Source organism: Pogona vitticeps, chromosome 2, assembly GCF_051106095.1.
Source record: "Pogona vitticeps strain Pit_001003342236 chromosome 2, PviZW2.1, whole genome shotgun sequence".
Lineage (NCBI taxonomy): Eukaryota > Metazoa > Chordata > Lepidosauria > Squamata > Agamidae > Pogona > Pogona vitticeps.
In genome coordinates, this window is record NC_135784.1 from 220,286,935 (window position 1) to 220,541,477 (window position 254,543).

A 254,543-nucleotide genomic window follows, 5' to 3' on the forward strand; every position below is an offset into this window, starting at 1 on the left:
TATTTTTACTAAACAGTAACTACAATGTTATGAAGTAAGATACAACATGAGATCATGGCTTGGGGAAAATCAGCTTCATCACTCAGTGATTTTGAACCTGGATTTCCTGGTTGTATTCTGTATCAGAGGCAGCAGCTTTCATATGTGACAAATTTAGACAAACATGGCCTGTAACTACACATTTTAATTGTAGGAGACTGAAGAGCCATTTGGAAAGACATCAAAGAACTCAGGAATAACAGCAGTCCTGAAAAGCTCTTGTTGGTATTCAGTAGTTGTAGTGGAAATTGGGTTCTCCGGGTTGAAGCATAAAGACTTATTGATTACCATTAACAATTATTAGCTACATCAACTACATCACTGTCAGGCTTCCTTTTTCTCTCTAAGTTTAGGTTAATACCTCATATGGGCAAGAGGATATATATTAGGCATGTGCACTACCACCAAAATTTTGATTTGGAATTCCCTTTAGCTCTAGAATTCAGAATTGCTAAAATTCAAAATTTCTGGATATCCAGAACTCTGTTAAAGTCAATATGAATACTGTATGGTTGTTATTTTCCACTTTTAAAAAACACAGGCAAGACAGTTTTAAAGGATTTCCCTGTGAGTGACACATTCCCAGTGACTGGACCAAGCAGAAAGTGTGCACACCAAAAGCCAGCAGTGCCTAGGCATGATGAAATGAGTATAATGGGCATACTGACTGAATTATGGACAGCAGCATGAAATGGCAGCAGCATTAAGGAAGCAGAGGACAGGTCATACCAGGGAGCAGAGTGGAACAGCAGGTAGCCTATGGTAGGTGAGAACTGTGCCAACAGCATGGGGCACAGCACAGTTCAGTGTGTGAACACAATCTTGGAGTAGTTGTTGGAAGAATGAAAGAGGCAGAAGGATGGGACAGCAGACTGAAGCATGGCATACTTAGTATTGTGAGCAGAGTAAGACTTAAAGGAAACTAGCAAAGGTAGACCATTGAAAAATAGGTTTTTCTACAGATCCAGGTGTGAGGAGTGTGGACTGACAGTGTACCCTGCCTGAGAGAACACTCTCACTGGGCACACTAGTTGCCAGGGATGTTGGTAAGTCTTCAGACACCTTCTGGTGTCTGTGCCTGCTTCTAGATTTCACTGGTGCAGAGAGACATCATTGACAAGTTTTGCTCTAACACACTCCTTTTTGCTGAAGTGCCCAAGAAGCACAACCCAAATTCTTAGGATTTTCCAGGATTTTGCCTTCTGTAGTGATTAACATCTTTGGTTCACCTTAGGAGAAAAGACACTTTCCACCATACAATCTGAAAACTAGACTATTGGATTTAGGAAAAGGTCTTTGCTGTGCATTCTGCTTACATACCAGAGAAATACAGAGGTGGGTAGAACTAACTGCATTGGCTCATAGAATCAGTGTTTCAAGACACTTGCATTAGAATAGGTCCTGAACATTGTCAATGGGTTTTACAATCCTGCTCTGTCAAAATCTCTCCTGCTCCATACTCTTTCACATACATGCAATATCCTTCTGGTGGACTATGCCCATCAATACATGGTGCGTTGTACCAGACATTCTGTGCAAATAGAAACTGTTTGAGTTAGCAGCCTTCTGAACTTTGCCCTACATTTCCTAACAGAGCATCACTGATAAATGGATTTGTGCAGTCAGTAGCCCAGTGGACTTTAACCACATTCATTCACTTTCTGACACATTATTTAGTTGTGCAATTCTTCATCTGCTTAAAAAGACATTGTTTGATATATTCCTGACAGATAGACATTGTACTTCATTTGGTAATAAAAATGAAAGTTTTCCGAGTTCAAAATATTCTGAAGGACATCCAGAGGTAAAAGAGAATGTCATCCTTGATATTAAAGGGCATTTTTAAAGCTGTTAAACAGACAGTAAGGAAGCAAACCTCCACAGTTCACTAGTTAAAAGCCACAAAGGAAATTTGGGATTACATGTTGGTAAAGCAGGCAAAAAATTTAATAGCCATTTTAATTCTCATGAACACAGGACACTTTACTATTTTGTTGTAGGACCTAGACCTGCACTACAGATGTTCCGCACAACAGGGCACAAGCAATGGTCCTATTAGATTTGTCCCAGCCAGTACTGTGTTTTCAGCAACCCACGATGTAAAGAATAAGTGATCTACTGTAGTTCATCAGTATCAGATGAGCAAGGGGGTACTGGAATTTTTGTTAGAATCATAAAATATAATAAGTCTTTTATGAAACCCTAACAGAAAACTGAGATGTTGGCAAAACCTTGGACCCAAGACCAAGTCTGAGTCTTCAAGCATGGATCCCAAGCCTTGCATCCAAATCTCAAGCCATTTGCTGTTGGGACTTGGACTGCACATGCACTGCCCAGCTGATAGTGCATGCACAGAGACAGCAAGCCAACTTTCCTTCCTGAAGCCAGTCCTTGCTTCTGTACATGCACCAGCCTATCAGTTGAGTGGCAGATGTGTGAGCAGAAGCAGAAGGCCCAGTTCCCAGAAGGGAAGCAAGGTCTGCTGCCTCTGAGGATGGTGGTGGCAGGTAGGGAGGCCCATTCCTTAAGGACTCAAAACATGACTCAGACAAATGGTTCTGAGTTGTGAGTCCAAATCTACCCCAATTGCCCCCCTGAGTCAATTCTGAGTCAGGTTGCTGGTGTGACTTAAATTGGACTTGACAGTGAGTCACAACTTGCAAGTTCCCATCCCTGAGAACAAGCCTAACCCTTGGTACACTGGAACATTCAGTGGGTGTGAAAAAATTCCTTACTACTCTCACAATAAAGATTCCACATCCTGCCCCCATCTCCCATTGTGTCAGAGCTAAATATTGTAATGTTACTCCCAGAACTCAATGTCTCAGCTCATTCTATTAAGCTAAGGCCCAATAATAAGCAGACAGTTTCTTGGAGGAAAGGGTGACAGGTTTATTCAGATAAAACAAGTGTGCACTTGGGTGACCAGCAAGGTGGGGACCCCGAGATCAACAGGGTTAAAGTTTTTATACAGTTCTAAAAAGGAAACAAAGGCATCCAGAAGTTCATTGGTCCTAGAGGACTATATGCATTGGTTATAATTTCTCGCATCTCAGCAAAGCAGTTAGTTTCTCATGCTCAGAGCAGCTTATCTCTAAGGAATGTGGAATCTTCCTTACAAAGCACTGCTTTTTCTTTGGAACTTGCTCCCTTCCTACAGTAAGATTTCTCCCAAATTAGACATAATTACTTTTTCACATAAATACTGTACTGAAATAAACATACACAGGTATTAAATGAACAGAATGCTAGCTGTCACTAGCTGTATTCCGTTGTCGTTTAGTCGTGTCCGACTCTTCGTGACCCCATGGACCAAAGCACGCCAGGCCCTCCTATCTTCCACTGCCTCCCGGAGTTGTGTCAAGTTCATGTTGGTTGCTTCGGTGACACTGTCCAACCATCTCATCCTCTGTCGTCCCCTTCTCCTCTTGCCTTCACACTTTCCTAACATCAAGGTCTTTTCCAAGGAGTCTTCTCTTCTCATCAGATGGCCAAAGTACTGGAGCCTCAGCTTCAGGATCTGTCCTTCCAGTGAGCACTCAGGGTTGATTTCCTTTAGAATTGATAGGTTTGTTCTCCTTGCAGTCCAAGGGACTCTCAAGAGCCTCCTCCAACACCACAATTCAAAGACATCAGTTCTTCGGCAGTCAGTTTCTTTATGGTCCAGCTCTCACTTCCATACTTGTACATCACTACAGGAAAAACCATTGCTTTGACTATTCAGACTTTTGTTGGCAAGGTGATGTCTCTGCTTTGTAAGCTACTGTCAAGGTTTGTCATTGCTTTCCTTCCAAGAAGCAGGCGTCTTTTAATTTCGTGGCTGCTGTCTCCATCTGCAGTGATCATGGAGCCCAAGAAAGTAAAATCTGTCACTGCCTCCATATCTTCCCCTTCTATTTGCCAGGAGGTGATGGGACCAGTGGCCATGATCTTAGTTTTTTTGATGTTGAGTTTCAGACCGTTTTTTGCGCTCTCCTCTTTCACCCTCATTACGAGATTCTTTAATTCCTCCTTTCTGCCATCAGCGTGGTATCATCTGCATATCGCAGGTTGTTGATATTTCTTCCGGCAATATTAATTCCGGCTTGGGATTCCTCCAGTCCAGCCTTTCATATGATGTATTCTACATATAAGTTAAATAAGCCGGAGGACAATATACAGCCTTGTCGTACTCCTTTCCCAATTTTGAACCAAACAGTTGTTCCATATCCAGTTCTAACTGTTGCTTCCTGTCCCATGTATAGGTTTCTCGGGAGATAGAGAAGATGGTCAGGCACTCCCATTTCTTTATTGACTTGCCATAGTTTGCTGTGGTTCACATAGTCAAAGGCTTTTGCATAGTCAATGAAGCAGAAGTAGATATTTTTCTGGACCTCTCTGGCTTTCTCCATAATCCAGCGCATGTTAGCAATTTGGTCTCGAGTTCCTCTGCCCCTTCGGAATCCAGCTTGTACTTCTGGGAGTTCTCGGTCCACATACTGCTGAAGCCTACCTTGGAGGATTTTGAGCATAACCTTGCTAGCGTGTGAAATGAGTGCAATTGTGCGGTCGTTGGAGCATTCTTTGGCACTGTCTTTCTTGGGGATTGGGATGTAGACTGATCTTTTCCAGTTCTCTGGCCACTGTTGAGTTTTCCAAACTTGCACCTTAACAGGATCATCTTTTAAGATTTTAAATAGTTCCACTGGAATGCCATCACCTCCACTGGCCTTATTGTTAGCCAGGCTTTCTAAGGCCCACTTGACTTCACTCTCTAGGATGTCTGGCTCAAGGTCAGCAACTACATTATCTGGGTTGTCCAGGATATCCAAATCTTTCTCATATAATTCCTCTGTGTATTCTTGCCACCTCTTCTTGATGTCTTCTGCTTCTGTGAGGTCCCTACCATTTTTGTCCTTTATCATGTCCATCTTTGCACAAAATGTTCCTCTAATATTTCCAATTTTCCTGAACAGATCTCCGGTTTTTCCTTTTCTGTTATTTTCCTCTATTTCTTTGCATTGTTCGTTTAAGAAGGTCCTCTTGTCTCTCCTTGCTATTCTTTGGAAGTCTGCATTCAATTTTCTGTAACTTTCCCTGTCTCCCTTACATTTTGTTTCCCTTCTCTTCTCTGCTATTTCTAAGGCCTCGTTGAACAGCCACTTTGCTTTCTTGCATTTCCTTTTCTTTGGGATGGTTTTTGTTGCTGCCTCCTGTACAAGCCTCTATCCAAAGGTCTTCAGGCACTCTGTCCACCAAATCTAGTTCCTTAAATCTGTTCTTCATTTCCACTGTGTATTCATAACGGATTTGATTTAGATTATACCTGAGTAGCTTTCCTACTCTCTTCAGTTTAAGCTTGAATTTTGCTATGAGAAGCTGATGATTAGAGCCACAATCAGCTCCAGGTCTTGTTTTTGCTGACTGTATAGAGCTTCTCCATTTTGGCTGCAGAGAATATAATCAATCTGATTTCGATATTGCCCATCTGGTGAATTCCATGTATAGAGTCGACTCTTGTGTTGTTGGAAAAGAGTGTTTGTGATGACCAGCTTGTTCTCTTGACAAAACTCTATTAGCCTTTGCCCTGCTTCGTTCTGAACTCCAAGGCCACACTTCCCTGTTGTTCCTTTTATCTCTTGACTCCCTCCTTTAGTATTCCAGTCCCCTAGAATGAAAAGAACATCTTTCTTTGGTGTCAGTTCTAGAAGGTGTTGTAAATCTTCATAAAATTGTTCAATTTCAGTCTCTTCAGCAATGGTGGTTGGTGCATAAACTTGGATTATTGTCATGTTGAAAGGTCTACCTTGGATTCGTTGTGAAGGTTCCCTTGTACCGGCTTCCCTTTGTTTCAATAAATCACGGGACTCATGAACTTCAAACGGGTTTGTTGTTTTTTTTAACTCAACTAAGGGTACTGCAACATTTGAAACTTCAACATTAATGGGTTCTCTTGGAAAAGTCTCTTGTTCGAGCAACGGCTCTCTCAAGGGTGATGAAAGATTCTCTTCAAAGGAGTTAACTGTTGTTATATTCCAGGATCCAGCCAGCACCTTTTCTTGATCCGCTGCTCCCCCATCAGGTTCTGTTGGGTTCAGAAGCGGGATGGTCTCTTCATCCCCAGTCCATCCCTCTCCCGGTGAACTGTCCCAAGGTCCACAAAACACCCCATTTTCCGTAACTCCTCAAGATGCCATGCCCGGCGTGCCTCAGTCTCTCTGGCTGTGGCTTCTTTCTCCTCTGTAATCTTTCTCCTCCATTCCCAGGTCTCGGACTCACCCCAGTAAGAAGGTCTCTGAGGTAGCCCTTTCCTCCTCCGGCTCTCAGCTTCAGCCTTAGGCATCCGAACCTGCTCCCATTTGCCAGTCCATGGATCTTGCATCCATATGTATTCCTAGCCATCTGGGATACAGTCTCGGGTCGTATTTATATCTCCCATTCCCACCTCAGCCAGAGCTCACTCCATCTCCTCTTTTCTCGCCATTTCAACCCATCGTAGCAGCCACACTTAACCCTTTCAACACTTTCTCTAAGTCCTGGGTGTCCACCGCTCAGGATATGCTCTTTTCCCTCCTGTTCTTCTCCTCCAAATCCCAGGTGTCTATACACTGGTCTCTCTTTCTGGGCGGGGTGGGAGGTGGGGTAGTCTGAGTTGCCCTAGATGACTTAGGGAGAGACGGCTCTCCTAGAAAGACTTCTTGTCCCAGGTCTTTCCCTTCACATTCGTATTGACATCATTCTATCAATTTTGAGATTATACCCCATTACAATGATGCCTCGCAAGATGGTTAATTCATTTCGCGAAAATCGCTGTCTTGCGAAAACATCATCTTGCGAGACAAAAAAGCCCATTGAAATGCATTGAAACTGGTTCAAAGTGTTCCAATGGGCTGAAAACTCACCGTCCAGCGAAGATCCTCCATGGGGCGGCCATTTTCGCTGCCTATAAAGCGGAGAACCCGTCCTGAAAACACAGCGGGGAGCCATTTTGCACAGCGGACCGCCATTTTAGAACCGCTGACCAGCTGTTTCTAAATCATCGTTTAGCAAAAAATCGGTTCCTGAAGCAGGGAACTGATCGCATTAAGCGAATTTTCCCCATAGGAACACCGTGGCGGACACAGTGGTGGCCCAGCATTGGGAGGCTTGAGCCTGGCCGGTCTGCTTCGGCTGCTCGCCTTCTGGCTCACCTCCCACTCGGTCCTCACTGCCCTCCGTGGACCGATGCCACCGCTGGTGCCCAGCTGCAGAACAGGCACTAGCGGCTGCTTACTGGGGTGGCCACATTGGTCCTCGGCGCTCCTCGCCACCCTCCGCGGGCCAATGGCGGGAAATTCAAATGGCCTCCTGGCTGGGCTTGACTCCCTAGTGCTGGGTCTGTCTGCAATGCTCGCTTCCCGGCTGGGCTGCGGGAAGCTAATTTACTACTGACAATAACAAATTGGATGGCACCTTAAGTACTCACAGCCTATGCTTCTCCCTACTGAAAGGGGCTTCAAACACAGTCTGTCTGTCTGTGTTTTGGTGAAGGAGAGGGAAAAGTGAAATTAGAAGCAGACAGAGGCCTTAAATCAGTGCAGTGACAAGTAGACTCGGCTGAACTTTAAGGCCTTCAGAGTCCTGAAAATTCAAAAACTATTGATTACAAAAGAAATGAGTACAACAAAAAAGCAAAGCTGAAAACAGATAGTGGGAGACCATTCCAAGAGGCCTGGACAGAGTCATTTGGAATGATTGCACACAATGGGAAAATGTTATATATTCTGTGTGATGAAAGTGTTGTGTCTCGCACATCAAGCGTCAGATGTCACTTTGAAACCAACCACAAAAGTGTTGCCGAACTTGGTGAAGCTGAAAGGAAAGAGTTTTTGAAGAGAAATTGAGAAAATATCACTCCCAGCATCTTAGTTTTTGCAACTATCTTTCTAAAACAAATCATCTGACAGCTTTCAAATTTCACTCTGCATAGCAAAACATGGTAAGCCCCTCTCCGATTGGGATTTTATCAAAACAGCCATGTTGACTGGGAGTAATTCCCTTTTTCATGATTTCCCAAACAAGGATAAAATTATCAAATGCATCTCTGAGATGCCACTTAGCGGAAATATTGCTAAAGATTGAATCCTGCATATGGCAAGTGATGTTAGTCAGTAGCTCACCACTGACTTACAAGAGGCAGCCTGTTACTCCATGTGCTTGGATGAAAGCATAAATATAAATAATCATGCAAAGCTGGCAGTAATTTTGCATTATGCTGTTGGTGACAGCATGAGAGAAGAGCTGGTGAAACTGTTGTCTTTGCCTGGAAGAACACAAGGGAGAGATATTTACAATGCTGTGATGGAGGCTTTTTTGTCACAAGATATAAGAGCATAAAAGTAGTTTCAGTTACTAGTGATAGGGCACCTTGCATGGTAGGGGTAACATCTGGTTTCATACAGTTCTTTGTTAAAGAAGCAAAACATCAGGTCATTCAGTTTCATTGTATTTTACATCAAGAAGCTCTTTGTGCCAGGAAAAGCAGCAAAGAATTAGACAATATCCTCAGAGATGTCACAAAAATGGTGAATTACATCATAGCTCGTGCTCTTAATTTTCGACAGTTTCAAGCACTTCTTGATGAGGTTCAGGCACAGTATAATATTGATGTACAATAATGTCTGGTAGCTGAGCAGAGGACAAGTCCTGGAGAGATTTGTAGCCTGCTTGGATGAAATTAGGCTGTTTATGACTGAAAAGGAGCAAGAATGTCCACAACTCACTGATATGGCCTGGTTTACCAACCTCATTTTTTTTTTACAGATTTTACAGCACACTTCAATGTACTGAAGAAAAAACTGCAAGGTTTAGGGAAAACAGAAGAAAGGATGTTTTGTGACATCAGAACATTTGAGAGAAAACTGCAGGTTTTTGAGAGATACCTTGAAAGTGGGCAACTGAAATACAGTGGTGCCTCGTATAACGAGTGCCCCGTTTAACGATGAATTCACATAACGATGGCAAAATGCCATCGCTTTTGCGATCGCATTACGAAGTGCCTATGGGGAAAAATTGCTTTGCGATGTTTTCCCCATAGGCGCCATTTCCCCCCAGCTGAGCAGCGGGAGCCTCCGAAGGAGCGCTCCCGCCGCTCAGCTGGGGGAAAATGCCTGTGGTAGCCTCAGAAGGACCCTTCGGAAGGGTCCTTCTGAGGCTACCGAAAGGATTCCCCTTCGGAGGGGGCATTTTCCCCGAGCTGAGCCCCGCTGCTCAGCTGGGGGAAAATGCCGGCGGTAGCTTCGGAAGGACCCTTCCGAAGGGTCCTTCCGAACACCCGGATCCCCCCACCCTCCCACCCTACCCCCGCGGCTTGGATCTGACCCGCGGCAGCTACGTCAGCCATGGCCGGACTCCCTAGAGTCCGGCCATGGCTGGGGTAGCCGCCGCGGCTCGGATCCAAGCCGCGAGGGGAGGGTGGGGAGAGTGGGGGGATCCGGATCTCTTTCAGGCATCCTGGCCTCATTCCCACCCGCCGCCGGTTACCCATGGCTGGGTAACCGGCCGTGGGTGGGGTCCAAGCCCAGGATGCCTGAAAGGCATCCGGACCCCCCACCCTCCCCTCGCGGCTTGGATGCGAGCGGCGGCGGCAACCCCAGCCATGGCCAGTCCGGCCATGGCTGGAGTAGCCGCCGCGGCTCGGATCCAATCGGGGACTGAGGTGGGGGGGAAGAAGGGAGGGAGAGCAAGCCCCAGCTGCTCTCCCTTCCCGGAATCGGGGACTGGGGTGGGGGGAAGAAGGGAGGGAAAGCGAGCCGCCCCGTGCTCCCTTCCCGGGATTGGGGACTGGGGTGGGGGGAATCCCGGAGGAGAGGGAAGCCCTGGCTGTGCTCCCCTCCGGGCATCGGGGACTGGGGTGGGTGGGAGCCCGGAGGAGAGGCAAGCCCCAGGAGGCAGGAGCCAATCCGGTCTTTTTCCCCCACCATCGGGCGCCGCTGTCAGAGAAGCCTTCCGGTGGGGGGGGGAGATAGGATTGGCTCCTGCCTTCTCCCCCACCACCCGGCTGCTCCCAAAGGGCTGTCCTGATGGTGTTTGCAGCAGCGGAGGAGGTGCCCGGTGGGGGAGAAGGCAGGAGCCGATCTGACCTTTTCCCCCCACTGGGCACCTCCTCCGCTGCTGCAAGCACCATCGGGACAGCCCTTTGGGAGAAGCCGGGTGGTGGGTAACGAAGGCAGGAACCGATCCGATCTTTCCCCCCACCGGGAGGCTTCTCCCAAAGCGCTGCGCCCGATGGTGGGGGAGAAAACCGGATAATCCATTCCTATTGGAACGGATTATCCGGTTTTCAATGCATCTCTATGGGAAAACATGTTTCACTTAGCGATGTTTTCCCATAGCAATGTTTTTTGTGGAACCAATTAAAATCGGTAAGCAAGGCACCACTGTATTTTTCAAATCTAAAAATGCATTTAGAAAATTCTACAACATTTACGGACAATACTACAAGTCATCAGGAAATCTACAAGGAATTTTCTAGCATTTTAGCAGCTGCAAAGGAGAATTTTAGGAACAGATTTTTATAGTTCCGTAAGATGGAGACAACCCTATGTTTTCCTTCTTTTCCAGATAAAGCCAAATTTGAAGAACTTGATCTTTCCTGCTTACACTGGTTAGATTTTGGAAATCTGGAAATGGAGCTATCGGAATTTCGAGAAAAATACATCTGGAAAAATAAATTCTATGACCTGCATGCAAGACTGGAGAATATAGAGTGCAAAGGGATGACAAAGGACAGAACGAACAGTTGGTAGTTCTGAAAATGAAATCCTTAAAGTGTGGAATACTCAGCCAATTAATTTTAAGTAAATGAAAGCACTTGGGATTGCTCTTCTTACTTTGTTTGGGTCATCTTATGCTTGCGAGCAGCTGTTTTCAACTTTGAATTATATCAAATCTGATATCAGAAACAGACTGACAGATGACGTGAGTGCTGCATGTGTTGCTCTCAAACTAATGGAATATGAGCCAAGGTTTGACAAATTATCAGCATGCATACAACATCAAAAATCACATTAATTGTGCAAAAGCATACCAAATGCAAACTTTTACCTAATGCAGTGTTTGCAGTCCACGACACTAGTTTAGGAGTTGTTTCAAGTGTGTTAAGAAGTTTAGTTTTCTTGTTTATCTTGCTCATCCTAATACAGGTTGACTTTTACATTTACTAATCCAACATGCATAGAAGCAGGGAAAGAACCTAGAGTAATGCTTGCCCCATACAATTTCAGTTTAGCATATAATCATATTAAAAGTTGAGTATCTCTTAATCAAAAATACATGCACAGAATCATTTAAAAAGTTTGTATAAATTACCTGGCTTCAGGCTGTGTACAATGTAGTACTTTTAATATTTTTTCCATTTACTAGAGTTGATGGAGGGTTTTTTCAATAAAAATGTTTGCATCATTGGAAGCTCTGTTATTGTGTTTTTCTTTTAAGACAAAAAGTGTTGATTAGTTCAGACAACTGTATGAATTGTTTTTTCTAAACTAAAACCTCAGAATTCAGGTTTAATTGCAGTGTTGGCACTTCGACATAATTTGGTTTTCTGTTGCAGTTTGGGCATTCAGGCTCAAAAAGGTTCACTATTACTGCTCTAGGCGCACTCTCTATCGTGTCCACAACCCTGATGCTGTCTTTTTACAGAAACAACCTGCTCCTAATTTTATTCACAATCCCACTCTCAATATTAACAAATTCTAATAACACCTAATAAAGACAGTAGACATATAGACTTCATGGGGAGATCACTATAATCAAGCAAAAATGTCTAGGAAAGCTCTCCAAAGGTGTCATCCTGTTGCATGACAACGCCTCATCACACATTGCAGGTGAAACAATGGCAAAACGGAACTCCTTAGGCTTTCAAGTGATGCCCCATGCACCCCATTCTCCCGACCTGGCTCCTTCTATTATCTATTCCCCAAACTCAAAAAACACCTAAAAGGGACAACGATTTGGGAGTGTTCTGGAGGCAACTAATGCTGCAAATGAGTGGTTACAGCAGCAGTCGGAGGAATTTTATTTGCAGGTACTTAAGAAGCTGCAGGACAGATGTTGCAAGTGCATTGACTTCTTGGGAGAATATGTAGAACAGTGTGACAGTTACAGCTTCCTAGCTCATTTTTTTCTGGGAAAGGCTCAATATTTATCAGCACCCCCTCATACCTGTCATTATCTTATACAGCTCTTTACTTTGAGCCAGAATTCTCTTGTCACACTCTTGAAGGTATGTGTCACCTGTACCAGACCAGACCTCTCCAGGAATGAGCACATCTGGTGCACTAGTTTTGATTATGCAAAGGTCCTCCTGGCCACTGCCAAAACCAGGTTCAGAGATGAATCCAGGAGCATCCTTAAGCTGCACACCTGTGTTTTTAGAGGGAGTGCACAGGCTGCATCTCTTTTCATTGATGCCTTTAGAGACCAGAAGCACCTCTGTCTTGTCTGGATTGGGTTTCAGCTTATTTACCCTCATCTTGTCCATTACTGACATCAAACACTGATCTAGAACTGAAACAACTTCCTCAGATTTAGATTACAAGGAGAGATGGAGTTGGGTGTCATCTACATCAGTGGTTCTTAACGTGGGCGATAATGCCCCCCAGGGGGCGATTTCATTTTTCAGGGGGGCGGTAGAACGAAAAGGGGCGGTGTGGGGGCGCTGGAGTAGAAGGGGGGCGATAGGGGGGCACTGGAGCAAGCCAAACCTGTGAAGATGGCTGCAGCCTTTTTACAGTGTGCATGAATATATATTTTCCTCCAATTTTAATTTAGTTTCAGACTTTTTGTCTTGAAATTTTTAGTTCCTGCATTTGTTTTTATGCCCTTTTTATATTTCTTTTTGCGTCTTAAAATTCACTTGCAACTAAATCATTAAATGTTACTTTTTGGGGGGCATTTCATTTTCTTGGAATTTAATTTTGTTTTCAGGGGTCATTGGATTTAAGTGTCTTAAATAAATAAATAAATAAATAAATAAATAAATAAATAAATAAATAAATAAATAAATAAATAAATAAATAAATAAATATCACCACTGCGGGGAGGGGGGCGATGATAACTTCCTCAATGGCTCAAGGGGGCGTTTCTTTCAAAAAGGTTAAGAACCACTGATCTACATACTGGTGACACCGTACCCCAGAACTCCAGATAACCTCTCCGAGCAGTTTCATGTAGATGGTAAATAATATAAGAGACCAAACAAAACCTGAGGAACTCATAGGCCAGTGGCCAGAGTGTCAAACAGGATTCCCCCAATGCCACCTTCTGAGTTCTCTCCTTCAGGAAGTACTGGAGCCATCGTAAAACAGGGCCTCCCAGAGAGATGGGCCAGAAGGATACCATGGTCAATGATACTGAAAGCCACTGAGAGGTCCAGCAGAACCAACTGGGACATACTGGCCCTGTCCAGTTCCCGGAGTAGGTCATCCACCAAGGCAATTAAGGCAGTTTCTATCCCATAAACAGGCCTAAATCTAGAGTAAAATAGAGCTAGATAATCTGTCTCATCCAGGAACCCTTGAAGCTGAGAACCCACAACCTGCTCCAGCCCAATAATAGATTATTAGACAGGTCAGTAATTATTCAGTATTTTTGGATCTAAGGAGGGCTTTTTCAACAATGGTCTTACTATTGCCTCCTTTAAGAATGCTGGGACCCTACCCTGTCACAAGGAGTCATTCACCACTCCTTCTACCCACTCAACCAGACACTTCCTGGCAGCTTTTATAAGCCAGGAAGGGCAAGGCTCCAACAGACACGGGGTAGCCTTAACCTCTCCAAGGGTCTTGTCCACATAATCAAGCTGCAGAAATTGAAACTCATCCATTAACAACAGGGCCAGCAGGAGCCATAGTTATATTCACAGGACCTGTATCATCCAAATGGGAACAGATCTAAATAATCTGGTCCTCAAAGTGTTGTGTTCACAGTGAGCTACAGTGTGGCCTGCACTCTCTTCCTTCAATGTGTGATGAGCCTTTGACCTCTAGAAAAGTTCTGCTGGACAACTCTGTGCAGCAATGACAGCAGAGAAGAATGACGTCTTTGCCACTGCCACTGTCACAGAATAGGCCTCGCTATGAGACCTACTTCATGTTTGGTCAGATTCACTCTGAGTTTTCTGCCATTGTTGCTCAATCTATGCCTGTCTTGTTTAATCACCACCAGCTTCCCAGTTAAATCAGGTGGCCAGTCTCGTTCCACTTTATGGGAGGAGACATTTAGGAGCAACCCTGTCAATGGCTTTTGCCCTTTCCCCATTCCAGAGATCAACTATGGCTTCAACAGAATTACTTCCCATGGTGATAGGGAATTCCCTGAGAGCTGTCAAGGCACCATTTACTGTAGATCCATCAGCTTTCTGGGATGGACCATCTTCGTCTGTGCCCCACCCCTGCCAAATATCCACAATCTACAACTACTAAATAAAATGTGCAGTATTCTAAACTAGTATTTACATTTAAGTAAGATTTTATTGGTCATCAATGAGTAGGAATGGGTATCTTCTGAACTTGATATTTACATGATATTTACATTTTGCTGTATTCTTTGATGCTTTTTTAAGAGAGATGTGTACTGTATAGAAAATTATACAGACTATGCTCAACTCACACTGCATGGCTATGCTGGGAGCTTTAAAAATTTGGTATTACATGCTAATAAATAATAAATATAACCAAATAATACTGGCTAACTGCCAAGTTCCACAACAGCAGATACACTCTGTACAGTACAGTATATCTAATGGACTGAGCTTCATACTTTATGAAAGCTTGTGCTAGTAGGTTGCAGTCATGTGTCCGTTTATCTGTAAGCCTTATTAGGATGAGATTTCAAAGGAGCAATGATCCTTTTCATATCAAATTCTAAGCCACGCTGCCTAATAAGAGTCTTTGGAGCACCTTTAAAAGTAACAAATTTGTTTTGCCATAAATGCTGCCAATCCACATACTGTTGTTACGGAGTAAGACCCTTGAAAACCAGCAGGACTTACTTCTAAGTAACGGTGGACAGGATGGCACCTGCGATCACACACGGTTCCTTCCCGTTTCCAACAACCCTCCCAAGGCGATCCTCTTTGCAGTTCCTACCTAGCGGAAAGGGACTCGGTTTGTTTCGTGCATTATTATTGTTTTTAGAGGCGATCGAGGCACGGGTGTAACTCCTCCTTCCAGCCAAAAACAGCTACAGGGATCCAAACACTGCGTTCTTTCTGATTAAACCCGCACCTCTCAGCCTCCCACATTTATGTTGCTCCAGTCGCTGCTCCACCCCAAGTAGAAGGCCAGCGCCGCCGGATCAGCTGATCCGCGCAGCCTCTGAACCGGAGTCTGGTTCCTGCGGGTAATCATGTGAGAAGGGTGCGGCTTGAGGGACGCAACCTGGTCAACACCCCGCCCGCTATCTCGCGAGAGGTGGTGCGGTGGGGGGGGAGTTTGCTGTCTGCATAAATTGCTGGGGGAAGCTCGGAGGCGTCTTTAGGGGATCTCCACGCTGTTTGGGTTATTGCCAGTTGCAAGGGTGAGTACGGAGGCTTATGCTGAGCGCTTTTGCGCGAGGGAAGCCCACACTCGACGGAAGAGTCCGTGGCGATAGGGAGCCGTCAAGCCAGGCGCCTTCGTCTTTTTGCTTCTACCGGACTGACAGTCCTTTTGTTTCTAGTGGATGGGAAACTAGTGGCTGAAAAGGGTGTTGGATAGGGCCAGGGGTGGATCCTTTTCCTGTAGGTGTAGCTGCATGGCAGGAGGCTTCTTTCTAAAACCCTTCTTTGTGAGAGGGAAACAGCTCGCTGAAGTGATGTAATCTCTTAAGGACTGAACTTGCTCTCTCCAGGAAGCTTCCTTCCTTCTGTGAGCCAGGAAACATGTGAGATCCATGTCGGTTTGGTTCTTCTCAGTGGAGTTTGTGCGGCAGTTCCACTGAAATCTTAGGAGTGCGAGATCTTTGGATGAATCAGTTTCTAGGGAAATGTCAGTGACTGACATGGAGGACTGATCAGATACTTGCAACCTGTCAGAGACAGATACCCTGCATTATAATTCAATAAGTTTGAGAGCTTATCTTTTTCTTTCCTTGATCATGTACATGTATTGCTTAAAGAGCCTCTTCCAGCACCACAATTCAAAGGCATCAATTCTTCTGCGGTCAGCTTTCTTTATGGTCCAGCTCTCACTTCCATACATCACTACAGGAAAAACCATTGCTTTGACTATTCAGACTTTTGTTGGTAAGGTGATGTCTCTGCTTTTTAAGATGCTGTCAAGGTTTGTCATCGCTTTCCTCCCAAGAAGCAGGCGTCTTTTAATTTCGTGGCTGGTGTCTCCATCTGCATTGATCATGGAGCCCAAGAAAGTAAAATCTGTCACTGACTCCATATCTTCCCCTTCTATTTGCCAGGAGGTGATGGGACCAGTGGCCATGATCTTAGTTTTTTTGATGTTGAGTTTCAGACCGTTTTTTGCACTCTCCTCTTTCACCCTCATTACAAGGTTCTTTAATTCCTCCTCACTTTCTGCCATGAGCGTGGTATCATCTGCATATCGGAAGTTGTTGATATTTCTTCTGGCAATCTTGATTCTGGCTTGGGATTCCTCCAGTCCAGCCTTTTGCATGATGCATATAAGTTAAATAAGCCGGAGGACAATATACAGCCTTGTTGTACTCCTTTCCCAATTTTGAACCAGTCAATTGTTCCATATCCAGTTCTAACTGTTGCTTCCTGTCCCACGTATAGGTTTCTCAGGAGATAGATAAGGTGGTCAGGCACTCCAATTTCTTTAAGGACTTGCCATAGTTTGCTGTGGTCCTCACAGTCAAAGGCTTTTGGGTAGTCAACGAAGCAGATGTTTTTCTGGAATTCTCTGGCTTTCTCCATAATCCAGCGCGTGTTTCCAATTTGGTCTCTAGTTCCTCTGCCCCTTTGAAATCCAGCTTGTACTTCTGGGAGTTCTCGGTCCGCCTGCTGCTGAAGCCTACCTTGTAGGATTTTGAGCGTAATCTTGCTAGCGTGTGAAATGAGTGCAATTGTACAGTAGTTGGAGCATTCTTTGGCAGTGCCCTTCTTCAGGATTGGGATGTAGACTGATCTTTTCCAATCCTCTGGCCACTGCTGAGTTTTCCAAATTTGCTGGTATATTGAGTGTAGTACCTTAACAGTGTCATCTTTTAAGATTTTAAATAGTTTGACTGGAATGCCATCATCTCCACTGGCCTTGTTGTTGGCCTTACTTTTTAAGGCCTATGTGGCATAGTTAAGTTCTAAACCTAAATCAGCATGTAGCTGAGGTTGCAAAAGGACAAAGCTTACCCCTGTTGCCCAAGGTTTTCCATGATAGAGGTTTAATTCCTTAGAAGGGTAATCTTACAACTGTAGAGCTTGGGTGGTCAAGTCCAACCCCCGACAAGGAGGCCCAGTGGGGAATTTAACTTCCAACCTCTGGCTCTGCAGCCAGAGACCTGAACCAATTTGGTAGCCTTTTACTTGTATTCCATAAAACCCTGGTAGGTAGAATAGGCTGACTGGGTGTAAGGCTACTGTTGTAATGGAACTGAATGTTATGTCTGTTGTTGTCAACAGTGTTGGCCCATGTTTCAGCTATTTGTCTTTCATAGACCGGATACAATTTTTAAGTGTTTGGTGTTTCTTCTGATATTACATAAGATTTGACTGTAAAATAAAAACCTCAGTGGTCCCATCCTTTAACCACAGATCAGCAAAGTAAAGATCTTCTCTTCTTCACTGTTTATATTCTTCCTATTTTGGAGTACCATCTTTCTGTTAATGGGGCAGTAATACCTGATATTGATAACCAAACTTAGAGGACCATCTGTACGTTTTTAAGGTGCTATAAGATGCAGCCCTCTATGTAATAACAGCAGAAAAAATGGGAACCAGAACGAAAAATCCACCTGTCAGATTATCAGAATCCCATTTATGCAGAAAAACTCGACTGTGCTTAACTAGAGGTATATTCCAGAGCAGCCATCTTAACAATAGTACAGTGACGTGTTCCAATAATACAACTGGTATTGGTGTTTGCAAACAGATACTGTCATATCCAACATGGTGATAAAGGGAATAGATACAGTATGTTGGCCAGATTTCCCATAGTATTACAGTAAAGAGAGCAAAGAGTACCACTTGCATAACATTGCTTGTGTGATCTGCATTTAATGAGTTATTATCCCTAGGTCACAGCCTTGATTATATGATGAATGCATAACTGATAAACTTGGAAGCTATTCACATTCATATAGCAGACTGCAAGAAAATGACTTCCAGCTTCAGGTTTTGCAGTCTTAATTTAAATGTGATTTAATGTAAATAAGGCAGACTTTGAGTACATACAAGATTGTTTTGTACAAAATGTGTACAAGTTCACCCCTGTTGGCTGGCTGTGTACCTGAGTGAACATAAACACCTGGCTGCGGAGCCGTAGTCAGGGGCTTGAATCCCCCCACTGTGATTTGCAGGAGGTGAACCAGCCTGTATGGCAGTGGGAAAGCTGTACTTAGAAGAAGGGAATGGTAAACAACTTCTGAGTACTCTAGAGTCAGAATCCACTAGACAATTTATTTACTACTACATGTTTTTTGCATAGTACATAGGGTTTGATCGTATCCAATTCAGTTTATGCCTGTATTCTTACCAAATGGACCTGCCAGTTTAGGACAGAAATAATAATCCCCAAAATATTAAGCACTGGATTTAATGTTCCTTTTCAGGAAAAAGGATTTAAACCAATGAACATTGATTACATCTTTGCGGTTGTACCTTACCAGATGTTAAATTTTATTTAAAGTGTTACATTCCATTATAATTTGCCCTATTTTCTTTTAGACTTTAGGATACTCCAGGCCACAACATGGCAGCAGTATCTATTGATGCCCAGCAGGTATCTGCCATTTATCTCATAAAATAATGTCAGCTGTTTATTCAAAAAGAAATGTGGATTAATGTAATTTCTTCTATATGCACAGAGTGTGGTTTCCAGGGTTGCCAACCTTCCCCTGGTGAGTTCCACCTATGATATGATCTCTTCTGCTTATGTCAGCACAAAAGAAAACCATCCCTACCTGAAATCTGTATGCGAGATAGCAGAAAAAGGAATGAAGACCATTACTGCAGTGGCCATAACCAATGCTCTGCCTATCATCCAAAAGCTGGAGCCACAGAGTAAGGCTTTTTTTTTTTTACTTTTTACTTTCTATCACAAATTTGGTTTATCACTTGGTTAAATTCTTTGTTTCAAATTCAGATTCAGAAAAGACTTCCAACATCTGTTCATTTCTAATGTGTGCCTAGGTTTACATCTTTGAGAGTCTGGAGATTTCTTAAAATTTCCTTTCAGCAATTTTTTAAAAGTCAATTTTATAATAGCATATCAAAACAAACACTGGAAAACATAGTAAAACAAAGTTTGGTTTCTTAATTATGCATTAAGCTTAATTTTGGAGTGATGATTTAACTGACTTAAATAGGCTTTTTGCACTCCAGTAGTCATGTGTGTGGGTTGTTCTTGATAACTAAAATTGCCTGTAGGACATTTGGCAGGGTATTATCTGCGTATTTTGTGGGTTTTCAGACTAGTCTTGTGCTGCAAGCTATTCATAATGATGGATGTACACGTCAGGAACTGTAAGTCATATGAGCTTTTTTATCACTTGTACATTTGGTTCCCTGCAGGATTCCTAGCAGGAATCACATGAGAGCAAAATTATTTTTTAAATGTTTTGACTGGGTGTATGTGGCATAGGAGTAGCTTGGACACTGCATTCTCTGACCAGCTGGTATCCCACAGCCACTTGGTGGTGACTACAGTGCTAGTTCCAAGACTTCGGTGAGTGGGCTAGTTATTATGCTGATTGTGCTCACACAAAAATAAGTTTTTTTTTTAGAAGAGTGCTCTATTGGTATGTGCAACCGGTTTGTTTCCACTTTGCTCCTCATGTCAATTGAATGGGTGGAATTGATCAAAAAGGGATAGCTTAATGTTATGTCTGAATTTGGAATCTTCAGTTCTCACTCCTAAACAAGTCAGGACTGCAAGCCATCACTGGATTTGTGGACATCACATTAACCTATCCCTTCCTGTTTGGTTTGCCTATTCATGTAGAGTGAAGAATCAACAGGCTTCATGCTCTGGAATATGTCACATGTAGTAGTAAACTGGGAAGTATGGTTCAGTGTTTTGTGTAAATTTGAATGTTACCTTACCTGCCTGTATTGTGCTTGTCTTTCATGGTATTTAAGGTAGTTAGCAATTCAAGTCACATAAAATCACAAATATAATGACATTTTTAAAATGTCTATATGCAGGAACAGTAGTTGAAATTACAGATTTTTCCTTCCCAAAAGCCTCAGTATAATAGATCTGGTGTTAAGAAAATGATCAAAGGGAGGAGGATCCTGAAGGTTGTGTTGTCTAATGATTGCTGTATATCATCCCTTTGGACTGTAACTTGCAGAGTGCCCTGTTTTAGTAGTCTCATCTTTTCTACAGAATGGCAAGGACACAAGTTAAATTTGTGTCTCCCCCTGTGGACATTATATTTCCTAAGATACATGGCTTTTAGTAAACACAGCTGTCATGAACTGCTGCACAAGCAATAATGCCTACAAATGTTGCTCGGACATACAATAAGTCTTAGAAAAGCTATGACTAAACAACAGCTTTTAAACCAATTATGTGTGAAGATGAATACAGTTTGCCTCCAAGATTAAATTTCTAATTACTGGTGCTTAATGAATTTGATTTGTAAGATGCTTAGTACGTAAAAAAGCTCCTTGCTCAAATTCATTTATGTCCCAGTTTTTCACTTCTAAGTTGTGTCTTGTGTTTCCCCTTTCCCTTATTTTCCAAATGGCTCACAGAAACTTGGCAGATCACATTTTGCACTCCCTTGTTTGGGTGTTGGCTTTGGGAACCTATTCCTACTAGCTGTCAGAGGGACAAGAAATAGTTTATTGCTTTCTAAAGGGCTTTGGCAACATGCAAGTTGGACAGCCAGTACTGTATAAAGATTGTTCTGAATAAACTAGGGAGTGGTTAGGATAGGTTAGAAGAGCTGGACAGCGAACCAACCCTAGCAGAAATAAATGCGGCCTTGGATTCCCTCACCTCTGGCAAGGCACCTGGAAGGGACAACATCCCTGTTGAAGTGCTGAAATGCGGTAAGGAGATCATCATCACCGAACTGTATGAAATCTTTTGTCTCTGCTGGAGGGAAGGTGGAGTACCACAGGACATGAAGGATGCAAACATTGTCACATTGTACAAGAACAAAGGTGACAGGGGTGACTGCAATAACTACCGTGGTATCTCTCTTCTTAGCGTTGTAGGGAAGCTGCTTGCCCGTGTTGTGCTGAAGAGGCTCCAGGTGCTTGCAGACAGAGTCTATCCGGAATCACAGTGTGGATTTCGAGCAAATAGATCCACCACTGACATGGTATTCTCCCTCCGACAGTTGCAGGAGAAATGCAGGGAACAACAACAGCCACTCTTAGTGGCCTTCATAGACCTTACAAAAGCATTTGACTTGGTTAGCAGGGATGGCCTTTTCAAAATACTTCCCAAGATTGGATGTCCACCTCGTCTCCTTAACATCATCAGGTCCTTCCACGATGGAATGAAAGGCACTGTAGTTTTTGACGGCTCAACATCAGATCCCTTTGACATCCGAAGCGGAGTGAAACAGGGCTGTGTCCTCGCACCAACACTTTTTGGGATCTTTTTTGCTGTCGTGCTGAAGCATGCCTTTGGAACTGCAACAGAAGGTGTCTATCTCCGGACTAGATCAGATGGAAAGCTCTTTAATCTCTCTAGATTGAAAGCGAAGACCAAAGTCCAACTGAAATGCATGCGGGACTTCCTCTTTGCAGACGATGCAGCCATTGTTGCCCACTCTGCTGAAGACCTCCAACAACTCATGAATCGTTTCAGCAAGGCCTGCCAAGACTTTGGACTAACAATCAGCCTGAAGAAAACACAAGTCATGGGCCAGGGTGTGGACTCACCTCCCTCTATTACCATCTCCACACAAGAATTGGAGGTTGTTCATGACTTCGTGTACCTTGGCTCAACCATCTCTGACACCCTCTCTCTAGATGTCGAGCTGGATAAACGCATTGGGAAAGCAGCCACCATGTTCTCTAGACTCACAAAGAGAGTATGGCTCAATAAGAAACTGACAACACATACCAAGATCCAGGTCTATAGAGCCTGTGTCCTGAGCACACTCCTGTACTGCAGCGAGTCCTGGACCCTTTGTGCCCGGCAGGAGAGGAAGCTGAACACCTTCCATATGCGTTGCCTACGACGGATTTTTGGTATCACCTGGCAGGACAGAGTTCCAAATAGAGTAGTCCTAGAACGAGCTGGAATTTTCAGCATGCATACATTACTGAAACAGCAACGTCTACGCTGGCTTGGGCACGTTGTGAGAATGGCTGATGGTCGGATTCCAAAGGATCTCCTATATGGAGAATTAGTGCAGGGAAATCGCCCCAGAGGGAGACCACAGCTGCGATACAAGGATATCTGCAAGCGGGATCTGAAGGCCTTAGGAATAGACCTCAACAGATGGGAAACTCTGACATCTGATCGTTCAGCCTGGAGGCAGGCAGTACATCACGGCCTCTCCCAATTTGAAGAGACCCTTGTCCAGCAGGCTGAGGCAAAGAGGAAGTCACAAAGGAAGCAAAACCAGGGAGCTGGACAGGGGACAGATTGGATTTGTCTTCAGTGTGGAAGAGATTGTAACTCTCGAATTGGCCTCCTCAGCCACACTAGACGCTGTTCCAAGTCCTCCATACAGAGCACGCTACCATAGTCTTTTGAGACTGAAGGATGCCTACTAGGTTAGGATAGGGTGACAAATTAGCACTCAGGGTTTGAATTGCTGCTTGGCCATGAAAATTCACTGGGGGGTGGGGACTGGTAGTGGTAAAACTACTTGTAAAATATGTTACAAACCTTGAAAACACGGTTAGGGTTGCCATAAATTGGATACAACTTGACAGGCCATACTAAGCAGAACATGCTAGAGCAGAAATACAGGAAAAGAAACTGAAGTAGCATGCAAACAACATCTTAATTATTCTTTTTTTCCCCAGTTGCTGTTGCCAACAACTATGCTTGTATAGGACTTGACAAAGTTGAAGAGAGGTTGCCAATACTCTATGAACCAACGGATAAGGTAAATTATTTAGAAGTAGATTGAGCTGCCTTTTCTTTGACCGAGTAAAACTGAAATGTGTGTAAATTGAAAAAGTACACTGGCTAGGCCAGAAAAACAATCCTAAAGCTTTTATAAGGGAAAGGAATGCAGCCGCCTAGAGTGGTCTTTTAGACCAGATGGGTGGGGTATGTATAAATAAATAAATAAATAAATAAATAAATAAATAAATAAATAAATAAATAAATTTGAAGGAATGGAAAATGATGCAAACAGCTGTAAGTCTGCATGCTGTTCTATTGTGCATAGATATATGCACAATATATATATATGCACTATATATATATATATATATATATATATATATATATATATATATATATATATACTATATATATATATGCACTATATGTATATGTATATGTATATGTATATGTATATGTATATGTATATATATCCATTCTGAGATACAGTGGGGTCTTGACTTGCGAACTTAATCTGTGTTGGAAGGCGGTTCGCAAGTCAAAAAGTTTGCAGGTCAAATGTGCATTTCCCATAGGAATGCATTGAAAACCATTTGATCCGTATCTGCTCTTTTCCGTCCATAGAAACTAATGGGAAGCTGCTATTCTGCCTTCTGCCACTAGAGGGGGATATTTTGTTTCTTTTTTCCTTAGGTCAAGAAAAGTTCAGGAAAGGAGGGGGGAGGCAGAGAACACTTTGCAAAGCACTTTTGAAATCTTTTTTTTCAACAAAGCCAATTTTAAAACATGTTTTAAAGCATGTTGTGCTGATTTTTTCAGCACAAAGACACACAGGCAGGAGTTTGGACCTCACATCTTAGCCCAGTCTTTGCAGCAAGCATCAGAAGCCCATTGGGCAGCTTTGGAGGGGACAAAGGCAGGAGCCGATCAGGCCTTTTCCCCTCCCACTGGGCAGCTTTGCAGCTTCTCTGCTGCTCCTCTTGCCATGGCCACGCACACCCCAGTGCACCTACAGCCATCAGCAGGGGCGAGGGCTGGCCAGCATCGGTTACCGCCATGCCGAAGAGGCCCTGGGCGGCGGGAGATTCCCCTTAGCGGTGACGGAAGGCAGGGAGAACTTGCCTGCAAATAGCCCCGGCTTGCAAGGGATGGCCAGCCCAGCTTCCGGCTGCATGTAAGAGGCCCGGCGACAGGGGAAATCCATTGATATCGGGGAGAGGTGGGTTCCCACTGATGGCTAGGAGTCTCTCCTTAATAGGCTTCCCCAGCTGGGGAGCAAGACCTTCTCCCCGCCTCTGCTGCGCTGCCCTTCGCTTGCTCTGGTTGGGCTTTCCCATCGCCTCCCTTTTCCAAACCATTGGTGCGAAAGAGCTAAAGAAGCAGCCTCTTCACCACCAACGGTTTGAATTTCCCGCCCTTTTCCCCTGCCTTTTTGGTTCGTACGTCAATTCATTCGCAAGTCAAAATGGATTTTTGCAGACGGAGAAGTACGTAACTCAAAAAGTTCGTACCTCAGGCCATTCGCAAGTCAAGACCCCACTGTAGTGTAAATCATACCAAATATATTTTTCCAGCTACAAATGAAGCATCAACTTCTTCCTCTTTTCCCTCCTCCTCCTCCTCCTCCTCCTCCTCCAGGTAGTTGCTAATGCAATGGATGCAGTTGCTGGTGCAAGAGATGCTGTGACAACCACAGTGACTGGTGCCAAGTATACTGTTGCACATACCATCAGCGGAGTGGTCAACAAGACGAAAGGAGCTATGCAGGACAGTGTAGATATGACCAAGTCAGTTGCAATTGGCAGCATCAACACTGTTCTAGGAAGCCGGGTGGTGTCTTTTGTGACCAGTGGGGTGGATACTGCACTTACTAGATCAGAAACTCTTGTAGATCAGTACCTCCCACTTACAGAAGAAGAACTAGGTAAGCTTTCTTTAAAACCCAAGTATGCCTAGGCTGTTATAGGGAAATAATATGGATCCCAGAATGCAAATCTTATTATTTCAGAAGTAGAGACTACAGAAAAAAATGCTTAGTTTAGGTTGAGTGATTGTAAAGAAAATTGAACCTGACTGCGCTGTGTTGTAATGAGTGGAACATTGTTTATAGGCAGGATAGTGCAATATAATGATCAATTGAACAAAGTTGGCTTGTGGCTGCAAGTTTCCTAATGTGGGATTAAGAGGATCATACTTGTAAAGTGTCTTCAATCTGACACCTTAGAGATGTTTTGGATTATTTAACCAGAAAGATTGGATCATTGTTCCAGACCACTAGCTCATGAATGTCATAGTTCAAAACACCTCAAGAGTATAATGTGGAAGGCAGCTGTAGTCCCCGAACTGCAGCAACAATTCTGTTCAAGAGAGAATGTTTTGACCAACACTATTCCTATGGGAATTTGGCAGCCCATTTAATGGGGGATGCTTGTGCAAAGCAGGCATTTGAAAATTCAGTACCCCCTTTCACAGTTACCTGGGTTGGACAAGGGAATCTTGGGTATAGGCCATAATCTAGGAAGTAACAAGAAACATGGAAGGCATTTGCTAGCTTGGTGGTGGCAAATTGTATGTTTCTAGCATAAGAATTGGTTGAAATGGCTTGTTTTTCTGTGTAGAGAAAGAGGCTACAAAAATGGAAGGATTTGAAGTTGAAGCTCAGAAGCCAAGTTACTATGTTAGACTAGGATCTCTGTCTTCAAAGGTCCAATCACGTGCCTACCAGCAGGCCTTAAGCAAGGTTAGAAATGCTAAGGTCAGAAGCCAAGAAACAATTTCTCAACTCAGTTCCACTGTTAACCTGGTAAGTGTGTTTCTGACTTTTTTTGTGTGTGTAAATGAGTGTTATTGAATGCTGGCCTCACTGACTACATGTTTAACTCAGCTCAACACCTTTCTTTGTTTCTATCATGATATTTACTTACAACTTAGCTTCAGGTTTTGTGAACACTTACAAGGCTACATTACCACCTTACACAGCCCAATATATTTTACTAACCAACTTACCCACACAAATGTATCAGCATTGTAAAAAATCAACTCATTCAATACAATTAATATCAATTTGTTAAACCAGTGATTAACATTGAATCATTAAAACAATGGCTAAACAATCTTGAAAGAATCTTTAAAAAGGGTACTTTTTAATAGTGGGGTAATTTCAAATTGCAAATACATACAGTGGTGCCCCGCAAGACGATGTTAATTCGTTCCGTGAAAATCGCTGTTAAGCGAAAACATCGTCTTGAGAAACACATTTTCCCATTGAAATGCATTGAACGGATTGTCATCGTAAAGTGAAAATTCCCATAGGAAACAGCGTTAAGTGAAACGCGTTTCCCAAGCGAAGACAGCCGTCTAACGAAACAGAGACCATTAAAAGACTCATATAGTGAAGCAAGACCAAGCTGTCAAAAACATCGTAAAGTGAAAAACAGGGACCTAAATTTTAATCGTCTTGCGAGGCAAGGTCCCTAACATCGTAAAGCAAAAATCGCCCATAGGAAACATTGTTAAATGAAGCGCAAGATTGCTCAGAAAACCTCATTGTAAAGCGAATTTGTCGTTAAATGAAGCAATCGTTTAGTGAGGCACCACTGTATTTCGAGCAACCAAGCAGACCTCTGTATGTGTGGGCATTGCTGGATGGCCAATATTGTTGGAAGCGAAAGATGAAATTATTTTCTCTCTGTAAAAACAAGACCAGGAGAGGACTGTGTTACAGACTACAGACGGTTAATATAAAAATTGTGTGAAAACGAATAATAAAGCAATCATGATGTTGAAGTCTAAATAACATTCATGAAGCAATTAAAGATCATGTACAGATCTGGTTTAAATTACTAAATTCAGGTGAATTCAAATGAAAATTGTAGATTAAAACAATATATATTCTTGGGGACTTTTTAAAATTCCTAGTCAAAAATGAAAGAAAATCTCTGATAGATGGATGACTGATGGAACTCATCAAATTATTACTGACCGATGGGAAGAAAAAGTAAAAGGTGACAGACACCTATATACAGAGTTTCATTGACTTGCCTGTAGGGACAAAGAGAGCAATTATAATGTTAATTGTAACAAACTATAATGCTAGAAGGGTAAAAAGAAGAGTTTCTGTGGGATCTAAAAATCAAAGGGAAATTTAAACCAAGATGAGGTATAGTAAAAAGCAGCAGGGTAAGATCTTTATTAGGATGAAATAAAGAAAAGATAGAAACAATCACAGAATCTTCTGGGTACTGAACTAAAGGTGCACAACTTGCTATAGCATATCTGAGTCATTTACCTGATAATCTACCGATTTGTGCACCTGAAATGCACTCCAGTATGTTGCAACTATCTGCAGCAAGTTACACCAACTTTATGACAATAAAAGTACAGTGGTGCCTCGACTTAACAAATGTCTTGACTTGTGACCAATTCGAGTACGACCAGCTCCAGTCGCAAAATTTTGCTTTGACTTGCTACCGTCGCTTTGAGATACGACTGGGAAAAAAGGCTCCGTCCCTCCTTTCCTGTCCTTTTTTTAACCTTAGAGGTTATTTTAGGTTAAAAAAAGTCTCTCCCTTGTGGACAGATTAACCACTTTTGCATTAGTTCCTATGGGAACTAATGGTTTGAGATACAACCAGCACCTTGAGATACAACCAAAAAATATCCAGAATGGATTAATTGCATTTGTTTGTTTGTTTATTATTTATTTATTTATATCCCGTCTATCTGGCCAGTTATGACCACTCTAGGCGGCTTACAACATAAAGTACACATAAAATGCGCAGATAGACATAAAATTATTACGTAGTGAACAATAAACAAAATCCAACAAAACGGAAAACAAGCAGTAGAAAAGGGGAGGGAAGGAAAACATCAGAAATTAACTGGAGGGAAGGTGTGCCGAAACATCCATGTTTTTAGTTGATTTTTAAAGATACCAAGCGAGAGAGCCGCACGAATCTCTGGAGGTAGGTTGTTCCAGAGGCGAGGATCCACCACCGAGAAGGCCCGGTTTCTTGTTTTTTTCTTCCAGGCCTCCCTCAGCGTCAGGCTCCTCAGCCTCACCTCCTGACTCGATCGAGTGATACGGGTAGTTCTTGGTAGGAGTAGGCATTCCGCCAAGTATCGAGGCCCTAAACCGTTTAGGGCTTTGTACATAAGCATCAACACTTTGAAGTCGATGCGGAACCGAATGGGCAGCCAATGCAATGTGGCCAGAGTGGGTGAGATGTGTTGGTATTTTTTCACTCCACTAAGTAGTCTGGCCGCTGCATTCTGCACCACCTAGAGTTTCCGCAACAGCCTCAAAGGCAGGCCCACGTAGAGCGCATTACAGTGGTCTAATCTTGAGATTATGAGCGCATGCACCAAGGTAGTGAGTGCCCCAACATCGAGATAGGACTGCAGCTGGGCTATCCGCCCATGGTGAAAAAAGGCGGTATGGACTACCAACGCCACCTGGGTCTCCATAGTGACCGCTGGGTCCAGATAGATCCCCAAGCTAGGGACCCCATCCTTGGCGGCAAGAGTCACCCCCCCCCCAAAAGAGAGGGAGGTTCCCAGGCCCACCTTCAGTACTTCCATCTTGTCCGGGTTCAGCCTCAGCCCATTTTCCTGCATCCATTGCAGTACAGTCCCCAGGCAGCGCTGAAGGGGCAGAACAGCATCTCCTGCGGTTGGTGAAAAGGAGATGTAGAGCTGAGTGTCATCAGCGTACTGATGGCACAATGCTGCACACCCCCTGATGACCCCTCCCAGCAGCCTCATATAGAGGTTGAACAGCATTGGGGAGATAATCGACCCCTGTGGGACCCCACAATTGAGACTCTACGGGGCCGAAACACTCTCCCCAAGCTATACTCTCTGAGGGCAGTCGTCCAAGAAGGAACGGAGCCAGGACAGTGCCAGGCCACCAATTCCCAACTCAGAGAGCCTCCCCAGGAGGATACCGTGGTCAATGGTATCAAATGCCACTGAAATGTCGAGGGGGACCAGCAGAGATACTTTGTCCCTGTCAGCCTGCCTCAGCAGGTCATCACACAGGGCGACCAATGCCATTTCTGTACCATGGCGTGGCCTGAAGCCCGACTGAAACGGATCCAGAGCATCTGTTTCATCCAAGTGCGCCTGAAGCTGATCTGCCACCACCCTCTCGACCACCTTGCTTAAGAAAGAAACATTGGCGATGGGCCTATAGTTGCCAATTTCATCCGCCACAAAACTGGGTTTCTTCCTAATGGGCCTAAAGAGTGTCTCCTTGAGGGCAGATGGAAACCTGCCCTCAAGGAAAAACTCATTGATTATTACAGTGGCCCATTCGGTTGTTGCAGGCCTGGCTACTTTGATTAGCCAGGCCGGGCAAGGGTCAAGGGAGGAGGTGGTGGCAGGGCAGCAATCAAGCGCCTTGGCCACAGAATCGGGCGTTACAGGCTGAAAGGTATCAAAAATCACTGGGTAAGACGGAGCGCTGGACATCTCTGCTCGACTCACTGTGTTCAAAAAAGGACAGAGGTCCCGGCGGATGGCCTCCACTTTAGATTTCAGTGTATTCCTATGAGAAATGGTGCTTTGAGTTATTACCAACTTGAGTTACGATCATCATCCCTGAATGAATTAAGTTCATAACTCAAGGCACCACTGATCCTGGCTTAGTAGAATGACAGAATTCTATAGAAGCCTTTTTTGAGGAAAATCCTAAAGTTCAACAAAGAGAAGAAAACCCTGCTCTTGTGGAACAATTGGAAGAAATAAATCCACAGTAGATAATATAGCAATATAGCTATTTCAAGCTACAGAGATAGTCAAAATCCTAACAAGAATATGCCAGCAAAATAGAAAACCAAGCACAGACTGGAAACTCCAATATACATTCTGGTTCCAAGGAAAGGAGATGCCAAAGATAGCAGTAACTATGTATAGACCTGTCACATTAATTTCACAGGAAATCAAAATGATAACTCAAGATTTTACAACAAAAAAATCTTATGTACAGAACAAGAAATGTTCCAATGTTCAAGCTGGATCCAAATGTTCAAGCCAGATTAAGAAAAGGAAGAGGTAGTAGAAATCATGTTTCAAATATATGTTGACTATTAAAGAATTTCAGAAGAAAAACAGCTTGTGCTCTACAGTAATCTAAAATGTTTATGAATCATGAAAACCTGTGGCTTGTTCAAAAAGAGATGTGTGTACCACGGCATTTTATTGTCATGATGGGCAACATATTCTAGATGAGCTACTATCAGAGCATATTAGCACAAAATGGTTTCACATGGGCAAAGAGTATATTTCATTTCCTTTTCTGTTAAATCCATATTTAGTTTTATTTATTTAAAACATTTTAGTGCATCCTGTATTACAGGATCTCAAGAGTTAGAGATGTTTAGAGTGATTTTAAAACATAAGATGCAACAGTTCAAAATCAAACATCTTAAAAGACAAAAATGTAAAACATTCATATTTTAAAACCATTACATTAAAATTTGTGCAGGCCATGCTCCTCAACCCAGAAAGGCTCCAATAAACACATATGTTTTGATTCACTGTTGAAATGCAGAATGCATCTTAAGAAAAGTTGGATCACATTGAGATGATGGAATCAAAATTGGTGGAAGAAATCAAATACCGTATTTTTTGCTCCATAAGAGGCACCTGACCTTAAGACGCACATAATTTTTAGAGGAGGAACACAGGAAAAAAAAATATTCTGAACCAAATAGTGTAATAAAATATTTAATAAACTATAACAGAATAACATTTGAACCATGTAAAGTGAACAGCAGTCAATAGTGGCATTAAGAACCATTACCACTGTCATTAACAAATGGAGAGACTTAAAGGTTTGTGTACTCTAGTTTATGTATCATAAATTTGTGTACCATAAATTTAAGTCAAGTACATGTAGACCGTTATCAGCCAGTGATAAGAGCTATACCGCCCTACCTATATTTTACATTTCCTTTCATCCACCTCCTCCCCATGCTTATAGAAATGTCTCAATGACGGATGAGATTGTTGTGCAACTCTGCCCAGCTACAGCTCAAGCCTATATTAAGTTAGAAATGGTTTGTCTGATTTGGCACTGCATTGAGAGGTCCCTTTTAGTTGTGTGGAGGATAAATAGTGGAATTAAACTACAGTGGTGCCTCGCAAGACAATTTTAATTCGTTCCATGGAAATCGCTGTCTTGCGAAAACATCGTCTTGTGAAACCCAGTTCCCCATTGGAATGCACTGAAATCCATTTAATGCATTCCAATTGGGAAAATAATCACTGTCTTGCAAAAATTGTCCATAGAAAACATCATCTTGCAAAACACAGTTCCCCATACCATACTGGGGAAAAGCAGTCCCCTCACCTGCATTGCCTTTGGAAATTCAATAGGTCGCAGATAGCCTTCCCCCTCTTTCTCTTTCCAGCAACAAAGAAAGAAGGTAAAAGGAGTCAAACCCCCCTTCTGTCCCCTGACCCCCCCAAGTCATGGTGACCCCCTGGCCGCACCTCCCACCCAGTACAGGGCTGCACATCCCCAGTTCTGCCAGAGGCCAAGAGAGCTCCTCAGTGTTTTGGGGTGCCCTGCAAGACACCCATCAGGGGCTAGGTGTTCCTCCCACAACCCTCTAGTGCACAGGTATTAGCATAAGGTATTAGCTACTGTATCAGCAAATGTAGTATGTGCTACAGGCAAGAACTCTGTTCCAGAAACACTAACCAAATAACTATATCCTGTCTCTGAGACTTCCTGGCCCTCTTCTGATTTAGATACATCAAAGACATGCCACAACTATAAAGACTTGGAAACAACTAAAAGTAAGACTGAATTTTGCTTTCCCGTGTATGCAGGGTTAATTTGTGATCAACAGCCAAGTTTGTGTTCTGGATCATAAAGCACAGTTAGTTTCCTTGCTGCAACACCCTTTGGAAATACATTCTCTATTAGATGCCCAGAACTAGTTGAAAAGTTTGCAAGTCAAATCCAAATTTCTCATAAGAATGCGTTGGAAATTAATTAATGCATTCTTATGGGGGGGTGGTGGAAAGGTCAGAAACTTTAAAAAAATTAAAAGAAAGTCACTTACCAGGTACTGTAGACTGAGCCCGGCTCTTCTCAGTGCCTTGGTAGCCCCCACAAACAGCCGAAAAAGAGCACCAAACAGGTAAAAGCCGGCACCCAGAAGGCAGCCGGCAGCCATTTTGTGCTCTTCTCCGCTCCTTTCCCCTCCCTCTCCCCACCTAACAGCTGAACAGCACTGGTCTGAATGGCTTCCCAGGCAGCTTTTAAAGCAAAACTAGCAGCTATTAAAGCAAGTATACACGCCTCTACACAAGCAAGTTTCAACTCAAACGGAGCACCTTTTCACCCAAGCACTAACCCCAAATAAGCAGCTTTTAAACTAAATTTTACATTTTAAAATGGCAATCCCAGGTCTCTCTCCCAGCTCTCGAGCCACTTGGACTAGCGAGGAAGCAGACAAGCAGCCTCTTCACTAACTGAAATTTTGAATTTCCCTGCCTTCTTTGCACATTAGGTTTGCTAATATCTGTGCACTGGAGGATTGTGGGAGGAACACCCAGCCCCTGATGGGGGTCCCATGGGGCACCCCAAAACACAGAGGAGCTCTCTTGGCCTCTGGCAGGACTGGGGCTGTGCAGCCCTGTTCTGAGCAGGAGCTGCAGCTGGGGGATCACCATGCCTTGGGGGGCAGGGCACAGAAGGGGGCAGGAGGTGCAGGGGCCACTCCAGCTCATACCTGCCAAGAAAGATACCATGATCGTGAAAGTGGTTTTCCCAGGGTAAGGCTCATCCATTGCATTTTGGGTGTGCTGATCCCTGTGATTTCCCCAAATGTGGGAAAATCAACTGCCTAATTTGTGGTAGTGGGGGACCGTGTTTGCGGTTTTTCCTAGTCTTTCTAGAATCTCTATTTCCCCTTTGGTCCTTGGCTGTTTTCACTGTCCTCTGTCATTTAAATTTGCTGCCATAGGCCTGTTGGCCCTTCTGTTTTTCCAGGTGGGCTCCAGGAGGCAGATCCTGGAGAGACAGCAGTGCAGATGGCAGAGTGGTGAGGTCCAATGTGGCTGCCACGGCAAGCAGCCTCTGGTGCCAGTTCAGATGCCTCCTAGCACCAGTTCAGAGGCCTCCCAGCATGGTGGTGGGAGGCTTCTGGGTGGTGGTGGCTGAACCCTTTTTTACAGTATTCACTCCATAAGACGCACATACTTTCTCCCCCACTTTTTTTGGGGGGGGGGAACTGCACCTTATGCACCGAAAAATACGGTAACTGTTCTTACTATTCAACTCTTCATACTGTTACAGACAGACATGAGGATTAGAGATTAGGTATTTGTATTCATATACAAATATGAATATCCTTGCACATCTGGATTCCTCCTGCTGCAGTGGCAACCCTGCTCATCCTTCCAATTGCACCCAGAGCGCCACTCTCTTCCCACTTGGAGCCGTGCAAGACAACTCATCCTCCTTCCCCCTGCCTGGAGTGGCCAGCTGAATTGGAAGAGACCTGCGCTCTGTGCGCAATTGGAAGGATGAGCGGTGCTGTCACTGCAGCAGGATGGATGAGTGGATGCATGAGAGTCCCAGGGGCCAGACTCTCATTAAGTCCAGATGTGCAGGGATATTCATGTTTGTATGCAAATACCCCCACCTCTAATGAGGATCCCCAAATAATGGATTGTTAACTGGCTGAGCCAGCAGGTGATACCTCCTGTTTGCATTGTGCATAGCTTAAAGCGAGAACTGATGAGAAGTAACATATAAAGAAAATTAGTAGTTGGCATGAGTGGAAGCTTGTCTCCCAGAAGATTTATCATGACAGGTCAGGCTTCCAACGAGGCATACTATGTGTAGGTGCATTGCATTTCTGTCTAAACTTGGATGTTTTCCATTGATGGCTGCCTTTGTCACAAACATCATCCATAAAAATTAGTACTGAGAATTTTCCTTTATTCTTTGGTTTTCTTCAGTTATTTGGATTCTGGTTTTGCTTTCCCCCCACCCCGTTCCATGAGCAGCTTTTCTACCTCCCTTTCACTTCCCATCGTGTCCCATGTCTCCCAAAAACTAGGCCAAAGCAGTTGAGGAACTTTATGGAAGAATGTGCAGTTGCACTTCATGAGACTGTAGTGGAACAGAGAACTGAGAAAGATTGGGGGTCTTTTGTCTCTCCTTGCTATTCTTTGGAAGTCTGTGTTCAGTTTTCTGTAACTTTCCCTATCTTGCTTGCATTTTGTTTCCCTTCTCCTCTCTGCTATTTGTAAGGGCTCATTGGATAGCCACTTTGCTTTCTTGCATTTCCTTTTCTTTGGGATGGTTTTTGTTGCTGCCTCCTGGACAATGTTACGAGCCTTTATCCAAAGTTCTTCAGGCACTCTGTCCATCAAATCGAGTTCCTTAAATCTGTTCTTCACTTCCACTGTATATTCATAAGGGATTTGGTTTAGATTATACCTGAGTAGCCCAGTGGTTTTTCCTACTCTCTTCAGTTTAAGCTTGAATTTGGCTATGAGAAGCTGATGATCAGAGCCACAATCAGCTCCAGGTCTTGTTTTTGCTGACTGTATAGAGCTTCTCCATCTTTGGCTGCAGAGAATATAATCAATCTGATTACGATATTGCCCATCTGGTGATTTCCATGTATAGAGTTGACTCTTGTGTTGTTGGAAAAGAGTGTTTGTGATTACCAGCTTGTTTTCTTGAAAATAATCTGTTAGCCTTTGCCCTGCTTTGTTTTGAACTCCAAGGCCAAACTTCCCTGTTGTTCCTTTTATCTCTTGACTCCGTACTTTAGCATTCCAATCCCCTAGAATGAGAAGAACATCTTTCTTTGGTGTCAGTTCTAGAAGGTGTTGTAAGTCTTCATAGAATTGGTCAGTTTCAGTCTCCTCAGCATTGGTGGTTGGTGCATAAACTTGGATTATTGTGATGTTGAAAGGTCTGTCTTGGATTCGTATTGAGATCATTCTATCATTTTTGAGATTATATCCCATTACAGTTTTTCCCACTCTTGTGTTGACTATGAGGGCTACTCCATTCCTTCTACAGGCTTCTTGCCCACAATAGTAGATATGATAATCATCTGAATTGAATTCGCCCATTCCTGTCCATTTTAGTTTACTGACACCCAGGATGTCAATGTTTATTCTTGCCATCTCCTGTTTGACCACCTCCAGCTTCCCAAGGTTCATAAATTGTACATTCCAGGTTCCTATGCAGTATTTTTCTTTGCAGCATCGGACTTTCCTTTCACTTCCAGGCACATCCACAGCTGAGCGCCCTTTCAGCTTTGGCCCAACCACTTCATTAGCTCTGGAGCTACTTGTACTTATCCTCTGCTCTTCCTCAGTAGCATGTTGGACGCCATCCAACCTGAGGGTCCCATCTTCCAGCGTCGTATCTTTTAGCCTTTTGTTTCTGGTCATGGGGTTTTCTTGGCAAAGATACTGGAGTGGCTTCCCAAAGCCTGCTGCAGGTGGATTGCGTTTAGTCGGAACTCTCCACTATGACCTGTCCGTCTTGGGTGTCCCTGCACGGCATAGCCCATACCTACTTTGAGTTACTCAAGCCGCTTTGCCACGGCAAGGCAGCAATCCATGAAGGGGATTTACTTGTCTGGTAAATGCAAACAAAAAGTTTAATAATAATCACAGATGTTCTTCAGTTGTTCATTGTACACAAGCAAATCATTCACAGGTCTCCCTATACATACATTCTTCATGCCATATAATTAATTACCACCTTCTCTATCTATTTGTCGTAACCACTCTCTCACTCAATCTCTATCTCTTCTGATTCTGACTAACTCACACTCTCTCTCCTGACTGATTCTTGACTGACGGACGACTCCTCACAGGCTCCGCCTTTTAACCTTTCTCTTGTCTCCACCTCTCCACCATATTTGCCTAAAACATGAATAATACTTGACTTATTTAGCATAATAAGGGTGAACGCTACACTACTGAGAATTTGTTAACAGATATTTAACACACACACACACACACACACACACACAGACACACACACAGAATATAACTAGAGAAGCTAGAGCTAGATCTGTACAACCTGGTTTGAGAAATGTTTCTCTCAGATATCAAAATATTCCAGCCAGAATTTCTGTCTTTAGGAGTATTTGATGTAAATAGATGACTGTCTTTCTTCTGTATTCTAGATTGAATATGCCAGAAAGAATATGCATAGTGCCAATCAGAAACTACAGGATGCGCAACAGAAGCTGTACAATTCCTGGGTAGAGTGGAGGAAAAACATAGGCCAAAATGAAGAGGGTGACATAAACACTGCAGAGGTAATTGTCTGAGTGTGCCTTCCACAAGATTTGTAAACAGGTGTCGAAATCTTAATTTCACAAGCATTTTAGCATTGTGGTATCACTTGTCTTCTCTTTCCAGTGATGCTACATATGAGAGTATGTGTATGGGGAAAATTCTTTGTACCTACAGTATATTTCATTTTCCAGTATACAAACAAAATATGTTTGCCCGAAGAAGTGTGGTGTTGTATGTCACAGCCATGTCTTAACTGTTTATATTTTGAATACATAACAAAAAAGTTGGGGCAAAAGACTTTTGGAATACCGTCTTGTTATGGGAGGATCAATACTTACTAATAATGGAATATTTTGGTGTAACTAGCTAGTAAGCTGAACCCAAAAGTGTAAATCATAGAGATGCACATCTACTTCTGTGTTTTTGTTCATATGTGGCCGGTGCATGCTGTCCTTGTGTGCACTGGGGGAGTAAAACCGCTGCTTGCAGCAGAGATGCTCCGATTTAGGCAAATGAATTGTGCTGCCACCACTGCTTGTGCTGCAATGGTTTGATTTATTCCTGAGAGTCTTGACCGAACATTAGTATCCAAATATGTTTGTCACGACCTAGCCTCCTTGAGGGGAGTGTTTGGTCAGCGGACAGAGAGTAAATGGGAGCCTGAGTGCCCCTAAGCAGCTGGGTATACTCCCAGGCTTCCTCAGCCAGGGCATACTTCAAACTCCTTCTTACAAGTCTGCCCTAAAAAGATACTTGCTTCAAAGGCTTTTGCATACTCAATGAAGCAGAAGTAGATATTTTTCTGGTACTCTCTGGCTTTCTCCATAATCCATAATCCACCTTCAGTGCTACCTCCCAAGTTTTTCTGGAGAGTTGATAGATCTTCAGATAGCATGGGATAAAATGGGGTAGCTGTAGGGATAAAGGAGCATATTCAAGAAAAGCAGTGTTTTCCACTGAATCTTATTTCCTTCCAGGAACATAAGGAGGTTGGATTCAACTCATTTTCTGAGTTGAAAAGTAGGGTGGATGGGGGTAAGCATTTGCACAGGACTGTCCTAACCTAATTCCTTGAAATGGCAGTTAATACCAAGTGGCAATGGTCTTGGCTAATAAAAGAAGTATTGCAGTTCTAATGAATTGTTGTTCTGTTATGTGGAAACCTGGAAGCTGTAATTTACAAGAAATAAGAAACTTGTTTCTAAGATTTGTCCTCTTTCCAGTACATTGAATCGCACACACTATCAATTGCACGGAATCTGACTCAGCAGCTTCAAACCACCTGCCTGACGCTGGTGTCAAGTATACAGGGCTTGCCCCAGAACATCCAAGACCAGGTGCATCACATTGGAGAAATGGCAGCAGAGGTCTACAGAAGCTTCAGATCAACTTCCTCTTTCCAAGAAGTGTCTGACAGTCTCATCACCACCAGCAAAGGGCAGCTGAAAAAAATGAAAGAATCGTTGGATGATGTGATGGATTATCTTGTTAACAACACGCCACTCAACTGGCTGGTAGGTCCCTTTTACCCACAATTGGCTGGCTCTCAGAATGCTGAGCACAAAGGTGAAGGGGAGCAAAATACCAGCCAGGATGACAAACAGCCTGGACACAATGCAGATTAAATTGCAGCATGGTATATGTAGGCTCTGACTAATAAGGTGGTTTAGTTTTGTAGCTGCAATGTAACTTGTCGGAAATTTATATGGCCAGAACCTATGTATTCTTCCTTGTTTCCACTGGGTTCTTCTCTGACAAGGAATTATATATTTTTAAGAAAGGTGGTTCATGTAGGTTTGAGTCATGCTTTTAGTGCTTTGGCTGAAAGCTGTGAAAAATGTAAAGTGCCTTGGGCCTTCTGAACCTCAGCAGATTACATTGGAAAAAAACCTTGTTTAGCTGTTTAGTGAAAAAGCTCCATCCTATCTGGGATGTAGCTCTTTAAAATAATGTACTGCTATACTGATGTATGATTCAAAACAAAAAGAGAAAAAAGCCCACGATATAAAATCTCATTTTTGGCTGCATAATTAGACTTTGCACCTTGTTTTCAAAACTGCATATGTGCCATTGCAAGTACATTATCCCTTATATGTGCCTTGCATCAAAGTGTTCAAGTACCAAACATGCCTTGATGAATGTTGCCACTCCTTTTGAATGGGAATTAGAACTAACATCTGCCACAGTTACTCATATGCTGTGATAGTTTACATTGCTGCCTCCAATTTTTAAGACTTTGTATTACTCGATAACTCTGTGTAAACTTCATTTGAGTATTGTTTACTAAACACAAGTTTCATGCTGTTTGTACGTACATGGGTGTTTAGCCTGTCTTTCTGTAGTGCCTTGCCTTGTAATTTCATATGTATGCTTTAGTAATAAATGCTTCAGCAGCCAAAGTCTGTCTCTTCAATTGTGTAAAACAAACAATGGTCAACACTAAACAAGTACTGTGATTACTATTGGTCTGGGTCTTTTAAAACTGTATGAACACAAATTGCTGGTCCATTAATCAGCATCAAACATTATGTGTAAATAGATGGGCTAGATGTTGCTGTGGCATTTGTTTCCTTCCTGTGGCTTCTTATCTATCCACTTAACCTCTTGCTGCTGTCTCTTGAACTTTGTCATTCCAGCTTTTATAATTTTTAGCTTTTGCTTATATCCTGCTTCTCTGATTTCTCAATGCTTGCATTGTGTGACTTGGCAGTGGGTGAACTGTAATATAATTTCCTGTCTCCTGTTGTACAAATATTCTGTGGTCTTGATGGTCCATCAGACTTTACAACAGCTCCTGGAGGACCACCATTTTCTGGTCTTGAGCATCCCAGTGACTTATCTGGGGTATCTATGGTTTCCACTCTTCAAATGGGTGGACAGTTGTTACTTAACTCAAGTAGAAATATTTGTTTCTTCTTGGCACTGATGGTTGGCTATCTAGGGCACTAACCATTAGAAGATTCTAAGTTAGAAGTTCCAAACTTCAGTACGAATCAAGCAGAAAGGTTCTTCACTTGACACATTGGTATATATCTGACTCTCCAGCAAATCGTGATCTTTTGTAGAGATGGGCACAAACCTTGGTTCAGATATTCATACCAGTTCAGTGCTGTGCCCAGTGTAATTCCCCTTCCCACCACCTGTGCGCACTTGCCCATTCCCTGGGTGATGCACACCCCTCCCTGCCTCCTCCACATGATTGCCCATTCACTATTCACAGCCATGCTTCCCTCCTCTGCCTCCTCCAGCAGACACCCACTCAGAAGAGGAAGTGGAGCAGAGATTCCTGCAGTGCTGTCTTGGAGAGGGCAGCTGCCACAGGAGGAAGGCATGGCTGTGCATGGTGTGAGTGGGCAGTTGTGCAGAGGAGGCAGGAGAAGAAAGTATGCAGCTCCCACACAGCATCTCTGCAGGTGAAGTGCCAAACCAACACAAACCTCTGAACTGGGGTTTGTGCCTATTTCTATGGCAAGGACAGTCCTAAATTTACAGTGAGATGCCCATGGGAAATAGCTGACTTTGGATGTCGTGACAGAAAGTAGTTAATTATTGTTTATTTTATTTTATTTTTACTGAATAGAGATACTTAAGGAATTTTCTATCTCAGTTGCCAGAATAAATGTGTCTGGCCTCGGGTAGACGGTGTGACTTGGGCAAATGGACATAGCTTGCTGTTTCATTGCAAGCAGCAACATGTTTTGTCGCCTGCTTATCATTTCCTTGGCATAAAATTTTATGCTTTTGAAAAAAAGGCCAAAAACATGAATTATGCTAACCCATGCATGCCCATCAGTGTATATACGTATGCACTAGAACTACCTTGATATGCTGCCATTGTGCATTGCTATCCCTTATGTGCAAGCACTAATCAGAATTCTGTTAATAAACTGATAGCAAGCCAGCTTCTACAAGCTAAAGAGAAGTGGTGGTCTTTCTATGCTCAGATCTAGTTTAACTATGTCAGGATCAGAGATAGCTTGTTGCACCCTGTATGCACCCTGTATGCATCTTCACCCTGCCCCCTTCCAAGTTCTAGATTCTGTATGCACTAGGGTTCCTTTGCACATCCTAAAAGCCTTGGAAATGTTTGGGAATGTCACAGTACCTTGTTTCACTGCTGATGGATTATTTCCACAACACCAGCAGTGTATAAAGTTGCACATTATGAGGCCACACAGTAAGGATTGCTTCGATCACGCTTTGCTCCTCTTCCTATCCCGGCTAGGGCATAGGAAGAGGAGGGAAGGGGGACCCAAGCGATCCCTCACCCCTGTTGTCTTTGCAAAGGCAGTGGGGGTGGGGGATTGCTTAGATCCGCCACTGCTTCTCTTCCTCTGTCCACCAAGGCATATGAAGAGGGAAGTAGGACCCAACCCACTTTTTAGACAGTGGGGGTGGGGGATTGATTGGGTCCCCCTTCCCTCCTCTTCCTATGCCCAAGCTGGATAACAAAGCAAGTTAAAAAATCGGTCAGATTCTTAAAGCCAGCAGAACACAAAACAGCATCAAAAATATTGAGGTTTAAGAAATCATAGCAAGGTCTCTAGTGAAAAGTAAAAATAAAATGACACCAGCTCTCAACTTTGTGGCTTTAGCAATTCACCACTTCGTGTCTAAACATATGAGGAATTAGAAAGAGAATCTGAGTTAGGATCTTTGGGCAGGTTTCATATAGATTCTAAGTGGAGTCAATCCACAAAATGATAATCACAAGTAGACTTGAGTGTATGTCTGATTTTAAAAAAAACAAACATGTTAGCGTTTCTGTTTCAAACAGTGACATCTAAATATGTCTTCAGTTTGTAAAATAATTGTAACAGAGATTGCCTTAGTCATTACTTGGTTAACCAGAGCTCTATTACGATTCTTTATTGTCACATTTTCCTAATTAAACCTATTAGGTTGCCAGAGATGTGAAGTCTAATATCCAAGGTTAGTATTAGTTGCAGATCGTGACCTCATATTGGCAGGCTTCATGTGACTGCACTCCTAATTTGTCTTCAGTAAGACCAGTGTGTTGAACTGCATATATACAAAAAGAGCAGTAAAGTATATTTTTAGTCTCAGGTCTTCATTTCCAAAACAGAGCAAGCTCTGATTTTAATATGAAGTTGTAGCAACTAACAACTATTAACAGTTCCTTATCAGTGTCGCAAACACGGGTTCGAAAACACACGTGTTTGTTTGGACAGAGAGCAATCAGGAGTTTGTACATGCTAAAATGGGCTGAAGAGTCCTAATTCAGCTAGCCATGATACAACACTCCTTCTCGCAGGTCTGCCCACATAAGAACACCCTGGTACTCTCAGATATTATTGTGAAAAGGTCAAGTGGGCTTTGTAGTCCTTAGACTTAACTTGCACCACTGACAGGACTCTAAGTAAGCTAGGCCGAGGCAGCACTCTCAGATGACCCTATGACAAGTGTACTGTTCAGGAAACCAAATGAGTTTTATAATCTTTATTTTATTAAAGAAAAAGCATGTTACTAAGCCAAATTAAACCAAAACAAATAAACTAGCATTGTGCTGTTTAGTTACAAAGATGTAGTGAGGCAAAGAAAACATGAAAAATATAAAAGTATTCAAAAACCTTATTAAAAATACAAAAAGACATTAAAAAGAATCAAAACAGTTCCAGTCCAGGAAATCATTAGTAAAAACAATATAATCCAAGTAGGTTATAAAAAGGCTATAGTCCTCAGTGATCCTATAGCATAAAAATCCCTTAACAAAAGTAAAAATCCCTTATATGTCCCATAGTCCTTAGAAAAGAAAAATCCAGTAAATATACCATAGTCCTTACAAAATTACAAGAGCATAGTCCATATGGAGTATTCCAAGAAAAGAAGTCCATAAAGAATATTCCATAGAACAGTCCATAGAAAATAGTCCATGCACAGTCCTTAGGAAAAATCCCATAAGTCCAAAAGTAATCCAGCAAAGCATAGAAACCAGTCCATGTAGGTAGGCCACCAAACTCTCTCTAAAGACATCAGGGTAAGTCCCATATGGCTGAAGTGTAGGTCACGAATCACTGAAAGGTCGGTCTTGGAAAGACAATGTCTATAGGCAAAAAGTTCCTTTTTCAAGAGTAACTGGCAAGGGCTTAATGCACCTTCCCACGATGTCATCCAATCAGAGTTCGTTACTAGGCAAACAGTCCTGTTACATCACATGAATTCTTTCTCATACACAGCTCCATGCTTTCCTATGGGGGAGAAAACAATTCGCCATAAATTAACGAAAGTTCAGATCAAAGCCAAATCAGGTTCGCACATGACTTAGGGGGTCCTCTAACGAATCCAAACATTTAGAACAGTTGCTGTGTCTTCATTAATTTTTTGTGAATTTTTTCTTCCCCCATAGGAAATAATGGAGCTGTCAGAATTTGACAGCTGTCAAAAGTTGGGGGGAAAAATTCACCATTAATTAACGAAAAGTCAGATCAAAGCCAAATTAACTTTTGCATCCGTTTTAGAGGGTGCAGAAGCTAATCCAAGCATTTAAAACCATTTTGACCCTTTTATGACACAATTTTGCAAAAATTGACTTTGCAAAGCCATTGAAATGTATTGAGTCAGCTACAATACATTCCAATGGAGGAAACATTGTATCGTTTAACGATGTTTCCTATGGGTTTTTTTCGCTTAAGGACGGCAATCCGTGCCTATTGGAACGGATTAACCGGTTTCCAATGCATTCCTATGGAAAATGGTGTTTCGCATAACGATGTTTCACATAACGTTTTTTTTTTAACCAATTAAAATCGTTATGCGAGGCACCACTGTACTTTTTTTGGATTCTGTGTGAAATACTTTGCCTGGAAGACAGCAGTGTTGTCTACATAAAGACTGAGTAATATGTGAATTCCTTAAACACTTCAATTAATATTGAGAGCAGTAATATTATCAGTAATATTGAGAGCACAGTTTCAGTAATGCCAATAGCTGTTGCTGCGAGAAATACTAAAGGATTCAAGAACAGGTACCCTGGGTCCCCAGATGTTCCCAGAAATGCTGGCCAGCAGTTAGTGGTGAAGCTTCTGGGAGTTTGTCCAAGAATATCTGCGGGCCCAAGGTTGGGAATCACTTTTCCAAAGGAAAACAGATAGAAATGAGGGAAGACTAAATGTCTTTAGGAAATAGGATGTGGCTTAATTATTGTGTCATCTATAGAATAATGTGGACCTTTCTTATATATTTGTGGTTCATCCTGTAGTCTTTTATACTGCAAGATGGACCTGAGAGCTGCATAATAATAACCATCATGGCATATGCCTGCATGTGCCAGAAAGTTAGACATTTAACCTGAAAGTTTAGGTGTCAATTGGGGTTAAATAGTAAATTGCTTAAAAATAACCTTGTCATTTAGTGTAATGTAAAAAATGGACACATCAAGGCTAAGGCTTGCACACCTTGGTGAATAGTCATATGAATAACTAATGAGAAATGCAGATGTAAAACTTGAAAATGATTTCATTAATAAAAGTTTAATTTTAATCTTTTAATGCAATCCATATGAGAGATAAATGGGAGGAAAAAATAAGATTTCATCTGACTTTGTTGGGACATAAGAATAAGGACAGAGTGATGTGCTAAAAGTCACTCATGCTCTAAATTTCCAGCATATACGTAATGTATTACAGTGTTCAAGTAATGGAGCTCTTATAGACTTGGCTAGGGGATAAGAGGTAAAGAGGGGCTAGTAAATTTTTTCTCAGTGTTCACAAAGTATTTTAAATTGGTTGAAAATATTTTTACTAGCAAGGTCTGCTGAAATACTTTTTATTGTTAAAATGCCCAACTTAGATGAAATTGATGAAATGTTTCTTTTCTTTCTCATCCATGATAAACTTAACATTTTTTAATTTTAGTGCAGATCTCAGGGATGTATGCCTGAATATGTTAATAATCATCCATTAACTATTGGCTGGTTGGCAAAGCCTTATGAAGTAAGACTCCAATTATGTCGAAAGGACCCCAGGTTTGTCAGTTATACTTTTATGAATAACTAGAATTTCATCTGATTAGGCAACAAAGACTCAAGGTTCTTTTGTGTAACAGTTTAAAGCTTGAAGAATGGGGAGGCATTATGTTAGCTGCTGTGGATCAAAAGACTTGTAGGAGGCAGGTGAGAACATGTGCCATATTAACCATTTCACTGTGTAGAGTTTTGAATTTCAGTTAAATTCCTCTAGCTGTGCAGGAGAAGTGCAGGAACTCGCATAGTAGAATAGCTTCAAGTTCCCCAGAGTAGTCCACCCATTTTCTCATTAACTGGAAGTTAACAGTTAACAATGACTCCCTCTGAGACAGTAGTAATTAAAGGTTTCATTACTAACAGTTTAACAGATCAAAGAACAAACTGACAACCATGACTGCTTTCAACAATGGGTTTGAACAGACTCAGCTTCCAAGAGACTTTAGAGAGGATAAAAGTCTTGGAGCAGAGAGGTGGGGCTCTCTTTGAATTTGGAGGCAGGGCAGGAGGGAATGATTGGTTAGTGCTAGATAAATTGTCAATTGCCCAGAAAGGTCTCTCCCAGCCACACCTAGAGGCAGCATGTGAGGTTCTTAAACTCCAATATCACCCAGTGTCCATTTTGCACATCAGTTGCCCCTGACTCCACCTACTTTGGGTTTTTTTCTGAAGTACCTGTATGCCTCTGCCACATATAGAACTGGAAATAAAAGGCAAAAATGGCCAACTGTTTGCCAGAAAGCAAGTTTTCCATGTATTCAAACGAGGAAGAACTGAAGAAGAGAGAATATAAAATTTTAGAAGTATAATGATGAATTATTATGTCTGTTTGAATAATTAATTCTACGTTTACTGTATTTTTACGGCTTCAGATAAATACCATGTTTCCCTGAAAATAAGACAGGGTCTTATATTAATTTTTGCTCTGAAAAAAGCAGTAGGGCTTATTTTCAGGGGATGTTTTATTTTTTTCATGTACAACAATCTACGTTTATTCAAATATAGTCACGTCATCTTCTGGTTGCTGCACAGTGGTGGAGGGTGGACTTTCACTTAACTAGGGCTTATTTTTGGGGTAGGGCTTATATTACAAGCATCCTGAAAAATCAAAATAGGGCTTATTTTCAGGTTGGGTCTTATTTTCAGGGAAACAGGGTATCCTACTAAAAATATTCAGATCTTTCTGAATAAATGAGTCTTATATGTCAGTAAAAGTGTGTAAATCTCCCAACCCACATGGTCAGTGATCGTTTTGGTTGGAGGATGCAGTCCAAAAAGTAAAAATATTCAGCTCTGCTATCTCATTCCCTATCATTCAAAATGGTGAAAACAAAACAGCAGTTAATGGGTGTTGGAGTTTAGGAAGAAGGTTCCATTTTGGATTGGCAATTGTTTTGATATGTTTGTGTGTGTAAAATCAAATATGACAAAGTTAAGCTAGCATGTTTTTAGCTATAATATAATACGCAGTCCATATGTCCAAGAGAAACCACATGTTGATATTTGTAATTTGCCTTCATATTCCATTGCGTTTTACCCTGCAAATCAAATGACTGTGCTACTCTTGATACTCTCCAATGATACTCTCATGGATCTGTAGCACGGAGTTGTCATCAACCAACGTTGATGACAGTTTTTAAAAAAAGAAAAAGCCATGTTATGAGAATGCCACCAGAAGTCCATGTATTAATGTCTTTCTTTCTCTTTTATAATGATAATAATAAGTAAATCAGTTCTGACTAATGGCAACCTTTTCAGAGAATAAAAAGGTAAAATTTCCCCTTGACATTTAGTCCAGTCGTTTCCGACTCTAGGGGGTAGTTTCCAAGCCGTAGAGCCAGCGTTTGTCGATAGACCATTTCCGTGGTCACGTGGCCAGTGCGACTAGACATGGAACGCCGTTATCTTTCCACCGAGGTGGTACCTATTTATCTACTCGCATTTACATGCTTTCGAACTGCTAGGTTGGCAGGAGCTGGGACAAGCGACAGGAGCTCACTCCGTGGCATGGATTCAATCTTACAACAGCTGGTCTTCTGACCTTGCAGCCCAGAGGCTTCTGCGGTTTAACCATCAGCGCCACCACATCCCTTGTTCAGAGAATACTCAGAAGTATTTACCATGCCTTCCTTCTGTGAGTTCTCTGGGACTGTGCAGCTTGCCCAAGCCACACAAGCTGGCTCTGCTTATAGAAGACACAATGTAAAGAATTGAACTCCCAAGCTCTGGTTCTGCAGCCATATATATCTAAACCACTGAGCTATCCAGCATATATTTTTATATGCATGTACAATGCATAGGGTAGCTTTCCATTGTTTTTCTTTTTCCATTTTATTCCATTAACAACCCTGTAAGGTAGGTTTCACTGAGGAGGAATAATTTGACCAAAAATAGCTGGTAAGCTTTGTAACTAAGCAGGGATTCAACTTGGGTTTCTCTCCTCTAGATCTACTGTTCAAATCATTACTCTATACTAGTTCTTCCTCGTGGCCTCTGTGAGTCACACCCAGGGTGATCCGCATCTGCGCGGAGCCTCATCGGAAGATTCTAGAACTTCTGCAGTAGCAATAAACATATTAGAATAAGCCCCCCCCGGCGCCAAGCATCCTCTTTCAGTTGCTTTCAACCGCTGTGTTGAGAGCCTCATAGTTTGTTCTGCTTCTGTGAATTAAGTGAAAGAGCTTAATCTTAATTCCTTTTTATTTTTATTTCATTTCTCTTATTACAAACAAAAGTTTCCAATACTGTACTTTTATTAGTTTTTTCTTCTCCACGATTGGCCTCCCAGCCACAACCCCCCTCCATACAACCTCATTTTTTTTTAATCGTTTTTCTCTAAATTCATGCCCCCTTTGGGCTCGTTTAAGCACTGCGCCGTCTGCGATAATAAAATTCCGCTTTCCGCCGGACACCTAAGTGCCTTTTCTGTTTAGGAAAAGAACATCAAACTTTCTCCTGTACCTATTGCAAAAATTTCAAACATGGAGTTCTCTGGTCCCACCTTTCTAGCCTAAAACTCCGACTTTGGGAACAATCTTTGCAACCAGTTAAAATGGCCCAATGCCCGTGTAAGGCCACTTCTCAAACAAAAGTGATGGAAAAAGCTGTGGAGTCATCAAAGCAACATCCATCAGCTACACCATCTCACTCTGACACTCCATCTACATCTTCCAAGACCTCTAAAACACACAAGTCGAAACCCTCAATGCCGAAGTCCTCGGCATCAAAAACTTTCACTAAACGTCAAAGGTCTACCTAAGCTTCTTTGGCTCCAGAACGTTCTCCTCCAAAAAGTGGCAAACAATCTAAGCCTGCGGTCATCCCTCCACAGCCTCAACAACTCTCTGAGTCACTTACAGTTGGTTCTCCCTCTGATAATGATGAACTTCCATCCCATCAACCATGTTCTCACTCACCAGAATGGGATGATAAGAGTCAACAGTCTAATGCCCTCTCCTCCCAGTCTGCAACTTTCTGTTCCATCGAGCAACCCCTCGGTTGTTACTTCGCCCAAGGGCCTCCATCCTGAGACTCGACACCGTTCCCTACTCGGTGCCATCGGATCGCCCATCGATCCCTAAACAGAGACATCAACAACAAGAGTCTCAACAGCCTGTTCCATCACGTGTGGCTCAGACCCACGCTCAGCATGCTCATCGGGTTGCCATTTGCCCCAACCAGGGCTCTTTTTGACAAACTGCACCTACCAGCTGACCAGGCATTTTACTTGGTCTGATGATACCATCTAGCAGTTGGCCTCCCTCTCGATAGTCCCTTGATCTCCACGTCCACTGTCCATTGACAGAATCAGCCAATCATCTATTCCAACTACTCCGGTACATATATCAATGTTACCATCCCTCCATATCACTGCACAATGATCCTGGACAAAACCAGCCTCCTCGCATACAGTGTCTAAATGGATTGATAATCTCTATAGAGTTCATGAACCATTTTTCTACAGAAACAACCAGCTCCAAATTCTGTATTTGTTGAAGCCTCACAATCGAGATCTCGACACCAACAATCTCTCATACCACCAAATAAAGACAGTCAGCAAATAGACTCTATGGGCAGACGGCTCTACTGCAGCCTTCACCATGAGAGCCGCTAATTATCAAGGAGCCATGGGAGATTACCAACGCTTCCTTTGGGACAATATGTCCACTTTTATTGAATCCCTACCAGAGGATAAAAAGATACTATCCCAAACCTTCCAGCAAGAAGGCCTTTCCATTGCTAATCAACAAATGGTCTCTGCCTGTCACACTGTAGATGCTACATTGAAGTCTATGGCCACTTCAGTAGCCCTATGCCGTTTTTCCTGGTTCAGAACACCCGGCGTAGCTGAAGATGCCCATGCACGTATCAAAGACCTCCCCTTCGATGGAGCAGGCCTCTTTCATGTTGAAAATGATGATATACTAGAAAATGTACAAAAGAAATGACCAGCAGTTAGATGTTGGGGAGTCTACCCTTCCTACCAGCAACGCCCTCAATAAAATCAGTGGAGATGACCTTATAACTCTTACCAGAAGTTTCAACGAGATCCTCCAAGACAAACATCTTACAATCCCTGCTTCAAAAATCAAAGAGCCAAACTCCGGCAACAGCCTATCACTAGACGAAACGACTGGAAACCCAAACACTATGTTTGATGGTCCTCTGATCGAGATCACAACCCAACCCACCAACCCTGCCCTTTGGAAACACTTACCTGTGTGGGAATCCATCACCACTGATGCCTGGGTGCTGTCTATCATCAAAAACAGCTACATTTCTTCGACATGCCTCCAGCAACACATGTCATCACTCCACCTTCACAACCTCTGCAAGAAGAAATAACAAATTTACTTCTCAAAGACACCATACAACCTGTCTATCAAAACAACAATGGGTTTTTCTCTCGCTATTTCACCGTCCCCAAACAGGATGGAGGGCTTCGCCCTATCTTAGATATGAGAGGACTGAATGAATACATCATTGCCACGAAATTCCGTATGGTTACTCTAGAATCAGTTTTTCCCTTGCTTTGAAAGAACGACTGATTCACCGTCATAGACCTAAGGGATGCTTACTTTTGTATTTCAATACATCACACACACAGAAAATTCCTCCATTTTCAACTAGGATCACAAGCTTACCAATTCAAAAGGCTCTTATTTGGCCTTGCAACAGTTCCAAGAGTATTCACTAAGTGTATGGCACCAGTAGCCACTTACCTCAGACTCCAGGACATTCTCATCTTTCCATATATTAACAATTGGTTCCTAGTAGCACACTCCAGTCACAAAGCTCAACGAGATACCTGCTTCACCCTCGCCCTTCTTTGTGATCTCGGTTTTACTGTCAACAAATAGAAATCAAGTTAAAAACCTGCAAAGACTGTACATTACATAGACACACTCACAGATTCCATATAAGCCCGCACCTTTCTCCCTACGGACAAGAAACAAAATCTGATCACCTTGCTTCAGGGTTTCACCCCTCATGCCTTAATACCTGCTATAACAGTCCAACGGATTCTATGTAGGCACCATGGCCTCTATGACATCAGTCATACAACATGTATGGCTTAAAATGAGATCTCTCCAATCCTGGTTTCTCGCCCTATTCAATCCATTAACAGACCCTCCTCACACTCTCCTAAGGGTCACTCCACAGCTCACCTCTCAGCTTCAATGGTGGCATTTTCCTCCCAAACTTTCTGCCAGGCAGCAGTTTCAACAACCACATCCGCAAATGCAAGTCACTACCAACACCAGCTGCACAGGCTGGGGGGCTCACTGCAAATCCCTCAAGATTCATACCAAATGGTCTTACAGAGAGAAATCACTCCACATAAACGAATTGGAGCTATTGGCCATCATAAAAGCTTGCAGAGCTTTCAGGAACCTTCTTGTAGGCAAAATGGTAAAGATTGCCACCGACAACACCACAACAATGTCCTACATCCTCAAACAAGGTGGCACCCACTCTCCAGGTCTCCTCTACTTAGTGGTTGACCTCTGGGAGTAGTGCCTACAACATTACATCTGTCTCACAGCTTTACACATCGGTGGTCACGACAACGACCTAGCAGACTTGCTCAGCCACACGAATGCCCAAGCTCACAAGTGGGAACTAGATCAATCAGTATTCCATCAACTTTGCCAGAAATGGGGCACACCAACTCCTGACCTTTTTGCCTCCCAAATGAATCAAAAGTGCATACTGCTCCCGAGCAGGAATCAGGAAACACTCCCAAGGACATGCGTTTGTCAGCCGTTGGCCCAAAACACTTACTTACTTTTTCCTACCATTCCCGCTCCTCCACAGAGTCATAGTCAATCTACAACAAGACAAAACCAATGCCATCGTTATAGCCCCTTGGGGGCCGAGACAGCCTTGGTTCCCAGTTCTCCGCAGTCTCTCATCAGACATCCACCACCTCCCCTGCCTGCCACACCTCCTCACACAAAACAACTCTCAAGTCCTCGCTAATGGATGTTCTCCATCAGGCTAAGAAACCATCCACAAGGAAGGCCAACCTATATAAATGGAAGAAATTCCAATCTTTCACTGAATCTTCCTCACCACCCTCCATCAACTCATCACTCTCCACCGTTTTCTGCTTCCTACTCCATTTCAAATTCGACAGCCTTTCCATCTCCTCCTTATGAGTGTACCTTTCTGCAGTAATTTTGTACCAACAAAATTCTCCAGCAGCAAATTTCTTCAAGCATCCAATGACAAAATGTTTTCTTAAAGGTCTTTCTCATATATACTGATACTCAACCCCCCTCTCCACAATGGTTGTTAACTCTTGTTTTGAAACAACTTACCAAAGCTCCTTTCGAGCCTTTAGCCACAATTGATTTACGACTCCTCACCTTTAAGACAGCTTTTCTTGTAGCTATCACTTCAGCTTGACAAGCTAGTGATTTGGCAGCCTTACGCTACGACTACTCTTAGCTACAATTTTTCCTGATAAGGTGAAGTTATTCATGGATATTTCCTCCCTCCCTAAAGTTGTCTCTCAGTTTCACCTCTCACAACCGATTGTCCTTCCTTCATTCTTCCCATCACCCTCTTCGAATCAAGAAAAAAATCCTCCATACGTTAGACATCAGGAGAGCTCTTGCCTTCTATCTCCAACTTACCCAGCCCTTTAGACAGTCACCTCGTCTTTTCATAAGCTGTCAATTACCTACCAAATACTGTCAAGTAACCTCCCAGTCTATATCCAGATGGGTCGCCTCTACTATTCATTTGGCTTACCAACTTGCTCGACATCCAGCCCGCAGAGTGATCCGACCTCACTCCACCAGGGCAATGGCAGCTTCTACAGCTTTTCTCCATGGCATACCACTTCCAGACGTCTGCGCCTCTGCCACTTGGGCACAGCTGTCCATCGTTATCCATCATTATAGACTCAACCTCCGGCAGAAGTCTGATGTGGCCTTTGGACGTGCTGTTCTAGCCTCTACCTTGGCGTGACACCCTGCCTCCGGGTGTGATGAGATGGGATTTTGAGTTAAAATCTTTTAAGGCATAAGGGTTTTGTAATTAAGAAATGAGCCAGAGAGGTTCCATCTTGTTTCTTTGTATAAAGTATCTTTGCTATGCTGACAAGTTATTTTCTAGGCGAGCAGAGAGAATGTTATTCTGATAGCCTGAGAAAAGAACTCTGTGTGATTAGATGGGAATTGTTGTGACTCTTTGATAAACTACAGTAACCCAAATAACATCTGGTGCGTATGGGAAAGAAGTCATGTGATGAGACAGGACTGTTTGCCTAGTAACGAACTCTGATTGGATGACATCGTGGGAAGGTGCAATGAGCCCTTGCCAGTTACTCTTGAAAAAGGAACTTTTTGCCTATAGACATTGTCTTTCAAGACCGATCCTTCAGTCATTCGTGACACATGGGACTAACCTTTCCTATACTGGATTACCTATGGATTTATGGGCTTTTTCCCTAAGGACTATGCATGGACTATTTTCTATGGACTGTTCTATGGAATATTCTTTATGGACTTCTTTTCTTGGAATACTCTATATGGACTATGCTCTTGTAATTTTGTAAGGACTATGGTATATTTACTGGATTTTTCTTTTCTAAGGACTATGGGACATATAATGGATTTTTACTTTTGTTAAGGGATTTTTATTCTACAGTATCACTGAGGACTATAGCCTTTTTATAACCTACTTGGATTATTTTGTTTTTACTAATGATTTCCTGGACTGGAACTGTTTTTATTCTTTTTAATGGCTTTTTGTGTTTTTGTAAGGTTTTTGAACACTTTTCTATTTTTCATGTTTTCTTTGCCTCACTACATCTTTGTAACTAAACAGCAGAATGCTAGTTTATTTGCTTTGGTTTAATTTGGCTTTGATACCTAGTAACATGCTTATTCTTTAATAAAATAAAGATTAAAAACTCAATTGGTTTTCTGAACAGTACACTTGTCATAGGGTCATCTGAGAGTGCTGCCTCGGCCTAGCTTACTTAGAGTCCTGTCAGTGGTGCAAGTTAAGTCTAAGGACTACAAAGCCCACTTGACCTTTTCATAATAATATCTGAGAGTACAAGGGTGTTCTTATGTGGGCAGACCTGTGAGAAGGAGTGTTGTAGCATGGCTAGCTGAATTTGGACTCATTCAGCCCATTTTAGCATGTGCAAACTCCTGATTGCTCTCTGTCCAGGCTTACACGTGTGTTTTCAAACCCGTGTTTGCTCACACCGGGTAAGACAGCTTATTAATCACCCAGAGTGTAATTCACAGAGGCCACAAAGAAGGACAGGTTACCCACCTGTAATTGTAGTTCTTCGAGTGGACCTCTGTGATTCACACATCCCACCTGTCCTCCCCTCTATCACACCATTCTGCTGACTGTTAAGCACCGGTTGACATAACTGAAAGTGGATGCTTGGCACCAAGGTACTTATGCAGGGGGAGGGGCTTATTCTAATGTGTTTATTGCTAATGTGCTTCATTTGCATTATGGGAAACATCCATATTAATTTGCACGGTATGCAAACTATGGTCCCCCATGTTTGGAAAACTAAGATATGAGAGCTGTAAATGTATTCCAAAACTGTGATCCCCAGGATATCTGGTAACACTTGTTGGTTACGGAGCATGTTTTCTCCCTCATACTGGAAAATCTTTCTGACATTTTCCTGCTCTCTTCCAGTTAATACAATGTAAAAATACTTTTCATAAGTAGAAAGAGATGTAGCATTAATTAGCCCAGTTGATTTTTGTTCACTGTGCATCCATAGTCTTTAAAGAATAACTGCTACAAGCACAGTAACCTAGCAGGCCTTAATTTGTCTATTGTTTAGATCTACCTGTGTAGATCAAGTTCCACACAACCTCAACATCTTCAGAAGTGTTTCTTATATAAGTCACAACCAGTTGAAGTGCAGGGACAGGAAACTTTCACATCATAATTCCCTAGGCCTTAAAACATGGCTGTAATGTATATGAGAAAATATATGAGAAATACTTTGCAATCCTGTACAGCAACATATGTACTTTAGGATAGTACTTCTATGTCAACAGTCATTAAATAGTAAATAGCCTGACACTCCTCACATTTTATTAGGAAGTCTGATTAATGTCAGTAATGTCAGTGAAAGTGTACAATGAAAGTGCATTCATTGTGCAGCCTCATATTCAGCCATTTGCGTGAGAGTCATATATAACAACAAAGTGCATGCAAGCAAATAAATGTGCTGGCAGAAATGGAGTGGATCATTCCTTCCCTACATCCAGCATAGAAAGGCTGTCAGTCCTCAGCACCAAGCATAGAAATGAGCTTCTACAGGAAGGATGGAAGACTTGCCCCTCTTGTACCAGGCCATAGCAGGTTAGTAATATTTATGGTCTTTACATCAAAGCAAGCCATTGACTTGTGTTCTTTGAAGTTCATTATTTCCGATTTATGTGATTCAGTCTGCCTTACCAATTGTGACTGTGTGGTAGATCGGATCTGTTAGAGCATGGGTCGGGGAACAGGGGTAAATTACCCCAAATGGGGTAAAAGTGAAAATCCTGGGGGTAATGAGCTGGCTGCTACCCCAACCCTCTGCAGCCCAAGCTTTAATTGTAAACCACCTCGTCCTGTTACTTCCTTCCTTGCAGCAGGGCACTTCTAAATGCTCCGTTCTGTTAGAGAGATCGGAGAGATAAGCCTAATTGGTTGCAGCTGGGGATTAGCCCCCGGGCAATCAGCCAATCCGGGGCTTCTGAATGACTGCTTCCTCCGGAAATGACTGCAAAGAAGCAGCAGGAGGGAAAGGAGCAAGCAAGGGAAGAAAGAAAGGTGCGAGAGACTGAGGACTTCAAGTTTATTTAAATGTACAAAATGGAGGGGGGGTGTGTGAGAGAGAGAGAGGGGGAGGGGACTACTCAGAACTGAAAATGAACAGGCAGGCAAGTAAAAGAAGCTAAATTAAGGCGGGGGGGAGGGTGGCTTTTTAAGGTGCTGTCTAGGTTTATCATTGCTTTCCTCCCAAGAGGCAGGCATCTTTGAATTTTGTGGCTGCTGTCTCCATCTGCAGTGATCATGGAGCCCAAGAAAGTAAAATCTGTCACTGCCTCCATCTCTTCCCCTTCTATTTGCCAGGAGGTGATGGGACCAGTGGCCATGATCTTCCTTTTTTTGATGCTGAGCTTCAGACCATTTTTTGCACTCTCCTCTTTCACCCTCATTAAGAGGTTCTTTAATTCCTCCTTTCTGCCATGCTTTTGCATAAATGAAGCAGAAGTAGATGTTTTTCTGGAACTCTGGCTTTCTCCATAATCCAACGGATGTTATCAATTTGGTCTTTAGTTCCTCTGCCCCTTTGAAATCCAGCTTGTACTTGTGGGAGTTCTCAGTCCATGTACTGCTGAAGCCTGCCTTGGAGGATTTTGAGCATAACCTTGTTAGTGTGTGAAATGAGTGCAATTGTATGGTAGTTGGAGCATTCTTTGGCACTGCCCTTCTTTGGGACTGGGATGTAGACTGATCTTTTCCAATCCTCTGACCACTGCCGAGTTTTCCATTGATGATGATAAAAAAAAGCACACTGGTTCTTTGATATTGGGCTGTGGCATCAGGGTGGGTGACATGACCTTTAGCCTGGTTTGTTCCTTTTTGCACACCACACATAGAATGATTAAAGTGGTAGGGAAACACACACACACACCCAATTCTGTGTTGGCTGTCTCTAGAAAGCATGTCATTGCTAGCACTACTCTGGCAGCCACTAATGATCCTCTGCAAGCTAGCAAAAACTTAATGCAACTTGCTAGGCACATTGGACACCTTACTACTCCCTATACCACACCATGGCTGGAGTGCACATCTTTATCAAATTTGGTACATCCTGCTAGTTCGGTACACAGCCTGTGTAGATTCAATAATATTTTTAATTCAAATAATGTATGATTTCCTTCCTTTCGAATCAAGGTGGTAATGTCGGCATATATAAATTTTTTGCGGGGTAAAAGGTAAAAAAGTTCCCTGACCCCTGTGTTAGAGTGAGGCCATTTAATTAAGACACTGTATAGATATTTATCTACAGTGATGCCCCGCTTGACTATTACCTCGTTGTTTGATGAATCTGCTGTACGGTGAGGTTTTTGCGATTGCTATTGTAATCGCAAAACAATGTGTCTATGGGGAAAATCCGCTTTACGATGATCGGTTCTCTGCTTTGGGAACCGAATTTTCGCTTAACGACAATCAAAACAGATGATCGGCGGGTTTCCAAAATGGCTCCCCACTGTGGTAGGGACGGATTCTTCACTCTACAAGGAGCAGAAAATGGCTGCCCTATGGAGGACCTTCACTTTACAATGAGGTATTTCGCCCATTATAACACATTAACCGGTTTCTAATGCATTCTAATGGGCTTTTTACTTTTGCTTGACGACGATTTCGCTCTACAGTGATTTCGCTGGGACGGATTAACGTTGTCAAGCAAGGCACCACTGTATTATAAATGAGACAACTCGACTGCAGAGTTGCAATGCAGAAGAGCTTTTGAAGACAATAAATCCACAGCATCTCTTTGGGACTGTTCTTGATAAATGTTGTGCTCTCTGGTAATGGTATTTGCAAATGTATGGCCATGTGCCCCACAGATCTATGCAGGAACACTAAAAATATGGTAAAAGTTCACATGCATAGCTTAATATTAACTTCAAATGAAAAGGTCTTCCGTCTACTTTTCTGCCATTCTACACTCATCAGGTATTACCTGTTATTATTTCTCAGCAGTGCGACTGAAATGGCTTTTTGCTGCCTCACTTTCTCTACTGTTCACAAGTTGGAAAAGTAGAAAGCATGTACTTACTATTCCTCAAGCAGGTTCTCTCCAAACCTCTGTACATCTTGGCCAAACTATAACAATAATTATACACAGTCAAATCGATTTTGACTTTTTCAGGGTTTTCTAGGTATACAGTACTCAGAAGTGGTTTACCATTCTCTTCTTCTTGGGGAACCCTGGGATGGTGCAGCTTGCCCAAGGCTACACAGGCTGGCTGTTCTCCTGGGACACACAGTGAGGAATCGAACTCCCAACTTCTGGCTCCACACCATCACTACAGCTGAATTCATGTTAGTGTCCCATGTACATAATTCTAGCAATGAGAAATCAGATGAGCAAACGAATTTTGCTTAACTGCTGCAGACCAATCACAAAATAAATAAAGCTAATATGCAAATTACTTATGGTAAGAAAAACTCCTGCTGTGTCCCCAGATGTTTTCAATCGCAGAGGAATTCTCTCTGGCCCTGTAGATCTCTAGATCTTTCTGGCCCAAAGATTGCCAATGGTGGATTATAGAAGTTGCAGTCCAGAAACATCTGGGTGGCCCCATGTTCTCTGTCTGTGCTATAGAAATGTGCTTCTTGCTTTGAGTGAGAGAGATGTCTTTGTATCTAGTTTCCATGCAAGTAACAGGGAGAAGAGGAAATAGACCTTAAGGTAGGATGACAGCACAGTGATAGAGCAAATTATTTGCATACAGCAGGTTCATTTCCTGGCATCTTGTTCTCTAGGCATAGAGAATACATGTTTGAGAATTTGGAAAGCCAACTGCTGGTCAGTATAAATAATACTGAACTAGACAGACAGATGGTCTTGTTTGGTATAAGGTGGCTTCCTATATTAAAATTACACAATTTTAATATGATTGTAAATTATTTTAAATGTACAGTACTTTTTGTTATGAAACCAGAGAGAGAGAGAGAGAGAGAGAGGAATTCCTCCATCAGTTTTTCAAACCTTTCTGAAAGTGATAAGATTTTTCTTGTTTCCTTAAAAAAGTATAAATCCTTTTGCGTAGCTCTACATAGCCGCCCCGAGTAGACATGGTCTAGAGGGGCGGGGTAAAAATCAAATAAATAAATAAATAAATAAATATACATGTGAAAGGAGGATACCCTAATCAATGGCAAATTGCCACTAATCTGCTAATAATGACATCATTGCTGTTCGACATGCAGGGATGCACAACAGGATGCATCAATAAATGCTAAAAATGGAGGAGAAGAATGGGTTATTCTCCATTGTCCTCAATGTAGGACTTAGTTGCTTTGTAAAAATATTGTTGCTTTTACCTTCAAATATATTTGTGTTTTTCTCACCACAGGTTCCAGATTTCACTATCACAGATTTGTCCTCAGAATCTGATGAAATACCAGACATCTTGGCTTTGGATGAGGAGGGACAGCCTGATTATTCACGCACAAATGGTCCCATCACAACAGGACAACAAGTCGAATAGGCATAAAGAACAAAAGAAAGAACTGTTATTTTGAGAGAGAGAGATTCATGCACACTTTTGCTTACTAATTATTCTGATTTTTTTGAATGCAGTTACTTAGTCCTTGAGGAATATAAATAACTTTTGTTTTCATCTAGATCAATTGAAATTCTGTCTTTTTCATTGTTGTTTTGTATGACACACTAGTTTAATATTTTAGCATGCATGAAAGGCCTTTTTGTCTTCCAGGCCAGTTAAAGATGTTCAACTGGTCTGAAATATCTGTGTAGGACAATCCAGTGTTAATCCCAACCTGGAGACCCATTGAAATTAACAGAATGTGTTACCCATGAGTAACTCAAATTTCATTTATTTTAGTGGGTTTTCTCTACTTGGAACTAAAACTGAATTTAGCCCTATATCACAGTTTGACCTAGAACTGCTTTAGAAACAATGCTCCATTTCACATGAAAGCCTGTCTAATAAGACAATATGTTGCCTCAAATCTCTCAAATAATTGAGTTTCTCTGTAAACTATTTCTATATTGCTGGATATGTACTTTTTCTCCTGTTGGGAGAAAAAAAAACTCGAGTTTGTCATTGATTTTGACATAGCAATATATCTGCCTGATTCTGTATGCTAAAAATTTAACACACACTTCTTTCAGGTTTAGGGTTGCCAGATACATGTATATGTAAAGGAGGACATAGAAAGCCAAAAAGGAGGGCAAAGGAGGACATGTTGGGGGGGGCTCTGTGCACAGGGTGGGGTGGGGGGTATGTCACTTTTGGAATAAGGTATTGGGGAGAATAGCTCTTTGATCATGGGGCAATACCATAACCATTCAACCTACTCAGTCTTGAAAGGTCAAGACTGGGAAAGTTACATTTTTTGGACCACAAAACTCAGAATCCACTGGCCACTGTGTTTTCGTGTTTTAATTTAAAAAAATAAATAAAAATAAAACAAATCTACATATACACTTATTGGGCTCCCAGGACCAATGGAGACAACCTATTCCTTCCTTTAATGGAGACCCACCCCCCTTGTTTTACTTATTGATTTTTTTAAATTTTAATAAAAGCATAATAAAGTGAAATAAAAAGTTTTAAAAGTTGTGTGACAGATTTGAAACACTTTATAAAAACCAGAAAAAACCCCAGAAGGTGTGGATTTCTCTCAGCTTGAGAAATGCAAAGGGTGGAGAAAATGGATTTGCAGACACACAAACACACACACAAAGCCATTTTCTCTACCTTTTGCAATTGCTCAAGCTGAGAAAAAACTGCTTGTGTGTGTTCCAGCTCCCACAAGCACGGGAGATAACTCTGTATATGCTCCTGGACCTGGAAACGCACTCTGCACATGCCCCAGAGTTGGGGGGGTCAGGGCAGAAGGGGGGATAAAAATGCCTCCTGTTTCCTGGCTTTAGGAGGAAGGAGGGACCGGACCGACCCCTATTTCCCTGGCTTTGAACACCACCCCAAATCCCAGAACAGCCTCCCCTCCAGCAGGCAAGCAAGTGCACTCACTTCACTCCTGTCCCGGTTTCCATTCATCCCTCTCGCACCTTCCTGCCTTATTCAGCTCCCAGGCAGAAGCAGCCATCCACAAGCCGGGGGTTGATTGCCCGGGGCTGCAGCCCTAAACAATCAAGCCACCTTATCTCCGATCTCTCTGAAAGAACCGGAAGATTTAACAAGTGCCACAACTGAGGAAGTAATAGGGAGAGGTTCAGCTGCAGGGGGTGGAGATACATTTTGAAGTTTTTAGTTTTGCCTGCTGGACAGAGGACATGCTCCTCAAAAATAGTACACGTCCTCCTTTTGCCGGACTTCTGGCAACCCTATTCAGGTTCTAATGCCGTGGAAGGACTTTGTGGTCCCTTTCTCTGTGATTTTGTCTTCTGATATTTGGTGCCTTCTCAAACTGTAAGCCCAGGTTTTGTTTTGTTTTTCCCCAAGTAATAAATGTAGTTCTGCACTACAGCAGTTCACATTGTGGGGATGGAACACACAACTTGCAGTCCTTAGTTGCTGGAACACAGAACCTGCAGTCCTTAGTTGCTCCCTGTGGGCTCCAAAAAGCTGGTGAGATCCCCACACACTTGTTTTTGCAGATCAACTGGGCTGTGGAGAAAATGTTTGTTCCTTGGCTTGGAAGACTGCCATTTTCCTGTTGCTAGGAGTAGAAAAAATCACAACACCAAACAGCAATCTTGCTGAACAAAGAGACAGTTGGGAAGAGACTTTTGCCATCCATCTCCACCATAGGTGACCCCTGGATCACAGAAGACAACAAATATCTCATTTCTCTGTATTGCAGATGTACATACAGCCCCCCCCCCCGAACACAGGATGCAATAAAGGTTTAGATCTCTTGCACATAGGAGCATTCAGTGATGTTAATGTGAAACAGTTCCCTTCACAGAGAAAACAATCATTCCAGGGAGAATGTTAGATGGAAACTTTTTCCTCCTGATTTTGATTATCTATTTGTAAGGGTATTTGTTGAACAGAAGAGCATGTAGCAAAACGTCTCCTCTGATGATTTAAAAAACCAAACAGGCTCATGAAGGGAGATATGGTCCTTCAGGTAGTTTGGACCCAAGCAATTTAATGCTTTCTAAGTCAAAATTAGCACTTTCAATTGTACCCAGAAATGGACTGGCAGCCAGTTCTAATACGGCTTCAGAATTTTCAACATGAAAATATGTTCTCTTTCCACTAAGTTGTATTAGAGTAGATTAGATTATGGCAAAGCCTTTGATTTATGTAGATCACAAGAATCTATGGGACATTCTGAAAGACAAGGGTGTGCCTCAGCTCTTGGTTGTCCTGTATTGGGCTAAGCTACCCTTAGAACAGAATATGGAGAGATAGAATGGTTTCCTATTAGCAAAGGTGTCAGAGAAGGATGCATTTTATCCTCTTACCTGTTGAGGTGACTCAGAGCGCGGAATGAAAATTGGTGGAGAAACACCAATAATTTAAGATATGCAAATAATGCCATCTCATTGCCAGAAAGTGGCAATGACTTGAAACAATTTCTGATGAAAGTTAAAGGTGTGTAGCGGAACCCAAAAGATGATATCATTCCTGCATGTCAATCAGAGGACAGAGCAGGAGGGGCGGAATCAGAATGACAGACAGCTGGAAGAGTCAGTTAAAGACAGTTGGAATCAGGGAGAGATAGAGAGAATTAGGGACCACAAGATGTGGAGAGAGTGCTAGGGTTTAGGAATAGCTAAAAAGGGGTTAAGAAAGGAAATTGAAAGAGTAACATATACTGAACAAGCAGGAATGGCCACATAAGCATAACATGAGAAATACCAGTGATTGAATGCATGAACTAATATATGCACACCAGACACAGTTATATATTTGATTCTCCTGATGATTTTGTTCACTAATAAAAGAATATTTGATCAAACCCTTGATTCCTAAGTTATATGAGCAGCTCCTGTGTGTGGGAATTGTAGTGGTATTAGGAAAAATACCTGGTGGCAGCGAAAAGAAGGAAAAAGGCGTGTTTACCTTTGTGGAGCCCAAAGGAAATAAAGGGGCAACAAGGGGGATCGCCACAAGGTGCTAAAGCACGACTGCAGTTGAACATTTAGAAAGCAAAAATCATTACAGAAGAACTACACAACTTTAATATTGACAATTAAGAAACTGAAATGGTTAAAGATTTTGTTTACCTTGGTTCAATCATCATTCCAAACAGAACCTGCAGCCAAGAAATCCAAAAGAAGAATGAGACTTGGAAGGGCAGCAACGAAGGAACTAGAAAAGTTCATGATTTATTGTATTTTAAATGCTGTAAGCCGCCCAGAAACCTTCGGGTAGTGTGGGTGGCATATAAGTTAAATAAATAAATAAATAAATAAATAAATAAATAAATAAATAAATAAATAAATAAATAAATAAAATGTATAAGGTTGTGTCGCTAGAGACCAAGGCCAAGATAATTCGTACTATTGTATTCCTGATCGCTATGTACAGATGTGAAGGTTGGACATTAAAGGAAATGGACAGGAAGAAAAATGATTGATGTGGAATGTGGTGTTGGAGAGAGATGTGCCGACACAGCCAGAAAAACGAACTAGTGGGTCCTAGAGCAAATCAAGCCTGAACTTTCTCTGAATGCAAAGATGACAAAACAGGCTGTCATACTTTGGGCACATCATGAGAAGACAATGTGAGCACCCAGGGTCTTCTAAAAGAGCACCTGAGGCTTGAACAGAGAGGTTCCAGGTGTAAGCGTACTTCTAAATCAGCTGCAGGTGTTCTTGACCATCGTCCTGATGTTGTGTCTTGACCTTTATCGTCTCTGGCCAAGTCAGCTTAATGGAAAATTCCAGCTCGCTCTAGGAGAAAACAGCTTCTCAAAGCATCTAATGCTAACACAGACCAATATGGATTCCTTCTAATCAACACAATTCCATGACTACAAATCCCATTCAGAAATTACATCTGAGCCCTAATAACCTAAACCATGACAGACAATAACGCTGGAAAAAAGGTTGAAGGCAGCAGGAAAACAGGGAGACTAAATATAAGATGGATTTGACTACATAAGGGAACCACAGGCCTGAGTTTACAAGATCAGAGCAGGGCCTGTTGATGACAGGACATTCTGGGGAGCAGTCTTTCAAAGGATCGCCATATGGTGCGGTAAGAACAATAGCAGTGTTACAAGACTCCTTTGGTTACTTTCACTCTACATGTTTCACTCTCTATGTTTTTTTCCGATGGGAGGCAGCCGCAGTGCATTCCGGGATGGGAAGTTGTTTCCCTCCCCCCCTCCCATATATAAAGCGCCCGCCACGAGAAGCGTCAATGTAGGAACTACGCGTCTTTTGATTGGCTGAAGTGTCCCTCGCGGCGTGGGGCAGTGATCCCGTCCCTTCGATTTATGTTTTTTTGGCGGTTTAAGCAGAAGGGTGGTGAAGGCAATTGTGAGGAAGGTTGCTAAAAATACGTCTGGAAGAACGTGAAAGGGGCGGTATAGAGGGGGAGACAACAGGGAAAGAAGGCTGCTGTCGAGCGGGAGAAGGGCTTTGGGGTGGATCCGTTAGCCGCTTCATCCGACCTAGTCGCGGGCTATCACCGGACGTGGACGCCATTAAGTTGGGTTGAACCGACCGGTTTGCGAAGATGAGCGCCACACCTCCGGCTTGGGAGAAAGAGCATCTCTGGCACTACCTTTTGGCGCTGGGTTTTGACCCCGCAGAAGCTGCCGCCGGGAAAATTTCCGCCCACCTCCGTCTGGGCGTGTGAGTGCCGGGGAAACGCTGGGGCTGCTTGTAGCCAGGGCGGCATTCGTGAATTGCCTGACTTTTCCTCTTCCTGGTGTACTTCTTTTGATAATTAATCAATAGCATTTCCCCACTTTCATCTTCCAGGAGTTCCTGATGGTGGGGTAGAAGCAGCAACAATATACAGTAGTCCAAATTCATATTTGTACATACCATATTTGTACTAACCAATTGTCATGCATCTAGGGGGTGCCTTTTTTATTAGAAAACGTTGCAGCAGTAGAAGTATGTGTTTCAGATATCAGTTATTATTTCTTGTAATATTAGGTGGTTTAAAATATTGCTGTGCTTTTCTAAGGGGCAAATTTGTGAACAGGTGAAATACTTCCCATCACTGCATCTCTCTAGGTCATATTTTAACTCTGCAGTAATGTTTCTCAACATTAATAGTTCCTTTTCTTGATTTTTAAAGGAATATGTTTGAAAAACCAAACAAAGATGCATTTCACATTGTTGCCTGGTTCTTGTTTTCAAAACTGGACCAATCACGCTGCAATGAAATCTTCAGGTAAGCATAAAATTTCACATCATTAAATAATGCTGTATTCTTGAATGTCTTTTTTCTTAAGTTTGTTTGTTCTGGTTATCCTTGATTGCTAAATTAAAAACTGTTGTTCCCAGGACCTGGGTTGGCCTTGTGTAAGTGCTCTACTACCCTTTCTAAAATAGTCTTCTGTTATCCAGCATAGGAAAGAGTGATGGCGAACTTGCCAGTTTTGCTTTTTTGGCTGCCTTAGCAACAAAGTGCGCATGCAGCTACCAGATGCCAGTGGCAACTTCTCTTTTGGGAGAAAATTGTCGTTTTGCAGGATGTTTTTACAAGGACTCTTGAATTTGTTGTTGTGTACTTAAACTTTGTTGGGCTGAGCTGCTGGGCCCAATTCAAAAGAAATATGTTGATATACAAATCATGTATAATAGTGGTGTAGTCTTGTTGTACAAGAAATAAGGATATTTGTCTACCTTTCTCCTTCCAAGATTTTACATTGTTTACATGGTGTGTGGGGATTGCTTAGATGTAATTTATAGGCTCAAGGGGAAATGCACAGATAATGTCAGTTTCATTTCTTCCGTCTACAAACATTTTCTTGATTTGTTGATCTTTTTTGTGCAGTGTTCTGGAGAGAAACAAATAGTGAGCTTATGGTTGTGGGTTTTTCAGGCTCTTTGGCCGTGTTCTGAACACGGCCAAAGAGCCCGAAAGTCCCACAACAACCATTATATCCTGGCCTTGAAAGCCTTCGCGAATACAAATACAGTGGTGCCTCGCTAGACAGTTACCCCACATGACAGGTTTTTTTGCTAGGCATTGACTTTTTGCGATCACTATAGCGATTCGCAAAACAGTGATTCCTATGGGGGAATTTCGCTGGACAATGTTTGGTCCCTGCTTCACAAACCAATTTTCACTAGACAACAATTTTGACAGCTCCCTCCGTGCTCGCAAAATGGGTGTTTTGGGCATCTAAGCTTCGCAAGACAGCTATTTAAACAGCTGATCGGCGGTTTGCAAAGCGGCTTTCCTATGGCTGATCTTCGCTAGACAACGACGATTCTTCCCCATTGGAACGCATTAAACAGGTTTCAATGGGGAAATGCTTTTTGCTAGACGATTTCACTAAACAGCGATTTCAGTGGAACGGATTATCATCGTCTAGCGAGGCACCACTGTAGTGAGCTCCCTTACAACTTCCTGAAACTATTCAGTTTCAAGTCTTGTAAAATCCCCCTTTCCATTAGTATCACCAAGTAGTTGCAGAACATAGAATTTACACTCTATTTTAGTGTGAGGAGTAGTATCTATTCAGTGATGTATTATGTTTGTGCTGAAATACATCACTAAAATAAAACCACTTTGGGAAGTGGATGAGATCCCTTACAAATAAACAACTCCTCACTTTTTATAAAGACTGAATATTTAGACTGTACAGGCTTATAGAAGTTGAAACAGGTTCGTATTCTTGATAAAAGCGATTTAGAATTTAAGGGCAATGAACAGCACCTTCAGCTGTGTTCAGAAATGAACTGGAAGCCCATGTAGATGTTGTAAAACAAATGTTTTCAACATAGGCAAATTCTTAGTGCTGTATGATGTTTCTGGAGGCATTTCGGAGGCAGTGGCAGTCCCTTGTAGTTATGCTGCAGTATGTAGAACATGAGACTTTCTGCTTCCAAAATTATAGTGGTATCATTTAGTACAGTGTTTCCCAACCTGGGCGGCATGATTCAAAGGGGGTCACAAAGTTTTCTAGGGGGTTGTAGTTACATATGTGTCATAACACTAGTTAAATATTTATTTCTTTGTCCTTCTGGGGCAGTATGTTAAAGTTAGTGTGCATGTGTATGAGAAGTAAGCCCTTTAGGGGGAAAAAGATGCCTCTACTTTCTGAGAGTGGATGACTTTACTCCATTAAAAATAATTTTAAATGCAAATGCAGTGGGAGGGCACTTGGCTCCAAGTTGCAACCCCCCCAATGGGAACCACTGACCAGCCTAGAAATAGAGTTACAACTATATATGTGTTACACTGCTCTTCTTAGGTTATTATTCAATGAACAAAATAGCATGGTAGTGCAAGTGCATTCAGATAATGTTAAGAATTGTTTGATTACTGGATAGTTTGAAAAATAAACTACCTGATTTCTTGAGCATATGTTGAAATTAGCCTCTTTCCTTTCCCTGGGAATGGAAAGGTTTTGTTTTCCTCCTGCAGATAAAAAAGCAGATTCTGAGTTCAGGAAACAGTGCTATGAATGGCTAAGAAAAATTTCAGTAAGTATTGGTAAGAATGAGAAAGGATCATTGTATATGTCTCCCACATATCAATATGCATGTGGTGGTCTATGAAAATAAATTTTAGTTTGTGCTGACACCTCTTGGTGGGAAATTCTTGTGCATTACTCTGACTACCTTTTCACGTTTCATGGCTGTTGATCAGCTAAGAAAAATGGATTGTTCAAAATGATAGCAGAGAAGCATTTAGAGCAGAGAAATGGTTTAAAGAAACAGCCAGAAAAGAGTGTGAAGGACAGGAGAATCCTCCACCCTTCCTCAGTTGTTTTCTTGTTTGCTTGGTGAGAACAGACATTGCTTTGCTATCCTGAAAAGTAACAGGCTGGTGATACTTGCTACAATTCAGGATCTGAAAATGTTTTTCTCACTACTAGTACAGTGGTGCCCCGCATAGCGAGGTTAATCCGTTCCGGATTAACCTTCGCTATGGGGAAACATCGCTATACGATGTTTAATGCGTTCCAAATGGGCCCAAAACTCACCGTTCTGCGATGTTCCCCCATGTTCCGGCGGCCATTTTGGGTGTTCCGGCAGCCATTTTGGGTGTTCCGGCCACCGCCGAACAGCTGTTCCCCCTCGCTATGCGAAAAAACATCGGTATGCGATCGCATTAGCGATCGCAAAATCCGCATCAGTATGCGGATTCATCGTTAAACGGTGCGCTTGTTATGCGAGGCACCACTGTATATGTGTTACTCTTCCTGCTTTTATTTTTAAATCCCAGATGTGTCCCTTTAAATAAAAGCTTGAGCATAGTTCCATGCTTAAGGAAGGGGTGATCAATTTGTGACCACATACAGTAGTTGTTGCATTGTTCCTATCAGCCTTAGCCACATAGCCAGTTTCTTTCTAGAAACATGAGCTGCAATACTACAGTTGCCCAACCTTTATGCAGTAGTTCAGCAGTTATATTTAGAACATCCAATACCAGCTTGAGAATATGGCTAACACAGTCATGACATATGAGATCCAATACAATGGAAGTTGTTCTACTACAATGGCAGAAAGGTAATTGACAAGATACTTATATGGTGCTGAAAGGTAAAAGCCATTTGATTATGGGTATCGGGAAGGCTTTAACCCTGTGTAAAACTTTGGATGATGGTAAAACTTGGAATAGAGAATTATCTCACAAGGAAGGGAAAAACTTTGATACTGTTCTATTTCCTGCTTACAACATAATTCAGACAAACAATAGCTAAAACAGTAAGGTTGTTTACTGTCTGAAATTTATTCCTAATCCATTTAATTCCCTAGGATGAATGTGGAAAAAACTTTCCTCCAATTGTTGCATCACTATTCCTTTCCCCTGGTGGCCCTAAGTTCATTCATCTAATGTTCCACTTCGCAAGATATGTCATAATGCATCATATTAAAACAGATTCTGCAGGTAAGCAGTAGCGTAGAACAAGATGCTGTATAGTTCTTATAATGCTTTCTGTTCAGGCATGGTGCATGTTTTGGGAAGCTTATATGCTTTTAAGGATCTTTCCTGTTGTATAACTCTCATGTGTTAGAGAATGCGAACATTTGCTGGGGAACTGTTCTGGAAAAATGGATGTTTTGTTGGATGCATCTGTTTTTCTGTGGCTACATCATCAGAAATGATGGGAAACCTGTCTTTTTGGCATTTGTTGACTGTTGTACTACAGTGGTGCCTCGCAAGACGATATTAATTTGTTCCGCGAAAATCGCCGTCTTGAGAAAACATCGTCTTGCAAAACAAAAAAGCCCATTGAAATGTGTTGAAACCTGTTTACTGCGTTCCAATGGGCTGAAAACTCACCGTCCAGCGAAGATCCTCCATAGGGGCGGCCATTTTCGCTGCCTGTAAAGCGAGGAATCCGTCCAGAAAACACAGTGGGGAGCCATTTTGCACAGCGGGCGGCCATTTTAGAGCTGCCGATCAGCTGTTTCAGAAACATCATTTAGTGAAAAATTGGTTCCCGAAACAGGGAACCGATCATCAAGCGAATTTTCCCCATAGGAACATCCTTTTGCGATTGCAAAAGTGATCGCAAAAACTTCATCATCAAGCGGTTTCGTCATTTAACAAGGCAATCGTTAAGCGAGGCACCACTGTATTGTTAACTTGCAGGCTCCCTCTTAAGATTCCACAAAAGGGAGGTTTGGACACACTAGTTTGTTTGGGTATTATACTTGCAATATGTAATTTTAAAAGGTGGTCTAAAAGCTTTGTTAAAGGATGTATAAAAATCTTTGAAATAGATAGTACTCAACCTACTTCTTGTGTACTGTTGTGGATACACACAGCTGCATGCAAGAATTCTTGAGTGGTCACTTGGAATTCTGTGATACTGCACAGAAGAGAAGCAGCTATATAAGATTAGAGGAGTGGCCAAAGTAAAGCAGGATGAAGAAACATTGACAGTCTGTTATTTTTATTTAGCTTCAGGCATACTTTATCCAGAAGCTATGAACTCAAGATCCTCAGACTTAAATATGTCAGTTGCAAAATATCGTGTGGCACGTAACCGATTTTTACTGAGTCTGCAAAAGGAAGACCTAATTATTCAAACACTTCAGAGGAAAGCACAGTAAGCAAAGTTTCTGCAAATGACTGAAATCCGTATGTTAAGTTAATTTACTACTATTGGATGTTATATTTTTACCCACTGAAAGTTGCAGGTAAGTGAGGAAAGTTTGGATACCCAAGCTTCTGAATGCAAGATTTCCAAAAGATCTTTTAACAGTTTATTGGTACTGGGAAACAGGAAAAGAAAATTCTGCTAGAAAGCATAAGCCTGAAAAGTTCCTCCAAAGTATTTTAATATGGCAAGGTTTTTCCCTCTGGGTAACAAAGATATTTGCTGCAATAAGTGTATTTTCTATAGGAGACAGATGACATCCTGAGAGACTCTCTTCCCCTGCAGAAAAATTCCAACAGTGTTGAAGCAAACCTGTGCTCATACAGTGGCCTTTTCCTTTTCTCTCACTACTCTAAAAACTCCTTCCTCTCTTACAGAGGCTTCCGCCAATCTTTTAGGAAGCTGTTCTGTTGAGAGGAGGATACACTAGATATAATCCTATGCAACATGGATATTTACGAGAATTACTTTTTGAAAGCTACTGAAGAAAGTGTATAGGCTTAACTGGTTTTCTATTAGCTAAGTACTCTTTTTGTTATGTACAGAACAAGTACAGACAAATCTCAGGTTTTTATCTTAATTTTTGATTTTGAGCTTTTTTTTTCAATTTATAGAATTTTCAGTGGACGAATTAGAGACTCAAGATATGAAAATGCAGATCTAGACAAACAGCTCCAAAAGTAAGTATATTCTGGTCAGCTTGCCCTCATTTGTAAATATGTTTTCCACTATTAAAAAAAAAAAAACGCTTTGTCACATTCCTGCATGGCTTTTGGTCGTTTTCACCAATCAAAGGCGCACGCTATGTGTTGGTCAACTGCCACCAGTTGATTATATCAACTTTGTTCACTATTAATGACAGAGGTCCAGGCAATGTATCATTTAAGAACCAAGTAGAAATTGTTTATTGTTAAAAGTGATAAAAGTCTAGTCAATGTCATTAACTCTTAACTAAACAACCTTCTTTCTTCACTTCTCTCTCCACTCACCACCTACTCCCTCCCTCCCTCTCCTTTCCCCCCACATAACTCTGCCCCTCCCCCTCCTATTGGTGCATGTAAATTTCAGTATGAATATTAATGAGCAGGGTGAACACTACATCTCTCCCCCCTTAATTAGTTTGTTTTAGGAGGGGAAACTTAACGGTTTGCCCTCATAAGCAAACTAAGGTTCGTGGAAGAATGTAAATCTTGACCTCTTACATTACTAAAGATACATACCATTACCTACCTCTTAGTTTATTAATAGCCAAGTAAATTTTGCACTTTAAACATATCCGATAAATATTACACAAACAGAACAGTTAATATTGATCTTAGATAAATAAAAAAAGAATTTTTTTCTAGTCATTTGGCCTTTTAGACAAAGCATTTGTGACCATATTCTGAGATCCTTTTACACTGTGTTTTTCAAAATCAAAGTCTTGCAAAATCAACACTCATTTCATACGTTTGCTGCTATTAGATCTCTTAGTTCTTTGCCACACCAAAGGGGAATGGTGGGTGCAGAGGACGAATTTCCTTCCCCAAATGTAGGGGGCTTCCGATTCTCCTTTGTGGTCTCTGTGAATGCAAACTAGTGGGTTAATCTGCGCCTGAGCAGAGCAGCTTCGGAAACTTCTAGAGCTCAAGCACCTCCCACCTAGGCTATATCTCCATCTCCAGCACTGGGTTCCTCAGTTCCATTTTCTGCTGCGACTGTAACAGCATTGTTCGGAGCTTCTCTGTGTTTTCACTTCTTCCTTTCCCTAAACAATTGTTATTCGACCTCCCTTGTTTTACTTGGATGGAACTGTTTACTCTCTGCAATCGTGAGTTGGCTTGAAATCAAAAAACTGTGTTTGAGGCATTTATGGCCTCTGAAATACCCTTTAAATGTTGCATGGCCTGTAAGTTAAGATTCCCTCCAAGGAGAGCCATTCCAAGTACCTGTTCTGTTTAGGGGAAGGGCATCGGCCAGCCTTGTGCTCCTATTGCAAGGCCTTCACAAAGCCTGCTTTAAAGCACAGGCAAGATTGGCTAAAGGTACATCTCTGGTCAAAGTCTCTTGACCCACCTGTTCCTGGAATGGATCCTCCGAGTGCCCCACCATCCGAGGCGTCTTCTGTCTCTGGGCAATCTCTGCTGCCCGCAAAAAAGTCATCCTTGAGATTGATGGCCTCCGCTTTGGCGTCGAAGCCTCCCTCGGGCCCGAGCCTGACCAAGAAGAAGAAAAGGACAGCTCTGTTGGTGGTTCCATCAACACTGATGTTTTTGCCTGGGACTACAGTTGAGCTCGAGGCTTTGGAGGATGAGGGCATTCAGTCTACTGGGACAGTGGCACCCCTTTCTCCTCATCTGAGTCAGGCTTCTGGATCGCCCCTTCACTCGCCACAACCTTGATCGGTTACACCAGTCCCCTCTTTTCCTTAGCCGGTGGCCCTACTACCCCAGAAAAGGAAACGGAAGACGCAGCACATCAAGCCTGAGTCTGCTCCACCTCAACCCCGACCACCATCATCGGAAGATCCTCAGTATCCCTCAAGACTGAGAGGCTTCAGTTTTGAGGGTTCAGCCTTTCCATTGCCTTTCGATCCCACAGCGTTCTTCGCCTTTTAACGGTGGAGTCGTTCTGCCATCATTTTCAACAGTTCTCGCCTTACTCAGAAGACCATTTTCAAAGGCCGTCTGGCCCTCCTTCAGAGCCACGTGCTAAGGGAACAGCCCTTAGCCCATCCTGCGAGGTATCCTCTGTTGGGCTCGACCCAGGACTCTCAATGCCGTCTTGAGCTTCCAGCGCAGGCCCCTTTGTCACCTGTTCCGTTCTCTTGGGCTCGAGAGGAGGAAATTTTGGAGGACCTGGTTTGCTTGGAGTCGGAGTTCCCTTGGGGTCAGTCACCAACTCGCTCGCCAGACCATGTCCTTGAGCCTGAGTCGGACTCAGGTTCGGATGAAGGGGAAATTAGGGAGTCTTCTCCAGCTGACCTCCCTACTCCAGTCTCGGTCACCATAGGCAGCCATCCTCCTTCTCCTTTGGAGGATTATACCTCGTACACACAGTTAATTAAGAGGATTGTGGATGTTCTTGATCTTGCAGTAGTACAGCCACAATTGGAACAACCCGACCAAGGACCACCTAGCGTCTGTTAGGTTGGCTTTTATCCCATCTCAGCTTGGCCAAGGAATTCTGGGATAAGTCTTCTATCTCCCAGCAAGTACCTTGTCGGGTTGAGAACCTATATAAGGTACATGGGGCGGGAACCGAGTTCCTTGCAAAACATCCACCCAATTCCTTGGTGGTGGATGGCACACAATCCCGTGCTCGAACCAAGTCTTCGTCGCCGTCAGACAAGGAGGGCAGGAAGTTGGACACATTGGGGCGGAGGGCCTATATCTTTGCCACCTTTACCATGAGACCAACTACCTTGCGGCCATGGGGGCCTACCACAGGCATTTGTGGAACGCAATCCTCCCCGCTCAGAGCACCACACCGGAGGGCTTGAGAGCTACCTGCCTCATGGACCACCAGGAGGCTATATCCCTGGCTCGACAGGAGAGGGTTGCAGCCAGACACATAGTGGACATCTCCTCGAAGCAGCTGGCCATGGCTGTTGCCCTCCAAAGGCATGCATGGCTTCGGTCTGCCTCCATTACAGATGATGTGAGAACCGGACTGAAGATCTCCCCTTTGATGGGTTGGGGCTCTTCAATCCAAAGACGGATGAAATCTTGGAGAGATTATTAAAACAGAAGGACAGTCAGATCCATCTCGGCTCAGTCAGCGTCCTGTGGCTCTTGGCGTTGGCCCTACTCCTCAAACAGTCTGGTAGGCAGAGGCAATGCCAGCAATCCCGCCACCAGGACGGCTACCAGCACCATTTCTTCATGGGGTTAGATTAGCCCAATTTTTTGATGCCTGGAGGTCTGTTACCTCCGACTCTTGGGTTCCCACCATTATTGCCGCTGGCTATGCCATTGAGTTTGACTCTACACCTTGCACCAGTTTTGTCAGAAACACAAACTCTTCACCTGTACTACGTGAGGAAGTTGCTATTCTTTAAGGATGCCATCACTTTGGTGGAGAATCCTGTTTCCAGTAGTTTTTTCTCACGCTATTGTACCCAAGAAAGATGGTGGACTCCAGCTGATTCTTGATTTCAGGTCCTTGAATGTTTACATTACACCTCGGCATTTTCGTATGGCCTCCCTCGATGGTACTATTCAGATGGTCAGGCAGGGGGACTGGTTTGTGCTCATTGATCTCAAGGACACTTGCTTTCACATCAGTATCCATCCTGAACACTGCCGATTTCTTTGCTTCTCGCTGGATGGCGTAATCTATGAATTCAAGCCTCTCCCTTTTGGGTTGTCTACATCGCTGAGAGTATTTACAAAGTGTTTGGCTCTGGTGGCAGCTTACCTTCGTTTGCAAGGCATCACTGTCTTCTCTTACCTTGATGATTGGTTGCTGGTAGCGTCGCCTCCTGATGTACTTTCACTACACTTAGCATTTACCCTGTCTCTTCTGTCTGAACTTGGTCTCCAGGTCAGCCATGAGAAGTCAAAGTTGACTCCTACCCAGGAAGTGACCTATATTGGAGGAGTTCTGGATGTTGTCTCAGGCCGTTCCTTCATTCCAGAAAACCGCATTCTAAAAATTCAAGACTTACTTCCTCACTTTACTGCAGGGGCGAAGGCTGAAGCTCTGCTGGTTCAGCGCCTTTTAAGCCTTATGGCCTTTAACCACAGCTGTCATCCAACACGCCAGGTTTAAGATGCGTTCCCTTCAACTTGGTACTTGGCTCTGTTCAAACTGTTGACCCTCCAAGATGCTCGCAGTTTCGAAGGAACTGGAAGAGCAATTGACTTGGTGGTCTCTCCGCTCCAATCTCCTTGTGGGCAGACCCTTTGGTCCGTTGCAGCCATTGGTTTCAGCTCACCACAGATGCCAGCATGACCGGTTGGGGAGCACACATCCAGGATCTGACAGCAAACGGTCACTGGTCGCCAGAGGAATGGTGTCTTCAGATCAACCTTCTGGAATGCCTACATTTTTAAAAGGCTCTGTAAGCCTTCAAACATACTCTTGGTGCAGCTGGCAACCAACAACACCACGATTGTGTACTACCTCAACAAGCAAGGGGGCGTACACTCCCAATGGCTGCTGTATCTCACCATTCAAATCTGGGAGTGGTACTACGAACACCACATCTTTCTGATTGCGGTACATGTGGTCTCCACCAACAACGTCCTTGCGGATTGGCTGAGTTGGCTACAGGACAGTACTCACGACTGGTCCCTGGACGATGCAGTCTTCCATTCCCTCTGCCAGAGACTAGGCACTCCTTGCCTAGATATGTTTGCAACTGTCACCAACAGGAAATGTGACTGGTCCTGCTCCCGGGCAGGAGCAGGGAGCAATTTGGAAGGGGATGAGTTCATGGTTCACTTGACGGAAGGGCTGCTGTACATGTTTCCGCCCATCCCTCTAATCCAGAAAACGATCATCAAGATCCGACAAGATCAAGCAAACGTCATCCTCATCATTCCTTGGTGGCCTCGACAACCTTGGTTTGCCCCTCTTCATCAGATGGCTGTCAATCATTTTCGACTCCTGAGCCTTCCTCATCTTCTCTCCCTCCACGATGGAAGGCACTCCATCTGGACTCCCTGCATCTCACGGCCTGGAGGCTGGATCTTTGAATAATAGATGTCCTTAATCGGGCACGTAGACCTTCCACTTTAGCCACCTGTGCACAGAAGTGGAAAGTGTTCTGTGACTTTGCTTCTGAGCACAACTTACCTGCTTGCCCTACCTCATTGGACACTCTTTTGAGGTTTATTCTCCTCTTCCTGCGTGGATTGTCACATTCTACGCTTAAAGTCTATATTTCCATGATAGTCGCGTATCAGCCTCCTCTTTCTGAGGCAGCCAAGTTGTTCCAGCACCTGACGCTGAAGCAGTTCCTTAAAGGCCTTCGCAATATGCACTTGGCCTACATGCCTCCGATACTGCAATGGTCTCTTCAGTTGTCCTGTGGACATCTTTTGTCCATTTTTCGAACATTTGGCTTCTACCTCTTTGAGGCTACTTACCTTCAAGATGACTTTTCTCCTCGCTGTTACTTCAGCAAGACATGCAAGTGAACTCACAGCCTTGCGCATGGGCCCTCCCTTCATACAGTTTCCAGATGTCTCCTTTCTTCAAAAGGTGACAACAGCTTTCCACTTTAATCAGCTGGTGGTTCTTCCTACCTTTTTTCCTATTCCTGGGACTAATTTGGAAAAGTCACCTCACTCCCTAAATATCAAGAGAGGCCTGGCTTACTACATCTCCAGGACTGAGCCCTTTTGTTCCTCCCAAAGACTATTTGTGTCATTCCAAGGACACTCTAAACGTTCCCCTGTTTCACCCCAAACCTTTTCCAGGTGGGTGGTTGCAACAATCAAGCTGGCATATGAGATTGCTCACAAACCTTTGCCTTCCACTGTTCGAGCACACTCGACCAGAGCAGTTGCCTCCTCCACGGCTTTCCTCCACGGTTGACCTGGCTGATGTCTGCAAGGCTGCGACGTGGTCCACACCGTTCACCTTTGCAGCACGTTATCGCTTTGTTGTTTGGGCCAAGGCTGCCATGGGAAGAGCCGTGTTGGCTTCTCTCTTGTCGTGACGCCCACCTCCTGGTAAGTCAGCTTGCTAGTCACCCATTAGTGTGCATTTACAGAGACCACAATTGAGAAAGAGAAGTTACTTACCTGTAACTCTGGTTCTTCGAGTGGTACTCTGTGAATTCACACATCCCGCCCTCCTCCCTGCTGTATGTCTTGTATGCCTTTGGTATGCTATACAGCGGCAGACAGTTCTACTGGAGACGGAGAGGCCTAGGTGGGAGGTCCCAGCACCAGGTGCTTGAGAATTAGAAGTTTTCCAAGCTGCTCTGCTCAAGCGTAGATTAACCCATTAGTGCGAATTCACAGAGTACCACTCGAAGAACCAGAGTTGCAGATAAGTAACTTCTCTTTTTTCTGCATCCATACGATAGCTAGCCACTCTTTTTCAATAGTGGATAAATGTGTCTCACCAGGTTGGTGTTTCTTGCTTATGTAAGTCACTGGATGTAGACTTCTGTTGTTGTCTGTTTGGCACAGCACAGCTCCCAGTCCCATGTTTGACGCATCCGTGTAAATGATGAACTCGCAGTTGAAGTCCAGTGCAATAAGGACAGGTTTTGAAGTCGGCACCTTCAGACACTCGAAGGTTCCCTGGCACTCTGATGTTCAGCTTGCTTCTTTAGGGTTATGTTTGTTAACAGAGCAGCCATCTTAGTAAACCTCAGGACAAAACATCTATAATATCCAGCTAACCCAAGGAATGCTCGGATTTTCTTTTTAGAAGTCGGGGTGGGCCAAGTATCAATAGCTTCTATCTTTGTATCTAGGAGTTTGATCATCCCCCCCTCCGACTAGATACCCTAGGTTCCCTATTTCAGAGTTACCAATTTGACATTTAGCCACTTTCACTGTCAAACCAGCATCATGTAACTTTTGCAACACAACCTCTAGATGGGATTTATGTTCCTCCCAGGTCTGGCTAAAATACCAATGTCATCCATGTATTCTACAATCGACTTAGGGTCCCTTTCTTTATAATCTTCCCAGTTCTGTTGTAACGAATCTAAAGGCCCTCTTACTTTACAACCAAACAAAAGTTCAAAAGGACTAAAACCTGCACTTTCTTGGGGAATATCTTAATAAGCATATAGCAGTGGTTGTAATTTATTATCCCAATCATTTGGGTTCTCTGCCACATACACAAGTATCATTCTCAATAATGTTCCATTAATTTTTTCCACTTACCCATTTGTTTGGGGGTGACAAGGAGACTATGTCACATGGGAAATTCCACAGACCTGCCATGGTCTCTTCTTTAGTTTGGAAGTAAAGGAAGTTCCTAAATCTGTTATTTCTGATGCAAAACTCATTCGACACATATAACTAACACATCCGTCACAGTTTCTATGTTTCTTATGGGTACTGCTCCTGGGTATCTGGTGGCAAAATCAATGATGGATAAAATATGCTTATTTCCTCATCTGCCTCCCCTGAGAGCAGGTTACCATGCAAACACTGCACATGCTTTGAGAGATCCAAACCAATCAAACAAGGAGCTGGGATTTAATCTGACACAGCTACTTTCCTTATAACAGACCACCCATGATAATTCAGTGCTGCTCTCACCATTGGCAATATTACAGAATCAGAACTTATTCCTTTAAGAGCGATCTCCTGTTCCAATATGTTCTCTCTGGGAATTATATCTGGGTTACAGTAATTTGAGAACATCAGTCTCTAATTTCTAAATTTTTTTCCCATTGATTAAAATCATTTCCCCAGAGCTTTCCAATAAATCTTGGTCACACAGAATTAAATAACACTGTAACACTCTGCCCTCAGAAAGCTCTGGGCTCTCTGTGAAGTCTGTTTCCTTAGCAACAGTGCAACCATTAGAAACCTCAACTTCAACTGCTAAAGGCTGAAGGCAAAATACAGTGGTGCCTCGCACAGCGAGGTTAATCCGTCCCGGATTAACCCTTGCTGTGTGAAACATCGCTGAGCGGTAAGAAAAAAGCCATTGGAATGCATTAAACTTAGTTTAATGCGTTCCAATCAGCTGATTTACTCACCGTTCAGCGAAGTTTTACAATGGCGGGCAGCCATTTTTGCGCCCTCCCCTCACTTAACGAGGGCGCGAAAATGCTGCGCGTGGCCATTTTGGCTGTTCCGGCTGCCATTTTGTTGTGGAACAGCTGATCAGCGGGTCGCAAAGCGAAGGTCGGTAAGCGGTTCGCTTACCGACCTTCGCTCTGCGATTTTCGCCCATTGAGGCCATCGCTCTGCGATCGCATTAGCAATCGAAAAAGCACCACTGTAGAGCAAATTCATCGCTCTACGGTGTGCACGTTCTGCGAGGCACCACTGTACTTTTTTAGGCTGCCTGAAATTTTCATTTTATGATTTTCACATTGGGACCAAAAATGTCCTCCTTTACCACAAGTGTAACATTGCTTGTTTGCCCTATGCTCAGAGTAAAGGGATTTATTAGTCCCCCCCCCCCCCGGGTTATTTGATCTCAGTAGACTTTGCTTGGAGAATGAAGGTTTCACTTTAGAATGGTTTTCCTTAACTTGAGTATTATTGAGGTAATTTTTACTGAAAGAGGATGGTTTTTCTCTCGTCTCAACCTTTTCTGACAATTTTTACCTCAGAGAACTGAGGATCTTTGATCGCACTAATAAAATCAGCATATTCAGATGCCTATTGCACAGTTTTAGGATCCTTGTCCTTGACAAGATAATGCAACTCTCCTGGTAAAATTGAATAAAATTGTTCTAACCTAAACACATTTTTCATTTGGCCCAAGGAGGTGTCATATTCTTGTTCTAACCACTTATTAAGATAGTGGGATAAACATGCCCCTAGTTGAGCAAAAGAAATTGATCAAAATTTTCTTGAGATGCTATGAGTTAATCCCAAATCTGGAATACACCATCTTTCTGTAACCTTAAAATCTCTAGCCTATGAATAGTTCTCAGATAAAACTCCTCTTATCTGTGACCTTAAAATTATCATCCTCTCATCATCTTTAACCCCGAAGTCCCAACAAGCTCTCTCAAAGGAAATCAAGAAAGATTCAGGACAGTCTCCTTTCCGATATTGGGCAAATTACTTTAAATTGAAATTTGAGGGATTTCCCACACTGGAATTATTAATATTTTAATTCCTGTTTCTTCTTCTCAATTTGGAACTACATTTCTCTTTGCCTTTCAAGTTCTCTGATTTTTTTTCTTTCCAATTCTCAAGGTTTTTCATAGCTAATGCCTTCAGTTTGAATTCCTCTTCTAGCTTCTATTTTTAAAATCTGGGGAGCTTTGAAAATTTTCTCATTCTGAGGTAATTATTACTGGTCCCTCAGTTTCTTCTTCACTTTGAATTTGAGGGTTCCCATTTCCCTCAGCACCCTGTAGCTCAACTTGTGCCTCCATGACCAAATTTTTATTTCATTTGGGTAGTATAAAATTTCTTATTAAATTGGACTGGTTCTGTTCCCTCAGAAGAGCCAAAAGGACCTCTTCTTGGGATTCCCAAGACCTGGGTTCAGGAACCCTGAAACTAAGTCTTCCAACAGACTCTAGCGGGTAACCACTTCTTATGCCACAGATTCTAACCCCCTTTCCCTCCAGACTCAAGAAAATTCAGTTTCACATTGGATTGTTTTGAATCCGACCGCTGTGCCATCAATTTGTCACATTCCTGCATGGCCTTTGGTCATTTCACCAAGCAATGGCGCACACTATGTGTCGTTCAGCTGCTACCAGTTGATTAATGACAGAGGTCCAGGCAGGATATTATTCAAGAACCAAGTCGAAGTTGTTTATTAAGTGATAAAAGTCCAGCCAGTGTCTTTAACTCTCAACTAAACAACCTTCTTTTTCCACTCTCAACCACCTACTCTCTCCCTCCCTCTCTCCTTTTCCCGCCCACTTAATTCTGCCCCCACCCACTCCTATTGGTGCATGCAAATTTCAACATAAATATTCATAACCAGGGTGAATGCTACACTCTTGCTCTGTATCATTACATTTGTTAGATATGACAAGTGTAATATGTAAGAGAAAGAAGTCCTATGCATGCTCAGTGGTTTAGGAATCTGACTGCAGAGCTGGAGTTTGATTCTTCACTGTTTCTCTTTGACAGGGGCTGGACTCAATAATCCATCTGGTTCCTTCCAGCTCTACAGTTTTAAAGTTGTTACCTTTTTTCTTTTGGTGTATCATTCCTGTTATGTTTAAATAGTTAAGCTGCCCAATCCATTGGTGAGAGATGTGAAAAAACTTAAGTAGAGGCTGTTACTGCTGCCAGCAATAAAATCTTGCTTTTTGTCTTTCACGTCTTGGGTAGAATGGGAAAAAATGTTCCTCCAAATCAGAGCAACACAACAGACAGAATTGAAAAGGTGAGGTTCTTTGTCCGTATATTTCCAGTTGTTGCCATTTAGCATCCCCTTCCCCTAATACTTACGTATGCACCCATTCTTTTTATGGTGCTTATCCCCCTCTTTCTGTCTTCTCCCTTTTCTCTATTACCCCAAGGTTCGCTGCCTGTGGACATCAATAACAGAAATACTCAGACTTCTGCAGAATGAAAGAGAAGTTGTAGATTCAGTTGTTAAAGGTCATGTTGACCAATATATATTGGACAGCAGGAATGTTGCTATCAGTGTTCCAAGGCCTCTACTTGAAAGAGTTGAAAAGGAAATGCATGAAGTAAGTTGTTCAGTAACCCCACTAGGAGTAGCATTTGATGTTTTCTGACGTATCACATTTGATTCAGTTGACTGATATTGTTGGAGTTATAGTTTGCAATGCAAGTGTGCAAGTGAATGTTTGACTGTCTGGGAAGGAAATCACCTGTGAGGCTAACACACTGAAAGCATAGCTACTTTTGCTTCCTTTCTGTCCTGCTTAATTAGCCCGCCCTTTTTGTTTGGCAAGCTTTAGATTAGTGGTTCTTAACCTTTGTTACTCTGATGTTTTTGAACTGCAACTCCCAGAAACCCCAGCCAGCACAGTTGGTGGTGAAGGCTTCTGGGAGTTGCAGTCCAAAACTGAGTAACCCAAGGTTAAGAACCAGTGCTTTAGATAATAAGTCCTTCCACGTGTTTCACTTTTCTGTATTTAAAGGGAATCCTTCTTGTCAGCCTCATGGCCTCTCTCTCCATCCTTACCCTTTCTCACTCACACACACGTAGATGTGCCTCCCTTGATTTGTCTACTTGACTAACTGCCAACACCAAAGCTGGTCTGCCTCCTACTCGTTATTTTTGTTCTCCCTTTTAGCCTAGCCTCTTAATTGTTTTTACTGTTGAATGTCCTTGCAGCAGTTGGCATATTTTGTCTCTTTGTCTTTTTTATTTTATGCTGAGCCCCTCCTCTGAGCTTTTTTCTAGCGGCCGTATGGAGGATTTTCACATAACAGTGAGTTTTTTGCCCATAGGAACACATTAAATGGGTTTTAATGCATTCTTATGGGCTTTTATTTCGCATAGCGACGAATCCGTATAGCGATGATTTTTGCTGCACGGATTATCATCGGTATGCGGGGCACCACTGTATTTTATTTCTAAGCAAGGCATATGAAGACGGGGGGAGTGTATGTATTTGGAAACTTACAAGTTTTGGCCAAGACCAAATTCCACAGTGAGACTGAATGCCTTTTTCCTTTTTTAAAATTCCTGGCTAGTTTTGGTGCTTAGCGCTTTGCAACTAAAGGAATTATTATAAATAGCCCCGTAATCTTAACAGATATTGACTTGTCCAACAGTTTTTTTGTTTAAATCTAAAAGTTAAAGACATTTTGAAAGAGGATGTTCACCTTTCTCTTGTGTTCTGGACTAATCTCCTAGAAAACCTTAGAGTGGAGTATTAGCTATAATTTTTTTAAACACTGAGAGGTAGTGCTGTATTAAAAGCAAACAATGTTTATATGAGGTAAGATACAGGATATTGCATGGAGAATTTCCCTTATCATCTTTAATGGTCAATGGTCCATAGTCAGGAAAGGTTGGCAAGTAAGTGAAAGCACCTTTCATTCCCAATTTTATTGCTAATAAAATGCCAGGTTTCTTAGTAACTGTCCCTATGATATGTCAGTGAGTGTATGCAATCCTGGCAGGAACCATTTTACAAGTGCTCAACTGAATGTGGTACAAGGAAATTGGATGAATCTGTGGATCAAAAGTAGTTGAGATGTGACTGGTAGGCCCAGGGTGTTTCTGTGCCCCCAACAACCTCATTTTTGTTGTTCTGGTTCAAAACATCTTATTCCTGCTAAGGGTTACAGAGATGTCTTTGCCAATTCTGAGGGCTCGCTCTCTCTCTGGTTAGTTGCCGAAAGGCAAATGCATCTTATGATATCTTATTCATGTACTGATCTCTTCTCTGTTGTTTTCAATATTTGAAGTTGTCTGTAGGGAATATATATGAAGAAGGCAAACTTAATATTTTAACAGTAATTCAGTTACTAAACAAAGCCTTGGAAATGTTGATGGTTGAGCGTCAGCACACTGATAAGAAGGCACTAAAATTGGATCTTCAGTATTTTGAAGCCAAGACCAAATTCCACAGTGAGACGTTACTGGGGCTAAATTCACTGAGGTGAGCTCAGAATTAGTCATGTCAATATTTTATTCTTTAGGCACAAGTTTCATCCAAATAAAGTGTGCTTGCAGGTTATACTTACTGGCTCAGTTCAGTAACCATTTTTGTCTGATTAAATGAAATTAATTGGACCAGAACTAAGTTCCCTTTTGCATGTATTTATTTAATTCTTTGTGGCTTAATTCGTTGAGGCTCACAGATCCTCGTGAACAGTGGTTCAACTAGTATTGCAGCCAAAACTCTGCTCATGCTCATGGTTTGATACTAATAGATCTAACAGCTAGCTCAAGGTTGACTTATCCTTCCAAGGTTGGTAAAATGAGTACCCAGCTCACTGGGGGGATATTGTCTGTATAATTTTTTTAAATTGTAAATCATCCAGAGAGTACTTTAAGCACCATGGGAGGGTATATAAGCAGCACACTTTCCTTATGGGGAGGTGTTTAACTACGGTGTCCCTATAACATTTGAAGTACTTTAGTTTTGGGTCACTCTTGATTTCTAGAGATTAATTGAACTAGTTTTCTGCTTCAGAAATCACTAGGAAACTGGTTTAAGAAACATTAGACTTGTGAACAGTACTAGAGAAGAGGAAACATGTAAATGCATATTATATGCTTAGTTTTATTGTTAACATCTGAATGAGAACTACATGTTCTTCTCTGTGTGTTTTTTATGCTTGAATTCCATTTGAAATATGTTGATATTCACAGTGCTTTCAAGGGACATAACTAGAATCCCTTGTATAGTACATTGCTGTCATTAACTTATAGCTTGAATTCTTTTATAGTCTGTTAGTAATCAAACTGCCCATGACTTGAGGTATGTTTGCTAAAAATCTCATAAATGTATTTGAAAATTTGACCCAAACATGGTTGTCTTCTGTGTTTTTACAATTTGAGATTTTTGTGAAACATGGCATCTTGTGTATGTGTGGGGGTGGGTGTTTGTTTGGTTGCTTGCTTGAAGTTGTAGTTAGGGTACAGAGAGACAAGATCTCAAAAAAGCTACTATATATTCATTGCAAAATATAAACTTTTGAATTAACCGGAAGATGCTTTTTGTAAAATGCCAGTTTGCTTAAATAAAGCTATTGAACATATCATACCTCAATAAACGTGATGATTTGTTATGAATATTCATACAGGCAGAAATTAAAACTTGAGGATCATATATCAATAAGTCATTCAATTACTGAAAAACAACATGAATGGGATTTGAAGTGGAAAACCTGCCTTGGCCAGTCACCTTTTCATTTAATTAAAGATCCAAAACCTGTAAGTATTAGCAGCTGGTGGAAGGAAATTAAGATGTTTGTGCTGAACAAGAACAAATTTACATATCTTGGAGCCATGGTTTTCAGGATCTTGTCTTTGACACTATTAGAACCTATGGATGTGCCATTTTTATTTTTATTTTTTTGATTCCAGCTTTCAGAATTCTTAATTTTTGGGAGTTCCACCTGACAGCCCCACATTGACAGACACCTAAAATGTGCCTCATCTGGAGGGAGGCCTAGCTGGAAGGCTTCATGACCTAACTTCATAATGCAGCTTCCTGTTATTTATTTGATTTATATGCTGTGCCATTAGTGCATGAACTCCACTGGGTGGTTTACAAGTTAGAATGCAAAAATAGCACAAACCGCACATAACAATACATACAACAATACTTAAAAGCAAAATGTGATGCTTAAAGCACTTTCTGGGTGGTTTACAATTATGCAAAAGCAAAGAGAGAACAAGAAAGGAAAAAATAAAATATTAATATTAACAGCATCCAGGAGACTGTTGAAAGCAGCTTTGAATAGTTCTTTTTTCAGCAATTTCTTGAATGTAAGGAGGAGAGGAATTTGTCGTATCTCTGTTGGTAACCTGTTCCAGAGACTGGAGACCACCACCAAGAAAGCCCGATTCCTTATCTTAACCTTTCTGGCATCCCTCAGTGTGGCCATTTTAAGCAACATAGAGAGAAGGAGATAAATCGAGCATGGAATATAACAGGCAGCCAGTGAGGATTCACCAAGACTGGAGATATATGATCAAATTTATTAATCCCAGTAATCAATCTAGCCACTGCATTTTGGACCTGCTGAAGTAACCTTGTTTTCAAGGGAAGCCTGAACATTACAGTAAACTATTTTTGACATTACCAATGTGTGAACCACTGTTACTAGGCATTTCTTATCCAGGTAGGGCAGTCAACCAGAATTGGTAAAGGCACTCCTGGCCACGGATGATATTTGAGCTGTCATAGTATAACGTCCAAGAGTACTCCTGTAAGCAATCCCCCATCTCCAAGGAGATTAAGGGGAAGCCGGAGAAGGAGAGATTCCAGAAAATTAGTCAGTCCTTATGAGCTAAGACAAGCCCTAGATCTCAGCCAGGCTCTGCACTAATTTTCCTTCCTCAAGTCCATCCCCTTTGTTAAGTAAAAACAAGAAACACAGACAATCCATGAGTTCACACTCAGGCAAATCTGGGCTCTATATGGTAGCAAATACACATGGCCAATTTGATAGGTTAGTCTGTTCAAGAAACCACTGCATGCAATTCCAAAACTTTACTGCTTTATTAAGACATATGGTTCAGAAAAGAATTCAGATTATAGTAAAGCATTTCAGTTAGAAACATTTTCATATCAAGGCTGACAGATCACCCCCACCACTCCAGCTATAAAAATAAAACAAGAAATGCATTCTAAACTAAGATAATGCATAAGCGTAGTCATTCTTATGTATCCTGAGACTTCACAGTCCATAGTCCAACAGGTAAGGTAAAATCCAGTTGTAATCCATTAGTCCATGTTGGCAAAAAGGCTCCATTCAAAAGTTATAATCCATTTTGGGAAAAAGCACATGTCTGTCCTTTCTCAGTCAAACTCCATCTTTTTTCCAACTTCTACCAACTTCCTTCTTCTTCCCAGGATGCCTCATAAGGAACACCCCCTCCTGGGTCTTGTTGTCCCGCCTAACTTTCTCATGGGAGCTTGAGTTATCATGTTTTGTGGCAGAATTATTATGACTACCAGGAATGTAGCTCTCTGGCTCTCCTTAGCAACTAGATAACCAGAGAACGAAGCTTCTCTGAAACAGCATGTAAAATTGTCCTACCACAGACATTAAATCAAGATGGATGCTATTGGGACAATTTTAGGACTACATGTCCCATTCTAATACACATAAAAACACAAATCATCACAACTCCCAAGCTGTCAACCCAGTCCTTCAGGGGGAGTGTAGTCTCCTCAAGGCCAGGTAAATATCCCTTTAACTGGGAAATGAATCAAAACTATTTTTCTTCCAAGAATGGCTGCAACTGATAAGCCACCACCCTCTCAGTTAACTTGCCCCCAAATGGGAGATTTGAGACAGATCTATAGTTGTTCAAATCATACATCACTAAATTAGTTTTCTTAAGAATGGGCTTTATTATAGTTCTTTTTTAACAAGAAGGAAGGTCCATGGCCTTCCTGAAAAGAGGCATTGATGATGTGAGGCCCATTCTACTTTAGTATGCATTGGCAAGGATCTGTTAAAAAAAAGTTCTCTGACAGCTTCCTTTTTTAACAGGAAGTTAGACCATAAAGACTTTGCGGTAGGCGTTTTTCCAGGTGAGTCACATTTAGGTATCTGTGGGTCTGTCAGGCAAAGTCCTAATAAATTGAATATTTTTGTATTTATTGCTGTGCATTTAAATTATTTTAAACACTAAGATTATAACTGCTTAATTTTGAAATGCTGTAAAAGTAACATTTCTTAATCTTTTGATAGTTAAGAATAGAGGTATTATTCTTAGACTTGAAAATGGAGTAGTTTTGAAATTGCATACTTTGCATAAATCTAAATGTTTGAATTTTTAAAAATTCTTAAACATCACTTGATTTCTGTTTTCTTCAAGGCACTCAACTTACTACCAGCTATGTCTCTCCTTTCTTTTACTCCTGCCACGGAAGAAGCTTATAAAAGCAGTATCTTTTGCCAGTATCCTGCATCTATTTCAGGTAACTAAAACCTTCATTTATCCCTGCCTCCTTACCCTTTGAGGCTATCAGCAGTATCAGCAGGCTTGGATCAGTATGATTTCATGAGCTATGGCAATGCAGATAAACCATTAATTAGAAAGTATCTTATTCAATAGCCACCTCTCAAAAATGGGAATCTGTGAAGCACTGACTGACATATGACTTGTGTTTCTTCAGAAGGACCTATCTATAAATAACATGCAGTGGACCCTCTACTTACGGAATTAATCCGTATTGGAACGGTGGCTGCAGGTCGAAAAGTCTGCAGGTCGAGTCTCCATTGACTTACAATGCATTGAAAACTGATTAATCCCGTAACCGGCCGTTTTTGTTCCATTTTGTTTTTTTTCTGGTCTGTAGGTCGATTCTCTGGCTGCAAGTCAAACTTAAATTTTGCGGCCAGAGAAGTCTGTAACTCGAAAAGTCTGTAAGTTGAGGGTCCACTGTATAGTGGATGCTTTGGAACCTAACTAAGCAATGCTTTGTCTTAGCAGGTTCGGCATCCTAGCCGGGGGAAAGCAATTATAAGTCTATGCTTATAAGTTAAAGGAAGGAAATTGTGCAGCTTTTCAACCATGTGCAGCTTCAGGAGACCTCTGTGAAGTCTGCTTCCAATGGTTGTCCATTGCTGGAGAGCTGACTGGAATGCATAAAAAGGAGTATTGTGTCTGCAAGGGGTGCATTTTTCTTTTTAATGGCAAATTAGCCCATCAACTTGAAATGCTGAACAAACTGTATGGCGTTCAAGGTTGTATATGTTTCCTATCCAAAAAACTGAAAGTTGTCTGCTTGTTTTCTATTAGTATAAACCAAGAGTATTGGCATTTCACTTAGCTATTTCTTTACACTAAAGGCCACATAATGGTTTTGATATGAGCTTTGATAGTGTTAAGGCAACCATGGTTTCATATCAGTGAACTTAAATGCTTGATGGTGCATGTGTCAACTAGACTTAATCTTTGATGATTTAATAAAATTTTGACCATTCCAATATTAGAGCTGTTCTGCTCCCAGGAGCTGATAGACCAAAGTTGTCCTTTGTTTCTCTTTTATTTTCATATGCCAAACTCAAAATGGTGTGTTTCCCCTTGCTAGAGATATCATGTATTTTCACAGTTCGGTAGGTGATTGGTTAAGGCTTTATCCATACAGTTTAATTGAGTGAATATTCTTTACTATCCATAGCCAGAAATAGACATGGGGAAGAATAAAAAAAACAAATTGCAATATTTGTTAAAAATCACTGATTTGTTAAATATTCATCCCTTCATACTTGTGAGTTCAGGGACCCCGACAAATATGAAAGGATGAATATTTGTCCTTTTTTATTCATCCCCCAAACAAAGAGAGAGAAGGCTAGCCGCCTCTCTCTTCCTATCGCTTTCCCATAGGAAGCCTAGGGCTTTAATCAACTGATTGAAGGGCTGATAGGCAGCCAGCCAGACCACAGCCACCTACCCCCACAGCCTATCCCTCACCCCCTTCCCCTCCCTACCTTAGCCGCTGCCACCATCCGCCACTGCCGAGCGCCGCTGTCCCCCATTCCAGCTTGCTGCGGTGGCCTCCACAGCCATGGCCTGCTGTAAGGTACACTGGCTGCCCTTTGCAAAGACGGCACCTGTGACGTCTTTTAGGGCAGGGAAGCTGCAGCCACCATCTTTGCAAAGGACAGCCTGGCAGGTTAAGGGAACTCAGGCAGCCCTTTGCAAAGATGGCAGCTGCAGCTTCCCTGTCCTAAAAGAACTTGCAACCACCATCTTTGCAAAGGGTAGCCAGTGTCCCTTATGGCAGGCTGTGATTATGGAGGCCACTGTAGCGGGTGGCGGTGGATGGAGACTGCAGAGGCCGCCATGGCACAGGCTGCTGTGGACTGCAGCAGCCAAGGTAGGGAGGTGGCAGGATGAGGGGGGGGAGGTCAGCTTTTTTTTTAAGACAGCCTGTGGCTGTCAAAAAAAACCTGGTGAACCAATGAATCGATTTGTGCTTTGGGAGGAGCTTCATGCTTCGTCATCTCATCAGTAACTTTCTTTAGGAGTAATGGAAGTTATCTGTCTATCTGTACAGGACATTTTAGTTCTTGAGCCATGTTTTGTTGCAGAGTGTACAGAGGACATACTGAAAATGTATACAGATTATATTATTGTGCACAATTCTTCAGGTGACTGTGTCCCCACATTTTAACCACTTTCTATGCAAAAAAAATTTAAATACAGAAAAAGGCTGCAACGAAAGTAACACTAGCAAACCTATTGTTATTTGACATTGGCATATTTTTATCCCAATCAATAAATGTTTTGAGAAAAAAAGGTCAAAATACCTTCTGTGGTGTTGTTTTCAGTAAACTGTGATTCTGAAGGTGTAAGTGACATATTTTGGTTGTCAATAAGTTGTGCCAGTTCAGAGGCCATTGGATTTCTCAATGGCTTTAGGAAATTTTAGGCATTTAATTGTAACTTAAACTGCCACCCTAACACTACTGTTCACTATCAATAAATTGTAATTCCCAAGCGAAAATATCTCAGAGTTAACATAATGCAATCATTTTTATCTGTGTGGATAAGTATTATTTATCTAATTTGTATTACATACTGCCCCATTAGTGATGTCACTCTCTGGGTAATTCACAATTAAACATGAGGGGAAAATGTGTTTTTACTTTAAATGTCCATTTTTTTCTGGGAAATAGTTTTTCCCCCTCGGCGGTGGCTCCTCGCCTCTGGAATAATCTTCCCCCTGACATTCGCGCGGCTCCCTCACTGGGTACCTTCAAAAAACAACTAAAAACATTGATGTATCGGCAGGCCTTCCCCTTTGTCAGTTCCTGATTTCCCTTTCTTTCTACTCCCTAGTTCTCTCCTAATTTGTTGCAACTTTTCTTTTGTAAAATTGTTTTTAATTCATATTGTTGTTGCTCTATTGTTGTAAGCCGCCTAGAGTAATCTTAATTGATTAGATAGGCGGGATAGAAATCAAATAAATAAATAAATAAATTCTTGAAAAAAAAGTGGAAATTTCTAGGAAAAACGGGGGAAATGGAATTTTTTGGAAATTTTACATCTCTACCCTGCAGCAGCACGGGTGCTAGGGAGGGTTAGTTTGTACCAAAGGCTAGAGTGGCGCACCAATTCCAGCAGAGCCCGGCTAGTCTTTCCCTGCCCCCCACAGAGTTCCTAGCTAAAACTACCTTTAAATAAAAAATACATAAACCAAAACCCATTTGAACATCTCAGAACATTATTCACACAAGTAGAAGACAGTTTAATATAATTTGGTTTTATTTAGCTTCCTAAAAACAGATGGATGGTGCCTGGTGAAACTCTGTAGATAGCTTATCCCAGAGAAAAATAGTCACGGCCAAGAAAGCTCAGTTGATAGAGTTGGATTTTTTGGCTTCCTTGTGTATCACCACTCTTAACATCAAGGGCTGTAAAGAGCATGTGGGCCGGATAGCTATTTTTGTGGGAGAGATGTTCTGCCAAACTGCCTAAACTCTTAATGTATTTTATTAAATTGAGCACAGAAACCAGCAAGGAGCCAAGGTAGCCATGCCAGCATTGAAGATGTGTTCATATATGCTTATACCTATAATTGGAATGGTTACCACATTTTGGACCTGCTGAACTTTCTGTACTGATTTCAAGGGCAGCCCTACATAGAGTAGTCTGTTTTAGAGATTTCATGAACTACTATCCAAGTAAGACTACAGCTGGGCAATCCTACTCGGATAAGTAGGTTGAAGGACTCAAGGGATGGACAGCAGCTCCCAAACGGTACGTCTGAGATCTGCCCTTGAGGAAAGACTGGAATCACTCAGAAACAGAGCCTCCAAGTCCCTATCTCAATAACCATCCAAACTTGATAGGCATCACAGAATGTTATAAAAGAGTATAAAAGGCTGCAGAACGATCCAGGAACATTCAGCGCAACCCTGTTGTTCCTTTGTCTGCCTTCCTCGGGAGAGCATCTTGCAGGACTGTTTCAGTCCCATGGTGTGGTCTGAACACCGATTGAAATAAATCTAGACTACCCATTTCCTCCAAGAACACCTGCAGTTACCGTATTTTTCTGTGTAAAATATGATACTTTTTCCTAAAATCATAGTAGGGAAAATTGAGGGTTGTCTTTTACGAGGAAGTAAGCTGAGTACATACATATAAACTTTATTGTTTCTGGCCATAGACCTTTACAATATTGTTTCTACTGTAGCATATAAAATCCAAATAAAGCAGGTAATCACCTTAAAACCATTAAAACCATTAATTACCTTAAAACTATTAGAACCATTAGAACCAATAAACCCATTAAAACCCAGTCTAAAAATATTGTCATAATGTAAAACGTCAATTCACTGTATACAGCAGTGGTCCCCAACCTTTTTAATGCCAGGGACCGGTTTTGTTGAAGGCCATTCTTCCAAGGACCGGGGTGGCCATGGGGCTGCTGCCGCTGGCATTTGAGAATGGGGATGTGGGGGAGAGTCTGTGCGTGGGGGTACTTGTTATGCAGTAGGTTGTTGGAGGATAGCTATGAATCAAACACATTACATGTATTGTGACCTTTGTCCCCACGCCCCCACCCCAGAATAAAGAGGCAAGACACAGGTGTTGGATTAATTAGGGCCACACTTTATTAACTTTAATTCTTGTTGTTCCCAAGCAGGGGGGCCTATAGTAAAAAAAAATGCCAAAATAAAAATACGTAAACAGAGCAAGTCCCATGCTGGGACTGCCAAAAAAAACCCCACCAAAAAACAAAACAACACTGACCTTTAGTCCCGCCCCCCCAACAAAACAAAAGCCACCCAAAACTTCTATTAAAAGCAGTACCTTACCGGTGCCAAGCCTCCTCAGCCCCCTGGGGACCACCTTTTCTCCCCTGCTTTTTGAAGGGGAGGAGAAGGAACTGACCCTCCAATGTGTGCCAGCATGCAGGTGTGCTCCACTCCCCCTTCCCTGCCAGCCTGCAGCCATTGAGGCGTACCTTCCTCCATGTCCAAACAAATCCCTGCACAGTTCCAGAGTGGGGATGGGGTGGGAGTCCTTTTCCAGGGGTGGCTGGGTCTCCTCCTCCTCCTGCCCCCCTCAGCCCATCCCATCACCCTCTTAATGGGGGGGCAGGAGGAGGAGGGAGGGCTAATTAAGACCTGGTGGCTTGTGCCAGGCATGCCTGGTGTAGCTTGTTGGCTGCTGCCAGAGGCAACCGGGATGCCCAGCCCACGTTTCCATGCTTGGCCCAGGGAGCTTTTAAATCCAGAGCATGGATCCTGCCTTGCACCACCTCAGGAGTAGTAGTAGCAGTAGGGGTGGAGGGGGTGGCAGTGTTGTGCCTGAGGAGCTGTCACCGCCACACACTCCACAGCAGTGGGGATGCCCTGCTGAGCTGCCCCTTGGCCACCTGCCCTGTCTGCCCGGGTGGCCTCTTGCCCGGCCAAGGTCCCGAGTGGCCAGCGCTATCAGCCTTCAGCCACCTCCAAGCTCTGAAAGGGGGCCTTGCTGCCATTGCCGCCCCTCCCTACCCAAGCTGGGCTTTCTCCCAGAAGGGCCCACATGGTGCGGCCTGCGGGCGGAAGGGCCGCCCGGGGAGAGCAGAGGGGAGGTGACGGCGCAGAATGGGAGGCAGGCACAAGATTGGGCCTGACACACGGGGTTTCCCCCTTGCCTCCTCTTCCTGCTCCGCCAGGGATCCCAGGGCAATGGGGCAGGGTTCACCTGGCTGCTCTTCCTCTTCCCAGGGATGCTGAGGATGGAGCTGCCTCCAAGCTCGAAAGGTGGGGCCCTGCTGCAGCTGCCGCCTCTCTATGTCCTAGCCCGGCTCTCTCCCGGAAGGGCCGGCATGGTGCGGCCTGTGGGTGGAAGGACTGCCCGGGGAGAGTGACGCAGACAGGTGATGCAGACTGAATGGGAGGCGGCCGCAGGGTCGGGCTGGCATGCAGGGATTCCCCCTCGCCTCCTCTTCCTGCTCTGCCAGGGGACCCAGAGCAATGGGCCAGGGGTACACCGGGTTCCTCTTCCCAGGGATGGTGACACGGGGGGGACCCAAGGATGGGGCTTATCTCCACCTTCTGCACCTGTGTCACTCGCTTGCCCATCCATCCGCCCATCGGTCCTTCCTTTCTTCCTTCTTCGGGGCAGTGGTGGCCCAGTCTCACTTCGGCATGGGTGGGTGGCCATGCCAACACCACAAGTGTGGGAGTGAGGCTCCGACGGGAGGCCCCAGAAGTTCTGCAGACGAGCAGCAGTGTCCCATGTGATCTGGCCTGGCCCACCTCTTCCTGGGAAGGATTGGCCAGGCAGGAAGCAGTAGGATCACTGGCGCGTGCTCCTGCCCATCCGCTTGCCCTGTGTGGGGCGGCACTGAGCCCCATGGCCAGCCATCAGCACTTCCCATGCGGGCTGCCCCACAAAGGGGCATTGGGGAAACAGTTACCACGAGCAAGTGAGACACTCCCACCTACAAGCGTGACACACACGCCCTGAGCAGGGGGGGCAGAGATCCATGTCCGCGACCCAGTTCCAGCCAACCCACGGACCGGCAGTGGGTTGGGGACCGGGGGTTGATGACCCCTGGTATACAGCATTTATGTGGCATTATGATCCCTGACAAATCGAAGCCTCAGCTTCTTAGCTGCTAATGCAAATTGTGTTACAGCATATGTAATGTACAACTGTGCATCAGCAAGCAATCCTACTACTCTTTCAGTGGTATTACAGTTAAAATACATCTGAATGATGGGTGACAGAAATCTTTCTCTAGGATTTTTATAGAGAAGACAGAACAGTAGATAATGAGTTAGGTCCTCAATCTGGTTGCAGCCGAAGACACATTTTCGTTCCTCGACTGGGATTCCTTTATATCTCCCTTTGAGGTATGCTGAGGTCATCTGTCCACATCTAAGTTCTGTGAAAGCTCTGCGAATCTGGGGAAAAGTCAATGACTCAAAATATTTTGGTTTTGCATGATTCACCTGAAGTTGAGGGTACCAGGTAGAAAAACGGGACCCAACAATAGCTGCCCTATCTTGGCTAGCATCAAGATCAAAGATCCAGTTCCTAAGGTCGCGAGAGCTTAAACTAAGGAACTTTTCCATCAAAAGGTTGTGGACCTTTAATTTTTGGTGACATTGTTGTGCCCATCCACCAGACTTTAGTTGTTCTAACCAACAGCACTTTGTCAGGGAGGAGTCCTCCAAACTGTTCAGTCTATGCCAATATCTAAGATAAGCCAGATCAATTCTAGCGGCAATTGAGGGTAGGCCTAACTCAGCTCTGAGGTGAGCTGAGGGAGTTCCTGGGGGGAGACCCAGTAAGCTGAGTAGCAAACTCCCCTCCGTTTCTGCTGCTGCTTCACGGATCTGGAAGCAGCTGGCGCTGTTCCTCCTCACCTGCAGGCAGGCCCAGAGTGGGGTGTGGAGGCATCCCCATGCTGGAATTCACCCCCTCCATTTCTGCTGCTTCTGCTGCTGTTTCTGCCATCACCACCTGCTGGGTTGGGGTTTTGTGGTTTGTTAGTTTTTTCAATTTGGGCACTCGGGCTCAGCCACCACTAGTGTAAGCACAATCACTGAGCCCATAAATACATCAGAAAATAACATTTTTAAAAAGCAACTGTCTTACTCTGCAAAATTCAAATTAAATGTAATCAGTTATGCAAAAAAGCATGGAAATAAAGCTGTAGTGAGACAGTTTGGACCTCCTCCCACTGAGTGTATGATCAGACTGGAGAAAACAGGAGGAACAACTCCTTAAGATGCCAAAAAAGGAAAAAGCCTTAAGAGGAAAATCAGCAAAATGGGCAAACTTGGAGCAGAGGCTCAAGACTTGGATTTTGGAGCAGCACTAGAGTGGGATATGCGTATCAACCAAGCTTATTCAACATCAGGCAAGAATGTTTGCAAGTAAAATGAAGATTGTTGATTTTACAGTGGTGCCTTGCTAGACAGTTACTTCGCATGGCAGTTTTTTTGCTAGACATTGACTTTTTGCGATCGCTATAGCGATTCGCAAAACAGTGATTCCTATGGGGGAATTTCGCTGGACAATGTTTGGTCCCTGCTTAGCAAACCAATTTTTGGTAGACAACAATTTTGACAGTTCTCTCCGCGCTCGCAAAACGGTTGTTTTCGGGACCTAAGCTTTGCAAGATAGCTATTTAAACAACTGATCAGCGGTTCACAAAGCGGCTTTCCTATAGCCGATCTTCGCGAGACAATGACTATTCTTCCCTATTGGAACGCATTAAACAGGTTTCAGTGCATTCTAATAGGGAAATGCTTTTCGCTAGACAATGATTTCGCTAAACAGCTATTTCAGTGGAACGGATTATCGTTTAGCGAGGCACCACTGTACAGGAAAGGCAAAATGGTACTTCAGTTTCAGAAGGAGAGAAGTGTTGGCCATGAGACCACAAAGTTAGCACAGAAAATGCCACTCCCAGAAATCCCGGGCAGCAGAGGTGGTGGTGAAGGCTTCTGGGAGTTGTAGTCCAAGAACATCTGGAGGCCCAAGGTTGGGGACCACTGCTATATTGGATTTCTTTGGAATAGGCCCATATAGTGGGTTCCTTTAGATGGGAGGGTAAATAATCCTCTTGTATGGATGCATTAATGAAGTGAGTAGCTCATTCAATGGTAATTTCCTGTCCTGATTTAAAAAGTCACAATTGGCAAATATCTAAAGAGTATGCAGCGTTTTGCAGCATGCAAGTGTCTTGTTCACATCCTCAGATAGTACTAACCGAAACTAGGGAACTAAATTGTGATTCATGCTCTCACTCTGTCTCATCTGCCTTTTCTTTTAATGCATTTTAGACTTGTTGAAAAAGAATCTTCAGACAAACGCATTTGAGAGAGCTGGTAGAGCACCCAAAAGCCAAGAAGATTCAACTGTGGTAACTACAAAGAGGTATGAACTTACTATGCTGCTTATATTGCAAGGTCGAGAAGGTATGGACGTATACATGTGACCTTGCCTTGAAAAATGGAGGAAGCATGCATTGGGCACAAAGGAGAGATGGTTCTGCTTTTAGATTCTCCTGTTAAGATTCCCATCTGCAGGTTCATTTAATGGAAATGGAAGCATTAACCCAACAATTAATTAGGCGGTGCCTTCCACATCTACAATTTTTACAGTTTTCTTGAATCCAGAAGTTCCCAGTTCTAGTGGAGACAGCAGCAGCAGACATATATCTTGCTTGGCTTTGTCTGTAGTGAGAAGCTGACCACAAGAAGGAATTCTCCTTTTAGACTCAAGAAACATCTGTGGAAAATACAATTCTGTCACCAGACTAAGCCCTGTATAGAATTCTCTGAAATTAATCTTGAAGACTTTTGAATGGCACATTCTGTTGACCATACACAGATCACTATTGAGACAGCAATGCATGTGACTTTATCTTCTTCACTAAGTCCCAAATCTCAGTGTTAGTTATATCTGTTTTTTGGCAATTTTAAATATCCTATTTTAAAATTGTTTCAACAGGTTGGATGCCTTCTGTATGTACATACCCTGCTTCACATTCTTGCAGCTGGGAGGCTGATACCCAATTAGAGGAAATTTTCTCTAGTTGGCACATACTCTCCCTATAATAAAATTGCCTTCTGATGACCGGAGTGAGTTGAGGGAAATCATAACGGACAGATACGGGGCATACAGCTTTTAGTGTCTTAATTAAAAAGTGCATTATCTGCATCAGGATATATGTAGCAATATTTCCTGGTTTGTTTGTTTGTTTTACGTAGAATTGTCCTGTCTGCTAATCCTGCTAGAGAAGCAGAAAACAAGAAGCATTCTGAAAAGGTAACCAGTCAGTAGTTTATGTATATGTATATTTATAATGTACTTAGAGAAAAGTTGGTGTGTATAAAATCGAGGAGTAATCTGTCAGAATTTGCTTCAGTTTTATTTCACTCTGCTTATGGGTGAATTGATTTTATTAGAAGAGAAAATCTAGGCGCAAGAAGTAATGCTGTTGGGGTTTTTTTTCCAGTCAGTTCATGTGCAATGTGTGCAAAGATTATTCAGTGACTGAAATCAAGTCAGCACAACTGCACTGAGTAAATAATGCTGATACCATCATCTAATGTTGGAAATTTTAATTTATTTAAATTATAGGAAGCTTTCAATTCAATTAAATCAGAATGGATTTGATTTAAATCAAATTGCTCTAAATAAACAAATTGGATTTCTTTTAGGATTTAAATTTTAAAAATTGATTTTTTAAAATTTGTGATTTAAATCAATTTGATTTTTTAAAAGCATTGATTTTTGTCCACCTTAAATTTAATTAAATACTGTATTACCATCATGGCTGATGATAACATCCTGCTTGGACAGCAGAAAGATATGCCAATAGGATTTCAGCTATAGATGATTTTCTGTACAGAGTTAAGATCACAATTTTACTTGCCTTCCCTAGTTTTGTTTTGGATGTTCTTGGATAGTCCTCTGTATTAGACATATTTTCCCATTTTCTTCTGCATTCCATTATATCTAGTCACTTCTTTTTGTCATCTAAATTTTTACTTCTTCTTCGTGGCCTCTGTGAATACACACATATGGGTTTAGTCTGCGCCTGCGCTGACATTCTCGGAGCATTCCAGAGCTAAAAGTAACAATTTTATGGTGTGATCCCCCATGAGGCACAAGCTCCTCCCACCCAAGATTCCCCTCAGTTCCTTTTTTCCGCCGTGCTGTAAAGTTCTACAGAGCATAGAGCTATTTCCACAGGGGTTTTTTCCCTTAGCTTATTGATCAATTCCCTCTAAATTGGATTCTTTCCCTTCTCAATTATCTAATCTTGATCCCCCGTGAGTTGTTTTCTTTTTTGCTTGCCAGCTACTTGGCTTACCCCCCTCCCCCCCACACACACTTCAACTGTTTGCTTCTTTCTCCTTTCCCGCCTTTTTCGGCCTACTCATTTTGACTCTCAGGCACATTAATGATTTTCTGCCTGAGTAAGCTACATCTTACCCAGATAGGTGCAGGCCGCAGTAGGGAACCCGACAATACCAAGGAGTCCTTAAAATCTAAGTCTACATCAACAGAGGAATCCTCGCCAGAGGCTAGCAAATTTGCCTCTGAGGAGACGACGTGCCAGCTCTACCTGCACAGACTCCGGGATCGTCTGATAGCCTCTGCTCCAACTGGCCATTTAGTGACTGCGCTACCGTCCAGTCCGGCCATGGCCCTTTTAGCCCTACATGAGGGCGGGCATTTGACATTCCTGAGTTGGAGCTTAAGTCTCTCTATCTCATGAGGAGAGGAGAGTGAAAAGGAGGCATGTCTCACCACACCCTCTCTATGAGCAACCATGAGAGAGACTGGTGATGGATGATTGTTTCAAGGGGCTTGTTCAAGGGACCCTGCAGGAGTTAGGGCTCTGTTGCCCTGTCCCTAGGAGAAGAAGGGCCTCCTGTTGCCCCGGTCACCTTCCCTGACTGTCAGTGATTCCTCCTGACATGGGAAGCGCCTCTGTGTGTGAGTGCCGCACACCAACCCTCCTTCGTGCGCCTGCTCATGTAGCTGCGACTTCTGGAGGGAACTGCACGCCAAGGCTGCAGATGTGCCTGAGACATATGGTAAGGCTTGGGTTTTCCCTTTGGGGATACAATGGGCCCCTTCAGCTCCTGCTGCTAGCCCTGCATGTCAGTGCTTTGCCTGTCTGGGGTAAAGCCCTTGGGTGTTTGGTTTATTGGGCCTGATTTATCAGAGGCCTTGTTCACGTGGCTGCTATTTCCAAAACCAAGTGCCGAGGCAAAAGCTTTCTGGCAGCATTTGACAGCCCTAGTTTGCCTCTGGAAGGGGGGGCGGCAACTCCCACCACTAGCCCTGCTAGTCGGTGATATTCCTGCCTGGGGTAGCACCTGCAGGTGGCTGTTAATTTGGCACAAAACAGCCCTCTTTATCAATGGGCTGGCTCACAAAGTAGCCTGCAGCCCTGTCTCAGGTGCCAGTGCCCGCATAGGCTCATAGGGAAAGGACTCGCAAGGGTCCACCCGAGAACCCTGCCGCTGTCAGGTAAGTCTGGAGAATTTTCCTCAGGTAGGTCCTGTCACGCTGACAAGGTTGCGTAGGACCAGTCCCTTTTGTTTTGGGATAGGAGCTATGAGCTCTTGGCCACCATCACCATCCCGCTGTACCTGGCATCGTTCTGACCCATGGGCTATGGAGTGCTTTATGCCTCCACTTAGGCTTCACAGGTGTAGTGCTCCCTCGAACTCGGTAGCACAATGTTCGCAGCTTTGACCGAACCTGCTGTTAATCCATTCGGCCTTCTCCGTTCTATGACTGTTGAGCCTGTGCTTGGTCAGGCTCGTGCTAGGTCAGTCTTCTCCCCTGTTCATCAGGAGGGTTTTCCTTATTCAGGATTGGGACTTACATGAGTCACAGGGGGGGTGGAAGAGTTTCCAACCAATCTTCCTATACCCCTCTTGGTTGTCGCAGATGGTTGCACTCTTTTACTGTTAACAGATGAGGAGTTCTTTAATTGGCGTTGTTACTTGTTTTGGGGTGCCATGTAGCCACTCCTCTGCCATGAGGGATTATCACCACTTATGGAGTTTGGTGGTGCCAACCCCGTGGGTAGCTCCTGTGCACCCTTACAATTCAGGCCTCCCACATCACTAGGAGGCACTGTTGCAGGTGCATCACGAGTGCACTGCTGCTCAATATGCCTGAAAACCAGTGTCTAAGCAACAGACAGGTTAGGACCTGCCATTTGTTGGTGTATGGCTTTTTAGCCAGAAAAAAAAAGTTGTTATTCTTTATAACCTGCTCAGGCTCTAGAAGGCGACACAGTCATTGTGCTGTAACATCTGCAAGAGCCTGAAGATGTTCCCATCCGCCTACAGCATTCCGGGAACATTAAAAGCCTCAACCCCAAAGTTACCAGCCGCCGCCCCTAGACATGTGGGAGGCAGTGCCTTGACCGGCAGAACTGCAGATAGGACTGCAAAACTGAGCGGTCTTTTTACTTCTCTGTTGTTGACTAATCAATCTGTTTGACTCATTTCTATTATAGCTACCAGCTTTGCCACGATCTTCGATTTATGTTGAATCCATTAGGATCGACCTTAACATGGAGAAGATTTTTGTTCTTGTTTTTTCTCTACCATACAACACTTTGGCAGGAAAAGATGCTTTCCAAATTCCAATCCATCTCGTGTCGAGGCCCATTATGATCAAGCACGACCGGTCCCGGCTTCGAATTGACTATCTGCCAATTCTGGGCATAAGCTTGGATCTCACTCCTTGAACAAATCTCCATCCAATATGATGTGATCCATTATCATCCTCTGTCACCTTCAGTGTGCTTCTTTTCATTTGCACAGGTCACTTCTCAGTTCAGCGCATCCCGTCGATTGGGAATGTAGGAACCACCTTTTCCAGACCCGGCCATCACTTAGCTGAGCACTTACACTTCAAACACTTCTGCTCCATGTGGCGAACTATCAATCACGATAGGCGCCTACCTAGAGCAATTATGGCCTAAGATTTTACCTCACTTGGAATCCATTAAAACAGCTTAGAAATTCTCACTCTGAGACCATGACTCTAGCAAAGCAACACAGGATTGCTGCTAGACACGCAAAGAGCTTCAGCTGCTGTCGCATCCTTAGTATCTATAGAAGGCTCGCCTAGTCAGGATCCACTGGCTCATCAAGGACACATAGGACAGAATTGAATGTCTTCCATTACATGGTACCAGTCTCTTCAGTCTTAGACTGGTGACACTAGAATTTTTTTTTTACACAGAATAGGAAAACAGCTAAATTATATACGGGCCAACAGCCCTTTCGTCCTTCTTTCGGTTCTACTCATAGTCCATTCAACTATATCTGGAGTTTCAGCCTCCCAGACATTTCGGTTCATAAAAAATGTCACCACATCTCTCAAAGTTACATTATATAATTGTCTTTGTTCCTCTTTGAGTAACGTTAGACTTACTCTTTTGTCTATATCCTCCAGGAAGAGACCTCTGCCTCCTGAACAAGCATGCCATATTCCAAGTTCCTACATCTGGCTTATGCAATGGCTTCTACTTCTGTGCTATTATATACATAGAAAGGACAGAGGCATCTGTCCCGTCCTTGGTCTCAGAAATCTTTTCATGTGTATTCTACTGTAGGTTTCAGATTCCACCCTCAACACTATTATCTAATCAGTAATTCCTAAGGTTTCACTACCATTTGATTTTTCAACATCTGCAAGGTCTTTCAGATGGTACAGGGCATCAGTTTGATAATAACCTTCCCCTGCAAAATATGGACATCTACCTGTACTGGTACTATGGCGTATATTTTTCTTTTTTTAAAAAAAAAATACTAGCAAACATCTCCCCAGATTTATGACCTCCATGGCTTCAGTGCTAAAGCAATACAGACTCAGCCTCGAACCACTCCAATAGTGGTATCTTTTGCTGTTTGACCAAGTAGAGGATCCCTAATCCAAGTAACTGCAAGTTCGGTTCTGTCACCGTTGGGAAGTACCGACCTTCGATGTATTCACTGGGGTCCGTACGCCGACTACAGGTTTTATTGCTCCTGTGCAGGTGCGGATGGAAACACTGTCGGGGACATTTTCATATGGCAGTGGACAGGGAATCTGCCATAACTCTTCCCTCCGATACCTTTTATTCTATGGATTTTCCATCACCATAATTCCTAATCAAACGTGATCCAAATACCTCTTTGATGACCAAGGTAGTTCTAGTTCGCCTGTCTCAGATCAATATAGACAGGCACATGTGAGTTCCCTCTGGTGACTTACCTCCTATCTTTGGAGGGAAGGATGGTCTACCATCCGCATCTATTGGCCATGAACTTGCCAACCTGGAAAATACTCCCACTTTGGCATCAGTGCTCGATCGAGCTCGAAAACCATAAACTCGATGTTGATTTGTAAATAAATGAAATATTTATTAAATATAATGAAACAAAGAACTACCTTACCAAATTTCTTTGAAACTGTTGCCTACTTGGCTTTCTATTTATGCTTTAAAATATTATATATCTGCTACTGCTGCCCATTAACCAGATGATTCTGGTACGTAGGACTTTTGTCTCATTCTAGGGTCAAACATCTTTTCACAGGACTCGGTATCACCTGTCCTCCATGTAAACGCATTGTTCCTCAATGGTCTGTAGATCATTCTAAATTCACTCATGTGCCCGCCATTCGAGCCCATTTTCTCTTCAAATGCGAAATTACTTACTTTGAACAGCCTTCCTAGTGGCTGTCATATCTGCCAAGGGAACATGGGAGATAGCTGGATTGTGATTTGATCCACCTTTTATTCAGTTTTCCTGATAAAGTTACTTCCTACCTTAATGTCTCATTTTTGACCTATTCGACTAGTTTTCATGTTTATCTGTGCTTCATCTTACCATCATTCTTCAGATCACCATCATCTCCTCTAGAGTACATGCTCCACAATAATTATGTAAGACGCTCACCAGCATTTTGTCTGGACACTGCCAGAGCTTCTAAACAGATGACAGGCTCTTTTTATGCTTTCATTCTTTTAATTTCGAAAGTCCAGTTTCATCCTATCCATCTCTAGATCGATGGTCCACACTGTATCTATAGCTTGCCAGTGGTCAGACGAGTCACCGTCTAATCAGCTTTAGCCTCGCTCCATGGAGTGCTGTCTACCTTGGCTGCATCCAGAGTAGAATCGAGATTCTTGACATTACCGTGCAGCAATATGATCCATGCCATCTACCTTTGTGGGGCACTACTGGCTACATGTAGGTACACGCAGTAACACTGGATTTGGCAGAAATGTGTTGGCATCCTTCCTACCGTGACGTCCCACCTGCCAATAAGTAAGCTTGCCAGTCACCCATATGTGTGTATTCACAGAGGCCACGAAGAAGAAAGAAAGGTTACTTACCTGTAACCATGGTTCTTCGAGTGGACCTCTGTGAATTTACACTACCCGCCCATCCTCCCCTCTGTCCATCACGGGTATTTTATTGTTGTATAACTCTCGTGCCCGGCGGACAAATTGCAGGAACTGAGGGGAATCTTGGGTGGGAGGAGCTTGTGCCTCATGGGGGATCACACCATAAAATTGTTACTTTTAGCTCTGGAATGCTCCGAGAATGTCAGCGCAGGCGCAGACTAAACCCATATGTGTGAATTCACAGAGGTCCACTCGAAGAACCATGGTTACAGGTAAGTAACCTTTCTTTTTTAAGGTTGCTATTAAAGTGAATAGCTATTTGTGTGTATTCACCAGATTGATGCCTTCGTGGAAACTTCCCTTAACCACAACACATGCAGTCAGAGTAGCTATTTGTTTAATTTCCAGCCTTTTTCACCCTTCCTTTTTAATATTAACTTCAGCTGAACTACAGCAGTGGAGGGATTATGATCTGAATTTACATGTGGTCCAGGATAACGTCTCACTCTGATTACGGTTGTTGTATCTCTAATTAAAAATGATATAAACTATTTGGTTCTGGACAATTAGTTCTGTCTTACAGGCACAAGCATATGCTGTCTTTTGCAGAAGCTGGTTTGTCCTCTTTTGAAGTCTTTAGAAGCTTTAAAAAAAGTGTGTTGTTTATATACCGCCCCATAGTGCTTAAAGCACTCTCTGGACAGTTTACAATTTAATTATGCAAGCGGCACATTGCCCTTCCCTCTTTTACAACCTGGTTACTCTGTGCCAGTCTTGGAAGGATGGAAGGCTGAGCCACCTTGAGCTGGCTACCTAAATCTGCTGGAATTTTGAAGTTTAACCATTGTGCCTGAGGCTCTAAATAGATCAACAGACAGAATATGGATCTGCATATTAATTGGATGGGAATTTATTTTATGTTGAAAAGAAGTGCCATTTATCTCTCTCCAATAATAATATAAATATATTTGATTGTCAGCATAGCTGAAGAGTATGAAAGCTAAACACCTGGAATTTGGCATGCATATTTAGAGGTCAAGGTTGTCCTTTGGTAGGAGGTGCATGTCTAAAGGTGCCAACACTGCTGACTCACAGACAAATACATACAGTAGATACAAAAATTTTACACACCCGTTAAAATGTCAAGTGTCTGTGATGTAAAAAAAGAGACAAAGATACCATATTTTTCCATGTATAGGCCCCCCAATGCATAAAACGACCCCCTAATTTTGACCCTTGATGGAGGCGGAGGAGCAGTTAATGGGCAACTGCTCCTCCACCTCTGTCACTCCTGCTGCTGCTGTCTCCACTGCCCACCCGATGTCCTCCTCCAGTGTGACTGCCGGGGCTCGCCTCCAGCTCACGTCGCCGCCTTGTCCCCTGCCCTAAGGAGACAATAGCTGGAGGAGGTGATATGGCGGTGGCAGCAGAAAGATGTGCCTGAGTGCACTTGAGTGCTTGTTTGCCTCTGCCTCCTGCTGCCTCTGCCACCAGAGGGGACAAGGCGGCGGCTGAGCTAAGCCCCATTAGTCCCACTGGAGGTGGTGATCGGGCGGACGAGGGAGGCAGCAGCAGCAAGAGGCACCCGAGCACATGTGACTGCTCTTTCGCCTTCATCTCCACCTCCTGCTGTTGCTGCTGCTGCCTCAGCCAGGCCACTAGAAGGGACAGGCCGTGAGTTCTGGAAGAGGCAATTGGGCGGCGGCAAGAAGTGCCCGAGTGTGTGTGCGACTACCTCCTTCCATGTATAAAATGACCCTCAATTTTTCCTCTAATTATTTTAGGAAAAAGTGTCATTCTATACACGGAAAAATATGGTAAGTCATTTCAGAACTTTTTCCACCTTCAACGAGACTTAGGTGGGGGGAAGTAAAAATAAAAAACTGAAATAATATGGTTGCATCTGTGTGCACACCCTTAAACTAATACTTTGTCAAAGCACCTTTTGATTTTATTACAGCACTCAGCCTTTTTGGGTATGAGTCTATCAGTATGGCACATCTTGACTTGACAATATTTGCCCACTCTTCTTTGCAAAGATGCTCCAAATCTATCAGATTTGTGCACAGCCCTCTTCAGATTACTTCACAGATATGCTATCGGATTCAGATCTGGGCTCTGGCTGGGCCATTCCATCACAGACACTTGACATTTTAAGAGGGGTGTGTAAACTATTGCATCTACTATAAACACAATCCAACATTTTCCACTAAACAAGGGAGCGATTAAAGCAAGGTGGATAAAAATCAAAAAAATTTTAAAACTAAATCACAATTTAAATTTAAAATATTTTAAATCGTGATTTAAATCTATTTTATTTAAATCAGTTTGAAATACATCAAAGTCAACCTAGATTAAACTTGGTAAAGGTAAAGGTAAAGGTTCCCCTTGACCATTTTTTGTCCAGTCGTGTCCGACTCTAGGGGGCGGCGCTCATCCCGCTCTTCAAGCCATAGAGCCAGCGTTTGTCGGAAGACAATCTTTCCGTGGTCACATGGCCAGTGTGATTTAGACACGGAACGCTGTTTACCTTCCCACCGAGGTGGTCCCTATTTATCTACTTGCATTTGCATGCTTTCGAACCGCTAGGTTGGCGGGAGCTGGGACAAGCGACGGGTGCTGATTCCGTTGCGTGGATTCGATCTTACGACTGCTGGATCTTCTGACCCTGCAGCACAGGCTTCTGCGGTTTAGCCCACAGCGCCACCACGTCCCTCAGATGTAAAAACAACATATATTGAACACAAGATCAAATAAATCACAATAAGACAACATGGCACGTTCTGTTTTTCATCTACACTCTTTGGTAGGCATCCACATCTTTCACTTGTGTCAGCCTTCCTTCCAGTCCTCATCTGGGTGTCTCTTCTTGGTGCCTTCCTAAATCTCTTTTGGGGAGATAAAGGTTCCTTATTCTTTAAGCCCTATTTTCATTTACACAGTCTCTTGGTGTCTCTCTCTGCACTGGCCCTCTTTCAGGAATCTCTTCAGCCGATGTGTGTTGTGTGTTTAGTCGTTTAGTCATGTCCGACTCTTCGTGACCCCATGGACCAGAGCACGCCAGGCCCTCCTGTCTTCTACTGCCTCCCGGAGTTGTGTCAGGTTCATGTTGGTTGCTTCGCAGACACTGTCCAGCCATCTCATCCTCGGTCGTCCCCTTCTCCTCTTGCCATCACACCTTCCTAACATCAAGGTTTTTTCCAATGACTCTTTTCTTCTCATGAGATGGCCAAAGTACTGGAGCCTCAGCTTCAGGATCTGTCCTTCAAGTGAGCATTCAGGGTTGATTTCCTTTAGAACTGATAGGTTTGTTCTCCTTGCAGTCCAGGGGATTCTCAAGAGCCGCCTCCAGCACCACAATTCAAAGGCATCAATTCTTCGGCGGTCTGCTTTCTTTATGGTCCAGCTCTCACTTCCATACATCACGACAGGAAAAACCATAGCTTTGACTATTCGGACTTTTGTTGGCAAGGTGATGTCTCTGCTTTTCAGATTTGTCATCGCTTTCCTCCCAAGAAGAAGGTGCCTTTTAATTTCAGGGCTGCTGTCTCCATCTGCAGTGATCATGGAGCCCAGGAAGATAAAATTTGACACTGCCTCCATATCTTCCCCTTCTATTTCCCAGGAGGTGATGGGACCAGTGCCCATGATCTTAGTTTTTTTGATGTTGAGTTTCAGACCGTTTTTTGCACTTTCCTCTTTAACTCTCATTACAAGGTTCTTTAATTCCTCCTTCAGCCGATAGCTTTGTGATATGTGGGGCAAGCCAGGTGGAAAATGCAAACTCTTGATGATACTGCACAAACATCCTTCCAGCTCCATCCCAGTCAACAGCTTGATCAGGCTGTAGCAGAGCAGTAGGGTCAAACCAGGTTGGAAAAGCTTTTGTGTCAGTCTCTCTACCAGCACTCACAATATCTTTGGTGTGTCTGAGAAGTTAGCTCCCTTTTATCCTTCAACTGACAGTTGAAGATCGATCTATTCAGGCAGGCTTTTAGTAAGTACAGCAGAGTCTCTGGATGCTGGTGTTTTGCTTTTTGAGTATGCTTTTAAAGTTTTAACAGTTTTTTAAATTAATGGATTTTTAAATTACTAGCATAGTTTGTTTTTTAGTCAGTAATTTATTATGTTTTACTATTACCTGTTTTAATGTTGTGAGCTGCCTTGGGCCCCTTTACTAGGGGAAAGGTGGCCTGCACATAATGCTAAATAAATACAGTTGTGCCCCGCTTGACCACGAAATCGCTTGACGAAGGGTTTTTTTGACAAATGATAGTTCCTATGGGTTTTTTCGCTTTGTTGATTAGGTGCCTGCTTCGCAAACTTTTTGTTCGCAAAATGATGTTTTTTCTGGCTCTGCAAAATGGCTTCCCTTCGCAAAATGGCTTCCCTCCCTTCGCAAAATGGCTGTTTTCTGGACAGAAGCTTCGGAAGACCGATTTTAAACAGCTGATCAGTGGTTCTCTATGGGCGATCTTCGCTGGACGATGAGGTATTTCCCCATTGGAACACATTAACCGATTTTCAATGCATTCCAATGGGGTTTTTTCGCTTCACCACGATTTCACTTAACAGCGATTTTCCTGGAATGGATTATCGTCGTCAAGTGGGGCACCACTGTAAATAAATAATAAATAAGTCTAGTTGCTGCAAGCCTCACAAATGGAGGCAACCCTTATCCTGGTTAAGACTGTCAGTAACATTTCGGTAGATATTGAGTTTTTAGTGGTTGTGGTTAAATCTGTAATTATGAGCTGTCTGCAGTCCTGTTAAGGAACTACGCTTGCATGACTTCATGTTATCCAAGTGGTAGTGCTCAATCATTAGGGCATAAGTTTCTTCTTCGTGGTCTCTGTGAATGCACACAAATGAGTCCTGCGCCTGTGCAAGACTCCTTGGAATATTATAGAGCTTTAAAACACGTGATTAGTAGGAAGTTCCTCCATGGAGCACATGCTCTGTCAGTCAAAAGGTCTCTCAGTTCCCTTTAGCCGCCACTGAGGTTAGACTCCTTCACGACAATTAGAGCAACTTTTTCACTTGTGATCTTCAGATCTTCTCTTTGCCTTCTAGGCATCTTCAATACTTATTGTTTCTTCATTGGATGTTTCCCTGTGAGTTTCATTCTCTGTTTTCCTTTCTTTTTCTCTCCCCCTTTCCCCCGCATCTCCCACCTTTTTATGGCCCCTCTGGGCCCATTTAAACAGTGCATTTTATGTGCCAACAAGACCCCCCTCTCCAATGGCCATGATCATTGACTTTTTTGTTTGGGAGAGCAACACCAAACTCAATACTGCCCAGAGTGTAAGAGACTGACGAAGCCTGCTCCACCTGCAGCTCCTTCGGTCTTTCCTGTGGGAGAAATCCCTCAAACCCGACCCTAGATTTCTTACACCCATGGAACCTACATCAACTCCTGTTCTGACAGACCCAATGTCAGCCCTGATCACTCCGAAACAGAAATCAGCTTCCAAATCTTCGTCGAAGTTGAACATTGACCTCGAACCCACCCTTGACACAGGTTTGAGAATCCTCACTGAAACGGAGGAAAGATCAGGCTAAGCAAAAGAAGGTTAAATGCCCTTAGAAACCTAAACAACCTCTCAAGTTACCTTCTCATCACTCTTCCGTCCTACAGAGAAGTGGCCATTCTGACTCCTCGTTGTGACAAGCACCACTTCACAAGCATCTGGTGAAATGACACCATCTTTCGCCTTCGTATCGACAGCCTCCACATTGGGAGAGTTATTATATACATAAGCCTTCTTGACATCATCCACCTCCAGACTACCTGGAGACTTACTATGGAGACTGTGCTTGAGGTCAACACAGAGATGATGACACTGACCCATACTATGGTGCTTACTATTATGAAGAACCAAAGAGGGTACGCTACGCATACACCTACTGCTCTGAATCTTCGCCCTCACCATCAGTTGTAAGAAATACAACTGTTGATTAATGCAATTTAAATGTGTAAAGTGATAAGATTAATATGTGTTATATTATAATTAACAATAACATGCATGCATAGACTAGGTAAAAGAGGAAAAATAAAGGGGATTTAAATGTATAACTGAGAAATGTATGAAAAAAATGGTTTGAAAAGTGCTAAGTAAGTCGTACATTGTTCATGAGGGTAAACCACTGTAAGTTTTATCCCATGGACCAAACTTTCCAAGGGGGGAGGTATGTGGTGGAACCCCCACATCATACCTGTCCATCATGGTGAGCTCAAGGGCAGGAGCCTATGAGAGGACAGGAGGGGCTGAACCAAGAAGAACAGTTAATTAGTTAGTTAGAAAGGGGTTGTTGGAGAAAAGAGGTTGGAGATAGGGAATTGAACAGAGAGTTAGGAGATTGAATTGAGGAAGTTAAGAGAATGCTAGAGTTAATAGAAAAGAGTTCAAAACTGCAGTGGTGCCCTGTGTGATGATGATAATCCATTCCATAGAAATCGCTGTTTAGCGAAATCATCATGCGAAAACCGTTTCCCAATTGGAATGCATTGAAACCTGTTTAATGCATTCTAATGGGGAAAATGCATCGTCGTCCTGCGACAATGTATTTTCACCCATAGGGAAGCCATTGCGAGTGCCGATCAGCTATTAAAATGGCTGTCCTGCGAAGCATGGGTCCTGAAAACATAGGGAAGTGATTTTGCGAAGCCACCGATTAGCTGTAAAAATCGTCTTGCGGAAAAAATGGTCCGCGAAGCACGGACCAAATCATCATCCACCGAAAATTGCCCATTGGAATCGCTGTTTTGCGAATCGCTGTAGCAATCGCAAAACCTCATCATCATGCGGATTAGTCGTTTTACAAGGTTGTCGTCTAGCGAGGTACCACTGTATAGAGAATAAATAGGTAGTCAAAGAATAGTGTAACAGTGAATAAATACATCTACAAACCAACGTGAAAGCAAGTGATATTTAAAGAATAATACTATACATCTCTGATTTACTCCTGTGATTTGCATAACACCTATAAGAATAATAAATCTGTTGTATTGGCAGCATGTGTCTAAAATCTATCTATTTGGTATTGAAGGAATAATACCTGGTGGCAGCGTGAAGTGAGGGAATGCATCCAGAGGGTGGACTTGTGTTTAGGGAAAATAAACAAAGGACACTGGGTGGACGTGACACTCCCTTTTCAACCTTTCGCTTTGGTCTTGGCCCATGAGGCTCAGCGTCTCCTCAGCCTGATGGCCTTAACCACATTGGTGGTGCAACATGCCAGGCTCAAAATGTGGTCCCTTCAGGCATGGCACCAGTCTTTGTTCGACCTGCTTACAAACCACCCCTCAAAATTCTTGTTAGTGACTCTTGGACTGGCAAACCAACTCCCCTGGTGGACTTTCGTTCCACATCTCGCTGTTGGTTCTGCCCACTCCAGGTGACTACAGATTCCATTCCTACAGGTTGGGACGCACACTGCGGCAGCCACAGGATCCATGCCCTGTGGTCAAAGACAGAACAATAGTTCCACATCAATTACCTGGAGCTGCTTGCCGTCATCAAAGCTTTCCGCACTTTACAATATCTCATAGTGGGTCAGGGAGTTCAGGTTGCCACAAACAACATGACTATCCTCATGGTGAGCTCAAGGGCAGGAGCCTATGAGAGGACAGGAGGGGCTTGGAGCTGCTTGCCGTCATAAAAGCTTTCCGCACTTCACAATATCTCATAGTGAGTCAAGGAGTTCAAGTTGCCACAAACAACATGACTATCCTCTACTATATTAACAAACAGGGAGGCATGCATTCCCTCTCCCTTTATCTCTCAGTTCAACTCTGGGAATGATGCTACACTCATCGTGTATTCTCCATTGTGGTGCATGTTGCTACCAAAGACATAGCAAACCACCTGAGTCGCCTTAATACTTGCACTGGACAATGCTGTTTTCCTCCAGCTTTGCCAGAACTAGGGGACACCCACTCTTGATTTCTTTGCTACAGAGCACAACACAAATTGCAACACATACTGCTCCCGAGCAGGAAAAGGTGCAAATTCTCTGGGAGATGCATTCATGGTACGTTGGAGAACGGGCCTCTACCTCTTCTCTCCCATTCCTCTCATCCAGAGACCGGTGATCTGACTCCGTCAGTTGCAATTTGAACTTTCAGTTAACCGTTGGCCAGCAAAGAGGATGCTTTTCTGCTACCTCGCTCGTCCAAGCGATTAGAGAGTGGATAGGGAGAGAGTCTTCAGACTACAGTACCTGGTACTGTACAGAACTGCCTGGTACTGTACTGTATGGACTGTATGTATATGTGTATAGGCTTTTTTAAAAAAGAATTGATTTTTGGATTTTTGACTTTCTTTTTTAAACAAAGAGACTGCCTGTTCTGGGTGAGTACACTGTATTTATTGTACTGCACAGGTTTTTTTTGCAGCTTGGGGGGGGGTAGGGCTAGGTGTGGGGGTTATGTTTCTGTGCTCTGATGGGTCTTGCAGTGTAGATTTTAGTTTTAAAATGTGTGTGGTGAAAATGTGGCTCTAAAGTCTGTTTTAAAATCAGAAAATATTCTGTGAGAGGCTGTGGTGGTTGTAGATGCAGGCAGCCAGGCAGCCAGGCTTTAAAATGGAGTTTAGACTCAAGTCTCTTTCCCCCCCACCCATGCTCCCTTTTTGTGATGAAGAGTTCTGTACTGGAATAATGGTTGCTGATTGTTCATGCAAGCAGGCTTTAAAATGGAGTTTAGACTCAAGTCTCCCCCCCGCCCCAAATGCTCTCTTTTTGTGATGAGGAGTTCTGTGCTGGAATAATGGTTGCTGATTGTTGGTGCAAGCAGGCTTTAAAATGGAGTTTAGTCTCAAGTCTAATATGGTCTTGGCTTTGCAGTCAGAAATATTCTGCTAAGATCCGTTGTTCCGCCTACTATGGGGAGTGAAAGAATCCTGTTTCTGCAGCTCCACTCATCAGCAGGACCGGTCACCCTCATTAGTTCATATGCACCAACACTGTCATCCACAACAGAAATGAAAGACACATTCTACGTTGATTTGGCAGATACTATCAAAAAAGTCCCTCAGAGAAAGCCACTGTTGATTCTCAGAGACTTTAACGCTAGAGTTGGTGCTAATCACAATTCTTGGCCCACTTCTCTAGGCCATTTTGGCATTAGAAAGATGAATAAAAATGGCCAATGGTTGCTGGAGTTTTGCTATTATTATGGTCTTTGTGTTAGTAACATGTTCTTCAATACGAAGCTTCAACACAGAGTTTCCTGGAGACATCCAAGATCCAAGCATTGGCATCAGCTCGATTTGATCCTCACTAGACGTTCTAGCCTTCCTAGTATTACGGCCACACGCAGTTACCAGAGTGCTGATTGTGATACTGACCACTCCCTGGTGTGTAGTAGAGTAAAATTGCAAACAAAGAGATTGTATCACATGAAAAAGGAAGGAAGATCACGTATTGACATCAGCAAGACTCATGATCAAAGAAAAGTGGAGGAATTTGCCCAAGCGCTTGAGGAAACCCTTCCAGGCCCGGCTGATGTAAATGCACCTGGACAATGGGAACATTTCAAAAATGCTGTGTATATTCCAACGATTATTGGCTTCAGCTCTGCTCTCAGATACAGATAGCAGCAGACACAGGTAACATCAAAGGAATGTATGATGGTATCAAGCAGGCTTTGGGTCCAATAGAGAAGAAATCTGCTCCCTTGAAGTCTGCTACAGGCGTGATCGTCCAGGACCGAGCACAGAAGATGTACCGTTGGGTGCAGCACTACTGAGCTATATTCCAAAGAGGATGTAGTAACTGAAGAAGCATTAAGTAACATTGAGTGCCTAATTGTCTTGCAAGTGTTGGAGAGCAAACCAACCTTAGCAGAAATAAAAGCGGCCTTGGATTCCCTCGCCTCCGGCAAGGCACCTGGAAAGGATAACATCTCTGTTGAAGTGCTAAAGTACCATAAAGAGATTACCATCACCAAACTGTATAAAGTATTTCGTCTTTGGTGAAGCAAAGGTGGAGTACCACAAGACATGAAGGGTGCAAACATCATCACATTGTACTAGAACAAAACTGACAGATGCGACTGCAATAACTACCGCGCCATCTTTCTTCTCAGCATTGTAGGGAAGCTGCTTGCTTGTGTTGTGCTGAAGAGGCTCCAGGTGCTTGCAGACAGAGTCTATCCAGAATCACAGTGTGGATTTCAAGCCAATAGATTCACCACTGACATGGTAGTTTCCTTCAGACAGCTGCAGGAGAAATGCAGGAAACAACATCCACTCTTTGTGGCCTTCATAAATCTTACAAAGGCCTTTGACTTAGTTAGCAGGGATGGCCTTGTTAAAATACTTCCCAAGATTGGATGTCCACCTCGGCTCCGTAACATCATCCGGTCCTTTCATGAGGGAATGAAGGGCGCTGTAGTTTTTGATGCCTCAACATCAGATCCCTTTGACATCCAAAGCAGAGTGAAACAGGGCTGTGTCCTCGCACCAACCCTTTTTGGGATATTTTTTGCTGTCATGCTGAAGCAGGCCTTTGGAACTGGAACAGAAGGTGTTTATCTCTGGACTACATCAGACAGAAAGCTCTTTCATCTCTCTAGATTGTGAGGACCAAAGTCCAACTGAAATGCATATGGGACTTCCTCTTCGCGATGATGCAGCCATTGTTGCTCACTCTGCTGAAGACCTACAACAACTCATGAATTGTTTTAGCAAGGCCTGCCAAGACTTTGAACTAACAGTCAGCCTGAAGAAAATACAAGTTATGGGTCAGGTCGTGGACTCACCTCCCTCTATTACCATCTCTACTCAAGAATTGGAGGTTGTTCATGAATTTGTGTACCTTGGCTCAACGACCTCTGACACACTCTCCCTAGATTTCGAGCTGGATAAACACATTGGCAATGCAGCTACCATGTTCTCAAGACTCATAAAGAGAGTATGGCTCAATAGGAAGCTGACAGCATACACCAAGATCCAGGTCTATAGAGCCTGTGACCTGAGCACACTCCTGTACTGCAGTGAGTCCTGGACCCTTTGTGCATGGCAGGAGAGGAAGCTGAACACCTTCCATATGCGTTGTCTCCGACACATCTTTGGTATCACCTGGCAGGACAAAGTTCCAAATAGAGTAGTCCTAGATTGAACTGGAATTTTTAGTATGTATACATTACTGAAACAGCAACATCTACGTTGGCTTGGGCATGTTGTGAGAATGGCTGATGGTCGGATTCCAAAAGATCTCATGTATGGAGAATTAGTGTGGGGAAATCGCCCCAGAGGGAGACCACAGCTGAGATACAAGGATATCTTCAAACAGGATCTGAAGGCCTTGGAAATGGACCTCAACAGATGGGAAACCCTGACATCTGTGTTCAGCCTGGAGGCAGGCCTCTCCCAATTTTGCCTCCAGCAGGTCGAGGCAAAAAGGCAGTCACGAAAGCAGCAAAATCAGGGAGCTAGACAGGGTACAGATTTTATTTCTCTTCAATGTGGAAGGGATTGTCACTCTCGAAATGGCCTTCTCAGCCACACTAGATACTGTTCCAAGTCCTCCATGCAGAACACAATACCATAGTCTCTTGAGACTGAAGGATGCCTAATCTAGACACGTCTCTAACCCCCTCTTGTTTAGACTCCACAGTCTTTTTTTCTTAAAATCAGAAAATATTCTGTGAGGGTCTGTGCTGGCTGTTGATGCAGGCAGACTGTAAAATGTAATTTAGACTCTTTTTGTGATAAGGAGTTCGCAGCTGGAATAATGCTTGCTGGATTCTGTGGCTTTTTTTAAAGGTGTTCTGTTTAAAAAGTGTTCTCCTGCCTTTTTTTAACCTAAAAGGTGCTTGGTTTTGTTTAAAATGTGCTTGTTTTTAAAGGTGTTCTGTTTAGAAAGTGTTCCCTCCCCCCTCCCTCCTTTCCTGCCCTTTTTTTTGACCTAAGTTCATCTTAGGTCAAAAGAAGAAAAAATCTCCCCTAGTGGTAGAGAATGGATTAACGAGCTTTGCATTAGTTCCTATGGGAACTGATGCTTCAACGTACGAACGGCGCCTTTACATAAGAACCAAAAACAGCTGAATCGGTTTTCAATGCATTCCTAAGGGAAATTTTGCTTCTACTTACGAACGTTTCAACTAACGAACATCTTCTGGGATGGATTAAGTTCGTAAGTAGAGGTTCCACTGTACATAATGTTGCATTGCAGCTAAACAGGATTCCTGCTGCTGAGTCGTACAATAATCTGCATGTATAAACCCATTCTTGAGCATATATGTATGTGTTTCAGGGATCAAATTTGTCCACTCCTAAGAGGATGGAGCATTCTGATTTTCAGCTCTTAAAATATAAAGGAAGACATTCTAAATTAGTAGAAACTGGGAAGGAAAGACAAATTGACAGGTTGAGAATGCCATCTTCAGTTCAGAGAGAAGATGCACTTCAGAAAGCACAAGACCAACTGGCAGAGGAGGTAAGAAACATTCTTTACTCATTTATATCTACATTAGATACTTGTCTTAAAGACAGTTGATTTGCCAAATGAAGTCACAGTATATAAAGCAGTGTATTGTTTACTGCACTGAATTCAGTAACTTATTTGCAATGCAAATAGTTTTAGTCTTTAGTTCCTTTCAGGAGTTATATTAGCTAGTATCCTTAACACAATTAGAGGGGAGCCTGCCCCTCTGTCATGGCATTTGCTCATAGTTTGAGTGCTGAGTCTATAAAGAAGGAAGTTGCTGAATAAAGTGATCAGGGAATAGTCAGTTTTGTTCCTCTGCAGAATTCCAGGGGGTCATTTTGATCACCAATCCCAGTCTCACAAAATGTAGTGCCCACTGCTTAGGCCACTGTGCTCAAGGAACTTTGACACAGCAAGAGACTGAGCACAGTATAAACTGGCTGGAGTTGCACTCAGCTCTTAGTCAATTCTAATCCTTGTTAGAAAAAAAACCAACAGCAAAGGTCAGTGGCATAGTGTTGGGGGGACACAACCGGGCGATTCCCCTGGGCGCCAGATTTATAAGGGGTGTGTGGGCCACCTTGTCTGCCATACTCCCGCAGCTGCTCCTCATGCTCCTCTTCTCTCTCCCAGCAGTTTGAGTCCGAGCCACCAGAGGCACTGGGCCCACTGCAGCCATTGGGTAGGCTGACCATGATCCAGGTGGCTGTTGAGTTCCAGGAGTGCCTCAAGGAGGGAGGGGCTTGGGGATAGCAGGGCCTGGGCAGCGGTGGTGACAGTAGGCAGTACCTTGTCCTTTACCCTCCCCCTTACCATCACCAGGCCTTGCAGAGGGGGAAGCGGGTCTGGCCCCTTCTCTGGCTTTCATGTCTGGGCCAGCCCCTGAGGAGGAAGAGTGCTGGGGAAAGGGTGCCTACCCAGGCTCTTTGCTGCAGGAGGGCTTCTCCCAGGGCTGATCTCTCCACCATCTCCCATCCCAGGCTTGGGAGGGGGGAAATGACCCCCAGAAAAGCCCCCCCCCCATGGTAGACTCTCACTGGGCAAAAGCTAGAGGGATCCAAGGCCCCCCTTTCCCATGCCTTTCCCTCAGCCTGGCTGCCATGAGCTATGCAGCCTTTGTGGTACAGTTTGTAATGTCTTCTAGTTTGGGACCTCCTGGACGGGGTTGGTCAGTTGGGCTGACTAGCTTTGCCCTTCCAGCTCCAGAGAGGCTGATTTTGCAGCTGCCAGTACCAGGACTGCCCCAGAAGAGGGAGGGGCAGCAGCAGTGGCTTCCCTGGTCTAGGAGAGGACAGTCCAGGGGCAAGACTTGAGAAAGGCAGGTGGGCAGCAGCAGATTGGGCAAATTCTACATTTCTCGATGTGAGAAAGGAGGCCTGTCCCCCCAAGCTCCGGTAGGCACCCACCAACTGGGGCACAAAGAGGTTCAAGGGGTTCCTTTTGAACTCTTTTCATCCTCCCAGCACAAAGCAGACAAAGGGAAGGCTCTGCTCACACCAACAAAACTGGGATCTATTGAAACATGAAGGGGGAAGAAGGGCAGGAGGGAGAAAAGTTGCTCAACCCCACCCTTGGATTTGAAACTGAAGCTTAAATTAGGGAATGCTGGGGTGGCCAGGAAAGGGTAAGCTTTGTAGGGCTAGAGAGCGGAGGGGGAAACAAGACCCCACACTGTTCCTTTAGGGATCCTAGCTTTTCTACCTGCATACATGAAACCAAATGCAAAGTAATCCTTCCACCCACCTCCCAAAGAGGAAGGTGTGTTTCCTGTTTAAAAGGGCCAACTTTACAAGGGAACCATGCTGCTAATTTTGGGGGGGGGGCTGGGAGGGAGGATGAGGAATCTCCTTTGTGCTGCTTCTGTTGTTGTTTAGTTGTTAAGTCGTGTCCGACTCTTTGTGACCCCATGGACCACAGTACGCCAGGCCCTCCTGTCTTCCACTGCCTCCCGGAGTTGGGTCAAATTCATGTTGGTCGTTTCAGTGACACTGTTCAACCATCTCGTACTCTGTTGTCCCCTTCTCTTGCCTTCACACTTTCCCAACATCAGGGTCTTTTCCAGGGAGTCTTCTCTTCTCATGAGATGGCCAAAGTATTGGAGCCTCAGCTTCAGGATCTGTCCTTCCAGTGAACACTCAGAGTTGATTTCTTTCAAAATGGATAGGTTTGTTCTCTTTGCAGTCCAAGGGAGTGCTGCTTCTAAGGGAGGGGAAACCAAGTCCCCATCTCCTTTAAAAGTTTCCTAAGTTAAAGTCAAGGAGAAGGGAAGTGTGGGAAAGGTAAACACTTCCCTAGAAAGGAGATGGTGATAGGAGAGCTGGAAAGAGCCCCTTGCTTGGACTACAACTCAGATTCCCCCAAAAAGCAGGATGTTGGGAACTGTAGTCTGAAAAAGGAATGATTCCCAACTCTGCATTGAGTCTGCATCAGGCAGACTGCCCAGCAGAGCAGGGACTGGTCTTGGGAGCAGGCTTCTCATTTGAAAAAAATTGGTCATATCTTGGGAGTGCCTGGTTCCAGAAGGTTATTGTGTCTTCTTTCTTTCCACACCTGTTATTGTTTCATACCACAAAGGGATGCTTATTCCTAAATAACACTGTAGAAGCAGAACCCATCAGAAGAAGAAAAAATGACTAGCTCAAAAAGACAATAATGCTAGGGAAATTTTTGTGCCAATTTTCTCCTGGTTCCATGCGGCTATTTTCTAAATAAGTCTTGTACATAAAATGGCCTGACATGCTCTGGTCCATGGGGTCATGAAGAGTCAGACACGACTAAATGACTAAACAACAACAACATAAAATTAATTCAGAAGTTTGTCTAGAAGCAAAAATGACTACACTGAGGCTATTATACTTTGGACACATTGCTAGAGGACAGAAAATGGTTGGTGACATCAGGAAGAGAGAGAGCCTTAATGTGAGACAGACAGACCATGTTGCTGGCAAGTTGCCCCTGACTTATGGGGACCCTAAAAATCAGCAATCTCCAAAATGTCCTGTGCTCAACAGCCTTGCTCAGCTCTTCAAACCCAAGCCTGTGGCTTCCTTTAGAGAGTCAGTTCATCTCATATTTGGTCTTTCTCTTTTCTTGCTGCCTTCCATCTTTCTCAGTATTAGTGTATTTTCCAGAGAACCCTGCCTTCTCATGTGCCCAAAGCAGGATAACCTTGATTTCAACAATTATCCCTCCAGGGGTAGTTCAGGCTGGATTAAACCTATGATCTATTTGTTTGTCTTTCTGTTGGTCCAAGGTATCCACAAAGCATCACATTTCAATCATTTTCTCCCTGTCAGCTTTCTTCACTGTCCTGCTTCCATATTCACACACACAAAGTGGAAATATAATGTGGATGATCTTGCTCTTCAGTGACCTTGTAGTTGAAAATCTTTTAGAATTCCTTCCTTGCTACCCTTCCAAGTCTCAGTCTTCTGATTTCTTGGCTGCAGTTTCCATCTGGATTGATGACTGAGCCAAGATATACAAAATCTTTAACAATTTCCATTTCTTCTGAAATTTTAAGATTTTTGTCTTCACGTTCAACTGCAGCCCTGCTTTGGCAAGTTCTTTTTTCACTTTCATCACAAGTCACTTTAAGATGTAAACAAGATGTAGCAAATCTATAAGACTGGAATGTAACATTCTCACCCACAAAAAAGGAGATGCCAAGGAGTGCAGTAAGGCCATTGCAGTAATCTCCCTGCTCCCCCCGTGGGGCCAGAGTGGGTGAAATCACCACCTTCTGGGACTCTTTTGAGGCTTGGGAAGCTTCAGAAGAATCCCTGAAGGTGGCAATTTTGCCCCCTTTGGCTACCGGGGGCACTGGGTGAGCCTCCGAACGGTCCTAGGGTGTGTTTCATAAGATGGACCTCTCCATAAGGCTCACCAAATTTTTAGGAGAAGAAAACAGATTATTTTTCCTGTTTTCTTCTCCTAAAAATTTGGTGCATCTTATGGAGAGGTGTGTATTATGGAGGAAAAGTATGGTAATCTGCTAGCAATTTCCTTGAACTCAAAGTTGTTAGTTTCTTTTCAGTCCCTTTGCCAATCTTGCTTTCATTACTACCCAGCATTCTGAGATAACAAGTAGTAGCTCTATCTTTCTCCCTTCCACACCAGGACCTCTGCAACTTATTTCATATTTGCATCTCAAGTGTTTTCTTCAGGCAGCCAGTCTGCTAGCCCTGCTTCCACTGTCTTGTTTTCTCCAACTTGAAACCTGAAAGCTGTCTCAGCCTCTTTACCAATCTTGCTCTCTCTATAATATTCCTTTCTTTCTTTGCATGAACATGATAGTACATGTACCATGCACATTGTTCTCAAAGCCTGGACTATGCCTTTATTTGAAATCTCACATATCTCTGAAACTCCTTACAAAAATAGAAAGGTCTGTTTTTGGTCACCATCACTTCTGCAAGAAGAAATCCTGAATTGCAGGCCTTGTTTGTCAGACTTCAATTGTGTGACACTCATAAGTATACAGTAATCCTACATCTTGATACATCTTTCATTCCTAAATTCTATTCATCCTTCGTAAGAGCAAGAACTGAGTCTTCCTTTGTTTTGTCCTTGTCCTTCCAGACTTCTAGAAAATATCTGACAGACCCTCAATGTCTGGAGGACCATAAAATCTATGTTAAGAGGCTGCAAAATCAAATTTCATGTTTGTTATTTTCCACCCTTCTACAATGGCTAGAAATGTTACTGGCTAGATGGGTAAGGTATGCAACTGGTTCAAGACTGCCAGGGGGCATAGTTGCTAATAGGAGGGCAACCACCCTCGTGGAATCCAATATAAGGAAAATTGTTGAAGAGATCTGCAGGGTTTCTCCATGAATGTCTGTGCATTGCCTCAGCACCTCAAGACCTTCACTTCCAAGTTTGAGTACACAGCTAGAGACAAGAATAGGATTTGTTAAACTTGAACATGTTTGAAGAACAGGGACATCAGTAATGGGTAAAAATAAACATGTTTCTCTGAAATTGAGCTATATTATGACTCCTCACTATTGCCCTCAATTATATCCCCCCTCTGTGTCCCTGTAGTATCATCCCCTGCTCCTGCAGAATTTGAAAAGCCCATTTTAAACAAGCTAAACAAGAGGTGCCACTATGGGGGTGGTTTATATGGACATTTGACTATCCTGAGGGAAGGTCTTCTTTGCCTTCTCTCTCCTTCTTGCTGACATGAGGGAGTTGGGAAGCTGAACCTCTTCTTTTTCCTCAACTTTGCAGCTCCTCTCTCCCTCTCCCTCTCCCTCTCCCTCTCCCTCTCCCTCTCCCTGCCTCCCAGAAGTACAAGCACGATTTCGAAGGGGCAGAGGAACTAGAGACCAAATTGCTAACATGTGCTGGATTATGTAGAAAGCCAGAGAGATCCAGAAAAACATCTATTTCTGCTTCATTGACTACTCAAAAGCCTTTGACTGTGTGGACCACAGCAAACTATGGCAAGTCCTTAAAGAAATGGGTGGGCCTGACCACCTTATCTATCCCCTGAGAAATCTATATGGGGGACAGGAAGCAACAGTTAGAACTGGATATGGAATAACTGATTTGTTCGGAATTGGGAAAGGAGTACGACAAGGCAGTATATTGTCCCCCTGCCTATTTAACATATGCAGAATACATCATGCGAAAGGCTGGCCTGGAGGAATCCCAAGCTAGAGTTAAGATTGTCGGAAGAAATATCAACAACCTCCGATATGCAGATGATACCACTCTGATGGTAGAAAGTGAGGAGGAATTAAAGAACCTCTTAATGATGTGAAAGAGGAGAGCGCAAAAAATGGTCTGAAGCTCAACCTCAAAAAAAAAAATCATGGCCTCTGATCCCATCACCTCCTGGCAAATAGAAGAGGAAGATATGGAGGCAGTGACAGATTTTACTTTCTTGGGCTCCATGATCACTGCAGATGGGTGACAGCAGCCATGAAATTAAACTTAGACAGCATTTTAAAAAAGCAGAGACACCACCTTGCAACAAAGGTCCACATACAGTGGACCCTTGACTTACAGACGGCTTGACTTACAGACTTTTTGAGTTACAGACTTCTCTGGCTGCAAAATTTAGGTTTGACTTGCAGACTGAGATTTGACTTACAGACCAGAAAAAACCCAAAATGGAACAAAAACGGCCTGTTACGGGATTAATCAGTTTTCAATGCACTGTAGGTCAATGGAGACTTGACTTACAGACTTTTTGACTTGAGAACCGCCTTCCAATACGGATTAAGTTCTCAAGTCAAGACCCCACTGTAGTCAAAGCTATGGTTTTTCCAGTAGCGATGTATGGAAGTGAGAGCTGCACCATAAAGAAGGCTGACCGCCGAAGAATTGATGCTTTTGAATTGTGGTGCTGGAGGAGACTTTTCAGAGTCCCCTGGATTGCAAGGAAAACAAACATATCCATTGTAAAGGAAATCAACTCTGAGTGCTGACTGGAAGGACACATCCTGAGGCTGAGGCTCCAATACGTTAGCCATCTCATGAGAAGAGAAGACTCCCTGGAAAAGACCCTGATGTTGGGAAAGTGTCAGGGCAAGAGGAGAAGGGGACGACAGAGGACAAGATGGTCATTGAAGCTACCAACATGAATTTGACCAAACTCTGGGAGGCAGTGGAAGACAGGAGGGCCTGGCGTGCTCTGGTCCATGGGGTTACGAAGGAGCGGACATGACTAAACAACATCCCTCCCTTCCTCTCTCCCCAAAAGGAAGGCTTATGGGGCTTGCCTGACGTTGGCTTTCTGCCTCCGCCTTGGGGACTTTCAGTGTGTCCAGGGATCCTCTTGTTCCACACATTCCCTATTTCCTTGCTATATCATCTCTCTCAAGGCTTCCACATCAGCCAAGCAAGTGTCAAACTCCGGTTCTTCCTTTGAATCTTTCAAATTTTCTTCCTTCTCTCTGCCTCTCCTTGGTTCCATCTTCCCCATTTTCCTGCCTTTTCATCTTCTTCCTTCTTTCCCTCTATTAGGGATCCTTCCTACTCCTTTCCTGCCTTTTCTGTCTCTTCCTCCTGTTCTTCATCTGATGTGGCTTCTCCTGGATCCACAGGGGAGCTAGAAAATCTTCCATGGCCCTTTGGAGGCAAGATTACTCGCTGGCAAGGACCAGAGTCTCCTTGCCCTCTTCATCACAAACTCTAAACCTACATTTGACATATACTATAATTTGGATCTTTTTGCCTTGTCAGAAGCTGCCTCTGGGCATGGAGTTTGGAGTAGGTTGTTGACTTTTCCTAGTTGACAGTGGTGAATTTTGGGAGGATAGTCTCTTTTCACTTAATCCCTCCATAGGACTTTGGCTTTGGTAAATACAGTCTGTTCAGGATGTCCTCCTCCACTACAGAAAAAAAAGAAACACTGGACTTATCTAAATTTCTGGGGCAGCTAGGCAAGAAATTGTCTCTTTAAGGTTGCCTCTTGAGGGATCCCTGGAGAACTCTAATTATTCATTTCTTGCTTATCAGAAGCAAGTACCTTTCTACAGGAGAAGAACATAGCATGGTATCTCCAGTGTTTCTTTTTCCAGGCTCTTTCTTACATGCACGGCTTACATATGAATGCCAGATTTTTCCTCTTCAGACAGCACTGAAACTAAAAGCAAAGCAGCGACAGGGGTGCAGGGCTAGGAACTGCTTCGGAACTGTCTTCAGAACTCCAACTAATATAATGCCTGAATAACACTTCTAATTTCTTTATTAGGGTTGCTTTTTTAGATGTTGACATTTTGGGCAAATCTTCTTTGAAGGCTGAGTATAGATAATAGTTGCATGCTCTCTCAAAAGGCTACAGAAAGTAATTTCCTAGTTAAACTTTAGTACAGAAAAATCTGAATTCGATAAGAGTCCTCAGGATGACAGGATGAAAACATTGCATCTCAAATATTTAGTTATGCAAATTCTTTAACTGTGCACAGTTTAATAAATGATTCTTTTCTGTTCCCAGTTTTAACAATGATCCTCTTAAATTCTACGATACAAAAAGTTCTGATACATGTTTAGAATAAGGCTGAAATTCCATAGTTATAATATGGATTATGCCTTTCTGATCTTCATATGTGTTTTTTTTTTTTTTACAGGTAGCAGATGTAGTGGTATCTGGTTCACCCCAGAACACTGGAGGCAAGGATTTGGAGGACCTGATTGGCAACTTAATTTCAAATCCTTTCTTAACAAGAAAACAGATTCCACGAACTCCAGAAAATCTGAGTTAGTATCTTTTTTTAACTAGCATTTAGTTGTAGCTAGAGATTTTTCCGTATTTCAGCTGGAAGATTTTGAGTATATAGTTCCCTTGTTCAATGAAGAAATATTACAAGATATATAGATATAGATACAGTGGTGCCTCGCATAACGAGCGCTTTGGTTAACGACGAATCCGCATAGCGATGAGGCTTTTGCGATCGCAAAAGCGATTGCATTGCGATGTTTTAAATGGCAAAATATCGCTTTGCGATGATCGGTAAGCATTTCGCTTACCGATTATTGCATAACGATGTTTTTAAAACAGCTGATCGGCGGTTCCAAAATGGCCGCTGGGTAAAGACAATGGCCGCCCGCAGAGTTTTCGCGCCCTTTCCTCGCTTACCGGGCAGCGAAAATGGTGGCCGCATGGAGGATTTTCACTTTAAGGTGAGATTTTTGCCCATAGGAACGCATTAAACGTGTTTTAATGCGTTCCTATGGGCTTTTTTGCCCCGCATAGCAACGAATCCATATAGCAACGATTTTTTTCCGAACGGATTATCGTCGCTATGCGGGGCACCACTGTATATAGATAAATATAGATATACACATGCATATATACATATATATATATGTATATGTATATACACACACACACACACACACACACACACACACACACATATATACACATATGTACATATATACATATATGTGTGTGTGTGTGTGTGTGTGTGTGTATATATATATATATATATATATATATATATATATATATATATATATGATTTATACCCCGCCTATCTGGCCCACTGGACATACACATACATACAGTGGTGCCCTGCATAGCGACGATAATCCGTTCTAGATAAATCATCGCTATCCAGAATTGTTGCTATCTGAAACAGAAAACCCCATAGGAACGCATTAAACCCCGGTTAAAGCGTTCCTATGGGGATAAACTCACCGCTATGCAGAAATCCTCCATCCCGCTGCCATTTTCGCCGCCTCGGTAAGTGAGGAAACTGCGCGAAAATGCTGTGGGCAACCATTTTTTTCTTCCGGTGGCCATTTCGGAACCGCCGATCAGCTGTTTTAAAACATCACAATGCGAAGATTGGTAAGTGAAACACTTACTGATCATCGCAATGCGATGTTTATCCATAGAAAACATTGCAAAGTGATCGCTTTTGCTATCGCAAAATCCGCATCGCTATGCGGATTCGTCGTTAAATGGGGCGCTCGTTATGTGAGGCACCACTGTAGTAGAGTTCTATGACACCATTTAGTTTATATATTGTAAATAATTTATTTTTTTTGTTCATTGTTTATTTAATGTATTTAACTTTTTACTAAAACACTGACTCGAGTAATGCTTCTGTACTAATAGGGCAGTATATAAATTAAATAAATGATAAAATAAATACATTCACTCTGGAAATGAACTTAAAGTTGTTGCAACAGGATTGTTATGTGCTCCCTGTAACCTGCCCTGGTCAGCGGTCTGATTGTAGCATTTTGAACCAGCTGACATTTCTGAACACTCCTTACAGGTAACCCAACAGAGAGTACCTTGGAATAATCCAATATAAATAAGCTATAACTAAGGTATGTGTCACTATAGGTAGATAAGACAACTCAAGGTTTTGGAAAGAAGAAGGCCTTCTAGTGGTCAGAATTCAGGACTTCCCTGTAAGCTGTTTTCCTTTAAAGACTTAATAGTCAAGAAAATGGTGGTGTGCAGGATGCATGGTCTGTATGGAAAAAGGCAAGGGATCTAGTGTTCGCTTTGTCATTTGGTTTAAAAGATAGCATGCTAAGCTACTGCTGCAAACATATTTGCATCGGTGGAGATTGGGCACGGAGTACAGTATTACATATTATCTTTTTTAAATCCAATTTTAGTTACTGAAATTAGAAGCTCATGGAAAAAAGCTATTCGAGCTGAAGAAACTTCAGGTGCAGAATCACATCATATTGATGCAACAAAAGACCTACCACAAGGTACAGTCCCTTTATCTAGAAACCAAATAAATGCAAGCCTGGTGTACTTTATGTCTTCATGCATGTCTGATCCACAGGGGTCCCCTTCCATGAAGGTGCAGTCTCCATGTAGTTTTGAGCAGGCAAATGTTAGTGGTAGTGAATTGCCAGTCAGCAACCATCTGTCAAACCATTGGGCAATATGTTCTGCAAGCAAGGATTAACTTGTACTATTTCAGATAAATGCACAACAGAACATCTAGAACTAACCTGCAAGATTGTAAATAAAAATGTGAGTGAGCTGGCCTGTGATCCAGGGGCCGGTATTGAAACAGAAACTTTTTTCCCCTTATGTTGGTTGAAAATTTTCAATGCACACAACTTTGCCATGGGATGGGTCTCCATTGGTATGTGGTATTAGTTCTGATAGTCATGAAATTATCCACCTGGGAATACAGTGGTGCCTCGCTTAACGAGCGCTTCGGTTAACGACGAATCCGCATAGCGATTGAGTTTTTGCGATTGCAAAAGCGATCGCATTGTGATGTTTTAAATGGCAAAACATCGCTTTGTGATGATCAGTAAGCATTTCACTTACCAATTATCACATAACGATGTTTTAAAAACAGCTGATCGGCAGTTCCAAAATGGCCACCGGGTAAAGACAATGGCCGCCTGCAGCGTTTTTGCACCCTTTCGCTTACCGGGCAGCGAAAATGGCGGCCGCATGGAGGATTTTCACTTTAAGGTGAGTTTTTTGCCCATAGGAACGCATTAAACGTGTTTTAATGCGTTCCTATGGGCTTTTTTGCCCCACATAGCGACGAATCCATATAGCGACGATTTTTTCCGAACGGATTATCGTCGCTATGCGGGGCACCACTGTATATAGATAAATATAGATATACACATGCATATATACATGCATATACGTATATACATATATACACATATATACACATACATATATACACATATATACAAATGTACATATACATATACATATATATACATACATACATGCATACATACATACAGTGGTGCCCCACATAGCGACGATAATCCGTTCCGGATAAATCGTCGCTATCCGGAATTGTCGCTATCTGAAACAGAAAACGACGAGTCCGCATAGCAATTGAGTTTTTGCGATCGCAAAAGCAATCACATAACAATGTTTTAAATGGCAAAACATCGCTTTGCGATGATCGGTAAGCGTTTCGCTTACCAATTATTGCATAACTATTTTTTAAAAACAGCTGATCGGCGGTTCCAAAATGGCCGCTGGGTAAAGAAAGTGGCCGTCAGCTGTGTTTTCACGCCCTTTCCTCGCTTACCGGGCAGCAAAAACGGCGGCCGCATGGAGGATTTCTGCACAACGGTGATTTTTTTGCCCATAGGAACGCATTAAAATACGTTTAATGCGTTCCTATGGTCTTTTTTGCCCCGCATAGCGACAAATCCGTATAGCGACGATTTATCAGGAACGGATTATCATCACTATACGGGGCACCACTGTACTTCAGGAAACTCTCCCAGAGGAAGGTGAATCCATAAGTCTGAATGATTTAGGAGCAAAGGAACTAAGCGAAGAAAACTCCAGAGATAGCAAAACCTTTCCTGATATAGCAGGAAATGAGCACAAATTGGATTTTTACTCTATTCAGAGCCGATATGAAGCATTAAAAAAAGACTGTTCTTGAAAATTCATCTTCTAAAAAGCAGAGTACAAGGTGCAGATCAGAATCTGATCTAGTTCCAGTGGACTTGGAAACTAATGATGTGTTTAGCCATTTTGGAAAACCATATACACTGGGTGCAGAATTTGTCAAGATACCATCACGTGAGACTCTTCATGAGAGGAAAGAACTTTTGTCTTCTGGTTGCATTTTCTTCAGTACAAAAGGAAAATCTATTTAATAAACTGAAGGGTTAGTATGATCTTTCAGATAGCAGTGTATTTATGGGGACACTTAATATTCTCTTTTGGTTAGGTTGTGCGAAGAGTTTGCTGTATTAGATACATAAACAAGCAAACAATTTGAAATGGCTCTGGTACATGGACCAGGTGGCACTGCGGGCTAAACCGCAGAAGCCTGTGCTGCAGGGTCAGAAGACCAGCAGTCGTAAGATTGAATCCACGCAACGGAGTGAGCTCCTGTTGCTTGTCCCAGCTCCCGCCAACCTAGCGGTATGAAAGCATGCAAATGCAAGTAGATCAATAGGGACCACCTCGGTGGGAAGGTAACAGCGTTTCGTGTCTAAGTCACACTGGCCGTGTGACCACGGAAGATTGTCTTCGGACAAACGCTAGCTTTATGGCTCGGAAACGGGGATGAGCCCCTAGAGTCGAACACGACTGGACAAAAATAGTCAAGGGGAACCTTTACCTTTACCTTTACATGGACCAGAAGCCCAAGCACCACATAATCAGAGTGGCTTTTCCTGTCTCTCCATGGTTGCTAACCACTTTTTAAATTGTGGGGATCTTCCAAACCAGTTTAATATAATAATCTACTTCTTTGTATTAAACATTTTTTCTATAGCAAGGCTGTATTCTTTGCGGACTCTAAATTATAGTAGCCAGGGTGTCCCTAAAAATCTTTAAGTTTTTTAAAAAACAAAATTGAGATTGCTTTAAAACAGATTTCTACCCCATACATACAAATCCTGTACTTCAAGTCATTTGTGCCCTGTTTTTTTTTTTTTGCAAAGTTCAGAAGCCAAATAGGAACTATTCTGAATACTATGTTTCTTTTTCAGAAAAATAGTGTGAAGCTGGCTGCAAAAGAATTCTTGTCTACGAAGATTTGTGAAGGTGAAGCCGTTCCGTGGTTATATAATTATAATGCACTGACTTTAGATGTGATACTTGCTCATTAAACTTTGATAAAGAAAATTAGCAAATACTTCACATTTTAAAAACTGAGGTGCTGGTGTTAACTAGGACTTTATGCTTGTTGTACAGTCTCCTTAGTATTGAAGTTTATTCTGAGTGATCAAGGAAATGATAAATTTTGGCCACTTCAGGCTAGTCACAAATACAGTGGTGCCTCGCATAGCGATGTTAATTCGTTCAAAAAAAACATCACTATGTGAAACCATCGCTATGCGAAACACCATTTCCCATAGGAATGCATTGGAAACCAGTTAATCCGTTCCAGTTGGAACGGATTGCCGTCGTTAAGCGAAAAAACCCATAGGAAACATCGCTAAGCGAAACAATGTTTCCTCCATTGGAATGTATTGAAGCTGACTCAATACATTTCAATGGCTTTGCGAAGTCAATTTTTGCAAAATTAAGTGTGTCATAAAAGGGTCAAAAATGGTTTTAAATGCTTGGATTAGCTTCTGCACCCTCTAAAACGGATGCAAAAGTTAATTTGGCTTTGATCTGACTTTTCGTTAATTTATGGTGATTTTTTTCCCCTAACTTTTGACAGCTGTCAAAATCTGACAGCTCCATTATTTCCTATGAGGGAAGAAAAAATTCACAAAAAATTAACGAAGACTCAGCAACTGTTCTAAATTCTTGGGTTCGTTAGAGGACCCCCTAAGTCGTGTGCAAACCTGATTTGGCTTTGATCTGAACTTTCATTAATTTATGGTGAATTGTTTTCTCCCCCATAGGAAAGCATGGAGCTGTCAGATTTTGACAGGTCCATTGGTTCCTATGGGCCGAAAAAAAAATTAACCATAAATTAATGAAAAGTCAGATCAAAGCCAAATCAGGTTTGCACATGACTTAAGGGGTCCTCTAACGAATCCAAGCATTTAGAACTGTTTTTGACCCTTCTAAGACACTTTTTTAATTGAAAAAAGAAACATTGTTAAGTGAAGCAGGGGACCTAAAATTGCATTCGTTATGCGAAGCATGGTCCCAAACTTCGCTAAGCGAAAATCGCCCATAGGAAACATCGTTATACGGTGCATATTATTTTCTAAAAAAACACATCGTTATGCGAATTCATCGCTAAACGAGGCAATCGTTAAGCGAGGCACCACTGTATAGAATTTTAAGTTTCTAAAGAAAGTAACAGTAGAACAATTAATCTGTATTAAGGCATCATTTGTAATCAGATTAATAGACACTTCTTTCAGAGTTTGAAAGAAATCTTGTTCTAACATTTTAACATGCCTTTCTAAAGAAATGTGGGGTTTTTTTGCAAACAATTGACTAAACCAATTATCCATCAGTATTTTGTCCTCTCTCTGCATAGGCATCGAGGGAGATTTGGGAATAGTCTTAATTACTGATGCAAATACAGTAACAGTTTTCTGTTTTCTCTTCTGTGTTCTCTTTTGATTACTTACACTTGCAAGTTGCTCCCTATAAAATAGGTTGTCTTGGAAAATGATGTGGCCTTTCTTAACAGTCACTAATATGGCTATTAGGCCTTTGACATCACCTTGATGAAAAGCACTTTTTTTACAGTTCAGTGTAAACATCTCACTGTCTCTTGGTGTAGAATTCCCACAGCAATAGGCTATGCAGATGCTCATTGGGGATTCATTTTTTCTACTTCCATCTAGTTTGTCTACCTTAAACTAGATAAATGGTGATGGATGCAAAAAAAATGGTGATGGATCCTGGCTATTAAGAACTAATATCAGAAATGGGAACTTGCATTGCCCAAATTAATTTGCCCAGTTATAAAATGGCCTTGGAGAAAAAAAGCTGAATTCTAATAACATATCTCTTGTTTTCAGACGAATGTCTGTCTTAAAATATTTATGAAAACATACTTCACTTTATAAAAAGATTAACAAATAAAATTCTGTTCCTAAAATCTTCTCTGGTTACATTCTTTCTCAATTCTCTTCTAAAGAATTAAATAAAACTAAAGTAATGGAAGTAGCAGTATTGCATTTTATATCTGTTCATGTGTACCTTTCTTCCAGGTATAGGGAATAGAGTATATTCTTCCTTGGCTTCTGCAATGCTATCTAGGTTTGTCATCGCTTTCCTCCCAATAGCATAGCTTGTTTCCTGGGATTTCCTGCTCCAGCACCATCCCATCATCAGATTCTCTGGAGCTTCTCAGCAGAAATAGCTGCTATTGCAATATTCAGTCAGTTACCAGCTTGTGTGGTAAATTGCAATATTACAATACACTATAATATTAACTTCTTACCTGGTTCATACTTACCACATTTAGGACCATGCACTGTGAAAATAAATAGCTTCTAACTCCAAAGGTGAGGCTAACAGTTTCCAAACATTAATACAGTATTATCAACTAGTATTTGAATGTTTTAATAATAAAACTAATTCTGTACTTTACAAAATGCCCACAGGCTGAGTATCCCAGTAACTTCTAAACCTAAATTGATCCAATTTTAGACTTGGATACAAATTATCCATCCATTTTAGCACAGCTAACTACTGTACTAAGGCATACTTCTGGCAATATTGCTGCCTGCAATACTGTGACTTCACAAAGTGACTTCACAAAGGTTCTCTAGGTTACTATCCAAGAGATTGAGTCCTCTGGAGGCAGCAAATTTATCAGGGAAGAGAATTTGTGCTGCTCCAGCAAAGCTGATGAACTGGGATGTGCAGGATACCTCCTTCCACTGCCACCTACAGCAGTGAGATTGGCAAGAGCTAGCCTACAGATTCTGTCTTTTTAGAAAGAAGGCTGCAACTGTATTAACTCACCACAATGGCTTCCCCAGTGACTCCACATCTTTCCCAGACTTCTGAGAAATGTATATGTGAGATCTGCAACTGCGGGTATGTAGGTGTATGCTGACCTCACAGTCATACTATATAAGAGACCCATGACTGTTGATAATCTGTTTAATGGCTTTTGTAGGCCCAATATTTGTTCACAGACTCTGTTGTCTTAAGATGTGACACCAGCATTTGGTGACCTTTGACTGTTAGTAAAAGGGCTCCTGTGTGTTGTATTTATGTTGCATTTACATGAGCAAAACAGCATCTAATTGTAATGAAATTAGATTTTTCTTTGAATATCAGTAACATGCACTGATTTCTTATCTCCGTAGTGCTACTGCTGAACTCACAGCACTACTTTGTGAACTTTATTGTATGTCTTGATGCTGAGGACCCATTGCAAGCACTTGTTGCTTTCTATATACATGTTAAGGCAGATGAGAGGAATCTGTGATGTTTGACTGCAACTCCCATCAGTCTTAAGCAGCATTGTTGTTGTTTAGTCGTTAACTTGTGTCTGACTCTTTGTGATCCCATGGACCAGAGCACGCCAGGCCCTCCTGTCTTCCACTGCCTCCTGGAGTTGGGTCAAGTTCATGTTGGTAGCTTCGATGACATTGTCCATCTTCTCATCTGTCGTCCCCTTCTCCTCTTGCCCTTGCACTTTCCCAACATCAGGATCTTTTCCAGGGAATGTTCTCTTATGAGACAGCCAAAGTATTGGAGCCTCAGCTTCAGGATCTGTCCTTCCAGTGAACACTCAGGGTTGATTTCCTTCAGAATGGATAGGTTCTCCTTGCAGTCCAGGGGACTCTCAAGAGTCTCCTCCAGCACCACAATTCAGAAGCATCAATTCTTCGGTGGTCAGCGTTCTTTATGCTCCAGCTCCCACTTCCATAAATCACGACTGGAAAAACCATAGCTTTGACTATGTGGACCTTTGTCGGCAAGGTGATGTCTCTGCTTTTTAAGATGCTGTCTAGGTTTGTCATTGCTTTCCTCCCAAGAAGCAGGCGTCTTTTAATTTTGTGGCTGCTGTCACCATCTGCAGTGATCATGGAGCCCAAGAAGGTAAAATTTGTCACTGCCTCCATATCTTCCCCTTCTTCAGCATGGCCTCTGTGAATACACACAAAAGGGTTAAATCAGCGCCTGAGCTGGACCTCTTGGAATTTTCTAGAGCTTAAAGAGAAAAGTAACAAAGTTTAAGTTGCCCCAAATAGTGCATGCTTCACCCGCCCCAACCTCCAGTTCAATTTTACCGCCGTCTGGCTAGGAACCTCTTGCTTGAGCTTCGATATATTTCTTGCATTTTCTCAAAATTCTTGGTATCTTTCAACCACAGACCGTTTTTGACTTCGTCTATATCTGTTGCCCTCATCACGGACTGCCTCCTGACTATTCTCTTGCCTTCTGTTGGATTTATTGCTTCTGGACATTTTCCCACTCATTAGTGGGCCACGCGTGATTAATCAGTAAGACTGCTCTACTACCTACCTGCTTATGTCCTGATCCGGTCCCTTCAGCCGCTGTATCGTTTGTTCCCGCAAGCTACCCTTTCACGATGGACACAATCGTCTTTTTTGCCTTGGGGAGTCTCACCAGTCAGGCAGTTGCAAGCACTGTAAAAAATTTACAAAGGCAGCAATTAAAGCTCACCAGCAGAGACTAAAATACCATCTGTGGGATAAAACCCTTTCAGCATCAGTTGCCTTTGGCGGTTGTTAAAGAAGAACCCACCAAAAAGTCCACAGGTTTGAAGAAAACTTCCACTTTGACATCGAAGGGATCCTCTACTGCCTCTGCCAAGAGCACCAAGCAAACCAAACTGAAGGCTTCGTCCAAGTCTAAAGAGGCCCTCAAGCAGTTGCCTCCAATCTTGGCATCGGTTTCTTCTCCTATCTTAGAAGATTCTTCCCAGGATGGGAATCAATGTCTGAGGCAGCTGATTCGCTACCTCCTAGACAAATGGAGCCTGTACCATCAGTGGATCTGACATCTCCGACCCCGAGCCAACTTGTACGTGCCACTACAAGTTTGGCCTCTGGGCCAGATAGCCCTGTATCTACTGGGCGGGCATCTCCGGCTCCTTCTTCAGCATCGGTTCTCTGGAGACCGACCTCGCCTCCACGCAAAAAAAACTAAGAAGACTAAGCATTTGATTCCTGACCGGCACCATTCCTCACATCGTTCATCTCGACGTCGACATAAGAAACACTGCGATTGTGACGACTCTGAAACTGACAGATGAGATTACTCTGAGTCTGAATCCTCCTCGACATCGAGAGACCGTCATAGAAAGAAGAAGAGGTCAAGACGTTCATATTCCTCGACATCCTCCTCTTCTCCCTCTACATCTCCCCGTCGACATTGACACCAAAAAATTGTCGACGTTGACAAAAATGGTAAACGAACAGATCGTCCTAAGAATACACAGACTCAGCAAGAACCCGCACCGCCTTTTTCAGCGTCGACAGTATCAGTGTCTTCTCGACATGCTAAGTCCACATCTACTGCCATTGAAAAACATCACAAAAGACATCGCTCACTTTCCACATCAGAGGAAGAGGCGGACTTCTCAGCAGCCTCCTATCCTCCTGATGATGACACTTATCCCGAGGCATCAGCTGACGACTTACCTGAGGGAGAGATAATGGGCTCAGACGCAGCTGACCCTCACCCCTCCTCTCCATCCGAGGACTTCTCTTATGTACAAATACTATCCAGATTGGCTAAGACATTAAAGCTGGACACACAACAAACTAAACCACCAACTGAAGACTTAATTTTCTGTGACATCAATCAAGAGTGCTCTCCACCGCTCAGTTTGGCATCCCTGCCCTTATGGACCTCATAAAAGATGCCTGGAATCATCCAGCTGCATCTGCACTGATTTCCAGACGTACAGAGAATCTTTATAGAGTCCATGGAGAGGACACCAATTTCCTTCTAAACCATCCTGTAGCCAGTTCTTTAATTGTGGAGATAAGCTCCTCTAGAACAAACTCCAAAGTTCATGTTACCCCAACCAATAAGGAGGGGAGAAAGTTGGAAGTCTTGGGTAGGAAGATGTACTCATTCATTTCCTTCCTCCTCAGAGTAACAAATTACTTAACGGCGTTGAGCGCCTACCAGAAACAACTATGGCTAAGAATCCTCCCGGCTCTGAAATTAACGCCTGAAGATATACGCCAAGGTTTCATCAACACTTACGAGGAGGCTCAAACAGTCTCACAACATCAGAGACTAGCAACACGTCACGCTGCTGCTGCCAAGGTTCTGATGTCTGCCGTCACCCTCAGACGTCACGCTTGGCTTAGGTCCACTATCATGGATGATGTCAAAACAAGGATAGAGAATCTGCCCTTTGATTCTGCGGGCCTTTTTAACGAAAAAGCAGACAATAATTTGGACGAACTTCATAAAATGAAGAAAACCGCCAAGTCATATTCAGTGCAACAGCAACTTAGTTTTCCCAAATAGCAATGGCTACAACCCTACTCACAATATTCTCAATATTCACAATACAGTCTTCTCAATCCTTCCGTCCTTTTAAAGGCCAAGGTCCATCCAGATCATCACAGGCAGCATCTTCTTCATCTGCCTTCCGTTCCCAGTCCACACAGTGTCGGCAATCCTACAAACCTCCTGCAAAGAAATCAAAACATTATCTTTGACTTTCCTTTGCCTCTGACCGGACGGACCCATCCAACACGACTTCATCCCTTTTTACAAAACTGGACAAACAGATGCCTGGGTTCTAAACATCATTCGCTCAGGATATCAGCTGGAACTAATAGAATATCCTCCTTTGGGACAGGTAAAACTCACACTCTCCAACCCTGTCCTAGAAGAAGAAATTCGAACCTTGTTATGGAAACGTGCCATCCAGAAAGTACCCAGAAGAGACATAAAAACGGGTTTTATTCTCGCTACTTTGCGGTCCCAAAAAAAGATGGGGGAATCAGACCAATCTTAGATCTAAGGGAGCTGAACACTCACCTTCATGCAAAAAAGCTTCAGGATGGTCACCCTAGACTCCATCATCCACCTATTGAGAAAAAAATGACTTTTTTGTGGTAGTAGATCTCAAAGATGCCTACTTCCATGTGACAATCCATCCAAACCACAGAAAATACCTTCGGTTTGTATTCCAGAACACCATTTACCAGTACCTGGCTCTCCCATTCGGGTTGTCCACAGCGCCAGGGACATTCACGAAATGCATGGCGCCAGTGGCAGCATTCTTACGACTTCAAGGAATCCAGGTTTACCCGTACATAGACGACTGGCTGATCGTCTCTCCATCCAGGCAACAAGCCATCAAAAAAACCAACTTCGTTCTACACACTCTAAAGAGTCTAGGTCTCACAATCAATACAAAAAAAATCAACTCTCACACCAGAGTCATAAATTATATAGGAGCCAGACTAGACTCCAATGTAGGCAGAGTGTTCCTTCCCTCAGAACGAATCAGAAAGATAAAGACTGCAAGTACAGAAGTTCAAACCAAACAAAACGGTACCGTATTTTTTGCTCCATAAGATGCACCTGACCTTAAGACGCACCTAATTTTTAGAGGAGGAACAGAGGGAAAATATATTCTGAACCAAATAGTGTAATATAATATTTAATAAACTATAACAGAATAACATTTGAACCATGTAAAGTGAACAGCAATGAACAGTGGCATTAATATAGACCATTATCAGCCAGTGATAAGACCTATATCACACTACCTATATTTTACATTTCCTTTCATCCACCTCCTCCCCATGCTTATAGAAATGTCTCAATGACAGATGATATTGTTGTGCAACTTTGCCCAGCTACAGCTCAAGCCTATATTAAGTTAGAAATGGTTTGTCTGATTTGGCACTGCATTGAGAGGTCCCTTTTAGTTGTGTGGAGGATAAATAGTGGAATTAAACTATTTAACAGCTGGTTTTCCTTATTTACTTTAGGTTATGCAAAAGAACAGCAACACAAAGCTTAACCTGATCCCATTCACCAGCAGTAGCACATGCTCAGCATAAGACCAAATCTCCATTTTCTGACATAATTGAATGTTTATAGCATGCAAGGCACAACAGGTTAGGCCACACAAAGCCATGAACAATGTTCTTGATGAGCCAAAAAAACTGAATACAAACTATAGTAGCTGAAATCAGGAAGCAGGTACTGTAATCCAGTTAGAAGTCACGAGGCACAGTTAGTTTCCTTGCAGCAACACCCTTTGGAAATACATTCTCTATTAGATGCCCAGAACTAGTTGAAAAGTTTGCAAGTTGAATCCAAATTTCCCATAAAAATGCATTGAAAATTAATTAATGCATTATTGGGGGGGGGGAAGGTCAGAAACTTTAAAAACTTAAAAGAAAGTCCCTTACCAGTTACTGTAGACTGAGCCTTGCTCTTCATTGTGCCCTGGTAGACCCCAGATCAGCCAAAAAAGAGCCCTAAACATCTAAAAGCCACCAGGCAGCCGGCAGACGTCAGCCATTTTGTACTCTTCTCGCTCCTGCTCCTTCCCCCTCCCCTCTCCCTACCTAACAGCTGATCAGCGGTGGTCTGAAAGGCTTTGCAGGCAGCTTTTAAAGCAAGTACCCCTATGCACAAGCAGGTTTCAACTCAAACGGAGAACCTTTTCCCCCAAGCACAGTTTAACCCAAAGCAAGCAGGTTTTAAAGTAAAACAAGCAGATTTTTAAGGCAAGCATGCACGTTTCTACACAAGCAGGTTTCAACTCAAACGGAGCACCTTTTCACCCAAGCTCTAACTCCAAACAAACAGTTTTTGAACTAAATTTAACATTTTAAAAAGACAATACCAGGCAGTCCTAGGTCTCTCTCCCAGCTCTCTAACTGCTTGAACTAGCAAGGAAGCAGACGAGCAGCCTCTTCACTAACTGAAAGTTTGAATTTCCCCGCTTTCCCTGCCTTCCGTGCATATTAGGTATACTAATATCTGTGCACTGGAGGATTGTGGGAGGAACATCCAGCCCCTGGTGGGGGTCCTGTGGGGCACCCCAAAACACTGAGTAGCTCTCTTGGCCTCTTTCGATACTGGGGCTGTGCAGCCCTGTTCCGATCAGGAGGTGCAGCCGAGGGGTCACCATGCCTTTTGGGGACAGGGCACAGAAAGGGGGAGGTGGTTTAGGGGACATTCCAACTCATACCTGGCAGGGGAGATACTATTGTTGTAAAGGTGGTTTTCCTGGGGTAAGGCTCATCTATTGCACTCTGGATGTGCTGACCCCTGTGATTTCCCCAAATGTGGGAAAACCAACTGCCTAAGCAGGGGACTGTGTTTGTGGTTTCCCCTGTTCTTTGTAGAATTACTCTTTCCCCTTTGGTCCTTGGCTATTTTCACTGCCTGCTACCATAGGCCTGTTAGCCTTGTTGGTTTTCCAGGTGGGCTGCAGGAAGGAGATCCTGGAAAGCCAGCAGTGCAGAATGGTGAGGTCCAAACAGCAAGCCGTGTCTGGTGCTAGTTCAGAGGCCTCCCAGCATGGTAGTAGGGGGTTTCTGGGTGGTGGTTGAACCCCTTTTTTACTGTATTTGTTTCATAAGACGCACATACTTTCTCCCCCACTATTTGGGAGGAAAAAAGTGTGTCTTATGGAGCAAAAAATACAGTATGTGCTCAAAAGGCCCAACACCTTTTAGGACTCATGGCATCCATAACACCTGCCTTGGCTCACGCAAGACTAAAGATGTGCTTTCTGTCCCTCTTCAATCCGATTCACGACAGTCAAAGGAAAAGACTTCATGTCTCTCCAGAACTTGCACAACAGCTACAGTGATGGACTTTTCTCCCACACCTCATGATCGGCCATCCTTTCAAACTTCTCCAGCTAACAATCCAAGTCACAACAGACACCAGCCCCATCGGATGGGGGCACATTGCGGAAATCATCAGATACATGCCTTGTGGTCCCAGCAGGGCAGGAACCTGCATATCAACCATCTGGAACTGCTGGCCGTCATGAAAGTGTTTAAAGCCTTCCTACCTCTGATACAGGATTGTGGTGTACAGCTGGTCACCGACAACACCACGAACATGTACTACATCAACACACTCCAAATCCCTTCTGTTTCTAACAATTCACCTGTGGGAGTGGTGCTACCAGCACCATATCTTTCCAGTAGCCATTCACATTTCCACTGCAGGCAACGAGACAGCAGACAAACTCAGCAGACTGATATCTCAATCACACGAGTGGGAGCTGGACAACGAGGTATACACCTCCCTCTGCCACCGCTGGGGATATCCCAGGGTGGATCTGTTTGCAACTCGGCTGAACAAAAAATGCAGACTTTATGCTTCCAGGGCAGGTCATGGAACGGACTCTCATGATCCCTTGGAGCAAGGGCCTACTCTACCTCTTTCCTCCAATCCCCCTCATACAAAGAACTCTGATCAGGTTATGTCAGACAAGATCAGAAGCCATACTAGTAGCACCATACTGGCCTCAAAAAGCATGGTTTCCTACACTTCAAGCAATGGCTTCAGACATGGCCAGGCTTCCACCTTGGCCACATCTTCTCACCAAGATGCCAGCGTGGTTCTCCATCCAGATGTGGAAATGCTGCATTTGACAGCGTGTAGGATCTCCCCTCGATCAAAGAGGTACTAGACAGTGCCAGGAAGCCCTCTACTACTCACCTATACCATTATAAGTGGAAGAGTTTTGTTAACTTTGCAGAGACTAGACATCTGCAAAGCACTCCAGTGACATTTTCCATTTTGCTCCAATTTCTACGTTATTTGTTTGATCTCGGCCTTTCCCTTTCGACTCTGAAAGTTTACACAGCAGTTATTGTATCCTTTCAACCCAGGGACTCTAGTTCAGCACGCCTATTTTGCCATCCTATGCTTAAGGCATTCCTCAAGGGCCTGACCAACCTTAGACCACCTACGAAGGCCCCTACACCTCAATGGTCACTTCAGGTGGTTCTTCACGCTTTAACTCAACCACCGTTTGAACCTATGGCGACTTGTGTCCTTCAGTTGCTCTCATTCAAGATGTCATTCCTTGTTGCTATCACATTGGCGAGGAGAGCTAGCAAAGTTGCGGCTCTTTGCTCAGACCAAAGATATCTACATTATTTTTGAGAAAGTTGTATTACACCTCGACTTGTCCTTCCTACCTAAGGTGGTTTCAGACTTTTATGTGAATCAACCACTCATATTACCCACTCTCTTCTCCAATCCAAAAACTGATGCTGAGCACATGCTCCACACCCTTGATGTCAGAAGAGCCTTAGCGTTTTATGTTTCCCGCACCAAGAACTTCCGTTCTTCGCCTAGACTGTTCCTCTGCTTCTATGGCAATAAGAAAGGATCTCCAGCATCTTCATCAACCCTCTCCAGATGGCTCGTCTCTACTATTTCCTTGGCATATGAAATCCAACATAGGAATCCACCTGAAGGCCTTAGGGCTCATTCCACGAGAGCCATGGCTGCTTCTACAGCCCTCCTATGTGGCATTGACATTCCGGACATCTGTAGGTCTGCCACCTGGTCCAATGCCTCCACCTTCATAACTCACTACAGACTGGACCTGAGGGCTAAGAGAGAGACGAGCTTCGGGAGAGCAGTGTTGACATCTATACTTCAGTGACATCCCACCTTCCGGTGAGTGGGCGTGCTAGTCACCCTTTTGTGTGTATTCGCAGAGTCCACATTGAAGGAAGACAGGTTACTTAACTGTAACCATGGTTCTTCAAGTGTGTGAAATGAATGCAATTGTATATGGTAGTTGGAGCATTCTTTGGCACTGCCCTTCTTTGGGATTGGGATATAGACTGATCTTTCCCAATCCTCTGGCCACTGCTGAGTTTTCCAAACTTGCTGACTTATTGAGTGTAGCACCTTAACAGCATCATTTAAGATTTTAAATATTTCAACTGGTATGCCATCACCTCCACTGGCCTTGTTGTTAGCCATGCTCTCTAAGGCCCACTTGACTTCGCTCTCCAGGATGTCTGGCTCAAGGTCAGCAACCACACTATCTGGGTTGTCCAGGACATCCAGATCTTTCTGGTATAATTCCTCTGTGTATTCTTGCCTCCTCTTCTTGATGCATTCTACTACTGTTAGGTCCCTACCATTTTTGTTCTTTATCATGTCCATCTTTGCACAACATGTTCCTTTAATATCTCCAATTTTCTCTGGTTCTTCTTCGTGGCCTCTGTGAATACACACAAATGGATTGTTCTGCGCCTGTGCTGAACTTCTCGAAAGACACTAAAGCTAAAAGTAACAATTTAGTGGGACATTTCCCTGTGGGGCACATGCTCCTCCCACTCCAGATTCCCCTCAGTTCCTTTTTTCTGCCAAGCTGTTCAGGCTTAGGAAAGATAGAGCATTTTTTCTTCACAACAAACTAAATATTATTGAACTCTGATTCTATTCTAATTGATAACTTACTGTTTTTCAGTCAAATTCATCAACATTCCCCTATAAGTTAGTTCCATTTTTGCCTTTCCCGCCTTTTTGATTCCCTTCCCCCCACCCATTTCCAACCGTCCTTTTCTTTCCTCCTTATGGTCTTGCCAGCGCCTTTTAGGAGCTGTGTCAGTTGTGCTAATAAGATTCCTCTCTCGGACGGCTACGAGAAGTGTTTGTTTTGTTTGGGTAAAGAACACCGGAATCACTTGTGCACCGCGTGTAAGAGACTAACCAAACCGGCATTGAAGTTAAGGCTACAGAGATTGAGATCTTACTTTTGGCAGCAGGTGATGGATCCGCCTACAATGGGTGCAGAAACGGCCAGATCACCTACCGTATCGGTTGAGTGACAAGCTTCAGCACACTAGCTCCCGATCCATCAATTCCATCTCCCTTGTCTAAGGAGACCAACGCAAAGGTCAGGTCCACGGCTAAAGAAAGTCAACGCTGACTTCAAAGACATCTTTGCGGTCTGATAAAGAAAAAGAAGGAAAAATCAGTCACTAAAAAGAATAAGAAAAAGCCAAATCCACTGCTATCAAACCTCCTCAGGCTATTCTCCCTTTACCTATATTTGAGGAGTTGTCTAGGGAGACCCGTGTTTCTACCCCAGAGAGAGAGAGAGAGAGAGCACAAACGTCAATGGCTCGAACTGTCACCTCGGCAGACAGCCTCTTTCTGGATGTTGGCCATTCTGGAGCTGAGTCACAGTCCAGCATGGCCTCGGCACATTCTAGTTCTGCAACAGGGGGGGCAGTTAACATCCAATCATCTGGGTCCAATTCCGACCACCATCCCCCCCAAGAAACACAGAGAAAAGAGAAAACACATTTCTCAACCTCGACATCAATCAGGCAGGGAATACTTCCCCTTGCCATATCAGTTTTTCGACCTCATGCAACAATATTTTGATCATGCACTCATTCATGGCATCGAGGTTGATCCCATAAGCCTACGACAACTGCTTTCACAGCACAGGTACCAACCACGTCATCCACCCGGTCGAAATCATTGCATAGGGAGAAACCTAAGCAACATGGACACAAATCACTACAAACTACTAATACAGGACTCTCAACCTATACATTCCTCTATTCGGAACCATTCGTGTTCCATGCCTCAGACAGTCGATACCGAAATCCTTTCTTCATCCAACTCCTGATGATGAAATTCTTTTGGACTCATCACCATTACCTGATCTCCCTACTCCGACCTCTCATATATAATCATCCTTCCTCCCCCTAGGAGGACTATACATCTTATTCACAGATGGTGTCGAGGATGGCTAAAGCTTTACAGCTCCATGCCAAGGAGCTACCTTCTCCAGAAACCAATCCAGATAGATAGATAAAGCTTTATTACAGTCAAAGACCAGACACAAATAAAACATCAAAATATATAAATATACAGAGGTATACAAAAATATTGGGAACAAATGCAAATACTCGGTTCTTAGGTGAACAGCAGCATCAGAACATCTCCCCTAAAGCAATTCCAGAATTTCTAGCAAACCATGCTCTAACTACAGAGGCTCATCTGCTTTTAGGGACCTTTTTCTAATGCCCGTTGCAGCAGTAAGAAATTTGGCAACGCTATGTGTAAGAATGGGATTGGAGTCAAACAGCAGCACATGCATATATTGTTGCTCTGTACAACTGGGAAATTGGCCAATCAGAGGGGAAACAAGTTCTTCACGTACATCCTTGTAAAATGTGCACCACAACAAGATGTGTTCAATTATTTCTATCTGCTCCATTCCACATGGGCAAAGGTGCTCTTTTTATACTGTCCCTCCTACACTGCTGAGGGTAGTGCATTAAGCCAGGCCAGAGTAAATGCCCTTCTATGCCTGGGCTGTTCCAACTGGGCAAAATAAGGTACTGCTGTAACCTTGTATAAATTGTCCTCCCTAAGGTAGAATTTTGGGGCACTGCTTAAATCATTTTGTCTCTCAGTGTGTCCTCAATACACTGCTTAATTATTTTCTTTGCCTGTTCCATTCCCATGGTTAACAAAGTCAACCTAGACCTAGAGAGACCCAAAGAGGCTAATTTTTGCTCAATTAACTGAACCCATTTTGACTTTAAGGTGTCTTGCAGGATCATTGGTGCAAGACCAACGGGGAGATAAGACAGTCTGAGCCAGCACATGAGAATTGCAATGCATATCCTGGCTTCGATTTTAATTTGACCAGTTTCCAATCTTAGTTTTACATTGGTGACATCTCTGGGGACTCCTAACATTGCCCCCCAGGAATTTTGACTGTACACGTTCTAAGCTTGTAATATTTGGTAAGGGGCCCAATTGGGAGCCATACAGTAGTAGCTTTTGTGTGGAACAATTTAATGGCTGAGGGAATGTAATGCCCCCTTTGTTCTCATAAATTGTAATATTGCAGCAGCCAATCCAGTTTTTGATGACATCAATCAGGAATGGTCCCCTCCTCTGAGTCTTAGCTTCATCAAGTCCATTCTTAAACTGATTAAAGATACGTGGGATAAGTCACCATCAATGATGCAGATATCCAGACACACTGAAAATATGTACAAAAACCATGGTTCAGATATAGAGCTTTTACTTAAACACCCTCTTCCAAACTCCATAATTGTTGAATCCAGTCAATCAAGAGGAATAGATCTACTATAGCACCATCAAACAAAGAAGGAAGATTGACATTCTGGGAAGGTGGATTTACTCTCTTCAAACTTAGAAACATCAACTACCAAGCTGTGATGGGGGCGTACCAGCGACGGCTTTGGAACAAGGTACTGCCTCTTCTTGAATCTGCACCGGAATCATTGAAGTCTGAGCTCATTAACATTCACACCGAAGCCATTAATCTTGCAAAACAGCAGAGGATTGCAGCCAGGTATGCAGCAGAGGCAGTGTCGAAAACTATGGTATCATCTATAGCCCTACACTATAGATGCATGGTTGAGATCTGCATTGTCGGATGACACTAAGGCAAGGATTGAGGACCTTCCTTTCGGTGGGACTGGTCTATTCAACCACAAGACAGATGACACAATGGAGAACATCCACAAATCCGCAAGACGGCTAAGTCATACTCATCACACCAATCGTTCAGGTACCAAAGACCACAATATAGACAAAATCATTCCCTCAATCATACCAGCAACATCAAAGATTCCATCCATATCGGCAGTTCCGCCCTCAACAATCTGACAGGTCGTTCCAGGACCCACCATGTCTTCATTTCGGGATCAAAGTCAATCTCGACAGTGACAGCCCTTTCTCGAAACGCAAAAAAGGGGTAATACTAATGCAGTGTTTAATTACAATGTACAAATTTATCATTCCCATTATCAATTTCAAACAAGACTGAGTACATTTTTCCAATCCTGGCAAGATATTACCAAGGACAAGTGGGTCCTTTTCATCATTAAATACGGTTATTTTATTGAATTCGAGACTTTGCCACTTTTGGGAGAAATCAGATCTACTTCATATTCTTTAGTTCTTCAAAATGAAGTTTCAACCCTTCTTCAAAAGCATGCAACAATTAGAGTGTCATCATCTGATTTGTATAATGGCTTCTATTCAGAATATTTCACGGTCCCCAAGAAGAATAAGGGGCTTCAAACCATCCTTGATTTGAGACTCCTCAATAAGTTTATTCAAGCTTGAAAGTTTAGAACGCTGACACTCAAAACTATTATTCCTTTACTTTCACAGGGAGATATTTACATATTTCCATCGATCTTGCCCATCAAAGGTTCCTCAGATTCCAATTCAACAAGGCTGTGTACCAATATTGTTCCCTATGGCACCGAGAACTTTTACCAAATGCATGGCACTGGTGGCAGCATATCTCCATCATCAGGGAATAAATATTTACCCCTACATGGGACTACTTTATCTATTCCCACCAATACCACTGATTCAGAGAACAATCATCACAATTCAACACTTCAGATCGGATGCCATAGTTGCCCACCAACCAGACAACTCCAGTTTAGCACAGCTGTTTTCTCATTCTACAGTAAAGAAATTTCTTAAAGGACTAAATAATATCCATCCACCACGCCAACGTATTTCAATGGTCTCTCCAAATTGTTTTAAATGCTCTTATGCAACCACTGTTTGAATCCATGGCTTCGTCAAACCTGAAGTTGCTTTCGTTGAAAACAGCATTCCTAGTGGCTATAACATCTGCAAAACGAGCCAGTGAACTTGCTGCCCTCCATTCTGATCCACCCTTTATTCAATTTCACCCTGATAAAGTGACTTTATATTTTGATGTTTCCTTTCTACCTAAGATCGTGTCAGAATTCTATCTCAATCAGCCAATTATATTGCCATCTTTCTTCAAATCACCATCATCTCCTCTAGGGCACATGCTCCATATGTTTGACGTCAGACGCTCTTTGGCTTTTTATATCAACAGAACCAAAGTTTTCAGAAAAACCAACAGGCTATTTACAAGCTTCCATGGCCCTCATAAGAGAAGTCCAGCCTCATCTCAATCCATTTCCAGGGGGATAGTCCAAACTATACCTCTGGCTTATGAACTGTCAGGAAAATTACCTCCTGATCAATTGAAAGCACACTCAACAAGAGCACTATTGACTTCTACTGCCTTCCAGCGTGAAATCAAGATTCCCAACATGTGGCGTGCTACAACATGGCCCAATCGACCTTTGTAAAGCACTACTGCTTAGATATGAGAGCACGCAATGATGCTGGTTTTGGCAGAGCTGTGTTGGCATCCTTCCTGCCGTGACGTCCCACCATCCGGTAAGTGAAGCTTGCTAGTCACCCATTTATGTGCATTCACAGAGGCCCTGAAGAAGAAAAAGAGGTTACCTACCTGTAACCATAGTCCTTCTAGTGGTCCTCTGTGAATTCACACATCCCACCCATCTTCCCCTCTGCCCATCACTGGTTATATTTAATGACTCTTTTGCCCGGTGGACAAATTTTAGAAACTGAGGGGACTCTGGAGTGGGAGGAGCATGTGCCCCATGGGGGAACGTCCCACTAAATTGTTCCTTTAACTCTAGAGTCTCCCAAGAAGTTCAGCGCAGGCGCAGAACAACCCAATTGTGTGAATTTCCAAAGAACCACTAGGAGAACTATGGTTAAAGGTAGGTAACCTGTTTTTTTTTTCCTTTTCTATTATTTTCCTCTATGCACTGTTCATTTATGAAGGCCCTCTTGTCTCTCCTTGCTATTCTTTGGAAGTCTGCATTTAGTTCCTGTAACTTTCCCTATCTCCCCTGCATTTTGTTTCCCTTCTCTGCTATTTGTAAGGCCTCGTTGGACAGCCACTTTGCTTTCTTGCATTTCCTTTTCTTTGGGATGGTTTTTGTTGCTGCCTCCTGTACAGTGTTACGAGCCTCCATCCATAGTTCTTCAGGCACTCTGTCCACCAAATCGAGTTCCTTAAATCTGTTCTTCACTTCCACTGTTTATTCATAAGGGATTTGGTTTAGATTATACCTGACTAGCCCAGTGGTTTTTCCTACTTTCTTCAGTTTGAGTTTGAATTTTGCTATGAGAAGCTGATGATCAGAGCCAGAATCCGCTCCAGGTCTTGTTTTTGCTGACTGTATAGAGCTTCTCCATCTTTGGCTGCAGAGAATATACTGAAATCAATCTGATTTCAGTATTGCCCATTTGGTGATGTCCATGTGTAGAGTTGCCTCTTGTGTTGTTGGAAAAGGCTGTTTGTGATGACCAGCTTGTTCTCTTGACACAACTCTATTAGCCTTTGCCCTGCTTCATTTTGAACTCCAAGGCCAAACTTCCCTGTTGTTCCTTTTATCTCTTGACTCCTTACTTTAGCATTCCAATCCCCTATAATGAGAAGAACATCTTTCTTTGGTGTCAGTTCTAGAAGGTGTTGTAAGTCTTTATATAATTGGTCAATTTCAGCCTCTTCAGCATCGGTGGTTTGTGCATAAACTTGGATGACTGTGATGTTGAATGGTCTGCCTTGGATTCGTATTGAAATCATTCTATCATTTTTTAGATTGTATCCCAGTACATCTTTCCCCCTCTTTTGTTGACTATCAGGGCTTCTCCATTTCTTATATGGGATTCTTGCCCACAATAGTGGATATGATAATAATCTGAATTTAATTTGCCCATTCCCATCCATTTTAATTCACTGATGCCCAGGATGTCAATGTTTATTCTTGCTATCTCCTGTTGGACCACATCCAGCTTACCAAGGTTCATAGATCTTGCATTCCGGGTTCCTATGCAGTATTTTTCTTTGCAGCATCGGACCTGAGGGGCTTATCTTCCAGCGTCATATCTTTTAGCCTTTTGTTTATGTCCATGGAGTTTTCTTGGCAAAGATACTGGAGCTGCTTGCCAGTTCCTGCTCCAGGTGGATCGCATTTAGTTAGAACTCTGCACTGTGACCTGTCAGTCTTAGGTGTCCCTGCATGGCATAGCCCATAGCTTCTCTGATTTACTCAAGCCCCTTTGCCATGACAAGGCAGTAATGTGTGAAGGGGCTTAAGCAGCATAGCCAATAGCAAGAGATTATCAGACTTGGAACACATTCTTCATCCTTACATTCAGGACTGGATACTTGTGGGCCATGTTCTTAGCTCACAAGAATTGTATGTCTGTGGTCTTTTGCAGCTTCAGTTTGAGAATCTTTCATTGCAGAAATTCAGTTGCAGAAATAGATTTAAATATGTGATGCTGTTGGCAACCATTTCTAATGTGGTCTTTGTATCATTGGTAAATATGTTAATAGATCTTCCCCTAAATCTCATGGCCAAAGAGGCATGAGCTTTACTTTTGCAGTCTTCAATCCTGCCATTTTTAAACATCATACATCAGATGCAAAGGAACTGACAGCACAAGGTGGCCATTTTCTTGTGTCTTAGAGTCCTGACGTGCATGCCATGTCTCAGAGCCTGTTGAATATAAGTATCTACATATCTGGATCTATTTTTGTGGATTCACAGATGGGGAACTTGATGTGTTTGCTGGGTTTGGCAAAGAGCAGAAACACATCACTCACAAAAAGGAATGCCATTTTATTTCGGGTACATTAGTACTTCTAGCTTTTCACATCTGTTGCTGTTTTTCCATGGCACTGACAGTGGTTTCAGATATACAGTATTTACAATAGGAGTTGAACTGGTGCTTAATTTGGTCCGCATTTGCCTTAATTTATCTTGTATGGATACGTGGACTGTTCATCTGTGTTCTTTCCAAGCTATGTATGTTACAGTGGTTAGCACTATGGACACCATGTGAGAAATTGGTTTTTAAACACAGTGAGAAACTGGTTTTTAAACATAGCAAGCAGTAGGATAATCCACAATTATTTAGGTTTTCAGTGTGATATTTTGTTTGCTTAACTTGCTTTGCACAGTACTTCTTATTACATGTTGACAACCTCCTTTGTGATGTTAATGATGACTGAAAACTTTGAGACTGTAGAAAATGGAAGAATAACACTAGAAATCTCAGAAGAGAGTGGAAAATGTTTTTTAAAAACTTTAGACATTGGGGTGGGTCACAATTCTCATTTACATGACTTGCTTTCAAAGCTCAGCTTCAATCTGCAAAGAATTTAAGTGTATCAGATCCAGTACTATGCTGGTACCCACTATTCTGTTACACTGTAGTGAAACCAAGAAATGTAACCCAGATTGGGAATGAACAGGCTGATTGGTATAGGCTAGATTTTTAGGTGTCAAAAGGGCAAGGAAACATATTTACACCACCCTTTATTTTCCTATTGGTATAGGACAAAGTGTAAACAGAACCTAGGCCACTAGATATGATGGAAGTTTTTCAGGCAGTGATCAGGGTGTGCAGAGGTGTACTATACCAGCATTAGTATGTGAAATAAAGTTCATCTTACACATGTGAAAGTGAAAGCACAGATACAGGCACAGTACATGACAGATTAGGATCTTCTTTGGAGCATTCTTGGGTACAACCGGTTGGACCCTCAGTGACTTGGCTACAAAGCTACTCAGTCTTCTACGCAGCTTTACAGTTCAGGTCAGCTGTGTTTGATTCTCTCCTCATTAAGAAGATCCAAACTAGGAAAACATAGGACCTAACAAAAATCTTGTCTGTTATTTATTTTTTTCTATTGTATTCTTATTTGTAGTTCCCATGTGATTTTAAATTGCTATTTGTTTGACAGATACCTCAGACCTATGGAAGAAGAATACAATAGGAATAATTACAAAGCAATATTCTTCTATATTCAAATGCATCCTTCATTAATGTTTGGCCCTCCCAATATATTGAAATACAGCTGCTCACCTCCTGATAGCATAGTGGGTGATGCAGGCTGGGGATGATTGGCTCTAGATGGTGCCAGGGAGGAGACATTGTTCAAATGGCTCAAAATGTCTGTAGGTCATCAGGATAAATGTATGTACTTAGATTCCATTTTATAGTAACATGAAGGTCCAGCAAAATATTGCTATTGCAGGGTGTTCTTGCAATCTCCCTAATAAAAAGATACACTTCATTTCCTATTCACCCCACACCCTCCAGTCTGATGCGGGTCTCTGTACTCTCTCCCTCCTTTTAGAATCATTGAATCAGTTTTTTGTGTCCTGCTTAGAAGAACCACTAGGGTAGGATTGCACAACCCTGACTTTAGTTTTGCAAGATTTTGCTTGAAGAGCAAGAGAGGAAGAGTTTTATGATCAGCCAGCTGCAAAGGGGAGCTGATCGCCATATGGTTTATTTTGTGGTTGAAAGGCACCTTGGCTGGATTGGGGAATGAGCCTTGAATTTATCTCATTGATTTAATCAAACAGCTGAGCTAATTTCTCAGAGTTGTACTATGCAGCCATGATTGTATCAGCCTTTTACTTTTGCGTTTTCCTGGTTGAAAGAATTACAATCCTAAAGAATGGTCGATATCTAGCTTAGACTTCTTTTTCTGAAATTACTCTAATTCCTGTTAGAGTAACCTAGAACTGCAAGCAAAGAAGTCAATTCTAGGGGGTCTGGAAATATATTTTAGCTAGGATACCTAAAGTATCCAGAATTGGGTACTGTCCATTGCCAAAATAACTCCATCGCCTGTATTAGAAGTTTGATCCTTCATAGAAGAAAGAAGATACCATCACCCCTGTCATTCCACTCAACCTGGGATTTTATTTCATAGTTCCCAAGAGAGATCATGGTCTTTAGCCCATCCTTGACCTCTGCAACCTCAGCTCCTACATTGCTCCGAAGCAGTTCTGCATGGTCACACTGGAATGTATATTCCCCATCCTTCAGAAAGTCAGCTGGTTTGCAGTCATAGACCTAAGTAATACCTACTTCCATATCACAATTAACCAGATCATCACAAATTCCTCAGATTCTTCCTCAGAGACCACATACAAATTCAAGCCCTTCCAATTGGCCTATCCACTGCTCCATGAGTTTTCACAAAATGCATAGCCTCTGTGGCTGCATATCTGGAGTCACCATATTCCCATACATAGATTATTGGTTGCTGGTCAGCCCCTCTTGTTCCAAGGCCCTACACAACTTCTGTCCCTCTTGGTGGATCTGGGACTGAGTCAACATGGACAAATCTATACTAGATGTATAGATGTACAGACTTATAAACACCCTGACCTATGAATAGTTTGACTTACGAACAGCTTCGGATGCTAAATATTGCTTTGAGTTACAAATGGAGCTTTGACTTAGGAATGGAGCTTTGACTTAGGAATGGAAAAAGGCAGGGGGAAAAGGTGGGAAATTCAAACTGTTGGTGGCAAAAGAGGCTGCTTCTTTGTAGCTCTTTTGCCCCAACGGTTAGAGCAGGCGGTTAGGGAACTTCTTTACTCCTGGGGCACATGAGGAGGAACGAGAGGTGGGGTAGCGTGGATCTACTCATGAGTAAGCACCACCAAAGGTGCAGGCCTACTCGTGGGTAAGCACCACCGAAGGCGTGGTTTGGAGGGACTCTGTGGTGGCGCAGGAAGAGGGAGGAAAAGCGGTCCGGTGCCAGTGCTTTAGAAGCCCCCGCAGAGGCTTCGGACTGGTAAGGTGCTACTTTTTCCTTTTTAAAAAATTGTTCTGGGTGGGCTTTGAAGGGTAGGTTTGGGCTGGGGGGGTTAAGGTTTTTTTTTTTTCAGTCCCAGCGTGGGACTTGCTCCAATGTTCATTTTTGGATTTGTTTGTTTTTTATTGTTTTTTGGTTTTTTGCCGTCCCAACGTGGGACTTGCAGTGTTTTAGTTTTATTTTTATTATATTTTTTGGTATTTTTTCTTCGGCCAGAACGGTTTTCAATGCATTCCTATGGGAAATGGTGTTTTGACTTACAAACATTTTGACTTACGGCCACCATTCCAATACGGATTAAGTTCATAAGTCAAGACACCACTTTATATAGATGTATATAGATTTATATAGATTTACAATATATAAATATATATAATATATATACTCGATGTATGTCTCAAATAGTGACTTACATAGGAGCCATCCTAGATTTGTGACAGGCTTGTGTCTTCCTTCCACAATAACAAGCAACTAAGCTTCACATGCTTCTCCGCCATTTCCAACCTCATACTACTGTCACAGCCCATCCAACCCAGCACCTCGTAGGACTAATGGTCTCCACAACCTATGTCATACAACATGCCTGACTAAAAACAAGGTCACTTCAGGCTTGGTACCTAACTCTTTTCAATCCTCTGTCCGATCAACCCACCAAACACCTCGGTCACACCAGAACTCACCGCCCAACTCATTTGATGGGATATACCGGCCAACCTATTAATCATCAGGCCTTTCAAGCCCCTCCAGCTTATGATTCAAGTCATTACAGATGCCAGGTGAGGTGCACATTGCAGCAAACTTCAGATGCCAAATGTTCACACTCAGAACAACATCACATCAACAGCATCAAGTTGCTTGCCATAATCAAGGTTTGCCATGCTTACGAGAGTGATTACAGGACGAGGCATACAAGTCACCACCGACAACACCACAGCTCTGTCCTCTATCAACGTATATCCTATATCTTTGTAACAATCACCCACTTCACTCATGCCATTCATACTCATGAGCTGATTTGCATGAACCTATGAGAGGACTGGAGAGGCAGAGTCAGCAGCTATATGAAGTTTGGCGGGAGAAGGAGGAAGTCGGGTAGGGCTGGTTAGTCAGAGACAGAGGGAAAAACAAGCAGGGGTCACAAGGGTGAACTTCACAATTGGTGTCCAGTGGCGAGATACAAAATAATCCAGTAAAGCCAGTTTAAAAGTGACATTTCTGGAGTCGTGGGTACTTTCTAGTCAGAGGTCTGTGGTGAAGAAATGGGTGATCTGCTAGAGCTTTTGTGGAAAAGCTTAGTGCTGGGGCTTCTGAACATAGATCTGGGGGAACTAAAGATAGGGAACTGACTCTAAAGGGAAAATTCTTTTTTGTTTACCTCAGGATTTAAGAAACCCAGTGGCTAGCTTGAAATCCAAGGCTCTGAGAGAGAAAGAACTGGTGGATAAAAAGTGGAAGCCAGGGTCATAGTTGATCTGAGGTGATAGGAAAGTTTGCAGAGAGCTGGGCGCCAGTAGCCCTAGCTTTGCCCTTGGAAGAAGAAAGTGCCCCCTGCAACTCCTGCCGCCATCCCCACTTGTCAATGATATTCCTGACTGGAGTAAAAATCTCTTTAGAGGTTGGTAATTTGGCATGGAACAGCCCTCCATCAATGGGCTCGTTCACACAGCTGCTAATTTTGGAGAGAGGTGAGTGCCGAGGCCAAAGATATCCTGGCAACATATGGTAAGCCTTGACTTTGCTTTGGGGGAAAAAAAGGGCCCCCTGCAGCTCTCACTGCCAGCCCTGTCAGTGATATTCCTGACTGGGCTAACACCTTTTTGGTGGTTGATAATTTGGCATGAAAGAGCCCTCATTTATCAATGGGCTCATTCACACAGCAGCCTGCAGTCTCACCTCAGCCACCGGCGCCAGCGTAGGCTCATAGGAAAAGAACTCATAGGAGTCGACCCAAGAACCCTGCGGCTATCAGGGAGATTTGATGTTTTTCCTCAATACGGTCCTATCACACTGATAAGTTCAAGCAGGACCAGTCCCTTATTTCAGTATAAGAGTTAGGAGCCTTATCCTTCACCACCCTACTCTACCTGCCACTGTTCTGAGCCACAGGCCGAGGAGCACTTTCTGCCTCCACCTATACCTCGAAGGAGTAGTGCTCCTTCGAACTCTGCTCAGGGAGCAAAGTATCTGTAGATTTGACCAAACCTGCTGTTAACCCATTCAGCCTTCTCCATCCCGGCAACTGTTTTGAGACTGATCTTAGTCAAGCTCATGATAAGCAAGACTTCTCCCCTAATTGTCAGAAGGACTTACCTTATTCAGTTTAGGACTCAGAAGAGTTAGAGGGGGAGGAAGATTTTCCAGCCAATCTTCCTACACCTATCAGTTGCCGCAGTTAGTCACCCTCCTTTACCGTTAATAGGTGGTTCTTCATATTCCCAACTGACACAGAGAACACAGATAAGGAGTTCTCTGGTTGGCGTTTTTTATTATCTGGCTGCCATGAGTGGTCTTAACACGACCAGATAAGTGGGATATTAAATAAATAAATAAATAAATAAATAAATAAATGTCACCAATTACTCCGCTGCCATGGGCACGTATCGCCACTTATGGAATTTGGCACTGCCCATTCTGCAGGTAGCTCCTGTACACCTTTACAGCCAGGGCTTCTCATATAACCAGGAGGCAATGTGGCTGGCACGTCACGAGCACATTGCTGCTCAGCATGCCTTGAAACCAGCATCCAAACAACTGGCAGATCGAGGACCTGCCGTTTGATGGTGTAGGACTTTTTGGACAGAAAACTGATGTTATTCTTGATAACCTGCTCAAGCTCTGGAAGATGGCATGGTCATTTGTGATGCAACAACCTCGAGTTCATGGAGATGTTCCTACCAGCGTAGGGCATCCCAGGAATGTCAAAGGCCCCAACTCCAAAGTTACCAAACACCACCCCCTCCCCCCGTAGACGTGGGCAGGCAGTGCCCTGATCAACAAAACCACAGGCAGGACCGCAAAACCAAGCAGTCTCTTTAATGCACCTGACTTCTCTGTCATTGACCAATCAGTCCATTTGACCCCTTGTCTTTCCAATTGGTGTTCCTTCATGTCTAACATTTCAGTACTCTCTATCATAGCTACCAGCTATGCTACTAAATTCGATGTACCCCCCCCCTTCACAGGCCACGTCGAGGCCACCCCGTTCGGAAGATGAAATTCAGGCCTTGTTAGGGAATGATGCTATTGTTCCTTTGGACCGTTCCCAAAAAGGATGGAGGCCTCTGGCCCATCCTTGATCTTGGAGGCCTGAATTCTTTTATTACTCCATGAAGATTCTGTATGGCTTCCTTGAACTCTTGTTATTTGCATGTTACGTCCAGGGAGTTGGTTTACCATGATTGAAATGTAAGATGCTCATTTTCATGCTAGCATCCGGTCAGACCATCAGCACTTTGTCAGGTTTTCAGTAGGAGGAATCAATGTTTACCTGTATTTGGATAACTGGCTCCTGGTCGCTGAGTCCAAATCACAAGCTTGTAAACACACATCCTTGACACTGTCTCTTTTGTCAGCATTAGAACCAAAGGTCAACATAGAAAAGTCAACTTTGCAACCTACACGTGTAAATTATATTAATGTGACTTTGGATGCCAGCCATGGTTCTCGATCCTGCTCCCATGAGCTGCGGAATACATCAGGCTGCAGCTGGTACCTCATTTACTGTCTCCGGTATTTCATCTGGACCTCGAGTCCCTCCACCTGACAGCTTGGAGACCTCCCCAACTGTAACAGACATGCTCAATCATGCTCACAAACCTTACCATCTTGACCTACTCCTATAATTGGTAGATGTTCTGTCACTTTGCATCAAGACTACATTCGCCTCTACTCCTATAATTGGTAGATGTTCTGTCACTTTGCATCAAGACTACATTCGCCTACTAGGCCAACATCGGTGGATGCACTCCTCCAGTTTCTCCTACACCTGTTTCATCTGGGACTGGCCTGTTCTACCCGCAAGCTATTTCTCTGAGGCCTGGAAAATATGCGCCCTGCCTATAAAAGTTCCAAGTTCAAGTTTATTGTATTAGCTAAAAGCCATCACAATTGTTTAAAATACAGATATGATCAAATGAAATCCTGATAAAATCAGGATAAGTCAGTAATAAGAGACACTTCATATCTGAGAGTCCCCTGCACAATTGATCGCAGTGGCTTTCAGGAAATTAGCTCGAAAATTTCTCCACTTTTGCAAATAATGCTGTTCTGTGTGTAACAGCCCCTTCATGGATTGCTGCCTTGTCGTGGCGAAGGGGCTTGAGTAACTGAGAAAAGCTATGGGCTATGCCGTGCAGGGACACCCAAGGACATAGTGGAGAGTTCTGACTAAACGCAGTCCACCTGGAGTAGGAACTGGCAATGCCACTCCAGTATCTTTGCCAAGAATGCCCCATGATCAGAAACAAAAGGCTAAAAGATATGGCGCTGGAAGATGGGACCCTCAGGTCGGAAGGCATCCAACATGCTACTGAGGAAGAGCAGAGGATAAGTACAAGTAGCTCCAGAGCTAATGAAGTGGTTGGGCCAAAGCCGAAAGGACGCTCAGCTGTGGACGCGCCTGGAAGTGAAAGGAAAATTCAATGCTGCAAAGAAAAATAGTGCATAGGAACCTGGAATGTAAGATCTATGAATCTTGGGAAGCTGGAGGTGGTCAAACAGGAGATGGCAAGAATAAACATCGACATCCTGGGCATCAGTGAACTAAAATGGACAGGAATGGGCGAATTCAGCTCAGATGATTATCATATCTACTATTGTGGGCAGGAATCCCGTAGAAGGAATGGAGTGGCCCTCAGAGTCAACAAAAGAGTGGGGAAAGCTGTAATGGGATACAATCTCAAAAATGATAGAATGATGTCAATACGAATCCAAGGCAGACCTTTCAACATCACAATAATCCAAGTTTATGCACCAACCACCAATGCTGAGAAGACTGAAACTGACCAATTCTATGAAGACTTACAACACCTAGAACTGACACCAAAGAAAGATGTTCTTCTCATTCTAGGGGACTGGAATGCTAAAGTAGGGAGCCAAGAGATAAAAGGAACAACAGGGAAGTTTGGCCTTGGAGTTCAGAACGAAGCAGGACAAAGGCTAATAGAGTTTTGTCAAGAGAATAAGTTGGTTATCACAAACACTCTTTTCCAACAATACAAGAGGCGACTCTATACATGGAAATCACCAGATGGGCAATATCGAAATCAGATTGATTATATTCTCTGCAGCCAAAGATGGAGAAGCTCTATACAGTCAGCAAAAACAAGACCTGGAGTTGAGTGCGGCTCTGATCATCAGCTTCTCATAGCAAAATTCAAGGTTAGACTGAAGAGAGTAGGAAAAACCACTGGGCCACTCAGGTATAATCTAAACCAAATCCCCTATGAGTACACAGTGGAAGTAAACAACAGATTTAAGGAACTAGATTTGGTGGACAGAGTGCCTGAAAAACTTTGGATAGAGGCCCGTAACATTGTACAGGAGGCAGCAACAAAAACCATCCCAAAGAAAAGGAAATGCAAGCAAGCAAAATGTCTGTCCAACGAGGCCTTAGTAATAGCAGAGAGGAGAAGGGAAGCAAAATGCAAGGGAGATAAGGAAAGTTACAGAAAGTTGAATGCAGACTTCCAAAGAATAGCAAGGAGAGACAAGAGGGCCTTCTTAAATGACCAATGCAAAGAAATAGAGGAAAATAACAGAAAAGGAAAAAACAGAGATCTGTTCAGGAGAATTGGAGATATTAGAGGAACATTTCGCGCAAAGATGGACATGGTAAAGGACAAAAATGGGAAGGACCTAACAGAAGCAGAAGACATCAAGAAGAGGTGGCAAGAATATACAGAGGAATTATATCAGAAAGATGTGGATATCCCGGACAACCCAGACAATGTAGTTGCTGACCTTGAACCAGACATCCTGGAGAGTGAAGTCAAGTGGGCCTTAGAAAGCCTCGCTAACAACAAGACCAGTGGAGGTGATGGCATTCCAGTTGAACTATTTTAAATCTTGAAAGATGATGCTGTTAAGGTGCTACATTCAATATGCCAGCAAGTTTGGAAAACCCAACAGTGGCCAGAGGATTGGAAAAGATCAGTCTACATCCCAATCCCAAAGAAAGGCAGTGCCAAAGAATGCTCCAACTACTGTACAATTGCACTCATTTCACACGCTAGCAAGGTTATGCTCAAAATCCTCCAAGGTAGGCTTCAGCAGTATGTGGACCGAGAACTCCCAGAAGTACAAGCTGGATTCCGAAGAGGCAGAGGCACTCGAGACCAAATTGCTAACTTGCGCTGGATTATGGAGAAAGCCAGAGAGTTCCAGAAAAATATCTACTTCTGCTTCATTGATTATGCAAAAGCCTTTGACTGTGTGGACCACAACAAACTATGGCAAGTTCTTAAAGAAATGGGAGTGCCTGACCACCTTATCTCTCTACTGAGAAACCTATATGTGGGACAGGAAGCAACAGTTAGAACTGGACATGGAACAACTGATTGGTTCAAAATTGGGAAAGGAGTACAAGGCTGTATATTGTCCCCCCGCTTATTCAACTTATATGCAGAATACATCATGCGGAAGGCTGGACTGGAGGAATCCCAAGCCGGAATTAAGATTGCCGGAAGAAATATCAACAACATCCGATATGCAGATGACACCACTCTGCTGGCAGAAAGTGAGGAGGAATTAAAGAACCTTGTAATGAGGGTGAAAGAGGAGAGTGCAAAAAACGGGCTGAAACTCAACATCAAAAAAACTAAGATCATGGCCACTGGTCCCATCACCTCCTGGGAAATAGAAGGGGAAGATATGGAGGCAGTTACAGATTTTATTTTCCTGGGCTCCATGATCACTGCAGATGGAGACAGCAGCCACGAAATTAAAAGATGCCTGCTTCTTGGGAGGAAAGCGATGACAAATCTTGACAGCATCTTAAAAAGCAGAGACATCACCTTGCCAACAAAAGTCCGAATAGTCAAAGCTATGGTTTTTCCTGTCGTGATGTATGGAAGTGAGAGCTGGACCATAAAGAAAGCAGACCGCCGAAGAATTGATGCCTTTGAATTGTGGTGCTGGAGGAGACTCCTGAGAATCCCCTGGACTGCAAGGAGAACAAACCTATTAATTCTGCAGGAAATCAACCCTGAGTGTTCACTGGAAGGACAGATCCTGAAGCTGAGGCTCCAGTACTTTGGCCATCTAATGAGAAGATAAGACTCCCTGGAAAAGACCCTGATGTTGGGAAAGTGTGATGGCAAGAGGAGAAGGGGACGACCAAGGATGAGATGGCTGGACAGTGTCTGTGAAGCAACCAACATGAATTTGACACAACTCCCGGAGGCAGTAGAAGATAGGAGGGCCTGGCGTGCTCTGGTCCATGGGGTCACGAAGAGTCGGACACGACTAAACGACTAAACGAACGTACGAACGTGTGTAACATAAGAGTCACCGTCCAAAAGTAACCTGACCACCTTTATCTGAGGGCTTTCCTCTTGTAGAGCAGCCAAAATGTTACTCAGGAACTTTTCTCTGGGGTTCTGATAGAACTGACAGTAGAGTAAACAGTGGACAGCATCCTCTATCTCACCTGCTCCGCAAATACATAGCTTTAGAATTTTAGGGACATTCATATACCTGCCGTCTAAGACAGTGGTTGGCATGGTTTGGAAACTGAGATCTGTGAATGCGGTTATCAAGGAGGCAAAAGTAAGTGTATATAATTATTGCACCATTGAGTGGTTTGTTTTCAGCAGATGGTACCAGTGAGAGAAATTTGAAGAGTGAATTAAGGCTAAATCCTGGTCATTATCCAATTTGTAGAACCAGTCCCTCAACATTATTTTAACCCCAGAAAAACAAAAATACAGTGGTGCCTCGCTTAACGAGCGCACCATTTAACGACGAATCCACATAGCGATGTCGTAATTGCGATCGCATTGCGATGTTTAGATAGGGAAAAACTCACATTGCAATGATCGGTAAGCGTTTCGCTTACCGATCTTCACATTGCGATGTTTACAGAACAGCTGATTGGTGGTTCCAAAATGGCCGCCGGACGCCCAAAATGGCCACCGCAAGTGTTTTCGCGCCCTGCCCTCGCTTACCGAGGGCGCGAAAATGGCGGCGCTATGGAGGAACATCACTGAACTGTGAGTTTAGGGCCCCATAGGAATGCATTAAACTAAGTTTAATGCGTTCCTATGGGGTTTTTCGATCCGTTTAGCGATGTTTCTGCATAGCGATGATTAATCCGGAACGGATTAACATCGCTATGTGGGGCCCCACTGTATCTGTTGAGAGGGATTTAGATTTTAGATTTTTTAACTAAAGTTGCCTAGCCGCCACTCTTCCATTGCTCTGCCATACGTTTAGGTAGACAGTGGTTGGACATATCCATCACTCTCCTATAGTAAGAATATAGCTAGAGTTGCCCTTGCTTTAATGGATGCCATACCTGTCTCTGTTCTAAGTAAAGCTGTTGGAATCCCCTGGGGTGCTGCAAGGATGTGTCTCAGAAATTTATTCTGTTCTATTTCAAGATGGTGTAGGTTATTCTGATTCATACCCCAGATCTCAATTCCATAAAGCATTTGAGAGATGACCCTCCCTGAAAAGATTTTTAAGGCTGGAGTTACTAGTTTACCACCTTTGGAATGGAAAAAAATTGACCAGAGCATGGCTAGATTTCTGAACCAATATTTTCGTGCTCTGTATCTGGGATTTCCAGCAGTTTTTCTCATCAAAATGCACTCCTAGGTACTTGGAGGTCTAGACTTGTTCAATTTTATTTTCAGCTATAGTCTAGCTAATTTTTTGGGGGAGGGTGCTATCCAAAAATAAATGTGTAATTTATTTTTAGTTGTTCTAGGTGGCTAACCTCTTGGAGCTTATTTAAGCTTCTCTTCAGTCCCTTTTTGTTCATAGATGATAATACAATGTTATCAATAATAATAATAATAATAATAATAATAATAATAATAATAATAATAATAATAATATATCAGCATATATAAGGCTTGCAATCTTATAGTTCACAATTGAGGGGGGGAATGATCTGGATGGATTAAAGCTGTTACAATGTTATTAATATAAAGGTTAAGAAGTAGGAGTGCGAGTAAGCACCTTTGATTTACCGCTTTGTTAGTATGAATTTCCTCTGTCAGCCTTCCATCTGTGCTAATCCTTACCCTCAACGTTGTGTTGGAGTATAGCTCTTGTATTAGGGTTAGGAGTCTCTTTTCGATGTTGGTCTCTGTGAGCTTATCCCACAGGCGGTTTCTGGTGATTGTGTCAAATGCGGAGGAGAAGTCAATAAAAGCTGTGAAGAGCCATTTGAATGGCCTGGTGGTATATTTGCATGCAAGATGATGTAGCACGTAGATTTGATCTACTGTGCTATGGCCCTTCCTAAAACCTGCTTGTTCCTGATGAAGGATATTATTTTCCTCCATCCATTTAGCCAGGTTCTGAAAAAGAAGGCAAGTATAGAGCTTTGAACTGATATCTGTGACAAACCCCAGACCTACTGGGATATGCCACAGTTTCACTAAGCTGCCACCAACCATTCCCTGTAAGGAGTCACACAGACCAGGAATGGATTTTTAAACAAACAAAGGAATAAGGTTTATTTAAATAACACACAGGGAAAATAAAATGATCAAGTGAATAAGATACAGTAACGTGGCTTAGTCTCAATCATACATACACCAGTTTGGTTCACACAGAACACCTTTAAATAAAGCACAGACCCTGAACCTATCAGTTCTGGCTAACCATACAGACACCTGAACCTATCAGGTTGGTACTGACTGACACACAGTAGTACCCTGTCTGACACACAGACTCCCACACCAGCTTCTTCTCTCAGCTTCTCCTCCAGCTTCTCCTAACTTCTCCACACAAACTCCACATATATATACAGTACAGCCCCTCCTCCTGATGTCCCGCCTTCCACTCCCCATAGGATGGAACTTTCCCTCCAAACCCATGACAGACAGGTAACATCAGTGCTGTATGTAACAATATCCAGTAAACTGATTGGGCAGTAATTCTGGGGGATGGATTTATCGCCTTTTTTATAAATTGGGAAAATTATGCTCTGCCTCCAGAATTTCCTGTAGCATTAATGTGAGAGAAGATCTGTGCTAGGACTGGGGCCCACCAATCCAGGTTGTTCTTCGCCAGGTGCTTTGTCTGTTGCTAGGGCATCGATAAGTTTAGGCACTTCCTGTTCTGATACTGGGGGCCATTCGGGTATGGAATTTAGTAGGGTCTGGGGGGTTCTCACTTTTTGAGGCCCAGTGTCTGTATCACTATTGAAAGTAATTCGAAAGTGGTGGCACCAGGGATTTGCCATGATACAGGCATTTGGTGTAGGATTGGGACCTATATCCACAGCTGAGACCATACTCCAGAATTTTCGCTCTTTCCATCAGAGCCTGCCCAAGTTCCTCCCACTGAGCTGACATAAATGCCCATTTCTTTTGTTTTAAAAGTTCCTTATGTTTTGAGCGGTAGCAAGCCAGCGCCTCCAGATTTGAATTTGAATGTATCTAGATGCTTTTTGTTAAATGAGCTAGATGCTTTTTGGCTAATTACATTCTTGGTCATACCATCCCCCTCTATGAGGTTCCGGAGAAGGCTCCTGTGGCTTTTTGGTTAATAGAGGTTTTAAGTTAGAATTGATATAATTGATGCCCTCTATTGGATCCCTATGTCCAGTTACAATATCCCTATGTGCACTCACTGAGGCAACGTCATCATCCTCCATGCCATGAGGGAACAGGCCGGGTAGGTGGGACTCATCAGCCCTGGAAGGCAGCCCACCTAGGAGAAGGAAAACTCCGATCTAAAACCTCCACTGCCTTGTGGCTATATCCACCGATGGAAAAGGCTTCAGCAGTCAACCTCGAGCCAAAATCTGGAGCCGGAGTCCCAGAGGCAGTTCGTGTCATTCTGTCAACTCCTGCAACGTCGCTGAAACCAGTTGTATTGGCTCTTGCCTTTCCATTGGACTATTTCAGTGATGTGGAGAGGGGGGATTTGCTGCTTGCTTGAGTAACAGCCTATCCTCCATATTATTTTACCTAGGCTTTGTGCTCTGGAGAGGACACTGCAGCTTCGCGTACAGCATCGAAACACTAGATGCTGTTCCAAGTCCTCCATACAGAGTACATTACCATAGTCTCGTGACTGAAGGATGCCTATGAAGTGCACTCAGCAGATGTGGGTTGTTTAGCTGTTCTTGAATTTTTTGGTCGACAAGGGGGACCATTTTAAGCGTTTCCCTACAACCATAGTTCTCTCTGCCCAATCAGCTGTTGGGGGGCAACTGTGGAGTTATCAGGGGAATGGAGAGACATTAAAGCTAATGTAGGTGATCACTATTGGATCAATCTAATATATTTTGTCTCCTGAGACACCAACCTAGGGGAGCAAAATATATGATCAATGACACTCCCAGCCCAACTATTAAGGAAGGTAAAATATCCTTTTGAGTCATCCCAAGAGCTGCCATGAAGGCAAATTAGTTGTAGGCCGGACATTGTTTCAGCTAGCTTCCTACCTTGTTTATTGAGGACTTTATCCAAAGAAAGATGGTCAGATGGGAAGGGTTCCTCTAGGTCTGACTCAAATACCGGCTCAGTTAACATAAAGCCAAATCTGGCATTAAAGTCACCACACAAAACTATAGCTGCTGTCAGGTGCAGGAACTCGCAGCGGTTGATGGCTTCTTCCAATTCATTCCAGAAAGAGGTGAGATTTTCTGTTTTATCAAGTGGACACTAGGCATTGATGCATATTAGTGCCTCCAAACCATTATCCCATGTTCCCATTACCAATACCGACAGGATAAAATTACTTTCAGACCAGTAAATGACTTGCAGCTCCATGTCCAATTTAACGGAGACTAAAATAGTCTCCACTATTACCATCTCCACACAAGAATTGGAGGTTGTTCATGAATTTGTGTACCTTGGCTCAACGATCTCTGACACTCCCTAGATGTCAAGCTGGATAAATGCATTGGCAAAGCAGCTACCATGTTCTCAAGACTCACAAAGAGAGTATGGCTCAATAAGAAGCTGATGGCATACACCAAGATCCAGGTCTATAGAGCCTGTGTCCTGAGCACACTCCTGTACTGCAGTGAGTCCTGGACTCTTTGTGCACGGCAGGAGAGGATGCTGAACATCTTCCATATGTGTTGTCTCTGACGGATTTTTGGTATCACCTGGCAGGACAAGGTCCCAAATAGAGTAGTCCTAGATCGAGCTGGAATTTTTAGCATGTATACATTACTGAAACAGCCATGTCTACATTGGCTTGGGCATGTTGTGAGAATGGCTGATGGTCGGATTCCAAAAGATCTATATGGAGAATTAGTGCAGGGACATCATCCCAGAGGGAGACCACAGCAGCGATACAAGGACATCTGCAAGCGGGATCTGAAGGAAATGGATCTGAACAGATGGGAAACTTTGATATCTGAGCATTCAGCCTGGAGGCAGGTGGTGCATCATGGCCTCTCCCAATTTGAAGAGACCCTTGTCCAGCAGGCCAAGGCAAAGGCAGTCCTTAAAGCAGCAAAATCAGAGAGCTACACAGCATACAGATTGTATTTGTCCTCAGTGTGGAAAGGATTGTCACTCTCGAATTGGCCTTCTCAGCCACACTAGATGCTGTTCCAATTCCTCCATGCAGAGCACAATACCATAGTCTCTCGAGACTGAAGGATGCCTAGCCTAAAAATAGCTAAACCTTCTCTTGCTGTCCCTTTCCTAGATGGTTTAAGAACAGGAAGCAAAAATGGGGTATACCCATATAACACCAAGGGAGTGGAATCAATTAGCCAGGTTTCCTGCAAACAAAGGATATGAAACATTAAAAGAAATTTCCAAAGTCCTGGTCCGCCAACTTATATTGCCACCCGGCGATGTTCCATGATAAAACTGAAAGTGAGCACTGGGAGCTGTAGCTGTTCTGTGGGTCAATGCAGTTCTGTCATAAAAGCGTTGGAGCATCAGCAGGGGATGTTGGTTCTGGATGTACTTCAGCCTGAATTGCAATGTTGGGCCGGCAAGTTTCAAGGAGAGTCACAAGCTCCTGCCTTGCCACCTCTATCTTTTAAAGTGTCAGTACCTGCTTTTCCCATGGCAGAGAGGTGAAGCTGTCCAGAGCCTCTTTTGATAAGGCTTTATCTTCAATATCAAGCTGTAACTGCAAATCCCTTGGAGTTTGATTGGTAATAGGGCTAAATCTTGTGGATGCAGGAACAAAAGGCGTTATTGCCACATTAGGTTTAATGGGTGATTTCAATGTATGCCTAGTGATTGAGTTGTCCTTGGGGTCTTCTGGGTCTAGAAACATCAGGTCCATTGAATGGCAGTCCATCAACTGTGTGGAGATATTTGCCCGCTTTTGTTGGCCTGTCATCCTAGAAGCTTGGAAATGGTTTTCATGGTTGGGTGGGGTAAGAATGAGTGGCATCACAGTGTGTTCTCTCAAGGATTCAGCTATATTTGTAGAGAGGCCAAGCTGATTTTGGTTTCCTCCCAGTTGGTACTGAATTCAGCTAAGGCCTCTTTATCAGATGGTGGAGCTTCAGATTGAGTGAGGGCAGTCTCCTGAAAGTTCTTTTTCTTAGATTTAAGTGCTTGATCCCTTGGTTGCAGAGTTGACACAGCTGCTGGGGACAAGGTTACTTTTCCGGACTTCTGATTTGGTTTCTGACTTGGTTTCCCAGCTGTTAGTGTTAGGTTCTCTTTGTAATGGAGTTTCTCTGAAGCATGGGTATAATGAGATGTATCTGAGAAAACTCGAATGGGTGTAATCTGAAACTTGGCTAGAAAAGTTTTCATTTTGAATAGCATGAGTGGGATCACTGCATATTCAAAAGAGAGTTGTACCCTCTTTTGACCCCTAAGGAAGCCATTTAATGGTTGTTAGATCTATTTTGTGTACTTCTGTCATTAGCAGTTGACTTAGGGAAGTTAAAACTGTCTCATATGAATCCCATCTCCTCCTATTGATGGAGATTGCTGCGATTTGCAGCAGGACCGGAGTAGGCTCAAAGATATTCATGTTCCTTGCAGCCTCCCTTAAATGCTGAGCAGGTTGGAGATGGTTTTTTTTGTGTGTGGATCAGTACTGTTGTTTTTCCCCATCTGGTTGCCTTGTATATTCCTCTTTAATTGATGGTTTCTTGGTGCTTGGGTCAGTGGTTCCGTGAGTTTTCCCAAAGCAGATTCAACTGCATTTATTTTATGACACAAGCTTTATAGATTATTAAATATTGCAGTGACAGTTTGAGCTATGAGCTATTAGCAATGTTCTGCTAAGTCAGTGGGCAGATGTTCGATAGCGGCATCTGAAACAGCCTTAACAGGGGAGTGCAGGGAAGATTCAGCATCTAACCCCTCAGTGATTGGAAGCATTTCATCCCCCAATATTGCAAATTGGTTGCTTAGGGCAATTAAATTACTTGCTGAGCAGTTGGTTGTTAGAAGCTTTATCTATTTTCAGTTGCTTCGCTGCTTTGGCTAGGTGAAGACTTGGGCTTGATCTATTTCTCATTCTCACTAATTGCACTGTGTTTTAGGTCAGTGAGAATTTGAGGATTTGCTGATTGCAGATAATGATCTACTAGAAGTAAAAACGCAAGATGAAATAGTTAAAGAAGCTATTAATATTAACTTAAAGTCATGGTTTCAAATATGGGAAGACAATAGTAAGTTAACAAAAGCAATTAATTACAAAGAAAATATGTATAAGATGTATAAGATCGTATCTGACATCTGAAAAATTATTGAAAATAATTTGGAAATGCAAATTAAATGAAGGTAGTTTTTATCATATGTGGTGGACCTGTAGGGAAGTTAAGAGCTTTTGGAAACTAGTCTATGAATTTTTACAAACTATGTTGTTCTCTATAATTCCATATGAACCTGAACTGTTTTTATTTAATATAATACTAGATTAGATAGAAAAAGAAAATATATTTGATCATACATGTAACTGTAGCAGCAAGAATGTTATATGCCAAACAATCAAAAAAAGAGGAGACTCCAAAAATCACTGTAAGAAGGTTCGTTATTCACCTTATGCTGTTCCTCTTTAGGCAATATAAAAGATGAGTCTGGATTATTATTAAAGGAACCTTTATTAACACAACTGGTAACATCTTCTTTGTTCAAATTAACAGAACTATACAATGACAACTGGAGAGGAGAACACTCCCAAAACCCCATAAGAGACTTCTCATTATTGTTATCTTTTAATAATAAGTTTTGGCTAGTTTCTCTTGAACAGTGGGCGGTCTCAGATACCCACTGTGTACCGCACATATGGTCCCGCAACATGGATGGCGGGACCATTCCCCTTCCGGCGGTTTCTCGCCCACTGTTGCTTGGATCCACATGGTGTACATATTGTTCCGGACCCTTGCCCTTTGGGGTAGACTAATATCGTCCATTCCTCTTAGTCCTGGTATCACAGATCTTATGCTTCTCCGGTAGGTATCTTTTCTCCTTCATCTAAGTTTACTGCTGATCTTTTTCTAGGTATGGAGAACACCTGGGTTTCTTTATTTTGCTTCTCGGTTATGTTTTCATTGAATACTGTCACCTTCTCCATTTCTTTAGATAAGTTTCCTTCTTCTGTCATTAAAAAGACGTTATCTTTTCCCTCACAACTACCAGCTTTCTCTTCTCTTCTCCCTCAGACGTTTCTAATGGGTTTAACTGTCTTTCCCTCTCGTGGCTGTCTCGAGTCACCCCTGTCTCCTCTGCGCTATCTCCTTTCTCTTCAGCCCGAGTTCCTGTCACTTGATCTTTCCCTCGTTCAATACCTATTTCCCATTCTGATCCTACTTCTTTCCTTGCTTGTTCCTTTCCTTCTTTTTGCTTTACTTTAGATGCTTGAGGGGACGGCTCACTCTCTGACTCCTTGGTAGCCACTATCTCACAATCACACTGTAGTTAATCTGCACATATGCAGAGCCTCATTGGAATATTCTAGACCAGGGGTGTCAAATTCAAATTCATCGGGGGCCGCATCAGCAGTTTGGTCCCCATCAAAGGGCCGGTCTGGCTCCTCTCCGCAGCGTCCGGTTCTGCAAAAGCCTTGGCCCTAGCAAAACAGCAGCCTATACTTACCTGCGAGTAAGCTCCATTTGATTCAATGGAATTTACACCTGAGCAGACAGGTACAGAAATGCACTGCAAAACACAGGACCTTCTCTAACTTTTAATTCTCCCTCTGCGTGCAACCAAAAAGTTTCCTTTTAATGCTGCTACCAAGGGGAAGAAAGAAAAGAAAAGAAAGAAAGAGAGAGAGAGAGAAATAGAAAGATAGAAAGATAGAGAGAAATAGAAAGAAAGAAAGAAAGAAAGAAAGAAAGAAAGAAAGAAAGTGTTTTGGGGGAAACGAACCTCATTGAAAGGACAGGAATGTAATTTTATGTTTCTTTGCGTCCTCTCGTTAAAAAAGAAAATTACTGGAGTGTATCCTGGGTTGCTACACACACACACACACACACACCCCTCTCTCTCTCTCCCCGGAGCCGTTTCCAACCAGCACGTTACAGGCAGCCCGAAGAGGAAACGTTGCTTGGGATCTTTCTGCCTGCTCGAGAAAGATCCTGCTGTTCAGCCTGAAAGGCACCGAGCAATTCTTGCTGGCCTCATTTCTAATGAAGAGGCGCGGGGTCGAGAGCGGGGGGGGGGCAGAGAGAGAGGCGTAACTGTTGTGGCGGCGGGGCTGTGTGTGTGTGTGTGTGTGCAAAACCAAAGTGAGGATAGCAACCCCTTTTTCGGATGCAAAGAAACTGCAGTGGGGGGGGCTTGGCACCCAATGGTCAGAGAGAGAGAGGGAGCAAGTGAGGAGAGGAGACCGACTCTCCGCGGCCCCTTTCCAGCTCCCTCCAACCCTTTGGGGGGAACACAAAAGAAGTCTCCTGAAGGGGCGTGAGGAACGCGCGTTTCTTTTCAGTTACATTCCTGTGGCTCCCTCTTCCACACACCCACACCTCTTTCCAGGCGCGGAGCCGCCACACACACACACACACACGGGGGGGCGCCTTGAGGGGCCACGAACTTGCCTCCCCGAAGCCAAGTCAGGGAGGGCGGCCGGCCTGGCGGCGAAGCCCTCCTCCTCCTCCTCACCTCGTTCCCTCAGACTCACCAAGAAGGAGCAGGAGCTGAAGCGCTATCGCCGCCGTGGCCATGTCGCTCTCTCTTGCTCTCCCCCCTTCCGCGGCCGGCCACCACCTCAAACCCGCCTTCACTCCATGCCCCTCAGGAACCGCCACCCGACTCCCTGCACCCGGGGCTGCTGCCGGCAGCCACCACACTCCACTCTACTCCACCCCTCACACACACCACACTACACACCCACACCCAGGATGAGGAGGAGCTTCCGTCCGGGAGGAGCATCCCGCTCCCTGCCAGGCAGGCTGGAATCCGCTCCTTTTTACCCGCCCGTCTCCTTAACAGTTAAGGAGGCACGGAGTAAATTCATTGGAAAAAAAAGGGGAGGCTGCAAGGCTGGCGGCGGCTCCGCGGGCCATCAGACGAGGTCTGGCGGGCCGGATTTGGCCCGCGGGCCTTGTGTTTGACACCCCTGTTCTAGACCTTCTGCGGTAGCAAAAAGATACGTTAGTGCAGACCCCTCCCCCTTGGTATATGTACCTTGGTGCCAAAGCTCTCCCTTCAGTTTCTTTCAATCACCGCATTGAGAGCCTCTATCATATGCTTCTGTAAGTCCTTTCTAAAATGAAAGTTTTTATTTTTTCCTTAATATTTTGTTTATAGCGATCTATTAGCTGTTATCTGTTTATTGTTTGCAGTCAATTGCTCCGGCCTTATGGCCAAAGCACACACACCCCTACTTTTCTCCCCAAACTGGTTTATCTTTCAGTTCATGGCCTCTTCAGGCCTGTTTAAATGCTTTGTGGTCTGTGATGATAAAATTCCCTTCTCTAATGGACACTTTAAGTGTTTTTTGTCTTGGTGAGGCTCACCAAACCTCATGCCAGTCTCGAAGTGATCCTATCACCATGATCGCCAAGGATTCCTGGCACCTACTACCAGCCAGAGCCAAAGAAACCCAGGAAAGCCTTGCTTCGGGTACATTTGCAGCACCAACAAACTACCGCCCGTCAAGATGATCATGGTGTCCATCTACTCCACTGTGATCCAATGTGGTCCATCAATGCCTTTGCCATCTTGACAGCTGTCTCAACACCGACAGCAACCTCCATTTCGACATCACCTTGACACCAACCCCTTTGATACTGATGACCCTTGGTATTGGCCGTTGTGCAGCCGTGTCTGCAGTGGTCAATGACTCTCAATATCGACCTTTGTCCATGGATGCCCCATCGACATCGATGCCGACCAACAACCACATTGATGGCCACCCACCGACGCACCATCAATTTCAACAGCTCAACATCGACACCAATACTTCAAGGATCAGCCCCTCAATGTTGATGTCGACCGACAGTTGATTCACAGCATGATGCCGAACCATGTGAGCATGGCTCTAGACCCCAACACCGGCTGTATTACTAACATTGACAGAATCAGACCTTGTGGATACAGATCCTCGGTCTCCTGCAGAGTATTTTCAGACTTATGCTCAATTGGTTGTTGTGGGTTTTTCGGGCTCTTTGGCCGTGTTCTGAAGTTTGTTCTTCCTAACGTTTCACCAGTCTCTGTGGCTGGCATCTTCAGAGGACAGCAATCTGTGCTCTGGTGTAGTTGGCTTGGGAGTGGAGTATTTATGGATGTGAGATGGGCTTTTGTCCTTTTTTGTAGATGGGTGATTAGTGTGTCGTGGGTGCATTGTTGTGATGAGAGATTATCTGTCACTGTGGTTGATGGCTGTAATTAGCTGGTCTTTTGTGTGTAATGATCACCAGTCCTTGTGGCTGGGTAGAATTCGTTGACCTTTTGCACGCTGTATTTTTGAGAGCTGGGAGCCAAATTTTGCTGAGTTTCAAACTTTTTTGTTTAAGTTCTCCTGGTGCTTGTGGATTTCAATGGCTTCCCTGTGCAGTCTGATGTAATGATTGCTGTCGTTGTCCAGTATTTCGGTATTTTGAAATAGAATTTCATGCCCAATTTGTTTTAGGGCATGTTCAGCTACTGCAGATTTTTCTGGTTGTTTTAGTCTGCAGTGTCTCTCGTGTTCTTTGATTCTGGTGTGGATGCTTCGTTTTGTGGTCAGTTGTGCTCAATTGATGGTCTGCATGGCTAAGTCTCTTGACCTTGAAATCCATAGGCCCATGACTGAACCAACAGATCATCTCCACAATTCCATCTCAAAGGATACTACAACAGCAGTGCATATTTCCATGCTGCTGTCTCTTCTCAACACAGTTAGATTGTCCTGGACCAAACCAGTGTCCTCTCACTCGGTGTAAAAGCATATTGACACCCTCTATCGGTACATGACCCTGGTGTTGTCTTCTTGCAAAAACAGCCAGCCCCCAATTCCATATTCATCGAAGCATCACAGTCTTCCTCTCGACACAGACAAGTCTTGATAACAGCTAATAAAGATAGCAGGCGCATTGACTCTATGGGCAGATGGTTATACTCCTCCCCTGCCTTCACCATGAGGGTTGCCAATTAACAAGGGGCTATGGGCTCCTATCAACGCTTTCTGTGGGACAACATGTCTATCTTCATAGATGCCCTCCCCAAAGACAAGAGGATGCTAGCTCAAACTTTCCAGCAAGAAGGTTTCTCTCTCTCAAAACAACAAATGCTATCAGCCAGACACAAAGTCAACACCACTTCAAAATTCATGGCTACCTCAGTAGCACTGTGTCCTTTTTTCCTGGCTCAGAACCACTGGCCTTGCAAAAGATGCGCTTGGGTCCATTGAGGACTTCCCATTTGATGGTGTAGGCTTATTTAATGCTGAGACGGATTACATCCTTGAAATTGTCCAGAAAAAGAGAAAAACTGCCTGACGTTGGGAAGTCTACCCAAACACATACCAGCATCGCCCTTACAACTCTTACCAAAGGTTCGAACATGAACCTCAACGGCAACCATCCTACATGGCTTATTACAAACCCTGCAAAGCTAAACTTCGTCAACTGCAACCAGGCGCAACGACTGCATCACATTTTATGTCCAACCAGCAGAGATCCTCACACATTCTCAAACCCTCCCTCCCAACCTGTGGAAATACTTACCTGTTTGGGAAAACATCACCATGGTTGCTTGGGTCCTCTCCATTGTAAGAAACAGTAAGAACCACATAGAAAAGCTTACATGTATAAATGGAAATTCTCTACTATCATTCTATACCGTCACACCTCCATCATAAACCCTGCAGGATGAAATTCAAACGCTGTTACTCAAAGACGCAATAGAACCAATACCACCACATCAGACAAACAAGGGTTTTTTCTCTCGCTATTTCACAGTTCCCAAAAAAGACGGAGGCCTCCCTCTCATCCTCGATCTCAGGGAATTAAATCAATACATCATCACCGCCAAATTCTGTATGGTTACCCTTGAGTCTGTCCTCCCACTGCTCTGCAAAAAAGACTGGTTTGCAGTCATAGATCTCAAGGTTTGCAGTCATAGATCTTCCACATGTCTGTTCGTCCTTCACACAGACCCTTCCTACGCTTCCAACTCAGAACCCAAGCCTATCAACCCAATTCAAAAGGGTCTTATTTGGACTTGCCATGGCTCCCAGGGTTTTCACCAAATGCATGGCTCCTGTGGCAGCATACCTGAGGCTTCAAAAAAATTCACATTTTTCCATCCATCAACGACTAGCTCTTTGTAGCTTGCTCCTGTCAAAAAGCACAAAGAGACATCTCTTTCACCTTGTCTCTCCTTCAGGATCTCAGCCTCAGAGTTAACCTACAAAATTCCAAATTAAAACCTACAAGACTAGTTCATTATATGGGAGCGGTTCTAGACTCAAAACACATGCATTTTTCCTAACAGACAAACGTCACAATTTGGTGTCCTTACTTTGCGCCTTTACCCCTCATGTGATTGTAACTGCGCTGACTGTTCAGCGTGTCTTAGGCACCATGGCTTCCATGACTTCATGTCCACCTCAAAATGAGGTCACTTCGAGAATGGTTTCTTGCCTTATGTAACCCGATGACAGATCCACCACACACCCTGTTGCAAGTCACTCTAGAACTCACCTCCCAACTCACATGGTGGCATTCCACTTCGAACTTGATGATGGGATTACCTTTTCAACAACTGTGCCCACAAATCCAGTTTATCACAGATGCAAGCCTCACTGGCTGGGGTGCACACTGTCAATCCCTACAGATTCATGCCCAGTGGTCACAAAGAGAGAAGTTGTTCCGTATCAACCAGTTAGAACTTCTAGCAGTAATAAAAGCTTGCAAGGCCTTCAGAAATCATCTTACAGGCAAGATGGTTCAAATAGCCACGGACAGCACTACCACGATGTATTACATCTTCAAGCAGGGAGGCACTCACTCCCCAAGCCTTCTTTATCTTGTAGTTGACCTGTGGAAATGGTGTCTTTCCCATCAAATTTTCCTCGTGACAATACACATAGCCAGCCTAGCCAACAAACACACAGGTGTCCTCAGTCGCAAGGAATCCCAAACTCATGAATGGAAACTGGATCGATCCATTTTTCTCTCCCTCTGCAAATGTTGGGGCACACCCTTCATCAACCTCTTTGCCTCCCGAAAGAACCAGAAGTGCAAACGTTACTGTTCCCATGCAGGAGATGGCAAGAAGTCCCACAGAGGTGCATTAGTGGGCCGCTAGCACAAGGCCCTCAATTAAATATTTCCACCATTCCTGCTCATTCAGAAAGTTGCAGTCTGTCTTCAACAGGAAAAGACCTGTTGAAGACCTATCCTCGTAGCCCCGTGGTATCCACGACAGCCATGGTTCCCAGTTTTCCACCAGCTGTCATTCAACATTAATCACCTGCCCTGCCTGCCTCACCTGCTTACACAACACGAAGGTAAAATTCTCCACCCAGATCTCCCTGCCCTTTACCTGGCAGTGTGGAGGATTCTGCCAACTTGATGAATGTCCTTCATCAAGCAAAGAAACCTTCAACCAGAAAAGCTTACATGTATAAATGGAAATAGTTTTAGTCATTTACCACAGCATTATCACTACCTTCCGTGACGGAGTGAGCGCCCGTCACTTGTCCCAGCTCCCGCCAACCTAACAGTTCGAAAGCATGCAAATGCAAGTAGATTAATAGGGGCCACCTCGGTGGGAAGGTAACGGCGTTCCGTGTCTAAGTCGCACTGGCCATGTGACCACGGAAGATTGTCTTTGCACAAAACGCTGGCTCTATGACTTGGAAACGGGGATGAGCACCGCCCCCTAGAGTCGAACACGACTGGACAAAAATTGTCAAGGAGAACCTTTACCTTTACCTATCACTATCTTCAACTTACCACAGTTCTTTGTGGGGTTTTTTATTACAGCTGAAAATGAAGGGCCTTTCCCTTTCATCTCTAAAGGTCTACCTTTCTGCAGTTGTTGCTTATCACCCTCCAACTTCTTCAGCAGCTTTTTCAGACACCCCACTCTAAAATGCTTCCTCAAAGGACTGTCACACATGTATTCTGAGGTACATCCACCACCACCTCAATGGTCACTGACTTTAGTCCTTCAGCGACTTACAAGGACCCCATTTGAGCCCCTTGCATCAACTGATCTCAGGTTACTCACCTTTAAAATGGTGTTCCTTGTAGCCATTAGATCAACACAACGTGCTAGTGAGTTGGCAGCCTTAAGATCTGACTACCCTTATCTTCAGTTTTACCCAGATAAGGTTAAACTCTTTGTAGATATTTTCCCGAAGTGTCTCCAAGTTCCACTTATTCCAAACCTTTGGTCCTTCCGTCTTCCCATCTCCATCTACTCAAGAAAAAAAATCCTCCATACTTTGGATGTGAGAAGGGCTCTTGCCTCTTACATAGCCCGCACGCAGCCCGTCAGATGTTTAGCTCAACCTTTTGTCAGCTATCAACTTCCTGATAAAGGTCTTCGAGTCACCTAGTAGAGGATATCCAAATGGGTTGCTTCCACAATTCAGCTCACTTATCAGCTTGCTTGCTCTACTAGGACGTTGGAGACATCTATGGCCTTTCTTTATGGCATTCCTCTATCAGACATCTGTGCCTCTGCCATATGGTCACAGCCATCCACATTTAACCATTACAGGTTGGACATTCGGCAGAAATCTGATGCTGGTTTTGAATGTGCTGTGTTGGCATCTACCTTGGTGTGACACCCTCTGTCTGGGTAAGACAGCCTGTTAGTCACCCACAGTGTAATTCATAGAGGCCACGAAGAAGAAGCACAGGTTACTACCTGTAATTGTAGTTCAAGTGGACCTCTGTGATTCACACATCTTGACCCGGCCTCCCCTCTGCCATGCCCTATTTGCTTTATGAGGCGGTTGACCTAACTGAAGTGAGAGCCTTGGCACCAAGGGGGGAGGGTCTGCACGTATGTATCTTTTTGCTACCACAGAAACTCTATAAAATCCTGATGAGGCTCTGCATATGTGCAGATTACCCACAGTATGAATCACAGAGGTCCACTCGAAGAACTACAATTACAGGTAGGTAACCTGTCATTACATGTCTGAGATGGACAATACGGCTAGAATTGTATCAAATAATTCCTCTCTTCCTTTTTCTATAGGCGCCACCGTTGCCCTCATCTCCTAACCAGGCCGTTTGCCATGAATGAGAAGCCATGCCTCCTTTCTGAATATACAGATAAATATCCCATTTACACCAATGTTAAACCCAGGGATTCCTGCAAACCGAAAATAGATTACAAAAAGCAACCAGTACCTATGGAAGGTATTTCAACTACCAGGTAAGGATAAAAGAGGGATATCAATGTTCCAAGAAACATTAATACATGGAAAATATATGTTATGCACTGACTCATCCTTTGCGAGATGGAATAGGGTCATTGGATTTGGTATGTAGGGCATAACAAGGAGAATGAGGGACATAGGAAAGAACAACACCATCACCATGCAAAATGAGAGGAAGGAAAGTGTCTAGAACATTATACTTAGGCAAAACTGTAGAAATGTAAATCTTGAGATGTTCTTGGACTACAGCTCCCAGAAATCCTGGTCAGTACACCAAGTGGTGAAAGCCTCTGGGAGTTTAATATCTGGTGCCCCTAGCTTGGGAAGCACTGATCTAGAGAAAGTCAGTTCTCTCAAGAACTGGAGCTACAAATGCAAGTTCAGGTGGGTCTCAGGACTGAAAGGAGCCAGAGGAAGGAAGAAAGCAAATAAAAATGGGGAACTCACTAATCAATCCGCAGCCCATCATGTTCACTGCAAGCTATGCTTCAAATCATATCTCAGCAAAAAAAAAAGCATCCTTCCTATTCAGCTCTGCAACATAACCATGCTTAGATCCCAGTACATTGCAAACAATACTTTTTATTGATGTTTTTGTTCACAGGAGAGATTATATTCCTCATGAAGTATCACCAAATAAGCAGAGACCTCCTGAAAAATATGTCAAGAAGGATGAAAATATGGACCTGTTGTCCACATATAAACAAGATTATAATCCTCACCCCATTACTCGTGTGCTTCCTTGTTTACCTCAGGAACGGCACATTTCCTCTGATAAGATGACTACAAAACCAACATACAAGAGTAAGTGTTTTATGAGAGGATATATTTCATTATACCTTTCTTCTTTTATTTTTAAGGTGGAATTTTTACAGCCTTTCCTTATGACAGAATCACAAATCTGAACCTTGTAGCTGGAATAACATACTTGGGTAGCTTCTTACATTCTAGTATTAATAAGATTTATTAGGTGAAGATTTATTCTGGGAATGCGTCCACAACTGACAAAACAAAAAACAATGGTGAACAGCCTGGAAATGTTCAGTAGACATTCCAGTCCCCAAGAATGGACATACCACTTTTAGCATCAAGTTTCCTCAGCCACCAGACTGGCTCCAAAATTCTTTTTACCATAGGCAAATCAAGAATGAGATTGGCTTTACAACTATTAAGAAAGTTTCATTTTCTTTTAAACAAGAACAGCTCTGCTGCTTATACTTGAGGATATTACTGTATAATATACTGTAGAGCATTTGCAATTCGACAAAAGGACCTGAGAACAGTCCTCCTTCTCCAAATTAAATGTGTAATATATCTTCCGTCATATTTTAGCTTTGTGAACTGCCATGAATGGGACTGTACCATTGGTTGGCAATGTGAAATCTATCTGCACATGAACATCTATCTGCACAAAATACTTTAAGTAAACAGAATAAGGTTTTCTGGTATTTTATGAATGCTAATTAAAGCTCAACTTCATTTGGTTGCAGTTTGCAAGACTGCAAGACTTGCAGTTTGCAAGACCTTTTGCAAGACTGCATGCACATGGAAATAATCTTTATTTCTTGGTCCCATTATTGTTTTACATCTTTTATTGATTTATTTCATAAATTCTATAAAACAGCTCGAAATCTGTGTCTAACCAATGCCCCTCTCAGACCCACGGACGTAACTCTGCATGAGAATTACAGAATACCTTAATCTCTTGATCCCTTCTTGTTACCGTTATATTAAATAGTTTGGTTCTGCCTCTCAGCTGCCTGCATAAATGTTGTTGATTTCTCTCTTAGCCAGATTCTCAGTGTAGTCTACATCAGTGGTTCTTAACCTTTGTTACTTGGATGCTTTTGAACTGCAACTCCCAGAAACCCCAGTCAGGACAGCTGGTGGTGAAGGCTTCTGGGAGTTGCAGCCCAAAACTCCTGAGTAACCCAAGGTTAAGAACCAGTGGTCTACATGATTTTCAGTCTGCCTATTGTGAGTGACATCGTTGTCCTAAAAATAATTAAAAAGTTATAAAAGCAGTTGGTAAAATGAGGGACTTTCTTACGATACTGATAGTCCAGAAAAAGCAAGACCAGACATACCAAGATAACCAGAGAGTGAAAAAGTAATTTTTTCTGGGGGTGGGTGGAATTCCAACTCTCGGAATCCCATGGTGGCTGGGATAAATAATATAAGCCTTACACAATGAACATGCTTATAATTGATCTAGACAAAGGTAGATACACTTTTGCCTGTATTTTAAGAATGGCATCTGTCAACAGAAATTTTGTCTGTCTTGCATGTCCAAATCTCTTCACAGACTGAAACAGATTTCAGAGCCCAGAGAGAAAGAGAGGGGTAGTAGTTCAATTTTACTAGCAGAACTATGCTCATAGCATTATGGATGTTTCTCTAACTCTGGAACGTTAAGGGACAGAGCAGTTACCAACTACCACAATTAATGTCTTTAAAGTGTCTCATTCTTCAGCATGGTCTCTGTGAATCACACATTTGGGTTAAATCAGCCCTTGCGCTGGAACTTCGGAACCTTCTAGAGCTTTTCTGAAAAAGATACAAAGTTTAGGTTGCCCCTAGTACACATGCTCCATTCTCTCCCCGCCTCCAGTTCCTTTTTTTTCCGCCATTGTGGGCGGAACGTTTCAGACGGAGCTCTCTATTTGCAATCATTTTGGCTTAATTTTGGACTGTATTTTTGGATATTCTTACTTCTATTGCCCCTTGGACTGTTTCGACTACTCTTTCGCTTGACGGACTTTGACTCTTGTTTGACCAGTTTTTCCCACGCTTGTGGATTGCCTGATTGCCTGATTGTCAGGCTGATTGCCTCAGCGGGAAGCGCCATTATCACCTCGGCGGAGGCCTCGTTATCCACTTCTCTCCTGATTACCGTGAGAATTTAGGCTCCTACAGCCTTTTCTTTACTGTTTTATGTCCCCCTCAGGCCCTTTCAGTAAATGTAAGAAGTGCTCAAGAAAGATACCATTTTATGATAAGCATGATCTTTGTTTATTTTGCCTAAGAGACGCGCACAATACTTCTACTTGCCGCCATTGTAAAGAATTTACTAAGGCTGCTCTAAAAGCGTGCCAACAGAGACTTAAATTATATCTTTGGGAAAAGACTCTGTTTTCTACTCAGCCTTCAGAAATGGAGACTTCCTCTAACCCGTCAGGCACTCCACGTTCTGAGGCGACTGGGTCTCTTCCCTCTACATCTACTTCCAAGTTGTCTAAACCACCTAAGAAAACCACCTCAGGTCCTTCCAAAAAGGCTCCTACGTCTAAGGGGTCTGCTTCTAAAGATGTGGCAAAAGCTAAAAAGCAGGCTGGACAGCCTTAGAAGTCCAAGGCTAAAGAGATCACCTCTCTTCCACCTGTTACACCTTCAGTGCCTTCACCAATTTTGGAGTATTCCTCAAGGGACCATGAATCCCTCTCTGAAGCGGCTCCATCTCTGCCACTTTCACAGCAACCTGAGGCACCGCTTGCACCTGGGCACTCACCCAATCCGGATAAAGTTGAAGACACTCTATTATCCAGCCCTCATTCTGCCCATCTTGGCCCCGCATCTGCCAGCCGGGTACTGAAACTCTGCATTCCCCATCTTGCTCTCCGAGGAGAGATCTCCCTCCTTGCAAGAAAGGGTCGAAGAGGCGGCATTCTTCCTCCGATCGACGTCGTGATTCTGACGTGGAGGGCTCCCGACATCATAAGAGACACAGGCATCAACAATTTGGACGCAGTCGGTCAGGACGAAGGACAAAGCATCGGCGTCGACATTATGACAGTGATTCGACGTAGTCCTCCCAGTTACTGCATGCACAGAAGGAGGCGCTATTCCTCTTCTTCGACCTCAAGTTCTTCACCTCATCAACGTTGACAGGCCCATAATACTCAACTTGTTTTGGATATGAAGGCTTCTAAAAAGATTGCTTCCACCACGACGTCGAGGGTCAAGGCTACCCAGCAACCTGCTCAGCCTTCCTTAGCTGAGATTGCTGTGCATAGAGTGCCATCGGAGGAGGATGACCAGATGTGTGAGGTGTCTTCCGATCAAGATGAAGAGGTGTTCTCCCCTTTGCAAGCCTAGTCACCAGTGGAGGCGGACTCCTTCGAGTCAGACACCGGGAATCCCCATCCATCCTCCCCTACTGAGGACTTCTCATCTTATTCACAGATGGTGACTTGAATGGCTAGCGTTTTGAAGATGCAAACGCAACTCCCTCCTCCTCCTACAGACGATCCCATTTTTGGGGACACCGACAAAGAGTCTTCTCAGCCACTGAGCCTCAACTACATTTCCCAATTATTCAATCTAATTATGGATGCTTGTTCTCAACCAGCTACCCCTCTTTCTGTCTCTAGGAGAACTGAGAACATGTACAGAGTTCATGGAGATGAAGTCAACTTCTTGTCTAAGCATCCCGCTCCCAACTCTGTCATCGTCCATGCTAATGCATCTAAGGCCTCAGGGTGGCCACATGTCACTCCAACCAATAAGGAGTGCAGAAAAATGGATGTGTTAGGGAGGAAACTTTACAATTTCCAATCTTTCCTACTGAAGATATGTAATTATCAGGCAGCAATGGGAGCATACCAGAAACATCTCTGGAATAAAGTACTTCCAGCGCTCCAAACTACTCCTGAAGATATTAGACAGGAATGTTTGAATGCTCATGCTGAGGCTATGACGTTGTCCAAGCACCAATGTTTAAGTGGCACGACATGCCACAGACGTTGCAGCTAAGTCTTTAAACTCTGCCATAACCCTTCGATGCCACGCCTGGCTCAGGGCATCTGGCATTGTTGAGGATGTGAAAAAGCAAATCGAAGAGCAGGCTTTTGACACAAAAGGTTTATTTAATGAAAAGACGAGTCTCTCAAGTCCATACATGAAAGTAAGAAGACTGCTAAATCTTACACCATTCACTAACACCCTCGTTTTCAAAAACAACAATGGCAAAGGCAGTTTCCTCAGCAGCAATATCAGCAACAAGCCTCTCAAGGCTACCGGCCTTTCAGGAGCTCTCAGGGCAGGTCTTCTCAACAATCTTCTACTGCTCCATCCTATAAACAACAAACATCACACAAGCGTCAATCCTATCGCCCGCCTGTCAAGAAGTCTAAGCAGTACCTTTGACTGCATCAAACATCTACCTCACGGCCATCACACATGTCTTGCCCCATTTTACCACAATTGGCAAAGGATATCACAGGACAGTTGGGTTCTGAACATCATCAAATTCGGCTACCGGCTAGAGTTTTTAGAACGTCCTCCTCTAGGTTTTCTGCGAATGACAACATCCAATCCCACCCTAGAAGAGGAGGTTCTCACTCTACTTCAAAAGAATGCCATACAGTGGGTCCCTCTTCAGGACATTCTCAGGGGTTTTTACTCCCGATACTTCACTGTTCCAAAGAAGGACGGAGGCCTCCGGTCCATACTAGATCTAAGGAACCTCAACACTTACCTTCAGCCACGCCGATTCCGGATGGTCACCCTGGAGTCCATCGTCCACCTGTTGAAAAAGGGAGATGAGTTTGTGGTCATACACCTGAAGGACGCATACTTCCATGTCACCATACACCATCATCACAGGAAGTATCTGCGGTTCATAATCAACAACAAGGTCTACCAGTATGCGGCCTTACCATTCGGCTTAGCAACGGCTCCACGCACGTTTACAAAGTGCATGGCCCCAGTGGCTGCATTTCTATGTCTACAGGGGGTGAAAGTATGCCCGTACATCAACGATTGGCTCGTAGTGTCGCCATCCAGACAGAAAGCCATTCAGGACACCAAATTCACCCTTCACGCTCTACAGAGTCTAGGTCACCATAAATTTCGAGAAATCCACCCTAAAGCCTTCTCAAGTTATGAGTTACATAGGAGCAACGCTCAACTCCAAAAGGCCAAGACTCTTCCTTCCTCCATAGCGCATCCACAAGTTACAGACTGCTCTTCAAAAGTTTCAACCACACTCACTAGTGTCAGCAGATCATGCACAACCTCTGCTGGGGCTCATGGCCTCAACTACAGCTTCCTTGCCACACGCCAGGCTAAAGATGCAGTCGCTACAGGCGTGGTTTCTCCATCATTTCGACCTGATGTCAGAGGATCCCAGGAAGAAGATCCTAGTCACCCCAGAGCTGGCGAAACAACTACAGTGGGTGGGGGTTTTGGCCTCATCTGCTCACGAGCCCCACAGGATGGGGAGCTCATTGCAACGGTCACATCGTCAAAGAGGTCTCCACATCAACCATTTGGAGATGCTAGCAGTGATCAAGTCGTTTAGAGCCTTCCTCCCGCTGATACAGGGTTGTGGTGTACACGTTGTGACAGACAACACCACGACCTTGTACTACATCAACAAGCAGGGCAGGACGAGATCATTGTCTCTTCTCTACCTCGCCGTGCACCTGTGGGAGTGGTGCTGCCACAATCACATCTATCCAGTGGCAATCCACATATCGACCACAGAGAACCAACTGGCAGACGAGCTGAGGTGACGGAAGGGACAGTCCCACGAATGGGAGCTGGACGACAAGGTATTTCAGATGCTGTGCAGACAATGGGGACAACCGTCCATCAACATGTTCGCTTCACACACGAACAGGAAGTGCAGGAGATATGCATCTCGAGCAGGAAGAGGTCCCGGGTCCCAGGGAGATGCCTTTATGATACCATGGTGAGAACATCTTATCTACCTGTTCCCGCCGATCCCTCTAATCCAGAGGATCAGACACCAGAGGTCGTCGGTGATACTCATAGCACCCTTTTGGCCGCGTCAACCATGGTTCTCTACTCTGGAGGAGCTGGCCATCGACGTGTTCAAACTTCCACTTCTGCCACATCTGCTAATGCAAGATTCAGGGAATATCCTACATCCAGAGTTGAACCTCCACCTAGCTGCGTGGAGGATCTGCCTGAAATCAAAGCCAAGAAACCATCTACTATCCTCTTGTACAAATACAAGTGGAATAATTTCCTTCGTTTTGCCACTGCCAGGAACCTGCAGACTTCTCCAGTTTCCCTACAGACTTTGCTTCTGTATCTCAAACATCTTTTTGATCTCGGCCTTACCTTGTCAACTCTCAAGGTGTATATTTCTGCTATAGTCTCTTTCCAGCCCAGAGACTCAGAATCTTCACGTCTCTTTTCTCATCCTACATTAAAAGCATTCCTAAAAGGACTGATTAATATTCGCCCACCTACAAGACCTCCAGTAACTCAGTGGTCCCTTACACTGGTTCTCCAATCATTCATGAAGCATCCATTTGAACTTATGGCTTCGTGTGATGTAACGTTTCTTTCCTTAAAGGCTCTTTTTCTAGTTGCATTTACGTCTGCTAGAAGAATAAGTGAGTTGGCAGCCTTAAGGTCTGATCCTCCTTGCAGTTCTATAAGGACAAAGTTATGTTGTTTCCAGATGTTTCGTTCCTGCCTAAAGTGGTTACAGACTTTCACCTCAATCACCCTATTTCGTTACCTACCTTGTTTTCTGATCCTTCCTCGGACGTTGAAAAGATGCTCCATTCTCTGGATGTTAGAAGGGCGTTAGCATACTATATTTCCAGGACAAAGGACTTTCGGAAAGCTGAAGACTTTTCCTGTGCTTCTTTGGACCACACAAGGGTTGTCCAGCGTCATCTTCTACCTTGTCACAGTGGCTTGTCTCCACTATCACTCTTGCCTACCAACTTGCAAGTAAAGCTGTGCCTGAAGGTCTTAAAGGACATTCCACAAGGTCCATGGCAACATCTACTGCGTTACTATGTGGTGTGGACATTCCAGACATCTGCAAGGCAGCAACATGTTCCAGAGTGTCCACGTTTGTCACCCACTATAAGTTGGACCTTCGGGCAAAGAGGGAGACGAGTTTTGGAAGGGCTGTCTTGACATCTGTCCTGCAGTGATGGCCCTCCTTCCGGTAAGTTAGCTTGCCAGTCACCCAAATGTGTGATTCACAGAGACCACACTGAAGAAAGAAAGGTTACTTACCTGTAACCATGGGTCTTCAAGTGGATCTCTGTGAATTCACACATTCCCACCCAGCCTCCCCACTATCCGTCATTGCTTCTTTTAGGGTGAGCTCTTGCTCTAGCAATGGCGGATAAATGGAACTGGAGGCGGGGAAGGAATGGAGCATGCGTACTAGGGGCAACCTAAACATTGTATCTTTTTTAGAAAAACACTAGAAGGTTCCGAAGTTCCAGCGCAGGCGCTGATTTAACCCAAATGTGTGAATTCACAGAGATCCACTTGAAGAACCATGGTTACAGGTAAGTAACCTTTCTATTTCCTCCCATACATAATACTATTGTTCACTTACACAGCAGAAGGGCAAATTTTATAACTTGAAGCAGCAAATCCCAGTAGTTCTTGGATCCTTGGTTGTGTGCCAAACCACCTGAAGAATCCGTGGGTAATTTGGTTCAACCGTGAGTTTTTCCCAGTTGAACTTATATTAATTCCACCTTGTGGTTTAGTTGGGTTCACTCATAAAATTCTTTTAATACCCTGACTAATGAATTATGAATTAAATTGTATAAAATGGTAATATATAATTATTTATATTCTACAATATATTTCAGGTGATTATGTGGAATGGAACCAACCTAAAAGGCATATGATAAAGCCCGATAATGCTTACCATCCATCAGATCAAAAGTTTGACCACAGGACCACTAACCAGGACAACTACCTCTACATGGGACCTGTAATAACTAAGAGCTACAAGCCCTTCCAAGCACCTCAGATCCCAAACATACCCTTAGAAGGCATGACCAATTATAAACAGAATTATGTGGCCTATCCCATGCCAAAACGCTACATCCATGAACGTGAGCCATTTAAGCCCAATGATGTCCCATTTGAAGGTCTTACCACCCACAGTCTATCGTACAAAGGTTTAGCAGGAGAGCCAGCAAAGTCAATGAAACCATCATTTATAAGGCCAAATGTGGACAAATTTGTTGGCAGCACTGAATTTCAGGAAAAATACCTAGCATGGCCAACACCTACTACCGTTGTCAGAAAATGTGAGGTCTACAAGCCACCTAAGGAGAAGATGGACCTCAAGACTGTGGCACAGCTTCACTATGTAGACCCCCATGGGCGTCCAGCAATCTCATGTAAACCACTATCCCATGTTCCACAAAGCACAGAGCCTTTCAATTCCCACTCCACGATGAAAGAAGATTACAAACCATGGCAGTGTGCAAGGCCCAAGGCCATCATTCCTCACCCAGAGATCAGATTGCCAGCTGAGCCAATGGACACTCTGACTACTTTCCAGGCACATTATGTCCCTCCCCCACTTTCTTTTACTAAGATCTTCAGGCCACAGAATCCACCATCTAGACCTCATGTGCCGTTTAATGGTGAAACCACCTATGGCAAAAGCTATACTCTGAAGGATTTTTGTATATGTCCTGCCTCTTACAAAGAACCACCAGGCTACATATTTGAGAAGGTAGATGAAAATGGGCATAGGCAGTTTCGACCTGCTACAGTAGCCCAGTTGCAACGCACATCCAGTTCAAAAATTTCCAGTCGTAGGGGGCAGCCCTTCTACTGAAAGACCCCATCAAACGTCTCTCAAAACCACCTAAAAGTCTAAACCATTTTCCAAAATTCTGCTAATTCAATTAAAAATATGAGTTGAATGGCCATTTCCAGATGACAGAATGGAATAAATAAGAAAAATATAGTGAAATAGCTCTCCTGGTTTCCTGATTAACTGCTATTGTCAGGGCTGCCATTTGACAGTTGGATTTAGCTACCATCAGAGAATTAACATGTATAGTATTATGTATAGTATGCATTCATAATGATAGCTGCTTTTCGATTTGAAGTGCAGATGAAGATTTTATATGACTTACTACCAAAAAAGCAGCTCAGAAAAACATTTTCTGAACCAAATCTGCAAGCCCCACAGGAGCTAATTTTATGTATCAATTTAAGCTGTTGCCCATTTAGGACTTTTTCAGATAGCAAAATACTTAAAATCAACTCGCCATCGAGGGCCAGGCTCCTGAATTTAGTTTTGAGGTGGTTCTACAAGAGGAGCAAGAAGCATTGAATATTCTGAAAGATGCTAGTGAACAAAAACAACTCAGAAATTACCCACAGAACTTTTTGTGATGTTTATTACAAGGTAGTAGCCACAACCCTGTGAAGCCGGGTCACAAGCGATAGGAGTTTTTTGGATCACACTCACATTGGACACTTCTAAGAATAGCTGCTTCTTATTTTCCCTATTCTGTATCTCCTGACATGGAAGGAAATGTTATATAACAAAAAACTATTTAGCAAAATAAATCATGGAAACTGCTCTCCTGCTGGAACAAATTCAGTGGGTTTCCACATCTGTGAAATGGAGCTTGGAATATTTTTTTAAAAGGAAGATTCCAGTATTAATTTTCAAATAAAATCATAGTGTGTTATTGCTTAACTGCATTTTTAAAGTTTGCTTTTATATTAAAAAAGAACTCCAATACATATTTTCTAATATTCTTTTTTCCATTGAGTTTTTCCATTGAAAAATATTACCATAATGCTCATGCTCATTTTTGTTATTAATACCTGAGGTCAGTGAGCTACGTAGAGCTAGAGGTTTATAGCTGGATTCCCCATCTTGTTAGAGCTAGTCTGTGTGGAGTAATTTTTGTTCATTTGCCCTCTGATTTTCTCAGTGTCTCTTCTTCAACAGAGGAACCGAACAATTTTGTCTTTACAAAAAAGTTGACATAACTCATGCAGCTGAGTCCTAATTTTTCCTTGAAACCATGAAATAACGGGAATAAGAGCACAGGTTTTGAATTTTAGATTAGTGCATCTTTTGAAGGGTTATTTTTAAAATAAACATACTATTAAATGTTCCATTCAGGCCATAGGCAGAACCAAGTAAAATAGTCTCTTTTTCCTAGAAAAAGCCTTTTTTTAGAAAATGAAAATAAGTAACTTAAGGATTTGAATAAGCATAGCAACAATCAAAATGGAGCTGAGCAATAGCAGCTGGGCAAAGAATCTGTTAGTACTGTACTTTTAGACTGGAATATTCCAGTGAAGATGTGGAACCTATGCTTGTAAACTATTGTGTGAATCGCACAATTTCACATCTTTTTTGTTATGGTGGTTTCCTTGTCTATAATTGCCGAGATGTGGATTAAACACCTTTGAGTGGGTTCAACTTTGGGAAAACCCCATTCCCTTGTTTGTTCCCCAAAAGGTGGAGACAGGCCTTCTTTGTAAACATTTCCTTTATTTTCAAACACCTGAGAACCATGAACAACAACAGTTGGATCAATGGTTCCCTCAGTTTCCCTGCATTCCACATAACAGTCCCTTAACTCAGGCATCGCAAGAGAGTTCACAATTGGGGAATTCACTCCAAACCATTCCCGATCTGTGGGTTTTCTCGTGGGCTTCCTCAGACTGGGACATATGGTACCGCAACAGGGGTGCTGATCCCACTCTCCCTCATTTCTGGATGCAACATCACCACTGGTTTGGCCCCCTTTTTCCATTGATCTTCCTTCTTGGGATAGACATATACCGTCAATTCCACTTGTTCTCCATCCCCCACCTGCATTGCCAATCCTTCCTTTCTTTGCCTTTTCAGCTCTTCTCCCTCTTTTCCTATCTTACTTCCCTCAGGTCTCATGTTGTGGTATTGCTGTCTCCTTTCTATTTCCTCTAGGGCACTTTCATTTTAACACACTCTCCTGTCCAGGGGACTTCCATTTCTAAGCAGCCTCATCCTAGAGGAATGTCTTCTTCCTTCACCGCCTTTCTTTTTTTCCTCCTTTTCTACCTCCCAGTCTAGTTCTCTTTTCTCTTCTTTCTCCTCCTCAGCCCCATTCACCAGATATCCCTCTACTATTGGCTCCTCCCCTTCTCACCCTTCTCTCGCTCTTCTTTCCCACGCTTTTTCACCACTACTCAGTTGGGCCACTGCTGGTATCAGGATTTACACTGTACCCTCTGTTGTGGGCGCTGGAGGGGACGGATCACACTCCTTTTTTCTGTTGGGAAGTGGTTCCTCCTCACAACGCCCTTTAACAATTTTATATCTGCCTCTTTGGAATTTGAACACAGAGGGCCCTGTCTAAGAAAAGATAACAGTAGTTCAGGAGAATGTATTTCCTTTTTTCTGTTAATAATTAATCCATTCACCACAAAACAAGAGAACATGGTAGCTGATTTATCCAGCTTGACATCTAGGGAGAGGGAAATCTAGGGAAATCATTGAGCCAAGGTACACGAAACCATGAACAACCTCCAATTTTTGTGCGGAGATGGTAATAGAGGAAGGTGAGTCGATGCCCTGGCTCATGACTTGTTTTTTCTTCAGGCTGATCCAAAGTCTTGGCAGGCCTTACTAAAACGATTCATAAGTTGTTGGAGGTTGTGATCGGGTTCTTCATGAGTCAGTGACGGTTCCCTCATTTTAGCGGGAATAAGAGACGGAGGCAGTTTTGAAAATCCAACAGGCTCAACTTTATTTACATCAACTTCTGATTCAACTAAATTAAACAGGTCAAAACAACTCAATTTGGGTATTGTCTTGTAACGTAAAATCTTAGCTTCTGGTGTAAACAGGTCACTTCTTACATTGGGGCTGGACCAAAGCGTTCGCGATTGGTTATCACCCTCAAGGGGGTAGTCCTTACCGCACATACTGTCCCACAACAGGAATGCCTCACCCAGTCCCCTTCGAGAGGTGGATTGTTGTAAGAGGGACTGGGACAAATCATTTTCCTCCCTCCACCTTGTTTGCGGGGATAGAACACAACCATCCGTTCTAGTGGTATAACCCTCTTCCCTTCATGTCTCGGTAAGCCTGGATCCGGGGGTACAGTGGTGCCCCGCATAGCGAGGTTAATCCGTTCCGGATTAACCCCCGCTATGCGGAATCGTCGCTAAACGGGTAGGGGAAACGTATTGAAACGCATTAAACTTAGTTTAATGCGTTCCAATACCTTGCTTACTTACCCGTTCAGCGGGGATTCCCCTTGCCGGCAGCCATTTTCGCGCCCATCAGGGGCTAGGTGTTCCTCCCACAATCCTCTAGTGCACAGGTATTACCGTAAGGAATTAGCATATGCTAATCCTCTGTACACTAGAGGATTGTGGGAGGAACACCTAGCTAATGCTAGGTGTTCCGCCCACAATTAGCATAAAGTATTAGCATATGCTAATACCTGTGCGCTAGAGCAGTGGTCCCCAACCTTGGGCCTCCAGATGTTCTTGGACCACAACCCCCAGAAGCCTTCACCACCATCTCTGCTGGCCAGGATTTCTGGGAGTTGAAGTCCAAGAACCTCTGGAGGCTCAAGGCTGGGGACCACCACGCTAGAGGATTGTGGGAGGAACACTTAGCCCCTGATGGGGGTCCTGCAGGGCACCCCACAACACTGAGGAACTGTCTTGGCCTCTGGCAGTACTGGGGTTGTGCAGCCCTGTACTGAGTGGGAGGTGTACCCAGGCGGTCACCATGACTTGGGGGGTTAGGGGACAGAATGGGGTAGGAGATTCAAGGGCCATTCTAACTTATTCCATGGAGGGGAAATGCCATGTCATAAAAGTGGTTTTCCCAGAGGAGGCTCATCCATTGTGCTTTGGGTGTGCTGCTGATCCCTGTGATTTCCCTAAATGTGGGGAACTCAGCTGCATAATTTAAGTTAATGAGGGGATTATATTTATTGTTTCCCTGTTTTTCTACAACCTGTTTATCCTTTGGTTTCTGGCTATTTTCACCACTCTCTATCATTTAAATTTGCAACCATAGCCCCATTGGCAATGCTTTGCAAGATGGTTCCCCCCCCCCCCATTGGAACACACTAATTACATAGGACCTACTTTTTTCATCCCAAAAAAGTGGGGGAGAAAGTGTGTTCTGGTGTTTTTCCAGTAGGCAGACCCTGAAAAGCCAGCAACATACACTTTCATCCCAACAGCATATATACTTTTTTGGGATAAAATAGTAGGTCTTATGTAAATATATGTGTTCCAATTTTTTGGGGTGGGGAGGTGGGGACTGTCTTGAGAAACAGGGTTTGAAAAAAAACCCTTCTGTCCCCTGACCCCCAAACTCATGGTGACCCCCTGGCTGCACCTCCCACTCAGTAAAGGGCTGCACAGCCCCAGTCCTGCCAGAGGCCAAGAGGGCTCCGCAGTGTTTTGGGGTGGCCTTCGGGACCCCCCCATCAGGGGCTAGGTGTTCCTCCCATAGTCCTCTAGTGCACAGGTATTAGCGTAAGGTATTAGCATATGCTAATCCTCTGTACACTAGTGGATTGTGGGAGGAACATCTAGATAATGCTAGGTGTTCCGCCCACAATTAGCATAAAGTATTAGCATATACTAATACCTGTGCACGGGAGGATTGTGGGAGGAACACTTAGCCCCTGATGGGGGTCCTGCAGGGCACCCCCCCAAAAAATGAAGAACTGTCTTGGCCTCTGGCAGGACTGGGGTTGTACAGCCCTGTACTGTGGGAGGTGCAGCCAGGGGGTCACCATGACTTGGGGGGTTAGGGGACAGAATGGGGTAGGAGATTCAAGGGCCATTCTAACTTATCCCTTGGAGGGGAAATGCCATGTCATAAACGTGGTTTTCGTGGCGGAGGCTCATCCATTGTGCTTTGGGTGTGCTGCTGATCCCTGTGATTTCCCTAAATGTGGGGAACTCAGCTGCATAATTTAAGTTAATGAGGGGATTATTTTTATTGTTTCCCTGTTTTTCTACAACCTGATAATGCTTTGGTTTCTGGCTATTTTCACCACTCTCTATCATTTAAATTTGAAACCATAGCCCCATTGGCAATGCTTTGCAAGATGGTCCCCACCCCAATGGAACACGCTAATTACATGAGACCTATTTTTTTCATCCCAAAAAAGTGGGGGAGAAAGTGTGTGCTGGAGTTTTTCCAGTAGGCAGACCCTGAAAAGCCAGCAACATACACTTTCATCCCAACGGCATATATATTTTTTTTTGGATAAACTTATAGGTCTTATGTAATTATATGTGTTCCAATTTTTTGGGGGTGGGGACTGTCTTGTGAAACAGGGTTTGAAAAAAAAACCCTTCTGTCCCCTGACCCACAAAGTCATGGTGACCCCCCTGGCTGCACCTCCCACTCAGTAAAGGGCTGCACAGCCCCAGTCCTGCCAGAGGCCAAGAGAGCTCCGCAGTGTTTTGGGGTGGCCTGCGGGACCCCCCCATCAGGGCCTAGGTGTTCCTCCCACAATCCTCTAGTGCACAGGTATTAGCGTAAGGTATTAGCATATGCTAATCCTCTGTACACTAGAGGATTGTGGGAGGAACACCTAGCTAATGCTAGGAGTTCTGCCCACAATTAGCATAAAGTATTAGCATATGCTAATACCTGTGCACTAGAGGATTGTGGGAGGAACACTTAGCCCCTGATGGGGGTCCTGCACGGCACCCCACAAAAAAATGAGGAACTGTCTTGGCCTCTGGCAGTACTGGGGTTGTGCAGCCCTGTACTGAGTGGGAGGTGTAGCCAGGCGGTCACCATGACTTCGGGGATTAGGGGACAGAATGGGGTAGGAGATTCAAGGGCCATTCTAACTTATATCTTGCAGGGGAAATGCCATGTCATAAAAGTGGTTTTCCCAGGGGAGGCTCATCCATTGTGCTTTGGGTGTGCTGCTGATCCCTGTGATTTCCCTAAATGTGGGAAATGCAGCTGCATAATTTAAGTTAATGAGGGGATTATATTTATTGTTTCCCTGTTTTTCTACAACCTGTTTATCCTTTGGTTTCTGGCTATTTTCACCACTCTCTATCATTTAAATTTGAAACCATAGCCCCATTGGCAATGCTTTGCAAGATGGTCCCCTCCCCCTTTGGAACACACTAATTACATAGGACCTACTTTTTTCATCCTAAAAAAGTGGGGGAGAAAATGTGTACTGGTGTTTTTCCAGTAGGCAGACCCTGAAAAGCTAGCAACATACACTTTCATCCCAACAGCATATATACTTTTTGGGGATAAAATAGTAGGTCTTATGTCATCATATGTGTTCCAATTTTTTTGGAGGGGTGGGGACTGTTTTGCAAAACAGGGTTTGAAAAAAAAAAACTCTTCTGTCCCCTGACCCCAAAGTCATGGTGACCCCCTGGCTGCACCTCCCACTCAGTAAAGGGCTGCACAGCCCCAGTCCTGCCAGAGGCCAAGAGAGCTCCGCAGTGTTTTGGGGTGGCCTGCGGGACCCCCCCATCAGGGCCTAGGTGTTCCTCCCACAATCCTCTAGTGCACAGGTATTAGCGTAAGGTATTAGCATATGCTAATCCTCTGTACACTAGAGGATTGTGGGATAAACACCTAGCTAATGCTAGGTGTTCCACCCACAATTAGCATAACGTATTAGCATGTGCCAATACCTGTGCACTAGAGGATTGTGGGAGGAACACTTAGCCCCTATGGGGGTCCTGCAGGGCACCCCAAAACACTGAGGAACTGTCTTGGCCTCTGGCAGGACTTTGGTTGTGCAGCCCTGTACTGAGTGGGAGGAGCAGCCAGGGGGTCACCATGACTTCGGGGATTAGGGGACAGAATGGGGTAGGAGATTCAAGGGCCATTCTAACTTATAACTTGCAGGGGAAATACCATGTCATAAAAGTGGTTATCCCGGGGGAGGCTCATCCATTCTGCTTTGGGTGTGCTGCTGATCCCTGTGATTTCCCTAAATGTGGGAAACGCAGCTGCATAATTTAAGTTAATGAGGGGATTATTTTTATTGTTTCCCTGTTTTTCCACAACCTGATTATGCTTTGGTTTCTGGCTATTTTCACCACTCTCTATCATTTAAATTTGAAACCATAGCCCCATTGGTAATGCTTTGCATGATGGTCCCCCTGCATTGGAACACACTAATTACATAGGACCTACTTTTTTCATCCCAAAAAAGTGGGGGAGAAAATGTGTGCTGGTGTTTTTCCAGTAGGCAGACCCTGAAAAGCCAGCAACATACACTTTCATCCCAACAGCATATATACTTTTTGGGGATAAAATAGTAGGTCTTATGTCATCATATGTGTTCCAATTTTTTTGGAGGGGTGGGGACTGTTTTGCAAAACAGGGTTTGAAAAAAAAAAACTCTTCTGTCCCCTGACCCCAAAGTCATGGTGACCCCCTGGCTGCACCTCCCACTCAGTAAAGGGCTGCACAGCCCCAGTCCTGCCAGAGGCCAAGAGAGCTCCGCAGTGTTTTGGGGTGGCCTGCGGGACCCCCCCATCAGGGCCTAGGTGTTCCTCCCACAATCCTCTAGTGCACAGGTATTAGCGTAAGGTATTAGCATATGCTAATCCTCTGTACACTAGAGGATTGTGGGATAAACACCTAGCTAATGCTAGGTGTTCCACCCACAATTAGCATAACGTATTAGCATGTGCCAATACCTGTGCACTAGAGGATTGTGGGAGGAACACTTAGCCCCTATGGGGGTCCTGCAGGGCACCCCAAAACACTGAGGAACTGTCTTGGCCTCTGGCAGGACTTTGGTTGTGCAGCCCTGTACTGAGTGGGAGGAGCAGCCAGGGGGTCACCATGACTTCGGGGATTAGGGGACAGAATGGGGTAGGAGATTCAAGGGCCATTCTAACTTATAACTTGCAGGGGAAATACCATGTCATAAAAGTGGTTTTCCCGGGGGAGGCTCATCCATTCTGCTTTGGGTGTGCTGCTGATCCCTGTGATTTCCCTAAATGTGGGAAACGCAGCTGCATAATTTAAGTTAATGAGGGGATTATTTTTATTGTTTCCCTGTTTTTCCACAACCTGATTATGCTTTGGTTTCTGGCTATTTTCACCACTCTCTATCATTTAAATTTGAAACCATAGCCCCATTGGTAATGCTTTGCATGATGGTCCCCCTGCATTGGAACACACTAATTACATAGGACCTACTTTTTTCATCCCAAAAAAGTGGGGGAGAAAATGTGTGCTGGTGTTTTTCCAGTAGGCAGACCCTGAAAAGCCAGCAACATACACTTTCATCCCAACAGCATATATACTTTTTGGGGATAAAATAGTAGGTCTTATGTAATCATATGTGTTCCAATTTTTTTTGGGGGGGGGACTGTCTTGCAAAACAGGGTTTGAAAAAAAAAACTCTTCTGTCCCCTGACCCCAAAGTCATGGTGACCCCCTGGCTGCACCTCCCACTCAGTAAAGGGCTGCACAGCCCCAGTCCTGCCAGAGGCCAAGAGAGCTCCGCAGTGTTTTGGGGTGGCCAGCGGGACCCCCCCATCAGGGCCTAGGTGTTCCTCCCACAATCCTCTAGTGCACAGGTATTAGCGTAAGGTATTAGCATATGCTAATCCTCTGTACACTAGAGGATTGTGGGCGGAACACCTAGCTAATGCTAGGTGTTCCGCCCACAATTAGCATAAAGTATTAGCATATGCTAATACCTATGCACTAGAGGATTGTGGGAGGAACACTTAGCCCCTGATGGGGGTCCTGCAGGGCACCCCACAAAAAAATGAGGAACTGTCTTGGCCTCTGGCAGGACTGGGGTTGTGCAGCCCTGTACTGAGTGGGAGGTGCAGCCAGGGGGTCACCATGACTTGGGGGGTTAGGGGACAGAATGGGGTAGGAGATTCAAGGGCCATTCTAACTTATAACTTGCAGGGGAAATACCATGTCATAAAAGTGGTTTTCCCAGGGGAGGCTCATCCTTTGTGCTTTGGGTGTGCTGCTGATCCCTGTGATTTCCCTAAATGTGGGGAACTCACCTCCATAATTTAAGTTAACGAGGGGATTATTTTTATTGTTTCCCTGTTTTTCCACAACCTGATTATGGCTTTGGTTTCTGGCTATTTTCACCACTCTCTATCATTTAAATTTGAAACCATAGCCCCATTGGTAATGCTTTGCATGATGGTCCCCCTGCATTGGAACACACTAATTACATGAGACCTATTTTTTTCATCCTAAAAAAGTGGGGGAGAAAGTGTGTGCTGGTGTTTTTCCAGTAGGCAGACCCTGAAAAGCCAGCAACATACACTTTCATCCCAACAGCATATATACTTTTTTGGGATAAAATAGTAGGTCTTATGTAATTATATGTGTTCCAATTTTTTTGGAGGGGTGGGGACTGTCTTGAGAAACAGGGTTTGAAAAAAAAACCCTTCTGTCCCCTGACCCCCAAAGTCATGGTGACCCTCCTGGCTGCACCTCCCACTCAGTAAAGGGCTGCACAGCCCCAGTCCTGCCAGAGGCCAAGAGAGCTCCGCACTGTTTTGGGGTGGCCTGCGGGAACCCCCATCAGGGGCTAGGTGTTCCTCCCACAATCCTCTAGTGCACAGGTATTAGCATAAGGTATTAGCATATGCTAATTCTCTGTACACTAGAGGATTGTGGGAGGAAGACCTAGCTAATGCTAGGTGTTCTGCCCACAATTAGCATACAGTATTAGCATATGCTAATACCTGTGCACTAGAGGATTGTGGGAGGAACACTTAGCCCCTGATGGGGGTCCTGCGGGGCACCCCACAAAAAAATGAGGAACTGTCTTGGCCTCTGGCAGGACTGGGGTTGTGCAGCCCTGTACTGAGTGGGAGGTGTAGCCAGGCGGTCACCATGACTTGGAGGGTTAGGGGACAGAATGGGGTAGGAGATTCAAGGGCCATTCTAACTTATAACTTGCAGGGGAAATACCATGTCATAAAAGTGGTTTTCCCAGGGGAGGCTCATCCTTTGTGCTTTGGGTGTGCTGCTGATCCCTGTGATTTCCCTAAATGTGGGGAACTCACCTCCATAATTTAAGTTAACGAGTGGATTATATTTATTGTTTCCCTGTTTTTCTACAACCTGTTTATCCTTTGGTTTCTGGCTATTTTCCCCACTCTCTATCATTTAAATTTGCAACCATAGCCCCATTGGCAATGCTTTGCAAGATGGTCCCCCCGCATTGGAACACACTAATTACATGAGACCTATTTTTTTCATCCCAAAAAAGTGGGGGAGAAAGTGTGTGCTGGTGTTTTTCCAGTAGGCAGACCCTGAAAAGCCAGCAACATACACTTTCATCCCAACAGCATATATACTTTATGGGGATAAAATAGTAGGTCTTATGTAATTACATGTGTTCCAATTTTTTGGGGTGGGGTGGGGACTGTCTTGCAAAACAGGGTTTGAAAAAAAATAACTCTTCTGTCCCCTGACCCCAAACTCATGGTGACCCCCTGGCTGCACCTCCCACTCAGTAAAGGGCTGCACAGCCCCAGTCCTGCCAGAGGCCAAGAGAGCTCCGCAGTGTTTTGGGGTGGCCTGCGGGACCCCCCCATCAGGGGCTAGGTGTTCCTCCCACAATCCTCTAGTGCACAGGTATTAGCTTAAGGTATTAGCATATGCTAATTCTCTGTACACTAGAGGATTGTGGGAGGAACACCTAGCTAATGCTAGGTGTTCCACCCACAATTAGCATAAAGTATTAGCATATGCTAATACCTGTGCACTAGAGGATTGTGGGAGGAACACTTAGCCCCTGATGGGGGTCCTGCAGGGCACCCCAAAACACTGAGGAACTCTCTTGGCCTCTGGCAGGATTGGGGTTGTGCAGCCCTGTACTAAGTGGGAGGTGTAGCCAGTGGGTCACCATGACTTGGGGGGTTAGGGGACAGAATGGGGTAGGAGATTCAAGAGCCATTCTAACTTACACCTTGCAGGAGAAATGCCATGTCATAAAAGTGGTTTTCCCGGGGGAGGCTCATCCTTTGTGCTTTGGATGTGATGCTGATCCCTGTGATTTCCCTAAATGTGGGGACCTCAGCTGCCTGATTTAAGTTAATCAGGGGATTATATTTATTGTTTCCCTGTTTTTCCACAACCTTTTTATCCTTTGGTTTCTGGCTATTTTCACCACTCTCTATCATTTAAATTTGCAACCATAGCCCCAATGGCAATGCTTTGCAAGTTGGTCTCCCCCCCCCCCATTGGAACACACTAATTACGTAGGACCTACTTTTTTCATCCCCAAAAAGTGGGGGAGAAAATGTGTGCTGGTGTTTTTCCAGTAGACGGACCCTGAAAAGCCAGCAACATACACTTTCATCCCAACAGCATATATACTTTTTTGGGATAAAATAGTAGGTCTTACGTAATTATATGTGTTCCAATTTTTTGGGGGGGGGACTGTCTTGAGAAACAGGGTTTGAAAAAAAAACCCTTCTGTCCCCTGACCCCCAAAGTCATGGTGACCCCGTGGCTGCACCTCCCACTCAGTAAAGGGCTGCACAGCCCCAGTCCTGCCAGAGGCCAAGAGAGCTCCGCACTGTTTTGGGGTGGCCTGCGGGACCCCCCCATCAGGGGCTAGGTGTTCCTCCCACAATCCTCTAGTGCACAGGTATTAGCGTAAGGTATTAGCATATGCTAATCCTCTGTACACTAGAGGATTGTGGGCGGAACACCTAGCTAATGCTAGGTGTTCCGCCCACAATTAGCATACAGTATTAGCATATGCTAATACCTGTGCACTAGAGGATTGTGGGAGGAACACTTAGCCCCTGATGGGGGTCCCGCAGGGCACCCCAAAACACTGAGGAACTCTCTTGGCCTCTGGCAGGACTGGGGTTGTGCAGCCCTGTACTGAGTGGGAGGTGTACCCAGGCGGTCACCATGACTTGGGGGGTTAGGGGACAGAATGGGGTAGGAGATTCAAGGGCCTTTCTAACTTTTGCCTTGCAGGGGAAATACCATGTCATAAAATTGGTTTTCCCGGGGGAGGCTCATCCATTGTGCTTTGGGTGTGCTGCTGATCCCTGTGATTTCCCTAAATGTGGGGAACTCAGCTGCATAATTTAGGTAAATAGGGGGATTATATTCATTGTTTCCCTGTTTTTCTACAACCTGTTTATCCTTTGGTTTCTGGTTATTTTCACCACTCTCTATCATTTAAATTTGCAACCATAGCCCTATTGGTAATGCTTTGCAAGATGGTTCCCCCCCCCATTGGAACAAACTAATTACATGACCTACTTTTTTCATCCCAAAAAAGTGGGGGAGAAATAAAGCCAGCAACATACACTTTCATCCTAACAGCCGATATACTTTTTTGGGATAAAATAGTAGGACTTACCTAATTATATGTGTTTGTATATTGTATTTTTTTTCAGTGTGGAAGGGATTGTCCCTCTCGAATTGGCCTTCTTAGCCACACTAGATGCTCTTCCAAGACCTCTAATTCAGAGCACGTTACCATAGTCTCTCGAGACTGTAGGATGCCTACATTCATGTGGGAGCATACACAAATGTCATTCTTAACCCATCCAATATTTTACAGCTTGTTCTAAACTATTTTAAATCTAATCACTAGTTCTAACTACACCATATCCATGGAAACAATAGCTGAATAGTTTGCCAACACTTAAGTAAATTATTTTATTCAGTGTGTCTTCTCTTTAGAACTATCAATAGGATTCAGGCCTTTGATCTCAAATTAAATTAAACTTCCATATGTTCTCTAAGCCTTCCATTCTTACCTCCTCCAGTTTGAAGACGGCTCCTATATGAGGTTGGATTCGTCCCTCCTGGCAGTATGAAAGAGCAGAAGAAAGTGCAGAAGAATGCAAAAGACTGGGAAATCCTGGTCCCGATACCTGCCCCAATACAGGCCCAGGGCAGAGATGTTTTTCGGGAGGAGCAGATTGGCTGGAATGGATGGGATGGTTCCTCCAGCAAACCCAACCACTACAATTCTGCCTTCCCAAGCCAGGCTAAGTTGATGATAAAGAGATTGAGAGGCCATCAGAATGATCAGAATGTGTATAAATCAAGAAGCCTAATAATTTGGCACCATCTGGGACACCTACAAAGTTTACCCTTGGATGGAAATGGTGCCACAAAAGTGAACAATAGATCGTTGTTGTGGGTTTTTTGGGCTGTTCGGCCATGCTCTGGAGTTTTTTTTCCTAATGTTTCACAAGTCTCTGTGGCTCAACAATTCCACACACTACACCAGAACACAGACAGAATTCTACCTCCTGTCCTCTGAAGATGCTGGCCACAGAGGCTGGCAAAACCTCCAGAACATGGCCAAACAGCCCGAAAAACCCACGACCATCAGATTGCAGCTGTGAAAGCCTTCAAGAACACACTGAACAATAGATTGGTTGTTCCAAAGTAAGTGAGATATTTAAGGGGTGGTTTTACCAGTTCCACTCCCTCAGCCAATTTCCATGGCCAAGCAGGGATTTGAACCAGATGTACCGATTCCTAGTCCATCACTCTACCTACAATACACCACACTAGGTAGTACTTGTACCAACGTATTAAAAAAAACTTGTACAACTATCAGCTTTGGTGATCAATTCACAAAAGTGAATACCACAATTTTCCATCTTTTTATTCATCTGCTCTCAATCTGGAAATTATTATTCAATGACACTTTTTGGCCGGATACTGTCACCTTTGCCTTCAAAATTTTAGCTACCAAAGGTCGATAATTTGATCTGGAACCTGTGCTTGTAAACTATCACCATGCTCAAAGAGAATAATGGCTCCATTATGACAGGAAAGTACCACATTTGCAGGCTCTAAAAAAAGTGAGAACTGATTTTTCTACTTGTGGAAATCAGAATGACCACCCATCTGTACACTCATCGTATTGGAGCATGTGTTTAACAAATTGAAAAGGAGATAAATCTCTCATGCTCAAAACTGGCATAGCCCCTAGCCAAAGGGCTTGGTCTGGCCCTGTCATGCTCATACCAACAAAGACCAAGAAATTCAGGCTGTAATTAGATTTTGTGTGGGCTGGAAAAACTGACAGAAATTGATAATTATCCAATGCCAATAACTGATTTTATTCAAACCTGAAAAAGCTATTTTTATAGGTATCTGTAGTCATGTATATTGGCAGTTGTCCTTAAGTCGAGAAGTTTCTGAAAAAAAATGGGTTGTCTGGGTGAGTTCTGAAGAATACCTCTCGGAAAGTGGCTACATTTCAGCAATTAATGGACATTGGACTGTTAGCTGGTTTACCTTTTGCTACAGCATCTTGGTGATGTTTTAGCTATGATTTTGATGTCATTTGGCTCACCATGAAATTGTGCTTTGCACAACTGAAATTTGGTTTGACTGTTACAGCTTCAAAATGTCAGTGGGTTACTTGCGTGAGCCATCTAGTGGGATGTGGAGAAATAGAGCCTAAGAAGCTAACGAATGACTTTTTGTAAGGACCTCTCCTTTGGTCATGTCCTTAGCCATACCAAATTTCAGCAATAATGCTACTTACTGAACTAACAAGAAGCCTCTTAAAGTTGTTTGTTCCAGTATCAAAAATGAAACCCTGAAATGTTAGCTGAAGCCTCTTAATGCCTCTAGGTTTTCAAAAGCCTTTTGAGGTCAACAAAATTTGGTATTAAACCATTAAGTTTTACGTCCTATATCAGGAAGTTGCCCACAGGTTATTGTATGGGAAATGGGTGTTTGGAGTTTGTTTGGACCCTGAATAATAAATTATGGTCATATCCGGGAGAAAATTTTTGCTTCAAACTGACGATTCACCGTTAAATTCTTCGTAGAGAACATCAACGTCTTTGTGGCTGTTCTGATCATTCCACCCTCTGAAAACTGTAATTCTGCTCAATATTTTTAGGTAATACACGAGGAAAGCTCGCTGGGTTTTGGAAGATTAAGAACTGAATACTTTGACGTAGATTGCAAGAACAACATCTAAGGAACTGCATCCATTATTTCCCTGGATTGCAGCATTTTGATGAGTTTGCTAATTGGTTTTCATCAATTTTTCAAGAAAATCTCTGTTTCTAGTATACACTGGTGAGTTAATGTGAATATGCGAAACAACAGAGATCCAATTTGGAAAAGGAAGGCGAGATCATAGGATTGTACCTCTGATCAAAGCATAGAACGTGTTTTGATTACTCAGAATCTGAAATATATCCTGATTTGCAATGGAGACGGAGACAACACACATGTCGCTTCTTTCTATTCTTTCTTAATTTACTTCATTCTAGCCTTAATACACGGAAATGTGATCTCTACAAGCTTACTTTAGATTGCTTCTTTATTGACTTCATTCTAGAAGTAATACTTTTAAACGATCTCTTTCGCTACTTTCTGTTGTTCTTTCCTGAATTCCTTCGTTATAGCCTTTAAACACTCGAACAAGCTGTCAGGATGTTTCTGTTCTTCCTTGATTTACATCATTCTAGCCATAATACTTAACATGACGTCGTTCGCTTTTTTCTGTTCTTTCTTGATATCCTTCTTTCTAGCCTTAATACACTGAAAAATCGATTCTGTTCATTATTTACTTCATCCTAGCCTTAATACACTAGAACAAGCTGTCTTTAGGTTGTTTCTTAATTCTAGCCTGAAACATATTTTCGCTTCTTTCTCGTTCATTCTTGATATCCTTCACTCTAGCCTTAATGCACACACGATCGCCTTCGCTTCTTTTGTTCCTTCTGGATTTCCCTCATTCTAGCCTTAAAACTCTTCAACATGATTTTTCATTTCCTTCTGTTGTTTTCTTCATTTACTTCATTCTAGCCCTTATACACTGAAATATGATCTTTCAATTCTTTCTGTTGTTCTTTCATGATTTCATTCTAGCCTTAATAAACTAGAATAAGCTTACGTTAGGTTGTTTCTGTCTTTCGCTGCTTCGTATTTTCATTCTAGCTTTAATACAAGGAAACGTAATCTGATTTCTGTTGTTCTTTCTTGATTTTCTTCATACAAGCCTTAGTACGTTAGAACAATCTTTCTTTAGGTTGTTTCATCTTGATATTTCGCCTTAATACATTGAAATTATCTCTTTCGGTTCTTTCTGTTGTTCTTTCTAGACTTTATAAAACGAAACGTGATTTCGTTCTTTCTTAATTTCCATTTTAGCCTCAGCACTTTTAAACATGATCTCGCTTCTTTGTTCCATCTTAGTTTCAATCTAGCCTTAACCCAATTATGATCTTTCGCTTCACTGTTGTTCTTTCTTCCTTAACATCATTCTAGCCTTTATACAATGAAATATGATCTCTTTCTTTACTTTCTGTTTACTTCATTTCATTCTAGAAATACACTGGAACAGGCGGTCTTTAGGTTCTTTTTCTTGATATCACTCTAAATACCCTGATACATCACATTTTCGCGTCTCTCTCTTCTTCCTTGATTTCCTTCACCAGTGAAGTATGGTCTTTCGCTTCAGTCTGGTTTTTCTTCATTTACTTCCTTCTATACACTGAAACATGATCTCTTTCGTTTCTTTCTTGATTTACTTTATTCTAGCCTTTATTCAGTGAAACAATCGCATTCATTTCTTTCTTTTGTTCTTTAATAATATCCTTCAGTCTAGCCTTAAATATGATCTTTCACTTCATTCTGTTGCTCTTTCTTAATTTTCTTCATTCTAGGCTTAATACACTATAACAAATCCTTTAGGTTGTTTCTGTTGTTTCTTCTTGATTTACAACATTTAGGCTTAATACATTGAAACATGATCTCTTTCGATCTTTCTGTTGTTCTTTCTTGCTTTCTCTCGTTCTTTCTTGCTTTCCTTCATTCTAGTCAATACACTAGAATAAGCTTTAGGGTTCTTGATTTAAACCTAGCCTAATACCCTGAAACATTATATTTTCGCTTCTTTCTCTTGTTCTTCCTTGATTTCCATCATTCTAGCCTTAATACACAAATACGATTTGTTGCTGCCTTCTTTCTTCATTTACTTCATTCTATATAAACTGAAATATGATCGCTTTCAGGTCTTTCTGTTCATTCATGTTTTACTTCATTCTAGACTTAAAATGAAGAAAAACTCTTTCGATTCTTCCTGTTTTTTCTTGATTTTCATTCTAGCCTTGAGAAAGTAGCGAATGAGATCATATTTCAGTCTATTAAGGCTAGAATGAAGAAAATGAACGAACAGTGCAGCGAAATGAAGTAAATCAAGAAAGAACAACAGAAAGAACCGAAAGAGATCAGGTTTTTAAAGCCTAAATTATGTAATTCCAGAGGAAACAACTTAACCCCCAAAAAAGATTGTTCTAGTGTATTAAGGCTAGAATGAAAAACCAAGAAAACCAACAGAAAAAATCAAAAGAGATTACGTCTCATTGTATTAAGCCTAGAAAGAAAATGAAATGAAGAAAGAACCGAATGCAGCGAAAGATCATTTGTGTATTAAGGCTAGTATGAAGGAAATAAAAAAAGAGAAAATATGTTTCAGGGTACTGCTAGAATGAAGTAAATCAAGAAGGAAAAACGGAGGGAAGCGAAAGTGATCATGTTTCAGTGTCTTAAGGCTACATAATGTAAATCAAGAAACATCCGAAAGAAATTGTCTTTATTAAGGCTAGAAAGAAGAAAATAAAGAAAGAACAAAAAAAGTGTTGAAAGAGATCATATTTCGGTGTATAAAAGCTAGAATGAAGTGAAGAACAGAAGGAAGCGAAATATATTTAAGAGTGCTAAGAATGAAGAAAGAAAAAGAAAAGCGAAAATATTTCAGGGAATTAAAGCTAGATATAAATCAAGAAACAGAAACCTAAAGAGCTTTTCCTAGTATGTTAAGGCTAGAATGAAGGAAATCAAGAAAGTAGCGAAAATGTTTCACGTTAATGGCTATATTCAAATCAAGAAACAGAAACAAACTAGACGGCTTGTTCTAGTGTTACGAGGCTTGAATGAAGTAAATCAAGAAAGATCAAAAAGAATCGAAAGAGATCAGGTTTAAGTGTATTGTCTAAATGATGTAAATCAAGAAACAGAAAACGTAGAGAAACTGTTCTAGTGTACTAACGCTAGAATGAAGAAAATCAAGAAAAAAACAGCGGAATCACGTTGCATTAAGGCTAGAAAACATGAAAGAAAAACAGAATTGAAAAAGATCATACTTCAGAAAGAGGAGAAAACCATCTTTCAGTGCATAAAGGCTCGAATGAAGTAAATCAAGAAAGAACAAAAAACTGAAAGAGATCATTTCAATGATCAGCCTAAATGATGTAAATCAAGAACCAAGAAAACTTCCTAAAGATTTTTCTAGTGTATTGACTAGAATGAAGAAAATCAAGAAAGAAGAACACAAAATATCAAGAGATTATATTTCATTGTATTGCTAGAATGAAGAAAATTCTAGATTCTTGATTTCCTTCATTCTAGCTTTAATACACGAATAACCTGTTTCTAGGTTGTTTCTGTTTCTTGATTTAAATGTAGCCAATGCCCTCAAACGATTCTTTAGCTTTTTCTTGTTCTTCCTTTATTTCCTTCATTCTAGCCTTAATACACTTTCAAATCATTCTGTTTTACTTTCATGTTTTCCTTCATTCTGGCCTTAATACAATGAAACATACTCTTGATTTTTTTTTTTCGTTCTAGCTTTGCAACACTAAAACACTAAAACAAGCTGTCTTTACTTTTTCTTTTTTGACTTTCGCTTTCATTCTTGATTTCCTTCATTCTAACCTGAACACAAACGACTTTCTGTTGTTCATTTGCTTCATTTTAGCCTTTATGCACTGAATTATGATCTCTTTCAATACTTTCTGTTATTTCTCGATTTACTTTATCCTATCTTTAATAGACTAGAACAAGCTTACGTTTGATTGTTTCTATTCTAGCTAGTACACTGAAATATGATCTTGCGCTTCGTTCTCGTTATTTCTTGATTACCATTGTAGCTCTAATACACTGAAACGTAACCTATTTTGCTTCTTTCTCTTCTTCCTTGATATAAATCATTCTAGCCTTAATACTCTAAAAAATGTCTTTCGGTTCTTTCTGTCGTTTTCTTGGTTTACTTCATTCCAACATGATTTAAGTGTAAAATAGATCGTGATTCACTGTATTAAGGCTACATGATGTAAATCAAGAACAGAACCTAAAGGAATTGTTATATATTTAGAATGAAGAAAATCAAAAAAGAACAACAGAGTGTTGAAATATATTTCAGTGTATAAAGGCTAGAATGACTGAAATCAAGACAAGCAACAGAATGAATCGAAAGATCATATTTGTTTTACACAATGGTTTTCTCTTCTTTCTGATGTTCCTTTTTACTTCCTTTATCCAGCAATAATACACTGAAACCTGATCTCTTTCGATTCTTTGTTTTTTTTTATTTCATTCTAGCTTTGTAACGCTAGTTGTCTTTAGGGTTGTCTCTGCTTCTTTATATGAATCTAGCCTTAATACCCTGAAACATGACATTTTGTTCCTTCGATTTACTTCATTCTAGCCTTAATACACAAGTTTATATTAGGTTGTTGTTCTTTATATCTCTTTCGGTTTTTTCTCTTCTTTCTTGATTTACTTCATTCTAGCCTTTATACACTGAAACATGATATCTGAGGATCTTGATTTCCTTCATTGTAGCCTTCTCTCAAATATGATCACTTTTATTGTTCTTTTGTTTCTTTCATCCTAGCTTCAATACTTTTAAACATGATCGCAATCTAAGAAAGATTGTTCTAGTTTGGCTAGAATGAAGAAATCAAGAAAAAAAACAACAGAAACAATCAAAAGAGATTACGTTTCATTAAGGCTAGAATAAAGTAAAACGTGAAAGACCAACAGAAATAATCCAAAGAGATCAGGTTTCCGTGTAAAGGCTAAAATGAAGGATATCAAGAAAGTACAGAAAGAAGCGAAAGAGGTCATGTTTAAGACTAAGGCTAGAATCAAGAAAGAACCACAGAAAGAATCGAAAGGTAATATTTAAGTACTAAGGCTAGAATAAAGGAAATTTTAAAAGAACAACAGTAAGAAATTGTGTAAAAAGGCTAGGATGTATACAAATAAAAAAAGAGATAAACCGAAAGAGATCATTTTTCAGTATTGCTAGAATGAAATCAAAAAGCGAATGATCATATTTCAGTGTACTAAGGTTAGCACAGAAAACCTATAAAGGCTAGAATGAAGTTAATGAAGAATGAACCAGAATGAAGCGATCATTTAATAGGGGTAACGTGAGGAAGCGAGTGATCATGTTTGTTTTATTTACATCATTTACATTCATTTACATCTTTTAGCCTTAATATATTGAAAAAACATCTTTCGTTTTTTTCTGTTGTTCTCTCTTGATTAATATCCTAGCCAATACCCTTCTTCTTTCTCGCGTTAGTTCTTGATTTCCTTCATCCTAGCTAGAATATAGGTTGTTTTTGTTGGTTCTTGATTTACATCATTTAGTAAAAAAGAACATCAGAAAGACGAGAAAACCACTGTGTAAAAAGGCTAGAATGAAGTAAAGCAAGAACGACAGAAAGAAACGAAGGATCATTTTTCAATGACTTGGTAGAATGAGGTATATCGAGGAAGAACAGAAAGAAGCGAAAGAGATCATATGTAAATCCAGAAAAACAATTGAAAGAGGCTAGAATGGTTGACCAAGAAACAACAAAAGAACAAAAGCGAAAGGATATTTAAGAGCGTGAAGGAAATTTTAAAAGAACAACAGAAAGATCCGAAAGATATCATATTTCAATGTATTAAGCCTAAATGATGTAAATCAAGAAACAACCTGAAGATTCTAAAGCCTGGAATGAAAAAAAAAAATCAAAAGCGTTTCATTGTATTAAGGCTGGAATGAAGTAAAACATGAAAACAACGGAAAGAATTGAAAGTGTTGTGTTAAGGGTAGAATGAAGGAAAAAGAACAAAAGAGAAGCGAATGCGGTCAATTAAAAGAATTAAGGCTAGTATGAAATAAGGAAACAACATATGTATCATAGTAGGCATCCTTCAGTCTCGAAAGACTATGGTAGCGTGCTCTGTATGGAGGACTTGGAACAGCGTCTAGTGTGGCTGAGGAGGCCAATTCGAGAGTGACAATCCCTTCCACACTGGAGACAAATCCAATCTGTCCCCTGTCCAGCTCCCTGGTTTTGCTTCCTTTGTGACTTCCTCTTTGCCTCAGCCTGCTGGACAAGGGTCTCTTCAAATTGGGAGAGGCCGTGATGTACTGCCTGCCTCCAGGCTGAACGATCAGATGTCAGAGTTTCCCATCTGTTGAGGTCTATTCCTAAGGCCTTCAGATCCCGCTTGCAGATATCCTTGTATCGCAGCTGTGGTCTCCCTCTGGGGCGATTTCCCTGCACTAATTCTCCATATAGGAGATCCTTTGGAATCCGACCATCAGCCATTCTCACAACGTGCCCAAGCCAGCGTAGACGTCGCTGTTTCAGTAATGTATGCATGCTGAAAATTCCAGCTCGTTCTAGGACTACTCTATTTGGAACTCTGTCCTGCCAGGTGATACCAAAAATCCGTCGTAGGCAACGCATATGGAAGGTGTTCAGCTTCCTCTCCTGCCGGGCACAAAGGGTCCAGGACTCGCTGCAGTACAGGAGTGTGCTCAGGACACAGGCTCTATAGACCTGGATCTTGGTATGTGTTGTCAGTTTCTTATTGAGCCATACTCTCTTTGTGAGTCTAGAGAACATGGTGGCTGCTTTCCCAATGCGTTTATCCAGCTCGACATCTAGAGAGAGGGTGTCAGAGATGGTTGAGCCAAGGTACACAAAGTCATGAACAACCTCCAGTTCTTGTGTGGAGATGGTAATAGAGGGAGGTGAGTCCACACCCTGGCCCATGACTTGTGTTTTCTTCAGGCTGATTGTTAGTCCAAAGTCTTGGCAGGCCTTGCTGAAACGATTCATGAGTTGTTGGAGGTCTTCAGCAGAGTGGGCAACAATGGCTGCATCGTCTGCAAAGAAGAAGTCCCGCATGCATTTCAGTTGGACTTTGGTCTTCGCTCTCAATCTAGAGATTAAAGAGCTTTCCATCTGATCTAGTCCGGAGATAGACACCTTCTGTTGCAGTTCCAAAGGCATGCTTCAGCATGACAGCAAAAAAGATCCCAAAAAGTGTTGGTGCGAGGACACAGCCCTGTTTCACTCCGCTTCGGATGTCAAAGGGATCTGATGTTGAGCCGTCAAAAACTACAGTGCCTTTCATTCCATCCTGGAAGGACCTGATGATGTTAAGGAGACGAGGTGGACATCCAATCTTGGGAAGTATTTTGAAAAGGCCATCCCTGCTAACCAAGTCAAATGCTTTTGTAAGGTCTATGAAGGCCACTAAGAGTGGCTGTTGTTGTTCCCTGCATTTCTCCTGCAACTGTCGGAGGGAGAATACCATGTCAGTGGTGGATCTATTTGCTCGAAATCCACACTGTGATTCCGGATAGACTCTGTCTGCAAGCACCTGGAGCCTCTTCAGAACAACACGGGCAAGCAGCTTCCCTACAACGCTGAGAGATACCACGGTAGTTATTGCAGTCACCCCTGTCACCTTTGTTCTTGTACAACGTGACAATGTTTGCATCCTTCATGTCCTGTGGTACTCCACCTTCCCTCCAGCAGAGACAAAAGATTTCATACAGTTCGGTGATGATGATCTCCTTACCGCATTTCAGCACTTCAACAGGGATGTTGTCCCTTCCAGGTGCCTTGCCAGAGGTGAGGGAATCCAAGGCCGCATTTATTTCTGCTAGGGTTGGTTCTCTGTCCAGCTCTTCCAAGACACGCAGGCACTCAATGTTATCTAATGCTTCTTCGGTTACTACATTCTTTCTGGAATATAGCTCGGAGTAGTGCTGCACCCAGCGTTCCATCTGCTGTGCTCGGTCCTGGATGATCACACCTGTAGTGGACTTCAAGGGAGCAGATTTCTTCTGTAATGGACCTAAGGCCTGCTTGATACCATCATACATTCCTTTGATGTTACCTGTGTCCGCTGCTATCTGTATCTGAGAGGAATGCTGAAGCCAATAGTCATTGGAGCATCTCCTGGCAGCCTGTTGGACTTGGCTACGAGCGGCTCGAAGAGCTTGCAGGTTGTACTCGCTAGGACAGGCTTTGTATGCTGCTAGAGCTCTTCTCTTATCCTCAATGGCTGGCATTAACTCCTCCGAATGGGCTTCGAACCAGTCAGCCATCTTTCTGGTTTTCTTGCCGAAGGTGGACAAGGCGGTGTTGTAGACAGTGTTCTTGAAGTGTTCCCATCGTTCAGGTGCATTTACATTAGCTGGACCTGGAAGGGTTTCCTCGAGTGCTTGGGCAAATTCCTTCACTTTTCTTTGATCGCGAGTCTTGTTGATGTCAATACGTGGTCTTCCTTCCTTTTTCATGTGATACAATTTCTTTGTTCGCAGTTTTACTCTACTACACACCAGGGAGTGATCAGTATCGCAATCAGCACTCTGGTAGCTGCGTGTGATCGTAACACTAGGAAGGCTAGAACGTCTAGTGAGGATCAAATCGAGCTGATACCAATGCTTGGATTTTGGATATCTCCAGGAAACTCTGTGTTGCAGCTTCGTATTAAAGAATGTGTTGCTGACACAGAGACCATAGTAACAGCAAAACTCCAGTAAGCGTTGGCCATTTTCGTTCATCTTTCCAATGCCAAAACGGCCTAGACAAGTGGGCCAAGAATTGTGATCAGCACCAACTCTAGCATTAAAGTCTCCAAGAATGAACAGTGACTCTCTTTCAGGGACTTTTTTGATAGTAGCTGCCAGATCGTCGTAGAATTTGTCTTTCACTTCTGTAGTGGATGACAGTGTTGGTGCATATGCACTAATGAGGGTGACTGGTCCTGCTGATGAGTGGAGCTGCAGAGACATTTTTCTTTCACTCCCCGTAGTAGGTGGAACAATGGATCTCAGCAGATTATTTCTGACTGCAAAGCCAACACCATACTCCCTGGTCTCATTCGATGGTTTTCCCTGCCAGAAGAATGAGAAGTTTTTTTCTTTGACAGATCCCGAGTCTGGCAGTCTTCTCTCTTGCAGGGCAACGATGTCCATCTGCAGTCTATTCAGTTCCATGTCAATGACAGCTGTCTTGCGCACATCGTCTATTTCTTGCAGGTCGTTAGGAAAGCCGTAGTCAGGAAAGCCAGGGGTCATTGTCCGTACATTCCAGGTGCCCAGCTTTAGGGCAGAAGTTTTCTTATGATTGTTGCATGGTGCACGGTTGTCGATCTGCTTGTCGGGTTTCACCCTAAACCCCACGCACCCCGTGAGGTTAACAGACCGTGGCGAGGTAGCACCTTACTGGCTGGGGGCTGCCCAGCTTAAGGCGGGCGGTATCTACCTAGTGAGGTGCAATGACCTCTCCCACCATCAGAAGTAGCCCCTGGCGTCCTGCTCTACGCCAATTGAGCAGAGACTTATAACCGGTAACTGCTACTTCCCATGTTGTTTCGACGCTGTATGCGAAGCTGGAGTGTCCTCTCCAGAGCACGAAGCCTGGGTAAAATAGTATGGAGGATAGGCTGTTACCCAAGCAGCAAATCCCCCCTCTCCACATCGCTGAAATGGTTCAGTGGAAAGGCAAGAGCCAATACAACTGGTTCCAGCAACGTCGCAGGAGTTGGCAGAATGAAAGAAAATGCCTCCGGGACTCCGGCTCCCGATTTTGCCTCGAGGTTATCTCCTGAAACCCTTTCCATAAGTGGATATAGCCACAGGGCAGTGGAGGTTTAAATTTGGAGTTTTCCTTCTCCTAGATGGGCTGCCTTCCAGGGCTGACGAGTCCCACCTACCCGGCCTGCTCTCTTTTACCAAATTAAGTAAGAGATAGGATTAGGGAATTTCATGTGACACACTCTCCTCCTCATTCTCTTTTTAAAGCTGAAATTCTGCCCTCCTTCAGGACATCCATATTCAGCATATTGGGGTTGGAGATAGAGTTAGAGTATTTCGGCGCGCGGTCCAGTAAAATCAGGATTCAAACTACCAGGCCCTCCCACTAGGCCACGTGATGAGCCGGAACAAAGAGACAGGAAAAAACAGACTTCTCCACAAAAGGCCTACCTTCCTCTTGCTTCCCAGCCAAAACCCTTAAGGAACATGAACACAGGCTCCAGTAAAATCAGGATTCAAACTACCAGGCCCTCCCACTAGGCCACGTGATGAGCCAGAACAAAGAGACAGGAAAAAACAGACTTCTCCACAAAAGGCCTACCTTCCTCTTGCTTCCCAGCCAAAACCCTTAAGGAACATGAACACAGGCTCCAGTAAAATCAGGATTCAAACTACCAGGCCCTCCCACTAGGCCACGTGATGAGCCGGAACAAAGAGACAGGAAAAAACAGACTTCTCCACAAAGGCCTACCTTCCTCTTGCTTCCCAGCCAAAACCCTTAAGGAACATGAACACAGGCTCCAGTAAAATCAGGATTCAAACTAGCAGGCCCTCCCACTAGGCCACGTGATGAGCCGGAACAAAGAGACAGGAAAAAACAGACTTCTCCACAAAAGGCCTACCTTCCTCTTGCTTCCCAGCCAAAACCCTTAAGGAAAATGAACACAGGCTCCAGTAAAATCAGGATTCAAACTACCAGGCCCTCCCACTAGGCCACGTGATGAGCCGGAACAAAGAGACAGGAAAAAACAGACTTCTCCACAAAAGGCCTACCTTCCTCTTGCTTCCCAGCCAAAACCCTTAAGGAACATGAACACAGGCTCCAGTAAAATCAGGATTCAAACTACCAGGCCCTCCCACTAGGCCACGTGATGAGCCAGAACAATGAGACAGGAAAAAACAGACTTCTCCACAAAAGGCCTACCTTCCTCTTGCTTCCCAGCCAAAACCCTTAAGGAACATGAACACAGGCTCCAGTACAATCAGGATTCAAACTACCAGGCCCTCCCACTAGGCCACGTGATGAGCCAGAACAAAGAGACAGGAAAAAACAGACTTCTCCACAAAAGGCCTACCTTCCTCTTGCTTCCCAGCCAAAACCCTTAAGGAAAATGAACACAGGCTCCAGTAAAATCAGGATTCAAACTACCAGGCCCTCCCACTAGGCCACGTGATGAGCCGGAACAAAGAGACAGGAAAAAACAGACTTCTCCACAAAAGGCCTACCTTCCTCTTGCTTCCCAGCCAAAACCCTTAAGGAACATGAACACAGGCTCCAGTAAAATCAGGATTCAAACTACCAGGCCCTCCCACTAGGCCATGTGATGAGCCGGAACAAAGAGACAGGAAAAAACAGACTTCTCCACAAAAGGCCTACCTTCCTCTTGCTTCCCAGCCAAAACCCTTAAGGAACATGAACACAGGCTCCAGTAAAATCAGGATTCAAACTACCAGGCCCTCCCACTAGGCCACGTGATGAGCCGGAACAAAGAGACAGGAAAAAACAGGCTTCTCCACAAAAGGCCTACCTTCCTCTTGCTTCCCAGCCAAAACCCTTAAGGAACATGAACACAGGCTCCAGTAAAATCAGGATTCAAACTACCAGGCCCTCCCACTAGGCCACGTGATGAGCCAGAACAAAGAGACAGGAAAAAACAGGCTTCTCCACAAAAGGCCTACCTTCCTCTTGCTTCCCAGCCAAAAACCTTAAGGAACATGAACACAGGCTCCAGTAAAATCAGGATTCAAACTACCAGGCCCTCCCACTAGGCCACGTGATGAGCCGGAACAAAGAGACAGGAAAAAACAGACTTCTCCACAAAAGGCCTACCTTCCTCTTGCTTCCCAGCCAAAACCCTTAAGGAACATGAACACAGGCTCCAGTAAAATCAGGATTCAAACTACCAGGCCCTCCCACTAGGCCACGTGATGAGCCGGAACAAAGAGACAGGAAAAAACAGGCTTCTCCACAAAAGGCCTACCTTCCTCTTGCTTCCCAGCCAAAACCCTTAAGGAACATGAACACAGGCTCCAGTAAAATCAGGATTCAAACTAGCAGGCCCTCCCACTAGGCCACGTGATGAGCCAGAACAAAGAGACAGGAAAAAACAGGCTTCTCCACAAAAGGCCTACCTTCCTCTTGCTTCCCAGCCAAAACCCTTAAGGAATATGAACACAGGCTCCAGTAAAATCAGGATTCAAACTACCAGGCCCTCCCACTAGGCCACGTGATGAGCCAGAACAAAGAGACAGGAAAAAACAGACTTCTCCACAAAAGGCCTACCTTCCTCTTGCTTCCCAGCCAAAACCCTTAAGGAACATGAACACAGGCTCCAGTAAAATCAGGATTCAAACTACCAGGCCCTCCCACTAGGCCACGGGATGAGCCAGAACAAAGAGACAGGAAAAAACAGACTTCTCCACAAAAGGCCTACCTTTCTCTTGCTTCCCAGCCAAAACCCTTAAGGAACATGAACACAGGCTCCAGTAAAATCAGGATTCAAACTAGCAGGCCCTCCCACTAGGCCACGTGATGAGCCAGAACAAAGAGACAGGAAAAAAACAGACTTCTCCACAAAAGGCCTACCTTCCTCTTGCTTCCCAGCCAAAACCCTTAAGGAAAATGAACACAGGCTCCAGTAAAATCAGGATTCAAACTACCAGGCCCTCCCACTAGGCCATGTGATGAGCCAGAACAAAGAGACAGGAAAAAACAGACTTCTCCACAAAAGGCCTACCTTCCTCTTGCTTCCCAGCCAAAACCCTTAAGGAACATGAACACAGGCTCCAGTAAAATCAGGATTCAAACTACCAGGCCCTCCCACTAGGCCATGTGATGAGCCAGAACAATGAGACAGGAAAAAACAGACTTCTCCACAAAAGGCCTACCTTCCTCTTGCTTCCCAGCCAAAACCCTTAAGGAACATGAACACAGGCTCCAGTAAAATCAGGATTCAAACTACCAGGCCCTCCCACTAGGCCATGTGATGAGCCGGAACAAAGAGACAGGAAAAAACAGGCTTCTCCACAAAAGGCCTACCTTCCTCTTGCTTCCCAGCCAAAACCCTTAAGGAACATGAACACAGGCTCCAGTAAAATCAGGATTCAAACTACCAGGCCCTCCCACTAGGCCATGTGATGAGCCGGAACAAAGAGACAGGAAAAAACAGGCTTCTCCACAAAAGGCCTACCTTCCTCTTGCTTCCCAGCCAAAACCCTTAAGGAACATGAACACAGGCTCCAGTAAAATCAGGATTCAAACTACCAGGCCCTCCCACTAGGCCACGTGATGAGCCGGAACAAAGAGACAGGAAAAAACAGGCTTCTCCACAAAAGGCCTACCTTCCTCTTGCTTCCCAGCCAAAACCCTTAAGGAACATGAACACAGGCTCCAGTAAAATCAGGATTCAAACTACCAGGCCCTCCCACTAGGCCACGTGATGAGCCAGAACAAAGAGACAGGAAAAAACAGGCTTCTCCACAAAAGGCCTACCTTCCTCTTGCTTCCCAGCCAAAACCCTTAAGGAACATGAACACAGGCTCCAGTAAAATCAGGATTCAAACTACCAGGCCCTCCCACTAGGCCACGTGATGAGCCAGAACAAAGAGACAGGAAAAAACAGACTTCTCCACAAAAGGCCTACCTTCCTCTTGCTTCCCAGCCAAAACTCTTAAGGAACATGAACACAGGCTCCAGTAAAATCAGGATTCAAACTACCAGGCCCTCCCACTAGGCCACGTGATGAGCCAGAACAAAGAGACAGGAAAAAACAGACTTCTCCACAAAAGGCCTACCTTCCTCTTGCTTCCCAGCCAAAACCCTTAAGGAACATGAACACAGGCTCCAGTAAAATCAGGATTCAAACTACCAGGCCCTCCCACTAGGCCACGTGATGAGCCGGAACAAAGAGACAGGAAAAAACAGACTTCTCCACAAAAGGCCTACCTTCCTCTTGCTTCCCAGCCAAAACCCTTAAGGAACATGAACACAGGCTCCAGTAAAATCAGGATTCAAACTACCAGGCCCTCCCACTAGGCCACGTGATGAGCCGGAACAAAGAGACAGGAAAAAACAGACTTCTCCACAAAAGGCCTACCTTCCTCTTGCTTCCCAGCCAAAACCCTTAAGGAACATGAACACAGGCTCCAGTAAAATCAGGATTCAAACTACCAGGCCCTCCCACTAGGCCATGTGATGAGCCGGAACAAAGAGACAGGAAAAAACAGACTTCTCCACAAAAGGCCTACCTTCCTCTTGCTTCCCAGCCAAAACCCTTAAGGAACATGAACACAGGCTCCAGTAAAATCAGGATTCAAACTACCAGGCCCTCCCACTAGGCCATGTGATGAGCCGGAACAAAGAGACAGGAAAAAACAGACTTCTCCACAAAAGGCCTACCTTCCTCTTGCTTCCCAGCCAAAACCCTTAAGGAACATGAACACAGGCTCCAGTAAAATCAGGATTCAAACTACCAGGCCCTCCCACTAGGCCATGTGATGAGCCGGAACAAAGAGACAGGAAAAAACAGACTTCTCCACAAAAGGCCTACCTTCCTCTTGCTTCCCAGCCAAAACCCTTAAGGAAAATGAATACAGGCTCCAGTAAAATCAGGATTCAAACTACCAGGCCCTCCCACTAGGCCATGTGATGAGCCGGAACAAAGAGACAGGAAAAAACAGACTTCTCCACAAAAGGCCTACCTTCCTCTTGCTTCCCAGCCAAAACCCTTAAGGAAAATGAACACAGGCTCCAGTAAAATCAGGATTCAAACTACCAGGCCCTCCCACTAGGCCATGTGATGAGCCGGAACAAAGAGACAGGAAAAAACAGACTTCTCCACAAAAGGCCTACCTTCCTCTTGCTTCCCAGCCAAAACCCTTAAGGAAAATGAACACAGGCTCCAGTAAAATCAGGATTCAAACTACCAGGCCCTCCCACTAGGCCATGTGATGAGCCGGAACAAAGAGACAGGAAAAAACAGACTTCTCCACAAAAGGCCTACCTTCCTCTTGCTTCCCAGCCAAAACCCTTAAGGAACATGAACACAGGCTCCAGTAAAATCAGGATTCAAACTACCAGGCCCTCCCACTAGGCCACGTGATGAGCCGGAACAAAGAGACAGGAAAAAACAGACTTCTCCACAAAAGGCCTACCTTCCTCTTGCTTCCCAGCCAAAACCCTTAAGGAACATGAACACAGGCTCCAGTAAAATCAGGATTCAAACTACCAGGCCCTCCCACTAGGCCATGTGATGAGCCGGAACAAAGAGACAGGAAAAAACAGACTTCTCCACAAAAGGCCTACCTTCCTCTTGCTTCCCAGCCAAAACCCTTAAGGAAAATGAACACAGGCTCCAGTAAAATCAGGATTCAAACTACCAGGCCCTCCCACTAGGCCACGTGATGAGCCAGAACAAAGAGACAGGAAAAAACAGACTTCTCCACAAAAGGCCTACCTTCCTCTTGCTTCCCAGCCAAAACCCTTAAGGAACATGAACACAGGCTCCAGTAAAATCAGGATTCAAACTACCAGGCCCTCCCACTAGGCCACGTGATGAGCCGGAACAAAGAGACAGGAAAAAACAGACTTCTCCACAAAAGGCCTACCTTCCTCTTGCTTCCCAGCCAAAACCCTTAAGGAACATGAACACAGGCTCCAGTAAAATCAGGATTCAAACTACCAGGCCCTCCCACTAGGCCACGTGATGAGCCAGAACAAAGAGACAGGAAAAAACAGACTTCTCCACCAAAGGCCTACCTTCCTCTTGCTTCCCAGCCAAAACCCTTAAGGAACATGAACACAGGCTCCAGTAAAATCAGGATTCAAACTACCAGGCCCTCCCACTAGGCCACGTGATGAGCCGGAACAAAGAGACAGGAAAAAACAGACTTCTCCACAAAAGGCCTACCTTCCTCTTGCTTCCCAGCCAAAACCCTTAAGGAACATGAACACAGGCTCCAGTAAAATCAGGATTCAAACTACCAGGCCCTCCCACTAGGCCACGTGATGAGCCGGAACAAAGAGACAGGAAAAAACAGACTTCTCCACCAAAGGCCTACCTTCCTCTTGCTTCCCAGCCAAAACCCTTAAGGAACATGAACACAGGCTCCAGTAAAATCAGGATTCAAACTACCAGGCCCTCCCACTAGGCCACGTGATGAGCCGGAACAAAGAGACAGGAAAAAACAGACTTCTCCACCAAAGGCCTACCTTCCTCTTGCTTCCCAGCCAAAACCCTTAAGGAACATGAACACAGGCTCCAGTAAAATCAGGATTCAAACTACCAGGCCCTCCCACTAGGCCACGTGATGAGCCGGAACAAAGAGACAGGAAAAAACAGACTTCTCCACAAAAGGCCTACCTTCCTCTTGCTTCCCAGCCAAAACCCTTAAGGAACATGAACACAGGCTCCAGTAAAATCAGGATTCAAACTAGCAGGCCCTCCCACTAGGCCACGTGATGAGCCAGAACAAAGAGACAGGAAAAAACAGACTTCTCCACAAAAGGCCTACCTTCCTCTTGCTTCCCAGCCAAAACCCTTAAGGAACATGAACACAGGCTCCAGTAAAATCAGGATTCAAACTAGCAGGCCCTCCCACTAGGCCACGTGATGAGCCAGAACAAAGAGACAGGAAAAAACAGACTTCTCCACAAAAGGCCTACCTTCCTCTTGCTTCCCAGCCAAAACCCTTAAGGAACATGAACACAGGCTCCAGTAAAATCAGGATTCAAACTACCAGGCCCTCCCACTAGGCCATGTGATGAGCCAGAACAAAGAGACAGGAAAAAACAGACCTCTCCACAAAAGGCCTACTTTCCTCTTGCTTCCCAGCCAAAACCCTTAAGAAAAATGAACACAGGTTCCAGTAAAATCAGGATTCAAACTACCAGGCCCTCCCACTAGGCCATGTGATGAGCCAGAACAAAGAGACAGGAAAAAACAGACCTCTCCACAAAAGGCCTACCTTCCTCTTGCTTCCCAGCCAAAACCCTTAAGGAAAATGAACACAGGCTCCAGTAAAATCAGGATTCAAACTACCAGGCCCTCCCACTAGGCCATGTGATGAGCCGGAACAAAGAGACAGGAAAAAACAGACTTCTCCACAAAAGGCCTACCTTCCTCTTGCTTCCCAGCCAAAACCCTTAAGGAACATGAACACAGGCTCCAGTAAAATCAGGATTCAAACTACCAGGCCCTCCCACTAGGCCATGTGATAAGCCAGAACAAAGAGACAGGAAAAAACAGACCTCTCCACAAAAGGCCTACTTTCCTCTTGCTTCCCAGCCAAAACCCTTAAGAAAAATGAACACAGGCTCCAGTAAAATCAGGATTCAAACTACCAGGCCCTCCCACTAGGCCATGTGATGAGCCAGAACAAAGAGACAGGAAAAAACAGACCTCTCCACAAAAGGCCTACCTTCCTCTTGCTTCCCAGCCAAAACCCTTAAGGAAAATGAACACAGGCTCCAGTAAAATCAGGATTCAAACTACCAGGCCCTCCCACTAGGCCATGTGATGAGCCGGAACAAAGAGACAGGAAAAAACAGACCTCTCCACAAAAGGCCTTCCTTCCTCTTGCTTCCCAGCCAAAACCCTTAAGGAAAATGAACACAGGCTCCAGTAAAATCAGGATTCAAACTACCAGGCCCTCCCACTAGGCCATGTGATGAGCCGGAACAAAGAGACAGGAAAAAACAGACTTCTCCACAAAAGGCCTACCTTCCTCTTGCTTCCCAGCCAAAACCCTTAAGGAACATGAACACAGGCTCCAGTAAAATCAGGATTCAAACTACCAGGCCCTCCCACTAGGCCACGTGATGAGCCAGAACAAAGAGACAGGAAAAAACAGACTTCTCCACAAAAGGCCTACCTTCCTCTTGCTTCCCAGCCAAAACCCTTAAGGAACATGAACACAGGCTCCAGTAAAATCAGGATTCAAACTACCAGGCCCTCCCACTAGGCCACGTGATGAGCCGGAACAAAGAGACAGGAAAAAACAGACTTCTCCACAAAAGGCCTACCTTCCTCTTGCTTCCCAGCCAAAACCCTTAAGGAACATGAACACAGGCTCCAGTAAAATCAGGATTCAAACTACCAGGCCCTCCCACTAGGCCATGTGATGAGCCAGAACAAAGAGACAGGAAAAAACAGACCTCTCCACAAAAGGCCTACTTTCCTCTTGCTTCCCAGCCAAAACCCTTAAGAAAAATGAACACAGGTTCCAGTAAAATCAGGATTCAAACTACCAGGCCCTCCCACTAGGCCATGTGATGAGCCAGAACAAAGAGACAGGAAAAAACAGACCTCTCCACAAAAGGCCTACCTTCCTCTTGCTTCCCAGCCAAAACCCTTAAGGAAAATGAACACAGGCTCCAGTAAAATCAGGATTCAAACTACCAGGCCCTCCCACTAGGCCATGTGATGAGCCGGAACAAAGAGACAGGAAAAAACAGACTTCTCCACAAAAGGCCTACCTTCCTCTTGCTTCCCAGCCAAAACCCTTAAGGAACATGAACACAGGCTCCAGTAAAATCAGGATTCAAACTACCAGGCCCTCCCACTAGGCCATGTGATAAGCCAGAACAAAGAGACAGGAAAAAACAGACCTCTCCACAAAAGGCCTACTTTCCTCTTGCTTCCCAGCCAAAACCCTTAAGAAAAATGAACACAGGCTCCAGTAAAATCAGGATTCAAACTACCAGGCCCTCCCACTAGGCCATGTGATGAGCCAGAACAAAGAGACAGGAAAAAACAGACCTCTCCACAAAAGGCCTACCTTCCTCTTGCTTCCCAGCCAAAACCCTTAAGGAAAATGAACACAGGCTCCAGTAAAATCAGGATTCAAACTACCAGGCCCTCCCACTAGGCCATGTGATGAGCCGGAACAAAGAGACAGGAAAAAACAGACCTCTCCACAAAAGGCCTTCCTTCCTCTTGCTTCCCAGCCAAAACCCTTAAGGAAAATGAACACAGGCTCCAGTAAAATCAGGATTCAAACTACCAGGCCCTCCCACTAGGCCATGTGATGAGCCGGAACAAAGAGACAGGAAAAAACAGACTTCTCCACAAAAGGCCTACCTTCCTCTTGCTTCCCAGCCAAAACCCTTAAGGAACATGAACACAGGCTCCAGTAAAATCAGGATTCAAACTACCAGGCCCTCCCACTAGGCCACGTGATGAGCCAGAACAAAGAGACAGGAAAAAACAGACTTCTCCACAAAAGGCCTACCTTCCTCTTGCTTCCCAGCCAAAACCCTTAAGGAACATGAACACAGGCTCCAGTAAAATCAGGATTCAAACTACCAGGCCCTCCCACTAGGCCACGTGATGAGCCGGAACAAAGAGACAGGAAAAAACAGACTTCTCCACAAAAGGCCTACCTTCCTCTTGCTTCCCAGCCAAAACCCTTAAGGAACATGAACACAGGCTCCAGTAAAATCAGGATTCAAACTAGCAGGCCCTCCCACTAGGCCACGTGATGAGCCAGAACAAAGAGACAGGAAAAAACAGACTTCTCCACAAAAGGCCTACCTTCCTCTTGCTTCCCAGCCAAAACCCTTAAGGAACATGAACACAGGCTCCAGTAAAATCAGGATTCAAACTACCAGGCCCTCCCACTAGGCCACGTGATGAGCCGGAACAAAGAGACAGGAAAAAACAGACTTCTCCACAAAAGGCCTACCTTCCTCTTGCTTCCCAGCCAAAACCCTTAAGGAACATGAACACAGGCTCCAGTAAAATCAGGATTCAAACTACCAGGCCCTCCCACTAGGCCACGTGATGAGCCGGAACAAAGAGACAGGAAAAAACAGACTTCTCCACCAAAGGCCTACCTTCCTCTTGCTTCCCAGCCAAAACCCTTAAGGAACATGAACACAGGCTCCAGTAAAATCAGGATTCAAACTACCAGGCCCTCCCACTAGGCCACGTGATGAGCCGGAACAAAGAGACAGGAAAAAACAGACTTCTCCACCAAAGGCCTACCTTCCTCTTGCTTCCCAGCCAAAACCCTTAAGGAACATGAACACAGGCTCCAGTAAAATCAGGATTCAAACTACCAGGCCCTCCCACTAGGCCACGTGATGAGCCGGAACAAAGAGACAGGAAAAAACAGACTTCTCCACAAAAGGCCTACCTTCCTCTTGCTTCCCAGCCAAAACCCTTAAGGAACATGAACACAGGCTCCAGTAAAATCAGGATTCAAACTAGCAGGCCCTCCCACTAGGCCACGTGATGAGCCAGAACAAAGAGACAGGAAAAAACAGACTTCTCCACAAAAGGCCTACCTTCCTCTTGCTTCCCAGCCAAAACCCTTAAGGAACATGAACACAGGCTCCAGTAAAATCAGGATTCAAACTAGCAGGCCCTCCCACTAGGCCACGTGATGAGCCAGAACAAAGAGACAGGAAAAAACAGACTTCTCCACAAAAGGCCTACCTTCCTCTTGCTTCCCAGCCAAAACCCTTAAGGAACATGAACACAGGCTCCAGTAAAATCAGGATTCAAACTACCAGGCCCTCCCACTAGGCCATGTGATGAGCCAGAACAAAGAGACAGGAAAAAACAGACCTCTCCACAAAAGGCCTACTTTCCTCTTGCTTCCCAGCCAAAACCCTTAAGAAAAATGAACACAGGTTCCAGTAAAATCAGGATTCAAACTACCAGGCCCTCCCACTAGGCCATGTGATGAGCCAGAACAAAGAGACAGGAAAAAACAGACCTCTCCACAAAAGGCCTACCTTCCTCTTGCTTCCCAGCCAAAACCCTTAAGGAAAATGAACACAGGCTCCAGTAAAATCAGGATTCAAACTACCAGGCCCTCCCACTAGGCCATGTGATGAGCCGGAACAAAGAGACAGGAAAAAACAGACTTCTCCACAAAAGGCCTACCTTCCTCTTGCTTCCCAGCCAAAACCCTTAAGGAACATGAACACAGGCTCCAGTAAAATCAGGATTCAAACTACCAGGCCCTCCCACTAGGCCACGTGATGAGCCGGAACAAAGAGACAGGAAAAAACAGGCTTCTCCACAAAAGGCCTACCTTCCTCTTGCTTCCCAGCCAAAACCCTTAAGGAACATGAACACAGGCTCCAGTAAAATCAGGATTCAAACTACCAGGCCCTCCCACTAGGCCACGTGATGAGCCAGAACAAAGAGACAGGAAAAAACAGACTTCTCCACAAAAGGCCTACCTTCCTCTTGCTTCCCAGCCAAAACCCTTAAGGAACATGAACACAGGCTCCAGTAAAATCAGGATTCAAACTACCAGGCCCTCCCACTAGGCCACGGGATGAGCCAGAACAAAGAGACAGGAAAAAACAGACTTCTCCACAAAAGGCCTACCTTTCTCTTGCTTCCCAGCCAAAACCCTTAAGGAACATGAACACAGGCTCCAGTAAAATCAGGATTCAAACTAGCAGGCCCTCCCACTAGGCCACGTGATGAGCCAGAACAAAGAGACAGGAAAAAACAGACTTCTCCACAAAAGGCCTACCTTCCTCTTGCTTCCCAGCCAAAACCCTTAAGGAAAATGAACACAGGCTCCAGTAAAATCAGGATTCAAACTACCAGGCCCTCCCACTAGGCCATGTGATGAGCCAGAACAAAGAGACAGGAAAAAACAGACTTCTCCACAAAAGGCCTACCTTCCTCTTGCTTCCCAGCCAAAACCCTTAAGGAACATGAACACAGGCTCCAGTAAAATCAGGATTCAAACTACCAGGCCCTCCCACTAGGCCATGTGATGAGCCGGAACAATGAGACAGGAAAAAACAGACTTCTCCACAAAAGGCCTACCTTCCTCTTGCTTCCCAGCCAAAACCCTTAAGGAACATGAACACAGGCTCCAGTAAAATCAGGATTCAAACTACCAGGCCCTCCCACTAGGCCATGTGATGAGCCGGAACAAAGAGACAGGAAAAAACAGACTTCTCCACAAAAGGCCTACCTTCCTCTTGCTTCCCAGCCAAAACCCTTAAGGAACATGAACACAGGCTCCAGTAAAATCAGGATTCAAACTACCAGGCCCTCCCACTAGGCCATGTGATGAGCCGGAACAAAGAGACAGGAAAAAACAGACTTCTCCACAAAAGGCCTACCTTCCTCTTGCTTCCCAGCCAAAACCCTTAAGGAACATGAACACAGGCTCCAGTAAAATCAGGATTCAAACTACCAGGCCCTCCCACTAGGCCATGTGATGAGCCGGAACAAAGAGACAGGAAAAAACAGGCTTCTCCACAAAAGGCCTACCTTCCTCTTGCTTCCCAGCCAAAACCCTTAAGGAACATGAACACAGGCTCCAGTAAAATCAGGATTCAAACTACCAGGCCCTCCCACTAGGCCACGTGATGAGCCGGAACAAAGAGACAGGAAAAAACAGGCTTCTCCACAAAAGGCCTACCTTCCTCTTGCTTCCCAGCCAAAACCCTTAAGGAACATGAACACAGGCTCCAGTAAAATCAGGATTCAAACTACCAGGCCCTCCCACTAGGCCACGTGATGAGCCGGAACAAAGAGACAGGAAAAAACAGGCTTCTCCACAAAAGGCCTACCTTCCTCTTGCTTCCCAGCCAAAACCCTTAAGGAAAATGAACACAGGCTCCAGTAAAATCAGGATTCAAACTACCAGGCCCTCCCACTAGGCCATGTGATGAGCCAGAACAAAGAGACAGGAAAAAACAGACCTCTCCACAAAAGGCCTTCCTTCCTCTTGCTTCCCAGCCAAAACCCTTAAGGAAAATGAACACAGGCTCCAGTAAAATCAGGATTCAAACTACCAGGCCCTCCCACTAGGCCATGTGATGAGCCAGAACAAAGAGACAGGAAAAAACAGACTTCTCCACAAAAGGCCTACCTTCCTCTTGCTTCCCAGCCAAAACCATGATATATAGATGCGCTTCTTTCTCGCTTTCTTTCTTGATTTCATTCATTCTAGCTTTAATACACTACAATAAGATGTCATTAGGTTGTTTTTGTTGGTTCTTGTTTACATCATTTTGGTTTACATTGAAATATGATATCTTTCGGTTCTCTGTTCTTTTTCAATTTCCTTCATTCAAATTGTAACAATTAAGTATGAGTTCGCTTCATTCTTTTGTTTTCTTGATCACCCTTACACTGAAATGTGATCTCTTTCAATAATGGCTTTTTTCCCTTTACTTCAGTCTAGCCTTACTACTCTAGAACGAGCTTACGTTCTAGCTTTAGTACACTGAAACATGATCTCGTTCGCTTCTTCGTTATTTCTTGACTTCCTTCTAGCAATACACTGAAATATTATATATTTTGCTTCTATTCATTGATTTACAAAATTCTAACAATTCACTGAGAAATGCTCTTTCCGTTCTTTCTGTCGTTCTTTCTTGGTTTACTTCATTCTACTTTTAAACGGTTTTCTCTTTCGGTTCTTTTTTTACTTTTTTTCTAGCCTTAACAAACATGACCTCTTTTGATTCTTTCTGATTCTTATTTGATATCTATTCTAGTCTTAATACACTTAAACCTGATCTCTTCCGATTCTCTCTGTTGTTTTACTAATTTCATTCTAGCTTTGTAACACTAAAACAAGCTTTTAGGTTGCTTCTTTATCTGAATCTAGCCTTAATACCCTGAAACATGATATTTTCGCTTCTTTTTCTTGTTCTTTCTTGATATCCTTAAGACATAAACATGATCTTTCGCTTCAGTTGAAATATGATTTTCCATTCTGTTGTTCTTTCGATATACCTTCTCGCCTTATTACACCAGAACAACTTATGTTATTTCTGTTGTTCTTAATATATGATGTCTTTCGCTCCCTACTGTTCTTTCTTGATATACGTCATTCTAGCCTTTATACACTGAAAGATGATTTCTGATCTTTCGCTATTCTTCATTGTAGCCTTCTCTTAAACATGATCACTTTCGCTTCTATTTTTGTTCTCTCCTTATTTCTTTCATTCTAGCCTCAATATTATTAATGCTCGCATTCGCTTGTTTGTTCTTTCTTTATCCATTCTAGCCTTAACACTGTTAAATATGATCTTTCGCTTCATTCTCTTGTTGTTTCTTCCTTAACTTTATTGTAGCTGTACACTGAAATATGATCTCTTTCAAAACTTTGTTATTCCTTCGATTTACTTCGTTCTAGCCAATATAGAACAAGCAGTCTTTAGGTTAAAAACCGTGAAGCATGATGCTTTCGCTTCTTGTTCTTCCTTTACTTCCTACACTAATATTAACAAATATGACCTTTCGCTTCAGTCTGGTTTTTTTTCTACTTTCTAGCCTTTATACATTGATCGCTTTCGCTTTTTGTTTTCGTGATTTCCTTCACTCTAACAAATATGATCTTTCGATTCATTCTGTTGCTTGTCTTGATTTCAGTCATTCTAGCCTTTATACACTGAAATATATTTCAACACTTTCTGTTGTTCTTTCTTGATTTTCTTCATTCTAAATATATAACAATTCCTTTAGGTTGTTTCTGTTGTTTCTTCTTGATTTACATCATGTAGCCTTAAGAAATTGAAACATTATCTCTTCCGTTCTTTCTTCATTTACTTTCTAGACTTTATACACTTTCGCTTCTTTTTTGTGTTCTTTCGTGATTTCCTTCAGTCTAACCTTAAATATGATCTTTTGCTTCATTCTGTAGCTTGTCTTCATTTAAGTCATTCTAGCCTTTATACACTGAATTATGACCTCTTTCGGTTCTTTCTGTTGTTCTTGCTTGATTTACTTCAAGCGGTCTTTAGGTTGTTTCTGTTTCTTGATTTTAAATCTAGCCTTAATACCCTGAAACACATTTTCTTTTCTTTCTCAGGTTCTGGATATCCTTAACACTTAAATATGATCTTTCGCTTCATTCTGTTCTTTCTTGATTTCCTTCATTCTAGCCTTAATAGCATAGGCATCCTTCAGTCTCGAGAGACTATGGTAACATGCTCTGAATGGAGGAGTGTCCTCTCCAGAGCATGAAGCCCGGGTAAGGCAATATGGAGGATAGGCTGTTAATATACTATAACTTATTTATGTTGTTTCTGTTGTTTCTTCATGTAGCCTTAATATATTGAAACACGATCTATTTTACACTTAAATCATGTTTCAGTGAATTAAGGCTAGAATGAAGGAAATCAAGAAATAACAAGAAGCGGAAGATCATATTTCACTGTACTAAAGCTAGAACAGAAACAACCAAAGCTTGTTCTAGTGTATTAAAGGCTGGGACGAAGTAAATCGAGAAAGAACAACAAAAAAACCCCGAAAGAGATCATGTTTCAACGTGTTAAGCCTAAATGATGTAAATGAAGAATAAAACAACCTAAGAAAGATTGTTCTAGGTTGGCTAGAATGAAGAAATCAAGAAAAAGCACTAGAAAGAATCAAAAGAGATTACCTTTCATTGTGTTAACGCTAGAATGAACCAAAAGATGTAAACAGAATGAATTGAAAATCATATTTCAGTGTTTAAAGGCTGGAATGAAATCAAGAAAGAACAACAGAAAGAATTTCTTCAGGTTGTTTCTTTTTTTTCTTCTTGATTTACATCATGTAGCCTTAATACATTGAATCACGATCTATTTTACACTTAAATCATGTTAGAATGAAGTAAACCAGGAAAACGACAGAAAGAACCGAAAGACTTTTTTCAGAGTATTAAGGCTAGAATGATTTAAATCAAGGAAGAAGAGAAAGAAGCAAAATAGGTTACGTTTCAGTGTATTAAAGCTACAATGGTAATCAAGAAATAACGAGAACGAAGCGAAAGATCATATTTCAGTGTACTAGCTAGAATAGAAACAAACGTAAGCTTGTTCTAGTCTATTAAAGATAGGATAAAGTAAATCGAGAAATAACAGAAAGTATTGAAAGAGGCTAAAATGAAGCAAATGAACAACAGAAAGTCGTTTGTGTTCAGGTTGGAAAGAAGGAAATCAAGAATGAAAGCGAAAGTCTTTCAGGTTATTAAGGCTAGATTCAAAACAAAAAAGAAAAAGTAAAGACAGCTTGTTTTAGTGTTTTAGTGTTGCAAAGCTAGAACGAAAAAAAAAATCGAGTATGTTTATTAAGGCCAGAATGAAGGAAAACATGAAAGTAAAACAGAATGATTTGAAAGTGTATTAAGGCTAGAATGAAGGAAATAAAGGAAGAACAAGAAAAAGCTAAAGAATCGTTTGAGGGCATTGGCTACATTTAAATCAAGAAACAGAAACAACCTAGAAACAGGTTATTCGTGTATTAAAGCTAGAATGAAGGAAATCAAGAATCTAGAATTTTCTTCATTCTAGCAATACAATGAAATATAATCTCTTGATATTTTGTGTTCTTCTTTCTTGATTTTCTTCATTCTAGTCAATACACTAGAAAAATCTTTAGGAAGTTTTCTTGGTTCTTGATTTACATCATTTAGGCTGATCATTGAAATGATCTCTTTCAGTTTTTTGTTCTTTCTAGATTTACTTCATTCGAGCCTTTATGCACTGAAAGATGGTTTTCTCCTCTTTCTGAAGTATGATCTTTTTCAATTCTGTTTTTCTTTCATGTTTTCTAGCCTTAATGCAACGTGATTCCGCTGTTTTTTTCTTGATTTTCTTCATTCTAGCGTTAGTACACTAGAACAGTTTCTCTACGTTTTCTGTTTCTTGATTTACATCATTTAGACAATACACTTAAACCTGATCTCTTTCGATTCTTTTTGATCTTTCTTGATTTACTTCATTCAAGCCTCGTAACACTAGAACAAGCCGTCTAGTTTGTTTCTGTTTCTTGATTTGAATATAGCCATTAACGTGAAACATTTTCGCTACTTTCTTGATTTCCTTCATTCTAGCCTTAACATACTAGGAAAAGCTCTTTAGGTTTCTGTTTCTTGATTTATATCTAGCTTTAATTCCCTGAAATATTTTCGCTTTTCTTTTTCTTTCTTCATTCTTAGCACTCTTAAATATATTTCGCTTCCTTCTGTTCTTCACTTCATTCTAGCTTTTATACACCGAAATATGATCTCTTTCAACACTTTTTTTGTTCTTTCTTTATTTTCTTCTTTCTAGCCTTAATAAAGACAATTTCTTTCGGATGTTTCTTGATTTACATTATGTAGCCTTAAGACACTGAAACATGATCACTTTCGCTTCCCTCCGTTTTTCCTTCTTGATTTACTTCATTCTAGCAGTACCCTGAAACATATTTTCTCTTTTTTTATTTCCTTCATACTAGCCTTAATACACAAATGATCTTTCGCTGCATTCGGTTCTTTCTTCATTTCATTTTCTTTCTAGGCTTAATACAATGAGACGTAATCTCTTTTGATTTTTTCTGTTGGTTTTCTTGGTTTTTCATTCTAGCCTTAATACACTAGAACAATCTTTTTTGGGGGTTAAGTTGTTTCCTCTGGAATTACATAATTTAGGCTTTAAAAACCTGATCTCTTTCGGTTCTTTCTGTTGTTCTTTCTTGATTTACTTCATTTCGCTGCACTGTTCGTTCATTTTCTTCATTCTAGCCTTAATAGACTGAAATATGATCTCATTCGCTACTTTCTCAAGGCTAGAATGAAAATCAAGAAAAAACAGGAAGAATCGAAAGTTTTTCTTCATTTTAAGTCTAGAATGAAGTAAAACATGAATGAACAGAAAGACCTGAAAGCGATCATATTTCAGTTTATATAGAATGAAGTAAATGAAGAAAGAAGGCAGCAACAAATCGTATTTGTGTATTAAGGCTAGAATGATGGAAATCAAGGAAGAACAAGAGAAAGAAGCGAAAATATAATGTTTCAGGGTATTAGGCTAGGTTTAAATCAAGAACCCTAAAGCTTATTCTAGTGTATTGACTAGAATGAAGGAAAGCAAGAAAGAACGAGAGAAAGCAAGAAAGAACAACAGAAAGATCGAAAGAGATCATGTTTCAATGTATTAAGCCTAAATGTTGTAAATCAAGAAGAAACAACAGAAACAACCTAAAGGATTTGTTATAGTGTATTAAGCCTAGAATGAAGAAAATTAAGAAAGAGCAACAGAATGAAGTGAAAGATCATATTTAAGGCTAGACTGAAGGATATTATTAAAGAACAAAAGAAAGAAACGAATGCGATTGTTTCACTGAATAAAGGCTAGAATAAAGTAAATCAAGAAAGAAACGAAAGAGATCATGTTTCAGTGTATAGAAGGAAGTAAATGAAGAAAAACCAGACTGAAGCGAAAGACCATACTTCACTGGTGAAGGAAATCAAGGAAGAAGAGAGAGACGCGAAAATGTGATGTATCAGGGTATTTAGAGTGATATCAAGAAAAAGAACCTAAAGACCGCCTGTTCCAGTGTATTTCTAGAATGAAATGAAGTAAACAGAAAGTAAAGAAAGAGATCATATTTCATTGTATAAAGGCTAGAATGATGTTAAGGAAGAAAGAACAACAGTGAAGCGAAAGATCATAATTGGGTTAAGGCTAGATTGAAACTAAGATGGAACAAAGAAGCGAGATCATGTTTAAAAGTGCTGAGGCTAAAATGGAAATTAAGAAAGAACATATGAAATCACGTTTCGTTTTATAAAGTCTAGAAAGAACAACAGAAAGAACCGAAAGAGATAATTTCAATGTATTAAGGCGAAATATCAAGATGAAACAACCTAAAGAAAGATTGTTCTAACGTACTAAGGCTTGTATGAAGAAAATCAAGAAAGAACAACAGAAATCAGATTACGTTTCCTTGTATTAAAGCTAGAATGAAAATACGAAGCAGCGAAAGACAGAAACAACCTAACGTAAGCTTATTCTAGTTTATTAAGGCTAGAATGAAATCATGAAAGAACAACAGAAAGAATTGAAAGATCATATTTCAGTGTATAAGGGCTAGAATGAAGTAAATGAAGAAAACAACAGAAGGAAATGAAAAATCATGTTGAAGAGTTTTAAGGCTAGAATGAGGGAAATCCAGAAGGAACAAAAGAAGCGAAGGCGATCGTGTGTGCATTAAGGCTAGAGTGAAGGATATCAAGAATGAACGAGAAAGAAGCGAAAATATGTTTCAGGCTAGAATTAAGAAACAACCTAAAGACAGCTTGTTCTAGTGTATTAAGGCTAGGATGAAGTAAATAATGAACAGAATCGATTTTTCAGTGTATTAAGGCTAGAAAGAAGGATATCAAGAAAGAACAGAAAAAAGCGAACGACGTCATGTTAAGTATTATGGCTAGAATGATGTAAATCAAGGAAGAACAGAAACATCCTGACAGCTTGTTCGAGTGTTTAAAGGCTATAACGAAGGAATTCAGGAAAGAACAACAGAAAGTAGCGAAAGAGATCGTTTAAAAGTATTACTTCTAGAATGGTCAATAAAGAAGCAATCTAAAGTAAGCTTGTAGAGATCACATTTCCGTGTATTAAGGCTAGAATGAAGTAAATCAAGAAAGATCAAAAAGAATCGAAAGAGATCAGGTTTAAGTGTATTGTCTAAATGATGTAAATCAAGAAACAGAAAACGTAGAGAAACTGTTCTAGTGTACTAACGCTAGAATGAAGAAAATCAAGAAAAAAACAGCGGAATCACGTTGCATTAAGGCTAGAAAACATGAAAGAAAAACAGAATTGAAAAAGATCATACTTCAGAAAGAGGAGAAAACCATCTTTCAGTGCATAAAGGCTCGAATGAAGTAAATCAAGAAAGAATAAAAAACTGAAAGAGATCATTTCAATGATCAGCCTAAATGATGTAAATCAAGAACCAAGAAAACTTCCTAAAGATTTTTTTAGTGTATTGACTAGAATGAAGAAAATCAAGAAAGAAGAACACAAAATATCAAGAGATTATATTTCATTGTATTGCTAGAATGAAGAAAATTCTAGATTCTTGATTTCCTTCATTCTAGCTTTAATACACGAATAACCTGTTTCTAGGTTGTTTCTGTTTCTTGATTTAAATGTAGCCAATGCCCTCAAACGATTCTTTAGCTTTTTCTTGTTCTTCCTTTATTTCCTTCATTCTAGCCTTAATACACTTTCAAATCATTCTGGTTTACTTTCATGTTTTCCTTCATTCTGGCCTTAATACAATGAAACATACTCTTGATTTTTTTTTTTCGTTCTAGCTTTGCAACACTAAAACACTAAAACAAGCTGTCTTTACTTTTTCTTTTTTGACTTTCGCTTTCATTCTTGATTTCCTTCATTCTAACCTGAACACAAACGACTTTCTGTTGTTCATTTGCTTCATTTTAGCCTTTATGCACTGAATTATGATCTCTTTCAATACTTTCTGTTATTTCTCGATTTACTTTATCCTATCTTTAATAGACTAGAACAAGCTTACGTTTGATTGTTTCTATTCTAGCTAGTACACTGAAATATGATCTTGCGCTTCGTTCTCGTTATTTCTTGATTACCATTGTAGCTCTAATACACTGAAACGTAACCTATTTTGCTTCTTTCTCTTCTTCCTTGATATAAATCATTCTAGCCTTAATACTCTAAAAAATGTCTTTCGGTTCTTTCTGTCGTTTTCTTGGTTTACTTCATTCCAACATGATTTAAGTGTAAAATAGATCGTGATTCACTGTATTAAGGCTACATGATGTAAATCAAGAACAGAACCTAAAGGAATTGTTATATATTTAGAATGAAGAAAATCAAAAAAGAACAACAGAGTGTTGAAATATATTTCAGTGTATAAAGGCTAGAATGACTGAAATCAAGACAAGCAACAGAATGAATCGAAAGATCATATTTGTTTTACACAATGGTTTTCTCTTCTTTCTGATGTTCCTTTTTACTTCCTTTATCCAGCAATAATACACTGAAACCTGATCTCTTTCGATTCTTTGTTTTTTTTTATTTCATTCTAGCTTTGTAACGCTAGTTGTCTTTAGGGTTGTCTCTGCTTCTTTATATGAATCTAGCCTTAATACCCTGAAACATGACATTTTGTTCCTTCGATTTACTTCATTCTAGCCTTAATACACAAGTTTATATTAGGTTGTTGTTCTTTATATCTCTTTCGGTTTTTTCTCTTCTTTCTTGATTTACTTCATTCTAGCCTTTATACACTGAAACATGATATCTGAGGATCTTGATTTCCTTCATTGTAGCCTTCTCTCAAATATGATCACTTTTATTGTTCTTTTGTTTCTTTCATCCTAGCTTCAATACTTTTAAACATGATCGCAATCTAAGAAAGATTGTTCTAGTTTGGCTAGAATGAAGAAATCAAGAAAAAAAACAACAGAAACAATCAAAAGAGATTACGTTTCATTAAGGCTAGAATAAAGTAAAACGTGAAAGACCAACAGAAATAATCCAAAGAGATCAGGTTTCCGTGTAAAGGCTAAAATGAAGGATATCAAGAAAGTACAGAAAGAAGCGAAAGAGGTCATGTTTAAGACTAAGGCTAGAATCAAGAAAGAACCACAGAAAGAATCGAAAGGTAATATTTAAGTACTAAGGCTAGAATAAAGGAAATTTTAAAAGAACAACAGTAAGAAATTGTGTAAAAAGGCTAGGATGTATACAAATAAAAAAAGAGATAAACCGAAAGAGATCATTTTTCAGTATTGCTAGAATGAAATCAAAAAGCGAATGATCATATTTCAGTGTACTAAGGTTAGCACAGAAAACCTATAAAGGCTAGAATGAAGTTAATGAAGAATGAACCAGAATGAAGCGATCATTTAATAGGGGTAACGTGAGGAAGCGAGTGATCATGTTTGTTTTATTTACATCATTTACATTCATTTACATCTTTTAGCCTTAATATATTGAAAAAACATCTTTCGTTTTTTTCTGTTGTTCTCTCTTGATTAATATCCTAGCCAATACCCTTCTTCTTTCTCGCGTTAGTTCTTGATTTCCTTCATCCTAGCTAGAATATAGGTTGTTTTTGTTGGTTCTTGATTTACATCATTTAGTAAAAAAGAACATCAGAAAGACGAGAAAACCACTGTGTAAAAAGGCTAGAATGAAGTAAAGCAAGAACGACAGAAAGAAACGAAGGATCATTTTTCAATGACTTGGTAGAATGAGGTATATCGAGGAAGAACAGAAAGAAGCGAAAGAGATCATATGTAAATCCAGAAAAACAATTGAAAGAGGCTAGAATGGTTGACCAAGAAACAACAAAAGAACAAAAGCGAAAGGATATTTAAGAGCGTGAAGGAAATTTTAAAAGAACAACAGAAAGATCCGAAAGATATCATATTTCAATGTATTAAGCCTAAATGATGTAAATCAAGAAACAACCTGAAGATTCTAAAGCCTGGAATGAAAAAAAAGAGAATCAAAAGCGTTTCATTGTATTAAGGCTGGAATGAAGTAAAACATGAAAACAACGGAAAGAATTGAAAGTGTTGTGTTAAGGGTAGAATGAAGGAAAAAGAACAAAAGAGAAGCGAATGCGGTCAATTAAAAGAATTAAGGCTAGTATGAAATAAGGAAACAACATATGTATCATAGTAGGCATCCTTCAGTCTCGAAAGACTATGGTAGCGTGCTCTGTATGGAGGACTTGGAACAGCGTCTAGTGTGGCTGAGGAGGCCAATTCGAGAGTGACAATCCCTTCCACACTGGAGACAAATCCAATCTGTCCCCTGTCCAGCTCCCTGGTTTTGCTTCCTTTGTGACTTCCTCTTTGCCTCAGCCTGCTGGACAAGGGTCTCTTCAAATTGGGAGAGGCCGTGATGTACTGCCTGCCTCCAGGCTGAACGATCAGATGTCAGAGTTTCCCATCTGTTGAGGTCTATTCCTAAGGCCTTCAGATCCCGCTTGCAGATATCCTTGTATCGCAGCTGTGGTCTCCCTCTGGGGCAATTTCCCTGCACTAATTCTCCATATAGGAGATCCTTTGGAATCCGACCATCAGCCATTCTCACAACGTGCCCAAGCCAGCGTAGACGTCGCTGTTTCAGTAATGTATGCATGCTGAAAATTCCAGCTCGTTCTAGGACTACTCTATTTGGAACTCTGTCCTGCCAGGTGATACCAAAAATCCGTCGTAGGCAACGCATATGGAAGGTGTTCAGCTTCCTCTCCTGCCGGGCACAAAGGGTCCAGGACTCGCTGCAGTACAGGAGTGTGCTCAGGACACAGGCTCTATAGACCTGGATCTTGGTATGTGTTGTCAGTTTCTTATTGAGCCATACTCTCTTTGTGAGTCTAGAGAACATGGTGGCTGCTTTCCCAATGCGTTTATCCAGCTCGACATCTAGAGAGAGGGTGTCAGAGATGGTTGAGCCAAGGTACACAAAGTCATGAACAACCTCCAGTTCTTGTGTGGAGATGGTAATAGAGGGAGGTGAGTCCACACCCTGGCCCATGACTTGTGTTTTCTTCAGGCTGATTGTTAGTCCAAAGTCTTGGCAGGCCTTGCTGAAACGATTCATGAGTTGTTGGAGGTCTTCAGCAGAGTGGGCAACAATGGCTGCATCGTCTGCAAAGAAGAAGTCCCGCATGCATTTCAGTTGGACTTTGGTCTTCGCTCTCAATCTAGAGATTAAAGAGCTTTCCATCTGATCTAGTCCGGAGATAGACACCTTCTGTTGCAGTTCCAAAGGCATGCTTCAGCATGACAGCAAAAAAGATCCCAAAAAGTGTTGGTGCGAGGACACAGCCCTGTTTCACTCCGCTTCGGATGTCAAAGGGATCTGATGTTGAGCCGTCAAAAACTACAGTGCCTTTCATTCCATCCTGGAAGGACCTGATGATGTTAAGGAGACGAGGTGGACATCCAATCTTGGGAAGTATTTTGAAAAGGCCATCCCTGCTAACCAAGTCAAATGCTTTTGTAAGGTCTATGAAGGCCACTAAGAGTGGCTGTTGTTGTTCCCTGCATTTCTCCTGCAACTGTCGGAGGGAGAATACCATGTCAGTGGTGGATCTATTTGCTCGAAATCCACACTGTGATTCCGGATAGACTCTGTCTGCAAGCACCTGGAGCCTCTTCAGAACAACACGGGCAAGCAGCTTCCCTACAACGCTGAGAGATACCACGGTAGTTATTGCAGTCACCCCTGTCACCTTTGTTCTTGTACAACGTGACAATGTTTGCATCCTTCATGTCCTGTGGTACTCCACCTTCCCTCCAGCAGAGACAAAAGATTTCATACAGTTCGGTGATGATGATCTCCTTACCGCATTTCAGCACTTCAACAGGGATGTTGTCCCTTCCAGGTGCCTTGCCAGAGGTGAGGGAATCCAAGGCCGCATTTATTTCTGCTAGGGTTGGTTCTCTGTCCAGCTCTTCCAAGACACGCAGGCACTCAATGTTATCTAATGCTTCTTCGGTTACTACATTCTTTCTGGAATATAGCTCGGAGTAGTGCTGCACCCAGCGTTCCATCTGCTGTGCTCGGTCCTGGATGATCACACCTGTAGTGGACTTCAAGGGAGCAGATTTCTTCTGTAATGGACCTAAGGCCTGCTTGATACCATCATACATTCCTTTGATGTTACCTGTGTCCGCTGCTATCTGTATCTGAGAGGAATGCTGAAGCCAATAGTCATTGGAGCATCTCCTGGCAGCCTGTTGGACTTGGCTACGAGCGGCTCGAAGAGCTTGCAGGTTGTACTCGCTAGGACAGGCTTTGTATGCTGCTAGAGCTCTTCTCTTATCCTCAATGGCTGGCATTAACTCCTCCGAATGGGCTTCGAACCAGTCAGCCATCTTTCTGGTTTTCTTGCCGAAGGTGGACAAGGCGGTGTTGTAGACAGTGTTCTTGAAGTGTTCCCATCGTTCAGGTGCATTTACATTAGCTGGACCTGGAAGGGTTTCCTCGAGTGCTTGGGCAAATTCCTTCACTTTTCTTTGATCGCGAGTCTTGTTGATGTCAATACGTGGTCTTCCTTCCTTTTTCATGTGATACAATTTCTTTGTTCGCAGTTTTACTCTACTACACACCAGGGAGTGATCAGTATCGCAATCAGCACTCTGGTAGCTGCGTGTGATCGTAACACTAGGAAGGCTAGAACGTCTAGTGAGGATCAAATCGAGCTGATACCAATGCTTGGATTTTGGATATCTCCAGGAAACTCTGTGTTGCAGCTTCGTATTAAAGAATGTGTTGCTGACACAGAGACCATAGTAACAGCAAAACTCCAGTAAGCGTTGGCCATTTTCGTTCATCTTTCCAATGCCAAAACGGCCTAGACAAGTGGGCCAAGAATTGTGATCAGCACCAACTCTAGCATTAAAGTCTCCAAGAATGAACAGTGACTCTCTTTCAGGGACTTTTTTGATAGTAGCTGCCAGATCGTCGTAGAATTTGTCTTTCACTTCTGTAGTGGATGACAGTGTTGGTGCATATGCACTAATGAGGGTGACTGGTCCTGCTGATGAGTGGAGCTGCAGAGACATTTTTCTTTCACTCCCCGTAGTAGGTGGAACAATGGATCTCAGCAGATTATTTCTGACTGCAAAGCCAACACCATACTCCCTGGTCTCATTCGATGGTTTTCCCTGCCAGAAGAATGAGAAGTTTTTTTCTTTGACAGATCCCGAGTCTGGCAGTCTTCTCTCTTGCAGGGCAACGATGTCCATCTGCAGTCTATTCAGTTCCATGTCAATGACAGCTGTCTTGCGCACATCGTCTATTTCTTGCAGGTCGTTAGGAAAGCCGTAGTCAGGAAAGCCAGGGGTCATTGTCCGTACATTCCAGGTGCCCAGCTTTAGGGCAGAAGTTTTCTTATGATTGTTGCATGGTGCACGGTTGTCGATCTGCTTGTCGGGTTTCACCCTAAACCCCACGCACCCCGTGAGGTTAACAGACCGTGGCGAGGTAGCACCTTACTGGCTGGGGGCTGCCCAGCTTAAGGCGGGCGGTATCTACCTAGTGAGGTGCAATGACCTCTCCCACCATCAGAAGTAGCCCCTGGCGTCCTGCTCTACGCCAATTGAGCAGAGACTTATAACCGGTAACTGCTACTTCCCATGTTGTTTCGACGCTGTATGCGAAGCTGGAGTGTCCTCTCCAGAGCACGAAGCCTGGGTAAAATAGTATGGAGGATAGGCTGTTACCCAAGCAGCAAATCCCCCCTCTCCACATCGCTGAAATGGTTCAGTGGAAAGGCAAGAGCCAATACAACTGGTTCCAGCAACGTCGCAGGAGTTGGCAGAATGAAAGAAAATGCCTCCGGGACTCCGGCTCCCGATTTTGCCTCGAGGTTATCTCCTGAAGCCCTTTCCATAAGTGGATATAGCCACAGGGCAGTGGAGGTTTAAATTTGGAGTTTTCCTTCTCCTAGATGGGCTGCCTTCCAGGGCTGACGAGTCCCACCTACCCGGCCTGCTCTCTTTTACCAAATTAAGTAAGAGATAGGATTAGGGAATTTCATGTGACACACTCTCCTCCTCATTCTCTTTTTAAAGCTGAAATTCTGCCCTCCTTCAGGACATCCATATTCAGCATATTGGGGTTGGAGATAGAGTTAGAGTATTTCGGCGCGCGGTCCAGTAAAATCAGGATTCAAACTACCAGGCCCTCCCACTAGGCCACGTGATGAGCCGGAACAAAGAGACAGGAAAAAACAGACTTCTCCACAAAAGGCCTACCTTCCTCTTGCTTCCCAGCCAAAACCCTTAAGGAACATGAACACAGGCTCCAGTAAAATCAGGATTCAAACTACCAGGCCCTCCCACTAGGCCACGTGATGAGCCAGAACAAAGAGACAGGAAAAAACAGACTTCTCCACAAAAGGCCTACCTTCCTCTTGCTTCCCAGCCAAAACCCTTAAGGAACATGAACACAGGCTCCAGTAAAATCAGGATTCAAACTACCAGGCCCTCCCACTAGGCCACGTGATGAGCCGGAACAAAGAGACAGGAAAAAACAGACTTCTCCACAAAAGGCCTACCTTCCTCTTGCTTCCCAGCCAAAACCCTTAAGGAACATGAACACAGGCTCCAGTAAAATCAGGATTCAAACTAGCAGGCCCTCCCACTAGGCCACGTGATGAGCCGGAACAAAGAGACAGGAAAAAACAGACTTCTCCACAAAAGGCCTACCTTCCTCTTGCTTCCCAGCCAAAACCCTTAAGGAAAATGAACACAGGCTCCAGTAAAATCAGGATTCAAACTACCAGGCCCTCCCACTAGGCCACGTGATGAGCCGGAACAAAGAGACAGGAAAAAACAGACTTCTCCACAAAAGGCCTACCTTCCTCTTGCTTCCCAGCCAAAACCCTTAAGGAACATGAACACAGGCTCCAGTAAAATCAGGATTCAAACTACCAGGCCCTCCCACTAGGCCACGTGATGAGCCAGAACAATGAGACAGGAAAAAACAGACTTCTCCACAAAAGGCCTACCTTCCTCTTGCTTCCCAGCCAAAACCCTTAAGGAACATGAACACAGGCTCCAGTACAATCAGGATTCAAACTACCAGGCCCTCCCACTAGGCCACGTGATGAGCCAGAACAAAGAGACAGGAAAAAACAGACTTCTCCACAAAAGGCCTACCTTCCTCTTGCTTCCCAGCCAAAACCCTTAAGGAAAATGAACACAGGCTCCAGTAAAATCAGGATTCAAACTACCAGGCCCTCCCACTAGGCCACGTGATGAGCCGGAACAAAGAGACAGGAAAAAACAGACTTCTCCACAAAAGGCCTACCTTCCTCTTGCTTCCCAGCCAAAACCCTTAAGGAACATGAACACAGGCTCCAGTAAAATCAGGATTCAAACTACCAGGCCCTCCCACTAGGCCATGTGATGAGCCGGAACAAAGAGACAGGAAAAAACAGACTTCTCCACAAAAGGCCTACCTTCCTCTTGCTTCCCAGCCAAAACCCTTAAGGAACATGAACACAGGCTCCAGTAAAATCAGGATTCAAACTACCAGGCCCTCCCACTAGGCCACGTGATGAGCCGGAACAAAGAGACAGGAAAAAACAGGCTTCTCCACAAAAGGCCTACCTTCCTCTTGCTTCCCAGCCAAAACCCTTAAGGAACATGAACACAGGCTCCAGTAAAATCAGGATTCAAACTACCAGGCCCTCCCACTAGGCCACGTGATGAGCCAGAACAAAGAGACAGGAAAAAACAGGCTTCTCCACAAAAGGCCTACCTTCCTCTTGCTTCCCAGCCAAAACCCTTAAGGAACATGAACACAGGCTCCAGTAAAATCAGGATTCAAACTACCAGGCCCTCCCACTAGGCCACGTGATGAGCCGGAACAAAGAGACAGGAAAAAACAGGCTTCTCCACAAAAGGGCTACCTTCCTCTTGCTTCCCAGCCAAAACCCTTAAGGAACATGAACACAGACTCCAGTAAAATCAGGATTCAAACTACCAGGCCCTCCCACTAGGCCACGTGATGAGCCGGAACAAAGAGACAGGAAAAAACAGGCTTCTCCACAAAAGGCCTACCTTCCTCTTGCTTCCCAGCCAAAACCCTTAAGGAACATGAACACAGGCTCCAGTAAAATCAGGATTCAAACTACCAGGCCCTCCCACTAGGCCACGTGATGAGCCAGAACAAAGAGACAGGAAAAAACAGGCTTCTCCACAAAAGGCCTACCTTCCTCTTGCTTCCCAGCCAAAACCCTTAAGGAATATGAACACAGGCTCCAGTAAAATCAGGATTCAAACTACCAGGCCCTCCCACTAGGCCACGTGATGAGCCAGAACAAAGAGACAGGAAAAAACAGACTTCTCCACAAAAGGCCTACCTTCCTCTTGCTTCCCAGCCAAAACCCTTAAGGAACATGAACACAGGCTCCAGTAAAATCAGGATTCAAACTACCAGGCCCTCCCACTAGGCCACGGGATGAGCCAGAACAAAGAGACAGGAAAAAACAGACTTCTCCACAAAAGGCCTACCTTTCTCTTGCTTCCCAGCCAAAACCCTTAAGGAACATGAACACAGGCTCCAGTAAAATCAGGATTCAAACTAGCAGGCCCTCCCACTAGGCCACGTGATGAGCCAGAACAAAGAGACAGGAAAAAAACAGACTTCTCCACAAAAGGCCTACCTTCCTCTTGCTTCCCAGCCAAAACCCTTAAGGAAAATGAACACAGGCTCCAGTAAAATCAGGATTCAAACTACCAGGCCCTCCCACTAGGCCATGTGATGAGCCAGAACAAAGAGACAGGAAAAAACAGACTTCTCCACAAAAGGCCTACCTTCCTCTTGCTTCCCAGCCAAAACCCTTAAGGAACATGAACACAGGCTCCAGTAAAATCAGGATTCAAACTACCAGGCCCTCCCACTAGGCCATGTGATGAGCCAGAACAAAGAGACAGGAAAAAACAGACTTCTCCACAAAAGGCCTACCTTCCTCTTGCTTCCCAGCCAAAACCCTTAAGGAACATGAACACAGGCTCCAGTAAAATCAGGATTCAAACTACCAGGCCCTCCCACTAGGCCACGTGATGAGCCAGAACAAAGAGACAGGAAAAAACAGACTTCTCCACAAAAGGCCTACCTTCCTCTTGCTTCCCAGCCAAAACCCTTAAGGAACATGAACACAGGCTCCAGTAAAATCAGGATTCAAACTACCAGGCCCTCCCACTAGGCCACGTGATGAGCCGGAACAAAGAGACAGGAAAAAACAGACTTCTCCACAAAAGGCCTACCTTCCTCTTGCTTCCCAGCCAAAACCCTTAAGGAACATGAACACAGGCTCCAGTAAAATCAGGATTCAAACTAGCAGGCCCTCCCACTAGGCCACGTGATGAGCCGGAACAAAGAGACAGGAAAAAACAGACTTCTCCACAAAAGGCCTACCTTCCTCTTGCTTCCCAGCCAAAACCCTTAAGGAAAATGAACACAGGCTCCAGTAAAATCAGGATTCAAACTACCAGGCCCTCCCACTAGGCCACGTGATGAGCCGGAACAAAGAGACAGGAAAAAACAGACTTCTCCACAAAAGGCCTACCTTCCTCTTGCTTCCCAGCCAAAACCCTTAAGGAACATGAACACAGGCTCCAGTAAAATCAGGATTCAAACTACCAGGCCCTCCCACTAGGCCACGTGATGAGCCAGAACAATGAGACAGGAAAAAACAGACTTCTCCACAAAAGGCCTACCTTCCTCTTGCTTCCCAGCCAAAACCCTTAAGGAACATGAACACAGGCTCCAGTACAATCAGGATTCAAACTACCAGGCCCTCCCACTAGGCCACGTGATGAGCCGGAACAAAGAGACAGGAAAAAACAGACTTCTCCACAAAAGGCCTACCTTCCTCTTGCTTCCCAGCCAAAACCCTTAAGGAAAATGAACACAGGCTCCAGTAAAATCAGGATTCAAACTACCAGGCCCTCCCACTAGGCCACGTGATGAGCCGGAACAAAGAGACAGGAAAAAACAGACTTCTCCACAAAAGGCCTACCTTCCTCTTGCTTCCCAGCCAAAACCCTTAAGGAACATGAACACAGGCTCCAGTAAAATCAGGATTCAAACTACCAGGCCCTCCCACTAGGCCATGTGATGAGCCGGAACAAAGAGACAGGAAAAAACAGACTTCTCCACAAAAGGCCTACCTTCCTCTTGCTTCCCAGCCAAAACCCTTAAGGAACATGAACACAGGCTCCAGTAAAATCAGGATTCAAACTACCAGGCCCTCCCACTAGGCCACGTGATGAGCCGGAACAAAGAGACAGGAAAAAACAGGCTTCTCCACAAAAGGCCTACCTTCCTCTTGCTTCCCAGCCAAAACCCTTAAGGAACATGAACACAGGCTCCAGTAAAATCAGGATTCAAACTACCAGGCCCTCCCACTAGGCCACGTGATGAGCCAGAACAAAGAGACAGGAAAAAACAGGCTTCTCCACAAAAGGCCTACCTTCCTCTTGCTTCCCAGCCAAAACCCTTAAGGAAAATGAACACAGGCTCCAGTAAAATCAGGATTCAAACTACCAGGCCCTCCCACTAGGCCACGTGATGAGCCGGAACAAAGAGACAGGAAAAAACAGGCTTCTCCACAAAAGGGCTACCTTCCTCTTGCTTCCCAGCCAAAACCCTTAAGGAACATGAACACAGGCTCCAGTAAAATCAGGATTCAAACTACCAGGCCCTCCCACTAGGCCACGTGATGAGCCGGAACAAAGAGACAGGAAAAAACAGGCTTCTCCACAAAAGGCCTACCTTCCTCTTGCTTCCCAGCCAAAACCCTTAAGGAACATGAACACAGGCTCCAGTAAAATCAGGATTCAAACTACCAGGCCCTCCCACTAGGCCACGTGATGAGCCAGAACAAAGAGACAGGAAAAAACAGGCTTCTCCACAAAAGGCCTACCTTCCTCTTGCTTCCCAGCCAAAACCCTTAAGGAATATGAACACAGGCTCCAGTAAAATCAGGATTCAAACTACCAGGCCCTCCCACTAGGCCACGTGATGAGCCAGAACAAAGAGACAGGAAAAAACAGACTTCTCCACAAAAGGCCTACCTTCCTCTTGCTTCCCAGCCAAAACCCTTAAGGAACATGAACACAGGCTCCAGTAAAATCAGGATTCAAACTACCAGGCCCTCCCACTAGGCCACGGGATGAGCCAGAACAAAGAGACAGGAAAAAACAGACTTCTCCACAAAAGGCCTACCTTTCTCTTGCTTCCCAGCCAAAACCCTTAAGGAACATGAACACAGGCTCCAGTAAAATCAGGATTCAAACTAGCAGGCCCTCCCACTAGGCCACGTGATGAGCCAGAACAAAGAGACAGGAAAAAAACAGACTTCTCCACAAAAGGCCTACCTTCCTCTTGCTTCCCAGCCAAAACCCTTAAGGAAAATGAACACAGGCTCCAGTAAAATCAGGATTCAAACTACCAGGCCCTCCCACTAGGCCATGTGATGAGCCAGAACAAAGAGACAGGAAAAAACAGACTTCTCCACAAAAGGCCTACCTTCCTCTTGCTTCCCAGCCAAAACCCTTAAGGAACATGAACACAGGCTCCAGTAAAATCAGGATTCAAACTACCAGGCCCTCCCACTAGGCCATGTGATGAGCCAGAACAATGAGACAGGAAAAAACAGACTTCTCCACAAAAGGCCTACCTTCCTCTTGCTTCCCAGCCAAAACCCTTAAGGAACATGAACACAGGCTCCAGTAAAATCAGGATTCAAACTACCAGGCCCTCCCACTAGGCCATGTGATGAGCCGGAACAAAGAGACAGGAAAAAACAGGCTTCTCCACAAAAGGCCTACCTTCCTCTTGCTTCCCAGCCAAAACCCTTAAGGAACATGAACACAGGCTCCAGTAAAATCAGGATTCAAACTAGCAGGCCCTCCCACTAGGCCGTGTGATGAGCCGGAACAAAGAGACAGGAAAAAACAGGCTTCTCCACAAAAGGCCTACCTTCCTCTTGCTTCCCAGCCAAAACCCTTAAGGAACATGAACACAGGCTCCAGTAAAATCAGGATTCAAACTACCAGGCCCTCCCACTAGGCCACGTGATGAGCCGGAACAAAGAGACAGGAAAAAACAGGCTTCTCCACAAAAGGCCTACCTTCCTCTTGCTTCCCAGCCAAAACCCTTAAGGAATATGAACACAGGCTCCAGTAAAATCAGGATTCAAACTACCAGGCCCTCCCACTAGGCCACGTGATGAGCCAGAACAAAGAGACAGGAAAAAACAGACTTCTCCACAAAAGGCCTACCTTCCTCTTGCTTCCCAGCCAAAACCCTTAAGGAACATGAACACAGGCTCCAGTAAAATCAGGATTCAAACTACCAGGCCCTCCCACTAGGCCACGGGATGAGCCAGAACAAAGAGACAGGAAAAAACAGACTTCTCCACAAAAGGCCTACCTTCCTCTTGCTTCCCAGCCAAAACCCTTAAGGAACATGAACACAGGCTCCAGTAAAATCAGGATTCAAACTAGCAGGCCCTCCCACTAGGCCACGTGATGAGCCAGAACAAAGAGACAGGAAAAAAACAGACTTCTCCACAAAAGGCCTACCTTCCTCTTGCTTCCCAGCCAAAACCCTTAAGGAAAATGAACACAGGCTCCAGTAAAATCAGGATTCAAACTACCAGGCCCTCCCACTAGGCCATGTGATGAGCCGGAACAAAGAGACAGGAAAAAACAGACTTCTCCACAAAAGGCCTACCTTCCTCTTGCTTCCCAGCCAAAACCCTTAAGGAACATGAACACAGGCTCCAGTAAAATCAGGATTCAAACTACCAGGCCCTCCCACTAGGCCATGTGATGAGCCGGAACAATGAGACAGGAAAAAACAGACTTCTCCACAAAAGGCCTACCTTCCTCTTGCTTCCCAGCCAAAACCCTTAAGGAACATGAACACAGGCTCCAGTAAAATCAGGATTCAAACTACCAGGCCCTCCCACTAGGCCATGTGATGAGCCGGAACAAAGAGACAGGAAAAAACAGACTTCTCCACAAAAGGCCTACCTTCCTCTTGCTTCCCAGCCAAAACCCTTAAGGAAAATGAATACAGGCTCCAGTAAAATCAGGATTCAAACTACCAGGCCCTCCCACTAGGCCATGTGATGAGCCGGAACAAAGAGACAGGAAAAAACAGACTTCTCCACAAAAGGCCTACCTTCCTCTTGCTTCCCAGCCAAAACCCTTAAGGAAAATGAACACAGGCTCCAGTAAAATCAGGATTCAAACTACCAGGCCCTCCCACTAGGCCATGTGATGAGCCGGAACAAAGAGACAGGAAAAAACAGACTTCTCCACAAAAGGCCTACCTTCCTCTTGCTTCCCAGCCAAAACCCTTAAGGAACATGAACACAGGCTCCAGTAAAATCAGGATTCAAACTAGCAGGCCCTCCCACTAGGCCATGTGATGAGCCGGAACAAAGAGACAGGAAAAAACAGGCTTCTCCACAAAAGGCCTACCTTCCTCTTGCTTCCCAGCCAAAACCCTTAAGGAACATGAACACAGGCTCCAGTAAAATCAGGATTCAAACTACCAGGCCCTCCCACTAGGCCACGTGATGAGCCGGAACAAAGAGACAGGAAAAAACAGGCTTCTCCACAAAAGGCCTACCTTCCTCTTGCTTCCCAGCCAAAACCCTTAAGGAACATGAACACAGGCTCCAGTAAAATCAGGATTCAAACTACCAGGCCCTCCCACTAGGCCACGTGATGAGCCAGAACAAAGAGACAGGAAAAAACAGGCTTCTCCACAAAAGGCCTACCTTCCTCTTGCTTCCCAGCCAAAACCCTTAAGGAACATGAACACAGGCTCCAGTAAAATCAGGATTCAAACTACCAGGCCCTCCCACTAGGCCACGTGATGAGCCGGAACAAAGAGACAGGAAAAAACAGACTTCTCCACAAAAGGCCTACCTTCCTCTTGCTTCCCAGCCAAAACCCTTAAGGAACATGAACACAGGCTCCAGTAAAATCAGGATTCAAACTAGCAGGCCCTCCCACTAGGCCACGTGATGAGCCAGAACAAAGAGACAGGAAAAAACAGACTTCTCCACAAAAGGCCTACCTTCCTCTTGCTTCCCAGCCAAAACCCTTAAGGAACATGAACACAGGCTCCAGTAAAATCAGGATTCAAACTACCAGGCCCTCCCACTAGGCCATGTGATGAGCCGGAACAAAGAGACAGGAAAAAACAGACTTCTCCACAAAAGGCCTACCTTCCTCTTGCTTCCCAGCCAAAACCCTTAAGGAAAATGAACACAGGCTCCAGTAAAATCAGGATTCAAACTACCAGGCCCTCCCACTAGGCCACGTGATGAGCCAGAACAAAGAGACAGGAAAAAACAGACTTCTCCACAAAAGGCCTACCTTCCTCTTGCTTCCCAGCCAAAACCCTTAAGGAACATGAACACAGGCTCCAGTAAAATCAGGATTCAAACTACCAGGCCCTCCCACTAGGCCACGTGATGAGCCGGAACAAAGAGACAGGAAAAAACAGACTTCTCCACAAAAGGCCTACCTTCCTCTTGCTTCCCAGCCAAAACCCTTAAGGAAAATGAACACAGGCTCCAGTAAAATCAGGATTCAAACTACCAGGCCCTCCCACTAGGCCACGTGATGAGCCAGAACAAAGAGACAGGAAAAAACAGACTTCTCCACCAAAGGCCTACCTTCCTCTTGCTTCCCAGCCAAAACCCTTAAGGAACATGAACACAGGCTCCAGTAAAATCAGGATTCAAACTACCAGGCCCTCCCACTAGGCCACGTGATGAGCCGGAACAAAGAGACAGGAAAAAACAGACTTCTCCACAAAAGGCCTACCTTCCTCTTGCTTCCCAGCCAAAACCCTTAAGGAACATGAACACAGGCTCCAGTAAAATCAGGATTCAAACTACCAGGCCCTCCCACTAGGCCACGTGATGAGCCGGAACAAAGAGACAGGAAAAAACAGACTTCTCCACCAAAGGCCTACCTTCCTCTTGCTTCCCAGCCAAAACCCTTAAGGAACATGAACACAGGCTCCAGTAAAATCAGGATTCAAACTACCAGGCCCTCCCACTAGGCCACGTGATGAGCCGGAACAAAGAGACAGGAAAAAACAGACTTCTCCACCAAAGGCCTACCTTCCTCTTGCTTCCCAGCCAAAACCCTTAAGGAACATGAACACAGGCTCCAGTAAAATCAGGATTCAAACTACCAGGCCCTCCCACTAGGCCACGTGATGAGCCGGAACAAAGAGACAGGAAAAAACAGACTTCTCCACAAAAGGCCTACCTTCCTCTTGCTTCCCAGCCAAAACCCTTAAGGAACATGAACACAGGCTCCAGTAAAATCAGGATTCAAACTAGCAGGCCCTCCCACTAGGCCACGTGATGAGCCAGAACAAAGAGACAGGAAAAAACAGACTTCTCCACAAAAGGCCTACCTTCCTCTTGCTTCCCAGCCAAAACCCTTAAGGAACATGAACACAGGCTCCAGTAAAATCAGGATTCAAACTAGCAGGCCCTCCCACTAGGCCACGTGATGAGCCAGAACAAAGAGACAGGAAAAAACAGACTTCTCCACAAAAGGCCTACCTTCCTCTTGCTTCCCAGCCAAAACCCTTAAGGAACATGAACACAGGCTCCAGTAAAATCAGGATTCAAACTACCAGGCCCTCCCACTAGGCCATGTGATGAGCCAGAACAAAGAGACAGGAAAAAACAGACCTCTCCACAAAAGGCCTACTTTCCTCTTGCTTCCCAGCCAAAACCCTTAAGAAAAATGAACACAGGTTCCAGTAAAATCAGGATTCAAACTACCAGGCCCTCCCACTAGGCCATGTGATGAGCCAGAACAAAGAGACAGGAAAAAACAGACCTCTCCACAAAAGGCCTACCTTCCTCTTGCTTCCCAGCCAAAACCCTTAAGGAAAATGAACACAGGCTCCAGTAAAATCAGGATTCAAACTACCAGGCCCTCCCACTAGGCCATGTGATGAGCCGGAACAAAGAGACAGGAAAAAACAGACTTCTCCACAAAAGGCCTACCTTCCTCTTGCTTCCCAGCCAAAACCCTTAAGGAACATGAACACAGGCTCCAGTAAAATCAGGATTCAAACTACCAGGCCCTCCCACTAGGCCATGTGATAAGCCAGAACAAAGAGACAGGAAAAAACAGACCTCTCCACAAAAGGCCTACTTTCCTCTTGCTTCCCAGCCAAAACCCTTAAGAAAAATGAACACAGGCTCCAGTAAAATCAGGATTCAAACTACCAGGCCCTCCCACTAGGCCATGTGATGAGCCAGAACAAAGAGACAGGAAAAAACAGACCTCTCCACAAAAGGCCTACCTTCCTCTTGCTTCCCAGCCAAAACCCTTAAGGAAAATGAACACAGGCTCCAGTAAAATCAGGATTCAAACTACCAGGCCCTCCCACTAGGCCATGTGATGAGCCGGAACAAAGAGACAGGAAAAAACAGACCTCTCCACAAAAGGCCTTCCTTCCTCTTGCTTCCCAGCCAAAACCCTTAAGGAAAATGAACACAGGCTCCAGTAAAATCAGGATTCAAACTACCAGGCCCTCCCACTAGGCCATGTGATGAGCCGGAACAAAGAGACAGGAAAAAACAGACTTCTCCACAAAAGGCCTACCTTCCTCTTGCTTCCCAGCCAAAACCCTTAAGGAACATGAACACAGGCTCCAGTAAAATCAGGATTCAAACTACCAGGCCCTCCCACTAGGCCACGTGATGAGCCAGAACAAAGAGACAGGAAAAAACAGACTTCTCCACAAAAGGCCTACCTTCCTCTTGCTTCCCAGCCAAAACCCTTAAGGAACATGAACACAGGCTCCAGTAAAATCAGGATTCAAACTACCAGGCCCTCCCACTAGGCCACGTGATGAGCCGGAACAAAGAGACAGGAAAAAACAGACTTCTCCACAAAAGGCCTACCTTCCTCTTGCTTCCCAGCCAAAACCCTTAAGGAACATGAACACAGGCTCCAGTAAAATCAGGATTCAAACTAGCAGGCCCTCCCACTAGGCCACGTGATGAGCCAGAACAAAGAGACAGGAAAAAACAGACTTCTCCACAAAAGGCCTACCTTCCTCTTGCTTCCCAGCCAAAACCCTTAAGGAACATGAACACAGGCTCCAGTAAAATCAGGATTCAAACTACCAGGCCCTCCCACTAGGCCACGTGATGAGCCAGAACAAAGAGACAGGAAAAAACAGACCTCTCCACAAAAGGCCTACTTTCCTCTTGCTTCCCAGCCAAAACCCTTAAGAAAAATGAACACAGGCTCCAGTAAAATCAGGATTCAAACTACCAGGCCCTCCCACTAGGCCATGTGATGAGCCGGAACAAAGAGACAGGAAAAAACAGACCTCTCCACAAAAGGCCTACCTTCCTCTTGCTTCCCAGCCAAAACCCTTAAGGAACATGAACACAGGCTCCAGTAAAATCAGGATTCAAACTACCAGGCCCTCCCACTAGGCCATGTGATAAGCCAGAACAAAGAGACAGGAAAAAACAGACCTCTCCACAAAAGGCCTACTTTCCTCTTGCTTCCCAGCCAAAACCCTTAAGAAAAATGAACACAGGCTCCAGTAAAATCAGGATTCAAACTACCAGGCCCTCCCACTAGGCCATGTGATGAGCCAGAACAAAGAGACAGGAAAAAACAGACCTCTCCACAAAAGGCCTACCTTCCTCTTGCTTCCCAGCCAAAACCCTTAAGGAAAATGAACACAGGCTCCAGTAAAATCAGGATTCAAACTACCAGGCCCTCCCACTAGGCCATGTGATGAGCCGGAACAAAGAGACAGGAAAAAACAGACCTCTCCACAAAAGGCCTTCCTTCCTCTTGCTTCCCAGCCAAAACCCTTAAGGAAAATGAACACAGGCTCCAGTAAAATCAGGATTCAAACTACCAGGCCCTCCCACTAGGCCATGTGATGAGCCGGAACAAAGAGACAGGAAAAAACAGACTTCTCCACAAAAGGCCTACCTTCCTCTTGCTTCCCAGCCAAAACCCTTAAGGAACATGAACACAGGCTCCAGTAAAATCAGGATTCAAACTACCAGGCCCTCCCACTAGGCCACGTGATGAGCCAGAACAAAGAGACAGGAAAAAACAGACTTCTCCACAAAAGGCCTACCTTCCTCTTGCTTCCCAGCCAAAACCCTTAAGGAACATGAACACAGGCTCCAGTAAAATCAGGATTCAAACTACCAGGCCCTCCCACTAGGCCACGTGATGAGCCGGAACAAAGAGACAGGAAAAAACAGACTTCTCCACAAAAGGCCTACCTTCCTCTTGCTTCCCAGCCAAAACCCTTAAGGAACATGAACACAGGCTCCAGTAAAATCAGGATTCAAACTACCAGGCCCTCCCACTAGGCCACGTGATGAGCCGGAACAAAGAGACAGGAAAAAACAGACTTCTCCACAAAAGGCCTACCTTCCTCTTGCTTCCCAGCCAAAACCCTTAAGGAACATGAACACAGGCTCCAGTAAAATCAGGATTCAAACTACCAGGCCCTCCCACTAGGCCACGTGATGAGCCGGAACAAAGAGACAGGAAAAAACAGACTTCTCCACAAAAGGCCTACCTTCCTCTTGCTTCCCAGCCAAAACCCTTAAGGAACATGAACACAGGCTCCAGTAAAATCAGGATTCAAACTACCAGGCCCTCCCACTAGGCCACGTGATGAGCCGGAACAAAGAGACAGGAAAAAACAGACTTCTCCACAAAAGGCCTACCTTCCTCTTGCTTCCCAGCCAAAACCCTTAAGGAAAATGAACACAGGCTCCAGTAAAATCAGGATTCAAACTACCAGGCCCTCCCACTAGGCCACGTGATGAGCCGGAACAAAGAGACAGGAAAAAACAGACTTCTCCACAAAAGGCCTACCTTCCTCTTGCTTCCCAGCCAAAACCCTTAAGGAAAATGAACACAGGCTCCAGTAAAATCAGGATTCAAACTACCAGGCCCTCCCACTAGGCCACGTGATGAGCCGGAACAAAGAGACAGGAAAAAACAGACTTCTCCACAAAAGGCCTACCTTCCTCTTGCTTCCCAGCCAAAACCCTTAAGGAAAATGAACACAGGCTCCAGTAAAATCAGGATTCAAACTACCAGGCCCTCCCACTAGGCCATGTGATGAGCCGGAACAAAGAGACAGGAAAAAACAGACTTCTCCACAAAAGGCCTACCTTCCTCTTGCTTCCCAGCCAAAACCCTTAAGGAACATGAACACAGGCTCCAGTAAAATCAGGATTCAAACTACCAGGCCCTCCCACTAGGCCATGTGATAAGCCAGAACAAAGAGACAGGAAAAAACAGACCTCTCCACAAAAGGCCTACTTTCCTCTTGCTTCCCAGCCAAAACCCTTAAGAAAAATGAACACAGGCTCCAGTAAAATCAGGATTCAAACTACCAGGCCCTCCCACTAGGCCATGTGATGAGCCAGAACAAAGAGACAGGAAAAAACAGACCTCTCCACAAAAGGCCTACCTTCCTCTTGCTTCCCAGCCAAAACCCTTAAGGAAAATGAACACAGGCTCCAGTAAAATCAGGATTCAAACTACCAGGCCCTCCCACTAGGCCATGTGATGAGCCGGAACAAAGAGACAGGAAAAAACAGACCTCTCCACAAAAGGCCTTCCTTCCTCTTGCTTCCCAGCCAAAACCCTTAAGGAAAATGAACACAGGCTCCAGTAAAATCAGGATTCAAACTACCAGGCCCTCCCACTAGGCCATGTGATGAGCCGGAACAAAGAGACAGGAAAAAACAGACTTCTCCACAAAAGGCCTACCTTCCTCTTGCTTCCCAGCCAAAACCCTTAAGGAACATGAACACAGGCTCCAGTAAAATCAGGATTCAAACTACCAGGCCCTCCCACTAGGCCACGTGATGAGCCAGAACAAAGAGACAGGAAAAAACAGACTTCTCCACAAAAGGCCTACCTTCCTCTTGCTTCCCAGCCAAAACCCTTAAGGAACATGAACACAGGCTCCAGTAAAATCAGGATTCAAACTACCAGGCCCTCCCACTAGGCCACGTGATGAGCCGGAACAAAGAGACAGGAAAAAACAGACTTCTCCACAAAAGGCCTACCTTCCTCTTGCTTCCCAGCCAAAACCCTTAAGGAACATGAACACAGGCTCCAGTAAAATCAGGATTCAAACTACCAGGCCCTCCCACTAGGCCACGTGATGAGCCGGAACAAAGAGACAGGAAAAAACAGACTTCTCCACAAAAGGCCTACCTTCCTCTTGCTTCCCAGCCAAAACCCTTAAGGAACATGAACACAGGCTCCAGTAAAATCAGGATTCAAACTACCAGGCCCTCCCACTAGGCCACGTGATGAGCCGGAACAAAGAGACAGGAAAAAACAGACTTCTCCACAAAAGGCCTACCTTCCTCTTGCTTCCCAGCCAAAACCCTTAAGGAACATGAACACAGGCTCCAGTAAAATCAGGATTCAAACTACCAGGCCCTCCCACTAGGCCACGTGATGAGCCGGAACAAAGAGACAGGAAAAAACAGACTTCTCCACAAAAGGCCTACCTTCCTCTTGCTTCCCAGCCAAAACCCTTAAGGAAAATGAACACAGGCTCCAGTAAAATCAGGATTCAAACTACCAGGCCCTCCCACTAGGCCACGTGATGAGCCGGAACAAAGAGACAGGAAAAAACAGACTTCTCCACAAAAGGCCTACCTTCCTCTTGCTTCCCAGCCAAAACCCTTAAGGAAAATGAACACAGGCTCCAGTAAAATCAGGATTCAAACTACCAGGCCCTCCCACTAGGCCACGTGATGAGCCGGAACAAAGAGACAGGAAAAAACAGACTTCTCCACAAAAGGCCTACCTTCCTCTTGCTTCCCAGCCAAAACCCTTAAGGAAAATGAACACAGGCTCCAGTAAAATCAGGATTCAAACTACCAGGCCCTCCCACTAGGCCATGTGATGAGCCGGAACAAAGAGACAGGAAAAAACAGACTTCTCCACAAAAGGCCTACCTTCCTCTTGCTTCCCAGCCAAAACCCTTAAGGAACATGAACACAGGCTCCAGTAAAATCAGGATTCAAACTACCAGGCCCTCCCACTAGGCCATGTGATGAGCCGGAACAAAGAGACAGGAAAAAACAGACTTCTCCACAAAAGGCCTACCTTCCTCTTGCTTCCCAGCCAAAACCCTTAAGGAACATGAACACAGGCTCCAGTAAAATCAGGATTCAAACTACCAGGCCCTCCCACTAGGCCATGTGATGAGCCGGAACAAAGAGACAGGAAAAAACAGACTTCTCCACAAAAGGCCTACCTTCCTCTTGCTTCCCAGCCAAAACCCTTAAGGAACATGAACACAGGCTCCAGTAAAATCAGGATTCAAACTACCAGGCCCTCCCACTAGGCCATGTGATGAGCCGGAACAAAGAGACAGGAAAAAACAGACTTCTCCACAAAAGGCCTACCTTCCTCTTGCTTCCCAGCCAAAACCCTTAAGGAACATGAACACAGGCTCCAGTAAAATCAGGATTCAAACTACCAGGCCCTCCCACTAGGCCATGTGATGAGCCAGAACAAAGAGACAGGAAAAAACAGACCTCTCCACAAAAGGCCTACCTTCCTCTTGCTTCCCAGCCAAAACCCTTAAGGAAAATGAACACAGGCTCCAGTAAAATCAGGATTCAAACTACCAGGCCCTCCCACTAGGCCATGTGATGAGCCAGAACAAAGAGACAGGAAAAAACAGACCTCTCCACAAAAGGCCTACCTTCCTCTTGCTTCCCAGCCAAAACCCTTAAGAAAAATGAACACAGGCTCCAGTAAAATCAGGATTCAAACTACCAGGCCCTCCCACTAGGCCATGTGATGAGCCGGAACAAAGAGACAGGAAAAAACAGACCTCTCCACAAAAGGCCTACCTTCCTCTTGCTTCCCAGCCAAAACCCTTAAGGAAAATGAACACAGGCTCCAGTAAAATCAGGATTCAAACTACCAGGCCCTCCCACTAGGCCATGTGATGAGCCGGAACAAAGAGACAGGAAAAAACAGACCTCTCCACAAAAGGCCTTCCTTCCTCTTGCTTCCCAGCCAAAACCCTTAAGGAAAATGAACACAGGCTCCAGTAAAATCAGGATTCAAACTACCAGGCCCTCCCACTAGGCCACGTGATGAGCCGGAACAAAGAGACAGGAAAAAACAGACTTCTCCACAAAAGGCCTACCTTCCTCTTGCTTCCCAGCCAAAACCCTTAAGGAACATGAACACAGGCTCCAGTAAAATCAGGATTCAAACTACCAGGCCCTCCCACTAGGCCACGTGATGAGCCGGAACAAAGAGACAGGAAAAAACAGACTTCTCCACAAAAGGCCTACCTTCCTCTTGCTTCCCAGCCAAAATCCTTAAGGAACATGAACACAGGCTCCAGTAAAATCAGGATTCAAACTACCAGGCCCTCCCACTAGGCCACGTGATGAGCCGGAACAAAGAGACAGGAAAAAACAGACTTCTCCACAAAAGGCCTACCTTCCTCTTGCTTCCCAGCCAAAACCCTTAAGGAACATGAACACAGGCTCCAGTAAAATCAGGATTCAAACTAGCAGGCCCTCCCACTAGGCCACGTGATGAGCCAGAACAAAGAGACAGGAAAAAACAGACTTCTCCACAAAAGGCCTACCTTCCTCTTGCTTCCCAGCCAAAACCCTTAAGGAAAATGAACACAGGCTCCAGTAAAATCAGGATTCAAACTAGCAGGCCCTCCCACTAGGCCACGTGATGAGCCAGAACAAAGAGACAGGAAAAAACAGACCTCTCCGCAAAAGGCCTACCTTCCTCTTGCTTCCCAGCCAAAACCCTTAAGGAAAATGAACACAGGCTCCAGTAAAATCAGGATTCAAACTACCAGGCCCTCCCACTAGGCCACGTGATGAGCCAGAACAAAGAGACAGGAAAAAACAGACCTCTCCACAAAAGGCCTACCTTCCTCTTGCTTCCCAGCCAAAACCCTTAAGAAAAATGAACACAGGCTCCAGTAAAATCAGGATTCAAACTACCAGGCCCTCCCACTAGGCCATGTGATGAGCCAGAACAAAGAGACAGGAAAAAACAGACCTCTCCACAAAAGGCCTACCTTCCTCTTGCTTCCCAGCCAAAACCCTTAAGGAAAATGAACACAGGCTCCAGTAAAATCAGGATTCAAACTACCAGGCCCTCCCACTAGGCCATGGGATGAGCCAGAACAAAGAGACAGGAAAAAACAGACCTCTCCACAAAAGGCCTTCCTTCCTCTTGCTTCCCAGCCAAAACCCTTAAGGAAAATGAACACAGGCTCCAGTAAAATCAGGATTCAAACTACCAGGCCCTCCCACTAGGCCATGTGATGAGCCAGAACAAAGAGACAGGAAAAAACAGACTTCTCCACAAAAGGCCTACCTTCCTCTTGCTTCCCAGCCAAAACCATGATATATAGATGCGCTTCTTTCTCGCTTTCTTTCTTGATTTCATTCATTCTAGCTTTAATACACTACAATAAGATGTCATTAGGTTGTTTTTGTTGGTTCTTGTTTACATCATTTTGGTTTACATTGAAATATGATATCTTTCGGTTCTCTGTTCTTTTTCAATTTCCTTCATTCAAATTGTAACAATTAAGTATGAGTTCGCTTCATTCTTTTGTTTTCTTGATCACCCTTACACTGAAATGTGATCTCTTTCAATAATGGCTTTTTTCCCTTTACTTCAGTCTAGCCTTACTACTCTAGAACGAGCTTACGTTCTAGCTTTAGTACACTGAAACATGATCTCGTTCGCTTCTTCGTTATTTCTTGACTTCCTTCTAGCAATACACTGAAATATTATATATTTTGCTTCTATTCATTGATTTACAAAATTCTAACAATTCACTGAGAAATGCTCTTTCCGTTCTTTCTGTCGTTCTTTCTTGGTTTACTTCATTCTACTTTTAAACGGTTTTCTCTTTCGGTTCTTTTTTTACTTTTTTTCTAGCCTTAACAAACATGACCTCTTTTGATTCTTTCTGATTCTTATTTGATATCTATTCTAGTCTTAATACACTTAAACCTGATCTCTTCCGATTCTCTCTGTTGTTTTACTAATTTCATTCTAGCTTTGTAACACTAAAACAAGCTTTTAGGTTGCTTCTTTATCTGAATCTAGCCTTAATACCCTGAAACATGATATTTTCGCTTCTTTTTCTTGTTCTTTCTTGATATCCTTAAGACATAAACATGATCTTTCGCTTCAGTTGAAATATGATTTTCCATTCTGTTGTTCTTTCGATATACCTTCTCGCCTTATTACACCAGAACAACTTATGTTATTTCTGTTGTTCTTAATATATGATGTCTTTCGCTCCCTACTGTTCTTTCTTGATATACGTCATTCTAGCCTTTATACACTGAAAGATGATTTCTGATCTTTCGCTATTCTTCATTGTAGCCTTCTCTTAAACATGATCACTTTCGCTTCTATTTTTGTTCTCTCCTTATTTCTTTCATTCTAGCCTCAATATTATTAATGCTCGCATTCGCTTGTTTGTTCTTTCTTTATCCATTCTAGCCTTAACACTGTTAAATATGATCTTTCGCTTCATTCTCTTGTTGTTTCTTCCTTAACTTTATTGTAGCTGTACACTGAAATATGATCTCTTTCAAAACTTTGTTATTCCTTCGATTTACTTCGTTCTAGCCAATATAGAACAAGCAGTCTTTAGGTTAAAAACCGTGAAGCATGATGCTTTCGCTTCTTGTTCTTCCTTTACTTCCTACACTAATATTAACAAATATGACCTTTCGCTTCAGTCTGGTTTTTTTTCTACTTTCTAGCCTTTATACATTGATCGCTTTCGCTTTTTGTTTTCGTGATTTCCTTCACTCTAACAAATATGATCTTTCGATTCATTCTGTTGCTTGTCTTGATTTCAGTCATTCTAGCCTTTATACACTGAAATATATTTCAACACTTTCTGTTGTTCTTTCTTGATTTTCTTCATTCTAAATATATAACAATTCCTTTAGGTTGTTTCTGTTGTTTCTTCTTGATTTACATCATGTAGCCTTAAGAAATTGAAACATTATCTCTTCCGTTCTTTCTTCATTTACTTTCTAGACTTTATACACTTTCGCTTCTTTTTTGTGTTCTTTCGTGATTTCCTTCAGTCTAACCTTAAATATGATCTTTTGCTTCATTCTGTAGCTTGTCTTCATTTAAGTCATTCTAGCCTTTATACACTGAATTATGACCTCTTTCGGTTCTTTCTGTTGTTCTTGCTTGATTTACTTCAAGCGGTCTTTAGGTTGTTTCTGTTTCTTGATTTTAAATCTAGCCTTAATACCCTGAAACACATTTTCTTTTCTTTCTCAGGTTCTGGATATCCTTAACACTTAAATATGATCTTTCGCTTCATTCTGTTCTTTCTTGATTTCCTTCATTCTAGCCTTAATAGCATAGGCATCCTTCAGTCTCGAGAGACTATGGTAACATGCTCTGAATGGAGGAGTGTCCTCTCCAGAGCATGAAGCCCGGGTAAGGCAATATGGAGGATAGGCTGTTAATATACTATAACTTATTTATGTTGTTTCTGTTGTTTCTTCATGTAGCCTTAATATATTGAAACACGATCTATTTTACACTTAAATCATGTTTCAGTGAATTAAGGCTAGAATGAAGGAAATCAAGAAATAACAAGAAGCGGAAGATCATATTTCACTGTACTAAAGCTAGAACAGAAACAACCAAAGCTTGTTCTAGTGTATTAAAGGC

General features: G+C 43.3%; 3 protein-coding genes, 2 long non-coding RNA genes, 11 other non-coding genes and 1 pseudogene across 20 annotated transcripts; 15 read left to right on the plus strand and 2 right to left on the minus strand.

Moving 5' to 3' along the window:
* Positions 1-11,396: 11,396 nt before the first annotated feature.
* Positions 11,397-15,362, minus strand: LOC144586565 (uncharacterized). The gene is made up of 2 exons (XR_013541449.1): positions 15,053-15,362; positions 11,397-11,485 (listed from the first exon to the last, which is right to left on the minus strand). It is a non-coding gene; the product is annotated as an uncharacterized LOC144586565 (long non-coding RNA).
* Positions 15,363-15,391: 29 nt separating this feature from the next.
* Positions 15,392-58,409, plus strand: PLIN2 (perilipin 2). 3 transcript variants are annotated; one of them, XM_020790373.3, is made up of 10 exons: positions 15,392-15,579; positions 18,899-18,953; positions 19,039-19,234; positions 23,174-23,256; positions 24,858-25,143; positions 25,838-26,022; positions 36,401-36,535; positions 37,739-38,029; positions 44,390-44,499; positions 58,137-58,409. In XM_020790373.3, the coding sequence occupies exons 2-10, from the start codon at positions 18,924-18,926 to the stop codon at positions 58,303-58,305; spliced, it is 1,485 nt and encodes a 494-aa protein (XP_020646032.2). In that variant the 5' UTR covers positions 15,392-15,579; positions 18,899-18,923; the 3' UTR covers positions 58,306-58,409. The 3 variants fall into 3 exon arrangements, with proteins under 3 accessions (XP_020646032.2, XP_072844976.1, XP_020646035.2); XM_072988875.2 differs by lacking the exon at positions 44,390-44,499 and adding an exon at positions 56,927-57,099; XM_020790376.3 differs by lacking the exon at positions 44,390-44,499.
* LOC140705065 (U1 spliceosomal RNA) lies at positions 32,958-33,121 on the plus strand. Its single transcript, XR_012084620.1, has one exon. It is a non-coding gene; the product is annotated as a U1 spliceosomal RNA (small nuclear RNA).
* LOC140704078 (uncharacterized) lies at positions 41,961-56,932 on the minus strand. 2 transcript variants are annotated; one of them, XR_013541447.1, is made up of 4 exons: positions 56,834-56,932; positions 49,719-49,842; positions 49,214-49,325; positions 41,961-42,724 (listed from the first exon to the last, which is right to left on the minus strand). It is a non-coding gene; the product is annotated as an uncharacterized LOC140704078 (long non-coding RNA). The 2 variants fall into 2 exon arrangements; XR_012083195.2 differs by lacking the exon at positions 56,834-56,932 and having other exon boundaries at positions 42,590-42,724; positions 49,719-49,856.
* A 4,667-nt stretch (positions 58,410-63,076) lies between the features above and the next one.
* On the plus strand, positions 63,077-173,754 carry HAUS6 (HAUS augmin like complex subunit 6). Of its 2 annotated transcripts, XM_020790384.3 has the most exons (18): positions 63,077-63,529; positions 63,984-64,079; positions 66,265-66,343; positions 67,622-67,754; positions 68,775-68,922; positions 69,588-69,653; positions 79,911-79,965; positions 80,102-80,275; positions 81,972-82,165; positions 83,316-83,445; positions 86,068-86,170; positions 94,998-95,091; positions 95,928-95,985; positions 114,356-114,538; positions 122,614-122,743; positions 124,625-124,723; positions 127,463-127,517; positions 173,625-173,754. In XM_020790384.3, exons 1-17 carry the CDS (start codon positions 63,411-63,413, stop codon positions 127,468-127,470), a joined length of 1,869 nt encoding a protein of 622 aa, XP_020646043.2. In that variant the 5' UTR covers positions 63,077-63,410; the 3' UTR covers positions 127,471-127,517; positions 173,625-173,754. The 2 variants fall into 2 exon arrangements, 1 of the variants encoding a protein (XP_020646043.2); XR_012083203.2 differs by lacking the exons at positions 127,463-127,517; positions 173,625-173,754 and adding an exon at positions 107,733-107,981.
* LOC140705279 (small Cajal body-specific RNA 8) lies at positions 95,715-95,843 on the plus strand. Its single transcript, XR_012084707.1, has one exon.
* Positions 136,550-136,704, plus strand: LOC140705124 (U1 spliceosomal RNA; annotated as a pseudogene).
* Positions 173,665-184,317, plus strand: SAXO1 (stabilizer of axonemal microtubules 1). Its single transcript, XM_020790388.3, has 3 exons — positions 173,665-173,804; positions 174,413-174,612; positions 182,409-184,317. Exons 1-3 carry the CDS (start codon positions 173,665-173,667, stop codon positions 183,392-183,394), a joined length of 1,326 nt encoding a protein of 441 aa, XP_020646047.1. The 3' UTR covers positions 183,395-184,317.
* Positions 184,318-187,367: 3,050 nt separating this feature from the next.
* On the plus strand, positions 187,368-187,535 carry LOC140705186 (U1 spliceosomal RNA). The gene has a single exon (XR_012084666.2). It is a non-coding gene; the product is annotated as a U1 spliceosomal RNA (small nuclear RNA).
* An 857-nt stretch (positions 187,536-188,392) lies between these two features.
* On the plus strand, positions 188,393-188,559 carry LOC140705236 (U1 spliceosomal RNA). Its single transcript, XR_012084683.2, has one exon. It is a non-coding gene; the product is annotated as a U1 spliceosomal RNA (small nuclear RNA).
* An 852-nt stretch (positions 188,560-189,411) lies between these two features.
* On the plus strand, positions 189,412-189,579 carry LOC140705203 (U1 spliceosomal RNA). Its single transcript, XR_012084672.2, has one exon. It is a non-coding gene; the product is annotated as a U1 spliceosomal RNA (small nuclear RNA).
* An 851-nt stretch (positions 189,580-190,430) lies between these two features.
* Positions 190,431-190,597, plus strand: LOC144587663 (U1 spliceosomal RNA). The gene has a single exon (XR_013542828.1). It is a non-coding gene; the product is annotated as a U1 spliceosomal RNA (small nuclear RNA).
* Positions 190,598-191,447: 850 nt separating this feature from the next.
* LOC144587661 (U1 spliceosomal RNA) lies at positions 191,448-191,614 on the plus strand. The gene has a single exon (XR_013542826.1). It is a non-coding gene; the product is annotated as a U1 spliceosomal RNA (small nuclear RNA).
* An 850-nt stretch (positions 191,615-192,464) lies between these two features.
* On the plus strand, positions 192,465-192,631 carry LOC144587662 (U1 spliceosomal RNA). Its single transcript, XR_013542827.1, has one exon. It is a non-coding gene; the product is annotated as a U1 spliceosomal RNA (small nuclear RNA).
* An 853-nt stretch (positions 192,632-193,484) lies between these two features.
* On the plus strand, positions 193,485-193,650 carry LOC144587665 (U1 spliceosomal RNA). The gene has a single exon (XR_013542830.1). It is a non-coding gene; the product is annotated as a U1 spliceosomal RNA (small nuclear RNA).
* Positions 193,651-194,503: 853 nt separating this feature from the next.
* On the plus strand, positions 194,504-194,671 carry LOC140705158 (U1 spliceosomal RNA). The gene has a single exon (XR_012084653.2). It is a non-coding gene; the product is annotated as a U1 spliceosomal RNA (small nuclear RNA).
* Positions 194,672-195,523: 852 nt separating this feature from the next.
* On the plus strand, positions 195,524-195,689 carry LOC144587652 (U1 spliceosomal RNA). Its single transcript, XR_013542822.1, has one exon. It is a non-coding gene; the product is annotated as a U1 spliceosomal RNA (small nuclear RNA).
* The last annotated feature ends 58,854 nt before the right edge of the window (positions 195,690-254,543 follow it).

Coding starts and splice junctions, on each gene's coding strand:
- PLIN2 (XM_072988875.2), top strand. CDS start 18,924: ATGGCAGCAGTATCTATTGATGCCCAGCAG. Junction 19,235..23,173: donor CCAAAAGCTGGAGCCACAGA/GTAAGGCTTTTT, acceptor TTTTTTCCCCAG/TTGCTGTTGCCAACAACTAT. Junction 38,030..56,926: donor ACACGCCACTCAACTGGCTG/GTAGGTCCCTTT, acceptor TGACTTTTTCAG/GGTTTTCTAGGTATACAGTA.
- SAXO1 (XM_020790388.3), top strand. CDS start 173,665: ATGAATGAGAAGCCATGCCTCCTTTCTGAATATACAGATAAATATCCC. Junction 173,805..174,412: donor GAAGGTATTTCAACTACCAG/GTAAGGATAAAA, acceptor TTTTGTTCACAG/GAGAGATTATATTCCTCATG. Junction 174,613..182,408: donor TACAAAACCAACATACAAGA/GTAAGTGTTTTA, acceptor AATATATTTCAG/GTGATTATGTGGAATGGAAC.
- HAUS6 (XM_020790384.3), top strand. CDS start 63,411: ATGAGCGCCACACCTCCGGCTTGGGAGAAAGAGCATCTCTGGCACTAC. Junction 80,276..81,971: donor TTGAAAAGGAAATGCATGAA/GTAAGTTGTTCA, acceptor CAATATTTGAAG/TTGTCTGTAGGGAATATATA. Junction 95,092..95,927: donor ACTGTGGTAACTACAAAGAG/GTATGAACTTAC, acceptor TGTTTTACGTAG/AATTGTCCTGTCTGCTAATC.